The following is a 288358-nucleotide window of genomic DNA, read 5'->3' as shown; positions in this document are numbered from 1 at the left end:
GTGGGATGAGAGCTACAAAACTGAAAGGCATTCCTTAAATTGGAACAGTCTGGGGCTTCTGGGTGGGGAAAGGAAGGAACCTCCCATATGGCAGCAACAGATGTTCTCTCCCACCCACCCACCCCCGCCTGTCCTTCTGCCCTGCTGGATGCAGATCAGCCCAATTCCAGGATCTTTTAGGAAACACAACTTTTCCTACATCCAAAGTTCAACAATAAGGTCACTAAGATGTTCTACAGCAACTTGAGAGCTTGACAACTCACAAACCGCTTATAATACTCCGAGCGATTTTTGAGGCCACCCAGCCTGTCTGCTCGCTTACATCCCTAAAGCTGGACAGCAAAACGTGAAAAATTGGCAGTGGGATTGTTGAGGATATTTTTTTTTTCATCTAACAAATATGGAATATTAATGTGTTAAACATTTCTGGAGCTCTCTCTTACTGTATTTAGCCTAATGCTTGTAAGTCATATATCAGATAGCATCTTATAAAATCTGTGTTTAGGGGGCAGGAGTGAGACACACCATCCAGAATGTTTGTGATTTTGGGGCCAAATCTTCCAATCATATATTTTTTTCCAGGGAGTGCCAATTTCTGACACAGAGCCCTCCTGATTTCTTGCTGCAACTCCTCTATTAGCTGCTAGGACTGCTGCAGAGCAGAGTTTGATGGAGCGTTGAGTGAGGGGTTGCTTCTAAGATCTATTCTGCTTCTCCACCCACTTCTCTGCAGTTCTCCACTGATCCTGGTTGCCAGAGGAGGGATGCACTGGTAGTAGGTGTGGACACTTTGCTGGCCTTCATTCGGGCATCTGTGACAGTGGAGAGCCTACTGACCCAATCCCCACCTCCCCATCTTCCATCAGCTTTCACGTGTCATAAAATATTCAGGAGATTGCTGAAGAAATACGGTAGTATATCTTCACCTGGGACCAGATGTGGAACGAGTTGGAATGACCCAAGATAGAAGTTGTTCTCCTTCTTGAGGAGGACAAAGACAAAACGTTTGTCTTCCACTGCCTTCTGTTCCCAATAGCATGCAGAGAATATATATAACAAGTTATGGTTTTGGGATTCAGATGCCAAAGGATGGGAATTTCTTTGCACTTGACCTTAATGTCATTGGTATCTTGGGAGTTTACATTAAAGGACTCCTTAGTCTCCTGTTCAACCCATTGAAATCTAATGTGAACATGGATTTGTTGTGTGGAATAGCTAGTTTGATTAGCTCGTTTGGCATAGTGGCTAAGGCGCTGGGCTAGAGACGGAAGACTGTTTAGTTTTGCCTTAGGCACAAAGTCAACTGGGCCAATTGCTTTCTCCCAACCCTAAGAAGTAAACAAAGGACAAACCACAGAACAATAACGTTAGAAGGGACCTTGGAAGTCTTCTAGCCCAGCCCCCTGAAATCTTACCAAGAAAACTGCACAGACTTGTCCAGGCAGTTGCCAGGAGTAAAAAGACTGATTCAAAGCACCAAAATCATAAGTTTTCACTATACCTGCCACTAAAGCTCTAGTTTCCCCCTGGTGAATTAGTTTAAAGGATTATGCCTCCAGCTAACCTCCTGTGGCCACCATTTTCAGCACGTGTTGCTATGCAACATTCTTGGGCACCGGTTCTTGTACAAAATTCTTACTGCGGATAGGGGGGGACATTGCTTCAGGAAAGGGCACCCCATCCCCCCTTTCCCCAATCAGCATTTGAAGGTTAAGGTTTTGCACAGGTACCAAAACAAGCATCCGCATCCAGCCTATTTATTATACCCAGCTACGAAAGGAAATTCAAAAACGTGCTGCCCACATGCAGTTGGCACTTTCCTTGAGTTGCAACTCACAAATACCCTATTACCGGGGCCTCTTGGGTACATTCAACAAGTGAAAATACCAGCTGCATGAAGTCTATCCCGGCCTTCATGGCAATGAGATAATTAGGCAGACCCTGGATTGACTCTCTTGGACCTTTGTGCTGTTCTGAAGCCAAAATCCAAACTGGGTTTGTGCCTCCAGCCCTAGGTTGAAATGTTGGACATTTGCTTTACTTTCAGTTGCAATCTGGCCATGAATCTCCTTTGATGCTGGAGCTACAGATCATGTGTCTAGCTTCCCCCCCCTCCCGCCCCCAGAAATGCTAGCATTTTCTCATTTGGTACAGGAAGCAGGCAGTTTCAGGAAAAGGAGATTTTTCCAAGATACTCTCAGGGTTTTTATATATATGTGCCCTATTAGATCATGTTCCAAAGTTTCATATAACGAATTGCTCTCTGCAATGCCATCCCCACGGCAACCAGATCAGGTCAGCAGCCAGAAAAGGGTCATTTTATAGCCATCCTTCTTGCCTGAAGCCAGAGAGATCCTGACAAAAAACTGGCTGAAGGGAGAGGAAAGAACCAGCTGTGGGTACCAGCTCTGGGATTTTTTCGATAACCTTCCTTTCCCCTCGCCAGCATAAGAGATGATTCCAAAGCAGGCCCGTATTGAAAGCAGGTGCCACAAACTGTCTGCACTGTGCTTCAAACACAGCTGTGGGTTTTAATGCCCACAACCCTGCAATTAGCATGCGCTGACTGTGTCCCTGCAAGGCTGCAAACAGGGGAAGGTCCATCAATTTTCCTCTCCTGAATGCCTTTTGAGGGTCCCTTGCCATTCACTTCCAAGGCGTTGGATTAATCAGACAGCTTCATAATGAAGTCAGGTTTCTACCTACCTGCCAGGATTCTTGTGCTGCGTGCTGGGGACCATCAGGCAGGACACATGCTGATATTTCAAAGGTGCAACTTTTATTCATCGTTGTGCCCATGCGACCCACAATTCCCCTCTTGGAAGTGAGTTGGTCACTCACTCACTCACTCCTCCCCCTCCCAAGATCATGTGTATTATTTCTATAGCGGGAATCATTTCAAGGCAAGATCAAAATTATTAAGACGCTTTTGATACGGTGCTCCAGAGAAACAACGGAGGGAGGAAATTCAGGGCCAGGAATGTCTTAAAAGGAAAGAAGCAAAGACCCAAAAGGCTCTTTCCCATTGTGTGCAGCAGTAAACCCAAACTACTTCCATTTTGCTGTCATTCGTTTCTTGATTCTGCATATGTGAAAGGAAACCAAAAGTGCTGGAGAGGAGAAAGCCGTTTTTCCTGGGCCTCCCTCTATATATTAAACTTCTTTATGTGTGCCGTGCTGTGTACACGTTGTGAGAATGAGAGATGCAAGATTTCCTAGAGTTTTCATCTAGCAAGATGGGTGCTCAAAGCACAGAAAGACATGGAAGTCGCCTTGTGGCGACTTCCACCTGGGAATCTGTGCTGGCAAAAACTTTATAGCGTGAGCTGGTGAAGCGTGCAATAACAAGACCTGGAATTCAAACGGAGATCGTTACAGTCAACCTTGCTGATGTAGCTATGCTTTTTGCCTTTCTTTGACCTCCCTTAATGGTGAGAGCAACAAACTGTCCCCTGGAAGTGCAGAACAAAAGATTGTGTTCCGAAGAAGTGGAGGGCAGATGCTGAAACACAAAGAAGCAACTTACTCTGCTCAGTCAGCCTCTTCCCTCCCTCCCCTTCCCCACGCTCTTGTTTGACGTTCTTCTCGTATATATTTCAGTAAACATTTTTGGAGGTGAGAAGTCATTTGTAATTCATTGATTCATTCATTCATTCATTCAATCAATCAATCAATCAACCAATCTTTCATTCTTGACATATTTGTATCCTGGTTTTTTTTCTTCCCAGGCTCAAGGTAGTGTGCATTTCTTCTCTTCTACTTTTCTCTACAATAACAATTCTTATGAGGTGACTTGGATTGAGAGAGAGCACAAACCTAAAGTCAGCCAATGAGCTTCCATTGCTGAGTTTGACTTGAACCCGAGTCTTTCTAGACCTAGCCTAACAGCTTTTCCATTATCCCACATGAATTCTTTCCAGCCTTAGCCCCACACAGCAGGTGCTTCCCCTCCCCTCACTACTCCATATCCAGGCGGTAGGAGGCCCACTGCTAAATCTGTCCATCTGCACAATTGCTTCTTTGGGGTTCCGCCTTATCTCTTTGGAGGTTACGGCAACAAATTCTTTGCAAGGCAGCCTAAACCCCAGGAGCAGGCAGACCCACCAATGCTTTAAAAGGCTACAAATCTTAGGACTTTGATTTGGGCCTACAGAGCCATCAGAATTAGAATCTTCCCCATAAAAGAAGGATGGGCAGGAACAACAACACTCATAGCAATTGCTGTGGTGCAGAATCTGAGGGACGATACTGTTTCCTTTCCATAAATGTTGGCCATGAATACAGATGTGCACACATTTATTGATGGAATTTTTATTTCCCCCCCCCAACAACAACAACAACAACTTGAGAGATGAGTTGGGCTGAGAGAGAATGACTGGCCCAAAGGCATCCAGCTGGCTTTCATGCCTAAGGTGGGACTAGAACTCACTGTCTCCTGGTTTCCAGCCTGATGCCTTAACCAATTCATCAAACTGATTCTTTTATAATTGCAAGGAACCATTAGGGCTGAGAAGCAAGCAAACCCAGGAGAGAAGCAGTAACACTGGTACACATTCCTGTCACCGTCACGTAAGATCAGCAATAGTTCCTTGTGCTGCTTTCCCCTCTGCCAGGTGATGGCTACAAAGTCTTCCCTGTGCATAGAGTCTTGTAGATGCCACAGTCTCTGCACTCAGAATCAGACGCTGCCTCTTGCTTTCTCACATGTTGTGTATCTCAGCATATGAGGCTATTATCCGCACAGCATTCTCCTTAGCCATTGGCAGTCTTGCAGTGAGGCAGCGCCACGTTGTCTTTAATCATCCAACAGCTCTCTCTGCTACATTACTGCATTAATTAAATAGACAAACTTCTCCTGGACCAAAGCCCCCTAAAGCACCTACAAACACACTCACACTGTAGGATCCGGAAATGCCTCTCGCATTGATGACACAGACACAACAAAGCAACCAGCAATACCCATGTCAGATACACACATTGCCCCAAAGCTGAGTTCCCACCATCTGGCCAGGGCAACCCAGGTCATTTGGCTATGAGACACCAGTGTTCCTTTTAGGTGTTTGTGCAAAGGGGTGCTGGCACCACACGTGTTTAGGTGCCATGGTTGCATCCCACCATAGAATGTGGGGTTAACTGCAGTTAGCAGAGGTACAGTACTGGGACTTTTCCAGATTTTGCATTGTCTGCCCCCAAACACTTTTACAATTGCAGCCTCCTTTTTTTTTTGTCTGTCACTCCATTGCTAAGCAATAGTACCTACGTCCACATAGTTTTTTCTGCATTTTTCTATAAAAAAAAAACAACCCAAAAAGTTATGTTGCAGTAGCTCCTGCCCAAACCTGTGCCAAACCCAGATTTCCATCGGTGCAATTGTCTCAGCCTCTTTCCATGTGCTTCATTGTCAGCATTTAGCAGATGACTGGTTCACATTGAAAAAGAAGATGCAATGGCTGAAACCTTGTTATGGGAGCCGTGGTGGCACAGTGGTTAGAATGCAATATTGTAGGCTAATTCTGCTGACTGCCAGCAGCTTGGCAGTTCGAGCCTCATCAGCTCAAGGTTGACTCAGCCTTCCATCCTTCCAAAGTCGGTAAAATAAGGACCCAGATTGTTGGGAGCAATATGCTGACTCTGTAAACCGCTTAGAGAGGGATGTAAAGCACTGTGAATTGTTATATAAGTGCTATTGCTATTATGAAGATGGAAGGAGCACCAATGGGGTGAGTCAGTGAGCCCTGATCCATAATTTTCCTGCAAGGAAATGGTGGTGCTTGTAACAAGTGCCCAAGGAATTCACTTCTGACTTTGAGATCTGAAACATCCTGAAGTAGCTGATGGACAGCCCTGGAGAGTACACAAGCCAGAGATGAGTTCCAGACTAATGATTGGCCCATAAGTAATAGCAACAGTTGTCACCATGGTATCCAATGCTTTCTTTATAGCTGACAGCACTTAGAAAGAGCCATCTGCATTGGCATGCACTTAATAATTACCATCTCCTTGCTGTGAAGTGCCACCAAAGCCATAATAGAATAAGCAAAATGATGCCTCTCCGAAGAATACCGGTTTCAGGAGTTTTGAAACAGCAATTCACAGATTCTGTGTAGCGCAAGACTAGCATTCCCCTTGAAAAGTTACTAGTGTTCTTTTTAAAAGAAAGGTCTACTATTGTTCCAAAAGAACACTTAATCTGAGTAGGATCTGATAAGCATTTAGAAAAGGCCAGTAAGCATAGGAAGGTCCCTCTGCAAAAGAAAGGGGCTTGGTCTCTGTTGCGGCACCTAAACATCCTAGATTCTCCTGTTGCATCGCAGGCTTAAAACAATTTACAGGGCATTCCTGCAGCAACCTAGGGCAGCCAATAAGAGCTGGGGGAAATCCATCCATGTATTGATGACATCATCGAAGAAGAGTCCTTGATCGTATCACAAAACTGAGTCAGAAAGAGAGGAAAAATGCTTTAAAACTGGAACACCCCAAGTTGCTTCAGCTATGCCTTGAGAGTAAGATAAATTATAGATTAACAGAGTTGGAAGGGGCCTTGTAGGTCATCTAGTCCAACCCTCCCCCACCCAAGCGGGAGATGCTACACTATTTCTGACAAATGGCAGTCCAATCTCTTCTTGAAAGTCCCAACTGATAGCGCTCCCACAACTTCCGAGGGCAAGCTGTTCCATTGGTTGATTGTTCTCACTGTCAGAAAGTTTCTCCTTGTTTCCAGGTTAAATCTCTCCTTAAAGGCATTGTCCTGAGGACATGATATATATATAAAAAAAGGAACTACAGGGGCATGTTCATTCATACCATTATTAATGGGCTGTAAGATGAGTTCATTATCTTCCACCCTATTTTGCAGGACCAAAATATATGGCCAGCAGATGATGTTTTGGACCAGAGAAGTGACTACATTAAAAGTGTGGTGGGAATAGCACTGTGTCACGCCTATGTGTGGGGGAAAAGTAGAAGTGTAACCCTTATTCTTGGAACAATCACTTCCCAAGGCAGAAATATCACAAGACTTATTTCTCACTCAGTGGCTAATTTTGTTCATTTTAGCAGGTAGGTTTTCCAATACAAGCACAGCCCATTACTATTTTGGGGTGCACCTGGCTGATGATTACACCATAGCTAGCATGATGGATTAGATGTGGGGAAGGGAGATAGAGGGAGAAAAGCCATTTTCAACGCTGTCCTGGTTGTCTTGCTTTTCAGTACATATTGTGAACAATTCATTGAATCTACTGAAGAGAAAAACACCCTCCTTGTACTTGTTTTGCAGTTGGCGAACTCCATTCCAATCCTGTAGGGTGTCAACATTCAGGCACAATTGTGGAGTTGTAGATGGGCTTGAATGGACGATTAGCTTCAACCAGCCAATGTCCCATCGGGCTTCTGCCACAAATCAAGATCAAGAACCTTCAAACTCTGGTTAGGTGGCAAGTTGTAATTTAAGACTGAAAGGCAAATGCAGCTGCTATCTGGAAGGGTTTCACGATGCTGAGGAGACCATGAATAGTTTTCGATTCTCCTCTTGCCAGGAGCAGGCCAAGAAGATGGGTTTCTCCATCTGCCTGGGACCATCTGGCCTGACCCTGCTGGAGAGCAGAAGCCTGGAATGGAGGGGGGGAAAAAATCCTAGGTCCGATTCAACATGGGGCTCTTCTTTCCAGCAGGAGGCTGGAATTGTGGTCTCATTGTTATGGAATGTCTTAGTCTGCATTCAGCCTTTCAAACTCCTCTGTGTCTCTGAAAACTGTATCAACTGTTCCAGAGTCCGGCTGTAGCTGGACAGGAAGAGTGACACCCGCTGTCTGAATGGCCCGTTTGTCTGTTTCTCTTGCTGCAAGGAAAGAAGAAAACGAAAAAAAAAAAAACAAGCTCTCTCTTGCCTTGCCTCAAGACACTTAACAGAGAATTCTGCAAATGTAGGGAACATTCCCATCTGAAGGGAGAGAAAGTTCCCCACTGCGTATTGTCGTGCTGCCCTGAGCTTTTGAAATTGGCAAGTCGGGTCTCCACTTCTGACCCAGCAATCCTATACATCATCATAAGCTTGAGGAGTAAAAGTCACTTTTCCAGGTGTGGGACTATAGCAACTGTCGCTGGCCATCTCAACAAGCCAAAGGCTGTGGGCAAGCTTAAATGTGCAGAAATGAGCTCATTTCAGAGCAAAGGGGAGACAGTCTATATGTTTGTGTGTTGAGCAAAAAAGGAAGAAATACTACCACTATTAGTTATATTCGCCAGAGATCTGTGCATGGCAAGCCTTGCTGTGTTTTAAGATTGGGTCTTGAGTCTGTTGTAGCATTATTTTAGGGAGCTGGGAAACAACAGAAAATGCATATTCTGGAGTGTCTGTACTATGTTGGGAGTATTTAGGAAAGAATAGGTTCACCTAGCAACTGCCTGAACCTCTTTCAAGGTTGGGCAGAGGAAAATAGGCTTGTCAGCTTTACAGCAATGTTTCACAATATGGGGTGTTCCTAAACATGTTGATCTATAACAGTGTTCCTCAATCTTGCCAACTTTAAGATGCGTGGACTTCAATTCCCAGAATTCCCCAGCCAGCTTGGGTCAGCTAAATCAGCTGACCCACAGGGTGGAGAGGCCTAAATGGCAGGGGTCCCACTAAATTTTTCAGTCAAGAAAACTGCTGATAAAGTGGACAACGATCCACGAAGTGATGGATAACCTTAAAAAAAAAAAAGAGTAACGCTGCTATTCTGTATGCAGCTAACATATGTATGTTTTCCATAGCCACAAGCTCATTTTCACTACGCCAGGATTGTTTCGTTTCACAAGAGCTAATTTCCATGTGTGCATTTCAGCCAAAAGCAACTGTTCGGGGAAATAAGAGACAATCATTTGAATACTTGGTTAAATGCTCCGAAGTAATAAATCAAGGGGAAAGGAGCCTTTTGACTTTCAAAGGTAGCTCACTGAACTTCAGATCCAAGGATTGCTCACTGTTTACCTGATAATACAGAGCTGCACTTAGATTTTAATTTACTCCGGGCCTTAGCTTTGTATCTCCACCAGGGTTTCTGCTATGAAGACTGTTAAGTACTGTCGGTGGGTCCCATGGAGAGACGAGACTCGAGTAGTGAACAACAGCTCTTTATTTAGCAACCAGATTCTGAGACAACAACCCTAGCCGCGGCTGCTCTTTTTATAGAGCTGGCCACGGCTAGGCAGCCAATGACAGGTTTTTGAGCTTGCCGCGCTTGGTTTTATCCAATCACGGCAAACCCTATACCAGCCAATCAGAAGTGTTCAACAACGTCCAATCACGGCCCGACTTTTCCAAACCAATAGGAATGCAGGTTTTCAAGCCTGCTAGTATGGAACAAAGACCACTGCTCCCTTTAGCTCCTGGGTGGACATCTGACAGGTGGGAGGTGTCAGAGGAAGCAAATAGCAACAGGTGCAGTGGTGGGATGCTACCGGTTCAGACCAGTTTGGCCAAACCAGTAGTTAAAAAGCTTCCAATGATCAGCTGAGAGGAGGGGAAAAAAGGCCCCCGAGGATCAGGTGAGAGGAGAAAGACGAGAAAAGTGCAGGATCGGCCCTCCAACCTGCCCCTGCGCTTTTCTTTATCCTCTCAGATGATTGGCGCTGTAGGCCTCAGCTGGTGTGTGGAAAGCTGTGCACGTGCGTGAGGTGCGTGTGTGCGCACGCAACCACCAAACCAGTAGTGGAACAGGTAGGATCCCACTGCTGAACATGTGTCTGTTCTGACCCAAACCTTGTTCCAAGGAAACAAACACGAAACAGAAGAAACAGAAAAACCTTTTAATGATTCTTTACAAATTCCGTTCCTTCACGGTTAAAAGGCTGTTTCAAATTAATTAAGAACGAGCCTTGCAAAGGTAGTGCAAGGCTGCCAAGAACACTAGATAAAGTTACTAAGAAATATTTCAAACACAAAGAGTCTCCAAACACCAACCAAGATATTCCGAACGTCCACAAGGCTTGAGTGCAAAAACTTCTTTGCTTCCTGCAAAGAACTCCAGTTTCTCAGCTGGCTTTTATCTCTTGAGGGAGGGGGCCATTACCTTTCAGCCTTACTCCTGAGTCGCCGTGCTGCTGCATCTGCTCTTTCCTTCGAGCAGCCCTGCGTGCACACGCACTGGGCACAGGCTCCTCGGGAACCTCTTCATCACCGCTGCCAGCCTCCACAATCTCCAAAAGCAGCGCTCCACTCTCTGATAGTCCTGGCCCCAACCCTGCATCACACACAGGCCCCTCATCTGAGTCCTTGCTCTCTGAGACCTCAGCCGTCTGCACCTGCTGCTGGTGAACCACAACAGTGTCTGACCTGGTCTACATACATGTGTCTACATACAAATACTTAAGGGCCATGCAAGTAGTTCTCCACTTACAACAGTCCGTTTAGTGACTGTTCGAACTTACAATGGCACCAAAAAAACTGTCATGACTGGTTTTCACACTTGCAGCATCCCCACGACCACGTGATCAAAATCCAGACACTTGGCAACTGACTCATATTTATGACGGTTACAGTGTCCCAGGGTCATGTTTTTGTGACCTTCGTGTTGCTAACTTAACAATTGCAACAATTCACTTAACCGCTCGGGCAAGAAAGGTCATAAAATGGACCAAACCCGCTTAGCAAGGGAAATGTTGGGCTCAGTTGTGGTCGTAAATCGAGGACCCTCTGTAGTTGTACGATGACATCACGCATGTGTCATCAAATTCATCTCAATATTGGTCTGCTGCGGACAATCCTCAGCCACTTTCTCTTGTCCGGTTTCACTAGCACTCTTTGCCCGCGTCCCCAAGGAGCAAATCATGTATCTTTATCCACTAGATTTCTTCAATAATTCAAAAACTCATTTCTTGGCCTGCATCAGTCTGAAAATCCAATAAGTGCTTTTCTGATCCTGGTCACCTGACTGCATCTCCAGCATTAAGAATGGTGAGCTCCAAGAGATTTTTCATACTTTGAGAATGTCCTTGCGTGGTATTGAGAGAGCAGGACGACAAGGCTATTTGAACAGCCCTGTACACGGTTAAGGACAGGGGAGGTTTGTTTTGCTCATGCGTTGCTGGGGGTGAAATGAAGGAAGCCTAACCCAGGGAAGGGTGGGAACATTGCCGTGATCAAGGAACAAATGTGCTACGGTTAAATACAAGTGGTGGCATGGGCATAGGAAAGCTTACTTCACTACTATATTTGGGGTGGGGTGGGGTGCGTGTGTGCAATGTGATTAAAAACAAAACAAAACTAAAGGACTAAGCCTCTGTCCTGGAGTATCTAACAGCAATTTCTCTCAAGTGCTATAAACCTCCCAGAGATGCCTTGACATCAGTAAAAACCAAAGTATACGCAAAGTCCATTTGGCCCTTATTTGAAGGTTGCTTGGTGCCTGGAGGCCTTCTAATGCCTAATGCTTCTGGGAGAGGAGAGCTGTAAAGATTTATCTGCAGCCAGCCCTGCTGAGTGAACTCCCACAGAAGCCTTTTCCATGGCTCAAGACTCCTCCGGTTTCCTCTCAAAGCATTATCTGCTTCTCCTGGGGCAGGAAGCAGAGATCCGGGGGAATATTTTCTCATGGAGCTTTATCACTTCTAATGGAAGATTATATATGTAGCTCAAGGGTTGAATTGTAGAGTCCCTTGCTCTTCTCTGGGCTTGGTTTGCTTGCTTGCAGTAGTAGCTCCATTGTTACCTGAGCAGGTAAACATCATCAGTGCTGTCGGGTGTGGAGTTTCCTCTCTGTTTATACCTACAGGTAATCTTTACACAATTGAGCTCAAATTTTCTGTTGATAAGTGAGACAGTTGTTAAGTGCGTTTTGCCCCCCCCCTTTTTTAAATCTTTCTTGCCACTGTTGTTAAGTGAATCACTGCAATTGTTCAGTTGGTAACATGGTTGTAAAGTGAATCGGGCTTCCCCGTTGACTTTGCTCGTCAGAAGGTGGCAAAATGTGATCCCATGACCCCGGGACACTCCAACCGCCCTGAACACGAGCCAGTTACCAAGTCTCCAAATGTTGACCACGTGACCATGGAGATTCTGCAATGGTCGTTGTGTGTGAAAAACAACCATAAGTCACTTTTTTCCAGTGCTGTTGTAACTTTGAATGGTCACTAAACGAAAGACTGTAAGTCAAGGGTTGTAGTGTAGTGGCTTGCCTTGCCAGTGTTGGGAGGGGTGTGGTTTGCTGAAGTTTTCTCATTTTCTCACTCTGCTCTCCGCTAAAACGAGAAAGTGAACTTGGGTGCCATTCCCTCTTGAAATCCAAATGAAAGGGGAGTACAGGACAAACAAGAGAAGGCAGCAATTACACACCTGGAATTCCTAATAACCTCAATAGGCTTCGTTTCTCTCCTGCCAAGTTGAAGGGCTATCCACCCATCCTTGTGCTGTCAGAAAATTATACCAGCATGAAATCGCCGTTGCATGATCCATAAACTTGCTTGTGTTCCCACTGACTGCCAATCCCTTGACTTCCTTCCCAACAAATGGACAGTAAAGCTGAACAGATTCTACATATCTTGGGACTGGTCTTTACAATGTGTGAATAACGGGAGAAATATTATTTTAAGGCTCAAATCTCTGGGAATGGCTGGGAAATGATGAAGATTTTGTCACTAGAACACAGAAGGAAAAAAGATACTGCCAGGGTGTATTCACGTTGTGCCTATGTGCAGATGGAAGAAAGCCCATAGCCAGTCTAGCTAAAGTAGTTACTTATTACTTATTATTGCTATGCACAACAGCACAGAATGCAACAGATCTTCAATTCATTTTAGATTAGAATGGTTGACGAGAAGCAATCTGCATCATCTGTTTGAATTTTGTTAAGTAGGCCCTCCTCTGAATATTCCTCCTTTCCCGAGCAGTATCCTTCGTTTTATACAACACGAAGGATAAAGCAAAAGCAATTCTCTTTGACAAAACTGATATTGTTAGTCCAAATAAATAGATGCTCCATTTCTGAGGCTTTACCCTGGACAGCAAAACAGATAATGTTAATGACCCTTAATGAATGATAATGGTATTAGTACAAACCAGGTATGCTATTCATTAAAAGGATTATATTGGAAGGAGCTTTAATGGAAAACAGAAATCTGTTGAGGTCTCTCAGCCTGGGGTCAAATTATCAAGTACTATGGGGCACTGTTATGCCATTCCATAAACAGATTTATCACAGTGGTTTTTTAAAAACAAAACAGAAGAGGTCAACCAAATATTGAATATGGCTATACAGAGGAGTTGCTCCTTTTGCTACCAAAACCCACATTTGTGTTGAAAATACTGACCAATGGAAAGCACTGCACTAAGGTAACATCAAGCCTCCATTCCTCTTTTATTAAGAAGGCCTCAAAATCAGAGTCCATATGGCTCCTAGACAGATGGACCATGAATTACTAGCGATGTCAAGGACACAATCTCACTGGAATAGTTGCCTTTTCGTAACTATTGAACGTTGAAGCATTGGGAAAACCAGTTTTCCCTGCATGGAATCTCTATAATAAGGATAGACAACTTTTTGTTGGCTTGGGTTTTCTTACGAACCATTGCAAGAAACAACATTGCACTGGTTGGGGTCATGATGCAAAATGGATGGCACTCTTACCGTGACTAGACTGCAAAATTCTGAGGGATCACTAGATGGCAGTAGAAAAACACAATGTTCCAACTCCTTGTGGCCATCTAGTGGCTGGCTGGATTTGTGCAGCAGATCTGATAACCCTACTGTCGCACATAACTACAGTATTGTAGTGGGGCTGAGGTACATCTTTTTTTTTTCTCCCTGGGTTTTTGGAAATAATATAATTCTACCCATTTTGTATAGTAGCTCGTGATATTACATGTGGATCAACCGTGGTTAAGACAAACTCTGCCTCACCATAAGACCAGCTCTGCAATGAGAGGGGCGAAGGCTTAAAATAGCAGCTGAGGTTCTATTTATCAAGAAGCTCAAGCGTTTCCTCTTTGCAGTCGGGAAGAGCTGGCAATTTTACAAGACCAGGACGGATGAATTCAAGCAGGAAGGAGACTGGTCTGCTTTTTGATCCCTGCCTTGCCATTTTGCTCCTGATCTTGTCAACTTGGGAATGTGACTTCTAGGGACTCCAATCTAATTGCCTCCCACTGCCCGCTTTTCCACACGCTCCGGAAGTGTCTTCCTGGTGCTTTCCCCATTATCCAGGTGGTGAGGATATACTCTGCCAGGTTGTCAGCAGTAAAAAAAAACATGTGCTTAGTTACGAGACAGAATCTGACAGATTTATGGGCAGTATTAGACTCAGGGGCTGGGCCAGCAGGATGTAGAAGGCAGGCTTCTCTTGTAAACCAGAACTTCAATCAAGCGGGGTGCCAACACCATTTGAATATATCTGCTGCTTTGTGCTTCTTTGCTTCCCCCTCCCCCCTTTCTCTCTCCCCCCCCCCCCTCAGCTTTTTCCTCGGGAGGCTCGAACAATTTGTTGAGGGATTCCCCCCCCCCAAAAAAAGGGACTCAAAAACGGGTGGGGAGGACCTGAGACAAAAGGAAGTGGGGACCCTTGTTCTATCTGGCACAAAAGTCTGCAGAGATTCTCAGTCATCCAGGTCAGGATTGTCCCAAATGTGCTTTTTCAGGAGGCAGCTCGACTTTCTTGTTTTTTCTTTTGAAGATGTTTCACTTCCCATCTAAGAAGCTTCTTAAACTCTGATAGGATAGTGGTGAATGGAAGGATTTATATTCCTTGCAGACAGCTGGTCATTTGCATCCTTTTAGAGGGTCCTTGAAGCACTTGGAGGTTTATCTGTGTCTATGGATGACTGAGAATCTCTACAGACGTTTTAGCTATATAATTTGGGATGAACACCCTTTGAATGGTCTTTTATGACAACTTTGTTTCCAGGTGAGAAAGGAAGAGAAGAATAAATTGCTGTTATCATTGATTCTGAACTGATTTCTGACAATATATGTTGTCAAGACAAAAAGGATTAAAGATTGCATATCCCAATTTCATGGTACCCTCCAGTTTTTAAAGCCATGAACACATGGTGAGCCAGAAGGTGCCCCTCGCTGATCTAAAACTATTTTGTGGCTTGTTGTTGTTGTTAATTGTGAAGTTGTGCCTGGCTCATCGTGACCCCATGGACAACGTTCCTCCATGCCTTCCTTTCCTCTACCATCCCCCGGAGTCCATTTAAGCTCACACCTACTGCTTCAGTGACTCCATCCAGCCACCTCATTCTCTGTCGTCCCCTTCTTCTATTGCCCTCAATCGTTCCCAGCATTAGGCTCTTCTCCAGTGAGTCCTTCCTTCTCATTAGGTGGCCGAAGAATTTGAGTTTCATCTTCAGGATCTGGTCTTCTAAAAAGCAGTCAGGGTTGGGGGTTTGTGTGTGTGTGTGTGTGTGTGTGTGGGCTTAAGGGCACACAACTTCTTTGCTTAGCTCTTGTTCTCTGTTGAGGTCAAAGATGCTCGGCTAACGAATGCACAACCATCATGTAGAAAGGATTCTGTTTCTGTTTCTTGGACTAAAAGGCTCCAAATCTCTTCCATGGCTGTAACTGTGTCCAATATTCTGGCTAATGTTTGACTGTTAGTCCAAAATTGGTGAAGATTTTCAAGCGAATGTTCTTATTTTTATGCAGGTAGTCCTCGACTTACAATAGTTCATTTAGTGACTGTTCAATGTTACAACGGCACTGAAAAAAATGACATGACCATTTTTCACAGTTGCATTATCCCTAAGGTCCCATGATCAACATTTGGTTGCAGTGTCTCAGGGTCATGTGATCACATTTGGCGACCTTCTGACAAGCAAAGTCAATGGAGAAGGCAGATTCACTTAACAAACATGTTGCTAACTTAACAACTGCAGTGATACACTCAACAACTGTGACAAGAAAGGTTGTAAACCGAGGGAAAATTCAGTTAACAGCTGTCTCGCTTAGCAACCGAAATTTTGAGCTCAATTGTGATCATAAGTCAAGGACTGCCTGTTTACTGTTTTTTATTGTTCAAGGGTTATAAGCTTACAAATTTTATAGGGATGCAAGTACTAACAGGTAGACGCATATTTTAATCTGCAGGCCTCAATTGAAAGGTACACAAATTTGTTCCTTGAGGCTATTTTAATTGTAAATGGAATGAAAAAGAAATTAGAAACAGCTATCCTAACGCTGTGGGTCACATCTTAAAAATCATGTTACCTCACCATTTGTCCAGTTTCTCAGAAATATATACTGAAATACATTATGCGCACACATGTACACTGGACAGAAATATGTAAGTTTATTTCAGTTTCATAAGTTGGCAGAGGAACTACCAGATAAAACTAAGGACAGGAGAGCTTCTTATTTTTATTTGTGTTCTCACCTACTTGTGCACATAATATATATTGTATTTTTGTAGCCATTGCTTTCAGTAGGAAGGAAAATAACAGCACCCATTTCAGGTTTTACATAGTTTCCCCTATCAATAACAACAACTCTGTTTCAAAAGTGTATCCAATAAAGAGGGGGGCTTTGGAGCTATGAATGTAAAACCTCATCTATTCTGTTCTGTTCACCTTATGGTTTCCCAACCCCTGCAGTCATTACAATCATCTGCTATCAGTCAAGGAAAACCTTCCTCTCTGCAAGCAGTTCACCTCCTCCATCTTTATGGTAGCCAATTATAATGCTTTAGTATAGCATAAAAGGTCATAAAATAGGGCAAAACTCACTGAACAACTGTCCCACTTAGCATCAGAAATGTTGGGCTCAGTTGAGGTTGTAAGTTGAGGACTACCTGAATAAGCCGTTGAAAGGTTTCATCTTCCATAATTCTGCCAAGAAAACTGCATGAGTGCCATCACCAGATGTTGAGCTGAGTCATGATCTTTCTTATTTTTAAAATCAGAATTTCACAGAATATTCTGTCAAATCCTTGCTGAAATTAAGGTATAGTATCTCTGCAGCATCCCCAGAATGTATTATAGAAATTTACAACATTAAAAAATGAGATGTTAAATGGTCAGGAGTTGTTTTTAACAAATCCATGTTGACTTCTAGAAATTACTGCTGTTCAAGCTGTTTACAGTTTCATCATTTTATAATCTACTTTAAAATTGCCCCAAGAATTGGTGTCAATCTGACTAATTCCAGATCTTTTTGTCTCTTTTTGAAAATAATATCAACAGTTGCTCCTTTCTGGCTATTTGGTTTTTTACCACTTCTTGTATGGTATTATGAATCTAAACTGAAGTTTGAAAACTTCATTGTATGTATCACCTGATTTCCTTAGGAGGGATGAATGAAGAACTCCCAGAGTATATGTTAAGAGTATGTATTCCCAACATGAAGTTCATCCCAGTTCATTCCAGATGATCAGCGTTGTGACAATGGCAAAGGCATCCATTCATACTGCATGAAAGGCGGCAATAGTAAATCACTTCTGTATTTTTACAAAGAAAATCACACAGATTAGAACATATAAAATGATTGATCGTATAGTGCCAGATGATAGTCCCTACAAGTTGGATGGCACCCAACATCTGAGTGAGGAAGAACTGTGAGCTTAATGGTATTTATGACATGGCTAGATTGAAGCCTTTGAGACAGATAGTTGCTAATAGAAACTTTTTTTTTACAGAAAAAGCTGCAAAGACAGGATTATTGTATAGTGGGAACATGGTACATAAGAAGCATAAACATGAAGAAGCTCAACACTGAAATATGAAATGACTACACATTGACATCTTAGACATCAGTGAGTTGAAATGGACTGGAATTGGACACTTTCTCTCAGAAGATCATGCTGTTTATTTTTCAGGACATACAAAATAAAGAAGGGGCTGCATTACTTTTGTAGTTGGAAAGGTATAGCAAGAGCATTTCATGCATTTCATGCAATCAATGATCAAATAAACCAATTAGACTTCATGGGCACCCTTTTATCCAACAATCCAGGTTTATGTGCAGGTCACTAATGCAAAAGAAGAGAAGGTTGATGAGTTTTATGATCAAGCTCAATTTGAAATGGACAGAATATGCAAGCAAGGTATACTTTTTGTGAATGGAGACTAGAATCCCAATACTGTAAAAATAAGGGGGGAAATGTCATTGGATTATAATGCTGAGAAAACTGAAATGTAATAGAATGACCTACAAATTTCTGCCATTCTAGATATTTCTTCATAGCTAACACGGTCTTCAAACAACCAAAACAATGCCTGTATATCTGGACATCACCCAATGGAGTATATATAAATCAAATTACTATATTATTGCCTATAGGAGATGGAGGACCTCTGTTAGAGCATCAAAGATATGGCCAGATGCTGACTGTAGAACAGCTCATAAACTCATGTGCAAATTCCAAATTAAACTAAAGAAATGGAAGACAACCAGTTTCCAAAATATGATCTTGAGTGTATACCCACCTATTTCAAGGAGAACATCAGGAATCACTTTGAATCTCATTGATAGGGAGCCAGTAGAACTGTGGAGTGAACTTAAAGAAGTTGTTTAGAATGAATGTGAAAAGAGTCTGTCAAAGGTGAAGAAAAAACAAACAAAAAGCATAACAGATTTGGAGCAAACTGTGGAAACTGCCAAGAAGAGAAGCCAAAGCCAAGAAAGACAAACATCTTAGGAAGAAACTTAACAAGGAGTTAAGAGAGCTGTTGGAAGAAAGAAGAAAGAAGCAGAATTAGAACAACATCTGTGAAGACATTGAATATGGAAACAAATACATTTTTCCACAAAGAAAGTCTTCCAAAAGGTCTTTGAAGGAAGTTTCCAGCTTCAAACTGATTACCTAAAGAATTCCAGCGGACAGATATTAACTGGTTCAAAGTAGCTCAAATAAAGATGGGAGGAATGTAATAACATGCTGTACAGTAGAAATGTCAACACCTGACACTTAGAAGACATTCTCGATACTTAGAAGAAGACAAGAACTTCTAGTATGAAAAGATTAAGCTAGATCAGCATTCTGGTCCTTATCAAGTCAGAAGGCTACAGGAACCCATAGATGTCTGCAGGCAACTGAAGAATAATCAGTGAAGGTTGTAACCAATCTGAAAAACAATATAGTGGCCAACAGATTGGAAGAGATTAGTCTATATTAAAGAGATCTAACAGAGATTAGTCAACAAAAAAAGAGATTTAACACAGTGTGCAAACTATTGTACAATATCCTTAATTCACATGCTAGTAAAATAATACTGATCAGCATCCATGCAGATTAGAACCATACATGCAAAAAGAGATACTAAATGTCTAAGCTGGCTTTTTTTTAAGGCCAAGGAACGTAAGACATTATTGCAGATGCATGATGGATAACCAAGAAACCTCCAAAATTCCAAAAAGAAGTCAGTATGTGCTTTATTGATATCCCATTGATCATGTCGAGCTATGAAATATGCTTGGAGAAATGGGAATCCCAGACCTTCTCGTTGTCCTTATCTGAAACCTATGTATAGGTCAGGAAGCCAAAGTACAGATCGAATATGGCAAAATAACCTGGCTGCAGGTTGGTAAAAGAGTGAGACAGAGCTATATACTCTCCCCCCCCACACACACCATTTATTTATGTGCTGAATATATGTTAACAGAAGCTGGATTGGAAGAAGATGAACATGATTTTAAAAGTGAAGGGAGAAACATCAATAACCTGCACAATGCTGATGACACTACCGCGATAGCTGAAAATGCAAAGGATCTGCAAGTTCCAATAATAAGTCATGAGACATAGTGAAAAAAGGGGTCTAAAATTAAATATAAACAAGGCAAATTGAATATAACATGTAGAATTGGCAAGGGAGATTTTGAAATGGCAGCTATCTTCTGCCTTTTAGGATTAAGCATTAACAGTAAAGGAATAAGCAGTCAGGAAATATGCTGCAAACTAGTTCTTGGTGGAGCAGCCATGAAGGTCTTGTAGAAGATATTCAGGTGCTGTCCTGAATCTATACATAAAAAGCTCAGAATCATGCAAGTCATGGTATTCCCTGTGACACCCTGTGGAAGCAAATGTTGGACTTTGTAAAAGTAGGGTAAGAAGAGTATTGATGTTTTTGAACTTTGGGTTTGGAGAAGACTCCTGAGAATGCCATGGGCAACCAAGGAAACAAATTGATGGATCATTGAACAAATCAACTCAGAGTTCCCACTCAAGGCACAAATGACCAGGCTCAAGTTATCCTACTTGAGATACATCATGTGAAGACCCAGCTCCAATGCTATGAAAGCTGGCAGGAAAGAATAGGAAGACCAGCATTAAGTAGCAAATGGATGCCCTTGGATCAGGTTAGGGACAGATCACCATAGAGAAAAGCTATCTTCATGCTTGCTGGAATCCTCATTGCTTTGATGGCACATGATCGATCAATAATCAATTACCTCATCCATCAGTCTTGAAATGTAGTCTATCCTTTTCCATTTGCCTGAAAATATATTGTCTTGTTGGAAGGGATTAGGAAAACAGGAACTGTGTAGATCTGCCCAGTACGTACCATTTTGTCATCTCTACTGAGCAGCTGATAAATCATTTTCCCCCCTATATCTTTGCTAAATCATGGTTATCCAAAGATCTGGGGAATGGATGTCATGGGTCCAAGGAAACCCTTTGGGTTTGTTTTCCACGAAGAGCAGACTCTTCCCCCATTCCCCGAGGTTGCATGGCAGCCAGTGTTAGAATGTGATGTCTGCTTCAAAACCTATTTAGATCGTGCCATGGCAGTGTCAGGGATGTCAATATTTAATCTAGGCTAGCATGAGCCTCCTGCGAAAGCTCTCCCTCCTGACCTCCACCTATTTTAGCAAACATGTCTTGAATGCACAGTTTTGTCGGGTGGGAGGAGACAAAGACAACAAAACCATCTTAAGTTGATGTATACCATCTGCACCGACTGCAACAGTTTCCAGGCACCAGGCTCTCCTACCTCTTTCTGGATTTTAGAATCATTTAAAACTATGACTCAAGGAAGTTGCTGGCTTCTACATTTCAAGGTACATCTACAATCTTTCCTTCTCCTTGTTTTGTCATCAGGGTTGTAGAACAGCTGAGACAGTATGCATGCATACGAGACCTTTTCCTTTCTTTTTCATTCAGCGACTTGTCTTTTCCAAGAACAGGTAGTCCTCCACTTACAACAGTTCATGTAGTGACCGTTCAAAGTTATAATGGCACTAAAGAAATGGACTTATGACCGTTTTTTACATTTAAAACCATTGCAGCATCTCCAGGGCCACATGATCAAAATACGGACTCTTAGCAACTGACTCATATTTATGACAGCTGCAATATCCCAGGGCTCATGTGATCCCCTTTTGCAAGCTTCTGAAAAGCGACATCAATGGCAAACACAGGTATACACTGAACAACAGTGTCGCTAACTTAACAACTGCAGTGATTCACTTAACAACTGTAGGAAGAAAGGTCGTAAATGAGCTGTGGTGGTATACTGGTTAGAATCAGTGGTGGGATTCAAAAATGTTTACTACTGGTTCTGTGGGTGTGGCTTGGCGGGTGTGGCAGGGGAAGGATACTGTAAAATCTCCATTCTCACCCCACTCCTGGGGGAAGGTCACTGCAAAATCCCATTCCCTCCCCACCCCACTAACCTGCTTTCCAGCTCCGTTCTCCTGTGCAGGGCAACAAAAGAAGACCCAGACAGCTGGGACTTGGGAGGCAGAGAATAGATGGGGGGCAGGGCCAGTCAGAGGTGGTATTTGCTGGTTCTCCAAACTACTCAAAATTTCCGCTACCGGTTCTCCAGAACTGGTCAGAACCTGCTGAATACCACCTCTGGTTAGAATGTAGTACTGCAGGTTACTTCCTCTGACTGTCGGGTACCTGAAGTTTGGCAGTTCGAGTCTCACCAATTCAAGGTTGACTCAGCCTTCCATCCTTCCAAGGTGGGTAAAATGAGGACCCAGATTGTTGGGGGCAATAGACTGACTCTGTAAACCACTTAGAGAGTGCTGCAAAGCACTGAAAAGTGGTATATAACTCTAAATGCTATTGCTATTGCTAAAACAGGGGAAAATTCACTTAATAAATGTCTCACTTAACAACATAAATTTTGGGCTTAATTATGGTTGTAAGTCGAGGACTACCTATCCATGGCAAGCCCAGGCTGTTGCAGTGTCTTTCTATTCCTCCTTTCTTTCTCAATGCACACAATTCTCCTGGTGTTAAGAAGATGACTGCCAGAGAGCTCTGAACAAACTCACTAAAAAATTTCCAACCTAAATTAAAAGAAATTGCATTTTTATATCACAAATAAGGATAGTTCCCTTGTTTTTATTGCATAACCATTAATGAAGAGCCGTTTCAGAGGGCCTTAATTGCTTAGAGACTAAAGTTCAATTCATATCTTCAGTACACACTATAAAATGTAATGCATCTCCAATCACGTACCTGGCATATTAGAAATGTAAATAAATTTATGGCCATTATTAGAAAAATGAGAGAAAGGGCCCTATATAGGACATCTAGTTATATAAAAGAATGGATTAGGCAGCATCAAGATTTGTTTAAAAAATAGAAATAAAATACAGACACTAGCGAACAGTTTTATAATAGATAGATCCGTTGAAAGGGGCCAAGCACATGCCCAATATGAATGGATGGACTCAGTGGAGAACTGGTAGCGGAAATTTTCAGTAGTTCAGAGAACCAGCAAATACCACCTCTGACTGGCCCCGCCCCCATCTATTCTCTGCCTCCCAAGTCCCAGCTGATTGGCTGAGTCTTCATTGGTTGTCCTGCACAGAAGAACGGAGCTGGAAATCAGGTTAGTGGGGTGGGAAGGGAATGGGTTTTGCAGTAAACCTTCCCCCAGGAGTGGGGAGCCAATGAGGATTTTACAGTATCCTTCCCCTGCCACGCCCACCAAGCCACACCCACAGAACCGGTAGTAAAAAAAAATTGAATCCCACCACTGGATGGATTCCATTAGAAGATGCCATCATGCTTGTGGAAAACAAAAGGAGTATAGTGGGACATCAGGATCTTGGAGCAGAATAGAACCTCTTGAGGTCTTGTATAGGGGGAGCTTGAAGACCAGCCAAAAGCTGCAACTGGTCCAGAATACAGCAGCACAAAGAGTTTTGGGTGCCCCAGGGTTTACCCAAGGAACACCACTTCTCGGTGGCCACCCCAGCTCTTTAGAACAGCTTCCTACCTGAGACCTGAGGGATCCTTACCCTTCTGGCTTTCTGGAGAGTCATGAAGATCTGACCTCAAAGCATTAGACTAAGATAGGAGTTAAGCTGGGAGGTTGCTTGATCTGGCCCCCGAGAGATGGGGGCACTTCTGTCTTTATCTGAATGGGGTTTTTTTTATTGCTGTGAGCTGCCTAGAATCATTGGTTGGCATACAAGTTCCGCAAATAAATAAAAAATAAATAAATGAGCTATTGCTATGGTGAATGATAGAAGACTCCAGATTGTTTGAATATAGTTATGGTCAGAGTGTTAGGTTTTATGTGGCTCACCATGGATTTTGCGCCCTCTTTAGGGTTTTAAATGTGGGTTTTAATTGCTGTCAACTATCAAGAGTCTGGTTGATTGTGGCAGGTAACATTTGATAAATAAATACATGCATACATACATAGCATATGTATATAGAAACCCCTGCTATTTCCTGTAGCAGTTAATTATACTTTTGTCCTAGATGAGTTTCAGAAGAATGTTTCTCAGTTGTTATATTTTATTAGGAAACAAAAGTTAGATATTTTTGTGGTATTGGAATTGTATAGCTGTCTACATCTTCTCCATCAAGGACACTCCTTTCTCTCTCTCTTGTGTGGTGGGTTGCGCGGGCCAGGGGGGGGGGGGTTTTTGGGGGGGGGGGGAGGGGGCGGGGGGGGCTTCCTGGGGGGGCGGGGGGGGGGGTTTTTTTTTGAGGGGACCCGAACTGGGGCCGGGGTCCGCTCAGGACATCTTTCAGGGGGGAGGGGGGGGCCACAGTCCCTGAGACAGGGGTGGGGGGTGGGGGGGGAAGAGAGACCGGGGGTTGGGGGGGTGCGGTCCCCCGACTGCCTAAATCAATCCCTGCAGTTTTCTTGGCAAGTTTTTGGAAGTGATTTATCATTGCCTCTTTTCTAGGGTTAAGAGAGAATGACAGGCCCAAGGTCACTCAGATAGCTTAATAACTAAGGTGGGACTTGAATTCCCAGACCTTCTAGCCCAGAGGTCTCCAAACTTGGGAACTTTAAGACTTGTGGACTTCAACTCCCAGGATACTCCAGCCAGCTATTCCCAAGTTTGGGGACCCCTGTTTCTAGCCTGATGCCTTATCCACTACACTAAAGGAGCTCTCCCATCAGACACTACTCCCCTGTAAACAAAGAAAGGGCAGACTTAACCCAGCAGTTAAAAATGCACATTTGGAATGAAAGAACTTTGGGTCTCAGAGCAGTTCGCTGAACACAGAGGTTTACTCGGAGCAGCAGAGATGAGATGAACTCACAGTCTTTCTACACACAAAAGTCCGCTTCTAGGTTATCTTTGCTCCAGTTCGGAAATGGAGATCGTTTTGCTCTTCTTGATATTCCATTGCATTAAAATCCAACAAGCAGGAGCCACAAATGCTTGTTCATCCTCTGCAAATAATTGCACGAAGATTCTGAACGGTGCGTGTCATGAAGGAGTGAAGCTCAGCTGTAAAAAGGCTTCACTCTTTCCCCTGCTCTGTCAAGTGCATCATGTACTTGTTTGCACCCACGGATTGTCTTGGCTAGCAAAATGCGTATTGTGTGAACATGAAGCTACCTTAGGCCTGGTGACTCACCAGAGCCAGGAAAGACAATCCTCTCCTTCTGCTGACATTCCTCTCATTCCAGGGCCAGCTGTGTGTGTGTGTGTCAGGCCTACTTTCCTGTTGGTAAACTAGGCTAATTGTTTTTATTTTATTTTATTTCTACAAAATGTAACCCCCTTTTTCATTGCTGAGGAACAATCCCCAAACCTCCTATTGTTGGAATGCTGACATAAACAGCCCAATATAGAGAGGAAGTCTGTAGTGGTTCCTATTTCACGACATCTGCTGTTTCGCACAGAGGCTGTGCCTACTGCTTATAGATATATTAAATCAGGTTCTAAACATGACAGGTCTAATCCGCATAACCAAATACAAGAAGCGCATTATACTCCGTGATGTACAGTTGTACCCATTCCATCACAAACCGATCACATTCGGCTTTATGTCCGGTACGTTATGTCCAATGCATTCAACATAATAAACTAGATAGATGACATTTGATGCCATACAATAACGTGAGATGTTATACAAGATGCCCTCCTGATAGAATCTGTGTCCAACGAAGCATATGGAAATCAAGCCTTTGGTAGGGATGGCAGAATCAAGGGGTAGCATTCTTGAATGATGCAATCTCTCTTGGTTCTATTTTCTGCAGGAAAATGATTCACACACACACACCCCCACACACACATATATATGATGCTATACAGAGAATAAGTGGGTTTGGTTTCTTCGTGGAAGCTCAGATGAGCTGGTGCTAATTTTCCCAGCCAGTCAAGACAGAGAATGCAAGAAGATTTTGCAACCGTCTTAACAATATTGTGAAGGAGGTTTTCAGGACAACTCATCTCCTCTGAATATCTCATGATCTTCATCCCCAATTGTGCAACCTTCTTAACAATATTATGTAGCAGTTTTTCAGAGTGCTCATCTCCTTTGAAGATCTCGTGATCTTCATCCCTAATTTTTACATCTATTCTTTAAAAAAGATTACTGTGCCTTGCCACTGATTATGATCAGGATGATCTTGCCGATGTGGAGATTATTAAAAAGTTAAAAAAGAAAGTCAACCTCTCCCTTCTCCCTTCTCCAACTCCATCTTATCTTTGGAAAGCTTGGGAAGAAGAAAAAACAACCCCAACCCATGTTCTAACATCTAGGGGGTGAGGGTTTTTATATTGTGGAATTTTAATGGGGTAAGCTGCCCGAATTCACCATGCAGCGTCCATTTAAATGTGTTTAATAAATAAATAACAGGCCGTGGAGCTTAGGAACAATTAAACAAAGGATGCAATCTCATACTGTGTAATGTTGTATTATGTTTAAGAGGCATAGCTTAAGTTTTCCAAGAAAAGAAAACCAACCGTTCATCATGAGTCTTTGGAGTGGGGGGAATGATTAACCTTGGGTTTGGGCAGAGGAGAATCCTCCCTTAGTTTTCCCTGCCAGGATGGACACCCCCTACCCTACCCTTGGGGCTTAGAAATGTCAACATGAAGAGTACCCAGGGGCCTTGTATCTCTGCAAAGATTCTCCCACAAAGGGGCCAGGTTCTGTAATGTTTAACATCCAAACAAAGAGGCCTGTCTTTGCAAAAGAAACGGAGCTGCCCAAATGGTAACTACCCAGCCCTGTTATCTCTGCTCGCCTTCCCAGACCAGCCTCGGCAAGGTTGAGCGGCTTGTTTAATTTTTAACCATGTTGATTGCTGTTTGGGAAAAAGGGGTCTTTAAAACATACACATGTGTGCAGAATCGAACTTCCAAATCTTCAGACTCCTATCGCAGTGCTCAAACAATCGGAAGAGGAGGGGTGGGGGGGAGAATGGAAAAATCTACAAGGCCTTGACAAGACCCCCCCCCCGCCCCACCTCAAAAACATAGGAGGAACCTGCAAATAAAGAATTGAGATTATTTTCTATAAAATAAAATAGATAAAATTTTCTATAAAAAGTGAAGCACGATGCATTAAACTGGAGGGACTGACCCCTTGAAGCAAAGTAACCAACAACAACAACAAAAACACCACAGAATTTTGGCTAAGGTGCAATACTCATTTGCTACAGCTTGTTATTTAGTTCTAATGTGGATGGGTTAGGTTTGCTCTTATTTTCCTGAGGAAAAAATTAAGTCACAAAAGTGAAGTAATCTCCCCCCAAAGAACCCCAACTTTAAAGCTGTCCTGAGTCTGGAAAAATAAAGGACAGTTTCATAAGGCTAATTAATGTAAGGGAATGAATTTGATTTGTGGCACTCCGTATTTTGCGGCAAGCACCTAATCTGGAGAGACAGCTCCCAAGATTAAAATAGGTGTAACAAATAACTTCCCCACCCTGCTAATTAGGGTACTGGGGAATTCAAAGAAGTTTGAGTCGAGATATCAGGGGCAGAAGAGAAGCCCTGTCTTTTATCCATTCTCCCCACACCAAACGAATTAACAAAATGTGATGCTTTCATAACCCTCAAAGCCCAGTGGTTGAATGAGCCCATCTAATAGCAGGGCCAGTCTTGGCAGATCAAGAAATGCTTATTCTTCCTCGCCCCTTCTCCACCCCCCTCAAACCTCCAACATCCACCCAACGTTTTCAGACTTCATAAATTATTCCTCAGAAGCAACTCTTTTTCTGCTCAGTACCTTGTCTGACAATTAAGGAAGTAGTTATGCATGCCAATGGCATAAATCATTTTGCTTTGTTTTGCCTTTTAAAAGAAAGTAATTGTTTGCCATGTGTTGGTAACATTGCTACCTATAAAAAATAAAACCACAACAAACAGCGCTTGGCATAGCACACCCCCAGACTAGCTCTCATCATGAGGCAAATAGGCACTTGTATATAACACTCCTAAGCCATTCCCTTCCGCCTCTTTGATGGGGCCAGGATAAACCCTCAGGGCAGGTGGGAATTTGAATCAAGTTGAGCTTTGAACTTGCTGGATGTCCTTTCTGTGTCAAGGGAGCTGTCTTTGAAATTATCAGAGCTTAAAACTATTTCCCCATTTCCGTGGAAACCTGAAAAAGCGCTTAATGCTGTAATTACTCCCCATTTGATAGAATAGACTGGAGATGTGACAATATTAGTGCCACGCTGGAAATTTCGGCTCTATGTTTTCTAACCATTCTCAGTGTGACAGAAAAGAAATGGCTTGCAAAAACATGATTCAAAGAAGGAGAAAAAAAATGTGGAGTGAAAAATACCAAGTTCTGCAGTTGTGGTTGATCATCATTTGTACCATCATTTCATCAGCTTCCATGCCGAAAACTGTCAGTACCTTTACTTCCCTCCTGACACCATCAAAACTGATTAAACTTCTTCTTGGATGAGAAGCAAAACGTTGTCTTCTTATTATTCAAGGGGGAAAAAACAGTCCAGTTGCCTTTTGAAGAAAAAAAGCACCTTTGAGACAACTATGACCTGGAGGACTGAAGACTGGCAGAAGAAACTCCTCCTGGGGGGCTTTTTCGAATCATGAAGCATAGAAAGCTGGAGAGGGTAGAGAGGTGAGTACAAAAGCATCAGTAGCCCCTGCCATCTCACACTAGGAAAAAGTCCACCCAGAAACGCCACCCAATAAAATTCACACACTCTCAGAGAATTAAGCAAAAAATCTCAAAAAATCTCTTTTTCAATGGGAAAAAAAAGATCCCTGTATGTAGAAGACAGATTACAAGAGACGGGAGAACAGATTGGGAATTTCCCCATTGCATTTTTTGGAAAATAAATGCAAAGAACCATCTAAATCAATGTTTCCCAACCCTGTCAACTTTTAAGAAGGGTAGACTTCAACTCCCAGCATTCCCCAGTCAGCGAAGTGCTGGCAGCCCCGGCCCAGGGAGTGGAGGCAGCTGACTGGGGAATGCTGGGAGTTGAAGTCCCCACAACTTAAAAGTTGACAGGGTTGAGAAACACTGATCTAAATATAGACATAGATATATAAAAGCCAGTTTCTAATATCAGCTTAGATTTAGTATGTTGCAAAACTGCATGAGATATGCCAGCAGGGATTGTCAGGGACAAAAATGTGGGTCTAGGACAATTCGCCATGGCCAACTCGCTGCTGCCATCTCGCCACGGCCATCTAGATGTGGAACAATTCGTCACTGGCAATTCCACGCAGGAAAACTCAACATGATAAATGTTATCCATCACTGTTTCTTTGACATTATATTCCATTGACAAATGCAAATATTGTCAAGAGAAGCAGTGGTGGATAACATTTATCGTGTTGAGTTATTCCGTGTGGAATTGTCTGGGCAAGTTGTCCCGCAGCAAGATGGCCATGGCGAGATGGTCACGGCAAATTTGGCCGTGGTGAATTGTCCTATTTTGAAAAAATGCTGTTTGTAGGGTGGGTGGGGAAAACCCAGGAGATAGTCTTGTGTCACATAGAGTCCTATTCTACTTTTTTATGGGTCAATTAAAATGTTCTGCCTCCTTTCACGGTCTTCTACTCCCCAAGGGTCTTTGGTACATCATTTTGTTCACTGATAAAATAATCATTATTTTGGTCCATTCCACAGTCAACCAGACGTTCAGACTAGATTTGGCATTTTTGTCCACCTATCAAGTCCTTCCCAAGGACCTAGGATAGGCAGATATGGTTGTTTGATGGTGTTAGAGGTATCATTGCAGAATGCTTATCTATGGAGATTCTCAGTCATCCAGGTCATGGTTGTCCCAAAGGTGCTTTTTCAAGAGGCAACTGGATTTTCCGGATTTTCTTTGAAGATGTTTCTCTTCTCATCCAAGAAATTCTTCAGTTCTTATAGGATGTAAGCTGTTCCAAGTAAAGCTGCCCTTTGCAATTGACTGATGATGATTTTGTCAATGCTGACGCTGCTCCAGTTATTTTGGGATTGCACCCAAGTTGCCTATTACTAGTACTATCTTTGTTTTCCTTTGCCACAGTCATTCTACCTCTATTTGCACATCTTTGTGTTTTGTTATCTTCTCCACTTCTTTCCCTTCTTTTCTGCTGTCTCCAGATACTGTCACATCCACTAGCCAGATTTTTTTGTCTTTTTTATTGACAATTGTTATGTCTTGGGTGTTAGGTAGCAAGTGCAGAATTCTAAAGTCCCAGAGCACTTTAGCTTCCACATTTTCAATTACTTGTTCTATTTTATGGTCATTATTATTATGAATTTATTTGCCACCCATCTCACTACCCAAAGTGACTCTGAGAGGTTCCTTGTTAACCCGCTTAGATGCATGGCAAGTGACAGATTGGTCACACATAAAAAGAAAGAGGTAGAAAAGGACCTGTCACCTGTCACGGGGAAGAATGTGAAAGCTGGTTAGTTTCCTTCTGCATGGAAGAAAGGAGAATTGTGCTTTGAAAACATGTTTCCAACTCATTGGCCCTAATATCTGCTGTAAGAAGGGAGTTGGATGCCTACTTTCTAGCTATTTTTTTTTAAAAAGGAGCACATAGTACAAAGAGCTGCAGTGGCACAGTGGTTAGAATGCAGTACTGCAAGCTAACTTACTGCTTACTGCCAGGAGTTCAATTCTGACCAGCTCAAGGTTGACTCAGCCTTCCATCCTTCTGAGGTCAATAAAATTAGGACTCAGATTGTTGTGGGCAATATGCTGACACTGTAAACCACTTGGAGAGGGCTGTAAAGTCCACTGTGAAGTGGTATATAAGTCTAAGTGAGATTGCGACATAAATATTTGCTCAAACGCTCTTTGTTCATGTTGTTTATGATATTGCAGTAGACAGTCCTCAAACTGGGACTCTAGAACAATCTTTCCAAGCCCAATATTCTCTAGATGAACTGGATGCAATACTTTTATAATTCCATGTGGGGTGGTTGCAACAGCTAAAGACAGATACATCTGGAGGTATTGCTTTAGAATAAGTTAGGGCAGAAGGCCTAGTCTTGGTATTTTAATCTAGTCTTGTTGTTTCAGTATGTTTGATTTAACTGTGTTTTCTTATCTGCTGTATGGTGTCTTTAGCTGTCATGGTCTTCCAAAGGATCTACATCCATATTACATTGCATTCAGGTTCATTTATTGTGCCCTGATTTGCAAGTCATTGTACTGAAAATATTTTTTTTTAAAGTGTGCATCTAGTTGAAAGGCAATGCAGTTTGGACAAATGATGTGTTGGACAGCAACTTTTTATCTGTGGTCCATTTAGTAGGAAAGACGAGAAGACACTTTCTACCTGGATTAGACTGGCATAACTCTGCCTATTGAGACCAGTCTTTCTTGTCTAACTAAGGGGACCAACACAACCAGTTTGCACTCCAGACCTCTGTGATCCCACATCATTTCCCGTGTTCGATTTCCAAACCAATTTATTTCCAGCTGTGCTGCAGAGCAGCTGAAATGGAAGTAAAGCTAGTGTTTTCTTTGTAACACTTTCAAACCCTGTAATTCCAGTGATCTTGTGGGCAGTCCATGTCGCCATTGGAAGAAACTGCCTAACTCCGCTCGCAGCTCCCGAGCTTTACATTCCATTCATGGGAAATCCTGGCTTGAGGGCGTCAAGAGATCAACTGCTTTTTGTAAATGTGCCCAGACATATACACCCTACATAAAATAGGACATGGTGGTAGATACTGATGTTATTTCTTTTTTATATGAAATTGAGGAGAGTTTTTTTAAACATCAAGATCTGCAGTAGTTGGAATGAAACAGTAATTTATTTATATTCTTACTACCCTGTTCCCAGGTTTTTGGTCAGCAGAAGTATAGAAGACTAAGGATTGCTAGTTCCTGGGGGTTGAGGAAGTGAAAGCAGTGGCCATGTTCAAGAGGCATAAACAGTGGCTCTCCAGAGATTTAGGCAAGTATGTCCTCATTATCTGGTAACTCATCTTTTTTTGACTGGAAATGCCAGGGTTTGAACCTGGGACTTTTTGCACACAAATCATATACTCTGGTCCTTCTCTGTTTCCATACACAGATTTCTTTAGTTGGATATCCTTAGTTGGATCACTCAAAGGATGAGAAGTACAAAAGAGGTAAGCAACCAATCTTCCTTCCTTCCTTCTTTCCTCCCTCCCTTCCTTCTTCCTTCCTTCCTTCCTTCCTTCCTTCCTCCTCCTGCATCCTTTTAAAGTAGGATATGGTAGAATCAAAATACTGTAACTAGTGTCAACCTCTCTACCCCAGCAAATCAAGTATGTTGATTGAATCCATGAGGCGCAATAATCAGCTGGGCTGCATGGGTGGGGTGAGCAAGCCAAATATATATGATGGGATAGCACCAGGGCGAGTGGGCAGACCCAGCTGGTGGTCGGAACTACGGATACGCCACTGCCCTAACCTTAAATTCAATGGCTGATATCAGAGGGGTCAAGTTTAAGTTTGATAATCTTCTTTCACCTCTGCCAGAAAAAATGGAAAATCGCCATTCCTAGATTTGTTTTGACCCAGAAAAAGTTTCTTTGCAGGATACAAAGAGGGAGCTGCTGTTTGCTTTATAAACTGACACAAAGCACTCTACCACCCTTACCTTGCATGGAGTGCCTTCTGCTTCCCAGTTTGGAGAAAAGGACAGGCAGCTGAAGCACAGTTGCCTTCACAAGCAAATAAACTTAGGACTTTTGCATGAATGGCCTGTGTTGAGTCTGATGGCCATTGCCTTTCCTTTGAAGGAAGCGCTGGGTGGCTGGGATAAAGCCATGCTTGCAAGAATATCTGGGTGCTTGCAGGTAGCCTGCAGATGGGTGAAGCTGAAAGGTGGGGGGGAATGTTGCTGGAAGTCCCAAAGGACAAGAGGTGCAACGAGGTCACATACAAACTACAAATAGAGGAGCCAAAATAATGTGGGTTTTCTTTATTATGTCAGATTTATGAGTGTGTTGTAAAAAAGATGACAAGCCAATTCAGATAAAGGATGCTCTGGATAATAGGCTGGGGTGGGATGGGGGGAAAAGGTCCACGTTTGAGTTCACCCTCAGCGGTAGAAACTGACTGGTTGACTTAATTTTGATCGCTCTTTCTCAACCCCTGACTCATTTACAGGATTGTTTTGGGGGAAAATTTGGTTGACAGCCCTTTGCATTCCTGGAGGAATGGAGAATATACATTGAACAAATAATTAATAGACAATAAATAAACAATGAAGGAAGGAAGGCATTATCTCCCTTTCCATTTATTTTGGAGCAATTATTTTAACTGAAATAATGCAGGGATGGTACTGTCTGGGCAGAATCTTTTTCAGGTGGCCTGGAAAAGTTCTCTCTCATACTCTGCACAAGCACACCCTGGCAGCTAGCTTGTCTGCCACAGTTCTCAGTTGACAGAACCTCTGTTTGTTGCCTCTGTTTTTGCCTGATCCTATGGCAGAATTTGGTTCAGGTGTGCAAAGCACACTTGTCTGCCTCACTTCTGTGAAATGGGAAATTCTAGGATGTGGACCTCGTGAAAGGATTCTCAATACAATTCAGTCTTTTATTTTTAAAGCATTTGCATGCATATTTTCTAAATAATGATATTGCGTATTTCATATTGGGTTGTAAATAAGATTTAAGTGTGTTTGTTAGTAATTTTATTAAACATCACAACTAAAAAGAAAAAATCTAATACAAGTTTTTTTAAAAAAAAATTAAAAACAAACTTCAGAAAAGAGAAAACAGAAAGAGAAAAGGCGGGGGTGGGGGGGGGAGAATATAGTAAAGAACAGTCAGTTTGGTCTAGTGGTTAAAGCACCAGGCTAGAAACCAGGGAACTGTGTTATTTCAAATCCAGTTGGATCTTTGGTCCATTTGTAAATTTCTAAAATCAACATTCTAATCTGCCTTTTACTGATTATTTAAAACAAAATAAGTCCTTAACCTTATTTTAAAACTTCTTTCATTAGGGACTGAAGGAAACTCAACTGGTATTGTAAAACTTTTTGATCCAAAGGTTCCCCATTGCTGAAAAGCATTTAGCAAGCAAACCCAGGCTCCATAAAAGTGCTTACCATGCTTTCAATGTGATGGCTATTCTCTCATCTCCCAGAACTTTGCTAGATATCACTATCTTGTTTCCTCATGAAGAACAATTGTCCGGAGCACTTTTGGGTGATCTCAAGTCCTCTCCATGTCCAGAGAGGAATTACAAAGAGTTGGTCTACTTACTGGATTTTCATCCCATTGTGGTCATCATTTCCAGTTTTAGTGGAGCTGTCTTCAGTTTGCCATTTCATCCCTGGAAATCGTAAGATTAAAATTTGGCAATGAGGCATTATATTTCCAGCAGAAGGAAGAATTTCTCATTTTAGAAGTAGAAACCTTCAGCCATGGTGGCAGATGTAGTTTTTATTGCCAGCTCCATCTAGAAGTTGTGTTAAGATCAGTTCTTTGGATGGTCATATGGCTAATTTAGCATTTTCTTTATAATTTTTTAGATAATAGTCATCTTTCATTTTCAGTTTCCATGAGCTTGAGTTAGGACTATGTTTTCTCCAGTGACTGATTCATACTGACCCTGCAATGATGTAAGAAAATAAAGAACTCTCAAATACCATAACCTTTAATTTGTCTCTAGGGGAAAGCTTAGAAGCTCTCCTTCAAATCTTCTCCTAGCCATTAATTTCTCAGCGAGTCTTCAGCAAGCTCCTATTTTGCACCTCATCGTGCAATAGAGGGGCAATGATTCTGACCTACTTTACAAGGTTGTGGTTAGCGTTCCTAGCAGGGTAAAAATGAAATATCTCGAGCATAACAACTAAATATTAAAAATTAATATTAGCCATGCCTGCCCACTTAATAATTACATTTCAGAAATGCTATCAAAGCCAAAAGATGAGAGCCAGTAAAAAAAAAAAAAAAAAAGCAAAAAGCTGGCAGTTGAGTATTGGATCACTGCACAGAAGGAAGAAATGAAGAGAGAGTTAAATTACTTATTTATTTACAGAAATATGTTTGCCAGTGAAGTGCCTTTCCCAAGCAGTGTACTGAGGATGGTTATGCTAGTTGCCCAGACACTTGTGGAAATAAATATCCTGTATCCATAGTGAGGGCATATTTGGAGATTATTCAACTATTATTTTTATTTTTCCTCTTAGTACTATGGCTGCTGCTGCTTCTCCTACTAGATTTTGGAGTTTGGTTAAATAAAATTATGCTAATAAAAGTACTTCAGATCCATATGGACTAATAGTAACTTATTGGATGAAGGCATGTAGTTTTCTGGCAATAAAGTAAAATGATTTGTCTTCTTCTGGTTTTTGGCTTCACAGCATAGACTACAGACTTGGCTATTCCTCTATTCAAGTGCTTACCATATCTAACCCCACATAGCTTTTTGAAATAGGTTAACCTATCAGTGTGCTAGTGATACCAAATTCTTAAATGGTTGTGGGTAGGACAAAAGAAAAGGAATCTAGATAAGACAGAAATAATTCTAGTGGTGAGCTATAACTCTAGGACTGTGAATGTTCTAACCTGTTCTAGATGATGGTTGCGTACTTTGCCAGCTTGAGATTAATTTTAGATTGTTCCCTCATCCTTCTACTCTAAAGCCAGAAGCACATTTTATCAATTTTAGCTGGTACATTGACTGCCTCCAATCCTAGATAATAATGACCTAAAACCAGAGATTCATTTACTGATAACCTCCAGGTTTGATTTCAATTATGTCCTCTGTCTTTCAGAAATTTCAATAGATGAAAATGCTAGACAGCTAGCTTGGTGTCTGAAATAGTTCCTAAAGACCACGTGACAGCCATTTTGAAATCCTTAACTTGGCTGTCAATTTGTTACTAGGTACAATACGAATGCTACTTAGTATTCTTAAAGTCCTAAACGTCTTGGACCCAGAACAACTAAAAGAGCCCTTTCTCCTGTAGACTTAACCACCAAGATCCACCCAGGGAAGCTCATCTTCCATAGATTCATGTCCTCCTGACTGGAGGGATATGAGGGGCCAAACCTTCCCTTTGATTATGCTGCATCTGTGAAATCCATTCCCCAGTAGATATGTGCTCTTAAAGATGGTTTTAAAAACACATCTTTGTCAATTGACCTACATTCTTTAATTGTTCCATTTGTTTTAAACACACTGACCAAAATGACAATGTTTGTTTGTTTGTTTATTCATTCATTCAATTTCTATAGCTGCCCATCTCAGTCAATGACTCTGGGCAGCTTATAAATCCAAAGGTATAAAAACAATTAAGCAATAACAAACATTTAAAAGAATAAAAAAATAAATACACAGTCAATTTTGTAAGATTTGACATTTTAAAATATATTTTATCTACTTAAAATTGTTACAAATAGTCCTTATGAAATTATCATCAGTGCATACCAGTTGCCAAGTGTCTGAATTTTGATCAGGTGACCATGGGGGGGTTGCTGCAATGGTTGTAAGTGTGAAAACTGTCATAAGTCACTTTTTTCAGTGCTTTTGTAACTTCGAATTGTTACTAAATGAACTGTTGTAAATCAAGAACTACCTGTATTTGGTTTTGGACATCCTATACACCGCTAAGCGTGGTTCCAAAAATCAAACCAAGGCATTCATATATTTGTTGGTTTTTTAATGGATCCAAAATGCATTTTCAAATCACTGGCTTGGGAAAAAATGCCGGGTGAACAATTTTCTGAATTAGGGATGGGAATGCCTTTGCATAACACAGATTGTCTGTCTCTGATATGAATCAGTAATTGGAGGGATATATTAGCTGGAAATAATACAGACTTGAGTGATGTCGAGTGGCACCGGTGGCCACCCAGCTACCTGTACTTAACTTGTTGCATGAAAAGAAAGACTCAAGGCTGCATTTCGTTGGGAGGAGGATTTTGCTCCCATCCCTGGGTCACTTTCCTTGTAAGATTTCTCTGTATTTCACCTCTACTCCAAGGCATCTTCCATTGCCGGTACAACGCAAGAATTGTGTCATTCAATGGATTAAGCAAAGGACATCAAATCTTTAAGCTGCTTTCTCCCCAAGCCATTATTATTGTACTTTTTGGCACTCATGTAGCCCTCTAGATGCCTTGCCTCCTGCAGTGATTTGGGATCCAGAATTCCAAGTGACTCAGAAATCTGGTACACAGATCTGCTCCTCAGAGGGAGAATAAAGGAAGAGGAAAATGATTTTTCTGAAGAAGTCCCAGTCAGTGGAACTAGAAATCAGGGGCAGCTCTATCATTATTGGCATTTGTGTCAGAGGGCAGCCTGAAAAAGGTAGCCAGGTGATGGAATGCTCCCCTTATATTCCTTGATACAATTTGCAAATGGACGATACAGTGCACACTCTGTCCTATAGTCAGTGTGCTGAATTAAAACCTAACCAATCATCTTTGAGGCATAGAATGAAAGTGGGGAAAGCGGAATTTCTTTTGCCTTCTTAGACAGCAAAAAAAATTTGGGCTGGTTTTTGTACTTCCAAAGCCTATCTGCCTGACAAAGGGTTAAGAAGGAAGGCAAGCAAATACATTTAAAATTGGCTGCAACCTAGCTAAGTGAAACAGAAACAGGTGTGCAATGAAAGAAAATGTGCCGGCAAGTCTATTTGTGCACATCCATTTAGGATGCTCAGCTGCTTCAAACAGGTGCACTCCTCAGGTAGATATGCCATTTCGTCAAGCTTTGGGCTTCATTGCATTGCAACCTATTCCAAGGATTCTGTCCCCAAACTTTCAAATAAAAAAGGACTGAGCCTATATCAAGGGGGCAAATTCCAGAGTCAAATGGCAGAGCAGGGTGCTGTTACAAGGTGGCAAGATTAGGGTGGCTGGAGGTGAAGCCGAGTCTGGATTTCTCAATTCAGTAGCCCAAATGTTTGATTAAGGCCAAGTCTGGAAGCCATTTGCAAAAGAAATCATTTTCACCTTGATACTCAGGATCACATGTGATATCAAGATTCATTCCAGTTTGGCCTTACAAAGAAAAGGGAGCTTTTGTTTTTGTTTTAATCAGCTTGCCTTGTCTAAAGACATGCATCTTATTCTATTTTATACTCCAGAAGTGTGGTTGAGATTTTGCCTCATCCAGAAATTAAACTTCTAGTGACCCATTTAATCTGCTGAAGTGAACTCTCCTAGATCCAAGGGCTGATGCTTCCACCTGTGCATTAAAGACAGAACCAGAGGGACAGTCCGGAACATCCTCTCCCCTCCTTGTTTAAACTTCAAAGCCCACAATTTGCAGCCAGGCAAACAAATTGGGAACACATTTGCAGGACATGAAGTTGCGTAAGATGGATGGTAAGCAATCAGGGCTTGGCCTGCTGGTTTTGATCAACCAGAGCTGAAGCCTCAAATTGCAGCCGTTTCTGGCAGACCTCTTTTGGTGGAGCTGCAGTGAAAGGCACGAAGTTGTTTTTCTACTGGATGCCTCTAGATATCATCCTCAACTGTAGCTGGAAATAGATTAGCTGTGGTGGTTTTTCCCTTTTTCCCAAAGGGAGGGACCATTTCAGGGATGGGAACTTTAGCTTCTTAGAGAAAAAGAGCAGAGTTGTTATTTTGTTTCAAAAGCCTGCCAAACCTGTTTAACCAGAAGATGGGATAACTATGGGTGGGCGTGTATGTCTATGTGCAGGGTTATGGGCCATGAATATTCAGACCTCTGTCAAAATCTATTGTCACTCTTCTGCTAAAAACGCCAATATAGCATTTGCTGTGAAGTTTGTATCATACCCAGACAAATTACATAAAGTACAGTGTGCTTCAGCAAATAAAATTTAAGTACATTCCATTGCAAGTTTAAAATAATATTGTGTGTATTCCTCCTTTGCTGTGGTGGCACCATATCTTCCATGGTTTTCCTCCTCCAAGCATTTTCAGTGATTTTTGCATTAGCACAGAGAGTCTCAAACTATGTGTTAGGAACTTCAGGGAGTCACAAACAGCTGAGAAGGCAGTCCTGTTTTAGAAATGACAACTCAGGCTTTGGAATATTACTAACTTCAGTGAAACCACTAGTTTCTCAGGTAAGGGGGAGTATGGATATATGGATGCATCATTTTAGGTTGCAACAGAATCAGAATTTAAGAAAGGCTGCATTAACATTTTTAGAAAGCTATTCTAAGAATATTCATTAATAAGTTAAGCCCCATTGACTTACATAGCGAGTATTAATAATTTCTCCAATCTGCCCTTCCACATACTCCTCTGATTGTAACATACCTCTCAAGTACCTATGTGCAACTTTCTTTAGCTTGAGAACAATTCTGATGGGAAGATGACTCCCTGTTTACAGGTGGGGGAGTGTTGAGATAATTTAGGAGCATTCAGTGAAGGAATAAATGAAATAGTATTTACATCAAATCCTATTCAGAACAAGAACACTACTGTATTCCATGCTCATTGGAAAGGCATTGCTTCTATAGGGCAAGAATTGGGAATCTATTTGAACCAAGGATTAGGTTTACTCCAGGAATCTTGGAACTGGCATGCTTTGAGTAGGTTGGGCCACAGTTCAAAACAGGCATGGTGTGGTTGCCTCTGCCTTTTCCAACAGCCACATGTATGTTCTTCATTCACTCAACCACAGACACTGTAAGTAGTTATTAAATTTGATTAAGCAGACTATTTTAAAACTTCATTACAGAATAAACAGGTGACTTTTTGAGGGGCACCTCAGCTTTAGAAACTGGAAGATCAATACAGGTTTTTGCTACATGATCACTCGGGGTGCCCTGAAATCTACTCCTTGTGCATGTTCTCAAATTAATCAATATATTTTATTAAATAATAAAAAATGCCCATGTAAAGAGAAGTCTCTACTGCCTCAACTCTACCTGTGCATCACAATAAAATCATAATTATATCCTAGTGGAATTTGGTGTACACATTCATGATAAAATGTTGTGCTTCAAGCAACAAACTAAAATAGTAGAGCTGGGAGAACCAAATACTGGGCTAGGAAAGATGCAGGGTATCACACAGCATTTTATCTTTAAAAAGATACAGTGAAAGGTAGTATATGTATATAATTCAAGTCTGTTTCTGAATTTTAAATATCCCAATACTGAATTTAAATATAAAAATAATACAGGCAAGGTTAAAAAAAACCAAATATATACCCCGAAGCTAAGGAAGCAGAATAACATTGCATGCTTTTAGGATAGATTTAGAAGTTGTACCTTCAAAGAAGAGCTGTGAAAACCTGGAGAACCAAGAGCCAATTACAACTGTTAATGCTAATCTCAAAATGAAATTATTCAAATTAATCAAGTTGGCTTATAACTGGATGGGGGAAGGGAGACAGACAAACAAGTCTTTACAATAAAAAAAATGACATTTATTTTTATTAACCAGGAAAATAGCAGTCTCTTTTGCTTCTTCTTCTTCTTCAAACCATGTCGAGAAAGAAAGGGCATGATCTTAGAGATTGGGGAGCAAAGGAACTTTACAGCTCTCTTCATGTTGAAGATATATGTAAAAAGTGACAGATTTCTTCTAAACGGCAGGGTTTCTTTGTATGTTTAGAACTGGCGCTTCAGCTCAGGATATGTCCTAAGTGGTGGTGGGGAGGCGGGGGTCGGATTTTGTGTTTGACCAGAGGAAAACTGAAAACTGACTGAAGCAGTGGCCTTCTGCTGGCCTAACCAATAAAGCCTTGTGGGCTTTCCCCTCTCATCCATACAAGTGTGGATCTGCCCTAGCGAAGTCTTCAGACCTTCTTCCTCCTGTCCCACAAAGAAGCAGTAGGACCCTGTAGTTCCTTGAGGGAGGTTGGAACCCTGAGGCCTCAGAGGGTTGACCATTATTTTTTTAAAGGAGCTTTTGTATGTGTGTCTGTCTGGGGGCAGAATCTAAAAGACACGCCTTTGGGAGCAGCACAGGAGGAAAAGGATCAGCAAGAGAGTTCTGATAAGGCGATTCAGGATCCCTCCAGGTTCTGTTAAGAACCATCCACCTTCCTTCTAGACTTCATTCAGTCGGACTTCAGGGCAGGCAGACAACTGATAGGCCTCTCCAGAATTGAGCTTAACAGCATCTCTCCAGTGCAAATCTGTCAGGAAGCCTCTCCTGGCTCGGTACTCCCCTCCCTTCTGCCCTTCCCTCCCACCCCAGCTTCCAATTCCACAATTGTGTTTGTTGTACAGAGCTCAGCACCAGCATGAATCAGTAACAGCAGAACTGCAAAAGGGGGGACAATGCATACATGTGAACTTCCCTGCAGGACCTCAAATTCTTAGCAAAGTTGCAATCTTCTCTAAACACACTGTGCACATGCATGTACCTGTACCAAAATGTCCTCCATTAGGGTTGTTTATTGCAGTGTCATCAAATTAATAAAAATTCTATTCCCCTCCACCCAGAAAAAGAGCCACCCCGGCAACTTTTAAAGATTTTAATCCTCTATGGAAGCCAAATGGTGGGAAATTGAGAAATAAAGGCAGTTTCACTGGAGCTCTAAATTACAGAAGACGGTGAGGGGAAAGCACTGTTTTGTGTGACCTCAAACCACGCGGGTTGCCTTATGCCAAGCACGGAGCATAATATCTCAGCTGAGTTTTGATTTTCAGTAAAAGGGCACACAGTCTATGGCTAACTTTCTACTTAGGGTTTAGGAGCTGCGCTTTGTGGCGGGTGAAATTTAGTACACACTCCAAAACTCGGCGTTCAGTTCGTTGATCTCAACAGGGGCATAAAACTGCGTCAATCAGTACTTCGCCTGTAACGGGGAAGGGCAGGGCGAGAGAGCAACACAACAGTGAGAAAGAAAGCGCGCGGAGTCAGTCAGTCCCACGACCACGAAGGCCTTGTGCCTTGCCAGGCGGAGCGTTATCTCGGATAAGACGCCGGTTTCTTTCCCGTTCAGGCGCGGAGATCTCTTCCGCCTCTCCTTTCCCAGCCGCGGGATCCTTTGCAGGCGAAGCGTCAGGTTGGGGATCCGCGCGCGGCTTCTCGGGCGCTCGTCGCTGCCTCTGGGCTGCAGGTCACAGACCTGGCGGCCGTCCCTCGGCTGGCTCGTCGCTCAAGCAGACAATGCTCCGCTCTCCCGCGGTGGCGGCGACGGCGGAGGTCAGGCGCGCCCGAAGCCTGGCAAGGCGGCGGCGGCGGCAGACTCGGGCGAGCCCTCGAGAGGCGCGGCGAGAAAAAGCCCTGCAGCTCCAGACGGCGAAGCCGGACTGAGTCGGCGCGCTGAACCCAGCGGGAGAAGGGGAGGGGGGGGGTGCTGTCCGTTAGACTAAAGCTCCCCACCTCCTCCAGGAAAGCAGGTTGCCTCCGCGGCTTCCTTTGGGGGCTTCTCGGAAGCATCTGGCCGGCTACCGTTGGAAACAGGCTGCTGGGCTGCAGGGCCTTTCGGGGGGGAGGGGGAGCCGGGAAGGCAGCTGGGGAGAACGGTTTCCTTCCTAGGGGGAGCGGCACTTCGGCGAGGTTAGCGTTGCACTCAGGGCTGATTCCGCGCTGCTTTCACTCCGCAGTTTCTGTCCTTACAGCCGAGGCGGAGCCAAGCAAAAAGGGACTCGATTCCGAGCCTTTCTTGACACAAAGGAGGGAGAGAAAGGGTGTGTGTGTGTCAGAGACAACGGTGCATCACATCTGTCGGCCTCATGGTACTTGGCCTAGCGGGTCTCCGTGCGCTCGGTAGGCCGTGGGGCAAGATTTGCACCAAATCTAGTGCAAAAGGCACTTAAAAACTCGTACTAAATGATCTTGTTCCCATTAATTCCGGCGAGAAAGTTTCAGATATTGCTCTTAAAAATGTACTTGAGTGCAAAGGTATTCCAACCTGCACCTTTTTCAACTGGGTTTTGTTTTTAAAGGATTCCTCCGTCTTCTTCATTATTTTAAGACTCTTTTTTTTCACTCTTCCTCAACGAAAGATTAGAAAAACCACACAACCGTGCGAACAAGCTTAGTTGAAACACTAGGCCGGTCTTTTTGAAAATTCCCAGGCCTGGAGAAATTTTCCCAGTCGAGGTTATGGTGGAAACGAAGAGGCGCCTGTTTGCTGGGTTCTCCTCGGATTCTTTTTTTAAAAAAAAGGTCTTTTCGTCTCGGAAGACGTAAATGGAGGCATGGAGAGAACGGTTCTTTTCTGCACGCTTCTACTATGAAAAATAGAAACAGGCATATCCTGCAACTTTGCTATTTTCGAAAGCTCAGGACAATGACTTTAACAAAAGGCTTTCTTGGCTTTCCTAATACGGTGCTGTGCTTCCATGCCTTTTAAAATGGGACTGCCACCTTCGTCTCTTTTAGGAGGAAAAGTGAAGACTAAGTCTTCAATTGATAGCCTAGTCTTCAATTTTCCTCTTTTAAGAGGAAAATTGAAGACTAGGCTATCCGCTAAATTTCGCCCGCCGGACTGGGGCGCTGGGCAGCGGCTGGTTAGTTTCGACCCACTCAGAAAAGTCCGGGTTAATTTCACTCCACCCGCCCGAATTCAGTTAAAGGACATCTCGCCCGCTCCGCAGCCCTTGGAGCGGGCTGAGTCGTGACGATAAGGGCCCCATGATTTCTCTTCCCCACCACCACCTCCGTCTACTTTTCTTACTTCAAAAATTATATATCTTCATGTCACAACCGTTTTCCCTTTAAAAGCACAAACATCCAATTTGGCTCAGTGTAATAAAATCAGCCGAAGATCCTTAAACGGTACCATTCCGCTGAATTAAGTTGTGAAATCTAATCTATTATATCCATAAAGAATGCTTTCATTGTAAATTCAGGTTATAAAGGAAAACTCTACCTGAAGCAGTCGAATCTCCCCCCCCCCACACCCAACCGCCGAATTCCCCCTCCCTGTTCGTATTTGTTACTGGATGGCTTATCAAATTACTTAAAAACGCCGGCCTCCCCTTTCCCCCCATATCTCATTGGAACCAAAATTAAATGTGGCAAGACGTCTCTTTTAACAGCATGAAAAGGTCATAAACTGGGAACAATAACACGAGAAAACATAAGATACGAAATTATTCCAGCCCCTCACAACCGATGTTCTGTGATTAATTTGGAACCCAGCTTTCCAATACCTCAGCATTCATTTAGTCAGTCAGTCACACACAAACACACACACACAAATCAGTTGCAAAAGGGCTGGAATATGGATCTTCATCCACAACAAAGGTGCAAATAATTTTCGGGACCTAAGGATGTGATGAAACCGCGTGTGGCTATCAATGGAGCTTCCGGACTGCAGACAAAAAGGGGGACCAATTTAAAAAATTCATTTACTGGTTGGACGGGTAGAGGACTCCTGAAAATTACAGTACAGTACGTTGGAATTCTGAAACAACCACAGAATATAGAAGATAATTGGGGGATTTGAACAAACAAAAAAGAATTCAAATTTTTGAGACCAGGCTTTTTTTAAAACCAATTTATGGAAAGAAAAAAACACCCAAATACATCCATAGTTAATACCGCTCAAAAGAAACTTAGAAATACAGAAATTTACAACACACAACCTGTCTGAAAGCTCCAGATCAAGGCATAAGCTCAAAAATAATTATATAACAGATCCAAAGTTTCTCTGAAGGAGAAAGAGGTGAAAAGGGAGGGTTGGTATCTGTTGGATGTAGCTTTTGTCAGATCTTGGAAGATTTATTAATGTGTGGCTAATGTCCCCAGTGTTTTATCCTCCTAAAGCCCTACCCTATTTCCTAGTCTAATCTTTTATTTTCATCTAATTATTTTTTTGTACTGCCACTTCCAACAACTCATGCCTTAAGAAAGAGTGAGGCAGAAAGAGAAGTGGGGGGATGGATAGGCAGGCAAACAATCACAACCCATCTTAACACTGAAGAAGTCTAACACCCAGTTAGAGAAATCTAACACCGGTTTCTGGAAAAAATCCTGGCCATCTATAACTGAGCTAAAAAAAAGGAAGATCATGAAAATAAATATAAATAGAGAGGGGTAAATTTAAATAGAGGTGGTTGTTGGGAGAAGCAAGATCCTGAGCCCAGAATGGCAACATAGTCAAGAAAATCCATAAAGAAAAGCACTGCCAAGGGCAGGCAGCAAAGTCTCCATTTCCTAAAGAATAATTCCAGTACAAAAACTTTGCAAAATAATTACATGGACTGATAAGTGGAAAGCAGAGATTGGCACAAAGAAAAGGGAGGATGGTACAGAAACACCTTTTCTTAATTCAAGAAAAATGTTTGTCAAACAAGGAAGGGTTCTTAATCATTTCCATGCATAGTTCTGAAGAGCTAGGACAAAGTTGCAACCACACAGAACCAAAAACATTATTTTATATGTATTTCCCTCAGTTAAAAGCGCCCAGAAAATGTGTTACTTTTCAGGGGAAAATAAAAGGGCGGAAGCCACAGAGCCACCATTTGAACAAAACAAAGCAAAGATCGGTTAGCTTCATTTGCATTCTGAGTCAAAAATATAGTGGGAAAATAGTATTTTTTAAAAAATAATTACAATCTCATCTTAAAACTGGAAGCAAATTCCACCCAAGTTTTAACTGGTTTTATGTTCGTAATTGGATCCTATATATGCTCTATTCCTGAGGAGCAATTCTTATTGAAGGGGGGGGACATTATGGGGGAGGGTTCCCCCACTAGAAACTCTGTTTATAATTGAAACTACAGCTCTTAAATATATATTTTTAAATTTAGGAAGGAATGAAAACCAATAAACATAAAAAATAATAATTACTTGCTTGCAAATTTTCAAACATTACACAATTAAAACAAAAACAAAAAAATCCACTCTTACAGTTTTGTACTCAAAATGGTGTTTTAGTCGGGATAAAGAAGAATTAAATAGTCTAAACATGGCCCAGTCATTTCTGGTGCAATAAAATTTAAAATAAAAATATTTTATTTTAACATGTTTAGCTAATACAGTCTTATAGTTGAAATGTTTTTATTTTGTGATAATGTACATTTTAGTAGACTGCCTGCTTCCAATTTACAAATACTGAAGAATTCTAGTATTGTTGAATTTCAAATTGAAATATACTTGAGCAAATTTTTCCTTGCCATTAAGAAAGACTATCTCTTGAAAACTTCCAAAAAGGAAAATAGAAAGGCTGAAATATTTACAAATTATGTTGCTATTGCTGGCCATACAATTATTTTTATTCAAAAATATCTGGAAACCAATTGTGGGCAGTTTCCAAAGAGTGAGCATGAATGAATGCACTGCATATAAAGCCTAGCTATTCTGAGAGTCTTTTTTTTTAAGGGAATATCTACACAATATTTCTTTTCTTTCATTTCAACTCACTTATTACCAAGAATAAAAAAATATAATAGTTTTTCAAAAAATTATATTCCTTTCCTGGGCTATGTATTTTCATTTAAATTTAGGATATCTAGAATGCCAGCCTCTCATTAAATTGTGTCTACAATTTAAGGAAACTGGTTTTATATTTAATACATTAATAAACTCAGCCTATTTACAGATCTATTTGCATTAAACCTCCCCCTTGCAAATATTTTTGCTTTGTTAATCAACACAGGCAGCTTTATTTTAATCATTTCTAAGAGAAAGTGGGGGAAATTAGTAAATCAAAATGTCCCCTCATCTTAATGTTACAATTTATTTTTATCTTGTTAGGTGTAACCAGCAATGCAGAAACTGGAAATATGGTTCAAAATTTGACCAGGCAACCAAAACCAACATTTAGGGATTTCTTATAACTATATACATAATAAGATACACATATGTCTAGATATGGATAGGAAAAAAAAAACAACCCACCCTATTCTAAACCAGTCTTTTACAAAGTTGTAAGTTTTTAAAAACAGTCAAAAATATTTTCGGTCACCAGCATCAAATTTTTTTTAATTCTGGTTACCGATGTCTACTTCTTGCAATTTTAATTGGCTCGATTTTGCATTTGAATATAATCCTAACATCGCGGCGGGATTAGAAAATGCTATATTGTTTTGCATTATGGCCATATCGATTCACAATATTAAGCTCTTGGGTAAAAACCTTATAAAGTTTGGAGCCCTCAACTTTAGTTCTTTGAAAAATATATATTTTTATACATACATACATACATACATACATACATAATGTGTGTGTGTGTGTGTATATATATATATATAATTATATAAATAAATAAATAAATAAATAAAATCAATTAATTGGATATTAAGGGTGTGGATGATTACAGAATAGGGAGAAAGATATAAAAAACACGTACCTGCAAATCCAGAGGGCCAGGCCCGTTTCTCCCCCACCCCACCCCGCCCCCTCCTAGAGCCATTAACACAAAGAGGTTCGGGAAAGGCGGGGTGAAATCTGCACGAGGTGGGGGCGGTCACCTACCCTATCCCCACCCGCCCTGCCCCAAGAAAACATGCAAATTCAGAGCGAATTCGCTCCGCAACCTTCGAGCGGGAAAGGCTGCTTTCTCGTTGGGGTATAGCCTCCGGCTAAAATATTCTGCAGCTCCAGCTGGGAGTGGTGAGAGCCGAATTGGAAGCCGCGCAGATAATTAGATCTGATCCGACCCTCTCCCTTCCCATCGCCACGTGTTCGTGCAGCCCCCCTCGTCTCCGTACATCCTGGTACGCCAGCCTCCTCGGCGGCTTTCAAACGCAGGGTCGGCCACAGGATCAAGAATGGTTCGTTTCGCTTGCACGGTCTCACTTCCAATGATCCTCGCTCAAGCGCCGGCGCTCCTAAATCGGTCCTAAACCCAGTGACGGCAGAGCCGATTTCCTTTCTTTCTCTCTTTTTCTTTTTTGGAGGGGGGGAGAGAAGGGAAGGAAGGTACAGGTTCCCGAAAGCTGCAAGCCGAGGAAGCGTTCTCCAAAGCGGCCAAGTGACGATTCCACCTCCTCGCCTCTCCGAAACGTCGCTATTCCTCCCAAGGTCTCTCGTGTCCTCAAGCCCAAAGCAAAAAAGTTCTTTGGAGCAGCCGATCCTTGCCAGCGTTTCCTCCGCCTGTGCCTCGCGTCCACTTCTTTCTCCGTTGCAGAACGGAAGCCCCCTTCGCGTCCTCTCCTCCCTTCCCCCCATCCACCGGCTTCATGGTCTTTTTCGCCTCCCGTCCTCGGCGGCTGCATCGCACTACAGAGCTCCACCGGACCCACGCCGGCTTCTTCAGGGCAAAAGGAGGAGAATTATCTTTCCGACTATGTGCACATAATAGATCATAATAAATAATGATCCGCATTGGACGCTGCCCGAGAGCCTTCGCGGCCCGCCTCTGCTTCGGGTCTCACCCCCAGGGACAACAAAACGAGAGAAGCAGCCACAGATCTGCGGGAAGGAGCGCCCGGGGCGGGCAGGCAGGCGGGAGAGGGAGGGAAAGGAGGGAGATCCAGAGGGGGGGGGCTTTGCTGGAAACTGCCTCCTGAACCTGCCCTTCCCCCTTGCTGGAGGTTTAATCAATGGGGACGCTGCCGCAGTTCTCTTAAGGCGGGACGGCTTCACTCAGGTCCGCCCTTCCGGGCCGGTCAGCTGGAACTCGCGCGGCGCGCATTCTCCTTTGCCCTGCCGGGGAAGCCGACTGGGCACTCCTCGGCGCTTCTGCCACCGTAATGCGGACCCGACCGAACTTCGGGCTCAGACCCCGGGGCTCGCGTCCACCTTAAATCCCCGCCGCCGCGCTTTTCTCACCCATTCCGGCGCTGGGCCAATCAGGGAGACGTTTCGCCTCCCTTGAATGACTCGCTCTTTGTTTGCGGAGGGAGGATCGAAGGGGAGGCCCGGCGGCTGAGCCAATCAGCGACCAGCCCTGCCTGGGTGTGCGTGCACTGAAATCCCAGTTTTGCGCTCGGGGATGCCCTTGCTAGGCGGGCTGAAATCTGCCGCGCTTTGCTTATTCATACTGCCCTTTCAAATTCAGCTCACCCACGGAGCTTTTCGTCTGTCGGTCTGTCTGTCTAGGGCAATAATGTTTGAACAGACTATTACGACCTGTTGAGCGTTTCAAGGGGAAGCGTATGGTTGATACTTCAAATGCGTCTCTTAAAATGAGGCCACACCCGCCGGGTTACAAAAGTAATACCGAGGGGAAGAGGGGGAAATCGGCGTTTCTTTGGAGCCGCTCTCCCCGGCGCGACTTTCCAGCCCTTCCTGAACCTCTCCGGACGGATCAAAGCGGACTGGCTTTTTGTTTTGAAGGGTCAAATCCAAATCGAGTAGGTCCCCCAACGTTACTGGTTAAAGACTGGGTAATATTTCAAATTGAATCTATCAGTTTATTCTAGGAGTTTGTGTGTGTTTAAGGAAAATTACGTGGTAGTGCAACCCCTTAATCGTTTTAAATATAGCAGTTTCTTAAACAGTGAAATACTGTTAATGCTTGCTCAGAGGTAGATCTGATTGGTTCCAATGGGAATTATTCCCTGCTGAGTGGGCATAAATGTATATAAACTTAATCAGTGAATCAAAATATGATATTTTGAATAAAATCAATGAGACTTCTTCTTGTACAAACAATAATAGAGTTGGACCCATTCCACTGCACAAACAAGAGACCCTATAACCTTTCAGTCAAATAATTATCCAATCTCTTCTTAAAAACTTCCAGTGACTAAAACTTTTTAAAAGCATCTGATTAAAAGTATATAATTTTATTTCCTGTGATAAGCAAAATATCAAGAAGCAAACACTTCCTTGCTTTTTTATGTTCATGTTATGACATTTTTAAAAACAAGAAATGGGTTAATAGATGATATATAGCTATATATCATGCAAAATCCAAAGAAACAGTATTGCGGTAATTCTGCTGCTTCACATTCAGTAAATCTATCACAGGAAACCTGAGCATATTTATTGAGAAGTATAAATCCCATTGTCCTACAGAACATGACTTCCACTAATTAAACAGAAAACTGATTTCATAGCCCTTACTTCTAAACAAGGATTCATGGGACTGGAACTTGAATTAATTTAGGGCAGCCTCATCAGAAAGAAGTCTTTAAACAAGTGACAGCATCTTGTCAACTTTTCTGACGCTGAGAAGGGCTGGTGAGATCCGTACACAAATGGAAGACTATTTTGGCAATCCCAGGACTTCTGGCTAGCTAGACTATGCAATTGAAAAGGGCAATAGTAAGCTACTTTTTTTTTTTTGCTTTTCAAGGTCCATCCCTCCCTTGATAGGACCTGATGGTAAAGACTGCAACGAGCGACACCATTAAAGCCAACCTCTTTAACACATTCTTGGCTCAGTATTTGTAAACAGCAATGGATCATGCCCAGTATTTCCTAGCCGTACCACAGATAACAACAATGATCTAATACATATCGATTTCACAGAAGACAATGTTAAAAAATCACTACGCAATCTAAAACCATCTCTATCTATTGGACCGGATGGAATATGTGCCTACTTCTTAAGAAAGCTATCCACTGCCATAGCCAAACCTCTAAGCATAATCTTTGAAAAATCTTTCAGGACCAGCTCCTTGCCTAACCTATGGTCACAAGCCACAGTCATCCCCATCTTCAAAAGGGTGACCCAAGCCTAGTTGAAAATTACAGGCCAATCTCCTTATGCTGCATCACCTGTAAAGTCATGGAATCAATTATTAACCAATCCATCATCCTCCACTTAGAGACAAACAACCTACTCTCCAATAAACAATTTGGTTTCAGAAAAAAACTATCCTGTAATCTGCAACTCTTACACTGCAAAAACATATGGACGACACAACTTCGACCAAGGCAAAGCAATAGACGCAATCTACATAGACTTCTGTAAAGCCTTTGATTCAGTGGTACACGACAAACTACTCTAAAAATAAAATCCTATGGTATCTCTGGACAACTGAATAACTGGATAGAAGCATTCCTGTCAAACAGACAACAAATGGTCAAAATCGGAGCGTCCTATCAAATCCAGTACCTGTCAATAGTGGTGTCCCCCAGGGCAGTGTTCTAGGACCAACTCTCTTCATACTCTACATAAACGACCTCTGTGATCATATTAAGAGCAATTGCGTTCTCTTCGCTGATGATGTAAAGCTGTTCAATACCACAGACAATACTGCTACCCTACAAAAAGATCTTGACTATGTATCTGAATGGTCAAACAAATGGCAACTTCAAATCTCAACAAATAAATGCTCTGTCCTACATATTGGCAAAAAAAATCAGAAAATAAAATACAAGCTGAATAGCCGAGATCTTGTTGATGACCCAAGCTCTGTAAAGGACCTTGGAATACTCACCTCTAATGATCTAAGTGCTAGAGCCCACTGCAACTACATAGCCAAAAGGCATTAAGAGTTGTTAACCTAATCCTACGTAGCTTTTTCTCTGGTAATATCACACTACTAACCAGAGCATACAAAACATTTGCTAGACCAATACTCGAATACAGTTCATCAGTCTGGAACCCTCATTACGTATCTGATATTAACACAATTGAGAAAGTCCAGAAATATTTCACAAGAAGAGTTCTCCACTCTTCTACTGGTATGAATACCTTATGCCACCAGACTTGAAATTCTAGAACTAGAAAACCTTGAATTACGCCGTCTTCGGTCTGACTTAAGCATGGTATATAAAATCATACATTGCAATGTCCTACCTGTCAATGAATACTTCAGCTTCAACCATAACAACACAAGAGCACACAATAGATACAAACTCAAAGTAAACCGCACCAAACTTGATTGCAGGAAATACGACTTCAGCAATAGAGTGGTCAATGTCTGGAATACTCTACCCGACTCTGTAGTCTCTTCCCCAAACCCCAAAAACTTTAACCTTAGACTGTCTACTATTGACCTCACCCCTTTCCTAAGAGGCCTGTAGGGGCGTGCATAAGCGCACCCACGTGCCTACCGTCCCTATCCTATTGTTTCTCTTATTCTTCTTTTATTTTTCTTATATGTACCCATTTCATGTATTCACAACTATGTATACACTTATACTTATTATCTTGTAAACAATTGGCAAATCAAATAAATAAATAAATAAATAAATACTTCCATATTGCTCTCAAGAAAAGACTGTGGCTGTGTCCATTAAGCAAATGACAAGCTCAGTGGCTCTTTCCCAAAAAAAGCAGCTTGACTTTCATTTCTATTTTCTATAGCTAGTAAACCACTATTTCTGTGATAAGGTGTTATTTGGAGCCTCTGCATGCTATGTGACCCTCAAAAATGTCCCAGGAAGAAAGCTGTAGTAAAGGTAGCCCTTGATTTATGACTAGAATTGAGCATTTCCATTGCAAAGCAAGACAGCTTTTAAGTGAGTTTTGCCCCATTTTATGGCCTTTCTTGCCCAGTTGCTAAGTGACTCACTGCAGTAATTAAATTATTAACATGGATGATAAGTGAATCTTGTTTCCCCGTTGACTTTGCCTGTCAGAAGGTTGCAAAAGGGGATCAAATGACCCTGGGACTCTCTGATTGTCACAAATATGAGCCAAGCTTCTGAATTTTGATCACGAGACCATCAGGATATGCAACTGTCATAAGTGTGAAAAACCATCATAAGTCATTTTTTTCAGTGATGTTGTACCTTTGAACAGTCAGTAAATGAACAGTTGTAAGTCGAGGAATACCGGTACATTTGCTACAAACACAAGGCCATCAACCAAGCACTTGGCAATAGGTTGACTTTGGACCACATGGGAGCTGCTGAATCAATACTGTCTAGATTTTAACTGACATTCAAACGCTGTTTTCAGCCAGTTCCACATAAAAGGAAGGACAGGAAAAAGGTTGCAGTTTGATTCCAACTCATCTTGGAATGTACCTGCCTGGAGACAAAAGGGGCTTGATCATGTTCCTTCAAAAGCAAAGGGCTCTGTTCAGACTACAGCCCTTTACACTTTCCTGGAAGCAACACCCACTAAACTCAATTTAGAAAAAATGTGAAGGATTGCCTGACACTTTTGATCATCTGAACAGATGTCCTAGAGAGGATGACGTATATTTGGATCCCAACTTGCTTATAGTACAATTAACAACAGAGAAGGGAGGACAGGAGTAAAGGAGAGACCAAGTATATGGAAGCATTCCAAGGAATCCACAGTTAATCAGTCTGAGTTTTGCTCTTTAATTATCCTCAGAAGGCATGAAGCTAGTTGTCCAGCCTTGTGAAGACCTACTTCCTGTTATACAGTACATGCTTCAGAATGGGAAAGAGCAAAGCTTGACGCTGTTGACAGAGTGATATTGACTCAGCACTGTCATCCTTCTGTCCATGTTACGGTTACCTTTGCACATGTTTTCTTGGGGTGTTCATGCCAAATTCAAAGTTTCCCCAGGGTTGGGTAGTTTGGAGTTCACCCTTGAAGCAGATCTGAGCCACCCGATGCCGTAAACTTCAGCCGTAAACTTCAGAAAGCATTTATTCCAACTGTTTACAGCAGAAGGAAAATGGGTCACTGGCACTGTTATCCATGATCGTGTTAATCTAGAGCTCAAGCCCTCCATTTCCCCTCCCCGCCTGATGTGCTGGACTTCAACTTTCATAATTCTGGGCTGAAATAATACCAATAGGATGATGATCAGATTGAGATTCATCTGGACAGCTTAAGAGTAGTTAGAGCGGCAGCCAGGCAAGGCACTGTGGCTTGTCTCAGAGGAGTACCTTGAATATCATTAAGGAGCAGCAAATATTCAGTGTCTAGGTTTTATTTTATACTAGTGGGAATGGTGATTAGGATTTTCTGCCTCCGGCACCAGAACGTCTTAAGCTGTCTTTGGCTATACTTGTTCAACATCTGCTGTTGGGTGTATCATTACTGTCTATATGTACAGCTATATACACAAAATGTATCATTGGCTATACATTCTGCAATCCATACAGCAGCTGCCTCTTATTTTAGAAATTAAGCACTGGAAGCACCAGAAGTGGCAAAACAATTCCAGACAGTTTGTCACTTTGGAGATTAGCTATTGGCTGGTGTTTCCTAAGTATTTAAATATTTTCTCAGCTTTGTACAGGGCTGCTGGCTAAATATTTGATACTCGTTCTTTGGAATTTGAAGTATTTTCCCACCCCTGGAAATATGTGGTATCCCTGCATTTTAAAAAACACGCCATTGAAAACCTATAGATATAGAATTCTTCATTGGCCAAATGTGATTGGACACACAAGGAATTTGTCTTGGTGTAAATACTCTCAGTATACATACGTCAGGAGTCGAGAATCATAAGGTACGACACTTAATATATCTAAACCAATGTAGATGTTCCCCGGATGTGGCAAATCATTAAATCTCTTGCAGCCCAATAATGAGGAACAAATGCATTATGGCATAAGCATTAATATACCCCAGACCACTTCATCAGACGAATGAAGTCATAGACAGTAACAATGGCCTTCTTGAGAGTGGGCATTCTCCAAATAATTATTAAGGGTGATACAGATGGAGCCGTGCCAAAATACAGCTCTGCAATTTTTTTTCCCAAGCTCATGTAATTCGATAGAAAACAAATTGCTTTAAAAATAAAAGAGAAGGGGGAAAAAAACCCAGGAACATCCTCATAGGTAGGATATAAGATTATTGCATTTACTCTGCTTACAAAATGTCTGGGTGGTGTGTAAATATCCTGTTTTTCATCTCAAGTCTTCAGTGGTTTTCAGCCTTTCTGGCTTTCCAGGTTCCATCTGGATCTCCAGAGAAGGCTTTTAAAGGAAACTCTGCATGGGTCTTTTGGAAATTAGGGGACAGGTGGCTGAAGGACGATGAAGAGATGCATAATAAGGTGGGAGGGAACCAATATCCAATAGCTGCAACCAATCATGCGTATAGTCCTCACAACTGTTTGTTTAGTGACCATTTAAAGTCACAACGGCACTGAAAAAATGGACATGACCATTTTTCACACTTACAACTATTGCAGCATCCCCATGGCCACACAATCAAAAACCAAGTGCTTGACAACAGATCACCATTTGTATCCTCAGCTGACTAGCAAAGTCAATGGGGAAAGCCAGATTCACTTAACAAACATATAACTCACTTAACAACAGTGATTTACTTAACAACTGTGGCAAAAAGATCATACAATGGAGCACAACCTGCTTAATAACTGTTTTGCTTAGCCGTGGAAATTTTGGGCTCGATTGTGTAAGTTGAGGGCTACCTATAGAATATTTTAACAATAAACTAACCACAAAAAAATTATTTAAAAAAATCTAAAGAAATTCTAAATCACTCTGAGGATATAGAAAATGGAGAAGACATTTGGAAATGGAGACACCCAACTTTTAGCACTACCAAATTCTGGTGAAGGCACTTTTCTCACAAGCATTTTCTAAGATCGCCAAACTCTTCCTGAAGAATATCAAATCAATCCTCATTTCTGAGCATGTCAGCACAAGGAACGGCTGGTTTATGCTAGAAGGTCCTGTAAGTTATTTGTGAGATCCTGTTTAACATACTTAGAATCATTGGATTGGGAGGGGCCTTGAAGGTCTTCTTTGAAAGTTCATCCCTGAATGTCACATCAGTCAAATTCTTGTCCAATCTTTCCTCAAAAGTCTCCAAAAGGCATGCCTCTGACAAATTCTACCCATTGCTTCTTGTCCTACCCTCAGGTGCCAGGGAGAATAAATGGATGCCCTCTCCCTTGTGGCAGCCCTTCAAGTATTGGAACACTGCTGTCATACCATCCCTTAGTCTTCTCTTCCTTAAGCTAAACGTACATAGTTCTTTAGCTATTCTTCATAGGATTTAGCCTTCAGTCCTCTAACCATCTTTGTTGCTTTCCTCTGCACTCTTTCTAGGACCTTGGCATCTTTTTTGCACTGAGGTAAGCAGAACTGGATGCAGTATTCCAGATGTGCTCCTCTGTTGATACAGCATTGGCCTGCGTTGGTGTTTTTGGCAGCTGCAGCACATTTGCTGTCTCACATATCTAAGTGGTGGTCCACCAAGACATATAGATCCTTCCCAGGCACTCCTGTTGAGCCAGGTATTGCCTATCCTTTTTGCATTTGGTTTTTCTGGCCCAAGTGTAAAACCTTACTTTCCCTACTGAACTGCCTCTTGTTGGATGGGGCCCAATGCTCAACTCTTGAGTGCCCCTTCAATGTTCTCATCTAGATCATTTATGAAGATGTTCAAGAGCGCTGGGCCAAGGACTGAATCTGCTCCACAGCATGCTTCCCTCCGCATAGAAATAATGCCATTGAGGATCACATGCTGAACATGGTTGGTCAACCAACTGCAGATCCATCCTGTAGTGGTACTATCTTTCCCATCTTGTTCTATCTTACCAAGAAGAAGGCTGCGATATAATTTATCAAACGTCTTACTGAAATCCAAGCGTGCTATATCCACATCATTTCCATGGTCCACTAATTTCGTAATTCTATCAAAGAAGGCAATAAGATTTATTTGGCATGACCTGTTCTTAACGAACCTGTGCAGGCTTCTATTAATCACCTTGTTCATTTGGAGGTACTCACAAATTTGCTGCTTGATTACCTTATCCAGGATTTTTCCGATATCAATGTCAAGCCAATTGGTCTGTATTTCCTAGATCTACTTTTTCCTCTTCTTTTTTGAAGACTGAGATCACAGCACCTCTTTCCCAATCCTCTAGCACATGGACCCCCAATCTTTTGGGCTCTTCTCCATGGAGAAGAGTTTCCCCAGACCAGAGATGGTGTGGCTTTGCATTCATTTTACATGCATCCTGCAGATGGGGCTTCGCTTATTTGCGTGGCCCAGTTGCTGGCATACCCCAGCCCAGTGGTAGTCCATGGATTGGGGATACCTGCTCTATCAGTTCCCCTGTGCTCCAGGAGCTTTCAAAGATTTCATTCAGTGGTTCTGAGATCACATCTGCCACTATTTTCTGTACCCTGGGATGTAGATTTCCTTCAATGTTTAGGAAGAAGTAAGGTGTTCTTTTTTTACTGTTTATTACACCACCAGCCCAATCTTGGTTATGCTATATAAATTTGCTCTTCTGAAAAGGTGCCATAGCATTTGATGTTTTGTTTTTTTTTGCTGCAAGCAACAAATACAATTATTCTTCTGGAAACCACAGCACATTGTAGTTTAGGGCTACACAGTGGGTCATTTCACACCTCCTAGCCTCTAGGATCATAGCATACCCCAGACTTGCTATGGATGAAAGCCTGTAATATCTCCCTCGGCATTTGAATGAACGTTTTTAATCAGTAATTTTAGGGTTGCATTGATGGATTATTTAGAAAAAGTTGCCAAAGTCAACAAACTGAAATACTACAGGGATAGATACACATGTGCACGCATACACAAACACACACACACACACACACACATGTTTATATGTGTGTGTGTGTGTAGCTGTCAGTACCAATCCTGCAAGCAGATAAGACATTTCCAGTGTGAACAAATGTTAACGTGTTAGCAACTTGTTTAAAATTAAGCAATCACTTCGTTTGAATTACTAATTTTGTCTTGGCTCAGCCTTGGACCCTACAGAATCATGAATTGCAATTTCTATCCCTACCAGCCAGCATAGCCGTTGGCCATAGTGGCAGGGGATGATGAGGGTTGTAGACCAATACATCTGGAAGGCTTCTAGTTGAGGATAGCTGTTCTGGATGACAACGGGGGGAGCGGGGAAAATAAAACAATAATATGCTTCTTGGACTTTTATGTTATTTATCTTTCTTTCTGTTTTAAAGGAAGCTCAATGTTCTAATCTAACTGGATAGATAGTTTCATATCACTGTTTTTTTCTTTTCCCATTTGCATGTACTGGGATAATCTTGGAATCTTGGGTTGGGCCAAACCGCTGTAGGTCGAACCCATCCCAAACCATTTGCATCGAAATGAATGTTAAAAGGCCATTAAACAGATCCTGTTTGGCAGTCTTCACCCACACTCTTATTAATTTTATGAGGAAGGGGGCTATTCAAAGTGAAAGAATAATGAAGTGAGTCAACCCACAGAGCACTAAATTGAATATCCTATCCCCAGTTGGGTGGGGAAAAACATTTTGCTCTCTGGCACACAAAGCATGACGATCAAGTTTATTATGATACCGCAAGCAGAAATATCACAATCAACTTTCTTCACTGGGAAGAAAAAGTACAAGAACAACAAGGTAGTATCTAAAACTTTCCTTTCTTTTCATAGTTCAGGTAATCCTCGACTTGCGACCGCAGTCGAGTACAAAATTTCCATTGCTAAGCAAGACAGTTGTTGTATTTTGCCCCATTTTACGACCTTTCTTGCCACCACTGTTAAGTGAATCACCACAGTTGTTATGTTTGTAATACAGTTGTTAAATAAATCTGGCTCCCACACTGACTTCTCCTGTCACAAGGTCTCAAAAATATGTCCCCCAAGACACTACAAACATTGTAAATATGAACCAGTTGCCAACTCTCTAAATTTTGATCACATGGCTATATCGATGCAGCAATGGACGTAAATGTAGAAAACAGCCCTAAATCCTTTTTTTCAGCGCCATTGTAACTTCAAATAGTCACTAAGCAAACGTTTGTAAGTTGAAGACTACCTGTATCCCGATTCATCTATCTAAAGTAGCTTTCCGATTATCCCTGCCTTTCCAATTGATACAGCTGCCCATCTCAAATGGCAGCTTATAGCAATTAAAAACTGGGGTGGCCTAGGAGAGTTAACTGCCGCTGCGCCCACTTTTGTGGAACATCCTGCCGCCAGACTGAGAAAGCCCCCAATCTCTTGGCCTTCCACAAAGGGGTAAAATCTTGGCTCTGTGGCCTTGCGTGGGGGGCACAGAGTACCACACAAGAGTACCACACTAGTGTTATCTACTTTGGGTAATGTAATGTCTGCAAGAAAGCAAGCTCAGAAAACATCAAAGTCCCACAGTTTTTAAAAAATTTAACCCTAATTTATTTTTTAATGTTAATTTTTATATATTTGTATTTATTGGTTGTATTGTGTTGTATAGCGCCCAGATGCCCTGTGAGGGAAATATGCAGTTTAGAAGATAGATAGATGATAGATAGATAGATAGATAGATAGATAGATAGATAGATAGATAGATAGATAGATAGATAGATGATGGATGGAGAGAGAGCCAGGCAGGCAGGCAGATCGTGCAAATACAATATAAAAACCACAATCTGCAGCTAAGATATAAAAAATATCGTCAACAACAATCAACCAAACCACTGTAATGGTACTACTGTAAGGCTGGCTCTAACTCTCATGCAGGAAGACTGAGATTGTGCAGGTTAGCAACTATTTTGATTATTCAACAGTTGGTTCAAGCATAATTTCTCCTTCTGGAGCAAGCAGGGCATTTAACAATTCCCAAAGGAAAAGTTGCACAAATTATGTGACAGCTCTCTATTGCTTGTAGCAGCAATTTCCTAATTTCAGGAAACATGTCCTTGTTAGATAAAACAACTCTTATAATCTAGAATCCAGAAAAATACGTCTCAGGGAAACACATATGTTCTTTCAATATTTTGCATGAAAAAAAAAACCAATGTGATATTTGAATTGGCCTCCAGGCACAGCTTTCCACAGCCTGCTACCTTCTGGACGAATAATCAGGGAGGTGATGTGGGATGTTCTTACAATGAAATGCATTTGAAAGGAACCCAGTTGGGAAAAGCTGGTTTAATAGACCTTAATCTTGAAGAACCTTTTATAAAGGTGTAACCATCCTAGCTTATTGCAGCAAAAACAATGAAAAGCCTTCCATCACCTAACAGCACTATTACAGTACAAGTTTTATGGAGTATGCTTCTTCTTCACATAATCTGTTGCTCCAGTATTTTTCTTGCATCAATACAAAGGGTGCCTGTCACACATGCCAAGTATTTATTCTCTTCTACTGTCTCCCAAAACAGGAGTACCTTCTCATATATCTTTCCCAGGTGGGCAATTATTCTGCCTCCATGGCTCACTCAGGCTGCTTACCAGTTTATATTGTTATCCTTGACCTCTGCGAGTGTTACTTCCTTGAGACATTTTTGTACCTGATTGCTTAAGTTATATATCAAAATTATTTAACATGACCTGAGTCTGAATTTTAGGGAAGAACTAAGCAGGCCTTCCTTACCTTCTCTCTAAATTAGCTAGGTTTTTTTGTTCTGGTTTTGGATTTAAGGGGTTTTTATAGGTATTTACTTTTTAATGATTGAATGGACTTCCTTGAAACCAACATGATCCATCCAAAAAACTTATCTCAGGAAAGAAAGTTGTGTTCCTGCTTTCTTTTTGTCTTCAGGTAGCTAGTTTAGAAGGCTTAGAAGGATACACATTTTCTCAAAATAAGATAATTAGGTCCTAAATATTAGATAGAGATAGTCCTTGATTTAGGTCCAGGATTGAGCCCCAAAGTTCCGTTGCTAAGCAAGATAGTTGTTAAGTGAGTTTTGCCCCATTTTACGACTTTGCTTGCCACAGTTGTGCCACTGCAGCTGTTAAATTAGTATCATGGTTCATTGAATCTGGCTTCCCCATCTGGTTGTTAAGTGAGTCTGACTTCGCTTGTCAGAAGGTTGCAAAACATGATCACATGATCACGGGACACTGCAACAGTCATAAATACATGCCGGTTGCCATGTGTCTGAATTTTGATCACATGATCATGGAGATTCTGCAACATTCCTATGTGTGAAAAGTCACTTTTTTCAGTGCTGTTTTAACTTCAGATGGTTACTAAACAAACAGTTGTAAGTCGAGGTCTACACGTATACAAGTTGATTTCATTATGCTGACTTTCCTTGCAGTAAGGTAGCTGATTCCAGATTCCAGATGCCATTCTCTTGCTACCAAGGTTTTTAAAATTATTTTAGTATCCCAACTTTTCATTTCTAAATCCAGTCTCAGTTGAGGTTCCATCTGCCTGTGGAATGTGTTGCAATGAGATGAGAAATGCCTAAAGGTTAATATGTGTCACAGTAGCCTTCCTCAACTTGGCACTCTCTCCAGATGTGTTGGAACACAACCCTCCAAGCTCCCAGCCCAACAGGGTGACCATACTTGGAAGCAATTGAACTTCAGCAGCGTATGGGAAATCTTGCTTAGATTTTGCATCAGCCAAATGAATGGAAATGGTGCAACTATAGTTGCACTCATGTTTGGAAGCTGGACTTAGCCTTTGGCCAGTCTCAACAAAAACATGAGATTCAGCATCCTGATTGGCTTCATGCCTTTACCAAAGGTCATTGTGTGAAGTTTGAGCTGCAAGAAATGTTGTTTGTATAATGTTAGGGATCTCCAACAGGAGTGTGAAAGCCACAAACCAGTTGCTTCACATGTCAGTTCCAGGTTCTTCTTCTGGCTCCTTGCCTTGCTCTTTGTTCCAGCTGCCTTCCTGATCTTTAGCCTCTTCCTGGCTCTTACTCCAACCTCAACTTGATTTACAACTTCTGCAATTTCCTATCTCCAATTTTCATCTCCCACTTTCTGACCAAAAGACAAGAAGATTTCTTTACTTTGCCTAAATAAATGTCAGCCTTGCCTTCCCTGTCTTGCTCTACACCAGGAGCCTCCAAAATCGGCAACTTTAAGACTTATGGACTTCATAGCTGGCTGGGGAATTCTGGGAGTTGAAGTCCACAAGTTTTAAAGCTGCCAATTTTGGAGATCCTTGCCCTACACCAGGGGTGTCAAACTTGTAGCCCGTGGGCCAGATGTGCCACATGCTGGCCACGCCCACCCATTTTAGCGAAGGGGGAAAAGTTGCGATATATCATGTGATGATGATGTATCATCACGAGTTTGACACTCCTGCTCTACACAGAGACACAGTGGTGCACCATGGCACACTATAGGTTTGATACAAGGACACTACTTGTTCAAGAATGTTAAGGATTCTCACAATTGCATGAAAAAAAAACCACTTACTGTCAGGGAATTGTGCAGCAAGTGTCCAAATGAAGTCAGAGGCACTGATAGGAACTTGTGGCTTTATATAAATGAATATATTTCATATTTGTATTTACAGCAAACAAGATAGTCAGGAACACAGGAACATCATGAGGTAAATCCAAGCAGCATATAGTTCAAGAGCACGCAGAAGAAAAAGGCGGGAAAAAGAAACTCCTTTACACCCACAGCAACCAATCACAACGTAGATTGCCTCATGAAGGAGCCAGAACTCTCCAACCAATCAACTACAAGTGTGTGTTCTGGCCCATTGTACGATTTTATTGTGGCAGCTACTAAATTTAATATCCTAACATTTACAATCCAGCATTTGATTTCCTACCAACTACTAGCCAGGTGAAAACTGGAAAGGAGAGAAATAAAGAGGTTATCATAATAATTATTCCATCTTGCAGGGCTGAGAAATGTATGCAGATCCTAATTTTTACTAAATGATATTCCTCATCCTGGTCATATTGACCAGAGATTTGCAACATCTGGAGGACCTTTTGCCTTGTTATTCATTCCCAACATTTGGTGTTCTGCTGTAGGTTACATCCATATGCAGACAGTAGCTGAACTTTATCCTTTAACGCTCAGCACAACCTGGGACCTGTACATCTTAAGAAGCACTTACCTTTACCTGTAGCCTTCCAGGTGCCATTGAACTAAAACATCCAGCCTTCCTCACTATCTGCTATCCAACTTGCTGCTGGTGCTGCTAGAAATGTAAATAAGTTGGGGGACCATAACCAGGAGAAATGCGTTCTCCATCCCTAAGGAAAATGTCCAGATAACTCAGATAATCTTTTGAAATCCTTAATTGGCTCTACCTTCAAAGAATAAGCAAGGCATATTCCATTTTATTACTGTATCATTGAAAATACTTGCCTTGTGGAATTTATCTGGCACTGAATGCTAATCATTTTTCATTTGCCTTTCCTTTTTTGGTAAGAAGCTATCCTCACTGACTTCCTATGCTGCTTAACTTTCTAAAGGATGCAAATCAATGCTGCTCTTATGGTTAGTTATAGTTATTAGTATAGATATCATTTCATGACTTGAATGCTTTTTTTAATATACAGAAGCAGGCAAATCCAAGCTGTTGTCCAAGGGTGATTTAGCTCATTTGGGGGAGAAAGACCATGCAGACAAGGCAGCATCATAAACTGAAATAAAGTCAATTTTTTGTTCTTGTCCACATATCCAGTTTAATAGAATTGCTCATTTTATGGGCCAGTAACTTACACACATCCTGCTAAACCAGGGGTGTCAAACTCACAATGACACATCATCACATGATGGATCACAATTTTTTCCCCTTCGCTAAATTGGGGTGGGCGTGACCAGTGTGTGACGCATCTGGCCCATGGGCCGCAAGTTTGACAACCCCATGCTAAACCAAGGGTGGGCAATATGGCCTCTTTACGACCTGTGGATTTCAACTCCCATTATTCTTGAGCCTGAAGTCCACATAAAGGGACCATAATTGCCCACCCATGTGGTAAACTGAGTTGGATATACAAAGGCTAATGGCCAGATGGGATGGGTGTCCTCAACTTTTGCAGCTGGGAACAGCATGCTATGACACACAAACAAAATGGATGCCAGGAGAAAATCTTGTCCATTTGCCTATTCACCAAATGGGTGCTATAGTAGAAACAGTTAATTATAAAATACCAATTACTTGAAGGTAATATGTAAGGATGCTTTTCCCAAAAATAGTGTCCTTCTCTTTGAAGTTTCTATCAGATCAATTTTTCTGTCTATGTGTTTTGTAGGGAGTAAAGGGTATGCACCCTTCCAAAACGAGCATTGGACTAGAGTCACCTACTCATTTCCTTGTAAGAATGACTACGGAGCCCATCTGGAATCCAATACATAGAATACATATATATAGAATACTGTTCATTTCTAATACATACAAATGATTCTGATGCTGGAGATTGGTACTGTACAGGTAGACAACTTACAACCACAATTCAGCCCAAACTTTTACAACCTTTCTTGCCATAGTTGTTAAGTGAATCACAGCAGTTAATTAGCCGGTAACATGGTTGTTAAGTGAATCTGGCTTCCCCACTGCCTTTCCTTGTCAGAAGGTTGCATAAGGTGATCATCTAACTCAGGGACGCTGCAACCATCATGAGACAATTGCCAAGCATCCGAATTTTGATTATGTGACTATGGGGATGCTGCAATGGTCGTAAGTGTGAAAAACAGTCATCGGCCACATTTTTTCAGTGTAATTTTGTACAGTCGTTAAAAGAACTATAGTAAGACGAGGACTGCCTATTCTTCAATTTACAACATGCCAGCTTGCCAGTTAATTTTAATAAATCAATCTTTTTTTTTAAATCAAAATTATCATCTTGGGCATAGGACCTGACAGGTGCTAAAGGCTGTGTCTGTAGCACTATGCTGATAAACCGTGTAGGTTTAATCTGTATAGCACCTGAATACGAATCAGAAAATTGCTAGAGCCCTGTGTATTATTTGTCTTGAAGAGATTCAGTGCAAGCATGAAGAAACTGGTTCAAATTCAAAGGTTCTGGTCTGAATTATCATTGATAATGTCAGGTCAATTATTTTATTTACTTCGGTGTTAATGCCTTCTTTCAGGGTTGTGGTTCCCCCCCCCCCAGCAAATCCTAAATAATGTACAAAGAAGTTTTCTATGGTCATTTTACGTGATACAAGAATGTTTCAATAGTATCTGGCAAGTAGCATGAACAGAAGGGCAATACATCATAGTGGGGGGCTTTAGACGACTGTAAAAGAGGATCATTTCATAAAAATCTGGTTCCTATTCATATTATAAGGAGATGAAAGAACCCATAATTTTCACCCACCCAAATCCCAGATGTTCTTCTGGAGGAATCTGTTGCTTGAATGTAGCAATACAAAATTCACCAAATGGGAGGGTGAGGTGGGGGAGAGTGTTGGTTCCAATTTGTCCTTTTCCTTGTAGTCCAAAACTTATGTGATGCTAAGTAATTATACCCAGCCTAACATCTAAGTGTATTGTTAGGAATCACACTAAAATATGATTACAAAAAACAGACATCTTTCCTCTGTTCATCTTTCTTTCTTTCTTTTTTTCTTTCTTTCTTTCTTTCTTTTTTTCTTTCTTTCTTTCTTTCTTTCTTTCTTTCTTTCTTTCTTTCTTTCTTTCTTTTTCTTTTCTTTTCTTTCTTCTCTCTCTCTATCTCCCCTCTCCCTTTTAAATGCTAGTTCCTAACAGTAATATCATTTCTGAAGTGTGCAGAATTGTACACTCGCCAAAACATACTGCAGGAAAATATTATGCGAAAGCCTAATGAAACTTACTGGCTTAGTGCCTTCCCTTTTTCTCAACATCCCCAATGCCAAATTTGTTTAATCATGGTGACTTACAAAAATGTGAATCTTTACAACACCTAACAGAACTAAGGGGCAAACTGTTTAAAAAGTTGTTGAATCATTTCAGTGAATTTAGTAATTTGCTTCTGTGGCAGAAATACACCACTCTGGTTGATCTTTTTGAAAAGGCAAATACTTACTATCAAAAGAATGACATTTAAGGACACAGTGTCTTGTTCATTGTACTCAGGCAAGAAAGGAGTATAATAGCACAGTAGGTCTAAGGAATTTGCACCAGATAAAAGTTCATCAATATCTTATTTAATTAACCAGCTGAGCGAATTATTGAAGACAATGCAAACCCATTTGGTTCTAATCAGTGGTAGTATTCAACCGGTTCTGCCCGGTTCTGCGGAGCCGGAAGTGCTGATGAGTAGTGGAGATGGAATCAGTTCTCTCCAATGCTCTGCTATTTGGCCCACCCGCCACCCAGGCTCCCATACTAATCTTTATTCCCTGCTTTTTGAAACGCAGCTGCTTTGCGCGGCAGCTGCTGAAGCGGCAGGGAGAGTGCAGGATTGCAGGAGGTGAGTCAGCAAACCTCTGCGCCTGTGCAAAGTGTGTGTTTGGCTAGTATAGAAAGTAGTATAGAAGTGAGCTAGTATATATGGTAGTTAAGGTGCCAGACTAAGGAGAAAAAGATCCTAAGGATATCTCTAGTCATGGAAATGCACTGGTTGTCTCTGGGCAGATCACAATTGTTGTGGGGATAATCTGAAAGAAGGTCATCACGTAAGCTGCTTTGAACTCCTAAAGGAAAGGTGAAATAGAAAACTATGAGTTATATATCTGACACATAGATTAAACATAAGCAAAAAGAAATGGAGTCTGCTTCTTCAGTGTGAGTCTTGCAAAAATCAAAACTCCTGAATCAAAGTCAGAATAATTAGTAGGTAGACAATATTTTTATTTATTTATTTATTTGATTTGTCAATCACTTACAAGATAATAGGTATAAGGATAAACATAGTTATGAATACAAGAAATGAGTACATATAAGAAAAATAAAAGAAACAATAGGACAGGGGCGGTAGGCACGTTGGTGTGCTTATGTACGCCCCCTACAAACCTCTTAGGAAAGGGGTGAGGTCAATAGTATACAGTCTAAGGTTAAAGTTTTTGGGGTTTGGGGAAGAAAGCACAGAGTCAGGTAGAGTATTCCAGACATTGACCACTCTGTTGCTGAAGTCATATTTCCTGTAATCAAGTTTGGTGCGGTTAACCTTGAGTTTGTATCTATTGTTTGCTCTTGTATTATGGTTGAAGCTGAAGTATTTGTTGACTGGTAGGACATTGCAATGTATGATTTTATATACTATACTTAGATCGGACCGAAGATGGCATAGTTCTAGGTTTTCTAGGTCTAGAATTTCAAGTCTGGTGGCATAAGGTATTCTGCAATGAGTAGAGAACTCTTCTTGTGAAATATTTCTGGACTTTCTCAACTGTGTTAATATCAGATACGTAATGTGGGTTCCAGACTGATGAGCTGTATTCGAGTATAGCTCTAGCAAATGTTTTGTATGCTCTAGTTAGTAGTGTGATATTACCAGAGAAAAAGCTACGTAGGATTAGATTAACAACTCTTAATGCCTTTTTGGCTATGTAGTTACAATGGGCTCTAGCACTTAGATCTTTTGAGATGAGTACTCCAAGGTCCTTGACAAAGTTTGGATCCTCAACAAGGTCTTGACTATTTAGTTTGTATTTTATTTTCTGATTTTTTTCTGCCAATATGTAAGACAGAGCATTTATTTGTTGAGATTTGAAGTTGTCATTTGTTTGACCATTCTGATACATAGTGGAGGTCTTTTTGAAGGGTAGCAGTATTGTCTGTGGTGTTGAATAGCTTTACATCATCAGCGAAGAGAACGCAGTTGCTCTTAATATGATCACAGAGATCATTTATGTAGTGTATGAAGAGAGTTGGTCCTAGAACACTGCCTTGGGGGACACCACTGTTGACAGGTACAGAATTTGATAAGACGCTCCCAATTTTGACCATTTGTTGTCTGTTTGACAGAAATGCTTCTATCCAGTTATGCAGTTGTCCAGAGATACCATAAGATTTTAATTTTAGTAATAGTTTGTCACGTACCACTGAAGCAAAGGCTTTACAGAAGTCTATGTAGATTGCGTCTATTGTTTTGCCCTGATCGAGTTGTGTAGTCCATGTGTTTTTGCAGTGTAAGAGTTGCAGATTGCATAATAGTTTTTTCCTGAAACCAAATTGTTTATTGGAGAGTAGGTTGTTTGTCTCTAAGTGGAGGATAATGGATTGGTTAATAATTGATTCCATGACTTTACAGGTGACGCAGCATAAAGAGATTGGTCTGTAATTTTCAACTAGGCTGGGGTATCCCTTTTTGAAGATGGGGGTGACCGTGGCTTGTGACCATAGGTTAGGCAAGGAGCTGGTTCTGAAAGATTTTTCAAAGATTATGCTTAGAGGTTCTGCTATGGCAATGGATAGCTTTTTTAAGAAGTAGGCACATATTCCGTCCGGTCCAATAGATAGGGATGGTTTTAGGTTGCATAGTGCTTTTTCAACATTGTCTTCTGTAAAATCGATATGTATTAGATCATTGTAGTTACGTAAAAATACTGAATTTACAATAAATTTCATAATATTATCTTTGAAGTATGTTATTGCTTAGCACAGTTGCATTAACTTGGAAGCATCTTTCTTTTCCATGGAGGGAATAGATGTTTATAAACTAATAATTATGAAATTCAAACTAGCTCTGTACACAATTTGTATGCTTTCAAAATACCTGACTTGATCCTCTTTTTTCCCTTAAGGATAAAGAATATTCCTTGGCTGAAACTGTAGAAAATTGCTTTCTTGTAGTTCACACTAGAAGCCCACAACATAGGACCAGCAACACTATGGGCAACATTTGTGGAAGCTACTTTGATTCTCTTCAGTCTCCTTCACCCTTGCACTTTCTAGCACATGGATATGTTGCTATTATCCTAGGCAACAATGTGGTTATGTTTTTGAAGCTTGAATCTCACTATGTATTGTATTTCAGTTCTTATTTATTTTTGTCACTGAGTCATCCATTATTCTTTTGGGAAACGGGTATCAAAGCAGAACCTTCAGCTCATCTTCCTACTTAAATAATATATCACAGGTAAATTTAATAATAATCTGCTTAAATATTTCCTGGCTTTAGCACGGAGCCAGGATGTGGACAAAATTCGAATGTATGAGTTAATTAAATAAAGTAGCAGTGTAAGCAGGCAAAGTATTCCACATTTGAAGCTAGGGTTTCATTTTAAGCTCAGTTTTACAAGACCCTTGCTCTATTCAGAATGCTATTCATTTTCAGAATGCTTTTTGCTTTTGAGGAAAGTATCTCTCTTTTAGAACCAAAGTTATCTAGAGAGCTTAGTTTCACAAGTACAAGAAAATGATCTTCCAGGCCCATCATATACATGAAGAGCTAAAATATATGTTCCCTCATGGACAAGCTTCTAAGTCAATGGAGAAGCCATGCTTTACCCGTCATTGCCATGATCTAGGAGCAAGTGGTTGAGGCAAAAAACCATCAAAAAATTGCTTCCAGGAAGCATAAGAGCATATTCTGTATGGGAACCAATGAACACATTCTCCAGACCAATATTCTGTTCCTAAAATGGCCAATTAGATACCTCTCTAGCAAGATAAGCCTGCAAATAAGACGAGAGCTTAGCAGCACCCTTCCAGACGTCTTCTCTGGCAACTGAATTCAGCAACTCCATTACTGGATTTAATATAAAGCCAATATGACTATATATTAGCCAACATGACTATCCATTAATAGTCTTAACTCTCATTAATCTGTTTAGTTCCATTTAAGCCCTCCAAGTTGGCAGCCTTCACTGTATCTTGTGAAAACAAATGGCTCATTTTAACTATACAGTATGCTGTGTGAAGGATATTTCCTGTTTTCGGTCCTTAATTTCCCACCATTCAACTTTATTGGCTGGCAGCTGGGTTCTAGCATTATGAAAGGGGGTACATGGTATATGGCAGTTTCCTATGTTCCAAAATAGGAAAGCAATCCATATATCTACTGCTTAGCTGTATCTTTTTTTTTTAAGAATACAAGAGGGACTTTCATAAATCTGAATATTTCCCACATAAAGCAGTCCCTATGCCAAGAAAATTAACATGGCGGGGAGAAGTATTTTTTCTCCTAACATGTTTATTGTGCAAAAAGTCTAGAGAGTCTTATGACATGGGTGAACATTCAATGTTTTATTTCCCATCTGCAGTTTGAAATAGTGCACTGCAGAAAAGCAGCGTATTTTTAATTCCTCCAATAACAAGAGCGGATCACAAAACTTTTCAAAGTAATAAAAACATCAGAAGTACAACAAAAGAATATAATTAAAACCACACTCCCATTATAATGTAAACACATTCCAAAGGTAAATTGCTATCATAAAAAATACCTGGGAAAATTTTTATCAGCTTAGCACTTAAAAAAAATAGCGTGGTGAGTTCCAGACAAGTCTCTTTGGGAAGAACTTTCCTTCTCTGGGCTTCTGAAACTAAGAATGAATTCTCCTTTGTGAGCCTTTGACAGAGACATTTGAAGAAGATTCTCCACAGAGCATCTAAACTTATGGCCATAAGGGTACAACAAATCCCAAAGCCATGGCAAAGTGAAGTCTTTATTAAAGCCCACCAATTTAACAAACAAACAAAAAGCTGTGTAACCTTCTGAATTCTCTAGAATTCTTCCTCAGCCCTACAGATTTAATACCCACCTACTTGGTTCTCATAGCCACAGAAGTCAGCTATGCTCTCTTTTCTCTCTCTCCCTCTCTCTCTCTTCTCTTTCTCTCTCTCTCCCATTTCTTTTGAAGCTTAGGTGAATCACACTTTGCTTCTGAAAGTCCCAATCCCTAATTCAGCATCCCTCACCTATGTTAGGCTCAGTCAAAAATCAACTTCAGGAATTCATCAGGAACCTGCTATTACAGCTTTTAGAGACCTCTTTGCTTAGTTCTTCCCTAAATGACTGTCATGTGTTTATATTTTCTTTACCAGTTCACCTTTTTGGTATGTTTTTAATTTGATATTAATTTATTGTTTTTATCTTTTATTTCCAAACTTTTAGTATACACTTCAAAATCCAACTGTATGGAAAGTTATATTATTAAATAATTAAAACAATAGAATAATGGAATATTTAATTATCATTTTTTGTATAAAAACATTATTCATATTCTCTAGGCAGAGAAACATAACAGTGGTACTTGGAGGCCCATAAGTACATACCATTAGTATCCCGCATCTCCTCTTCTCGCTTTTTCATGTATGCAAAGTCATTAACTTTGAAAGATCTTCCAGTCGTCGCAGCTCCAGCTCCAAAAATCCACTTCAAAAATCCATACAGCTCAAAACATAGAGGTAAATTGAGACCCGAGAGTGACTTGTTCAAGGCTACCAAGTGAACTCAAGATTGGGATTTAGACTGGAGCTCTCACTGGTTATTACCCTGCATGGTCTCTGAGTTCCTACTGTGCGAATGCAAAAAGAGGGCACAAATTATAGCCAGAAATGTGGACCTGAAATCCACTGCGCAGCTCATTTACACATTCTCGCTCTGACCAACAGAAGTACCTTATCCAACTCAAATGGTATTCATAAGCTTCCTGCTGAACTGCTATCAAGTGGAAGGGGGAGAAGAGAGAGACAAATATATAATCCAAGGCATGCATCGAACAAAGGTTATTCACAGTTTAACTCCAAACCTGACCAAGGAGTGGCCCCTGAACCTTGGTGGGTATGACATCTGCACGATCTCCCTCAGTGAAATTTGAAACCGTGAGCTTGGTACATGTATCCTTGACTTACCAACCACAACTGAGCCCAAAATTTCTGCTGGGAGGTAAGACAGGTGTTAAGTCAGTTTCCCACCATTTTATGACCTTTTTTGCTACATTTGTAAAGTGAATCACTACAGTTAAGTTAGTAACACGGTTGTTACGTAAATCTACCTTCCCCACTGACAATCAGAAGATGGCAAAAGGTGACCACGAGACTCCAGGACACTGCAACCATCATAAATACGAGCCAATTGCCAAGTGTCCAAATTTGGATTGTGAACGTGGGAATGCCACAACAGTCATATACCTGTAAGTGTGAAGAATGGCCATAAGTCACTTTTTTTCAGAGCCATTGTATATTTGAATGATCACTAAATGAATGGTTGTAAATTGAGGACTAACTGTAATCTCTTGACAGCTTCCAAGTTTTCTTCTGTCAGAGGAGAAGCTGTAGGTCTCTGCAATGCATATGTGAATCCACAGCTGAGGGAAACGTTCCAAACTCAGCCAGGATATTGGTAGGAAATACTCGGCCATAAATCAGCAATGAAGAACTGTGGCCTTCAATTCAATTCCTTTACAGGAGCTCCAAATAACCAACTCTTGATACCTGAAAGAAGGTAAGGACAATCAATTTTGGAAATAGCTCAGAGGCCAGGGAGGGAATGCCCAACCAAGAATGGATGGCAATCCCTGCGTGCTTGAAGACTTTTCCAAAGATGATGTCAAAGTCCCTTCGGCTTCTAAGCAGCCTTGCCTTGGCCCTGCCAACTCAGCAGTATGAGAGGCAGTGGAGGGAAGCCAGCAGCGAATGCCACACAAACAGGCACCTGGCTCAAAAACCTCTGTTCTCCAAAGCTCGTCAATCACCTGGGGGAAAACACTGCAATTTACCCAAATCAGAGCAATTTTCCCAAATTAGCCGAGACTTTGTTGTTATTACCCCCCATCCGTCCCATGTTTCCCCTTCAGTGATGGATCACACAAGAGAGGCCTGCTCAATTAATGGCGCTATTCCCCGTCAGAGAATGGGGTGGGTGCCAGGATTAACTCTTTCAGCACAGCAGAGGTGCTTGCGAGGGTTTGGCTGCCATTTATTTTCCACAAAAGCCTCTTTTGTCTTGACAATTGGCATTTCAAAAGTAAAAGGACGATTCTGAGCTTTTATCCAACTGTGGGCTAGTGTGCGGTTAGGAAAGGACTGCGTACTCTTTTTTTCCCCTTTCTTAAAAGGTAAGAATAATTATGGAAGTCTTTTCTGCAAACTTTCTTTTAGATTTCTTGAAACCAGGAAAATTAAAACCAAAACGGTTTTATTTGTCTAGAAATGAAGACATACGTTTACTGAATACTAAAAATACATCATTTTAAAACGCAGGCCGCTGTAAGGTTACCATTTTCACTGCTTAAAGCAAGGGTGTCAAACTTGTGTCATCACGTTGTCATGTGACATATCACTACATTTCTCCCCTTTGTTAAAATGGGGGGTGGGCGTGGTTAGCGTGCGATGCATCCAGCCTGCAGGCCTCAAGTTTGACACCCTTGGTTTAAAATTAATTTTTAGGAGTCGTCGACTTATGACCACAATTAAGCTCAAAATTTCTGTTGCTCAGCAAGACAGTTGTTAAGTAAATTTTGCTTCATTTTACGACCTCCCTTGCCACAGTTGTTAAGCGAATCACCGCAGCTATTAAGTTAGTAATACACTTAAGTGTATCTGGCTTCCCCATTGACTTTGCTTGTCAGAAGGCTGCAAAAGGTGATCATAGGACACTGGGGTACTGCAACCCATCATAAATACGAGCCAATTGGCAAGAATCTGAATTTTGACTGCGTAACTATGGAGATGCTGCAATGGTGGTCAATGTGAAAAATGGTCATAAGTCACTTTTTTCAGTGCCGTTGAAACTTCGAACATTCACAAAACAAAAGGTATGTCGAGGATTATCTGTATCAACCGACGTATAAAACAATCTATTTCTGAAACAGAGAACAAAGAAATATCTGGTTTTCTCAGCTGCAGGGAACAAACAAAATGAGGTCCCCCTTTGTAGTCCACAGTTGCTGTTATAACAACTACAAAGAAAACGATTCTACTCCATTAAACCTTCAAGCGACCTGACAGAATGAAAGGCTACGGGTGAGGCCTACCTACAGCTGGCATTGACTTTATCGTCCAGATGTACTAAGCCTCCGAGTCCCAGAATTCTCCGCCTGTCTATATAACCCATATACTGTACATCTTTTCTGAAATCAAACGCACTGCGTGTGATCAGATATACACCTGCAATGCAAGTCATTGGAGTGTTTTTCCCCCCCTCGCTACAGGTCATGCTAGAGCCAAAGGCAAGTGGCAAAATTGCCCTGAAAAAGCCCACGTGTGCCTGTGTGCGTGCTGCTCAGCATCTCCTGTGGGACATGTTCCAACAATGCACTGCAAAACTGCGGTCTGAAAAGGCTCATGAAAATGGAAGATGCTTGGTACTACATTCTCTGCTTCTGACACTACATTTAATTTTCAGCAACAGGACTATTTTGTTTGCTAGTGGAAACCAGACCCTGACAAAAGATTATCTGTAGGGAGCAAGCTACAGAGTTAGGCCTCAAGAATACCCTGCTCATCGGCTTAATTTATAAGGCACCAATTTCTGAGGCAAAAACAGTAACAAACATGGAGGGGAGCATAAAATGTGTCTTCATGTTACCCACTCTGTTCCTAAAATTTCCAATTAAACAACCACAATGTTTTCACTAAATCTGAGCCTGAGAATTATTATTTTACTTACAGCGCATATAAGCTATTCAAAGTGACTTTGAGGTGTGCATGTCTCCCCATATTCCTAAATTGGGTTAAAATGAGACAGATTAAAAACACATCTTGCAAAAGTGATTATGTAAAAACTGGGAGTTAATAATCAAGATACAAATAAAACTGGTTTGCTATCCAGAGGGATAGTTAGAGGTGTCCTCTGACCAAGGCTTCATGAAACAAGCCTTCACAGTTGTTCAGAGGAGACCATGTGAGCAATTGGGAAAATATAATCCCGAATATTTCTCTCACACAGACACACACATACCTTAATATAGGCACAGTAGTCCTCAACTTATAATCATTAGTTTAGTGACTCTTCAAAGTTACAATAGCACTGAAAATTGTGGCTTCTGGCCATTTTTCACACTTATGACCGTTGCTGTCTCTCTGTGGTCATGTGATTGGAATTCAGCAGCATGGCAACTGGCATGTGTTTATGACAGTTGAAGTATCCCTGGGTCATGTGATCACCTTTTGCAACTTTCTGCCAAGCCAAGCCAATGGAGAAACCACTCACTTACAACCGTGTCACTAACTTAACATTTAAGTTAGTGTTAAGTTAGTGATTCACTTAACAACAGGGGCAAGAAGATCATAAAATGGGGCAAAACTCACTTAACAACTGTCTTGTTTAGCAATGGAAATTTTGGGCTCCATTATGATTATAGGTTCAGGACTACCTATGTTTGCAACTCTCCAACAAAATGATGACATGGCTATAAAAAGTATAAGTAATGTACAGTGTATGTCTTCAAATATTCTTGAGGATAATGCCTTTTCCCTTCTTTTACTGTGACAGACATCACAATATACTTACACTGATAGGACCGTGCATTTTGGCTGAGACAAATACTATGCTCAAAAGTTAAATATAAAAACATGGTGGGGGGAGAAATATTTGCTAAATAATGAAGCAGATAACTGAGTTTGAATCCATAGAAGATAATCATTGCTGGGTCACACCTAATCTAAGATCTCATTTCTAATGGCAACAAGATGGCCATACAGGCTGAACATCTACAGTTCTTTTTTTAAATATATATTCCCTGATATGATATCTAGAGGTATATTGATGGAGAACCTTTCAAAACCAGATAGAATTGACATATTGATGATGGAATAATTTTATTATGACTACTAACCTGTCAGTATTTATAACTATAAAACCATATTCCATGCCATTTGTGATCACAACAGATGCACTATTACAATAGGAATGCTAGAGAAAAAAAACGGGCATGTCCTATGAAGAAAGGTAGGAGAAGATGGGTATATTTAATTTGGAGAAAAGATAAAACAAAACCAGCAGATAGCCATCTTCAAATATTGAAAGAGCTCTCATGAAGATAAAACAAATTTATTCCTGTTGTTTCAGAAGACAGACCTGAAACAGTAAGTTCAAATTATAAAGAAAACAATGTTAGGTAAACATTTAGAAACCATTTCTGATAGTGCAAGTTTTTCAACAATGTACAGAATGAGTCACAATGGTAAACATTTTTCCTCAGAGATTATTGGCTACAACCTTTCAGGGGCCCAATATTCTGGACCAATAAGGCTTTTCTGTCTCAAATATATATTTGAGGCCCCTTTTAATTCTATGGCTTGCCTTTGGAATGAAACATCTGGTGCCTTGACTACAATTGAATAATAGGACTGCAATTATCACTGTAAGAACAATTGGGAAAAGCATTCATTTTTTTATGACATGCCACCTCAAACTTTTCTTCTCCAGAGTTTCCTTTCAGTTTGACTACTATTCATTCCAAATATTTGACTGTTTCTTCCACACTTTTTGCTTTTGAATTCCCTCCAACCTCAATATTTAAAAGTTGAACATCACAGGTGGAGACCTGACTAGGTGGAGAAAATAATTCAAGCCTTCTGGGGACATTTCCACTCAGACCATTTCTTGACTCCCCTGCCTCCGTCCTTCACAAGTAAAAGGAAATTTCATGCTTTGATCTCTAGTATCTGTTTTTCAGGGGCTGTAAGCAAAACACTATAATTTAGCACCAGACACAGGAAAGAATTGATATCTATGATTATAATGGCCCTGCATGGATAAGGTATAAATTCTTTAATTGCTCTTATTTTTTTCATACGAGTTCAGCTGCTGCAGTCTTCTCTGTGTTGTCCCATTTCCTGCCCCCTCCTCACCCTCCCTCCCATCCCAAGCAAGCTGCAAGATGAGGCTGTTCTCCCATTGCCGTTTGCGTACAATCAGACTCTTTGATCAGCCACACAGAAGGAGGGGAAGGAGGGACAGAATCAAAGAACAGAGATCTCAGTTTCTCCATGAAAGTCTTTCTTCTTTCCCCTATATTTTTTGGTCCTGTTCTCCAACATCACTTAGCTTCCAAGCACTAAGCATGAGAGGAGCCAGCCTGCTGGGCCAAACTGAATTGGCCTTTAATAAGACCTTTCTTGGGATTAGCACTGAGGACAGGAGGGGAACAATCCTTTATTTGTGTGCATTGGAGATTCAACATGGGCTGGAACTAAAGGAAAGAAGGAGAAATAGGAAAATTGTCTCTCTCTAATTCCTGTCACTTTAAGACACTGCAGCAAAAATTCATAGGGTCATGAATATGGATTACTATTCACATTTCTGCTTTATGTTAAAAATGCTAAAACCAATAGCCTGGCAGGACACCATAATAAAAGCCAGCCATTCTACCCTGGTCCAGTTTCATACCTCATGTTTCACAGCTAGCAACCTTCAGTACATATGGTTCAGCCTAGGATCATGATGTCATTTCAGCTGTTACCATTTCCTCATTATGCTTCCCCCCCCCCCCAATCCCTTCTGACTTGGTTAACTCTTGGCTTTACTTTAGCTTTGCTCCTCGATGTCTTCATTTGTCCTAGACAGGTGTGTCTGCCAACATGCCTGCACTGATTCATCACAGCAAGATCTGAAGGAACATGTACCAGCCTCTGCTCTCCTTGAGGTTAAGCAGCGATTAAAGCTGCAGAATGAAAATGTAAGGAAAGAGTTTTCAGCTCAAGTTTGAGACTCTCCTGTTGCCAGAGGGCATGCAGATCAAGGTCACTGCAGAAAAAGAATGGGTAAAGTTTGTGCCCTGATTAGTGCTGTACAGCAGAGTATGAATCTCTATAATCACACATCACATAAGGAAGGTCGTTGCTCTGTGCTAGAGGACAAGCTTTGCATTCAGCAGATCCCAGAACAATCCAATCTCTGACATATCTAAGTAGGGCAGGGAAAGAGTCCAATCTGAAAAAAAGCCACTTCCGTTATTTCAGAAGGTAGCAATAAGGTATGAGAACAATACTCTGATTTGACAGAAGGCAGACGTGCCAATCAGATGTTCTTTGCAAATTAAAAGGCACAACATTTGAGGTTTAGCTTTTCTCTAGATACTGTGACAACTGTATTGATGTCCTTTTCATCTATGGATTCTCTTCAGTAAAGCAATCAGGATGTTTTGTTTGTTTGTTTGTGGTTTTTTTGTCTTTCCAAAGACACCTTTGTATCAAATTCAGCAAGAACAAAAGACGTATGAATAGTTTCTCTGCAACTGTTGGGTCTCATATAGTCAAGTTAATAAAGGCCAGGCTCTGGTGATGGATCAAATGTTACAGTAGATGGTGAATTTCAGTAAAGGGGGGGAGATCAATTAGAAAGCCAGCAATTATTGTTGACAAGGGAAGTTAGAACAACAATGGGACTGGCATTTTTTGGTCAGCCCAGGTGAAATTAGCTAAGGACTTCCCAAGGATGGTCTTTGCTTCTTCATGCAGTTTAGTAATAAGCCGTGTCTTTGCAGCGTACAAGACATAAGGAACAATCAATGATATCATGGCCTGCAGAAGAAAACTAAAGCACGCAAGACAGACTCAGAAGTGTCTGGCTGCAGCAGCTGTGAGTGAACAGCTGGAATCAGTTGGAAAGGAAAGGGTTATAGAGGCTGAAGCAGGGCAACACATGTAGTCCAGCTGCTCTGTTTCTCATTAACTATTCACAAGTAGGTAGTTTACAGTTGGAAGTGTGTGTGTGTTTTACAGCCAGGTCCGCCTCCAAGGAAATGCAGAAAGGGCCCAGGGATGCTTGAGGACTGCTTCCATACGAAGGGTTGGTGGACGGAATGGTTCCTAGCACTACAGGTCAAGAGACACTGTACAGTTTCTTCTGCCATTCCCTCCTTCTCAATGGCAGGGAGAAAAGAGGGAAAGAACTGCTAAGAAAGCAAAGGAGGGAAGAGGCCTCTACTTGCAACTAAGCACAATCCCAAGATTGCAGGAGTGAGGATTGCTAACTAAAAGTCTGGTCTGGAAGCACTTTGGAAGCTATGCAGATATGATCTGCACCGAGGACAGCCCCCGGCGCCCCCAATGAATAGGTAAGTCGACCTCGGTCTCTCAAAGGCCAGCTCTTCCGCACAATCATTATGTGGTCTGGAGCAATTGCCTTGTTCACTCCCCGGCCTCTTTGGTCGAGCAGATACACTGTCGTCAAGCTTCAGCTGAGCAATGTCAAAGCGCTGCAAAACCGGCCTACCAAGACAGAAGATCTCCCACACCCGACACCGTTGTTTTTGGAGCACCCAGCCGCAGCCGGAAGGCTGATAAACCGCGGCTAACCATTTGGAGCGCTTGGAAAGAAAAGAAACAAAAAAACTCCGCTTCTCCCGCGTCCTGCAGGCGCTCTGACTCGGCCAAGAGGCCGCTGCCGCCGCCATCCCGATCGACGCTCCAGTTGGCCCCGCTCCAACGTTAGCCTCGGGGGGAACTGGGGAGAGCGGGAGTCTCCCTGGGACGGCTTCGCACCTGTGGGGAGCCGCTGGATGCCAACGCTACGGGCGCCCGTAGCCCTGCCAAACCTGCCCGCTTGGGGAAGGCGAGAAAGAGAAGAGACGGGGAAAGCCAAGCCAGTTCCTCGCCGGCGAAGCCACGTGTTTGCACAGCCAGCGCTCGGTTTGTTTGCGGACTTTGTCAGGACTTGAAAGGCTACCCGGTTTACACAATGCTCGCTTCCTGTTCCTGCCCGCCTTGTCAGTGTAACCGCAGGACAGGTTCACCCGGGGAGCGTCCGTCGGCAGGCCGGGCTTGGCCCAAAAGGGGGGGGCGGGGGGAGGAAAAGCCCTCGCAAACAGCTTGCCTCGCCCTGCGAGATGGGATGGGGGAGAGGAGGAATTCGGACGTTCGTCCAGGAAAGGTATAGACCGCGAATTTTCTTTAGAGGAGCCCGAACGCACCGTCCCTTTTCTGCCGAGAGTTGCTCAGATCCAGCCCGGGGTGTGGTACGTCCGCCGTATGGGTAAATATTTGAGAACTCGCGGTCGGGAGGAGAGCCATTTAAACGAGGCATCCTCTGCAAAGGACGGCGAGAAAATAAAGGCAAAGACACTCGCTCTGGAGCACCCTTTAGCCTCCGGGGAGGGAGGCTTATCTGGTTTGTCCTATGAGTGGGAAGCGGCTCCTATGAGCCCGAAACTTATTAAATTTATTTGCTGTTCATCTCGCGGTTTTCTACTCTGGGAGTGTGAATTCGACTGTTGCTGCGCTTTTCTTTGCAGCCCCTGTCCCTGCAGCCGAGGCCTTCCCCGGGGGGTTTCTTCCGGGCTCCCCCGTTTCCTTTTCCCAAATCTCCCTAAGGCTGCTCCCCACACCTACATCCAAAAACCGAGGAGGGTGATCGGGGCAGCGTGGTTTCTAGATGAGAAGAAGGGGGCGGGGGGAAACCCACCACGAAGCTCTCCTCCGTGGATAGTTTTGTTTGATGCTTTTACGGTATTTTAACGTTCTCAATTGCATAGGCAGCAAAGTCTCGTCGCCGGTGAAAAGAGCAGAGAAATGCTAGCGGGAAATAGGCTGAACCAGGATTCCAAAAAGTTCCACTGTTTCTATTGGAAGCTGGGAAAAAAAACTGATCTGGAGCACCTCTGAGTTAAACAATTAGGATGAATCTGAAAGTGCCCAAAGCAAGGAGAGTTTTCCCACTTTTAAAAACCTTTTCCTCCAGCTTTTGGTTACCAAATGCCATTTTAAAAGAATTCTAGTCATTTTGGTTTATTATTAAACAATAGCAAACACAAAAAAAAAAAATTTATTAGGTTCAGCCAAAAAGGCTCAAAAGAATGTGTATAATGTTTGGAATGCTCAATAATTGTGCAAAATATTGGTCCTGGGACCATTTAACCCTTTATCCAAAATACAAGTAGGCTAATTCACCATGATTCATTCATCAGGCATTTTGGGGGGATGGGGTGAGGAATGTGTTCTTCTTGGAGAGTGTTTTGATTGTTGCTCTCCTCACCCCTTTACTATTAACCATATCAGCTGTCATTTTCAGTAAGAGTCTAAAGATAATCTGACCACCTACTAGTCAGTATCCTATTTCTGTCCCATCTGTAAATGCCATATTGGATAACAGAACTTTTGACCAATAACACCTTATCCAAGCTTTAAGATGTGATTTTGGTTTTTGTTTTTTTTTTTTTTTTTATTGGGGGGGGGTGGGTGGGGTTGTTTTTTTTTTTTTTTTTTTTTTTGGGTTTTGGGGGTGGGGGGGGGTTTTTTGTAGGGGGGGGGGGGGGGGGGATTTTTTTTTTTTTTTTTTTTTTTGTTTTTTTTTTTTTTGTTTTTTGGTTTTGGGTTTGGGGGGTGGGGGTTGGTGTTTGGTTTTTTTTTTTGTTTTTTTTTTTTTTTTTTTTTGTTTTTTGTTGGGGGGGTTTAGGGGGAGAGGGGGGGGGGGGGGTTTTTTTTTTTATTTTTTTTTTTTTTTTGTTTGTGGGTTGGGGGGGGGTTTTTTTTTTTATTTTTGGGGATTATTTTTTTCAAATTTTTTTTTTTTTTCAAATTTTTAATTTTTGATTTCTGAAAGCTTTTGCTATTTCATCATAAAATTTTGAGTTGTGTTGAACAAAGCATTTTAGCTTTCTTATATATTACTAGCAGTATAGTGTATTCTATGAATCTTGAGCTTTGTGAAGCCAATGCTCAGACACACAGGAGAAAGGAATTATCATCAAGCTTGGGAGAAAATGAGGACTCTGTGCATGCTCAGTAGCAGCCACATAATGCTCAGTGTTAGTTGGGGTGTATGAAGGGAGATTCCCAGAAGAGAGTATGATTAACTGGCTGGAAGAGTGAACTGGAGAACTTGTGTTGTAATATTTGGTCCTGGCTCATACTTATGTGTGACAATCTATAGGTTATGATAGAAAGCACCTGAAACATTTCATCATAGTTTCTGGGCCCTTATAATCAGTAACTGTTAACAATGTTTTTGTTCTCATCCTATTGGAACATAATGGATATTTCTACCATAATTTCAATGGCTTGCTCACTCAACTGACCCAAATTTGGAAGACAGTAAAGGCAAGTAAAAAGTCAGCTTGGTAAGGAAAAACAAGACAAGATAGGGCAGATAGTACCCCTGAGAAGGAAGGTAAATATGAATGGTCGATTTGGAATGCTAAGGCAAATTTTTACCTATATTTGTGAAGACACAGACTTCAGAGGATAATTAGAACTGAAGAAAAAACAATTACTACCCGCCTGCCTTCAATCGAGAACCTGTATGCTGCATGAGTTAAAAAGAGGGCTGTGAAAATATTTACAGACCCTTCACATCCTGGACATAAACTGTTTCAACTCCTTCCCTCAAAACGACGCTATAGAGCACTGCACCTCAGAACAACTAGACACAAGAACAGTTCCCCCGAAAGCCATTACTTTGCTAAACAAATAATTCCCTCAACACTGTTCAACTATTACAAAGTCTGCACTCCTATTACTGTTAATCTTCTCATCACTCCTTATCACCCATCCCCTCCCACTTGTGATTGTAGGACTGTAACTTTGTCACTTGTATCCTTACGATTTATAGTGATTGTTTCCTAGTATGATTTGATTGCTGATTGTACCCTATGACTATCATTAAGTGTTGTACGTTATGATTCTTGATTCTTAATGAATGCATCTTTTATGTATACTGAGAGTATTTACACCAAGACAAATTCCTTGTGTGTCCAATCACACTTGGCCAATAAAGCTATTCTATTCTATTCTATTCTATTCTATTCTATTCTATTCTATTCTATTCTATTCTATTCTATTCTATTCTATTCTATTCTGATGAGAAAACTATAACCTTAGTATATCTACTGCTCTTCTTGTATGTTCCCCTGCATCTTTTTGTCAATTCCTTTAGGATGGTGATAAAACCATTTAATTAAACTTTCTGTTCCAGTCAGAAAACAAGTTTGATGTAGTGGTTTAGGGATCAAATTAGAAACTAGGAGACTGAGTTCTAGCCCCATCTTAGGTACGAAGCAAACTGGATGTCGTTGGGTGAGACATTCTCAGCCTTAGGATGAAGGTAATGGCAGCAAACCCACTTTTGAAATATTGACAAGAAAACTGCAGGGACCAGTTCAGGCTTTCAACACTGAGTTGAATTTGAAATGGCCAGCTTTTTCCAGTGTCATTCCAGGTGCGAACACTTGTAGCTAAATATACTTGCATGTGGTATAGCATTGATTCCCAGATATACATTGCAGTCCTGCCCAGGTTGCTGTCTGCAATCATGAATTCAAGATTTCTATGCCCACCAGTAGAAAGCTTTTGGTGGTGGATCCTTAGCAACCCTCTGACATCTGTTGCATTCATACAGCATGCTGAAGCCAAAACAAAAGAAGTCACATTATGGTTTAGTGGGATATGGGATTACAGGTAATCCTCAGTTCACAGCAACAACTGTTTGAAGTTACGACATTTTAAAAAAAAAACACAAATACAACACAGTCCTGAAGTAATCAATGTTGCAGCACTGTGGCAGTCGTTCACTCTTATGAATGACCACAAAGGAACTACAACATTCACTTTGCCTATTTCCCACCCATCCCCGCTGGATCTCCACAGGCACTGGGCTTGTGGAGACTCACCTTGCAAAGATGTAGTGAGCCTTTGGTTTCTTGGGCTGCCTCGGTGCTTCAGGTCTTTGATACATTCGCAGAGAATTGAAGCCTAAAGTACCGCAAGATCACCCAAGATCAGTAGTGCGACGTCTCGTGCAACTGATCTCCTGTGCTCTCACGATACTTTAGGCCTCTTTGCAAAAGGAGACCTGGATGAGATCTGAAGCATCGAGAGCCTTCCATCCGTTTGCAAAGACATTTGCTGTCTTTGCAAAAAGGTTTTGCTGTCAAGAACAAAGTTCGGAAGGGCCACATGTGTCCCTCTGTTTTCGGCAGCAAAGGCTTTTTGCAAAAATGACTGGAGCCTATAAGAGAGACAATATCTCGTTCCTTCAGGCCTTGGCAAGCTTTGCTCAAGGCGAAACCGCAGCAGAGAGACTGGAGAGAGACAGCTCCCTGGAGCATTGAGATCTACATAAGGTAAGTGACCCAGTTGGCAGGATGGTGGGTGGAGGGGAAGCATGAGATATCTCAGTGGGTTAGGGAAGGCTTTGCTGGTCAGAAGCCCTAGCCCCCCCCCACACACACACATTGGCCTTCCCCACCCTGGGATACCTCGTCATTTAACAACCTGCACATTCGATTAGGGAATGTGGGTGAAAGCAGGGAGTGATCACGTTCAAGTTATGTGATTCACTCCTACCAATCCTCAGGTTATGAGGATTACTTATATGTACTCAAATAGCCCCTCTGTGACCTTACTAGAGTTTTTACCATTAACAGGTCAAGCCCCCATACAATTAGATTTTTTTGCTGCTTTACCATTTCTCTGTTATTAAATTATGCAAGCTCCATTTGGTCTTCACCAGACCTCACCTACCTCAGACCATCCTGTTCATCCTCTCTGATCATGGGCATAAATTAGGTCATCTGGGCTGCAACAATCCAGTTGACCATCAGAGGGCAGCCAAGGGCTAGTGTTTTCCCTTTCTCTTTGCAGCCTTTAATGATTATCCAAAGTTTGGCTGCCCGCATAGGTAACCCTACATGAATGCATTGTAGTGCTGTGTCAGCCTTAATTTGTCTAAAAAAACCATTGCAGAGTACAGCCACTCAAATTAGATCACTTTATTTTAGCATTGGGTGTTTTTTGCACAAATTACTCAAGGCCCTTAAATAGCTTCTACATTGGATTAAAAGGTGGAAGGCAGAAACAAAAGAGAAGACAGGCTCATACACTTTTAGTATTTGTGTACTAGAAGAGATTTTAGCCCATGAGTACCTGTGCTGGCTAAAATCCCCTGTTGTGTGCGAATATTAAAGCTGCAGGAGCCCTTTCCCCTTTTCCACTGATCATCTCAGATTTAACTGTTCCATATGGGAAACTAGTATGAACAAGAAAAGTGGGCAACCAGGTGCCTTTTGACTCCTGTAAACCCAAGGCTGCATGACCAAAAGGAAGGAATTATGAGGATTGTAGCCTAAAACATATGGAGGACATCAGGTTTCCTAGGGCTTGAAGAGAAAAGTGATGTTAAGATTTTTAGCTGTTTTCTAAAACAGAAGGAGAGAATAATATTTTCCAGTTCCTCATTATTTTCTGAAGATTTCGCACATCTCTTAAAACACATGGAATGACATGCAAGTAAATTTACTTGGAGGGGGGAAGCATTAGTCATCACAATGGTGCTAAAAAGTATGTTCCGTAGTAATAATAATAATAATATGTTCCCACATAAATTAAATATAAATTAGTAGACCATGAAGTGGTTCCATCTTGAGACATACCCTTGGGCATGTTCACACATACACTGGAGGCTTTCCAAAATTGCAGAAAACATTTGATCTAAGCTCTTCTATGCATGAACATCACTGCAAAGTGTTTCTACAAACAACTCATTAAATATCAACTGCTGAAATTGTGTATATCTGGGCCAATCAGGTTCTGAACACTTTTCAGGACAGCCAAGACTTCAAAAGATTTTGGAAGACCATAAGTAAGGTTGCCCTTCGTCTGGGGGATGGTACAACCTATTCAAAAGAAGGGAGCTCCCACAGAAAATGCTGGTTGATGCTGCCCCTCACAATAGGTGGGGACTGTCAGTGGGTATTCTCTCCTCTCCGACGGAGGGGGTGGAAATCTGTCTGGGAGAGCTAGAAACCTAGAAAACATGGCAGAAAACACAGCAGAAAAAGGCCTAGTGGTCTATCTGGTCTGCCCTTTGAGTTTGCTTTTTTCTATTTTCTTTTTAATCTATTCATTTATTATTTTATGGTCTGTCACACAGCCCATAAAATGTTCAGATGTTGAGACTGGATTTGGCATTTTGATCCACCTATCAAGTCCTTCCAAGGACCTGGGAGAGGCACATGTGGATGTATGATGGTGTTAGGGGTAGCGTCGCAGGATGGAAGCTGTATCGAATATAGCTGCGTTTTGCAATTGACTGATGGTGAATTTGTCAATGCTGATGGTGTTCAAGTGTTGCTCTAGTTGTTTTGGGATTGCACCCAAGGTGCCTATTACCATGGCGTTGCAGTGGTTAGAGTGCAGTACTGCAGGCTACTTCTGCCGGCTGCCGGCTGACTGCAATTTGGCAGTTCAAATCTCACCAGGCTCAAGGTTGACTCAGCCTTTCATTCTTCCAAGGTGGGTAAAATGAGGACCCAGATTATTGGGGACAAGATGCTGACTCTGTAAATTGCTTAGAAAGGGCTATACAGCACTGTGAAGCGGTATATAAGTGTAAGTGCTAAATGCTATTGGTGCTACATTTGCTTCCTTTTGCCACAGTCATTCTGTTTCTACTTGCAGGTCTTTGTATTTTGTTATATTCTCCACTTTTTTTTCTCATTTATTCTGCTATCTCTGAGTATTGCTACATCCGTATTATTATATTTTATTAATTTTTATTTTGTTTTTTTGTGGGATAATGGACATGTGTTCATCCCAAACATGTTCAAACTTTGTTATTAAAGATTGACCTACTTCCTCTTCTGGAAGTTGATCCCAAGCTTCTACTACTGTTTTTTTTTGTGAAGTAATACTTTCTAACATTACTTCTAAACTTCCCTCCTGTCAATCTGAGGTTATGCTTTCATGTTCTTGATGTTTGCTTACTATTGAAAATGCTACCTTCTAGAACGTGATGGTGAACCTATGGCACACGTGCACAGGTGGCACGCAGAGACATTTAGGCCGGCACATGAGCCACAGGCAAACTTACCTCACTGCACATGCATACGCCTCCCAGCTGATTTCCGGCTGGTTTGAGGCCTTTTTCGGCCTCCCAGGCTTGAGGAAGGCCTCTGCAGCTTGAAAAATAGGCCCGTTTCATCACTTCCTGAAGCCTGGAAGGCTAAGGCCTCAGACCAGCTGAAAATCATCTGGGAGGCCCAGTGCAGATAAGAGGGCAGGGGATTGCACACACGCGCGCAGGGGGCATGGTGGGGCGCGTGGATTGCTTTCTGGGTGCTGGCACGCGAGCACGTGTGCACAAGCATGTGCACAATTTTTGGCACAGGAGCCCAAAACAGTTAGCTACCACTGATCTAGAAGGTTTCAATCCCCCTTTCCCTTCTGTCCATATTCAGTTCCTCCAATCTCTCCTGATATGATTTGTCCCTGAGACCTTGTACCTTTTTCGTTTCCTGTCTTTGGACTTGCTTAATCTTATCAATATCTTTTTTTTAAGTGAGGTCTCCAGAACTAGACACGGTATTCAAAATGGAGTTTGACTAAAGCTTAGAGTCATGTAGGGTTTTATACTTAGCAAGTTAACAGCCTGAATTACAATTACTGTAGAACTTTGTGGACACCAGTACAATTCCCATATTGTAATGGCCATGTTACATTGCCTATAAGTATCATTTTAACTCTATACATAAATATTTGAGGATATCAGTAAAATATTCCTTGAAAGTTGAATAATTCATTTTAAAAATATGCTACGTCTTTGTGGGTGAACAGAAAGATAATATCATAACATGACTGTTACCTAATAAATACAATTTATCTGAGGCCCTGGTAACAGTTGCTCTCTTTCCATCATATCTCTTTGGCTCGGCTCTCAGTGGCAAATTGAAAGTATGTGGTGTCTAAACTAACATTAGAAGTCTGTGATAGGCAACTCAACTTTCCACTGTCAGATGGAGGTGTTTTATAAGGTGCTACCGAAGGATTTTGCTCATCTAAAATACTGAATGTAAATTCTAACACAGCTTTGAAAGTCTGTAAAACAAATGCTATAAAAAGGCAGAGTGTGTGCTATTATTTTCTTGATATAGCACAATTTGGAAAGATGATGAAACCCTTGTAAAGTTAATATTTTTTGTGAAAGATGCCAAAAAAAGGACTTGACATAAAGAATATGGCTGACAAACTAACCTTCTTAAGAGACAATAGTCCAGTATTATGTGGCGTTTCAAGACACAAGTAATTCTCATTAGGGACTACCTTGTATAGCGACCATTGACAATTACAATAGTGATGAAAAAGAAACTTCACAAGCAATCCTCACATTTATGACTTTCACAGTTCTATAAATTGAAGGAAAGCTGAAGTCAGATCATAAACACAGTTACAGTTTCACTTAGCAACCTCTTTACTTAATGTCCAAGTTGCTAGTCCCAACTGTGGTCACTAAACAAGGATTATCTGATGTAATCCTGATTACAATACTTTGTGGAGTTCCTGGAATTATATGATACTGTCCAGTGATCAAATTGCTAGCTTCTATGGACTCTGAACACCCTGTCTAAATAGAGCTTTTCTATATCTAGATATAAATTCATCTGCCCAATTATTGAATGCTAAATCATTTTAGAAAGGACTGTTAGCAAACATACTGACTGTACTGTATTTCATCTTCAGCAGAGCAAGGATGAAGCAGATACATGCCCAGGAACTTCCTCTATTAACAACCTGATACTTAGGTATTAAATTAAAAAAGAAAAAAGAAAACAAAAAAAAGGCAGCACTCTCCATTATGTTAAGTGAAATGTTTCCTTACAGGATCTGGCATTTTCCCGCCCATCTTGCTGCATCAAAAATGCAATTGCATAGGTGGGCAGAAAGTAGATTGCATCAGCACTTTTCTGGCTTCTCGTCTGATGTTTAAGCATAAGGATGAAAAAGATTATTTCCCCTACATCATTGTAAACTATGTTGCTGAAATGAAAGAAGCCGTTTGCTGTATGAAAGGACCGCCAAGGACCCCAGTTTGAGATTCGAAAGGCTCCAGAATAATGTAGCGCTAAGTGTACCCACTTCACATCAGGTTCTGGTCCTTGGGTTCCAGAACTCAGCAGGAAATTGAACCCAACAAGCTTGAAATCTGTCTGCCCAAAGATTCAGCAGTCACATGAGTTATAAAGAGCACACGCACTGAATTCAGCAATCACACCACAGGACAAACGGGCAGGAAATCTACCACATCACAGCCTTCCAAATAGGAAACTGAAAGTTAAATATTTATCTTGAACTGCACCCTATGGAAAATGGCCATTTCACTGGGCCTGACATGGCACGGTGACTAGTGACAGACAATGCAACAAATGGGCAATATGGCTGCTGTTGTCTAAAATCACCTTGAAATATATCTTTAGCCTCAACCGGTATGTTGTAAGCTGTTAGCTGCTAAGTGTTTTCTGGAGAGGAAGAGATTCCAAAGCTATGGCAGATATTCCTCTGTTGTTATTAGCATTGCTAGCTTACATATCTTCCACTCTTCCCAGGTCATGCTTACTCAGCCTTCGCTCCTGTGCTCTAAACCCTCCAGCACTTGGAACAAAGCAAGAGCCTCAAAAGAAACCATCTCTTTGGACCGTGTTTGAACCTTTCTTTCTGATTTGTCTGCCATACAGCATGTTCAAAAGCAAAGGCTCCCGTAAGCCTTGCAGATAGGCTGAGTTTCTAAAGCCGGTGGAAAAAGGGCAACAAATGTCTCTCAAACGGCCGAGCGTGTTCAAAAGGCACCTAGGAATAGAACTCTGACCAAGACCTATGCGCGCTGACGTCTTGTTTGGCTGCATCGATTCTCCATACTGCATGCTGCGTGTCATTCCTTCTAGCAAACGATCTGTGCAAGTGGAGCAGAGATTTACAATGGTTGATAGCCAGCCCCCCCCTCCCCACTTGTAACACAGTGTTCCCATCGATCCTCTCGGACACTGACACTCTGAAAATGAAACGAGTGCCTTGTTCCCATTGGCAGCGAGGAAAGATTCTTCAATATTCCTCCAAGCAACAAGGCAGCGGCAACAGCAGCAGCAGCAGCAGCAGCCACCAACCACAGCAACAACCCCCAGCCCTCTGCAGGAGCCCAGCCTGTGTGCCAACACCACATCACAAGCACCACAATTCGCCACGCCCCTCAGCAGCCACCACAATTGCGGTGACATCCAAACCGCCTCCAGCCATGGCAACCTGCCACCTGCTAAACTAGAGCATCATAACTTCCTGCTGCATCTCACCGTGACTTTTGCAACCAACCAACCAACCACACCGCACCCTCCGGCAATCGGCTGCTGCCGCATGGACAGGACAGTAGCAGGTTTCAGGAGGAGAAAGACTTTGAATGAATGTAAAAAGTAAGACTCATCTGCAGAGGTGAATGTTAGAAATACAATGTGAGGGGTATCAGCCTCTATTTAAGTCCCCAAGACAGAAAGGCAAAAGGGAAGGCAAGGTCACTAAGTTTATTTGTAAAAACAAAGCAAAGCCCCAAATGCAATAATAAATCAAATGATAAATCATTAAAAAGTGCTTTAACCAGCAGGGGGGAAAATCCCTTTCCTTTGCAAGAAATAATGTTCTTTGTGCTGCAAGTTTTTAATCGGTGCAATTATTATATAGAATGCACAAGTAAAGCTTTACTTGATTAATCAATGCAGGACAATTATAATCACTACTAGAGTACTAGCTAAATGTTTGTTTATTTTCTGAGGCTTGCTTTGCCTCTGATGTAATACTGTAGCAGGGAATTTAAAGAAAGAGATTGATGGTGGCCTTTTCTTCTGCCAGTAAGTGGTAGGCTTGTTTATTAAATTGTAAATTATCTTGCAATCCCTTCTGTATCTCAGAAAGTTATCTACCTGCATATTCAGTTAAATGGGGTGGGGTGGGGTGCATTGGGGCTTGTAGGTACAGCAGGTCTGCCCAGAACTGTGCTCTTAATTGATTACTCAGTAAAGGCTGTAGACCTACCATGCTGCTGTAATAGTATTGATGATTGATTAAACAAAAGAAGTTGGTTAATCATCTAAGCATGCTTAACATGCTTGACTATGAGTTATATGTCATTTGTACAATTTGTTATCTTTTTAAAAAGTTCTTCTGGGCCTCATTTGTTTAAATGTCAAGAATTTAAGTCTGCTCAGTATGTTGTCCAGTCTGGGACTAATAATACTTGATGCCATTATTGTTAGAAGTGGCAAGGGATATTCAGTGGCTAGGTTGCACATTCTGCCAAGCCATAGTTTTATGTAATGGTAGCCTGTTAGTGAAGCGACAGCGGCTAAGTTTACCCATCCTATAAGCCACTGGTGTCATCTTTGGAAGTCATATTTTACTTAGAATTGTCCACGCTGGATTTATGCAACACACTAAGTCAAAAACCAGATGAATCACTTTCACAGGCTAATGTGTGAATCAGAGCAGTGAAGGAATAAAAACAAACCTAGATCACAGTATTTGTTCACTTGTGCAAGTAACGACCTTGAAAATGTTTTATAAACTGCAATGTGTTCTAAATCAATTTAATCTATGATAAAACACACACTGATTTTCAAAAAGATGTTTCACTATAAAACTGGTCCATTTGAACTAGTTGAGGAAACTCAGTTTTGTTATAAGTAAGAATGATGGTCCATTGTGATGTACTCTTCCTCTACAAAACAAAGGTTGCTGGTAGCTAGAGGGCCTGCAAGCATGGCTTCTATGCCAGATTCCCAGTCAATGGATCACATTTCCTCAAAGTCCCAAAACAAAACAACAGACATTTTAGACAAATTGCAATATGAAACTTTGTGCTTCAAAATTTTTATAGCTGGTTATGGGATCCACACAGTGCTTAATTCCTATGACAAGTAGGAATTAACCCCTGCGGATTTAGGTACATGCTCAGCCAGAAACCCCACTATGCACAGGGCAGCTGTTATCTTCCATCTACAGTAATTTTACACCCAGGATTGAAACTCTAGAGGAAGTCTTAAGATATAAATGTAAGCCAAAATGGGTTTAACAGCCCATAGTTACAACAAAATTTAGGTCATAACTGGCTATGGGTATTTGTATGGAAGACTTAAACCTTAGTAGATCTGCATGTTTGTGTTTTTATGACAACTGCAACATCATATCCCACCAGTTCTAGATGCAGAAGATGCGGATCCATGTTAAAAGACCTGCAGTGGTTGCCAACTCAGTTCAGACACAATTTAAATGCTGGTTTTCACTTTAATACCCTCAAACTGCTTATGATCTAGCCATCTCAGGTACTTAAGGGTGCATTTGAGCATATTCTTCACCTAGAACATGTCAGTATCAAACACAAACAAAGTTTTCACATATGAGTAGTCCACGGTTGCCCCAAGTAGTTTCCATTTCAAGACCCTAACTTAACAACAACAAAAAAAACAAACCTCAGTTCAGATGTTAATATTAGTAGCATTTAAAGATCACATTGTTCTGGGGATTTTTGCTATTTTGTTGCTAAGCTAAACAGTTGTGAATTTTGGCCCAGTTTACAACCTTTCTTGCCATAGTTGCTAAGTGAATCATTACAGTTGTTAAATTAGTAATATGGTTGTTAAGTGAATCTGGCTTCCCCATTGACTTTGCTTGTCAGAAGGTGGCAAAAGGGGATCGCAGTGATGGTTGGGAAAACTGCAACTGTCATAAATATGAGCCAATTGCCAAGGGTCTGGATTTTGATCATGTGACCATGGAGATGTCGCAGCCATCATAAGTGTGAAAAATGGTCATAAGTCACTTTTTTTTCAGTGCCATTGTAACTTCAGTGCCATTGTTACAACTGCCATTGTAACTAAACTAAAGTTGTAAGTTGAGGGCTACCTTTTCAGAAAGCAATTAAATTGGCATTATTGCCTTTAATTTTGCTTGGGCAACTATTATATGGTAGTTAGCTGATTGTTTTCACCATTTAACAGATAACAGATAACAGATAATCAGAGTTTGGAAGGGACCTTATAGGTCATCTAGTCCAACCCCCTGCCCAAGCGAGAGACCCTACATCATTTCTGACAAATGGCAGTCCAATCTCTTCTTGAAGGTCTCAAGTGATGGCGCTCCCACAACTTCCGAGGACAAGCTGTTCCATTGGTTGATTGTTCTCACTGTCAGAAAGTTTCTCCTTATTTCCAGGTTAAATCTCTCCTTGTTCAGTTTCCATCCATTATTCCTTGTCTGGCCTACAGGCGCTTTAAAAAATAGATTGACCCCTTCCTCTCTGTGGCAGCCCCTCAAATATTGGAAGACCTCTATCATGTCTCCCCTGGTCCTTCTAGACTAGACTAGAACTAGACTAGCCATGTCCAGTTCCTGTAACCGTTCTTCATAAGTTTTAGTCTCCAGTACCCTAATCATCCTGGTTGCTCTTCTCTGCACTTTTTCTAGAGTCTCAACATCTTTTTTGGATGCAGTACTCTAGGTGTGGTCTTACTAAGGCTTTATAGAGTGGTATTAGTACCTTACTTGATCTTGACTGTATCCCTCCGTTAATGCAACTTAGGATTGCATTAGCATTGCATTGCATTGCATTTCAATTATTTTGAATAATTGTTGTCTAGAATCCATATGGCTTATAAATATTGTTAAATTAAGGAAATAAATAAAGAAGACTCAACAGAATGACTCACGTGGTTTGAGGATCATGATCAAAGGATAGCATTTGTTCATAGGAAACAGAACTGAACTGAAAGAAAAATCTAAGAGAAGTACACTGAACATTAAAAGTATTCTCGCTAGCTCAGAAATCCAAGTGAATAAATTTGCAGATACAGTTGAGAGTATCTGGTTAAAATAAGCAATAGAGTAATTAGAACTATAGCCCACCTAACTATGGGAAAAAGATAGATAATGCTACAGGTTTTTTTAATAGAAGCATTAAAAACTAATATTGGGATACTTTAGTCATTTTAAAGCTGGAAAGCTCCAGGAAATTCTAAAAAATTTGGTTTATCTTGCTAACTACTTTCTCTTTCAGAAGGTACAAGAAGGCACAAGAAAATCCCTTGTTTTTGACTCTGTGTAAGTTATGGCAATAGGGAACATGATGGCTCAGTGGTTAAAGCCACTGAGCTTGTGTGCTAGAAAGGTGACAGCCCAGAGTTCAAGACCTGAGAGCCTTGTGATGACATGAGCTTTTGCTTCCTGCCCCAGCTCCTGCCCACCTACAAATCTGAAAGCATGCAAATGCAAGTAGACAAATAGGTGCCACTTTGGTAGGAAGGTAACAGTAATCGATGTGCCTCGGTGTATAGTCATGCTGACCACATTGTTTTGGGATAATGCCCTTGGCTGCAGAAAAGGGATGAGCACCACCACCCCCAGAGTTGGACATGACTGGACAAGGGAAACTTTTACCTTTAAGTGGTAAAAAGACTTAGTTATGGAAGTGGAAATAGCAAGAACATAAAGTGCTGGAGTACTTGATTTTAAGGAAAAATAAAATTCAACCTAATGAAACACGTATTTTGGATTTCAAGAAGGTGAATTTTAATAGAGTGGTTCTAATTAAGCTTCCATGGCAAAAGAAGCTATTAGGGAAAGAAGCTCACTATGAGTAGGAGTTTCATTAAAAAGGAGATTTATAATAAAGGAAAATGTATAATAAAAAATAATAATAAAAGGAGATTCTAAAAACAGAACAAGCAATTTGAATAAGAAAAAAGTAGAGGACAGCAGAAGAAGCCATTGTAGTTAAACACACAAACAAACAAACAAACAGAGTTCATCTGAAAACCAAAAATGATACACATGAGATTCAAAGTGATATAAACAGGTAGTTAGGAATGATAGAGGTGGCATCCAAAAGGCTAATGCTCAAAATGAGCTGAGGTTGGTGGATGCTGAGAATAAAATGAGCTTCTTCACACTGAAAATAAAAGGAAGAGAAGAGAATCATTATACCAGCTGCTTAGTGAAGTTGGCAAAATTCTAAGACATAACAATGAACAGGCAGAACTATTCAAGTCCCATTTTGGCTCAGTCTTTTCTGACAATGGGACACAAGTTCCCCAAGACAATTGTGAAAAGCGGTATGAAAAGACAAGATTGAAGCTGGAATGACAGACGGATGTTCACAAAATAGCTGGCCAAAGAATGCCTATTTATCCAGAATTATTTAAATCTCCAAATGCAGGTTCTTGTACTTTGGAATATTGGAGGCATTTGGTGATGGTCTGGAGACTGGACAAACCTTCAAGTACTATTTTGAAGAGATCGCAGAGATCAGGTGACATACCAAGATTGGAGAAGAGCAAAGGTCTCTCTGTCTTTAAAGAGGAGGATTGGGGATTTACTAAAAAATGCTTTGCAAACGATATGTCAATTACTAGAAATCCACATAGATATATTAAAAACAAGCCTTGCAAGACTAACCTTACAGTATATGGCCCAAATGGTTTCTTTAGTAAATGGCGAGAATGCTTTAGAGCTACCATATTTTGATTTCAGTTGAGCATTTGAAAAATACCCCATGATGCCTTTCTGATTAGGAAGTCACATTAGCAAGAAGAGCAGTTTGCATGTCTTTTGAGCTTCTAAAAATTTGATTGCTTGGAAAATGCAAATTGTGTGCCCTAGGAGGGATAAGAAATGTGGTATCTAAGAAAGCTGCTATGGTCACAAATATCTCCTATGGTGCCTGCCAAGCACTCTATCCCCACTGACTTTTTAATGTTTTGGTTTCTTTTAATTAAAATTATAATATGCAACATGGGCAAGTTGCAACATAAAGTGCCAACCCTCCATCATCATTATTTATGATAATTACTCTGGTTTCCACATGGCCCCAGTAGGAATTCTTAGAAAATAAAATGGTGGGCAGTTACAGCTCATTCTTTTGTTTCCAGTTGTGACCAGCTGCCCAGAAAGAAAGAAAAGGTATAAAAATTGGATTGGTTTTCGTCCTTGTGAATGAATATTTGTGACTGGTCAATGCTTATCTATCATTTTAGGAATAGACAACGTCCCTTGCCTGGGAGCCATTTTGTGAGAGCACCCACAAAATGTGCTCATCAGCTTAAAAGGATGCCTGTTGCTAGACCGTAAGAGTATTACTTTCAAGTACTAAAACATCATAGTCTGGAACTCATGCAAGACATCATTAATTTTGCTAATTGATGTGTTAATCACATTAACACATTAACAACACATCAGCACATAATTGAGTTCTTGCAATTATGGTTTGTTTAAATCAGTGTTTGTTCAAGTAGACACCATGTCACAAGCCATAGATTTACAAGCCACAATAACTTAATCTATATTTTATACTAAAACAAAATTCCAACATATATAGCTTAGCCCAACGTATATATGCAGTATGAAAAACTGCTCAGGAAATATCCAGACTTGCTGCTTAAACAATTTTGTTGTAAAGCATTTTTATATAGTTTTAGCAAGGTGGCAACTTCAAATCTCAATAAATAAATGCTCTGTCCTACATATTGGCAAAAAAATCAGAAAATAAAATACAGGCTGAATAGTCAAGACCTTGTTGACGATCCAAGCTCTGTAAAGGATCTTGGGAGTACTCATCTCTAATGATCTAAGTGCCAGAGCCCACTGTAACTACATAGCCAAAAAGGCGTTAAGAGTTGTTAACCTAATCCTACGTAGCTTTTTCTCTGGTAATATTACACTAATAACTAGAGCACACAAACCATTTGCTAGACCAATACTCGAATACAGCTCATCAGTCTAGAACCCACATTACGTATCTGATATTAACAGAGTTGAGAAAGTCCAGAAATATTTCACAAGAAGAGTTCTACACTCCTCTACTCATTGCAGAATACCTTATGCCACCAGATTCGAAATTCTAGACCTAGAAAACCTAGAACTATGCCATCTTCGGTCCAATCTAAGTATAGTATATAAAATCATACATTGCAATGTCGTACCAGTCAACAAATACTTCAGCTTCAACCATAATACAAGAGCAAACAATAGATACAAACTCAAGGTTAATCGCACCAAACTTGATTGCAGGAAATACGACTTCAGCAAGAGACCAACAGAGTGGTCAATGTCTGGAATACTCTACCTGACTCTGTGGTTTCTTCCCCAAACCCCAAAAACTTTAACCTTAGACTGTCTACTATTGACCTCACCCCTTTCCTAAGAGGTTTGTAGGGGGCGTACATAAGCGCACCAACGTGCCTACCGTCCCTGTCCTATTGTTTCTTTTATTTTTCTTATATGTACTCATTTCTTGTATTCATAACTATGTTTATCCTTTTACCTATTATCTTGTAAGTGATTGACAAAAATAAATAAATAAATAAAATAACATAAAAAGGTGCTTCAGGCATTTCAACAAGTTGAATAGCTTTTTCTGCTAGGATATCCTATCTGAACTCCCGTATTGACAGGAAGCCAGGCTTGACCCAGCTTTTTTAAAATTCCAAAAAGTTCTAAATGAATGCCTCAACTTAGAGACTTGGATGCTATCCAAAAAAATAGAAAAAGATTGCAGAAAGGGGCAGGAAGAAATAGGTGTAAAAATAGAACTCTAACAAAAGTTACTCAAGTTGAGGCTTGGTAACTTCTAAAACATCAACAGCTAATCGTATCAACCACCCCCAATTCAAATAGTTTCTGGTATTAGTTTACTAAATGTTCACTTACCAGCATGGCTCTCTTTCAAGACTCCAAACCTGCTAATACATTTTGTAACTTCTTCATTAGAATCTCAAGATGGCCGACTGGAGAGAGGCGGGCAAAATGTGGCAATTCTCATCCGTGTTCTTCATAATGCATGTTGGGGAGTTGAAAATAGGGTAGGGCAGGAGGGCAGGAGGGGGGGGGGAATGAATTTTTGTACTCAGGCTTCCATAGAGAGCACAAATGAATGTCCGTGGGGATAAAAAAGAAAGGTCCCACCCTGCCAATGAATGCTGCAGCTTCTAGTCACCAGAGAAACTCACAATGGAGCAGGCCTTGTTATCAGCCAGAAAGGAAGGAGGCCCAGTGGCAAGCCTCAAAATCTGACCCACTTGTCTTAAGAGGTTAAGTTGGTGACACTATTCTGACATGTTTGACAATGAAAAGCAGCTTGGCTGGGTCAACCCCAAAGGAGGTGACCTGTGACCCAGCATGAGGTTGCATCTCATTAAAAACATATATTTCCATTTCTATATCGACAAACTCGCAAGGTATCATTAAGGACATATTGCGGCCCTAAGGCCCTGGCGTCAGCTAGCAATCAGCAGCCCAGCGGTGCAGACTCTGGGATAAAGACAAAAGTGACAGTGAAGTGTATAAAACCCAATGGTTGCAAGCATCATTAAACATTGCTTTTGCCAGGTAAACACAGTGGAAAGTGGGGTGAAGTTGACTAGGATCAGCCAAAGAAAGATGACTCTTTGTTTCAAGCAAGCCGTCCATTTAATCCTGGAGATGTAACTGCTGGTTGTTGGCTATTTTTCCAGCAGATGGAGAGACCAGCGTTTAGCCAGATCAAATAACAGTCAAGTCTACTTGGTAGCAGTGGTTTTGTGCCAGTCCCAAATCTCTAGGCCAGTTGTGCTATCCGTTCAGTCTTTTAACCTTGGTTCTTTAGTAAACTCAGCATCAGAACCAATGGAATTTCTAATTCACTACAGCTCATCTCTTTGTAAGCTTCCTACATGGTCCCCAAAGTCATTCTCTGCTTAATGTATGTTTTCCAAAGGTTTGCTGTAGTCCTTTTTGTGTATTTAGCAAAGGGATCTTTTAATAACATGCCAGGGAATCCTCTATGAGCTTCACAATCATCTGCATCTTTTAAACCAACCTGAATGTTGTAGCCACATCAGAACTTAATGACTTCAGAACACTGGTCCTCTATTTAAAGCATGCTACCATTCTGCTTAATCTATTTTTCCTGCTGCTAGCTGTATGTTTGCAAAACTGCCCATACAGACTTTGCTGAGCAACCACTGAGATTTCTGCCTCATCTGATTTTCACATGTTGTGTCTAGCTATGCCTGCTGTGGCATATTATGAATGGGAAACCCGTCCACCCTAGCAGTCATAATTTCCATAGGTGCTTTCAAAATTCCAATGTACCCACTGGCTAAAATATTGGGAGGGGGGTTATTATACTCATATTATTGAAACAAGAGAATTACTGGTATATAAAGAGGGTCCTAGAAGGAAATATCCCAGGGATGACTGGATTTCAAGGCATGAAAACTAGTTTTCTCCTGCTGCAATTCACCTACTTGAGCCTAGTCTTTGAGATTAAAGGAGAAAAAAAATAAAGTGTTAGCAATCCAAATGAATGAATAAGTAGTCCTAATAATACACTTTGCATCCATGCTGGAGACAAATTCTGCCTCTCAACAGATCCAACACCTAGAATGCACTAACTGTTGCTTACCAAACATGAAGGACTATAATAGCCATCATTCCCAGCTACGTCATCACCAATCTGGAAGGTACCTGAGGATGATATAAATAGTTTTGTATTTAATCAGTGCTAATAATCAAAAAGAGAAATTGGTTGCTTCTTCATCTTACAAATGGCTTTTCTCACTCCTGATGCATTCTCTATGCAATTAAGTTTATCAAGTTCTTGATGTCCCATTGATAACATCTGTCTTTAATGTGGACAAAAGAAGACGCTAATTAGGAAAGAGCAAATAAAACTACACTTTCATTTCAGCCCAAGAATATAGATGTGCAATCATACCACTTTTTGTTTCTACATTTGTACTAAACTTATATTAATTACCCTGTTACATTCACTTCCTAGAATTACTCATGTTGACTAAAGATAAGCCCCACTCATAGTACGGGAAAATGTTCTGAAGATTGCAGATTTTGCCTCCCAGCCATTACATGAAATTAAATTAATAATCTATGCACTTGGGGGGAAAATGTGATGATCTACTCCAGCAATCTGCTTTACAGCGTAGACCATGGGTATTTAAACTCACGGTGCCACGTTGCCACCAGTTTGACACTCCTGGACTGTGGGCTAAAGGATACTGATAGAAATTCACAAAATACAATTGGAGTACCACCATGCATCTAGAGATCCATGACCAAAACTGACTTAAACAGAAGAAAAACTTAGTAAGACAAAACCAAAACGGCTTTCCCTATCAGTTATACCATGACCCATTCCCATAAATCCAACCCCATGAGATATACATGTTCACATTTTAATCCTGAATTTAGATTTTCTTTGCATTTCACAAATTGTACTGCAACACTCTGCCAATAAAGGGCCCTAAACAACAGATCACTTTATAAAGATTGAGAATGCATCTTCCAAAAGCTTTGGAGGCCAGACACTCCTATTAGTTCATCCTCCTAATGACAATTAAAAATGCATAAGCTCACATTATAGTCTATCTCTAGCATATTATTCAGTGCAAAATCAGTATTTTCCCATCTTCAATTTCTCTTGCAAATTTACATAGACAAAATGGCTAGATTTTTTTTTCTTTTTTAGTTCTTTTTGTTTGACTTTCTAATGCTTCTGAGTCCTGACTTAGTGATTTGCATTGACAGCAAGTCAATCACACAAAGGAGAAATTTTGCATTTACTGTTATTGGGCATTTTGATACTTTTGTAGTACTGGCTACTATCTGATTGGTGCAGAAAGAACCATCCTGCAGTTTCTGACCACAAAGTTTTGGGGGGTTTACATGCTTCAGGCTCAGCCAGATGTTTCTCCAAATTGACCTGCTCTATATGATTCTCTTCCCAGCTTTTTTTTTTCTCCTGAGAATGAAGTGAAGCAAACTTCACCAATGTGGGGATGTGTCATTCTGAAGTTAATTAATGAACTAAGAGAAGATAAGAACCTGCTTCCTCCTTATGTGTATCATACTTCCTTCCTTCCCATCTTGTTCATTTTAAACCAGTTGTAGTGTTATTATGTATTGTTTTGTGCTAAGGTTTTGCTTTGTTTTGTTATGATTGTACTGCTGACTAGAGTCATCTTTAGGTGTGGCAGGTGGCATAAATGTTTACTAAATAAATAAACAAACTGCTAGGTGTACAGCAGAAAACCGACCTCACCCCCATTCTTCAAAGAGTTGGGCAGCTCACTAGTTTGTTCACCCCAGTGCAATCCATGGCTGAAAGATCCTTCTTCCACATTGACAGTGCTTGGAAACCATAACTGGTAGGGACAAGGATGCAGTAGCACTGGGATGAACTGGGGATGCTTTTGGGAAAGTGGTAAATAATAGTATAAAAACTTTAGGCCAGTATTCTCAACCTTGGCAGCTTTCAGATGCATGGCTGGTTGGGGAATTCTGGGGATTGAGGTCCACCCATCCAAAAGCTGCCAAATTGAGAAACACGGCTACAAAATACCATGGAATGGGGATAAATTTGACATTTACTGATATATAGACATGTAGTGGAGTTGTAAATCAGCCGCACTAGCTTCCACTGTCCCTGGAATAACATTTCTTGATCATTATAGACCTTTATCTTTTCAACCAGCTGCCTTCCTTCTATTTTTCATTCCAATGCACGAAGAATCTTGGGACTGGTAGTTCCTGGGAAAGCAAGTGAAGCACTAATTTCTTCCCTTACATTGCAAGTCCTAGTTGAAATGCATAAGCCAAACAATCTACTTGTGAAACCAAAAATCAGGAGAATTCTGGTAGCATCTTTTCCAACTAATGAATGTAATTAAAAAGCATAAGTATTGTCATGAGTTGCAGCTCATTTTATCAGAAAAACATCAAAAAGCTGCTAATAACAGTTAGTCAGAAAAGGTACTGCCAGACATCTCTTGAGGTTTTTTATTTGCTACCACTGACCGAAATGGCTCTCTTTCTACAAGCTTGCAGACTATCAACTCACTAATTAGTATGCTACTTGGTTTTTTCTAATATTGTTTCTTGCTGGCTTTAGCAAACATCACAAGATTTGGATAAGAACTACATACAGGAACACAGGAAATTAAGTTTCCACCAACATCCTCAATCTTGATATTCAAGTTTTCTTTATTTTTCTTTAATCTAATGATAGATGATTCATACTGGTTTGTCTCTATTTAAATTTTTCAATCACGATGAAGAAAAATCTTTCTCATCTAGATCCAGCCATTGGTCTCACCTTCCAACAGCACTAAATACCTGCATTTATTTCATTTTTGGTCCTACACTGTTTTCTATAACAATAAGAAGGATTTTTCCTATCATTCTGGCCAGTCTTAATGTCTGTGATGGGCTACTGAATAACAGAAAATCAGAGTTAGACTAACTCTGTTATTCAGTAGCCCATCAACAGCAAACTAGTTAAGATGGTGATTGGGATATATTTTTATTCCCATTACAGTCATAGAATTCTAGAATCATAGTGCTGGAAGGGACTTTGGACGTCTTCTAGTCCACCTCCTCCTATTAGGAAGAGGGTGGGCATTCATGTTGATGGAGCTTCTCAGTCATCCAGGTAGAGTTACCTAGAAGTTGAGTCATGGCAACTCAACTTATTTTCTTGTTGTTTCCTACTGAAGAAATTACTTGGATAAGCAGTGAAAAGTTTTGAACCAGCAAGAAAAGAAATCCAGTAACTCAACTTCCAGACAGTAGGTATTTATATGGACTTCCTTCTGGTCTGTAAAAAATGATGTGAGGGTTAGCATTAGAATTAGGGTTTTTTTTTAATTTTGTTTTTGCTTTGTAGTAGGCTTAGGTTGGGAATGAGGGATGGGATTATGGTTAGGGGAACTACTTTTGGGTGAAGTTGGTATTAGGTTAAATCAGGATTAGAATTGGTATCAGGGTTGCCCACTGGGAATGAGCTTTTCAGTTTAGCGGTGGCTTAGATGTATATTACAGTTAGCAAAGATTGTGGATTGAATATTTGTAGAGATAATAGAGTAAATTCAGGATTAGGTACAGCTTTCCTGATGGATTTAGGTATGATCTAATGTTAAGGTTGGTACTTTTTAAATGCTATGCTTCAATATGAAAAAAAAAAAAGGATAAAAAAGGAAAACAAATAAGAGATAAAAAGCAGCTATAGGCAGGAGTGGGATTCTACCAGTTTGGACTGGTTCTATAAAACTGGTTGTTATGATTCTGCACATTCGGAGAACCGGCAAATCATGCCCTGGGCTGGCCCCTCCCCTCTCTGCCCACCCCTCCCCTCCCCGCCTAGTCAGTCCTTACTGCGCATGCACAACATCACACATATGCCCAACATCGCTGACTGCGTTCTTCCCTGCCCAGTCACTCCTTAAGGTATTTCTTTTTTTTTCCCCTCTCGATGATCAGCTGTTCCTACGATCAGCTGTGCCGGGATTCCCCTCACTGTCTTACTGCTTTGCCCAGGCGGCTTCCCTGAGGCCCAGGAAGGCAAAAAATGGAGGAGGGCACAGCATCCCCCCGTACTCCATTTTTTCCTTCCTGAGATCCAAGTAAACCTTCTGAGACCAAAAACACCCCCCCAGGAGGCTTCCCTGAAGCCCAGAGGCCCTAAAATGGAGTGTGTGTGTGGTGGGGTGTGCATGCCCCATCCAAGCTCCATTTTTTTTCTTCCTGAGTCCCAGGGAAGCCTTCTGGGAGCAAAAACATGCCCCCCAGGAGACTTCCCCGAGGCCCAGAAGGCCAAAAAAAATGGGGGGGGGGTTTGCTTAAAAAAAATAAGGCCACGCTTACCCAGTTACATGGCCAAAACCACTAGCCACAGCCCCTAGCCATGCCCACAGAACCAGTTGTTAAAAATTTGAATCCCACCCCTGGCTATATGTGTTTTAAAAATTATACAGTACAATTTGGTAAACTATATTTATCTTTGATCACAGGAAGAGTCACTCCAGTCCTTCTAGTGAAGGGGTGTCAAACTCGCAGCATTCGTTACATGACGTATTGCGACTTTTTCCCCTTCACGTGATGAAAATCATGACTTTTTCCCCCTTCACTAGGGGCTCACGTGATTAGACACTGGGGTCTGCATGCCACTAAGGTTAACAGCTCAGTGGCTCGATTCCCGTGAGTGAATAAACCACGGAGGGACAAGAAAGGAGCCTCCCCCAATTGCCTACTGGCATTCAAGCATCCCGCGGGTAAAGATAACACCGCCTGAAAAAATTCTTTTCACAGAGGCCACCAGCCACCTTGGTGATCCCTGGCTAACACGTGCCAGACGCTAAATAAATAAATAAATCCCCTTCACTAAACTGTGGGTGGGCATGGCCAGCACATGACGCATCCATCCCATGTGCTGCGAGTTTGACACCCCTTTTCTATTGGGTAAATAAGGAGCCAGTTTACTGACAGAGCACCCTTATTTCCTGAACCCAACTTTTGATATCCAAGGGTGTGTTTAAATGGTTAGAATATCTTGGGTTTATATTACAGTTGGGAATGAGCACTAAATTTAACCTTTGAACTGAAGGTAGGGTGAGTTTAGATTGGGTTAGGCTTCCTTGAGATCTGAACCCAAATTTACTGTGAGAAATAAAATTAGGTGATTTTTGTATATGTTTGTGTGGTTAGTGGTAGTTTTAGGTTTCTGTTCCTGTTCATACCGAGTGAGATTGGGACATACATTTCTGTTGACATTAGAGAAAAGTTAGGATTCAGGGTGAAAATTCTTAACCTGTATGCAAAAGGTTTATGTAAGAATTAGCATTAAGGTGAGTTTTATAGTTAGCTGTGGTCTTAGGTTTATGTTATATCTGGGAACGAGTCTTGTGGTAAGGCTTAGGAAAAATATTTGTAGTGCCATTATAATGAACTTAAAGTTAGTTTAGGCTTCACTGAGGTATACTCTTAACATTTAGAGCAATGCTTAGAATGAAGGTGAAATTTTATGGATAGTGGTATAGCTGAGTTTATGTTACATTTGGAAATGAATGTTGGGTTAGGACTAGAGTAAATATTGCTATTGGCATTAGGTGAAGTTAAGTTATGGATAGGCTTCATTGAGGTTCATTATTAAATTTTGTGTGACAGAATAAGGGTGAGTCCTATGCTTAATGGTACTCTTAGTTTTATATTATGTTTCGGTTTCAGTGTTGCTATAAGGATTTGGTTGAATATTTCTATTGGTATTAGGTCAAAGTTAGAGTTAGGGTTAGGCTTCATTGAAGTCTAAAATAAAATATAGCATAAGGGTTAGCATTAGAGTTTTTATGCTTACGGGGAGATGTTATGATTGGAGTGAGTTCTGGGGTTAGAGTTAAAGTATTTATATTGGTATTAGAATGAAGTTAGAGTTAGACTTTCTTGAAATCTATGGTGTGAGCATTAGTGTGTGTTTTTATGGTCAATGATAGTTTTACATTCATGTTACAATTCATGGCGAGTACTAGAGTAAGAATTGGTTAAACATTTATATAAATGTTGGGGTAGAATTTGAATTAGGGTGTGGCTTTTTTTTGTAAAAAATTTCTGTGAAGATTAGAATTCAGCTGAGTGTTTAAGGCTAGGGCTAGTATTAGGTTTCTGATATTGTTGGGAATGAATGCTTGGAACAGAGATACTCTCAAAATGAATATTACCATAGGCCTCAGATAGTGAAGTATAACCCCAACCTTACATTCACAGCCAACACTTATAATTGTCCTAACCTGCAGAACTCAAGCTTAATATACTGTATATAATAAAGTTAAGACTGCCTCTAATCATGGAAATTTCAAGGATATGCTAATCTTAATAGTAAATTTTACCATAGATGTCATGGAAGCTGACACCTAGCGCTAATTTCATCGCAGTAGCAATATAGTTACCATAATTTAAGTGCTTAATCCCAAATATAACATAAACATAAGGTTGCAACTAATAATAAAAATATCATCTTTATTCTAAGCATTCCGCTAAGCGCAATCTTAAATATTAATGTAACTTAGCCATAGCTAAGTCTGTACGGGGCGTGCATAAGCGCACCAACGTGCCTACCGCCCCTGTCCTATTGTTTCTTTTATTTTTCTTAGATGTATCCATGTATTCATAACTATGTTTTTACTTATACCTATTATCTTGCAATCAATTGACAAACCAAAAAAAAAATAGCCTTAACTCTAATTCTAACTGTAGCTTTATGTTTCATCCCTTCATTTGTTCCAAACCCAAGAACACTACGAACCCTAAAAGTTACTTCCTAATACTAACCTAATGCTAACCTTCACAATAAATCTTACCCTAGATGTTAAAGACATCTAAAACTAAACAAAGTATATATTCCCTAATATTGACTCTTCCCTTAATATACCAAGCATAACATAAACATAAGGCTATCTCTAATCACAAAAAAAGTTGCATAAAGCTAGTTCTCACACTAAATTTTACTGTAAACTACACACTAAATTTTACTGTAAAGACCAGGGCAATGTGACAATGGCGAGTTTGACATCCACGCTGTAGGCATTAAGGAAGTTCAACCCTAACCCAAATTTCACTCTAATGCCAAACCAATATTTAATCCAATGCTTTGGCCAGCACTTGATCCAAATTGTAACCTCAGAGTAAAATTATCACTGACCATAAAAAATTACTCTAAAGTTAGTTCTTCATTAAATTTTAGAATGGATCTTTTAGGCATCTGAACACTCTAAAAGCAACACAAATATATAATCTGACTGGTTACAGTATTTGATGAAGGGTTTCATTGATTAATTTAATGTTGATTGACACCAGAATAAGTTTGGGTTATATTCATATTATGGCTGGAAGTGAATTCTGTTCTTAGAATTCTTAGGATTAAATTCAATATTTGCATATTGGCATTAGGCTGAAATTTGGCTAGTGTTAAGCTTGATTGAGGAGAAATTTATTGCAATTAGGGTTAGGAAACAGATTTTATGCTTAGTGATAGATTTATATTTATATTGCAGTTGGAAATGTGTTCTGAGTCTAGGATTATATAAATATTATTATTAATATTGGGGTTAGGCTAAGATTAAGGCCTGCTATTAAATTTAGTTCAAGGATTTGCCTCAAGGAGAGTTTTTAATGGTCACAGTAGACTTAATGTGGTTGGGATTAAGTCCTTGGGCAAGGTTTGTATACATATTTGCATTACAGTAAGGATGAAATTAGGGTTTGGTTTTGGGCTAAGCTTCATTGAAGTTTAAGGGTAAGAACTCTATTTTAGCTGAATATTTTCAGATTGTGGGTGATAGGGCTTGGGACACTAACTAGAAGGCAAAGGAAGCTAAGCCCCGGTTTAAGAGAATTATATACACTCTACAGCCTGTCATTTCTATGGTACACAAACTAATCTCCTGTGAAAAGGTCCATGGGGATTGAAACCGTGTCACCACAGTTTTGTGTCACCACACCATTTTGCTGTTAGATTCAACAGATGACCTAATTGTCTTCTTTTCAGGGAGCAGGAGGAAGCTACCATCTTTGTGATAGTCCAAGTAGGAACATGTATAGGGTCCCCAACCCTAGACTGCAGCCTAGTACAGTCCATTCAGAACCAGGCCACGCAAGCGATAGGCCAGCATGTGTGCACAGCTTCACTTGCATGAGCGGCAGGCACTCACACTTGCACACACACAGCTCCATTTGTGCTAGCAGCAGGAGCTTGCACTCATGGGCAGCATCCTGCCCACACGCTTTTATCTTTCTTGGTGACTTCAATCGACCTCATATTAACTGGACCCTAAACAAATGTAAAACTGAACCCATACATGCAACCTTCTACAATGCTGTAACAAATCTAGGACTGGAACAATGAGTAACCAACAATACTAGACTTAATTGCCTCGATCTCATCTTCTGCAATAGTTTGAATTCAATTTACGGAATACAAATTAAAGAACCCTTTTCCAACAGTGACTACAACATGATTGACTTCTGTCTCAACATACGTCCACACAAAAATCATCACAATGATGTAATCCCCTATTATAACTTCAAAAAAAAAAAAAAAAAATATAAAATATTATATTTATCTTAATTTTTTTTTTATAATTTTATTTAATTTAAAAAAATAAAAAATAAAATAAAAATAATATATAAAAATAAAAAAATAAAAAAAAAAAAAATAAAAAAACAAAAAAAAAAAAAAAAAAAAAAAAAAAAAAAAAAAAAAAAAAAAAAAAAAAAAAAAAAAAAAAGATATAAAAAAAAAAAAAAAAAGACATTTAACCAACTTCTATGCACCAATTCCATCTGCACTTTCTACAATTTTGTAAACAACAAACTAAAAGACTCAAGGTCCATCCCACCCCTGAAAGGACTTAATGGTAAAGACTACAGCGATGACACTATTAAAGCCAACCTCTTTAACACATTCTTTGGCTCAGTATTTGTAAACAGCAATGGATCATGCCTAGTATTTCCTAGTCAAACCACAGACAACTAAAATGATCTAATACATATTGATTTTACAGAAGACAATGTTGAAAAAGCACTACGCAATCTAAAACCATTTCTATCTATTGGACCAGACAGAATATGTGCCTACTTCTTAAAAAAGCTATCCACTGCCATAGCCGAACCTCTAAGCATAATCTTTGAAAAATCTTTCAGAACCAGCTCCTTGCCTAACCTATGGTCATAAGCCACAGTCATCCCCATCTTCAAAAAGGGATACCCCAGCCTAGTTGAAAATTACAGACCAATCTCTTTATGCTGCGTCACCTGTAAAGTCATGGAATCAATTATTGACCAATCCATTATCCTCCACTTAGAGACAAACAACCTACTCTCTAATAAATAATTTGGTTTCAGAAAAAAACTATCCTGTAATCTGCAACTCTTACACTGCAAAAACATATGGACTACACAACTCGATCAGGGCAAATCAATAGACGCAATCTACATAAGACTTCTGTAAAGCCTTTGATTCAGTGGTACACGACAAACTACTCCTAAAACTAAAATCTTACGGTATCTCTGGACAACTGCATAACTGGATAGAAGCATTCCTGTCAAACAGACAACAAATGGTCAAAATTGGGAGTGTCCTATCAAATTCTGTACCTGTCAACAATGGTGTCCCCCAAGGCAGTGTTCTAGGACCTACTCTCTTCATAGTCTACATAAATGACCTCTGGGATCACATTAAGAACAACTGCATTCTCTTCCCTGATGATGTAAAACTGTTCAATACCACAGACAATACTGCTACCCTTCAAAAAGATCTTGACTATGTATCAGAATGGTCAAACAAATGGCAACTTCAAATCTCAACAAATAAATGCTCTGTCTTATATATTGGCAAAAAAAATCAGAAAATAAAATACAAGTTGAATAGTCAAGACCTTGTTGATGATCCAAGCTCTGTAAAGAATCTTGGAGTACTCATCTCTAATGATCTAAGTGCTAGAGCCCACTGTAACTACATAGCCAAAAAGGCGTTAAGAGTTGTTAACCTAATCTTATGTAGCTCTTTCTCTGGTAATATTACACTACTAACTAGAGCATACAAAACATTTGCTAGACCAATACTCGAATACAGCTCATCAGTCTGGAACCCACATTACATATCTGATATTAGCACAGTTGAGAAAGTCCAGAAATATTTCACAAGAAGAGTTCTACACTCCTCTACTCGTTGTAAAATACCTTATGCCACCAGACTTGAAATTCTAGACCTAGAAAACCTTGAATTACGCGATCTTCAGTCTGATCTAAGTATGGTATATAAAATCATACATTGCAACGACTTACCTGTCAATGAATACTTCAGCTTCAAACATAACAATACAAGAGCACACAAAAGATACAAACTCAAGGTTAATCGCACCAAACTTGATTGCAGGAAATACGACTTCAGCAAGAGACCATCAGAGTGGTCAATGTCTGGAATACTCTACCTGACTCTGTGCTTTCTTCCCCAAACCCCAAAAACTTTAACCTTAGACTGTCTACTATTGACCTCACCCCTTTCCTAAGAGGTTTGTAGGGGGCGTGCATAAGTGCACCAAAGTGCCTACCATCCCTGTCCTATTGTTTCTTTTATTTTTCTTACATGTATCCATTTCATGTATTCATAACTTATGTTTACACTTATACCTATTATCTTGCAAGTGATTGACAAATCAAATAAATCAAATGTGCAAAGCTCCATTTGTGTGGGTGAGTGCACATGCCTGCTGTTCGCACAGAACTATCCCCTCTCTCCCCCACCTTGCCAGTCCGCCAAACCAGAAAGGTTGGAGACCGCTGTCCTAAATCATCCTTAGACTTTAATATACTTTTGAACTGTTCATGAGAAAGCATCCAACATTTTGGAATCCTGTAGGATTTGGGACCCAGAGGTTGGGATCGACATGAAGCTGCTCTCCAGTATAACTTTCTTTTTATCCAAAGCTGGGGGGAAATGCTGCTTGCTTCCACTTTTGCAACCCCTAAAGCTGAGCATTTATTTCCACGTTTTTCCTGCTGTTGGCAAACAGCACTACAGCTTGAATACTATTGCTACAACCTCAGGAAAATCCCCCAGCAGCTGTACATTTCATGCACCTGCCTATCACTGTAACGTGTCTACGGTAAAGCTAATATATGAAATAATTCTCTGTAGACCAGATCCTGGAAGTTACTGCAGTTTGAAAGGAGTCCTTTCTTTAAAAGGTGAAGGGCAATGTAATTTTTGCCATTACAGCTGATGTCTGACTCCTGTGCTTGACTTTTCAAATCCCCTTCAGAGCTCCAGATTGGTCTGTTTGTCAAAGAGAAAGCTCCACTTCACGCTGCCAAGTCCCAGTCATATATGGAAATTTGCTTCCCCTGGAACGGAGCTTCCTGATTCACGTAAGGGTCACTTCCTTTAATCTGAACCCAAAGGAGCTTCTGGACAACTCCAGAGAGAATGACAAGTAGCTTTCCTGCTGTAATTTTTCCCCCCCGAGGCTGTGTTAATGACAGGCATCTTAAGGCACACACATACACACACCCCTTTTATTTGCTATTGCAAGCTTCAGCAGGCTACTTGTAGCCATTAAGGGCCGCTTTGTACATTACACTGCAGGAAACCCAGTTTTCTATTTGGAGTCTGCTGGGTTGGAATTCTATTTTTCTTAATGTGTTGTGATCTACATTTTTTTTCCAGAGTTTGACACTCTCCAATATTTCAGGGTACATCCAGTATATTTAATGTGCAAAACACTCCATACCCATTTTAATATTTTTAATATACCCATATTACAAATCTGGGACTGGAACAACTAGTAATCAACAACACTAGACTAAACAACTGCCTCGATCTCATCTTCTGCAACAGTTTGAACTTAATTTACGGAATACAAACTAAAGAACCCTTTTCCAGTAGTGACCACAATATGATTGACTTTTGTCTCAACATACGTCCACACAAAAATCACCACAATGATGTAATCCCCTATTATAACTTCAAAAAGGCAACTATGATCTTATAGACAACGATCTCTCATCCCTTGATTGGCAATCTCTATTCACTGGATGCAATACCGTTGAAGACCATTACAACATATTTTTACTTGAAGTCAAAAGAGTCATCAAACTATATGTTCCAACAACAACTCCCAAAACAAAACAAAAAAAGCAGATTACCCATATCAATAAGGAAACTTCAATCCAAAAAGAGATCACTCTGGCGGAAAAACAAATCTGGTCACGTTGCCAATTTCAAAAACCGATACAAAAATTTATGCCACCAGATAAAGACTGAATGCACCAATTATCACATTAAACAAGAGGAAAACCTTCTAAGCACCAATTCCACCGTGCTTTTTACAATTTTGTAAACAACAAACTAAAAGACTCAAGGTCCATCCCTCCCTTGATAGGACCTGATGGTAAAGACTGCAACGCTTGCGACACCATTAAAGCCAACATCTTTAACACATTCTTCGGCTCAGTATTTGTAAACAGCAATGGATCATGCCCAGTATTTCCTAGCCGTACCACAGATAACAACATTGATCTAATACATATCGATTTCACAGAAGACAATGTCGAAAAATCACTCACGCAATCTAAAACCATCTCTATCTATTGGACCGGATGGAATATGTGCCTACTTCTTAAGAAAGCTATCCACTGCCATAGCCAAACCTCTAAGCATAATCTTTGAAAAATCTTTCAGGACCAGCTCCTTGCCTAACCTATGGTCACAAGCCACAGTCATCCCCATCTTCAAAAGGAGACCCAAGCCTAGTTGAAAATTACAGGCCAATCTCCTTATGCTGTGTCACCTGTAAAGTCATGGAATCAATTATTAACCAATCCATCATCCTCCACTTAGAGACAAACAACCTACTCTCCAATAAACAATTTGGTTTCAGAAAAAAACTATCCTGTAATCTGCAACTCTTACACTGCAAAAACATATGGACGACACAACTCGACCAGGGCAAAGCAATAGACGCAATCTACATAGACTTCTGTAAAGCCTTTGATTCAGTGGTACCGACAAACTACTCCTAAAAATAAAATCCTATGGTATCTCTGGACAACTGAATAACTGGATAGAAGCATTCCTGTCAAACAGACAACAAATGGTCAAAATCGGGAGCGTCCTATCAAATCCAGTACCTGTCAATAGTGGTGTCCCCCAGGGCAGTGTTCTAGGACCAACTCTCTTCATACTCTACATAAACGACCTCTGTGATCATATTAAGAGCAATTGCGTTCTCTTCGCTGATGATGTAAAGCTGTTCAATACCACAGACAATACTGCTACCCTACAAAAGATCTTGACTATGTATCTGAATGGTCAAACAAATGGCAACTTCAAATCTCAACAAATAAATGCTCTGTCTTACATATTGGCAAAAAAATCAGAAAATAAAATACAAGCTGAATAGTCAAGATCTTGTTGATGACCCAAGCTCTGTAAAGGACCTTGGAATACTCACCTCTAATGATCTAAGTGCTAGAGCCCACTGCAACTACATAGCCAAAAAGGCATTAAGAGTTGTTAACCTAATCCTACGTAGTTTTTTCTCTGGTAATATCACACTACTAACCAGAGCATACAAAACATTTGCTAGACCAATACTCGAATACAGTTCATCAGTCTGGAACCCTCATTACGTATCTGATATTAGCACAATTGAGAAAGTCCAGAAATATTTCACAAGAAGAGTTCTCCACTCTTCTACTCGTTGTAGAATACCTTATGCCACCAGACTTGAAATTCTAAAACTAGAAAACCTTGAATTACGCCGTCTTCGGTCTGACTTAAGCATGGTATATAAAATCATACATTGCAATGTCCTACCTGTCAATGAATACTTCAGCTTCAACCATAACAACACAAGAGCACACAATAGATACAAACTCAAAGTAAACCGCACCAAACTTGATTGCAGGAAATACGACTTCAGCAATAGAGTGGTCAATGTCTGGAATACTCTACCCGACTCTGTAGTCTCTTCCCCAAACCCCAAAAACTTTAACCTTAGACTGTCTACTATTGACCTCACCCCTTTCCTAAGAGGTCTGTAGGGGGCGTGCATAAAGCGCACCATCGTGCCTACCGTCCCTGTCCTATTGTTTCTCTTATTCTTTTATTTTTCTTATATGTACCCATTTCATGTTATTCACAACTATGTATACACTTATACTTATTATCTTGTAAACAATTGGCAAATCAAATAAATAAATAAATAAATAAATAAATAAAAATAAATAAATAAAATAAATAAAAAAATTTTGTGGTTCCTCCATCCTAGACAAGTTTTCATAAAGAAATTCAGAAATCCTTGATGGTGTGCTTCCTCATTTTGTGCAGCAGTCATCAGCACAATCTTAATTACTTTTGAAGTAGAAGACTTGCAGATCTTATACTGGTGGTGATAAACGATTTATGATGGACTAGATTTAGCTGTAGGAGAATTTTACAGAAGCTTTCAAATATCAGTGTTTAAAGAGAATTTGTGGGACAAACTAAATCAGTGCTTCTTAATCTTGGCAACGTGAAAATGTATGGACTTCAACTCCCAGAATTCCCTAGACAGAAAAGGTGTCTAGAGAATTTTGGGAGTTGAAGTCAACACTTCTTCAAGTTGTCAAGGTTGAGAAACACTAGACTAAAGAGACCTGTGCTATTTTAATGCTTGCACATTCCATTTCCAAAAGACAAAATATCAGCTTCACTTTTGGGAGTCATGGAATATCCAAGCCAATTATGACATTGTCCCCATGATACCTGATTTATAATATCTATCCTGTTCCACCATTGTAGCTATCATTGGGCTTTACCGCAGTTTGTTTTTTTCTCTCTTCTGCTTTCTCTTCCCAATTAAATTCTGATTAACTCCATTACTGGAATAAATTTGGAAATCTCTTATTGTATCTACCACACATCTTAACAATGAATGAAAGAATCATAGTATTTCATCTCTGACATTGAATTCCTTTCTTTGAACGGGATCACTCAGGAACTGGGAATTGACACTTTATCGGGACCTTTAACAAAAAGAAATGATACGCTTTGGAGGGGGGAAAGGATTGTACAATACTTGTTGAGGCTCCATTTAGAGAATCACATGTTTGAAAATTCCTTTTCTCCTCTCTCTCTCTCTCTCTCTCTCTCTCTCTCTCTCTCTCTCTCTCTTGTCTATCCATCATCTATCATATTTACATTGCCACTCATCTCAAGAAATATGACTTTGGATCACAGTTGTCTCCCTGATCCACAATACCCTATAGGAGAGGAGATTGTGCCATAAGAAAACATTAAAACAAGAAATGTTCATTCACAGTGGAAGACTGAGATGTTTTAGATTTTGATGCTGCCAGTTTACACAGGCACACTTACAAAACAACCATTCCATATTCAAACAGTAGCAAGTAAAGAAGGCCTTGCTTCATGTGGGCAGGTGGGCACATGAGTATGTGCAGAAGCAGGCATAATTTCTAAACCCACAACTGGTTCTGAAAGGGGAACAGTGTGGTGAGCAGTGAGATCTTATGACAGACCGTGCAGCAACTTTTTCTAAGTTGAAGGGAACCCCTTTTTCAACAGAAGGACACACTCGTTATGCCTCTAAGACAGGGATGTCAAACTCACGGTGTCACATGATGTATCGTGACTTTCCCCATTTGCTAAACTGGGGGGGCATGGCCAGTAGGTGACACATCCAGCCCGTGGGCCGTGAGTTTGAACACCCCGGCTCTTAGACATCCTTCCCCCCCTTTTTCTGTGACACTCTTCCTCTTTCCAATAAGGGACAGAAAAAGGAGGACAAATATACTAGAAGGATGGTCTGATGTCTTGCAAGTGGGTTTTAAAATTAGCCCAAAGGCTGCAAATAGTTCAACCTGTTCATCTACAAGTGGTCCAGCCCACAATGGAAGTCTGTTTCCATCCCTCCATCCCCTCCTGTCACATGCAACTAACATATTCTCATTCCAGAGGTGGTATTCAGCAGATTCTGATCAGTTCTGGAGAACCAGTAGCAGAAATTTTGAGTAGTTTGGAGAACTTCTGACTGGCTCCGCCCCCATCTATTCTCTGCCTCCCGAGTCCCAGCTGATTGGCTGGGTCTTTCGTTGCACTGCTCAGGAGAACAGAGCTGGAAAGCAGGTTAGTAGGGTGGGGAGGGAATGGAGATTTTTCAGTAACCTTTCCCCAGTAGTGGGGAGGGAATGGAGATTTTACAGTACCCTTCCCCTGGAGTGAGGTGGTAAAATCTCCCCATGGAGGTTTTACAGTACCCTTCCCCTGCCATCCCCACCAACCCACACCCACAGAACTGGTAGTTAAAAAAATTGAATCCCACCAATGTCCCATTCCCACATTCCCTCCACTCCTGCAAAATAGCTGATTGGGTTCATCAGTTGGAACATTGACAATAATAGCATTCAATAACCTTTCAATGATAATAATAACCATGGTCCAGGTCCCGGTTTACATAGACTACAACCTATTGGTGGGGAAATCTGATTGTTTGCGATCCATCATCTCCAGAGAAACAAAACCAGGTGTGAGCCTTGGTCTAAATAGGTGGAGAGTTCAGACATATGGTTTGAACTTAAGGAGATAGAAAAGTCCATTGGGCAGAGCTTGCTTTCATGTAGACAAAGAAGAGCTAGCTAGCAGGTATTGTGATAAACAGCCATGGAGATGAGAATAAGACCATTCTTATCTTGGCCAATACAGTTTAACCAACTTATTCCCAGATGAATGTATGTGTTGAAGAATGTTTGTTTCAAAAAGTGTGGGTTGCTTCTCTAAAAGAAAATGAAACTCAGAATGAAGGAAGCACATCTGATCTGACTTACTGAGAAACTCAGCCTCAGCGTAACTCAGACATGTAAGCTACACCTGGATGGAGCCACTGGAGTTCCAGGAGCTGCAGGAACCAATGGCTCTCAATTTGCAACTGTGAAGACTAAGTTACATTTTCACACAAAACTCTAGAGAGGAGATAGTTGTTCCAGCTGGGCAACCAAGAGCCTAAGCTTAGGTGATTTGATTAAGTCTCTTTTAGGTGTTTGCTGCAGATACTTTGCAAAGAGATGAGTCATTGGAATGAGGCAAAGAAATAAAGCTTTGAATCTTTAAATCTGTAGCATTGCAGATTTTTTTTACTTATAAATGCTTGATCATGTCAGTTATAGATAAGAGGTGAGGAAGTTTGATATTGTTGCGTGCTGTTCCACTGCCTGCAGGTTAGAAGTTGTAAGAAGACTTCCTGTATATTAACAATTAACAGTTATTTATAATTGTGAAGTATGCGACGATTTAACACAGCAAGGAGGAACTATTGCCAAGCCTAGCAAGTGTTGAACCAATCTTCTCATTCTGTGGATTTCTCCATTGTGTCCCCCTATATAACAGGCTGACCTTTGAAATCTCCTGATAGCATCCAACACAAAAAAGGATATTTATTTCTGCAAAGAGGATTCTAAAGAAGAGCTCTGCTGGATCAGAGCTATCTAATCTAGCATTCAATTTCCTGCCTGCCAGCCAGTTGCCTCCAGATGCCCACAGACACAAATGTGTGAAGCACCTCCTCCCATCCATCTTCTCCAGCAACAAGGAAATAGGGATATCTCCAATGTTGGAAGTGACAAAGAGCCATCATGAGTTGCAGCCACTGAAAACCTTTATGATTTGCCAAAAGTAAAAGTGCCTGCTGAGAAGCAATGCTGAATTTAATGAAGCTAACTTTCAAGCAAATAAGTCACGGGCCATCATGCTATAGATGATCCTCTTCCAATCTAATAACAGAATAATAGAGTTGGAGGAGATTTTGGAGGTGCTCTAGTTCAACCCTCTGCTAAAGCAGGAGACCCTATACCAGGGCTGTCAAACTTGCGGCCCTTGGGCTGGATGCATCATGTGCTGGCCACACCCATGCCTGGTTTAGCGAAGGGGGGGAAAGTTGTGCTGTGTCATGTGGCGACACCGTGAGTTTGACGAGAAGTGAGTTTGCTCAAGTAGGAAACCCTACACCACTTCAGACTTCACTTTAGGTTGTCTAATCTCTTCTTAAAAACTTCCAATGTTGGAGAATTCACAACTTCTGGAGGCAAGTTGTTCCACTGGTTAATTGTTCTCACTGTCAAGAAATTTCTCCTTAGTTCTAAGTTGCTTCTCTCCTTGATTAGTTTTCATCCATTGCTTCTTGTCCTGCCTTTGGGTGCTTTGTAGAATAGGTTGACCCTCCTTTTTCCTTGTGGCAACCCCTCAAATAATGGAAGACTGCTATTGTGTTATCCTAGTCCTTCTTTTCATTAAACTAGACGTACTCAATTCCTACAACCATTCTTCATATGTTTTAGCCTCCAGTCCCTGAATCATCTTTGTTGCTTTTCTCTGCGCTCTTTCTAGAATCTCAATCTTTTTTTTTTTTTTTATAGCGTGGTGACCAAAACTGGATACAATAATCCAAGCGTGGTCTTACCAAGGCATTATAAAGTGATACTAACACTTCATGTCATCTTGATTTTATCTGTCTGTAAATTCTGTTTCAAATATGCTGGGCTAAACTAGCCGAGTTCCTACCCATCAGGACAACAGTAGATCAGTTAGTCAAAACCCTAGCCCTCTGCCTTTTGAGCTGTGGAAATGAAGAAGAAGCCAAGCTGGCTGTGAAGCAGAAACAGCAGCCCGTAGGGAGAGAACATTTCCTATGTCTTTGGTCCCTCAATAGTTGGGACTGCAGTGTGTTCTCCGCCCTTCCCTGGAGTTGGAACAAAGCCGCCTTACAGAGGACCCTCGGGTGTCATTCTGCTTAATCCTATCTCACAGGCCGCTCTGTCCTATGAACAGAGCAAGAACAGGACTTCTTAGCCTTTTGCAGTAGGCTTGTCTTGCAATGCATGCGATTGGGCGTGGGAGGTGGGACGGGAAGGCTCCAGTCAATGGAAATAAAAGATAGCCCAATTTGAACATGCAGAAAAGATACAAAGGGTCAGCACTTTTCGCATTTCACTGGGGGGGCAAAAACTGCCCTTGAGACCCAAGGGAGGAAATTGCCCAGTGGCAAAGAAAAGGCCCTCTGTTGAGTCACTCAACAAGTGGGGGGAGCTTTGGATGTTGGAGAAGATAATTAATGTCTGCCGTGATAATAAAGGCAGATAGGGAGTAAGAGCAGGATTAGGAGTTTGTCTCTCAGGGCAATCCCACCAACTGGCGTAACCACCCAAGTCACTCTTCCTCTGCTCATTGATCTGAGCTACCAAATGCGGGCTACCAAAATCCCGATGACCACAAAACAGCAGCAAGGAAGTAGAAGTTTTTCTGCCCGTTGTTTGCCATCTATGACTATCCATCTTACTGCAGCGGTACCAGTTTTGCTCTTACATCATTCAATTAGTTCTGACCTTTCATGACCCAATGCGTATGATTTCATTAGGATTGTCTGTCTGAGTTCTTGTGAGCTCATGCTTGTGTCATCAGTGAGATTGTCTCACTACCTTGTGTTCTGTGGTCTCTTTTTGCAATTGCCCTGCACGAGGGTCTTCTGCAGTGATATGTGCCTTAACGTTATGCATCCAAAACATCCGTTAGCTTTGTTATTTCAGTGACTAATAAATGTGGCTTCACTTCTGATATTGAGACAGTAGTCCTATGCTGTATTTCCCTTTCAGGAGAACCCCTTCCTGAGAACATGCCATCTTCTAGACCCAGGACTTTACTATCTCATCAAGCTTTTGAAGGGGCTCTAGCTATTTCCTAGTTGGCCTCTATTTTACTCCCTGAGTCTTTAGATAAGATAGTCCAAACCAATGAGTTATCCCTCTTCTTTATTTTCCAAGGAAATTGAGTTTATATGTTTAGTCAGATCCTATCTTCTCTATGTTCCTTTGAAGATAATCTTCCAGGAAGTGTGGTTGAAGTTGTACAGGAGCAACCAGGATATATTTTTTTTAATCATAAAACTGTCTGAAAGGTCTATGCCTGTTATTTCTGTTAGGCTTCAAGTTCTCATGACTGAGTGCAAGTATGGATTGAAAAAAACTAAGGGTTAATATAAGGTAGTAATATAAATATGCCCTTCAGATATGTTGGTCTACACAGTTTCTGACATCCCAGGAACTGATAAAGGGAATTGTTATCCAATACATTAAGATGATATTAGATGGTGAAAAAAACGGCATATAAATTTCGAGATATTCTTTTCCACAACTGAATTTCAAAGATTAAAAAAAATATGACAATATCTAGAGACTTTAAAATCAGTTTGGGTATACTTTGGAACTCTGCATAATGAAGTAGATTCGTAGCATTTTATTATTTTGTATAATTTATTTCGATTCTGTTGATAACCAGGAGGACTAAAACAGAATTGTGGACAGCCCCTTCTACCGGGAATGGAATTATCTAAGTTCATAGCTCCCATTTTTCTAGGATTGTGAGATACATTTCTTGCACTCTCGGAAGTCTGTTACTCTGACCTAAAGTATTCAAGTTTGTTGCTACAGGAATATAAATTCCTAAGACGATTTTCTGTGCTCACAGCATACATACATACACCAATGGTGATTAAGGCCGGGAGGTCCTAGCCTTGAAAGACAGCTGGATTACCTTGGGCGAGTTACTCTCTCTCAGCCTAGCCCACTTCACAGGGTTGTCGTTGTGAGGAAAACGGGAGGAGGGTGCATTGGATATTTGCAAAAACTGAGTTATTTGCAAAAGTAATGAAGGCAAGAAACAAAGAAACAAACACATAAATGTTTACTTGAACTACACATTACCTTGAGCATAATGCTTTATATTACTGTATGTACTCAGTATGTACCCAGCCATTCTATGAAACCAATGCTCACTCTTCCCATAGAAGGGGAAAGAAAATAGCACTGATGGTCAGTGATGTTTGTTTGTTCCTTTATTTTAAGTTCTACCCCCACACATCTCACTTAAGTTACTCTGGGTAGTTTACAACACGATTAAACCATAAGTACACAAATAAAAGCATAGTTTAAAAACAGGATTAAAAACCAGATAAAATTTACAAATAAAGAATCAGATTAAAGTTCAAAGGCTAGGAGATTAACAAGGTAGGAGTGTCCTCAGGCCCCCAGCTCTCACCCAGAGTTGCGTCATAGTTTTAGACCCCCATACTAATTGACAAAACCAGGATTTAAGACTACTTTGAAAAACCGGAAAAAGTGGGGGCTTGCCTCGCCTTTGTGGGTATGCAGCTGAGAAGGCCCTTCTCCTAGATCCTGCCAGTGGATCCTGATTGGTGGGATACGCAGGATCCTTCACCCTCTGTAGCTCTAAGAGTACTTCCATTAGTTTATATTTTGGAAGTGTTATACCTTATCCATTCACCTTTCCCCCTCCCCCCAGTCATCTACGTAAAATCATCATTGATTATATATACATCAACTTTCCTTTCCTTTCCTTTCTCCTCCCCTTCCCTCCTTTCCTTTCCTTCCCTCTTTCCTCCCCTCCCCTCCTCTCCTTATCTGTTTGGGGGCGGGGGGGGGCAGAATTTTTGTGTGTGTGGGGTAGTGGGAATATCAGGCCACTCCACAAACTCTGTTGCTGGAGCAGCCTTAGCACTTTTCCGTGGTTTTAAAGATAGGTGGTTTTGATATATGCCAGACCCTCTGGGGTGGGAATTGGGGGGAGGGGGCAGAGCCTGTTACACTGCATCTGCTGCCCTTTGTCACTGACTACCTGTCTGCTATTTTATCAGCGTATCCCATCAGTCTTTTAATCTGCATCACAACATCTTCATCTATATTTTGATGTTATTAGAATGCCTGTGCAATAGCAGGTTAATGAAAAAAGATGCCTTTAATATCGAGCTTTTAAAACATTCTACCTCTCTGTCCTCCACGTTTTAACACTGAGCGGCATTTCACCTCCTGCTCTTTTAATTGCTATTTGCTTAAAATGCTTTGTGGTTAATTGTTCGGTTAAAACATTTCTTAGTCCACTATGGTTTTTAAAAGTCATTAAGGGAATTATGCTCATTTTAAAAAAATGTTTTAGAGCAATCCTATATTTATCTGCTCAAGTAGAAGGCTAATTGAATTCAGTAGGATATTTTAAATATATAAGTGGAGATCCAGGCCCAGCTACAGATACGATGGTGGGAGCATCCTCTGAATCAGCAGCCTCACACTTAGCAGATATTTTGGGTGGATCCATTCCCTCCAGCAGGGCCAGATGGAATACAATGGTGAAAGCAATAAATCCAAGTAGAACACTTCTGACCTAGACCCATATCCACCACATATTTCTTTGTGGAAGAAAAAAATCCTTATGATTTTAAATCCCTCCTAGCTTCTTCGCAGCAAAAGTAGAAACCATAACATTCTTTTTGCTCTCCCGGCAAAATATCTCTTCATGTAATCTGGTATGTGTGTGTTCAAAAAGAAAATAAAAAGCCGTAAATTACACAGTCCTTCCTATCAAGGAGGGCAAGTTATGCGATGGCAGATTTTTGCCTTTTGGTAAACTACAGGGTTCCCAAAGACACAACTTTCTTTTTCCAAATAGAATAATAAGCATTCTTTATCTGGTAGAAAGTGTTAAAGCAAGGGTCTTCAAACTTGGCAAGTTTAAGACTTGTAGACTTCAACTCCCAGAATTCCTGAGTTAATATGACTGGAGGAGGAATTTTGGGAGTTGAAGTCCACAAGTCTTAAAGCTGTCAAGTTTGAAGACTCCTGTGTTAAAGGAATAGATTAGATTCACGATTCTTCTCTGTTTCTACAGATATCTGTGGTTTTGACCATTGAAAGTCAAGCCACTGAATCTACCTGGAGCCTATAATACAGAATACAGAATAACAGAGTTAGAAGGGGCCTTGGAAATCTTCTATCCAACCTTCTGTTAGAGCAGGAGAATAAAAAACAAACCACCAAGATTACACAAACACACCACCAGGATGTGGTGTTTATTTTCTCCTATGAAAGACCGAAAGTTGAAAGCTGGCTATAAATTACTAGAACTCTTCAAAATGCAACTTTAGAATAATGTGGCATTAGTTGAGGCTTGGAGAAGCAGCACAATACATGAAAACATTCCACTGAGTTTGATCATATTTTATTCTCTGTACTTAGTACTGTTACTTAGATTTTACTCCTCTATCAGGTTAGTGTGTGATGGGTTGAAATATTAGGAAATGGCCAGGTGATACTTCAGTAGGCAAGGAAAATCTATATCTGAAACTGGTCTTGTTCTTTCTCCAATGATTTTGCAGGTAAGAAAAAGAAGATGCACAACCAAAATTCACTAAATTAAGCAGGCTAATGTATAAACTAAGTTTTGGTCAACTCTGAGTGGTTCTGCATTTTCTTTGTTTTTCTCTTTTCCAAAACAAGTCATTGTTTTGTCCTCATGCGCTTTTTATAGCTGTTGTTGTTGTTGTTGGTTTCCATAACCTCTATGTCTTACTGAGGTTAAGCCTAAACTTATTCCATCCTCATTCTCACAGCTTTCAGATATACTAGGATAGAGCCTCTGCTTCATCTCCTGTTCAGCCTGAAGTCAGGATGTATAACTGGATAACAACAGCATACTGACGATACCTAATCTCATACCAGTGGATTTCCTCCCCCAGTGGTTTCATGTAGTGAGAGGTTGAACTGGAAGACTAGAGCAAAAAATAGCAAAGGGGAACAACGGCCAATCTGTGGTCAGTCTAATCTCTATGATTAGTGTAGCAGGAGAAGCAGCAGCTTCAGCATTTAACTGGGTTTATTTCTTCTCTGGGTCAAATAAGAGTCTGTCTTTTGGGGGAAGATGATAGGGTTTTCTGCAGCATCAGCTCCACCGTTGTGTCCCTCTTCTTCCTGGTTGGTGAAAGCCTTCAGAGAGCTAACAGGAAGCTGGATAAGGCAATAATTACTGCATATTTAAGAAAGGGATGGTGTCACCTGTCCTGAAAGAGACAGCGAGGCAACCATTCTCAAGAAGTCAAACTAGGGATAATTAATCCCATGTTAATGAATATCCTTTCCAAATGGTTTCATGGATCAGGTTAGGTAGATGCAAAACCAAAGGGGAGCGAAGGTAGAGCTATACTGCACTCCACAATGGAGAGTTCAAGGATTCAGCCTTGCTTCCCTACTGGAATTGCCACTCAGGAAGGAGGACAACCATCCCAGAATAGTAGTGCCATTTACTCCCAATGCTTGAAGAAAGTCAGAAGAAGCATACTACGATTCATCATATTATAATCCAAATAATTTGCTTTATCCAGAGTTCTTTGCAACTGCAAGCCCTCCACCTTCTCTGTAATCTTCCTGCAAAATAGGTGTTTGGAGACAGGCTAGTAGATTCCAAACTAGCTGGACAAAGTGATGGTTTCTTGAGGAAGAGACATGCAACTGCTTCTTTTAAGACATGTGGTACCAGTCCCTTTCCCAAGGATACATTAACCACCACCCTTACCCAGTGTCTTGTTTCTCCCTGTTGGTTTTTCGCCAGCCAAGAAGAGGGATCCAATCTACAAGTGGTAGAGCCATGTCATCTTCCTTAGAAAGAGAGAGACTTGTTTTCCTCCTAGAAGAGATATAACCAGCTAAATTCCTAGGTTGCTTCTTCCCCTACAATAACCATAGAAATTCAGGCTGGCTAACCACAGCCTAACCGTTGTTCTCTTCGCTATTTTTGCTTTTGTGTTTCAGCTCAACCTCTAACCAACTTATTCTATCAGCGGAGCTTATTTGCTGCTCTTGGGCAACTTCTGAAAGTATATAATTCCGTCCCAAAATCCTTAACCTGCTATTTCCTAGCAATTCTTACATTTTTTGCACATCCACTGATCCTTCTGATTTCGCAGGTGTTGTAAACTGAAAATGAATTTAGAAAACTGCTTTAGCCGAAGTAAAAATACTTGCATAATGTTGCATTATGGCCATATACACAGGCAAATTGCTATTATTTAAACAGTTATGCAATGCATCTCATTACAGAGAACTCTGCCTAGATCTGGAGACCATTAAGGTTTGGATATCTTTTCCTGGCAAGTTTTAAATAGGGGTAGGAAATGTGGTGTATTTGGGGCCTGGGCTCACTCCTTTTTCTCAAACAGTGACTGTTCAGAGGAGCACTAAGATGTCTGCCATGCAGGATATAAGCAGATAATTAATTTTTGCCATAATTATGTTTTATATTTATTGTATTTTATTATTGTCATGAACTGGCCAAGAATCACAAGGTGCAAAACTATACAAAATAAATGTATACTATGTATTTGCATAGAGAAAATAAAGTCTCCTTTGGAACAACCTCAATTCCTGCTAACTACTTGGAGAAATCCATGTTGTTTTCTTGGCAACAGAAGTAGTTTTGGATTATTTTCTTTCCAGAATTTCTTTTATTTCCACTTCCCATTCTAATCCATTCTAATCCTAGGGTTTCTTGATGCTTTCCTATCCAAGAATTAACCAGCCTGGCAACACTTAGCAATTTTGAACTCCATCAAAGGCTGCTCAGGTGCCATGACCTGTTGTATAGATGTTTCCATATTAGAAAGAGTTAAGCGTTGAATATCTATGTTGCCCTTGAAGGCTCAGGAATCCTCCGACCCTCCAATGTGAGTCCTAATTTATGGACATAATTCCGTTTTTATGAGATGTAAATTGGTTTAGCTCCTATTACTGCGTACACATATTTTCCCGAAAATAAGACTGGGTATTATATTAATTTTTGCTCCAAAAAACACATTAGGGCTTATTTTCTGTTTAGATCTTATTTTCAGGGAAATACAGTACTAAACGCATCCACCTGGCTGATTATTTTAACTGGGGCTTATTTTGGGAGTAGGGCTTATATTATGAGGATCCTGAAAAATCTACATACTCGGGCTTATTTTCTGGTTGGGTCTTATTTTGGGGAAAACATCATATCTTCATGTTCAAGAGTCCTCACCTTACAATCACAATTGAGCCCAAAATTTCAGTTGCTAAGCAAGACAGTTGTTAAGTGAGTTTGGTCCCATTTTATGATTTTTCTTCCCACAGTTAAGTTGCACTAAAGTTGTTAACACGATTGTTAAGTGAATCTAGCTTTCCCATTGACTTTGCTTCTCAAAAGGTAATCACATGACTCCAGGACCCTGCAACCATCATAAATATGAGTCATTTGCCAAGTGTCATATGACCACAGGGATGCTGCAATGTTTGCAACTGTGAAAAATGATCATGTCACTTTCTTCAGTGCCATTGTAGTTTTGAACTGTTGCTAAATGAATGGATGTAAGTCAAGGACTACCTGTTTTAATCTGGAACCCTAATCAAGGGGTTTCAGTTTTCTGCAGTGTCTATGCAGTGTTCATATTTAGAGCAATCAATATCCAAATGCCCCATTCATGATCATGACAAATATTAGATACATTACTTTTTTTAAAAAAATATCAATATATTTATTGTACATATCCCTTTTTATCTCATAATAACTATGACACTGTTATCAGCACAGATTAGGTATCTATTCTCAGTTTTCCCCCTTGTTACTCCCCACCCCCTGAATATATCACAAATACGTTGCTGCTAAAATCAAGTCAAACATTTGGCCAAAGGTGTCTCCTATAGAGAAAGTTATCCAAATAAAAAAGGGAAATAATACTGGACTTCTCTACAAGGTTGTCCGAATGACTCTCCTCCCTGCCCTAAAGGATCAGGTGCTCACATCAGAGCAGCTTTGCAAAACTGACATTGACCCAACCAGATTCTTTCCATCAAACTATAAGTGCACTTGTGCTGAAATGAATTGGTATGATTCAATTCAAGAAATATAATCTTTTTTTGTGTGTGTATGGCACTAAGCTTGATTTAAAAAAGGAACCGTTTTTACTTTTACAATCTGTTGATCTCTGTCAAAAAGACCAGATGTAGTAGGGGTTGAACACGATGAAAACGTCTCTAGAGACTGGATGCCTGTAAGGGGTTCTAACTTGTTCTCCACTGAAGCGTTTCTCCATAAGTTCCCTATCAATTGTGATCATGCCAGGCATTGGCTAGCATCACTGAAAGGGAGAGTAGATCAGTTTCCCACCAATGTGCCTGCACGTTGGGCTTTGAAGTTCTTTAGCCCTGATTCTTAGTGGCTTTGGATCCAAGCCAGTGATGGGTTTCAAAAAAATTTCCTACAGGTTCCAGTGTGAGTATGCACTTTGCATGTGCCCATGCCAAACATGTGCTTTATACACACACAGCGTTTGAAACTCACCTTCTGCTGTAGGCCCTGTGTGTAAAACAGCTGATGCGCAGCAATCGGCTGTGCCGTGTGAAGCAGCTGAGGTTGAAAAGCAGGAAATATAGAGTATAGAGCCAGAGTGGGTGGGAGGGCACAGCAACTGATCGTTGGAGCAAACTGGTTCGCTCACAGATGATCCTCAAAGCTACTGGTTCAGCTGAACTGGGCTGAACTGGTAGAATACCAGCACTGATCCAAGCAGGTCTGCTACAGGTAGCCCTTGTTTAGCGATCACAAATGAGACTGTCAATTTGATCATTAAACAAAGTGGTCACAACCAAAGTAATTGACAACAACAAATAAGCACAAATAATGAAGTCAACATGTTGCTTGGAAAATCATACTAAAATTACGGTTGAACATGACTGCAAAAAACAAAATGTTGGCAACGCTGCCCTAGAGCTGTGTTGCATCATTGTCATCATCATCACTTCTGTTAAGTTCGCCGATTGGTCCCAAAAGGAGACGCGAGACTCAGTGACTTTTAAAGCTCTTTTATTGCATGCTTAGATCGGCTCAGCCCGGCTTCGGATCGGTGGCGGTTTATATTGAACTTCTCTCGGAGCTGCGGCCAATGACATCGTTTCGAATCTCCCGCGATCGGTTTCTTCCAATCGCGGGTGATTCGCAACGGGCCAATCACTGCGGCTTACTCAGCCAATCCGAGCGCCGTGTGTCCTGACCAATCAGGACGGAGGATTACAAGAATGCTAATGTAGCAATACAGAACAACTTCCATTTGCAATATGTATTTGGGGAGAAACAAAGTTAACTCACCTTTTCCCCCATGGTATGTTCAGCAGCTGAGGTTTCCAAACACATTGCTTGACCAATCATTGTCTCTCTCCTTAACTACCCCAATCTTGAATGTTTCCTCAAAACAACCAGCAAACATGGATGTCTGCAGGGTATGGTCCCAAAACCACAAAATAATAGCTGAATCAGTACCATCAAAGGTCTACCCATTTTTTTATGTGCATCACACACAATAGCAACTTTTCTTTCTTTAGTAGCAAGAGAGAAATGAAAATGTAGTGTATTTTGCAAAACGTAGAAGCATGGTGTCTTCGTTGGCTTTTCCCAAGGTTACTGAAATGGGAGATGAATGGAAGGGAGGATAGCAAGCGGCTTCCCCAGTGAGAATGCAAAGTATTGGTGAAGGTGCCTTTAAGTGGGGGCTGAAGCAGTGAAAAATCAAATTGGACTGGCAAAAGTGCCAGGGAAGCAAGAGTTTCTCAGGATTGGCAGGACCTGAGTGCTGCTTTGTGGCCAGCCTCATGCAATAGACACATGGATACATTCATCAGCAAGTAATAGAGTCTAATTGGGAAGGTTCTTCTCTTAGGAGTAGACGGAGCAGAGACACAGCTCATGGGAAGAATGGTGAGGATGTTGCTTCACACAAAGTATTTCTGAGTTCCAGGGCATTGACAAGCTAGAAGGGTTTCCCTGGGCAGCTGCAAAAGTAATTAAAGGTCTAGATAAAAAGCTCAGATGAGCAAAGACTGAAGGAAGTGGACTTGCTTAACCTCCCAGAGGTGGAATGATGAAAGGGAGTAGAAGAGGGGAGGTAGGCAGGTCATTTTCAGATAGCCAACAGGTTCTTAAACTGGGGAAGGGGGAAGGACAGGACACCTATTACTTGCATTCCCTCTCAAAAGCCTACGATTCTAATAAGACCCATTTGCATTTACTTGTTTTAACTTTGCAGTAAATCAGAATCTGCAGCACTGTCATACCACAGCATCCTCCCCACTTTGATCTTTCCTTATGAAAAGGTCCATTTTTACTCCATTTTTATGGATACATCTTCAATGTGAGTAGGAGAAAAGACAGTTGACCTCAGTGCTATGTTACTCTTAAGGTTTCACACTCAAGAATGTTATAAATTCTTCTTTTTCAATCTCTATCTGGGGTATCTCCTTCTCACCAATACATTGATGACCTTTGGACAAACCGCTATTCTATATCTCTGAAAGGGTAGTAGACTGGTTAAAATGGTCAGCCATAGGCTTTGATGGCACTGGATGCTTCCTGGAAATTCCTGGGGAGGTTCTCAGTGGTAGGATTTGAATAACTTAGCAGTTTTCTGGCTGGGTAGGCGTGGCCAGATGGTCATGTGACTGTGTGGGTAATGTCACTCATCGCACCCAGCCCCATCTCCCAGCCAGTCACCTCAAAGGCAGAGACAGGATTCAGCCAGTTGGGACTAATCCCACCACGGCTGGCCCTGCCCCGCCTGTTTTTCAACCTGTTCTCAGGCTGGGTTTTTTGGGTGTTTTTGGCTCAAAAGGGTCCAGAAAATGGCTCAGAAAACAGAAAATGAGCAGGGGCAGGGCCAAGCAGTGGTGGGATTTGCCAGTTCGCCGAACTGCGCAGAATCTTAACTACCGGTTTGCCTGAACCAGTGTGAAGCGGCGGCAGCTTACCTCTGGAGTTTCTTTCCTCATTTGTCAGTGATATTAGTCAAACCCCGGCCCAAATAGGGTGGAGATGGCCAGACAATTCATGTTGACGCTCCTACAAGTTCTCTTCTCTATAGGTAGAGCTAAATTGACACCTTGGTTTTCCAGAGACCTGAGCACAGTGAAGCAGGGGGAATAGAAGGGGAAGATGTCTCAAGATGAGTGCAGCTCATCTCAAGATCTGTTTGATATCCTTCCTGCTTGGTAGCGGAGGAGGCAGCGGAGTGCTCATTTTGTTGCCTCCATTGGGTCTGCACAGCAGGTGATGTTTTTCCATACTGTGTAGCCTTCAAGACACTTTAGAACAGTTGACGCTTTCTGTCAGCCATTTTCATAATTCTCTGCAAAGTTGAACAGATAATCCTGCACTTAGAATCTAATATTGGGCAGATCCCAAGAGATAACCTTGACAACCACTTCTCTTGGTCATATGGATTGCTTACAGAGAGATGACGACTGCCACTTTCTTGCTCAGTCTTTGCCCTTCCTGACTGATGTTGGGACTGACCCCATAGTTAAAGAAGATAATCAGTGCTTGACTAAGAGTTTGATATATTCCTGTCTGCTTAAAGAAGACAGCTTTAGGACTTTCCTGGAAAAAAAACTTTCTATGATCCAAAATGGCTCAAGTCCCCACATATATATGTGAACGTATTCCTACCATGTGGTATACTCAATTGGAATGAATATATCCCCAGGAAGTGAAATCTAAGCTTATATCAACAGCTATGAACACAGCACCTGGGATACGACCAAGGAAAAAGACAGCTGATAGATATTCTCTGCCACAATTTTAATCACTCTTTTTTTTTTTCCAAAATGAGAAAGCAAAAACAACTTTCAAGCTGTCTGGTTTAATTTCATTCCATTGTTTGTACGTGGTATCAGAGAATTAGAATTAAAATATTTTATGTGGCCAAGTGTGATTAGACATTCAAGGAATTTGTCTCTGGTACAGAAGCCCTCAGCTTACATGCAAAGCAAAATAACAATAACATCAATAAGAGAATAAAAAAGAAGGATAACAATATTAGAGTCATAAGGGGAAATATGCATATACATTAGATAGTACAGTGTAGAATTAGATGTTAGCAGAGTGATGGCACAAGGGAAAAAACGATACCTATGTCTAATTGTTTTAGCATGTAATGCCCTATAGCAGAGTCCCGAGGGGATGAGTTGAGACAGTTTATGTCTAGGATGTGAGGGGTCTGCATATATTTTCCCAGCCCTCCTTCTGACCCACATAATATACAGATTTGCAAGGGAATGCAGGCTGGTTGCAATTGTTCTTTCTGTAGTCCTAACTATCCACTGGAGACTCTACCTGTCCTGTTTGGTTGCTGTACCAAACTAGACAGTTATAGAAGTACAAGTGACAGACTCAATAATTCCTCTGCAAAACTATATCAACAGCTCCTGGGGCAGCCTGAACTTCCTGAGCTGACACAGGAAGAACATTCTTTGTTGTTCTTTTTAAATGATGGTTCTAATGTTAGGTGTCCATTTCAAATCCTAGGAGATTATAGAACCCAAAAACATCTCTCTCGGGGGGCGGGGGAAGAGAGGTTTTTCCTTTTCCTTTTTCTTCTCTTTTTCCTCACCCACTAATGTTGTTTTTACATTTAAACATTATATGTTAATGCATTATATGCATTATATGTTGATGCATTTTCTATATGTAATCTTACAGATCAGGTACTATGTGTTTTGGACTACAGTTCTACAATCCTTGCCATTGGCTATACCAGTTGAGAAAATAGACAACAACCTGCTATTTGATAAGATAGAAAAATGTGGGTTAGACAGCATCACCAGCAGATGGATTCGTAACTGGCTGACCAGCCACACTCAACGTGTAGTCCCCAATGGAAATGCATCTACATGGAGGGGGAAATGCAGAGGGGTTTCCTAAGGCTCTGTCTTAGGCACAGCACTCTTCAATATCTTTATCAATGATTTAGATGAGGGGATAGATGGGGAGCTTATCAAATTTGCAGATGACACCAAGCTAGCAGGAATAGCCAATACTCCGGAAGATAGACTCTAGATACAGGATCTTGACAGACTTGAACATTGGGCTCTATCTGACAAAATGAAATTCAATTATGAAAAAAGTAAGCTTCTACATGTAGGCAAGAAAAGCCAAATACAGGTATAATATAGGTGGTATCTGGCTCAATAGTAGTAATTGTGAGAGGGATCTTGGAGTCCTAGCGGACAATCACCTAAACATGAGCCAGCAGCATGGTGCAGCTTCCCAAAAAAGCCAACACAGTCCTAGGCTGCATTAACAGAGGGATAGAATCAAGATCACATGAAGTGCTGATACCACATTATAATGCCTTGGAATACTGCATCCAGTTTTAGTCACCATAAATGTAAAAAAGATGTTGAAACTCTAGAAAGAGTGCAGAGAAGAACAACAAAGGTCATTAGAGAACTGGAGACTAAAATATATAAAGAATAGTTGCTGGAATTGGGTATATTTAGTTTAATGAAAATAAGGACTGGGGTAACATGATAGCACTGTTCCAATATCTAAGGGACTGCCACAAAGAAGAGGGAGTCAAGCTATTCTCCAAAGCACGGCAGGACAAGAAGCAACGGGTGGAAACTAATCAAGGAGAGAAGCAAGAACTAAGAGAAATTTCCTGACTGAGAACAATCAGTGGAACAAGTTGCCTCCAGAAGTCATGAATGGTCTGGAAGTTTTTAAGAAGAGATTGGACAACTATTTGTCTGAAATGGTATACAGCTTCCTACTTGACCAGGGGGTTGGACTAGGGTCACCAACCTTTTGGATCTCAGGGACCACCAAACTCATAATTTTAAATCCCAGGGACCACTAATATGAATTTTGACTGACAGTGGCTTGCTGACATTGGTGGGAGAGAGAGAAAGAGAGAGAGATATCTGATCTAACCTCTCTCTCTCTCTCTCTCTCATACACACACAAACACACAAAGGCAGGGTTGGATTCAAATTTCTTAACAACTGGTTCTTGAGCGTGGCCTAATTTGTGGGTGTGGCTTGGTGGTCATGTGACTGGCTGGGCATGGCTTGTATGTAAATATTATAAATATTTATGTAAGTATTGAAATTTTTATTTTAAAAAAGAATAACTTTTACCCAAAATCAAGCAAAGCATACAAAATGGTACCGATAAATAATTCCATGTAGACAGATTGAGTTGGTCACAGAATCACAGATTCAGATATCTATCTTTCTGCCATTGGCTACCTCAGTCTGTCACATAAAATTTACAAGCAAACTCACAAAATTAACTCACAACACACCATGTATGTAAATATTGAATTTTTTTATTTAAAAAAGAGCAACTTTTACCCCAAATCATGCAAAGCAGGCAGGCAGATTGAATTGCTCACAGAATCATTCAGAGATCTATCTGTCTGCCATCAGCTATCTGAGTCTGTCACATAAAATTTGCTAGCAAGCAAATTCACAAAATTAACTCACAACACGCCATGTATGCAAATATTGAATTTTTTAATAAAAAAGAGCAACTTTTACCCAAAATCCAAGTTTCTAAAAGGCAGTGAATTTTGGAGACATAAAAACGCCAGCTAATACAATGCCCTAAGATCTAGAAGATGCATCTGCAAATCTACTTTGGGGATAAGTTAAGGGCAGTTGTGATTCTTACACTTCTGTGCAAGTGAAGAAACATTCCACACCTTGAGAATTAGTTAAAAGTTGTCAACCAGAGTTGATTTTGCCCTGCAAGTCTGTACCTTGGGGTATGTGTCCTTTTATTATGGCTCTGGCCATGTGAGACCCTTGCAATTCTCCTCATGCTTGAACATCTTGGTTTCCACGGGATCAGATCTCAGGGCAAATAGAGAGGGAGAAGGACTGAGCACTAGATTCGAAGAAAAAAAATATAGCAGTAGTTTTGGGATGTTATCTTCATTCATTGTACAAAATGGTACTGATAAATAATTCCCTGTAGACAACAATAAGTAACTTGGTGCATTCAAGAAATATTAGATTGTAACTGCTGTGTACCTTGCCATAGTCATGCTAGATTTTCTAATGCAGGAGCATCCAACCTTGGCAACTTTTAAGGCTTGTGTACTTCGATTCCCAGCATGGCTGACTGGACAATTCTGGGAGTTGAAGTCCACAGCTTTTAAAAGTTGCCACGGTTGGATGCTCCTGATCTAAGTGGAATTGAGATCACAAAATCACTAGAGAAGGCCTTTACTAACACAATTCAGGTTATCAACTGGGTTGTTCAAGTTTCTTGTGGGATCTTCTCCCTTCCTCTCTGAGGAATAAAAACAGTCTCTCTGAACATCTAATGGAGATTCTCAATCATCCAGTCATGGTTGTCCCAAAAGTACTTTTTCTAAAAGGCAACTGGACTTTCTTGGTTTTTTCCTTTGAAAAAGCTTATTGAATGAGAAGTGAAATGTTTTCAAAGAAAAAAATAAACCAAGAAAGTCCAGTTGCCTAGACCTTTGGGACCCAGTCTCTCTGATTTCACATAGTGTGCTAGGCTAGGACATAAGGAACTCGGTTGGTTGTATTTTAGATCACGTACTGTTCAGGTTAGTTTAGTAGCTCCACACCTGTGGTTTCTTGCTTAATGTAATCAGTGAAACCAGTTAATTGGGGCTTCTACACTTAAGTCATGATTAAGCTAATGTGACAGATGAACCCATTCAGCTTTTATGGGTTTGTAAGAGTTTCTGCATGTATTTATACCTGATATTGAATGCAGGAAAGGTGATGTAATAAATGGGAGATTGTATCTGAGTTTTCTGTCATGGAAAAAGTATTATGTTTTTGCTTCCGGCAAAGTATAGAATATGATTTCTACTGATATGAGTATATTAAAAAAGGCTTTGTGTTGCTGTTGCACATAAAATAGCTCTCTTTGCACTGTAGAAAAACCTGCCTTTGTGAATTTTGCATGTGTACATGTGGGTGTACAAATGTTCAATGTTCAATGTCAGGGTGGAGCATACTAGCCCCAGAAGCTATGACAACTTAGGTTTAGCCCACCTCTTAGATAATTAAAGCAAGAATAGCTAATATGCCCAAACCCTTGATGCTCTGTGGATTTTCTAGTTTAGTTTATTTCAAGAAATGATTAGTTTGTAAAATAAAGAAATAATGGAAACTAGGCATGCTGTGAAAGAATGCTTCATTTTTGTTGAGACCCATTGGGTTGTTTTTAGGAACAGAATGGTGGGTGCTTCTTGTCTAGTGTTCTGTTTGGAGTGGGGCCATGTACCCTCTCCCCTGTCCCTCAAAAAAACCATAGTCTGCTATGTAAGGAAGCTTGGGTGGGGGATTGGACTAGATGACCTATAAGGTCCCTTCCAACTCTGATTATCTGTAATCTGTTGTCTGGACCTTAGAGAGGAACATGAGAAGCATCCTCAAGAGTTTTCCTTCTAGAAGATGGGATATCTGTGATGGGCCACGTCACCCTGGCAACCATCTTGGTTGAGCACCCAAACTGTACTCTCAGAATTCAAAAGGTTTTCAAGCTGTTTATTAAGCATGCAGGAGGCCCATCCCTTTGCATTTCAAGCAAGGAGTACTTAACAATGAATCAGTCTTTCTATAGAACCTCATGAAAGGATCAGAGTGAGTAATTTCCACAAACTTATTAAAAGATAAGGAGGCTGATTCTAGGCCGCTCCTTATGATGTGTTTGTCATTTGTACTTATGCAACAAAAATACAATGATGCAGCTGTGTTTCCTTATAGAACCTTATTTTATGAGCATGATCAGAGGCAGATGTGAAGGGTAGCATGTGATACAAAGCAATGGGAATTCAGACAAACAGCCCAGCCCTCAAGGAATTCACAATCAGTTCTTAAAAACATTCTGATTTCAAAGTGAGTTTCTAAGACAAAAGCTTTAAAACTGGTATCCTTGGAGAATTTTTTTCTTGATTGATTGTGCTTTGTTTTATCTCTAATTGTTTCCAGGAGAATGCTGGTGAATGGACATTACATGGTCTGACTGTGGTCACTTCTACATTGCAAATTTAAAATAACACATGTTCAAGTAGCATGGAATTGATTTAACTATCATAATTTCTTCTTGCAATATGCTTTAAAACGGGGATGCTGAGAATTGTTTGTTAGGTACTTTTAACTCTAGTCTCCAGCATTCATAATTTGGTGGCTGGCTAGGCCAGACTAGTTTAAAATGGTTACAGAAACATTTTTACAGAATAAGAGAGTTGGAAGGGATCTTGGAGGTCTTCTAGTCCAAACTCCTGCTGAAGAAAGAGACCCCATACCATTTCAGGCAAATGGCTGTCAATCTCTTCTTAAAAACCTCCAGTGATGGAACACCCACAATCTCTGCAGGCAAGCCATTCCACTGGTTAATTGTTCTTACTGTTAGGAAGTTTCTCTTTAGGTCTAGGACTAGGTTGCTTCTCTGCTTGATTAGTTTCCATCTATTGTTTCTTGTCCTACCTTCAGGTGCTTTGGTTAACCCCTCTTCTTTGTAATTTTGGTAATGTAGGCTAGCAATTATTCTTAAGCTCTAATACAATTCAATTTCTTTTTTCTTCGCTACTCCAATTTATATGGAGTCCATCTATCCAAGAAACTCTGGGTGATGCACGCCCAAAAAACAGAATCACGCTGAAACAAAAAAAACAAAAACAAAAAAACAATGAAAACTCTTCTGGGCTCAATAAAAACACAAACCACTGGACACATACATCAATGCCAGAGCTCCCAAATGAGCAACTAACAATGCCTGAGGGAAAAGCCAGGCCATCACAAAAGGCCATAGGCTGTCCATATTTCAGCAGGGAGTCCATTCCACAGATTGGATGACATGACAGAAAAGACACATTTCTGGGAACCTGCTAGATGGCATTGTTTATAGATGGTACATGGCGCATGCCCACTCTGCCAGATCAGGTGGATCTGATCAGAAATAGGCAGAGACAGTCCTACTTGATTGCATGCTATATAGGCCTTTAAACATGACAACCAGCAGCTTGGAAGCCTGCTGAAAACTTTTGCAACTCCATAGCAGTGGTGACACATGGGCATACAGATGACATATTCCTAATTGCACATGACACTGCATTCTGGACCAGCTTCCAAACACTCTTCAAGGTCAGTTCAATGTAGAGTATGTTGCAATAATTCATTGAGAAGGAGAGTAAGGAGAGAGGGTCTGTGAGCAGCATCTCCTGATCTAAGAATGGGAGCAAGATGCATTTGTGTGAAATACAACTGCTAACTGTTCCTTGAGACGGAGTCATGAGTCCAAGTTGTGCACCAGCTCTGAATGGGGGATTGTAACTCCATTCAAGGTTAACAATGGAAAGACATTAGATCCAAGGGACCCTAAAACCCACAGCCATTCATGGGTGAACCAAAGCTAGTTCTTCTCTACCCAGACCCAAACAACCTCCAGGCTTTGGGAAAGCATCTTGGCAGCATCACATGACTGGCCTGGGGCCAGGATGTATAACTAAATTTAATCAGCATACAGTACCAATTGTGCTTAACTCCATGCTAATGGATGACCTCACCCAACAATTTCATATAAATGTTGAAAAGAAGTTGGCAGAAAGTCATGCCCTGAGGCACCCTGCAAAGCAGGGGCCTAGGACTGGCCACTCTCTTCCCCAACAACACTGTTAGGAAGAGGCTTTAGAGGAAAGAGAAGAACCAACAAAGAACAGTGCCTCTTCTCCCGTCCTCCCTCAACCGGTCCAGAAAAATACCATGAATGATACAAAAAATTTCCAAGGGATCAAAAGATGGAATACTACCTAATCCAGAGCCTGTCAGAAGTCATTAACAAATGTGATCAATGCTATCTCAGTGCTATACATAAGGATGAACCCCATCTGCCTAGCCCTAAACCCAGGTAATTCTCTGGGCAAAAAATTCCATGGTTAATAGGGAGTAATCTGCCCGTGACAAGGGACTGATGGCAGTGGTGGGATTCAATTTTTTTTACTACCGGTTCTGTGGGCGTGGCTTAGTGGGCATGGTGTGGCTTGGTGGGCATGGCTTGTTGAGTGTGGCAGGGGAAGGATACTGTAAAATCTCCATTCTCTCCTTACCCCACTAACCTGCTTTCCAGCTCTGTTCTCCTGTGCAGGGCAATAAAGGAAGACCCAGCCAATCAGCTGGGACTCAGGAGGCAGAGAATAGATGGGGGTGGGGCCAATCACAGATGGTATTCTGAACTACTCAAAATTTCCTCTACTGGTTCTCTGAACTACTCAAAATTTCCTCTACTGGTTCTCCGAACTACTCAAAATTTCCTCTACTGGTTCTCCGAACTACTCAAAATTTCTGCTACCAGTTCTCCAGAAAACTTGAGGCGCTAGATCGTATGTATTCTGTCCTATGGGGCTATATATGCAAGAATTAGTCAGTATGTGTAATATCCTTTGTGGAGCAATAGTAAGCAGTGAATCCATATATCCTTCTCTTTTTTAATAGAATATTCTCCTATGTGAAGGATTATTCAAATCAAATCTGACTTAAGAAAGAAGGAAAGACATAGCCCTTGAAGCTGCCTATTGACCTGAACTGGCAGTTCACTTGGGTTAATTCTTCTCTACTACGTCAAGATTATATTGATTGTATTTTTAAAATTCCATCTCTAAATAAAACAAACTGATACAAACTATATGTAAAATTCTGCCCTTTCTTGTGGTCACTTTGGAAGAGTGGTTCCCTTGCAGAAGTTTTCTTCACAAGGAATGAACTTCTTTGTCCCAAATGTCAGTACATTATCTGCCCAATCTTTCCTATTTTGTCCTCCTCCCCCATTTTTTTTTTAAATCAGGGAGTCAGTCAGCTCCGTTTTGCCTTATATTGTTTTGAGTATTGGAAGAGAGAGGGGGGGGGAAAAGAATACTTTAAATATTTGGCCTGTTACAGCTTAATTGTGGGTGGGTTTGATTTCACTGGTTCATTTTATGAACAATAAACAAACATCTCTTGCTAACAGGTCTATGCAGACATTATGTGTACAATTTATATTTTCTTGATGTTCATTTGTTTACTGGTAAGGATTTGCAAGCAATTATTGTAAAAAAAAACTTGCACACTTAACAGGAACAGGGTTATTATGGAAATTCTATATCCCCCTCCCTTCCTTATTTGAAGAAATATTAAGAAGCAGTTCCATTAGGGTGGATGACTCAGTTACAACTTCAATGTTGGTGATAAAAGATCCAGGAAAAAAAAGTCTTCCCACTCTTTTGCTTCTGTAAGTCAATCTTTTATACTAGGACTAGGCAACAACTGCCTGAGAGATAGACCATCCAGATGTCAAAGTATGTTAGGCTTCCACTTATATGGCTGGAAGACCAAGGTGAAGTCACGCTTGCAAGAGTCCAAATGCATCTCATTGTTATTCAGCTGCAATTTAGCTTTCATCATTAGAGCTGTTCCAGAACAGGCAGAGTATTAGTAGCTGCCAGTAAGCAGTACCGTTTGGCTATGATCCAGATGTCCGTCACCTTTCCTTCTTCCAAGTATTTCAATACAGGTAGTCCTCACCTTACAACAGTTCATTTAGTGACCATCTGAAGTTACAATGGCAAAAAAAATGTGACTTATGACCATTTTTCACACTTACAACCATTGTGGCATCCCCAGTCTTATGATCAAAATTCAGATACTTGGCAACTGACTGATATTTATGATGGTTGCAGTGTCCCAGGGTCCCGTGATCTCCTTTTGCAACCTTCTGACAAGTCAATGGGAAAGCCAGACTCACTTAACAACCGTGTTACTAACTTAACCACTGCAGTGATTCACTTAATAACTGTGGCCAGAAACTCGCTTAACAAATATCTCAGTTAGCAACAGAAATTTTGGGCTCAATTTTCATCATAAGACAAGGACTAGCTGTAGTTGATCAAGGTTCTCAAGCAAATTCAAAGATTCACTCCAGGGGAGTATCTCATTTAGTAAAGCTGCATATAAGCTACATATGTTGGCTATATGTTGATGCCTCATTTAAAAAGATTAATATTAACCACACAAATGATTCCTCTTCTATTTTTAAGATGATCTTTTCTCTTTAATCTAGACCCTACAATGTTTCCTAGAGTAAGGACCACACTTGGCCTCTGAGCAACATTCTATAGACTGCACTTCAAAAAAATTGTAGATGAAGTCAGGGCAACATCAATTTAGTATCTCTTCATTCACGTTTAAAAAGTATTGGTATCAAAGGTGGTTAAAATAATTGCTTTCCAGGCAAGGTTTGTTGTCTGTAGTCTCACTTTAGAAATCAGTATCATAGCCATTTCAAGAGGTCTCATTGAACTGCACTCAAAATTTGGGGTGGGCTGCCTCAGGCCCAAGACTTATGACCACAACTGAGCCCCAAATTTCCATTTTGCTAAGCAAGTTCAATCAGTTGAACCCCATCTTACAACCTTTTTTGCTACAGATGTTAAGGGAGTCATGCAGCTAAGAGAATCTAACTTCACCTGTTGACTTTGTCTGTCGGAAGTCAACTGAGAAGTTTGAAAATGGTGATCACATGATCTCAGGACTGTGCAACTGTCATAAATACATGGCCAGTGGGCAAGCAATCAAGTCTTGATCATGTGACCACGGAGAATGCTAAAACGGTCGTAAGTGTGAAAACCGGTCCTAAATCTATCTTTACAGTGCTGTTGTAATCAGTCACTAAACAAATGGTTTTGAGGAAGACCTGTAGTTATTCAGAGTGCAGAGGAGAAATAACACAAATATTTACAAGAAATTGCAGGATGGACAAAATATAGGAGGCCACTTGACATATCTCTCACCCGATTTTATTCTCTTCTAGCAAGATAGCCAGTTTGGTCTTGTAGTTAAGGTGCCAGACTAGAAAGCTGGAGACCATGAATTCAAGTCTGCTGGAACGCTGACATTCCACCTTAGCCATGGAAGCCAACTGGGTGACTTGGGTCAGTCACTGTCTGTCATCTATCTATCTATCTATCTATCTATCTATCTATCTATCTATCTATCTATCTATCTATCTATCTATCTATCTATCTATCTATCTTATAAAGGAGAATATTTGTAGGTCAGGATTGACATGGGGGGTCCTTAGTGCTCTGAGATTTCTTGTTTTCTTGCAGAAGTTTAATTACCCAAACATTACCAGTTGTACTCTGTCTGTCAATCTTCTATGATTGGAATCTTGATGAAAGACCTGCCCAAAGAAAGAGGATGCTAAAAATCACTGGGTTAAATCAGGCTGCCTTTGGACTTTGGACATAGGAACGGTCAACATTCGAACAATGAAAATGGACACTCGACTAGAAGAATTGCTGATTGAACTCAACAATATGCACTGGGATATCATTGGATTATGTGAAACATAACAAAAAGGTGAAAAATTAGTTGAACTTCATAGGTCTGGGGATTTACTCTACACTAGAGGTACTGAAGATGGCTGAATTGGTTTAACTTTTCTCATCAACCAAAAGCTAAAAGACTCTGTAGTAAAATTTGAAAGTACACTGCTCAAAAAAATAAAGGGGACACAAAAATAAGACATCCTAGATCTGAATGAATGAAATATTCTTATTAAATACTTTGTTCATTACATAGTTGAATGTGCTGACAACAAAATCACACAAAAATTATCAATGGAAATCACATTTAGCAACCCATGGAGGTCTGGATTTGGAGTTACACTCAAAATTAAAGTGGAAAAAAACACTACAGGCTGATCCAACTTTGATGTAATGTCCTTAAAACAAGTCAAAATGAGGCTCAGTAGTGTGTGTGGCCTCCACGTGCCTATATGACCTCCCTACAACGCCTGGGCATGCTCCTGATGAGGTGGCGGATGGTCTCCTGAGGGATCTCCTCCCACACCTGGACTAAAGTTTCCCCCATCTCCTGGATGGTCTGTGGTGCAACGTGGCGTTGGTGGATAGAGCAAGACATGATGTCCCAGATGTGCTCAATTGGATTCAGGTCTGGGGAACGGGACAGTCCATAGCATCAATGCCTTTGTCTTGCAGGAACTGCTGACACACTCCAGCCACATGAAGTCTAGCATTGTCTTGCATTAGGAGGAACCCAGGGCCAACCGCACCAGCATATGGTCTCACAAGGGTTCTGAGGATCTCATCTCGGTACCTAATGGCAGTCAGGCTACCTCTGGCGAGCACATGGAGGGCTGTGTGGCCCCCTAAAGAAATGCCAAACCGGTCATGCTGGAGGATGTTGCAGGCCGCAGAACCTTCTCCACGGTGTCTCCAGACCCTGTCATGTCTGTCATGTGCTCAGTGTGGACCTGCTTTCATCTATGAAGAGCACAGGGCACCAGTGGAGAATTTGCCAATCTCGGTGTTCTCTGGCAAATGCCAAACGTCCTGCACGGTGTTGGGCTGTAAGAACAACCCCCACCTGTGGACATCGGGCCCTCATACCACCCTCATGGAGTCTGTTTCTGACCGTTTGAGAAGCCACATGCACATTTGTGGCCCGCTGGAGGTCATTTTGCAGGGCTCTGGCAGTGCTTCTCCTGTCCCTCCTTGCACAAAGGCGGAGGTAGCGGTCCTGATGCTGGGTTGTTGCCCTCCTATGGCCTCCTCCATGTCTCCTGATGTACTGGCCTGTCTCCTGGTAGCGCCTCCATGCTGTGGACACTACGCTGACAGACACAGCAAACCTTCTTGCCACAGCTCGCATTGATGTGCCATCCTGGATGAGCTGCACTACCTGAACCACTTGTGTGGGTTGTAGACTCTGTCTCATGCTACCACTAGAGTGAAAGCACCGCCAGCATTCAAAAGTGACCAAACCATCAGCCAGAAAGCATAGGAACTGAAAAGTGGTCTGTGGTCACCACCTGCAGAACCACTCCTTTATTGGGGGTGTCTTGCTAACTGCCTCTGCTTTCCACCAGTTGTCTATTCCATTTGCACAACAGCATGTGAAATTGATTGTCAATCAGTGTTGCTACCTAAGTGGACAGTTTGATTTCACAGAAGTGTGATTGACTTGGAGTTACACTGTGTTGTTTAAGTGTTCCCTTTATTTTTTTTGAGCAGTGTATATCAGACAGAGTAGCCCAACACATCATTCAATTGAACAAACAATACAATCTCCACATCATCCAAGCTTATGCGCCAACAATAAGCTATAGTGATGATGAGGTTGAAAAGTTTTATGACAATGTGGTCCACTTCAAGACAAATAAAAATGCTGATACAAAATATTAATGGGTGACTCTAATGCAAGAATAGGAAGAATAATACCTGGAGAAAAAGTGTCTGGAAGTTTAAAGAGATAATAGAGGCGACAAAGAGGTTTTGCAGAAGGACAGGAACTTTATATCATGAACTCATTTTACAAGAAAAAAGCTAGCAGAAAAAGGATATGAAAGACTCCATCTGGGTACACAAGTGAAATTGACTACATCATGTCAAGTGATAAAAACCATATTCTGCAATTGTACTCTCACCAATTGTTCAGTGACCAGTGATCAATTGGAAATGACCATAGGATGGTGCGAGCTAAAGTAAAGATAGACTGTCCAAAAGAGAGTATGAAAATGATAAAGACCTCACAAAAAAAAATGAATAGTGATAAGCTGTTAAAGGAGAACAGCAGTTTTGAGATTAATCTATCAAATCACTTTGCTCTATTGCAAAATTTAGAAGAGATGAACATTCCAGAGCAAAATGAACAAATAGTCAAAAACATCCTTGAATCTGCTACGTCTATAGCACCACCAGAAAAACTTTTTGTACCATCAAAAATCTTTAATGAAACTATTGATTTAATGAAAAAAATGATGGACAATGAAGAATACCAGAAGTTTCACTAATAAGCTGCAGTATGTTGAACTTTGCAAGATTATAAGAAAACGTATCCAAGAAGAAATGCATCAGTTTAACGTGACACTTGTGAAAAAGGCAATTGAAGAAAACAAAGGGATTAATAGAGCAAAATGCAAGCGTATAAGTACAAGAAAGAAGGTTTTTGCATTAAAACGTGAAGATGGCTCTAGTGTAGAACAAGACAGGAAATGTTAGAAATAATTGGAAAATTCTATTCAGAGCTGTACAAAGATCAAGATCACTCAGAAGTAATAACACCCACAAAAGAAAAAATGCCAGACTTCCTAGTGGAGGAAGTAGCAAGTACCATAAAAACAATAAAAAATGGCAAAGCTTCAGGAAATGCTGAAAGCTGGTGGTCACATTTTACATAAGATACTAGCAAAACTATACTTGAGATGCCTCAGAGAAAAGATACCAGATACATGGAAAAATGCTGAAGTGATTCTTATACACAAGAAAGGGGACCAAGTTGATTTAAAGAACTATCGCCCAATAAGCCTGCTTTCAGTCATCTATAAGGTTTTCACCAAGATAATAACAAAAAGAATATTGAGAACATTAAATGATGCACAGCCAAAGCAGGCAGGGTTCAGAAGTGGTTACAGCACAATGGATCACATCCAGTTTGTTCAGCAAGTCACTGAAAGGCATAATGAGTACACCATGCTTCTGTGCATGACTTTCATTGACAATTGAAAAGGCATTTCACTCAGTATTCCAGCAAGCAATAATTAATGCATTGCTCAACCAAGACTTACACTGCTTACATAAACTTATTACAATCAATATATGAAAAAACAATGGCAACAATTTGTGTTAATGATCTTAAAAGTGGAAATCAACATAGAACGAGGTGTACAACAAGGCGATATAATATCACCTATCCTTTTCTCTGCCTGCCTTGAAGAAGCATTTTGCAAACTAGACTGGGCAAAAGATGGAATAAAAATCAGTGGCGCCTATTTAAACCACTTAAGATTTGCAAATGATGTTGTTCCCTTCTCAGAAGATGCAGAAGAGCTACAAAGACACATGCCAAAGCTGAACAAAACAGGAGAACCGTTTGGCTTAAAAATAAGTTTGAAAAAGAGCCAGGTTACGGTTAATAAATTCACCCAAAAAAGATTTAAAAAAAATATCTAGAGATGCAGTAGACCACTACATATATCTTGGTCAATGGATCTGAATGGTAGGTGATACAATGAAGGAAATTGAATGGTGTGTTAAATGTGGTTGGTAGGCATTCAGCAAGTTAAGCATAATTTTCTAGAACAACCTCGCCCTGTGCCTGAAGAGTGCTACCTGCTCTAACAGATGCTGGTGAAACATGGACACTAACCTCATAATCGACACAAAAGCTATGAGTGGTGCAAAGAGCCATGGAAAGGTACATGCTCAGCATCACAAGATACAAAGACCTGCAAATGAAAATATACTATATCATCAAAAGACTAAAAGAGTTGAAGTGGAAATGGGCTGGTCACATAGCAAGAAGAACTGATAGCAGGTGGACTAAGACAGTCATAGAATGGATCCCACTTGATAAGAAGCTTCCACAAAAGAGACCTAATACAAGATGGATCGACGACATAAGCAAGCATTGCAGGCCCAAATGGCAAAAGAAAACTCGGGACAGGGATTTTATTTAGTTCTTCTGAGCACTTCTGGGTGCACCAGAGAGAAAAATGGGACCTGACACATGCCTGGTTAGTTTGGTGTTAGCCCACATTGTTCTCCCCTCCTCCAGCAGAACTCCGGCTGCCTGCCTGCTGGCTGACCTTTATGTAGCAAGCAATCACAGCAGCAGCTAAAAGCAGGGACTCGTCTGCAGAATTGGTTGGCCTCCAGCTGGATGGATATGATCTTGGGATAATATTGGGAAAGACCCAGACAAGTGAATAAAGAGACTCAAATAGGTCAAAGGAAGCTTGTGGCTAATTGTTGCTGATGCTTTCCCCTCACCCCATACACTCCCCTCCAATCGTGGAGAAAACCTACTTTTGAGGGGAGGGGGGAAATGCTACCATCTGTCCCTCCCCAGTTTTTAATGTCCCCTTTTCAGCTCCCACCAGATGCCTAAGTTCCCAAGTTCCCAGCTCACCCTCTGGCTCCACTCCAGATATAAATCAAGGTGTCTCTTAAACTCATTTATGTTCTTTTGCTTCGGAGCATCTTCAGCGCAGTCACTTTGCCAAAGCCCTCTGGGCAGAATCCTTGGTAGACATTAGCAGAGAGCACTTCATCTTACCGACTACACAGATCTGTTTTGTTTCTTGGGGTTGTGGGAGGAGAACCCCAAAGATGAAGAAGAGGCAGGAACAGGGGAGGCGGGGGAGGTTCAATGCTGAAACGAAAAGGGCCTGAATCAGAATAATGAATTGGGGACATTATCCTCGCTCTGCCACACCACTCAGACCTGCACGGGTGACACTGACCTTTAAAATGTCTGGAAAGATGCACAGTGAAGCATACTATAAGCAAAGATAGCCAGGCAGTGGGGGGAGGTGGCAGGAGACTTCACAATGATTTGTTCCCTGTTTCATTGCATTTGCACATCAGATGAAGACTGTAGCTCTGATGTTGAGGCGACAACGAGGTCTTTGATCTGCCCAGCCAGCCAGCCAGTCTCTCATATATAAACTGCAAAGGCAAAATGGCAGCCTACCCAGCCACAGTTGTTCAGCATCAGGGCCACCAACACTTAAAGGGAGTCCATGAGCCACGTTCTGCATTGATTGCTCACTGCTAACTCTCATTGGGATCAGTAATTGAAAGGAAAAGTCACATGAGTATTCAAGCGGTAAGGGAGACAAATCATAAAATGACGATGACACAATTGCAGTGACCGACATTCTTATGAGTATATAATGGTGATGTTTGCAAGGTGATGTCACTGTGCATGTAGCATCATTTTGACATCATTGTTGTTGGTCATAGAAATATACCCCGAAGGTATTTTTTCAAAAGGCAACTGGACTTCGTTTTTCCTTGAAAACGTTTTGCTTCTCATCCAAGAAGCTTTTTCTTGGATGAGAAGAACAAAAAAACAACAACAGGTGGCTGAAAATCTTCATAGACTTCTGGAAATATAATGGTTGTTTCCACTGTCCTTGTACCTCTTGTTCCTTTATTCCATTTAAAATTCACCAACAATTCACCAACTACTAACTCTAGTAAGGAAACTGGGTTTCTTAAAGGCTGGGATTACATACGGAAGTAACAATTGGTCCAAGTAGAATATTCCTGTTGATCAGATCGCACAGTCTTCATTCTACTAATAGGTTCTGCTGCAGTCTAGACCAAGTCTTGTTCAAAGGAATAGGTGAAGAAAACTAAGATCGTGACACCTTGGACATTTCTCATTCATTCTGACAAGGTATACATTGTAATGTGATGTTCCTCAACTTTGACAACTTTAGGATGTTTGGACATCAACTCCCAGAATTTCTGATGCTTAACCACTAGATGAATCTGACTCTGGATAATCATGAGCATCTGCTGGCATCAAGCAAGCCATAACTGATGGAAGAGAGATGACCAAAAAGATGGACTTCCCCATCACTAAATAAGAGAACCCAATTCAGTTTTCCAATCTGCTGCATCTATGTTGCAGCAATTGAGATATGCAAGCCCATGTCCACTCAAAAATTGAAAGCCTGAAAGAATTCAAGGCTCTTTTTACTTTAGGAAGTAGCCTGACTTGAGAAGTTTCCACTTCCTCGAGAGTTTGGCTTTGCCTATTTGGGATGACGAAGCCCATCAGTGTAGCTCCAGTCTCCAGTCCCACCCAAAACCTACTGCAGTAGCAATTTTTGAGAGGGGAAAATCCATCCGTGGTGCTGGGCTCCATTGGCAAGGCTGTGCAAAGTGAATGGCTGGCTGTGATTAATGGGCTATTCTGACATGTAAGTAGTGCAGAGCTATCTGCAAAGTTCCCTTCTCTGTGACTTCCTTTCCTGATTCAGCTTTTGGAACACCTGTAATTTAGAACAGTGCGCGGCACACTTAGGCAGGAGGCTCCGAAATTGGGGGTTAAAGAAACGTCTTGATATGTCTTGTAATGAGGCGCAGCTTGTAAGCCTTGCTCCAAAGGATACCAAATTAAACAGTCCTGTAGTACAACTGGACAGGCTATTTCTATAATCATAGAGCTGCAACAAACTGCCTTTGCCACAGGCTTTTATTTGAGATGCTAATAACAGGCTGTGGTTTTGAGGAACCGGAGCTCTCGCTAGACAAGGCAGAGTCTTGTCAAATTATTGACTTTGTAATGTATATCATTCCCCATTGTAGCCAGGTAATGGCAGCTCTCGCTAGCATCTTTGGAATACGTTGAGAAACTGTGCAGGGCACTGGTGGAATGTTTCTGTTTTATCTTATTAGACTTACCCATTGTCACGTTGGCATTCAACCTAGCTAACGCTGTGCTGTTCAGGAAAAAGTCTTACATTAACGACTTTTGTCACAAAAGTCATTAACATAATAGGACTTCCACATCAAAATTGAATATTAATGCTACACCAGGCTGAGGTAGTAAGAGGGATAATTGCTCTAATACATTTTCCAGTCGGATTTTCCCGTCGTGGTAGCAATTGCATTAGCAAACCCGATTATTAACACATCTGATACAATGGCAGTGGCTAATAGGCGTTAAGTTGGTTCTTTTTTTTCTTCTTCTTCCTGACCCCCATTTGAGGTCACAACCCTTGTTCCAGAACTCAGATCACAGATGCTGCCAAACTCAGATTGCACGTGTCGGCAAGAAACGCTTAAGAAGGATAGTGAACACCGAGATAAGGAAAGGATTAGGGATATTTGCAACAGAAGACCCAGCAGAAGAGGACAATCCCAAATTATGAATGTACCACTTGGAGACCTGGAAAAATTGTTCTGGTTTTCCAGTGCTCAACTGGAAAACTCAGCCATGGGGGAATCATCTTCATAGCAATGAAAAGTTTTGATGGGTCATATATGAAATCTATATAATTTGGGTGCAGGAAGGGAAGCCAATGCAACATTCAGATGACATTATGAGCACTGACAGTGTGTCTTGGTACAGTCTGGCTGCCTGATTCTCATTCGTACCTTCAATGGGAATCAGCCTCTCCCTGGGTAAAGATACATCTACTGTCATTGCCATTGCTTCTCTGGGCACATTCATTTTAGCACATTGGTGGGCCACTTCTAAATCTGGAAGCGAGACCTTCCAAATTCAGCAAAAGGTATTTTCGAGTACAGGTAGTCCTTGACTTATGACCATGTAGCTTCTTCTCTGGTAATATCACACTACTAACTAGAGCATACAAAACATTTGCTAGACCTATACTTGAATACAGCTCATCAGTCTGGAACCCATATCATGTATCTGATATTAACACAACAGAGAAAGTCCAGAAATATTTCACAAGAAGAGTTCTCCATTCCTCTACTCATTGCAGAATACCTTATGCCACCAGACTTGAAACTCTAGACCTAGAAAACTAGAACTACATCACCTTCGGTCCGATCTAAATATAGTATATAAAATCATACATTGCAATATCTTACCTGCAAATAAATACTTCAGCTTCAATCATAACAATACAAGAGCACACAATAAATACAAACTCAAGGTTAACTGAACCAAACTTGACTGCAGAAAATACGACTTCAGCAACAGAGTGGTCAATGTTTGGAATACTCTACCTGACTCTGTGGTTTCTTCCCCAAACCCCAAAAACTTTAACCTCTTAGACTGTCTACTATTGACCTCACCCCTTTCCTAAGAGGCCTGTAGGGGGCGTGCATAAGTGCACCAATCGTGCCTACCGTCCCTATCCTATTGTTTTTTATTTTTCTTATAGTATCTATCTCATGTATTCAAAACTATATTTATTCTTATACCTGTATCTTGTAAGCGACTGACAAATCAAATAAATACTAAAATACTAAAATACACATCTGAGCCCAAAATTTCTGTTGCTAAGTGAGACATTTAAGTGAGTTTTGTCCCATTTTGTGACCTTGCTTGCCACAGTTGTTAAGTGAATCACTTAGTTATTAAGTTAATAACACAGCTGTTAAATAAATCTGGCTCCCCCATTGACTTTGCTTGTCAGAAGTTGGCAAAAATCACACAACCCCTGGAAATTGCAATCGTCATAAATATGAGTCAGTTGCCAAGTGTCTGAATTTTGATCATGTGACCATGGTGACGTTGCAATGGTTGTAAGTATGAGTGTCATTGCAACTTTGGACGGTCATTAAATGAACTGTTGTAAGTGGAAGACTACCTGTACATAAAGGTATGAATGTGCTTAAGGTTCATAGCCTCAGGTTGCCTTTAGTTAAGGTGTTGTTCAGTTCGTCCTGTCCTTTCTCCTTAAAATACCCCTAGATTTTTATCTGTTCCTACTTTAACAGATAAGGAATTGAAGCAGTGGGCAAATGACTTGCCTAATTCCAGCTAATTAATATGTTTAGAGATTTGCAGAATTCCAATATTATGACAAGGCTGAGATGATTGAAAGCAAATATGAAGGGAGAACACCAGCTGGATAGTGCGGGGTGTGGGAACAGGATAGCAAGGCGGTGGGGGAGAAATTATTAAGGGCACAGTAGTCCTGCCTTCAGTAATTGCGTCTGCAAAAATTCCAACTTTCCTTCAGAAAATCAGATACTTCATCAGAGATCAGAACAACATGGACATCTATCTAAGTGAGAAGAATAAAGGCAGCCTTGAAAGATTAAAAGCTTGCCTCCAGAAATGTTGTGCCCCACGGTGAAGAGGAGCATTTCTAGATAACGTATGCATGAAAGTGCCAATCCCAAAACTCATCAGAGGCCCGTTCCTCTCTCTGTGAGTCTTACCCTTGCCACTGCTAGAACTCCAGGAAAGATTCTGAACCTGCACAATTTGACAACCTTCCAGCCTGTTAAACAGCAGGGGTTCAACAAGACAAGGAAACAGGAAAAGGGCTTAATTTCACAAACAGGCTGATTACTGCCTAGATTACTGCTTGGTTCTGAATAGTGGCATGACTTCCCCATATTCAATTGCATCTTGAATATGCTATGCAAATTTAGCCTCTTTTAAGTGTATTGTCTTCACTTAATCCTTGGATGCAATTTGGGTTTTGAAATACCGGAAGGAGACAAAGGGCATGGTGAGGTTTTCAGACTTTGCCATTCCCAAGGCAGGGGCACCACTTCCTTGTCCTTCCTATTGTCAAACAGGATTTCCCTCAGATTTACCATCCCCTTTCCAGCTTCACCAAACTCTTTCTCCCTTTGCCCTTTCACTCACAGGCAATCTTCCTATCCATTTATCTTTGTAACAAGAATCACTTGCAGGAGTTCATTTAAAAAAGAGAGAGAGAAACGTGCGAATAAAAAATTATTCATAAAAGTGAGTTGTCAGCCATATGAGAAACTAGGAAGGAAAAAGAAAAATATTCTAAAGTTAATGAACCTTAGTGTGTTGCATAAAGATTTTAATTTGGCAACAGGCTATGTGTAGGATAAAGCTATTCATCAGGTGGCTTTATACTGGACTGAAGCCTCAGTTTGGCCCCTGAGGGATATGCTAGGACCACACTTCAGAAATCAGTGGAAGTGCCAGAGATAAAACGACATTTGATTTGTCTATGGAGATTCTCAGGTCATGGTTGTCCCTAAGGTGTTTTTCAAAAGGCAGCTGGACTTTCTTTGTTTTTCCTTGAAGATGGTAGACAGTAGATTGTACAGCCCCTCTCACAACAGAGGGGGAAGGATCCGACACAACCTATCTCCTGTTTACAACACAGTCCTTTCAGCAGTTCCAAGAAGGTTCCACACCCATTTTTGCACTATTCAGGTGACCCTGAGGGGCACAGATAAACTTCTATGTGTCCTCTCTCAATGACTCTCAGAGAGAGTGCTAACAACCAGATGACTGCAAGGAATAGAAATCCTTCCATTCTCCACCAATCAGAACTGAAGAAGCTTCTTGGATGAAAAGTGAAACCTCTTCAAGGAACAAAAAGGAAATTGGGGATTGCCTTTTGAAAAAAACATATTTGGAACATTTGATTTTCTTTCATTTATATGTTTCCATAAGTTAAATATTGTTAATGGGATTACTCTCCAATTGGATGTTGATTATTTTTCCTTCTGTCATGTAGAAAGTTAGCACCCACTCCTCTCCTAGAAAAATGAAATATCCTAGGAAATATTAAATAGGCAGAACATTTCCCCTAAAAGGAAAGTTGAAACCCAGAGAGGCAGAAACTCACCTCCCACCTTTGTTAATGGGTGGGCCATTAAGGCCTGGACCAGAGTATTCTACATAACAAAGGCCTCTACCCATCTCACCATCTGATCTGGGAAGATTGCATCAGCCAGCACTCAGGTGAAGCCATGTGGTCCAGACAACGGCTACAACGTTAGCTAAGACCCCCGCCCCTGGGAGTCTGACAGCCAATGGGATACATTTCTTGCACAGGAACAGGAAACATTAAATTGGGGCTCAACAGAAGGTATATAACTAAGGTCTCTCAGCATCTTGCCCCTTCTTTTCCTTCACCTAACATCTTGTGATCACCCTTTTCACTTTGGAGTTCCGAGCCATGTGGTCCTGCTGTCCACCATTAAACCATCTTTCCAAACAGCCCCCATGTTTCCAGTGTTTTTTTCCCCACTTGGAACTGAACCCAGATGGATATTTCTTCCAACAGTCACATTACAATCACAGTGGAGTTTCAATTTAGAAAGGTAGAAAGGGCTACCTTGTTAGACCACTCATTCTGAACCTAATATGAATGCACAGACCAGTTTTCATTTTACTCAGTGTTGTATCCACTGGTGATTAAATTTCCCGTTGTTTTAATTTTTGTTTGTGTTTATGTTATGTTGATTTGAAATGCAAATCAACAAGGGATTTTTCTACCAAGTCACCTAGGGGAAGTTTCCATACGTGCCATGGCAGATCAGAAAATGCCTCTTCTGGAGGAATTTACTGCAGTATCTTTCAAATGAGAGATGCTTAGAAAGAAGCATCTTTTGCTATGCGCCCTACCTCCAACTTTCGCTCACCACTGCTTGTGCTGCTGAAATCAATCAATCAATTAATTTTATAAACTGCCACTCTTATGTAATAAAATCTCATGTGATTCACAAGCAATAATAAAATAACAAAAGTATAAAAACTGACAACAACCAAAAATCCTGGCACCCCAAAATACACCAACAACTCATATGTGTATAACAAACTAAAATTTGGAATTGCTGCAGATGTAGATCTGGTAGTAACATAGGTTTGAGATCTATGCTGGCAGAGATATAATAAATGGACAGTCCAGCTGATCCAGGTGAATTCACTGTCCACTCATTATATTTCTGCCAGCATAGATCAAACCTTCTATATTAATTCCACTAGTTTTATGTGGTATTTAGAAATATAGTTGGGGCACAGAAGATCCAATTTACACTTGTAATTGTACAATAAAGCCTTTATGCTCTAGCACTTCACCCACAAGTCAAAAGAATATAATCAAACCAGTAGTAGGTGCACAGGAACTCAACTATACAATGGAATAAATGTGTCGGGGAAAGTAAATTTCACTCTACTTGTAGAATTCTGCATGATTTGTAATAGATGGGCCATTTTCAGCTGAAAATAAACAATGACAACAACCTTCCCATCCAAATTAGACCTCTGAAACAAACTTTATGGTAACTAGAAAGGCACATTTATGAGCTAAGCTCAGTTCAGTACTGGTGGTAAAATAAATCTCAAGGTTATGAATATGCTCAAAGCTATCCTTGCTTAATCCAAGTTATTTCTATTTCTCCTAACTGATCGGTAAACCTTAGAACTGGTTAAGGACAATATAGTCAGTGTAACAAACCTGAAACCAGCCCAGTTCTAACATTAAGACAGAATATAGGAGTAGTGGTTTTAACTTGAAACCAAAAGTATATTTTAAGAAAACCTATCTAGTCCAAAGAAAAAATTACTTTAAAAATATTTTGCCAATTAGCATTTCTACAAAACATATTTCGCTGGTTGTTACCAGTTTTTAGATGATTATTCCAAATATGGTAATTTTTTCAGTTGAACAAGGATTTGAACTTTTTTTAGAGAGATAGCCAGCTTAGTCCTTTGCAAGCAAACAACAAAGAATCTAGTCATAGCTTAAAATTAAGAAACTCATTCTCACACACATTTTTATGGACTACACGTCATTAGATGCAAGAAGCATATTTAAAATTAGTTCTCATTAATCTATGGAGTACATTCTTCTCTAGCATTTCCATTCAGTGCCCTCCAGGTAAGGTTGGGCTGCAATTTCCAACATTCCTAGTTGATATGGTCAGGCATCTCTGGGAACCCAATGCATCTGGACAGCGCAAGGTAGGAAATTTTGCATTTAATCTTCCTTGGATCTATAAGTGAATACCAGCAATGAGGAAAGAAAAGGACAGTGTTCTACTATCTTTAAAGACAAATGATATAAATATTCTGTGGAAGTTTTCAAGTTTCTAGTTTTTTTACTGAGGTTGAGAAATTCCTAGCCAGGCAAGGGGGAGGGATCAAGCAGAGAATTAGCCTTCATTTGTTGTGCAGCCACAACAGACTGACATCCCCCCACCCTAAGCTCCATGGAACCTTATTTGTTTGTGCCCAAGGGAAGGTGAGCAGTATGGGGAGATTATTGTATTGTAGGTAGAATTCAATAAATTAGACAAGTGGAGCCTTTCACTTATGGATCTGGTTGCTTGTGCTTGACAACTCTCATCTCATACTACATGTAGACTTTAGGGATGAAGTAGGGAATTGTTATAAACTCTTACATCCATCTGTCTTCTTAGAAACTTTGTATCTAAAGAAGAAATGTCCAGACAAGAAATTCAAATAAATGATGATTCAGGGTTGTTGTTTTTTACTTTTCCTGGGTAATTCCTGTAATAATCTTAAGCACTATTTGGATTAATTCAGATCACATCTAAATGAAAATAAGATGATTTCAATGCTGTTTAACTCATTTTCCTAGCAGAACATGAATTTGATTTAGCTTCAGATGGAGTTAAATAATGGCATCCATACCACGTTCTCAGGCTCCAGAAAACATTATGTGTACCAGTCCAATTGGATTGGAAAACAGCCCACCCAAAATGGCCATAAAGAGCTACCCAGAATTATGGGAGAAATGGTGAGCTTTAGGTAAATTCCAGAAGAGGTTTTTAAAAGAAAAAAAAAATTGGGTGGGGACTCATAAAAGATGTCCTGCAGCATTAAGTTGCATGTGAAAGATAAGACAAATAATTATCATCAAATACATCGCATAGAGATTATGCAAAAAGGCATGATGTTAAAGGACGATAAATAAGAGGATATTACCCAGACAATCTTTCCTTGCCTAACGTCACAACCCTTAATGGAACATTTTGTCTTTTCTTAAAGACAAAAGCTGGAATCCTACAACACACTAAATCATCATGTTGTTAGTTAGCCATTAGGAAAATCAACAAGTGGAACTGATAGGAGTGTTTTGGCTTTGCTTGAAATGTTTAGATGCTCCAAACCATAGTGTAATAGTTAAGACCCAGGTTCTAGTTCCCCCTCAGGTACAGAGGCTCATCAAATGATTTTCAGCCTATCATTCTCTCTCAGCCCTCTCTGCAAAATAGGAGAACACAGCAGAAGGGAATATGATGTAAGTCGTCGCCTTAAGTTCCTGTATTAGTCAGAACTAATGTAAAAGGAAGGAAGGAAGGAAAGAAGGAAAAGGGAGGAGTAAAACAGTGGGGTTTCCTTCCTTCCTTCCTTCCTTCCCTTCCTTCCTTCCTTCCTTCCTTCCTTCCTTCCCTCCTTCCTTTCCTTTCCTTTCCTTTCCTTTCCTTTCCTTTCCTTTCCTTTCCTTTCCTTTCCTTTCCTTCCTTCCTTTCCTTCCTTCCTTCCTTCCTTCCTTCCTTCCTTCCTTCCTTCCTTCCTTCCTTCCTTCCTTCCTTCCTTCCTTCCTTGAAGACATCTTCAGGATAATATAATTATGCTACCTTGTATTTGTGTAAAAACGGTCTATGATTCCCATCTCAGTCTTGTGAACATGAATCACCAACAGCACATAAAGCATAAGATAGCAATACTAAATAAATCAATGCCACCAAAGCTCCTAATAAACAAGCTCACAACTCATCACAATACCTACCAAGTTCAGTTAATACACTGACCCCAGCCCTTGCAGAAAGGCCAGGACTTCAAGGGCTTCCAGAAGGCTAACAAGGTCACAGCCACTTGAATCTCATGGGGGAGGCTTCTGAGGGCAGGTGTCACAACAGAGAAAGCTAGCTTCCTGGTTCCCATTAGATGACGCAGAGCATGGATACCCTGCTAGATCTGGTGGGAGGCTCAGAGGCAACTGGAGATAGGTGGCCCCACAGAACTTTATAGATGGGAACCAGTACATGGAATTGCCCCCGGAAGCCTACTGAGAACTAATACAGCTCACAAAGCAGTTGTGTTATTTGATGACAGTGGGGTGTGCCCAAAACTATCTATACCATGGCATTCTGGATCCACTGCAGCTTCTCAATGCTCTTCAAAGACAGCCCCACGTAGAGAACATTGCAAACATCTAACTGGGAGGTGAATAAGGCATGACTGATCATGAGCAGAGGCTCCTGATCCACAAACAGGCACAATTGGCATATACCAAGGATTTGTGCAAATGCCTTGGGGGAACATAGCTGCCACCCACGCCTTGAGCAGAAGCTATCAATCCAAGTGGATCTCTAAGTTGTAAATGAGAACTGCCCCATCCAGAGTTGGAAAATGTCCAATCCTAGGGCACGCCTAAACCTCCAGCCACTCAATCTTGCTAGGGTTAAATGAAAGCTGTTGTTCCCATCCAGAAAGAGGAAGGAACCTTAACAGCATCATTTGCAAGGCCTGTGGCTGAGATATTACAGCCTTGTATCATCAGCATACTGTTGATGCTTCAAACTGTGCCAATGAATGACCTCACCCAGATGAGTTGGGGGAGAGAGACAAACCTCGAGGCATCCTGCAATGCAACACCAACACCAAGTACAACTGGCTTCAATGTAAGAACAACCACTGCAAGACTGCTCCCACTCCCAGCCCCCTAAGCTGGTCCAGGGGGATATTATTATCAATGGTATCAAAGGCCAGTAAAAGATTAGTGAAGGAGGCAAGGACAGATGCACCATTCTCATCCTGACTCGACCAGAGATCATTAATAATTGCAGCCAATGCTACCTCGGTACTATAGTCCAGCCTGCAAACCAGTTGAAATGGATCTAGATAATCTACCTTCTCCAGGCCTTCTGGAACTTCAAACCTAAAGGTAAAGATTTCCCTGTCCAGTCATATCTGACTCTAGAGTGCGGTGCCCATCTCCTTTTCTTGGCTGAGTGAGCCAGCATTGTCTAAATACATTTTCTGTGGTCATGTGGCTATATGCCAAAGGTGCATGGAATGCTGTTGCCTTCCCACCAAAGTGGTACCTATTAACCTACTTGCATTTCCATACTTTTGGACTGCTAGGTAGGCAGGAGCTGGGGCAAGGAACAGCTCAGCCTGTTGCTCAGCACTTGGGTCCTACCACCCTTTCAATAGCCTTCCCTAAGTAGGAGGGTTGAAGAACAAATAAAAAATATCCAGTTCTACTGGATCTAGCAATGGCTTCTTAAGAAGAGAGTGAGCCATTCCTTCTTCAAATCCTGTTCTACGGAAGGGTTCTGTGTAAATGGAGAAGTGTCTTGGGAAGGAAAGTGAAGATGAAGAGTACCCTTTCTGTAGGTAAGCATGGAGAAAGCCCATCATTTGGTGCTGGAAAGTCTGGCATTAATATATATTTCCCCCTTTTCTTCCTCCTGATGCTCCTCTTTGACATGGGGCAGGAAAAGCAGGTGGTGGTATATAGGGTAGAATGGCTATCTGATGCCATTCCCATTTCTCATGGAACGGTCTCCATAGGCTGGAGATTTAACTGAAGAAGACCCTTGGGTCTTCTGCTCCCAGAAACTGGTACTAAAGGCAACGTTTCACACACTGACTTCTCCATTTCTCTTGTGGACAGAACCCCTATTCTGCTTCATTACCAAGGCCAAGTTAGGGTTGGAAATGCAGCAGTAAATGTTTGTAACAGCAGCCTTTCCTGCCACCTCACGCAGCTTGGGGAATAGCTCTTTTAACACTGCCATGTTGAAGGGTCCTAGATAGCTATGTAGTCCTGCACATGGGGGGGGGGATTTTTATGGGCAGTTCCTTTCAAAACCAATGAAGCTAAGTCTGTAGATATCCAGAGGCCATTGAAGGAAAATATTGGAAAAAATAAAGGAACGCAACAATAACCCACAGAGAGCTCCAAATAAAATCAATACAGTCAGCACACCAAAATTAATTACATATTCCTTGTTTGCATCAATGCAGGGGTTTCAGAATCTGTCTGGAGTTCGGTGGAGGAAGGATAGCTGGAGAGAGATCATTTGGATGCTATTATACTGGCCGTCTTTCTTCTTTTGTCCTTTTTTCTAAGCATTATCCTCTAGACTGAGGACACTTCAAAAGTAATTCCAAAAGAAAAAAAAAATCCTGTTCCAGATCTTGCACAAGTACAATTACTTACCGGAAAAAATGATGCTGCTTTAATGACTCAGTTCCTTAATACTACTGTTAAAGCAGCCACATCTTTTCTCAGGCTCTCACGCAAGCTTAAAACAAATGCTTTTATTAAAAACAGAGAGGGATTGTGCTCACATGAGGTCTGCAGAACTTTCCCCCCCCCCTAGGTTTGCAGAGCCCTATTATCCTCAAAAGTTTGATCAAATATGGTGGATAAATGTAAGCCAGCTTCTTTGAGGATATTGATTGTTGTTCGGCCCAATCAGAGCAAAATTCCACATCTGATGTAACAGGCTAAGCTAACAAATCAGGAAAGCCTCTAAAGGCTGAACCCACCTTCCTAAGCACTTTGTAAGGGAATGTTAAAGGCACTAACTAGGCTCACCAGGTTATGCTATTGTGTGGAAAGGATTCAGTGGAAGAGGCCTTTTAAGAAACAAAAGGTAAACCTTGTCTACTCAGGCTTCTCAGCAGGTAACCACAAGCTTGGAGGGGGGGCACTTCTCCCATCCAAATAAATAGTTCTTTGTCTAGGCACTGCTGACTGTGAAAAGAAGGGAGAAGGTTAAAAGGGACAGAGAATTATCAACCTTTTTTCCAAGCAGGAGCACAGCCTAAGAAATTAAGCAAATACAGACTGGGGGTCTACATTTTCTGCTCAGCCGTGCTATGGCTAGTTTTGACTTAACATATTGTAGTTGGAAACTCACAGTACATTACTTGGTGAAAGAGTAGGCAATTTGAAGCCCACAACAGTGTCCCCCCTTGAACCTTGGGTGCACTCCTTGAGACCTCCAGAATGTGACAGAAGAGGGAAATGATCAAACAGATCCGAGGAGCTGTTTTGAATTTTCAACAAATCAAATTTAGTTATGTTTCCCTCCGCTCCTTGTTGGGATGTGGACTTCAGCTCTCCATTCAAAGGCCTAATCCAGGGGTCCCCAAATTTGGCAACGTTAAGACTTGTGGACTTCAACTCCCAGAATTCTCCAACCAGCATTCTGGGAGTTGAAGTCCACAAGTCTTAAAGTTGCCAAGTTTGGAGCCCTCTGGCCTAATCAATCCCTTAGCTGAGGGGGGGAGAGAATAAATAGCTTGGTTCAATATGTCATATGAACCTTGCAACTGGTGCTCTTTGCCACAAAAGATGGCTAAGTTGTGGTTTAGCACAGTGCATAAACCAAGTCAGAATGTTTAACACTGTACACAGCTGGAACAGCATGTTATCCAAACAGCAATACCAACTGTCAATGGTGACTCTTGGTCATTGCAGCCCATCTATGTAGGAATGTACCACCCCGGGAATTCCAGAGCTGTTGACTAGATTGGAAAGTTGCAAAACATCCTGGAAGAAGGAACCACAAACCATTTATGTCTTGTGGCCCAGAAGACAGCCTGGACAGGTTTGTGAAGTTGCCAGGAACCGAGTTTAATTGAAACCCTTTCCCTTTGGTTGTGGAGACACCCTTACCTCTTGTAGCCTTGTATCTTTATCATGAGGCTTTTCTAGTGAAACAAACTAGCTCAATGACTAACATATAACAAAGGTCTAGTGGTAAGGTGCCAGGCTAGAAACCTGGAAGACTGTGAGTTCTAGTTCCATCAAAGGCACAAGGCCATGGAGGCGACCTTGGGCCTGTCACTGTCTCTCTGCCCCATGAAGGAAGCAATGTTCATTTAGGAAGAAGAACCTTGCCAAGAAAACTGCAGGGACCTGAAGAAGCAGTCTTGGAGAATCGGATATGAAGGGAGAAACAAAATGCATCACATATGGGTTTTTCAAAGGCAAAAGGAAAGAATTGGTCACCGCTTCCACATCGTGTGGAAAAGAGAAACTTAGGAGACGAATGCAAAGCATAAGGGAAGAGTGTTATGAGTCAGCTTTCTTCAATCCAGTGTCATCTGAATATGTCAGGACTATGTTTCCCATAATTCCTAGCCAGCATGTTTATCGCTGTCCTCCAAACATACCTGGGGGCCTCGGTTGGGGAAGGTTGCCTTTAATGCAACCTTCTAGTAATGCAGGAGAAAGCTGTTACCGAACTATTTCTCTCTCTCTCTCTTCCTCTGTGTGTGTGTGTGCGCGCGTGAGGAGAATGAGGGAGATGAAAGGCAGATCTAATGGGGGCCAGGGCTGTGACGCTACACGCGCTCCTCTGCCGGTTGTCCCCCCCCTCACTCACTCCACCCTTGTGAGGTCGGTGACCTCCCAAGCTTAAACAGAAAGAACGGGGGGAGGGGAGGGAAGACCCGGGAGCTCCTTTGAAAAATGCAAACTCAGCGAGAAGGCAAGATCCATCTCGGTCGCTATTATGTCTGAGGTGCGGGAACAGCAGCGGAGTTGTAAAGTGGTTCCAGACAAGGAGGCTGAGATTGGGAGGGAACGAGGGGTGGGGAAGCCGGGGAGGGGGGAAAGATCAGAAGAAAAAAACACACACACACACCTAAAAAAAAAAAAAAAAAGTTGAACGCAAACCACAAAGCTCTGGACCGTGTCCTTTCTCCCTCCCCGCGTGCCCACTTCCCCCGCTCTTTCGCAGCTGCCGTAGGTGGTTTACATTGCGGGCTAGCGAGCGAGGCAACGGAGAGGGAGCTGGCGGCCGGGACTGGCTTCTGCATCGGAAGGCGGCGGCGGCGGCGGCGCGGCAGTAGAGCCGGGTTCGGAGCAAGCCCCGCGCGAGCGGCCCCACTTTGGGGAAGCGGCCCGAGCACGGCGAGCCTCGGTTTCCTCCTCTTGTTTGGAACGCGGAGGAGCCGGGATTTCCTCCCCCTCCCCCGCGCCGTTCGCAGCTGCAACAGGGACGTTACTTTTGTCTCGATTCCAAGCAGATCCTCCTTGCCAGGGCTCCCCGCCCGCCCCCTTCCCCCTCTCGCTGTGCCGGGCGTGCGGGTTGGACGCCGAGGGAGCTCCTCTCTTCTTCCAACGCGGCGGAATGCAGCCGGGCTGAAATGCAGCTTTCCCAACTCCCCGCTTTGCCCGGGAAGGCTTTTTTTCCCTTTCGGCTCCCTTCAAAGCGTGGCCTAGCAGCGGATACCCCGGCTTTTCGCCTTGGGAAAAACGGGAGACCCCGACCCTCTATCCCTTGCCCGGGAAGAAAATGCAACTCCGCACTAAAAAGCGCGACTCCAATCGGGTAAGTCCTCGGAGACCCCCGCCGACCTCGACTCGGGGGAGGGGGTGTAGAGGAGAGACAATATTGGAACTCGGGTGGTCCTCATCTCTCGGACCCTAATGCTCGCCTCGGTTGTGCAGGAGAGAGGTCGCGAACGGGCGAGGAAGAAATGCCGGCGGATCGGGGCTGGGAGGAAACCTGAACTATCCCGCTCCCCTTCTCACCACCCCCAAGAGCGAGCGAAAAGCCTTTCTCCCCAATCCCCGGCAGCACCCCTCCTTTCCCTCTGCAAATAAGGGGGGAGGGGGGGGGCAAGCCGGCAGCGGCAGCAGCGGCGTGGAAGAAGTGGGAAGAAGAGATTAGATTTCGCTTCTCTCTCATCAATTTTCTGTTTAATGTCACTGGTCTCCATTGTGGGAGAGAGCGAGAGAGGCACGTCATCCGGCCATAAATTTGTGATTATAGAGCCTCCAGCTCCGTCTTGGTGCCCTAATTGAATGGATTTACTCCACATGGGCAGGTGGGGGGGGGGGGGGGAACCTTGGAGCTGGAGCAAGAGACTACCGACCAAAGACGAAATTCATAATAGCGGCAGAGCCGGGGCCGTCGTCGTAAAACCAGATTCTCAAACACCCGGCGGCTGGGGGAGGAGGAGGAGGAGGAGGGAGAGGAATGGGGGAGCTGGGATCTCGGCGCACACATGCAAAAGCCGTCCTCAATTTCCGCTTTCCAGAGGCAGAGAAGGCCAAGGGAAGCTCCGAATAAGAGAGCCGAAGGGGAAGAAACGCCAATTTCTAACGTATTAGGCGCGCGTGTGTGTACTTCTCTCACCCATATTCTAAGGCGGCGGGTTTTTGTTTTTTTTAATCATGGCTCGGTTTGGGTGCCCTTCCTGTTTGGGTGCCCTTACTTTTTTGCCGTGAGGTCGGTTTTCCCTCCCCCACTTTGGATTGTTTGGTGTCCGTGGCGTGTTAAACGGAACGTTGACCCAGGAAAGCAGCGGTCTGTAAGTAATTGTGTCTGCCGTTTGCATGCGTGAATTGTTCTTCTTCCTCTTTTCTTTTGAGGTATTGTCTTTCTTGATATTGCTTTTTATTAGGAGGCGCCGTTTCCGCCGATTTAATTCTGAAGTAGGAAAAATGTCTCCTTTTCCTTCCATCCCACTTTACAAGCTGTTTTTGTTAACAGCTAGTCCGTTCCTAGTGCGATTTTGCATTTATCTCCTTTCATGTAACTTACTATAAGGTTCTTGCGCACTTTGTCGTTGAAAATCCACATCATTAGGTACATTCCTCTTTCCAAGAGAAAAATGTTTTATACAGAAAACAAAAACAAAAGAGCAATATAGCAGTACAATTTAGTACAATTTGCTCTAAATTTATTACAAGATCCCATTTTCACTTTAATACTATCCTGAAAATGTACTATCTGAAGAAAACTAAATTTATTTCTTTCAAGTGATACTACTGTACTTAAGGAGAAGGAAGAATCTATCTTAAAAGGAGGCTTCATATAGCTTTTCCTAATGGATATCATTTCCTTTGTCTTTAAATACATTCAAAATTTGGTTGGGAATTTACCCACATATTTTTGCAGGCTCCCATCAAACCAACGTCCTTTGGAAATAATTACCCTTTTTGTTACAATTCTGAAATAAACTTCAGGCTGCTGGATAGAGCATTGGAATTTATTTAAAAAAATGAATTACAAATTCAAGGATCCATGTTTTTCTACTTTTCAAAGCCTATCCTGGAAACCTCAAATTGCTCAGATAAAATTGGACGCACACTATCTTTCTCAAAAAATAAATAAATCACAAATATTACAGCGCAAGTGCAATAGAATTTGCCACAATGCTACTTACAAAAATATATTTAAAGCTTGCCTTTGCATCAAACCAGAAGTCCTGTTACATTTTACACATATACATTTTTACATACATTGTTACATACATAGCTACATTTTCCTTTATATAATTAAAACACTTCTCTTAAGCTGCCTGCAAAAATCTTTTCAAATCCATTTCCTGGTTTATTTAGAATCACAAACATAATACTATTTCCAAGTCAGATTTTAAATCTAAACTCCCACTCTCATCTGCTTAATTTAAATATCACTGCTTTATTTTCCACTGGAAAGAAGAGCAATTGACAATGTACAGTTGTGAATTTTGATTACTCATGTGTGAATGCATTTACTCCTGTGTAAGCGGGCAGCTTTATATTACAAGTCATAGCACACTGATCCTGGTCTAAACCTTATTTTAGACAGTAAGTCTTGTTTTTGAGTAAATATGCATTAAGACTGTCCTATGAAAATACAAAACATACAAAGGGAAAATTATTTTAAAAGACGGCTGCAAATGCTAGCATAAAAGGGAATAGTTGTTTTTTTTAAAGAATCTGATATATAGATGTGTGTGATTAAAAAGCATTGTTTCTTCCTCCACCCCCCCACCCCCCAAATCAAACTGTCTCTGGACCCTGCCGCTCGAGTTTCTGTCGATATCTTTTGCAAACTCGGTAGAGAAAGTATATTTGTGCTAGTAAAGAGATGGATTTATTTAACGATTTTTAATTAAAGGCATTGACTTTCCGTTAACAAAAAGGGGTAGCGAAAGAGCAGGCCTGGCTGGTCTCGAGCTTTAGGTGCGGCCGGAAGAGAAGCATCCGGCCCAGAGTCGCCTTAGAACAGTTCGAAAGGTCCTTCTTTCGCGGACCGCTCCTGTCCTTTGGGGAGGCGGCCGGATCTCTGGGTCGGTCTGATGATCTGAAGGCCGCCCGGCCGCCCTCCCTTGTTGTGCTGCTTGCTGGCCCGCGCGTCTGCCCAACGCTTCCCCGGAGCCTTCATCGCCCGGGTGCCTTTAAAGCAGGGTTCCGGGAAAATATTGGGGAACCCAGGAAGGGTCTCTCTCTCTCGCCTTGCTGCTCTTCCGGGAGTCCCTCTCGCCGCCTTTATTTTTCTTCCAAGAAACCGTGACAAAGAAGGGCTTCATGTCCTCCTTCCTCCCACCCCCCACCATGCATTGGTGATAACAATGTGATCCTCAAAGGGTGAACAGGAGATCGTTCTCCGGTTTTTGCTTTTTTTAAAAAAAAAAATGGGGGAAAGGCCTGCCGGCGAGTTAAGGGATCTCCTCTCCGCTCCAGACGGCCGGCCCTTCCCATTCAGGAACGCTGGGCAAGTTCTCCCCCCCGCTCCCCCCTTACAGGCCTGCCTGCTCTCGCTCCTCTTCTCCCCGACCTACCCGCGGACCTTTTGCTCCTTGGACGCCTCGAGCCCGAGAAGCTGAAGAGAAAGGCGGGTTCCTTCCCGGAGGATTAAAAGCGGATCAAGGAGGGCGTGAATCGGAGCGGGAAGAAGGCGAGGAAAATGGCTGGCGGAGAACGTGCTCCAGGATCCTCTGCAAGCGACTTCCTCTCTCCGGCTTGCCAGGGCTCTCTGCCGCTCTGGGAGTTCAGGCGGGCTTCATTCCGCCGCCTTTGCGCCAAGGGGAAGCGAAGCGGCCGGCCTTCTTTCGCTTTGGGCCGGCCTGACGGAGGCGCCCGTTTGGTTTAAGTGCTGGGCGCAAAGCACAAGCGGAACGTGGAGAGGGGGGTTTTCTGGCGGGGCGTGGGAGAGAGGGAGAGGGAGGCTCGTCCGGCTCCTTCTACCTCGCGTGGAGCGGGAGTCGCAGTCGGTGGGGTTGGTTCTTCGACCGCAGGAACTCCCTCGCGAAGACAGAGGCGGGGATTTGTTTTGTCTGCTGAGGCCAAAGCGAAAGCACAAAAGGCAGCCTGGAACTGACGAATTTCCCTGCCTTTTCGTGTTCTTTCTGGGCCCGGCGACAGCGGGGATGGATTTTTTTCCCACTTTGCCACAGGAAACTCAAAGCTCTTTTGGAGGGGGGCGCAAAGGGAGGAAGTTAGCGTAAATTAAGAAACTTAAGGCAAAAAAAAAGGAGCCTTCTATTCCTAAAGGAAGGATCAAATTGTGCCTCTCTTCTTTCCCTGATTCTTATACTCCCCTTGCTCCGGCTTCTTCCTCCAAGTTCCATTACTGTAGATAGAGTTCTTCAAACGGAGGGTGTAAAAACGTAATTCTGTTCTGTATCCTATGAGGAGAGGGGAGAATTTTTTTTTTTTTAAAAAAAACACCATAATCGTTCTCTGTCCTGAGCATTGGATGGAACCTGGCTCTCGGGTTAATTACAGGCAATATTTCATTCATTTATTACCTGAGGTTTAAAATAGGGAGGGGGCCAAGGCGGAAATTATGGATAACTTTCCTCCTCCCTCTGGGGGTTGGGAGGGAGAAGGGGGCATAGAATCAGGGGGAAAGTCATTTGCAAAACATGGTCTTGATATTTTCCGAAGTAGGGAAATGTGCAAAATTAAAAAAAAAATCCCCACTACCCCCATTGAGATTTACATGATGCAATCTAGTATAACAATGGTGTATGTGAATGGTGAGTCAGAGCTGGAGTGGAAGATGCAGCAAAGCCCTCAGAAATGTCTTGGTCCCAACACATTCCTGCTCTCTTTTCACCAAATCCTGGAGAAACCCTTTAGAGAAAGAATATTGGGAAAACCCAGAACTTTGAGAAGCTGTAATGTGCACCACCCCAGGGCTGCATTCTGTGAACTTTTTGCCTTTCACTAACAATTCATTGCAACCCCCTCAGGCCCTTTCCCATTTTGGGGCCCTGAAGTTAAGCCAGCTAAAAGCTGCTCAGGTTGAAAAGGTTGGATGGGGGAGGAAAAAGCCAGAGGTGTGTTCTCAGAAGTAGTAGCTCTGGTCCAAACTCTTGGCCAGCTTCTTACTGTTTCCTGGGGTGGTTGGGGAGGCCTGAGTGACACCCCCCCACACACACATAAGAGATAATCTCCCTCCAAGTTGAGCTGAGCCTACACAGTTTCCAATTTGGAGATGGGTGGGGAAGAGAAAATAGAAGAGACATCCTGTCCTGAAATCTCCTTTCCTTGAGTCTTATTATCCCATTAGAATCTGTTAGAAGCCATTAGGCGGCCTTGTTCCTGAAGAGGAGAGTTAGATCCAAACAAGGAACATAATTGACTGGTCGATTCTCTAGGAATTTCACCCACCAGTCTTTTCCACTTAGTTGGTGACTTTGGACTCTGGAAAAGGGTGCAGATGAAATAAAGGATGATGCCCTTTTCCAAAGGGATGGAGAGTTCCAGGAAGCTCAAAGTTTGCTTCACTCTTTTGTGGTTTGGGACTTCAGTTGAAGGACTTGGACTGGAAGGGTGGATTTGGAAAACTCCCGGATCCTCCACAAAACCAGGAGTGGTGGGAATTTTGCCTGCTACACAGAAGCAAAGCGGCTGGCCTGGGGAAGTAGTTGTCTTGCCAGAACTCCCCCCTGCTTTTCTTTCTTTCTCTCTCTCCCTCTTTCTCAAACACACACACACACACACACACACACACACACAGTTTCACCTCAGGGCCTTCACTTTACACAACAATAAAAGTAGTTAAGCACCAACAGCCACCTTCTTCCCCTCCCCCCTTCCCATTTAGCCCCAAAGGGAACAAGGCAGAGGGAGAAAAAAAGGCTGTTTTTTTTTCCAGGGCTGCTCCTGTGAAATCAAGCATTTCTCCCTCCCTCCATTTCTTCCTTGCACAAACACCCAAATTTCCCCATGTATTTTTACACTTATTTCATATTTCAGTCTCTGTGTGTGTGTATGCACTCAAATACGATGCAAGTTTTCCTCTATGTCCCGTCCCCCCAATCACCCAAACTAGCTCACCTGCAATTCAGCCGAAGAGGCTTTAATGATCATTTTAAAAGTTCCGTTTTGTAAATCCACTCCGACTGGGTATGTGCTGCCTTGGCTATTATCTAAGTTATGCCTTTCTACCCAGCTGCACACACACATCCTGGCACTAATTATGTGTTTATCAAAACAGGCACCCTTTTGACATGTCACAACATGTTTGTGGGAAAACGACCTCATTCACACACACACACACACTTATCCCCTACACATGTATATACACACACACACCATAGTTGTTCCTAAATCTTGTTTGGATTATGTTGTCTTTTGGCTATAAAGAGGATGGTGTATGACAAGCATGATCTGAGTATGAAGCATTTCTATATTTGCAGGTGAGGGGAACAGGCAAGTTTGTGTGTGCATGTGAATATTTCATTGGTAGAAGTACATCTCATGAAAAGGTTGAGGTCCTTTATTGCTCCCCAAAATACTGAGAAAAGGGGCTTATTTCAGTTCTGAAAATAATGTTCATAATTCCCTTCTTATAATGGTTGCTCCAAATACTAGTCTACTTCCAATCTGAAGAAAAAGTCCAGGGCTGGAATATGAATGTTCTGTCTTCATCCAATCCCCAGAATGAAAAGAAAGAGTGAAAGAGATTTGGCTAGGCCTGGCACCATTTATTAAGCTTGCTTTAATTTAACCCAGATGGGCTAGTTCCTTGATAACCTCACACAACAAACACATTCAATTATACTTTCAGTGTGTGAACACACTGGGATATATTTAACTACAAATTACAATTCTGCATTTAACAGGGCTTTAACTAAAGGTTTAGGGGGCTGAAAGCTCTTGGATACTTTTAAAAGATATTGTTTTGGGGTAGAAAGGCTGGGGCAGAGAAATATACATTGGATCCACTGGTTATATCTCACCCCCCCATCAAGTATGTGTGTGCACTAGTATGTGTGAAAGTCTGAGTGTGATTAATAAACTCTGCTAGGTTTGTGACTAATAAATGCACATGTTTTAAACGGAGAAATCACAGTGGAAATTGTAGTGAGGATTGGTGGCATAAATATCATATGTTCATAAGATACATGCAAAAAAACCTTAGTAATTATCAGTGGTCATTATTTGAATAAAAACAGCCCTTCTTGCTGAAAAATTACTGTAGTAAAACTTGCAATATTAGCTTGTCAGGATGAACTTTTATCTGTTTAGATTTCTATGATTAACAAATGTGTCAGTTACTCCTTGTAGATTAAGAATCTGAGTGAGTATTGCTTCCCTGACCAAGACAGAAAGCACCTTGCTTCTTCCTAAATACTTCTCTGCAAAAACAAAACAAGAATGCTTCTGTCTTGGGAGATGGAGAAATAGGAATTTAATCAATTAAATACCTTGATCTCGTTGATCGGCCAAAAAAATAAATAAATGGTTATCCTATCCCTATTCTCACATCTTTCCTCCTCCTTTATTACTTTGATTGGATTGCCTAGATCAAGGTATACAAAAATCTGCTTTAATCATCTGTTGCTGCTAAAACCTCCATCCTGCACTAGCTAACTTTTCCAGGTTTCATCTTCCTATAATTGTATTGTTAAGGTTGATCACATACTATTATTATTTGGTTATTATTGATTATAAAATTCCTGTTAGAGAATTCAGAGGAATTCTAAAAAGGTTCACATTTTATCTTTGGGCTAATACTGGACTTGGGAAATGTGGAGAAAAAGCCACTGGGAACAGAAGCCTCTTGGTTCTTGCTGGCTTTCCTTTGAGGGGAATAATAATATGGTGGAAACAAGATTAAATAAAATGGTCGGTCCTGTTGGCATCCCACATGGAGGTCAATTTGGAATGCCAGAGAAATAACCTTTTTCAGGCAATGAAAAACTGCAGCCCTTCTTTGCAAGATGATGATGAAGATAAGAGTAGTAGTAGTATATAATAAGATGATAGTAGTAATGACAGCTGAACAATTTAAACTACAGGATGGCTTTGGGAGTGGGAACATTGATCTTTGAGGAGATTCAAGGGAGGAGACCCCACGCTTTTAATTTAACCTCCCTTTGCTGGAGTTGGTGAAACTTCACAATAACCCATAAAAGAGTCAGAAATCAAAAGAATTCTGTGGAAGTTAGTAAGGGAACTTTTTGAGGGAAGAGGGAGAAACTAGGGTAAAAAAAGGTCAGTCAGCAGCTCCACTTTCTGTCGGGTTGCAGGGGAAATATTCCTCTAAGCCGACCTGGGCAGTTGTAGTCTCCCTGGAAAACGAGATGAGGAGCTGAAGTGACCCTTAATGGCGGGTGAGGGGCGTGTTCCGGGGCTGCAGGGGGAAGAGAAAGATTTCCTGAGCTGGAGCATACAGTAAAAGCTGCTTGTCTGAGACTAAAGGTGTTTTGTTTGAAAAACCGTCCCCAGCGAGATTTATCTTTTTAACCGCAACAGCAGCAATAGCGATTTTCCTGCTCTCGGGGAGTTCACAAAGCGCCCCTTCACTTGGAGGGCCCCCCTCCCCTTTCTCCTCCCGGAAAAAAATAGGGTCGGCAGTTTCTCTTAATCGGCCCGGGGAACGAGGCAAGGAGTTCTGGCGGAAGAAGCCTGGACTTTCGCGCCAGGCCAAGGGAAGGCCGATCACATATAGGCCCGCCGGCGAGTGAGCAGACTTCCCCGATCCCCTAGAGCCTTTCCCGGGTAAAGGCCCCCAAAGTCCTGCTACGAAACAAAACAAAAACCACCCTTACCAGAAAACCAGTGGGACCGAGTGCTGCGAGAGAAAGTGGGTCAAGGATTGCGGGGTTCGGAGCCTGGCGACGCTTATTGCTACCCCGTGGGTAGAGCGCTCCTCTTCGCTCTCCTTTCCCCTGCTCCCACTCCCTCCCATCCTGCAGCTTCGCTCTTGTACATTTTGAAGACCGAAGTAAATCTGGCTAAAATGGGGCTCGGGGGTGGGGTGAGTGGGACGGAGAGAGATGTGTTTTTTTTTCTTTCTTTCCTCACCTTTTGTACAGGCCAGGAGTTGGGTCTTTTCAGTAGTCGTCGGAAACAGGACGCGTTTGCATGGGGCTATTGGCAGCAAAGGCGTAGCACGTGCTTGGTTCCCTTCCCCCCCCCCCCCATTAGGAAAAAGATCGGGTCAGCGGGGTGGGGAGCAGCGGGAGAACAGCGAGAAGGAATCGTGAGGTCGTCCATTGCTTTGACCGACTTCTTGTTGCCTGCTGGAACGATGAAAGCGGAACAGATCTGGGTTGGTGATCCCTTCTCATCCGGACTCGGCAACTGTCTGGAGGCATGGCCGCTGCAAGCCGCGTTTCTTTCGCTATAACGCAGTGCTCCTTTCGGCACAAACACGTGTAAATTTAAAATAGGACTAGCCAGGGACACTGAGATCCGCTTTGGAAATTTCTCCAGATTGAACTGGATGGATTTCCCCCTCTTGGCCACCACCTCCCAATTTCCAGGGAACGTTTTACGTGCTACAAAAATGAAGAGTAACTCTTCCAAGCCAAGAAATTGTTTCTAATTTACTCCTTGACCAAACAACACATGGAACAATGAACCCGACCCAAACGATTGCATTAAGCGAGGCGTCCAACATACAATTACCCAAATGTAAAGATTTGCGTTTCCTAGCCCTTATTAGGCAATTATTTAGCGTGCTGTGTTAAATCCATAATTTTATTTAACATACCGGGGAGGAAACTCCCGCCCTGGCTGCTGCTGCCTCTTCTCCCCCCACCCCACCATTTTTCCAGATGGAAGAATATTAAATTGCAATATTTTAACACACTTCCCTAGAGTGTGAAGGTTAGCTGAGGTCTGAGAATTTAAAATGATTGCATATTCATTTAGAGATGAAAAGAATGTTTCCATGTTGGCTACTTGGAGCAGAATTAAGGAGAGATTCTGCTATTTTCTTCCAGGCCACCTTGCTTAAAAGCTGGAGTCGAGGTGAATTTCATTCCCTGTACTTTTAGTTAGAACATGGAAGATATAAATTGGGCGCTGAGTAAATATTTACCAAAATAGGAAAATATATCTTGAACCTAATCCTGAATAATGTGGAAAGGGAAAACCCTTAAAGAGGCAAATTCTTGTTCTGAAAAGAACATCCAGTAGAATTGTTGCTAGAAAGGGGACAGTGGAGGGATGACTAAATCCAGTGCAGTTACACGCTGTCCTTTTAAATTCCAGGTTGAGGATAAAATGGCCAGATACTCCAGGTCACTGATGGGGTTTGGAAGCCTTCAATCATTCCTGGGGTGGAGGTGGGGGGGAGAGAAACATGGCTTGCTTACCAAACCCCAAATCTTGCAAATAGGTGTTGCTTAGAAAGTCAGTCTGGTGGATTCAAACAGAACTGAAAGGCAGCTTGGAATGCCTTTGCCTTTCAGGGAAATATGCTTCACATGACTCCATAACCCATTCCATTCCTGATCCACATTAACATTTCCAGAGCGCTGTTTAATAGGCTGCCTGTGTTATGGCTGAAAACAGCGGTTTAGCTGTAAAGCCTTTGCTTTAGCGGGTTCTAGTCTAGTTCCCTGAGAGCCCGCATGCTTTCTTAAAGACAGACGGGATTTTGCTGACTGAGCCTTGGTTCTAGCGAGAAGGGCTGAGGAGGGGCTGGGGGGAGCTTGACTTTTCAATCTGGCCATAGGAGGCGAACCAAATCCTCTTGATCTTTATCCCCCTAAAATAAACAAAGTTCAGACTAGCACTAGGAACCCAGGCCTAAACCAGACTACATTGCAAGCTAAACTTATGCAAGCCTTACTTCTGAGTAAGCACCCACCAACCAAATGCAAGCTGATTTGGACAGGGTGGCAGGAGGACGTAGCATGATTATCCCCCAAGAAGATCCCAGACCAGCTTTAGGGGCCTAAAACCCTGTTCTCTCAGGGCTTTCCCCTCAACCTGGGTACTTTTTAACTCCCCCTCCCTCCGCCCTTTTAAGTACTGCAAACCCCAAAACCAGCGTGGCTTTAAGAAGGGGCAGTGAACAAATAGTTTGTACATACACACACTGGAAAGGTAGAGTTGAATCGGGATGAATGCAATTCTAAATATTTATTTCTAACTGCATCATCTTCTGTCTCTTACAGAGGAAGCCATAGAGATACTGATGCTCTGCTTCAGTTAAATTAAAAACATTTGTTACCCATGGACAGATTTTAAAAAAATAGTGGAAAGGGAGAAGCTCTAACCTTTGCTGACAATGTCCCTCGGCCTATCAAAAAGCCTATCAAAAAGCATGATGGAGTTTTCCTGCCTCCCTCACTCCGGGTGGCACCATTCACTTCAGGAATACAAAATGATTGGGAAGGGAAGGAGGGAAGGGAAGGGAAGGAATCTCACAACCCCCAGTTTTGTGCAAGTGGGCAGGGAGAATATGAGTTTGCCAATAGACCCCTGGGTTTATACCACTCCTGTTTAAAGTTATTTAACAACTGGAAAAAGAAAAGAGAAAGAAAAGAAAAGAAAGAGAAAGAAAGAAAGATAGAAAGATTTTAACAAAAGAAACAGGACTGTAGAACCAAAGAAGTTTTCAAAATACAAGAATTAAACAATAGCCATGGAATTTAAAATCTACTTTCATTTTTTTTAAATGTGAAGAATAAATTGAGGAATGGGATTTTTAATCTTCATTTTTTTAAAAAAAGGAAATATCCAAGGATTGTTTTTTAATCCAAAATTTAAAAGGGTTACAAAAAAATGAGAGGTGCAGGAAGCTAATTTATTTATACATTAAACCAACCCAAGCCCAATTTCCCCATTTCCTTTCTCTTCAATTGCATTCATCCGCCCCAAGGTCCACCTCTGCCTTACTTGCCTATGCTTTGTTTCTCTCTTTTTCTCCCCCCTACCCCTATTTCTTAATTTGTGACCTTGGCATTTGTTTTTAATTTTCAAACAAAATAATACTTAATTCCCTAGTCCAATAACAATTAGACTGAATATAGTCACCTTAAAATCAAAATAAAAGCAAGCTTTCAAACAATCTGAGATTTTGCTGTTCTGGGCTTAATATGCAGCACTGGGGTACTTTGCCCTAGGCTGAGAGAGGGAAAAGAGACTGTCAATCAGGAGACGCTTGGGTGACCAGGGACAATCTCCTTTGCTGGACCGGCCTTCTTCAAGAGCAATCAGTCACTTTGCATTAATTACCCTTCCATCCATTCGCCACTGCAAGGCAACTGCTGCTTTTGCAGAGACCTGGCACATTCACAACCAAACACCACCTGAAAGAACAAACACCCTAAACCATTTCTTTCCTGGCCCCAACTCACAACAAAATAAATCTGGAACTACTGTTGCATCCTATACCTCAACTTACACCTATCTTTCCATGCACTTACAAACAAACAAACAAACAATCAGTAAATATACACCTCAAAACAGTGGATGAAGTCCTCTCCTGGATCAGTGTTCCTCCCGAAAGTTTACCAAGAGGAGCGGTTCTGTGCACCAGGCCCAGAAATCTATTCAAAGTTAAAAGGATTGGCTTTTGTGGAAGTCTGCCTGTAGAGTATTTGATCCTGCAGCCTTCCTATATGTTATCTGGAGAAAACCCACTGAAGGCAACAGGATTTGCTGTCTCACCATCATGGGGAAATTGCTTCCTTCACAAACTAGCTACATTTGCCTGTGGAAAAGTTACATAGGTTTCAATGCACCACAGACTTAATTTTGACTTAAAACTGTGATCCTAAACCTACTGAAACAAGTGACTTCCTCTGGAGGGACATTGGCACTACAGTTTTGCTTAACTGGGAAGGTATTCTCGGCCAGTTGGCAATTATTTCTCGGTAAATAGGATGAGGATCCTGCTGTTGCACTGCTTTCCAAGATTGTAAATAAATAATTTAATAAATCCAGATTAAAGAAATATAAAGAAATTCACGCCAAAGTAGCCAGCTTGCTTACTCCGGGCAAATATATTTAGGATCAAGTGGGTGACTCTTGTTCACGTTGCAATTTGTGTCTGTAATGTTTGAATAGAGCCAATATTCTTCTATCGCAAAAGGCAGAGTACCCTGAGGTGGCATTTCCTCTCTTGCATGGAAAAGAGATGGAATTGTTAAGTCTTCCTTAAGTCTTTTAAGACTCCAAACCTTGGAAACCAGCAAGGATTCCTTGTACCAAGGCCCTTTCTGCCTTGCAGACAGATCCCGTGGGGCCACTGAAGGGCTCTCTGTCCAGGGAAATGGAAGTGAGGTCGGGGAGAGGCTGGTTCGACTAGGAAGCCATTGTCCAACTGAGCGAGAAATTTTCTCTCTGCCCGAGTGGGAATAAAAGGAGGAGCAGAAAGACAATCTAGAGATGGAAATACAGGACACCTTAAAGGAAAATAAGGGCAGCACAACCAGTTGGAAACTCCCAGTCCCTATTCTTCCTCCGGTTTTATTTCAGAAGACAGGGGGACCTAAGATCATTTAGGTAAACAAGTTCTGTTTCACCATGGCTCCTATCCCCCCAGAAGAATCTGCAGGAATCAAAAGTTGCTTCGCATTTTTTTAAAGATCCTGTTCTAATGTGGGGAGGTAATCCAGGCATTGCAGCAGCTTGTTGTTTTGTAAGGCCCACTCTGCCTTGCAGACAGATCCAACTGAATCCCTTCTGACCCCTTCCCACGCCTATCAGTGGATGTTCTGGCTGAGGGCCTAGATAAACAGCAAGATCGAGCGGGTTGAAGACTTTCGGAGCTTGCGTACACAGACAGACACACAGCTTTCTTGTCCTCTCATTGTCATCTCCTGTGTGTGTGTATGTATATAAACATAAATGTGTCAGATTTGCTGCTGCAAGTGTAGTTTTTTCCTGTTTAGTTTTTGCCTGTAGAATGGCCTCTTTCTCCTTCAAATCTCTGCTTTGAACCTATATGTTTTCTGATAGGGCCTTGTGTTCCCAGCAGAAGGGATGAGTTGAAAAGTGCCTTTGCTTTCAGTTCTTCCCTCTTTATGAGACCTACGAGCCCCAACTCTCCTTTTCAGGAACCACTCCCTCCCTCCTTCTTTCCCCCTGGCCCCAAATAGGGCTCCTTTCAGAATTATATATTCCCCTGCCTAACTTTTTAAAATTCAGTTTTTGTGTGTTTGTAATTTCTTTTTGGAACATATATTTATTAGCAGAAAGTCTCAGGTTTGCACTCTCCGTGTAATTTTTCGTCTAAAATATCTGGAAAGTAACTGGGGCCTAGCATGTTTGGTGTTTCATCTTGTTCAAACGCCCACTCTGGCTTGGGCACAAGATTGCAAACTGTGGATGCTTTTGTTATTTAAGTTACTTACAATAATTAATCCATTAACAATGTGATGTAAAGAACAGCTATAGTATTAATAATGAAAAACTCTCACCACTACTTGGAAGGTGCTGATCAAATTGAGTATTTTATCAGCATATAGAGGGTTGGGATATTGGGATAGGGATTTTTTTTTTCTCCTCTGGATATTCAATGGGTGCATGGTTTTAGCAAACCCCATCATCATCATCGAAAACTCAAGTTCACTCTCCTTTAACTAAGGCATACACATAAGTATGGAGTACACACACACACATATTCACTCGCTGCTTTTTAATTTAATTCGCCCCTCTGGTTAATGAATAGCTCCATTGTAATCTAATATCTCTTACGGGTTATTTTGATTTATTCTGCATTTTTAAATCAATTAGGCTCCTTTTAATTTTTTTAAAATAATCGTAATCACGAGTAGGGGGGGGGGGCTGGAGAGAATTCTGAGCCTCCCAGCCGCTGCAATGGCATCGCGTGTGCGCGCACACACACACACACGTCCTTCAACCTCGTTCGATCGCTGGAACTGACATTTCTCCCGGTTAGCTTCGCTATAGATTCCGCCTGTGCCAAAGCGGGACGTTCTCCCGGAGGCGTAGACTTTTGCGCACTCAAGATGGATCCAGTTTGCTCCTCCTGTCTGAAATTTGTGAGGCTCTGGACCGAGGTTATAAATGCAGCGGGGCATATGAAATCGACTTTTCCGTAGCGTCGTGTTCTATCCAGAGGGAGAAGTCGGCTCACGGCTTCCCGGGCATTCTCTCGCAGCCTTCCCTTCCTCGTCCCCTTTTAACAGCGAGGCATTTCCTAGCTTTGCTGCTTATCCTACGTAGCTGCACCGCCGAGTCCTTAGACCCCGAATCTGTAAAGGGAGGAGTCCCCGCTGATCAGTGCGCCCCTCCCCCCGATCCCTCCGGTCACCGAAGCACCAAACCTGCCTTGAATGAATGGCTTTACTTTCAAAATCGCTAATAGGGACTCAGTCCGTTTCCCCTTTTCTTTCCTCCTTTTGATCCTCTCCACTCTTTGACCTTCTTTTGGCTCAAGGGACAGTAGGCTCTGCCTCAGGGAAGGGGGGGGAGTGCATTGGGTGTGTGCGCGCTGGAAACAGTCCCCAGCTTATCTCCTTTCATCAAACCAGCCCCGGGCCCCCTGCAAACCGCGGGGCCAGTAATTGCTTTTTTCAGGCAGTCCAGTGTGGACTGGCGGGCAGCCAATCAGCGCCTTGTTTACACTGGATGATGGACAGCGGGCTGGGAGACTGCCAACCAATCAAGGCGTCTCCTGGAAGTAGGGAAGGGAAGACTGAAGGGGGTGGGAGAGAAACTAAAGCCTATGCGGTTAACCTCTCAATTGCCGGTACGAAGCCGTTTGAAGTCTTTATGCAGTGTGGTTTCAGCGTTAAAATGGGCCTTGGGAGCGATGGTATCATACAGCGAGGAAAACGTGTCTATGACTGTCCTATTTACAAGAAAAGTGGCAATTTACAGCATATGTTGGTGTTAGAGGTGGGTAGGAAGTCTTAACGGAAATGTGAAGCGTAGGAGACAAAAAAGGGAAAGGAAAGAACGACCGTATTACAAACAAACCTCCAGTTTTGATAAACCACAAAAGGACTTTTGCATGTGTTTGTGAGCAAGAAACCTAGCAAAGGGACTTTCCTGAGCTTGCAAAACGCCCATTTAGGGTGGCGGCAAAGCGATTCGGCTCTTCGACTTGTTTAAAGACAAATCCACAGGCGCTGAAGACTCAAGTGAACTATAAGAGCATACTTAGGACCTAAATCGCTCTAAGTCTCTTGGTATTTCGTTTGTCAAGTAACTCTTAAAAGCTGCCGGAGGGCAGGCAACGCAGTCTCTGACGTCCTGATCTGTACAGTGCTCTGATTACCCACTTTTGCTGTTGTAGCGCATCGGCCAATTTATCAAAGCGAAAGGAGTACCAAAAAGTATCCCTTCGCTGCCCAGCTGATTGGCGTGAGTGCATGGCTACGAGCTGAAGCAGCTTTCTGGTGGGACTCCCTAACCCCATTCTGCAAAGGTTTTCTTTCTCTCCCTCTCTCTCTCCTTTCTCCCCTCTCTTTCCTCCCTCCCGCTTCGCATTGCTACGCATTTCCATTCAGCTAAGCAAAGGGAAGCTGCGCGAGGGGAGATGCGCAACTGTAGGGACTTGAATTAGGCGCCATGAGATTGAGTAGTAGTCCTGCTGTTCTCTGATTGGCAGTTCCCTGGCCCCACGCCAACCTATTGGGAAGCCTGTTTACGCAGAGAGAGTGGCACGAGCTTATTACCGTGGAGGACAAGGCGTCCAATCAGTGAGCGTGCTCACCCTGAGTGAGTGGCACGAGCTTATTAGTATGCAAGGGAGAGTTGCTTGTAGGACTGAGATACGAGGCTGGGGAAGCTGAAGCTCGCGACAGGGTCTTTTTTCCTTTCTGCAAGGAGCAGCAGCCAGTGCATTTACAGTGCAACAGTCAGCACAGTGCAAATACCAATAGGAATACAAAGTCCCACTCACTGATTTAATTGTATTGCGTTCCCTCTGTGCAAAGGAACACCCCTCCCTCCAGTAAGTAACTAAAATTTATTTAGCATTTCGAACGTTCATGATTTTTTGATAAATTATTTTTTGTTAATATGTATACCTGCACAATGGTCATTCTTATACAAATAAGCGGAACCATTGCTGCAAAAAAATGTATATATTTAAAAGCAATGCAATATCTGGCGATTGAAAAATGTAACAATTATCCATTCCTCAAACTAAATTGATTAAAAAAACTTCCTTTGGGAAAGGAAGTATATATTGTTTTTAACGAAATGCAAACTTATCAGATATATGCATGTTCGTATTTTATTTTTTAAATGTCTTTCTATTTCCTGGAAATTTTGTGCACTGCTCCGTGTAGTGCTAACAAAATCTATGATTGTTCGCATATTTCTTACCTGAAATTCTAATCAGTCTGCTCTTTTTAAAAATGGAACTGTAAATGGTTGCTTTGCAAGGAAAACAAACGGGCATTGTGGCAAATAGGTATTGTGGCAAAAGGAATTCATGTAAATTTGCAGCCTCCATTTTTCTTTCAAAAGAATCATAATATAGATCTTGTGATTTTGATTCCTTCCTGCTGTATGTTCAAGATGCTCTGCATCAGAAAATACTTGAATTCCTGAGGGTTCTAAATTACAATGAAAAATGAAAACAATAAAAAATACGCATTTTTATTTATTTACCCGCCGGGGTGTGCGCATGTATCAACTGATCTTCCGCACAATAAGGTAAATGTGTTTTGCCGTGGAGGAAAATGCCGTTAAGATGCCTCACAAGGATTTTTTTTTTTAAGTAAAAAAGAAGAAAATCTGTCTTATTTGTTTGGGTTCAGTTTAAAACGATGAACCATAGTTGATTTTTGACGGTCGGAAAAGGTTTCTCGAAACTGAATAATTCAGTGGCAAGCTTTTGTTTCTCGGCATGTTCCTCTTTCTCTCAATCTCTCTGCCTGTGCGCAACGATTGCGATAATCGTTTGATTTTAAAATGCCCCAAATGCTTTGGGTGGTGGCCTTGTTTCTCAGCACGATATATCTGATATATCGAAACAACTTCAGCCTCGCTTCCTTTTCATTAATAATAATCATTGTTACTTTGCAAAACAATAAAAAACGATTCTGGGGGAAGCAAGCAATTAAATATCTAAACAAAATGAAATTTGTTCCAAATGCTTTTAGCTGGGAGAGGAAAAATCCCCACAATTTGGGAGAGATCTCTGAGAGGTTTTTTTTAGCAGCCTTCGGGTTGTAGCAGCGGCAGACCCTTTTGATGACTGCCGCTCTCGAGAGAGATCTCCGATGGGCTAAGAGAAGGACTTAGCACAGCAGAGGCTTCCTCACCCTTTTTGTTTTTTCCGACAAGGCCCGAGAGCAGTGCGCCGAAGCGTTTGAACCCTGCCGGATCTTCAGTTTCTTTCTTCGTCCACCTCTTGGAGAGTAGAGCATATTTCTAGTCCGCGCAAAACCTTGGCGACTCAGTACAATTGACCAGAGAACCTACCGCTGGATTATTCTACCCCCACCCCCACCCCGTTCCCTTCCTTGCCCCAAATAAAACAAAACCAGAGAGGCGGGCGTAGCTCGCTGGAACCGAACCGTGCAAATGTACATCGTCCTTTTGTTCCTTTGGAAGTCCGAGCTCGGTTTTTGATTCTAAAGTAAGGTACCTCGCTCTCTTCGGCGACGAGTCCTCCTGCTTGTAAAGAATCGTCTTTTTCGGCCCCGCCGAATGGAAGACAAGGAAGATCGAAGGCAAGATCGTTCCTGATTTAGATGACTGGATCAGGGGGGTCCACCCGCTGCACATCAGCTCCCTTGCCGGTTTGGAGAAACGTTGGTTTGGCTTTTCCTCTTTCGGCTCTAGCAATTGCCAAAATGGATCCTACCTTAGAACAAATCCTCTGCACGGTATGTGGTAGCAAAAGTGCTGTTCCTGGAACGCTGATGCTAAAACTTTACCTCCACCTATATTATAATCAGGATTTCCAATCGGCTGGTTTATTTCAGTCTGATATACTTTCCTCCCTTAAATATGCAAATATTTTTTAAAATCATAAGAAGGGGGAAGGGAGGTAAACCAATACACAATGTTCCCTTCATATTGATGTATCAATTCAAACTTGCTGAAGTTGCTAATTTCGCTTTTGTCTTCCAGGCTTCAACTCTTCCATGACCCCCTCCCTCCAGTCTTATTTTTTTACTGCTGCTTCTCTGGAAAGATTTTTTTACTGTTAAACAGGGTGGGTGGGAGGTAATAAGAATATACATTTTTCTTATAATTCCCCCAACTGCAAAATATAGATGATTAAAATTTCCAGTAATAAAGAAACTCTTGTCTTTTTATATGTAATGGTTCCATTTGCTTACAACAGAAGGCTCTCCCTATTTCTTTTTTCCTCTTATGTAGCTGTGTGCATGCACACATATACACATGTGTGTGTGTGCATGTGTAATCTTATCCGCTGTGCAAATATGTAGTCATTTAATAATACCCTTGTTTTCAGTTATAGATTAAATCACAAACACCAAGTAGTAGAGTAATGTTAAGAGTTAAAAGCTTTATACCTAACCATTTAAAATAGTGTTCAGTAAATAAAAAAAAAAATTGTTTCATTGTTCCAATCATGACACATTAAGGTAAGCAAATGTGTTTTCCCTTTCTCCCAGATTGTTAATCAGTAAGCATGTTCAGTATGGAGTTACTTTCAGTATGGGTTGAATGGGCTATGGATCCTTCAAACAACTTCTGTATAAGAACAGATACATAGGATGAACCACCACCTCACTGTAAAGGAAGAAAATAATGTGGGTCCCCCTCAGTTCCCCCTGTGGAAGCATTAGATCTCCATTGATAGCTCAGTGAGGGGTTTATTATACGGGAGATGCACATTTTTTTGTATCCAGAAGCTAGTGCAATCTTTCAGTGCAGCACAAGTCTGAAGGGGGGGGGGGGAAAGGGGTGGGTGGGTTTGAAATCTTTTTATCCCCCCTCCTTCCTCTTGGCCTAATGTTACACACATTGGGTCTAAGCCAGAAACCCCTTATGTGTAAACGGAATGAATGCACAGGAAGAACCTTACATAACTGTTTTGTCTAAGAATACAGTTGTAGAATTTAAACCCCTGCCCTTGAAGGAGGAATGCAGGACTTTGCCACTCAAGTGTCTACAGTGAAATATTTATTTCTAAGCTTGAGTAATTGAAGCCCAGCAAACTCTTGCCCTCATCTGGGGTCTGCGCAAGAAACGCGTTCTTTTGGATTGCATCAAGGCAACTGGTTTGTAAACAGGGAAGCTAGCAAACCAAAGATAACCCTCATTCCTTCCACCCTTACATATGTATAGAAAGGGATCACACTTAACCATAGGGGCAAACGAAAGACATTAACCCTAACATTAACATTTTAAAAACTGTCCATTTGAAGATTTACTTCGTCTAGATACCGCAGCAAAGAAATAACCAAAGTAATCACAGAACACTGATCAGTTCAAAATTACAAATACCGCAGTTGAACAGAACTACAACAAATAAAACTTAGCGTTTTTTTCCTCCTCCAACCACCTCGCCCTCCCATTACACTGGAGCCACCGCTCCAGTTTTCATCTTACGGGCCCTCTCGCTTTATCTGAATCTCTTCTCCGCTTCGCTGCCGCCGTAATCCAAAGTACAAGGCCCGGAAGCGCCGCATTGTTGCATTTTCTATTTTTCCACGTAGATTTCTTTTGAAAAGAGTTCGATGTGGTATTTGTTTTAAATCTGGTTGTCGCCATGTAGCCCGTAAGAACCAGTTGCTCCCTTCGACAAAGGAAAGGCAGGCGGCAAACAAGGGAGAGACGTAGAAAGCGGCGCGGGTGCGTGTGGGGGCAGAATTAGTTTCCACAGTCTCGGGGTTTTTTTGGGGAAACCCATCAGCGGGGCTTCTAGGACTGGGTCGCCGCTCCTCGCCCTCGGTGTCCGCGGTTAATCCAATCCGTCCAGCGCCGACGGCTTCCTCACGCGCTTGATCTTCTCCTTTTGCCTTGCAGAGAATGAGGCCAGATCGCCGGTGCCACGAGAAGCGGAGGCCTCTTGGAGGGATACGATTAGCCTCGTGTTGAGGGGAGCCCCTTCCTTCCCCGCTCCTGCGTCCTGCAGATTTCCCTTTCCCGGGAAGGGGGGCGAATCTTTGCCCGCTGCAAGACCGTCCCGCAGCCCCTTTCCTGCCGGGGGCTCTGGTCGTGGAAGCGCAGCCCCGGTATGGATGGCCGGGATTTCGCGCCTCCGCCTCCCCTCCTGGCCGAGCGGGGCCATCGCAACAGCTCCAGCCGCCTCGCTTCCGCCGGGCACAACTCGGTGCAGCACGGAGGACACTTCCAGCCCGGGAAATACTTCCCCTCGCCCATCTCCATGGCTACGCACACAGGTCAGTGCGGAGCGCCGGGGTGAAAGGCGCGGAGGGGATCTGAGGGGCCTTGGAGAGCTGCGGGGAGGCTCGGGCGCCCTGACTGCGGAGGGGCGAGGGAGGGGTCGCCAGCACCAAAGGAGGGGCGCCCGATTGAGCTGCCCTTTTTTTTTTTCCTTTTCCCTCAGAAAGAAAAGGAGGGTGTGTGAGTGATATTGCAGCAGATCGATTCTTTGCATCGGTTGCTGCGAAGGGAGAAATAAAAATAGGAACGGTTTTACTTCTACTTTCCAAATGCCCTCTTTTGCAACCTTATTTTAACGGCTCGGTGATTTTATTTTATTATTTTTTCTTCGCTCTCCGACAGTGCATTGGCGGATATTTTCTGAAAGTCTCCGCAAGCGGAGAATCCTTCCCGAGGCCTGCCTCGGCGGAGCCTCGCGCGTGTGAGCGAGGGAAAAGCCCGCCTGCTCGAGAGATTTCATAGGATCGGGGGAGAGAGAGAAGGAAGGGAAGGAGGGAATCGTGCCCCACTCTTTTCAGGGGGCTCTGCGAAATGGGGTGTTCAGAAGTGCAACGGAGGCGACCCCTTCCTGACCCAGAATTCCCGGGACTCCTGTAGCTTGCTTTGGGGCATGTATGAATATTTTTGGCAAATCTAGCAAAATACTAATATTACTGTCCCCAGATCCCTCTGGCGATGGAGTTTTTCTTCTTAGTCGGAGAGGGCTAAAATAAAGTGGAACCCCCCTTTTTTGCATTAACCTTACGAAATTCTTTTGCACAAACAAGGCACTTTCTCCCCCCCCCCCTTGTTATTTGCTTGGGAAAGGTGAGCACCCCCTCCCCCCAAAATGCTCTTTCAGATTAAGGGTAGCTGTATGTGTGGGGTGAGCATTAATGGAGCTGGTGGTATAAGACTAGAAAATCCTGTTTCTATATAAAGCCCTGAAGTGAAGTGTCAGGGTGAGAATGGGCTTTGCAGTGCATGTGTTAGTTTTAACAAGTGCTTGTGGTATCTTGCTGAAGACACAGTGTTTGGCAAGAAAAATCGGGGAGGTGGTATGCGCCAGGTTCTTTAGAGATCATCCATGGCATCCATTTTTAATCAATTAATTGCCTGGGACAGCGAGGGTGTGCAAAATAGCAGGTGTTGGCTGCAGAACATTAGTGAGAACACATGCACAAAATGGGACACTAAAGTAGCTCAGGATTTCAAGTTGCCCATCCTTGGTTTAAGATCTTTTTGGAAGCAAAGGGGGGCATTACGAAAGCAGAATGGTATATCTACCATTTAGAATAAGGTTTTATATATCAATATGCAAAAACCCAAACAATAGTAACAATCCCCCCCACCCATTCACCCCAAAGCTGGAAGGGGAAAACTGTAATAAAAGTAATGGATGTTTTGAGAGGTTTTGAATGAGAGGTTTTGAAATTTACAAGATTCTGGCTATGCTTCAGAATGTCTTCCATTCATTCTGTTTTCACAGAATCTGATGTAGGCTTGCTGCGTTTGTTTTTTACTTTTTAAAAGACCTATCTGAAGTAAATAATTTGGTGTTAGAAACATTTTTTTCTTCAATGTTTAATGTTTCCAGTGTAACTTAACTAGCTTCTCTATTTAATCCACTTGCTATATGTATTTCTGTCCTTTAGGGCTTCTCATACGGTTGAGTTTTTCAGATTTTGTGGCCAGCTCTGAATGTGTAGTATGTACCTTCATTTGAGTGTACAGGGTGTTTATGGGATATATATTTATGGAAGTATGGATTTAATCTTAGATTTACAAAACCACACACAGCCACTTAAGTTTTGTTTACAAGTTACTTTAAACATCAGAAGAGGAAAATGTGTGACAGTTTTTATTTTTCTCTAAACTCAGCAGTAGCAGCCATCGTTATTCCTAGCTTGACAAACTATGAATGGTAATAAAATTATATCTGCTTTAATGGGATTACAATTAGTATATGGATTAAAAAGAATGGCATGAGGTAAACCAGAATGGATAAAAATAATCAAACAAGAGTGGAGACATTTATTATTATTTTTTAAATGGCATATCCAGCTGCAAATTATTAATTAATTTTAGCATAATGAGATTTTAAAAAATTCCTAACAAATGCAACAAACTACACATACTTTGTGCTTTATTTGAAATGAATGAATCATAATTCTGTAGGGTTTTATCAGTTTTATTTTTTTTAATCTTATGCTTCTTTTTACATACTTACCTGCCCCATACAAAATTGAAGATGCTCATTAGAATGAAATTGTTTTTTAAAAAAATTCAGCAACAACAGAAAGGCATTTTAAAATGCAAACCTGGACAAATTGGATGAGGAGTATGATTTATGTCAATCACTCTGCTTTTCTTCCATAGTCTGGATTCAACACGCCTTGTGCTTCAAAGCTATTTGAAATCCTGCTATTGATCTTTTTTCTGCTTTCTATTTTTTTCTTCCACTATGTGTGTTTTAAATATGAGTATTTTACTGAGCTCCTAATTAGAAATATTATTTTTAAAATTGTTGCTGTGATTGCTTTTTTTAAATATCTTTAGAACGTGCTTAGTTGAACACATTTTTCTTTTAGATTAAAGAAGCAAACTGACAATAAATAGAATAAATTATTGATGATATCTTGACACTGATGCACGGGGAAGTCCTCTCCAGAACCAGAATTTGAAATGTGTGAATACACAGACTAAGTTTATATGGAATTTCAGTCATTTTAAAATAATTTTCTATGCTTGTTATATAAAGAGTGGCTGACTAATGTCTCCTAAACCTAATCTGTATAATCTGTGTAATCTAGATTAATATGATGAAGAAACACAGAAGGCCCTGATTCAAGATAGTCATGATATGTTAAAATATGCGAAGGATACTTGTTAAAGAAAATAGTTGGGAAGGATTTGTAACCTACATTGAGGATAACCAACACACATTTTTCGGAAATAAAAGAAGCAAAACGTGTTAAAAGCAGAGCTCCAGAAGGCCAGGTATAAAGCAAATCCACTGGGAAGAGATTGGAACACAAACTGCTCTACAAGAAAGGACTTAATTTTTACGTGTTCCCAGACAAAATTCCACAAGGCATACGTTCATTGATCAAGCATGTATTCCACCACTTCCTCCTCTCTAGAATTCTCTCCTTATGGAGATAACTTGAACCTGCTCTGTCCTTACCCCTGAATGGTTTCTGTTTTAAAGCTGGCCATAGAGACCTTGAATTTTTGAAGTTAGCTTTTAATGTTCAGCAAATTGTTTTTCTTATAGCAGAGTGCTGATAGTTTTATAATCCCACTGTAGAAATTTTATGGTAAAAGTGTTGTTTTAGTAACCTTGTCACAAAAGGTGCAATTAAAATGTTTTGTCTCATTATTTTTTTGTGCATTAGATTTGTGTGCGTATGTGTGTGCGTGCACACACATGCATCTCCCATACAGATGGTCCAAAGTCAAAGCTGTGAAAATTTTAAAGAAAGAAAGAAAGGGGGGGGGGATATTAGCAGTATTATTCATCATTATTCCTGCCTGAAGCTGTTTGAATTTTCTCATTGCTGTTGATTCTTTTAAATGCAAGCAAGAATCTGACTAAAGAAAGATAGTAGAAGGAAATTTCCTAAAACCTATTCCATCTCACCAACTATGTATATACACACATTGTTAAGGGTGGGGTGTTGTTTTTTTGTAGTAGTAGTAGTAAATAGGAAGTATTTGAGATAACTTGCCCATTTACAAGTTAAACAATTGTGCCATCCCAGATAACTAAAGTAATCACTGTTCAGGATGGATGTAGTAAGCATGGCAAAAGATCTTAGACATTTTGTTTCAATGAAAATGGACACAGTAATTCTAGGCTGGGGTGGGGGAAGGGAGCTTTGAAAAGAGTACTAGAATTTCAAGTAGATTTAATTTATCATTAAATGGAATAAGGTGGACCAGGGATTTTATAGAGAGGAGGTCTCTAAAAGGATCCTCCCTATTCCAAATTATCACTTCCCCCTTGGACCCCACATTTCTTAAAAAATAAATTTTAATAAATACTTCATTATGATCCAATCTGATTTCTGCAACATGGTTGCCATCACTGAATAGGTGCTAAAGGAGTTAATATTCAAAGGTGTATTCTAAAAACTCTAACCATCTTTACTTATAAATGACAAGTGGCATGAGACATGAAAAGCAATGCAGAGATAACAACTAGAAACTGCCAGCGCTGATCTTTTGCACAAGAATGAGAAGGCGCGCATGGTTACACAAGGCAGTTGTGGTTGTACATGAGTGTGTGCACACATGCAAACACAGAAATTAAAGTTCATTTTTGAAATGTACATTATTCCACTAGGAATTGCAACACTATCTTGTCTAATTATTCATATAAAACATTTTTTTCCACAGTAGCAACTAATCTCTGTGTGCTAATTTAGGGGCATAGCTGTATTTCCACATGCAAAGCAATTGTTGTAGTGCAAAATTTTCAGGACTGCATCTTCAAAACCGACCTAATCCTGAGCAGAGGCTGCTCAACATATGCAAATCCAAATCAAGGAAGACTGTTTAAAATAACAAGCAGAAGCCTAAAAATACCATTTCAGAAAATCACACTTTCTTTTATATTAAAAAAGAAAGAAATGCCAAATCCTAGAATAGAAAAATCTAAAAATATTCAAGGCTTGGCAAGGTTCACAAAGTTAAATAAATTACATAAGGGCCATTCATGGGAAAAATTCTGCTTCTTACAGAAACATTGTTCAAGTTAATAAAAAATGTACTTTACTAGCCACCAAGCTACTCATGACTTTTCATGAGTCTAAATTTAATTGGTCAGCCTTCTGGACTCCATCATTTCCTGCTGGATTAATATATTTGTATTGAAGTTTGTGACATAAAGCAGAACAACAAAACAACAAAAATCAACAATCCCAAACCAGAACCATGAAATAGCATATTTCTGGACCAATATGATTGTGAGGGAGGAAATCCCTTCCTTCCTTCCTTCCTTCCTTCCTTCCTTCCTTCCTTCCTTCCTTCCTTCCTTCCTTCCTTCCTTCCTTCCTTCCTTCCTTCCTTCCTTCCTTCCTTCCTTCCTTCCTTCCTTCCTTCCTTCCTTCCTTCCTTCCTTGCCCCCCTCCTTCAATCCCTCCCTCCCTCCCTTGTTCTATTTCTTCACTTCAGCCACACAAATCTGCCTTGCTTGTTGAGTGCTTCGGAAAATAAGATTTGTTGTGAAATGTAGAAATGTAAGGGGTACCAGGAATGCTGGCATACAATTCAGATATTCCAAGCCCTTTGGAACACAGCACAGTTATTTTAATTTGATAAATGATCGGGCACCTTTAAGAGTGTGTTTGAACAATCAAGATACACTTCAGCAAGTTGATAGGATGTATGCTGTCAACTTGCATATGCCATTAATGCAGACTACACGCATAAATAATGTGAAAGCACAGCATCTCTCTTTACCTTTCATTTCTCTATGCAATACCCATTCACAAAAAATGCCCCTTGCACATTAAACCAGGGGTTTCAGAGTCAGGAATCAACACTTTTCTTTTCCTCCATTTTAAGAACAGACTTCAAGATGGGTGCTTTTAAAACCAGAAAGTATTGAGATGATTGAATATACCAAATTGATTCTATGGATTGTCCTTGTATGGGTGTATACATGTTTGCGCATGCATTTGTGCATGCATGCACACACATGAGAGAAAGAGGGCAGTCCTATTAGTTGTGAGTGCTGCTTCCCTATTATTTTAGTTTTACCATGTCACATGGTTGCATTCTTGTCAGTGTTTGCCTTTGATATGTAAAACAAGGTGGTAGAATGGCTTGTGCAATGTGCAGCGGAGACTGGCATTTAAAATGTGGCTCGTAATAGCTAATTAGATTGATAGAATTAATACCAATAATTCCCAATAAGTAATAAAATAAAGCCATCAGTAAGTTTTGACTCACGAGTGACCATCAGAAAGGGTATTTGTGATAATCGGTGGAATTCTGTGTGTATGCGTGCAAGAAAGAGAAAAGTGTTGAAAACATTGCACCGGAGACAAAAATCTATCTGCCTTGGACAAGAAAAAGTCTTTTGTTGGCAGAATTCCATTTATGTAATAAGGATGTACCTACTTAGAAGAGCTTAGAGTCACTCAGTCACCAGAAGATGTAAAATCGCATACTTTCCTTAGCTTTGTTCATTGTTGATGTGTACTTCAGGGGATATCACAAACCATACAATTTTTCCCTTACACTCGTACACATAAATGCATAGAACATTGACGGAATCAGGAGTGCAAATTGGCATCTGATTTATAACTCTTCTGAGTGTGTGTATGTGTGTGTGTATAAATGAAACTCTGTGAGTTTCTATTTCAGTGATTTATTAAGCACTTAATTGATTTCAGACCAGAAATGTGAATATTGGATCAAAGTGAAATTAGAAGAACTGGTCAGAATCGCCCATAAAACGTGATTGTCTACCTATAGATGGTTGTCTTTATGCTCTGTTTCGTACTTAGAGAACATTAAAAATAAACAAGTCTGAATACAGTAGTTCGAGGAGTCTCACTTTAGTAATGTTATTTAGGTTGTTTATTCATCCAGTCATTTCCCACTACAATCAAAATCCCTAATTCTCTCCTCCCCCCCAAAAAAATAAACCTTACATGCAGTGTTATTTTGAATTGAATTACTTTAATTTGTGAGTTATTGATTTGCTTAATACCTAAGAAATTTCCATTAATGTTGATCCATTCAGTTCATATTATCAGAGAGAACTGTACATGGGGCCTGTACAGCCTGTAAATAGGATGGTATATAGATGATATTTATAGTGTTCCTTTGCTGATGGAATGCTCTGATATAGCAGAGATTTTGGCAGTGGAAGAGAGCCACCTTATTTTCTTTTTCTTTTTGTTGGTGATTCCCCCTGCAGCCATTCAGCTGCAAAAGCCAGCATACAAAAGTCTTCTATAAGTCAGGGGATACCAACTGGATGCAAGCCAGAAAGATGAACATTAGGACTCTGGGCTAAACAGCTAAGAATCCTCACAGTGGAATATATTTAAGCCAAACACAAAAATCTTGCATATCATATTTTCAGACTTTGTCGATGCAGGTAAAATTCAAGGCTTGCATATGGCTGTAATCTTAAATGCTGAGAACATTAGCATATAGCAATGGGTATACTCCTGAGAAGTTTATGGCCAATATAACTTTTCTCCTGATATTTTTCCTTCAGAAAGTTTATAAAAATAGCGAACAAGACACTTTTTATGCTTCCAGATCTACAGGGCCAAGTTTTGATTATTCTTTTAAAACAGTTGAAATAGCTGATGCGTCTAATTAGAATGTCATAGTAATAGCACATACTAGTACTAAAGCCTTTGAGCAATTAAAATTCTTTCAAGTGACTAAAAAGGGCTATTACAGCAAGCCCACAATCATCTTATAGACAGAGGGGTATCATATAATGACAGAAGTCTTGAGGCTGTTAAACTTTAGTTGGGATAAATTAACAAAATTTACTATAGATTTCTTCTGATGTTCTTATAGAGGCATCTGCCTTTACTCTAGAATGTCATTTCAGTGCTCTGTATGATCATATCAGTAAGGAAGACCAGGATAATGGTATGTAATGGCATCCAATCCTAGGAATTGGACATTTAATACACAAAGTAGCCGGAATGAATTTTATCCCTTTTTTGTATTTTTATTTGTGCAGTACAGAGAACGTCTCCATTTTCAAAGCTGAGGCTCAGGACTGCCAAATCTTACAGTAGATGGTATATCACTTCATTTTAACAAAACTCTTATCCTTAAATTTGGATGTCCTCCAGAGCACACAGATAAAGGGGAGGCTACTGTTCATAATACCATGTACAGCAAGTACTCTTATTCTGCATATTCAACAATGCTTTCTCTTCAGTGTAATAATAAATAATACTCTAGGATAAAGCAGCAAATTGCTGAGAAGAGGATTCCATAAGAAGCAATGGGAGTTTCGCACAGGCAATCTCACACGTGTAAGCAAATTGGTGGGCAAGAACGAGATTGGGTCAGCGCTATTTTGGCTAAACCTTCCTAGTAAATTGTTTATTTCTTTTGCCTGTTGGATGGTGGCATTCGAGGGCGAAGTTCCTAGTGATTCCCCTTCAATGGATTGAATTCCAGACTGGAATTAGAAGCTCCTGAAATGAGGTGATGATAATGTTATAGGAAATCTAACAGGACCGAAACTGGCGGGACTGCATCCTGCTCTGAAATACTGAGAGGCAGAGTTGTGACTTTTAATTTTAGAAGACTTTGGAATAGCAGCAGCAAGAGGGTCCTTGTCCCTAGAGACAAGTGGTGACTCAGGGAGGTAGGATCCCTTTATCTCTCTTTTATAGTGCAGTACAGTTGTCTCTCTGATGCAAGGCCACTGAACGTGGTAAAAGGAAACAAAAGCAGTTCTGAGTGGGAGTGAATAGACCTTGAGCTAAGCTGTATTTAAACTAAAAAAAAAAAAAACCTTTTAAGATTTCAACTTAGCTGTAACAGAAGCATGAGTTGAAACATGCAAGTTAAAACCAGCTAGCTGCAATGTGAGATGATCACCTATCATTGTTTATGGAGCAAGCTTGGACTTTCAGTTAGCTATTTATCATCCTGGCAGGAGCTTTCCCCAAAAACACATTTTTCCCCCACTTCTTCTACTTCTTTCCCATATTGATATCTCCCTGCCTCTTGCAGTAGAGCAGATTCTCCAGAAAAACAATTGTATACTTCAATCTCCTCCCCCACCCTTGGCCAAAAAAGAGAGAAAATAGATGTGTGTGAAAGTTGAAACAGTTTTGAGATTTTCCTTGTCTTCTCCTTATTAGTGGCACTTTTGAAGATTGTAAAAAGGATGAGAGTAAGAGTGGTTGAGGGAGGGAAAGGCACATGTCAGGCTGAAGGAAAACAGAACACTGAGAAACAGAAACCTTGTAGAATTACATATGTGTAATTTTGCCTGTTTGTTAGTTTTATTATTTAGATCTGGGACATTCTGCTATTTGCTTGCTTCTGCTAGAAGTTAGTGGGATAGGTAGGAATAATTTTGGGTCATCTTTTATGTGCTCATTGCTATCTTCTAAAATTTGGTTGAAGATAAAGCCTATAGATTTGTTCCAAAAGAGCCATTTATTTAGCAACACAGTTCAGAGGATCAAGGTTTTGTTGCAAAACGGAGTCATTATCATAACTAAAAGTCCAAGCAGCTGCATTTGATCTACAATAGAGACTGCAGAAGGTAAATCTGAATCTGTTGGTAGATCTCTGGGTGATTATGAAAAACATTTGGGGCTCCCAATTTAACAGTAGCAATTAAAAATGACTTCTTCCGTCCTATACTATGCTGCTGAGAGGAAAAAATATTTTGGACAACGGGGTATTGAACTTTGTGTGAAAACACATGATCTCCACTGGGTTTAAGCATGTGAATCAAAGTTCTGGGTGAAGAATTTTCTCACTCAAATAAATGTCCCAAAGGGCCTTTTTCCAAAAGGCCAATTGGATTTTCTTGATTTCTTTTTATTTTCTTTTGAAAATATTTTGCTTCTCATTCAAGAAGCTTTTTCACTTCACTTCTTGGATGAAAAGTGAAATGTTTTCAAAGGAAAAAAACCCCAAGAAAGTCCAGTTGCCTTTTGGAAAAAACACCTTTGGGCCACTATGACCTGGATGATTTAGAAGAGAGATGTCAAACTCAAGGCCCACAGGCTGAATTCGGTCCACTGGTGCTTAGATCTGGCCCATAAGGCCAGCCTGGAAATAGCAAAGGACCGTCCAGTGCAAACAGGCTTCCATCCCTGCTATCAGCCTGTCTGTTATCTGAAGCAGTATGTTTGCCTACAGTAGAGAGACAGTGAAGCAGAATAAGCAATACATTATTAAAATGTTTACAATAAGCAATTGTTAATTTAATAACATATACTTTCATGTTTGCATAACTTGCTTCTGAAACATTCTATTGCTTGCTAAATAAAGGGAAGGAAGGTAGCTGTGGTATTACAAGTTGGTTTCATTAAAAACGTGTGATGGGTGAGGGGAGATGAGTTGTTCCTATTACTCTTGGGTAAAAATTATTAACTTCTTCAGCTGCACATTCTTAATGTAAGTGAGGCATGTAGAAGCTTCTTTGCAGTGATTAAAGGGAGGAAAATATGGAACAAGAGCATACATCTCAATTGTTGAAATTCGTCTGACAGAAGTTTGCTTGTTTCTTTGCTTGTTTGTGCCCTTTATCCCCAGCTCAATTCTGATGGACTCTAGGTGGCTCACACATATTAAAATAATAATAAACACCTGCCTATCCCAGGTCCCTGGGAAGGACTCTATGGGTGGACAAAAATGCCCAATCCAGTCTGAACATCTGGCTGACTGTGCAATGAACCATAATAATGCATTATGTTAAATCATTAAAATAAAAACATAGAGGTGCTTGTAACTTCATAGTCAGCTGAAAATTCCAGGTGGTCTTCAAGGCCAATCCCAACTAGAGCAAATTACAGTAATTGAAGTGGGCAGTGATGAAGTCATGAGCAAATATCCTGCTCTAAATAAGAACCAGGTAAGGAATTGAACATGAACAAGCAGTGCTTCAGGGAAATAGCAGGCAGACTTCCTCACCCTGAGTTGCCCTAGGCGTTTTAGACAACAGCTTCCACTACTCTTAATACTTGGTTATACTTTCTTTCATATGGCAGCTGATGGGAATTGTAGACCCAAAATATTTGCTGCAACCTAGGTTGTGATGAAGTCTGATCTAAGGATTGCTATCTATTATCTGGGATAATTAATTGGAGGTGCCACTTTCAGAGGCAGTATCCCCAGTACATTAAACGTGAGAGATAAGAACTGAATTTCTCCTAGTTGCCTTGCTTCTTCCCAGAGCTTTTAGGGGACAAAATATTGGGTCTAACAAGTTAGGTTGTAAACTCAACTTTGTCAGCTGCAGTTGAAAAATCACTTACTCCATCAAGAATACATCAAGTTAAACTGAAGGGACCATAACTTTATTCGTTTTAGGCAAATTTTATGATTAGGCCCTCAAAAGTGGCCGACCATGTCATGTGCATGCCTTTGAACCAGAAAGAAGTTATCACCACCCCAAAGGTGTTTTTTTTTTTTAATCCCTAGTCCAAGCAGCAGTAATTTCTCAAAACAATGCCATATCCCAGGGTTATGCTTGGACATGAAGAGGCCTGAGGATTGGAGGTTTATACTACTACAAGGCTACTTGAGGACTAAAAACCCGGAAGGAGCCTGAGTTAGATAAATGCTCTGGCAAAAGAGAGACAGAACAGAAAAAAAAACCACAACAGTCTCACCTAAACACTGGGGATATCTGCCTTCTGCAATGCTTCTGAAGTGTTGTTCAGATGCAACTTCACATTGTGTGGGTCTTGTTTGTTATTGTGAGAAGATAGACACAGATGCATTCATGCACCCAGTAAGGCAATGAGAGAGCCCATGTGCAGTGTGGTGATAGTCTAATTAAATATTAAAACATCCTGGTATTGCAGCATTTTTAAAATGTACTTTTCCGAAGCATATTTATGACAGCTCATTTCTGTGAGGGCTGACTCAGCTGTCTCCTGAAAACGGGTGAACTCATCTTTGGCAGGCAGATTTCCCTTGATCCTTTCCTCTGTGCTGATGGGGAAGAGAAGGAGAGGGAGAGGTGTAAGGAATGGGCTCCTGAGGTATTTTGCCAGGGCCTCTGATGGATGTCTGGATACAGAAGATACTTTCTTCCATGCTGAGCAACAATAAAAAGCTTGTATGCAAAAGATACTCTGTGGGAATGGCTTTGATAGGATATGGTTACGATGCTCCCATTCAATGAAGAATAAGCTCCAAATTCTTCTGAGCATGCCTGGTGTTTACCGCACAGGCTTCCAGTGGTATTAGTGGCCCAGATCTCTCGATACCAATGGCATATGAACAAGAATGAAATATGCAATGTTCTCGCTGGCCATCTAAGGAAACCAGACATTGAAGCAAAACAACTATTTTATTAAAGGAGAGCTTATGTCCTAAAATTCCACAAAAATAAATGAGTAGTGCCCACTGAATTCTTAATCTCCTATGCCCTTTTTTGATGGACAGTGCCGTTGAGCAGTGGCCCCCAACCTTTTTTGTGCCACGGCCCGGTACCGGCATCACAAAATGATCCGCGGCCCGGTACCGGCATCAGCACGCATGGCAAGGCGAGCCGAGCCGAGCGACCGGCCAGCCAGCTGTCCCCCGCTTCTCCCCACCACCTTCAACTCCTCCTTTGTACCTTTGCCGATGGGCTTCGGGACGGTCGCTCGGCTCACCTTGCCTTGGATGCTGAAAGAATCCTCGCGCCTTAATTTTGTTCGAAGCCGCCCCTCCCCTTCGATGAAACTAAGGTGCGAGGATTCCTTCAGGACCCAAACGCCGCTTTCCAACCGGAAAAGCTCACCAGAAGCACTTTCTCATCAAAATAAGATGGCGCCCAGCAAACCGGCAGCCCGGTAGAAAATGTTCCACGGACCGGTACCGGTCCGGGGCCCGGTGGTTGGGGACCCCTGCCATTGAGGACATTCCCATAGCTCAAAAAAGACTTAGATAACCCAAAATCTAGCTTCTGGTTATTCCGAAATTAAACGTAGAGCTGAGACTACTGTAGTGTCTTAGCCTGATGACTTGATATCCATTAATTTCAAAAATTTGTGCTTGAAATGGTACCATTCAAACTGATTCAAATATGTTAATAGTAAAACATGTATTTTAAGAAATAAATATCCACATGCACTGAAGAAGTAGCAAGTTATATTTGATACATTAACTGCCTTAATATATACTTAAAAAAAAAACTTGCCAAGATTCAGGATTCAGTCCTGTGCATAATCAGCTTCTGAACCTGGTGACAGCTAGTGTCAGGCAGAAAAAGTGACCTCTTTGCTGGTAATTGAAGTCTTAAAGTTGCCAAGGTTGGAGACCCCTGCCCTAGAGTAAGCTTCACAATCTGTCTCACAATCTCTTTTTTTTTGAGCTGCATTATAGAGTTGAAAATCACCATTCACTGATGTAGAGTTTGGGATGGTCCTGTATAAGTAAAATATAGAAGAGACCAGTTGTTTCACAACCTTAATGAGATTCCCCCCCACATCCAATATGTGCTTATAGTGACCAAAGATTTCTAGAAGGACTGGTAATTTCCTTGAATATTTTAAGGGATGCTTTTAGAAGATATACTGCTGTTTTTCCTATTCATTTTTTTAAATAAAATGAAAATAGAAAAAAACGGGTAACATTCTGTGTGATTGTATGTTTGTGATTACGTTATTTTGTTTTATTTTGTTTGCTACTTGGACCTTAATTTTGTCTTCTTTGCTCTTTTTATAATAAAACACATTATTTGCTTTTCTCCCCCTATTCCATTCTACAAAACACACAAGCACCTGATGTTTGCATCTTTTACAAATCATAAATTTACAGAAAAGGCATTATTTTCAAGGAGATGGGTTGCCTGCTCAACAGGATCAAGTCAAGTTGCCCAAATCATTGAGTTAAGATCTGCTTTTTCTCTACTGAAATTTACAAATCAGAAATAGGCAAACATTATTTGATGTTTGTAGTAGTGTTTGAAAGACATGCTCAATTTTGAATGAATATAAGATGCCAACTGTTAGTACATGCCTGATCAGAGTTTTTGGAGATGCATATATATGCATGCCAGCAGCAAACAGGTAAATTCTACCTCCCTCATTTACATACACATACTTTGTTATATCCTTAAAACAAAAAAAGAAAGAAAATAAATCTAAAACATGGATCATAAACCTTTAAAAGGCAAACATTCAATGTTTCTACTGATTTTTTGAATTCTCCAACCTGGCACTTTCTCTTTTGGATTCTTATCTCCCAAAGCTCCCAGCATATATAGTCAACAACCATTTGGAGAGAGAATGATGGGGATGTGGTCCAATTTATTTCTGGAAGGTACTGGATCAGAAGAAGCTAACCTCCCTTACTCTCATCCCATGTAGATATTGCTGATAGTGAGATTCTATCTGCTTCTAAAGATGTTATGCTTCTGGAAAATTGGAAGTGAAAAGCTCCTTTTCTTCCCTCCTACCCAGTAAAGAGCAAAATAAATGCTAGGTTATATTTGAATAATACAGTATTTACTATTTAAATTAAACATATTTAAATTCAATAAAAAATCATTCTCTTTTGCTAATCCATATGACATAATCTATAATTTAGCATATTCACTTGTAGTGCCTGTTATGATGATGCAATATACAATGTACTATTTGTTGATCTGTTTTTAAGGCGCCTTTAAAAGTAAAACTCCTCCCAAACAACCCATCTGCCAGTTTATTTAGATATAAGACTTGCCCTGAAGAGAGGAAAGGAGTATGATTTCAGATTCTTTTTCATTTAGGTTCTTTAAATCTTAGCCGTGGGTGGGTGGGTCTCCTCAACTTACAACCATTTTTTTAGTGACTGTTCAAAGTTACATCACTGAAAAAATTACTTATAACTGTTTTTCACATCCCCCCAGTCATGAGATCTAAACTCGGATGCTTGGCAAGTGGCTCATATTTATGATAGTTGCAGCATCCTGGGGTTATGTGATCATGTGTTGCGACCATCTGACAAACAAAGTCAACTATCTCGCTTAGCGATAGAAATTTTCGTCTCAATTATGGTTGTAAGTCAAGAACTACTTGTTATTCTGTTCATTCTACATCACCTATCTCTTACTACTGCAATAATTCCTTCTCTTCAAAGAAGCACCAAGTTAAAATATAAATGCATACATAGGTAAAAGAATATGCCTGCTTAAAAAACAAGGATAAAAGTCCCCATATTAAGGCAAATTAAAAGCAATAGCAAATTTACCCTATAGCTTATTGTACTAATCATGTTCCATTTCTATCTACAACCAGCATCATTATTATATTTCAAAGTAAGGTTAATTTCTCGAATCAACTGTAGAATCTTGGGAAGTTGGTTAAAAAAGAGGGAGGGAGGGAGGGAGGATTGATTCTGTTAAATGAAAAGAAATACTTAAGAATGCAAGTTGCAGATTTCCCAATATTATGTACATGGCTATATGGTTTTTCTGAACCATTTAAGTATTTCAGGAGGGAAAAAAAAACTGATTTCTCTCTGTTTTCAATATAACCAGTGTTTTCTTCTAATTCATTTGTATCTGCATTCTTTCACAATTACATATCCCTGTTCCAAATCTGGTTATACTTTATTCACTTGTATTTTGGTTTTCATTAATCTACCTGCCTGTAATCAAATAACACCGCAATGAAGAATCTCCCTTCTTAAAGTTGAAGTGGATTTATAGAATAAAACCAATATTTATCTTACTGGTGGTTGGAAAGCATACACCTATAAATTTGGTTTTATTACATACATTCTGTTTTGGTAATTCCTTCTACCCATTCTCCTCCCCCCCCCCACTTACCCACGTGAGACTTTGATTGTGGTGGGGTGTGTGGAGAGGAGAAATCACTGCAATTAAGTAAGTCTTTGTGGATGAGCCATTTCTTTGAAAGCATTTCACAGAGGTTAGATTTAAGCTGTTAAAATGTCCTGATTTCAAATTTCAGAGAGGTCCTTACTTTGGGGGTGGAAGAAATACTGTATGGGTGCTCTCACAATGGAAGTTTTTAAGAAGAGATCGGACAACCATTTGTCTGAAATGATATAGGGTTTCCTGCCCTGAGCAAGGGGTTGGACTAGAAGGCTTCCAGGGTCCCTTCCAATTCTGATATTGTGTTAAAAGTTTGCTTCCTGGAATGCTAGTTATTCTGTGAATTGCAGGGTTTATTTCTGGTCTAGAAGTCATGCTTCTCAGAAAGTTGGTCCCATGTCAAGTTACCCAATGAGAAAGCAACACTAAAATATTGAAGAATTTGGCATTTGATTTCAAATCATCAGTGAGCCAAACACATAAACATAATTGCATTTGGCATACACTATCCAATTGTCTTGTACAGCTCAATAAAATAACAGTGAGCATCCAGTTTGCTTGTAGCCCTTATCGAGGATGGCCAACGTTTATATTTTCAAAGGCTACCATATTACCAAAATGGGGGGTCTCAGTGTTTATTATCTCCCTTTTCAAATCGTGGTCAGACTGTCTATGAAAACCAGCACGGAGAAATGGTTGACTGTAACTTGAATCTCATGTTAGCAGAGCCATAAGAGAGAAATAAAATTCCTTGGGCATCGTTGGGTTGCCAGTTGGCTATCTTTGGCTTATATTGTTAGTTTGCAGGCAGCAATAAATATAACCAAAGAGAAGATATGACCACTGACAGCATTTAGCAACAGTAGCCTTCCCATATCTGGTCCATTCCAGGACATTATGAATGCAGCTTCCAGAGTAATCGGCCAGAATTGCTGGACAGCGTAGACGGAATGGCCTGGAGAAGCTGTGACTGTTAGGTCCACAATTCTGGCCAGGCTGGCTGCAAATTCTGGGAACTGCAACTCTCACCTCAAAGGTGCCAAGTTGGAGCAATGGGACCATCAAAATGTATCACCAAGAGCTAGATTTCCAACTTTGTGTACATGCATGTTGTACACCCACAATTGTGGATTAGTTTACTTTGTATAGGTGGCTTTATTTCTGCTCATCTTAGCAAGGGAGAGAGACTATAGCACTGGGACACCATTCTGTCCTAAAAAAAGTCTGGAAAAATCCCGAATGCTTTAGAGAGAATGCTGCAGGGGGCTCTTCTAGGGGCTTGGCCTAGCAGCTTCTTCCTTTGAGTCATGTAAACAATCTCCATTTCCCCCCTAGTATCTTGCCTGATAGATCAAATCCGTAGGCGATAATGGGTGGTTACGTTCATTGTCCCCTGAGGATGGTGCCTTTTTCCTGTACATTTCCATTACTTATGAAAATAAATGGATGTAGTCCTGATTTGCTTAAAACCCAAGGTAACATCTGTCTCGATTCAGAATTATTCTTGGAGGGTGGGGTTAGAGGCCGCCTAGACTCACAAAAAGAATGAGGATAGATGGTCAAAAAGATTTTGGATCTTGTGCCTTTTTCCTTTTTGTGCTGGCTTACAGTGCTGCTAAGGAGGCGTGAAACTTGCCAATATCACAGTAACAGTACTTTACACTTGGCCTTGCAGAGTGTGAATTATACCACCTAGGGTGAAGAGGAAACAATCACAAGCTGAAACCCATATAAGAAAATTTCAGAGATGCAAGAGGAACCTCCTCTATTTTCATAAGGTATGGTGATACCTTGCTGTAAGGTAAAATAAAGATTGGATGTTGCATAATTATCATTATAACATGCAACCCAAAAGTTTGAGCCTAAGCCACTGCTTAACTGACTACTAAAACAAAGCCTTTGTTTATAAGGAAGGTGCACGCATGTGTAAGTGCACACGTGCACTTTATTCCTGGAAACCTGCATTTGTTTATATAAAGAAGAGGTTTGAGAATGATCTGAAGTTATTATTAAAAACAAAAACCTAAGCAGCTAAACTTAAAAATTCTATCTAGTGCTAGATTTCATTTTTCTTGCTTTCAGCAGCAGAGACTCCAGAGTTTCCAGAATATGCTGGTGACTCCCAGGATCCCAGTTCTTGATCCCTGAGTTGCCAGTTTGAGATGCCAACTACTGGAATCTCTAGGTCTTGCTAAACCTATTGGCAATTTATATATTCTTCCTCTAAATGAAAGATTTACATTTTAATGTAAAACAGAGACAATTGCAATGTCTCTTACTGTAAATGTTTGCTTTGCCCTCACTCTTAAATAAACATTAATATAGTAATTTTATTCCTCAGTTGCAGATGTGGTTTGAGACTATGGTAGATCCTGTTTCCTTTATTTTCAGAAGCTTCTGGGATATTAAAGAATATCTCTTCATTCCTCTGGGAGGAAAAGCATAATAATTATAATCATAGTAATGACAATAGAGATGATGATGATGATATAACTTTGCTAACGCATGGATTACAGCGGGGGTGTCAAACTCAAGGCCCCTGAATCTGGCCCATAGGGTGCTTAAATCTGGCCCCTGGTGCCAGCATGGAAATAGCAAAGGACTGGCCTGTGGTGCCTCTGGCAGCCAAAATGGGGCGCGGGAGACCACGTGAGCCCCTCCCCTGCGCCCTGTTTTTGGCCTAGACAGCCTCCTGCAGTATGGCTGGGCAAAACGGGGCATGGGGGCATGCGCAGGGTGCTGCAGGAGGCGTCCATCCTGTCTCCCCTCCCCCAAGCCGGCCCACAGAGGAGAACTACAATGCTGACCCAGACCTTGATGAAATCCAGTTTGACGCCGCTGGATTACAGCATATCTTCTATTATTGCAATTCTATATTCTATTGCAATTCTGTTTTTCTTAGATTTAGGTCGCAAAGTATCACTAAAGTCATATTGGCTATTTTTTATTTTGTAAACTAGAAACCATTCATCTATCTAATTAGATTGAAACAAATGGAAAGTACAGGTAGTCCTCAATTTATGACCACAATTGAGCCCAAAATTTCTGCTGTTAAGTGAGACATTGGTTAAGTGGGTTTTGCCTCATTTTATGACCTTTCTCACCACCGTTGTTAATTGAATCACTGCAGTTGTTTAGTTAATAACATGGTTGTTAAGGGAAATGGCTTTCCCCATGGACTTTGCTTGTTAGCAGGTCACAAAAGCAGATCACATGATCCCGGGACGCTGCAACCGCCATAAATGAGTCAGCTGCCAAACAGCTGAATTTTGATCATGCGACTATGGGGCTGCAACTGTCCTAAGTGTGGAAAATGGTCATAAGTCACTTTTTTCTGTTCCATTGTAACTTCAAACGGTCACTAAATGAACTATTGTAAGTTGAAAATTCCTCTATGACCTTTTAGTTTTGCTCTTCTAATACTAAAGTTAATATTAATAAAAGAACAATAAAGGTATTGCTATTCTGACAACAGTTTTCATTAATGTTTTAGCAATATAAGTACAAAGCTTAAAACCTTTTTGGTAGGTTTTGCAAGGTCCCATGATTACACCAGTCTTTAAAAGTCAATGCCACAGACAAAAAAAAATTCCACTCCTATAAGGATATTAACACAAATGGCAAGGCATCTAAATATATCTAGAGGAGACAAATGGATGAAGTAGAATATGGGTTAGATGAAAATGTTAAGCTTTGTTTTGATTTTGTTCTTCTAGGACTATTTTTCAATAGAAAAAAACAACTATGGTTAGATTATGTAGCACTTTATAACTGTTATGAAAAAATATATACTTTGGATGGTGTACTCATGTGGCCGCTGTTTTCAACTCTTTAAAGGAGCTGTGTCTTAACCTGAGATCATGTTGTGGCCCTTCATAAATGACTTGTGATCCTAAGAAAAGAGATAGCGGCTTTAAAAAGTTTGTGCCTCCCTGTGCTCCAAATGATATTTTAGAATCAAATCTGAAATATTGCAGAGCTCTACCATCTTTCCTATAATTTAGGAAAATTCATATAATTGAATTATAGAGCTGATTATTTCTCAATACCCAAATATTGTAAAATATTCAAAATAACACTAGATAACCTCATTGCATGATGGCCAAGCTACTTAATCTTCTTAGGGACACCATTCAAGATTACAGCTTCATCCATTTAGCTGAAACAGGAACATGATTCATCACAAAGTAGACTTAGTCTGATGACAGTCCCGCATGTTAATTCATTGATGGTAGTCTTGCTTCTTAGATGGTTTAAGTTGAAGGTTCACACATTGGAAGCCTAACCAGCTTTTAATTGTTCATACGCTATTGATTATAGGCAGATCTTTTGACTTACTGAACTGAAACAGGTTTTAAAACTCCAAAAATATGTATGAAATGATTATCTGTGTGTCTGTATGTGCTACTCAACTTTGTTTCTTTCATGTTATCATGAGCATTGAGAAGGTACAGCATTTAGGGGGGAAAAACACCAATTATGTAATTTAGCTTATTGCTACACAAATTCTGTACAGAATAGTAATTTCTGCCCTATTGGAGTTTTTACTGTATTTTAGGTTTTTAGCTCTTATTGGACACATCCTCTGCATTTTTTCTTTTTCTCTCCCGCTTCCTCATTCCCTCTCCTTCTTTGTCAAAAGGCGACAGATTGCAAGTGGCACTTATAACGTACAGACTAGGTTGTGATTACCCCATTGGATAACATTTTAATTGTGCTTCTGGCATTCCGTCAAGCAAATTTGAACTGCATTTCAATATTACAGCATTTATTTAGAGCCATAACAATATGGATTAAACTTAAATTATAATACAGGGAGAATTCTGTTGAATTTATTTCCTATTTGCTGGATGTTTAAAAAAGGAGGTCCTAACAGGAAACAGAACAGAAACAAAATAAAACCAAAAAAAACACCTTATTCAGCCCTGCATAAAAGACACTTGGAATTGAAGTGGAAGAATAAGTTTCATTTTGTTTTAAATGGGGGTAGAACTTCTGATGATGAAAGTAAAAGATGAAAAATAAACTTTTAAAATTCATTTCACTTTCCTGGTCTGTATTGTGGGAATGCACAAGCAACACAAGTCACTAGCCACGTTATACAATTACAGCAACTGTTTTCACTTTGCAAAGGCATTAAACCTTGGTTCACAGAGCGAATTTTGCATCTAAGCAAAGCAAATAGTTTAGAATATCTTTAGTAAACACAGAAACTTGCACAGAAAAATAACATTTCAGCAAGAATAAGCCCGCAGCAATGCTTATAATGGTCACAGCTATAAAATACGTTATTGCAGGTTAAATGTTCATGGGCCTATAGCCGATTTCCTATACTTTACACATTTCTTCCCACCATTTGGGCATCCTTCCCCATTTTCTTGACAAGACTGGGGGGGGGACTTTCCAGCACAATTTGGCAGCAGCCTTGGAGGAGAAGAGAGCAAGGGGAAGTCCAGCTTATAGCAAGCAGAAATCTTCTTGCTTGATATTGGGTGTAGTTCCTGATTTCAGCAACATTGAGTGGAAAACGCGAGGTTGTAGCAACGCAGCAAGGTAGGGAAAGTTCAGAATAGTTAATGAGATCTCCAGTTACTGCATATTTGAAAGGAAATATCATGAGACGTTACCCAAGCGGGTGTTTTGTCTTTGGCTTCCTTCGCCTGAGATTTTAGGAGTGACACCAGGATAATGTGTCTGTGTTTCCTTCTGTCTCAAAGGTTCTCTGGGAATTTATTTTAGGAAGAGAGGTATTGGCTGTGCCCTCTGCTCCTTGCTGGCCAGCAGCCAGTTAGACCCATGTAATTATAGTGAAAATCAAAATAATTCTCAGATTCTCTAAATCTTTAAATCTATCTAGACAGCCAAATGTCTAATAGAAGCTATTCCCTCCTGAAGGGGATATAACTCTCTTTGGAGACGAGAAGTGCCAAGGGAGGGGACTGGAGTCATTCCATGTGTTATCTGAGGAAGGAACTAGAACCTGACTAGTAGGGAATAGGAGCAGGTCAAAGGTCTCAGCAATGGGTCACTGACATGATAAAGATTCCACATGGTCCCTTAATTAAAGGAGCTGCTAAGCAAGAGTCCCTCTGCCTGCAGGAGTCCTTGCAGGAAAGATCTTGAGGACAGCTTGGAATCGATCCCTCTGTTGCAACTGAAGTGCTGGGCCAACTGGAAGAATAACAGTTGGAAAGGATATTGGAGGTCTTCTACTACAACCTCCTCCTCAAACAGGAGACCCCATACCATTTCAAGAGCCGTGGTGGTGCAGTTATTAGAATGCAGTATTGCAGTCTGGTTCTGCCCACTGCCAGGAGTTCGATCCTGATGAGGCTCAAGGTTGACTCAGCCTTCCAACCTTCCGAGGTTGGTAAAAATGAAGAACCAAGTGGTTGGGGGCAATATGCTGACATTATAAATTGCTCAGAGAGTACTGTAAAGCATGATGTAGGAGTATTTAAGATCACGCAGTATACAAAACTAAATGCTATTATTATTTCAGACAAATGGTTGTCCAGTCTCCTCTTGAAAACCTCTAGTGAGATACCCTTACCTTTTGGGACTGGGCTTCTGTCTCCTGATATTAACTGTGTGTCTTAAATATTCTGGACATAAAAGGGCCATTATTGGAATTGTTTTATCTTTTGATGCATGTTCTCTGCAGCCAACCAATACTGACTTATGGTACTGTGAAATTTTAATGTGGGGAAGGAAGGTTCAAAACATTTTAATACATTAGCATCTAAACTGAAGAGTGACTTGGTTTGATTCGTGACCAGAACTGAGGCAAGGGCTCAGTGGAATATGCAAAGAAATAATGAAATGCTTCTGAACATGTGCAAAGAGGTTTTCTTTATCACCACATTAATAAGGTGATCTGTAGTGAGGTCTAGTCAGAACTTGGTCTCCCATTCTTGTTCCTCGGTGTGGCTTTTCTTCCCTTCAAGGATCAAGTGCCCTCTTGTGTTGACATCTTCCTGTGAAGAAGCAGGGTTGTAGATGAAGAATGAAGACTTTGTGCACAGAAGGCTAAGCACAGGTCAGCAGTATAACAAGGACACTAAACAAAGCTTATCTGCCTGGGCTTCAAATACACAGGTTGCATTAACCTCAGCTGTTTAATTATGTTTCTGAAAAGCATGATAAACTGAGACTTCCACCAAAGCCTACTATACTTTTTTATCTGATTTAGTTTTTTATTTAAAAAATCATTTTACAACAATAAAACTAATAACTGAGCAGCTGGGAAGCAGCAACGCTTTGCTGCCAATCATCACATCAACACCCCCCCCCCTTTGCTTCCCTTGAAATGTCTCTGGACCCACCCACCCTCCATGTGATATATGTTAAGGAAGAGGAGAGGGTGGAACACTGTTTCTCTCCAGTTGATGGATGAGGGTCATTGAAGGTTGGAGAAAGAAATTTGGAGGTTGGGAGAAATGGAGGCAATCTGGGTGGGTTAACTGAGGAACTGGAGTGGGTCGAGGATACCTGTAGGCCAAGTCACTGTGGGATCGAACAAACCAGAGATGTTATAGATAAGGCTGGGGAAGCAGCAAACCAGCTAGAGGAAAGACCAAAGGGGATCTAGAAGGAGTTAAGCAGGCAATTGGAGAAGCTAAGGAGCAGCAACTAGGGAGCAGTCTGTGGGTGGGGATGGTTGGATAAAGGGGGTTATGTTTACCTGGTGGTTGAATGGGGTGCAGTGTCCTGTGACTGAGAAGATGGGAATAGTTAATGTGTGTGGGAGAAAGAAAGTGTTTTGGAATGATTCAAGAAATGCAGAAAGAAAAGATGGGTAGGTAGGTTGTGTGGGATTTTAGAGCAGTTGGGTTTGTTTGTTTTTCTGTTCCAAGGAAATAGTTGGGATAATGTTAAAATATATTACTAAAAAAGAATTGGTTTGTCATTCTGTGACCTTAGTGGTTTGCTGATGGGCTATGTTTATATTAGTCTTTCAAATTTTGTCATGAAGTTTCTGTTTGGATGCACGGTTGTAAATTATGCTGGCCAATTTGTAATTTCCCCCTTCCTGGTAGCCATTTTCACCCCTAAACTTTCCCCCCAAATCTTGTAGCTTTATTAAGTTACAACAGGTCAGATAATTCCATCCTATTCCACATTTGAGTCTTATGCTTGCTGTTTTGTGGCTGTTCCCAAAGTTTTAAGTCTGTCATATTTCCAGGCTTGGCCAATATGGGAAGAGACTACAGCTCTGTGATCAGATGTACACATGGTGCCTCTGCTTCAACCTGTCACTTCCATTTTAAAAGATCAGGAGTCAGAGAATGGGAACAATCTCTGTTTAAAAAGAACACTAGCCAGAGTAGGTAGGACTGGGCAGGGTAGTAAAATATGTTTCAACCTAACATAACACAATCAGGTTGTCCTTGACTTACAGAAATTTGTTTAGTGACTGTTTGAAGTTACAATGGCCCTGAAAAAGTGACATGATCATTCCTCGCATTTATGACCGTTGCAGCATCCCCATGGGCATATGATCAAAATTTGAGTGCTTGACAACTGGCACCTAATTATGATGGTTACAGCATTCTGGGGTCATGTGAACCACCATTTCCCAGCTGGTTTCTGACAAGCAAGCCAATGAGGGAAGCTTGATTCACTTAGCAAGTGTGATTCACTTAGCAACTGCAATCATTGGCTGAAGAACACCGGGGGGGAAAAGATCCTAAAATCAGGCACAACTCACTTAAGTGCTTTTATTTAGCCACAGGATTTCTGGTTCCAATTGTGATCATAAATCAAGGATTACCTGGTTATAGATTTGTGTGTTATAATCATCATCATAATCCTACCTTGCATTCCAGCATCATATAGCATTTTAACCTAGTGCGATAAAGACTTTTTACAGGGGGGTTGTATCCATAGGCCCCTCACAAATGGAAAGGATATTTTCACTAGCAGCCCCTCATTTTCACAATATACTGCCTGGAAAGATTGCGTGGCACCACCATCATGAAGATTTTGTTTTCAATTAGGGCTTTTGTGTTTTCAGTTTGGAAAAAAAAGGCTTTCTGTGCTATTTAAAGTTCTCTAAGACAATAGAAAACTTTGGTTTTCTTCTGTATGTCGTTTTAAAACAGGATATCGTATACTTTATGAAAAGAACTTTGTCTATTGATAGTACAGAAATGTAGTAAATAAATATTGCTGACCCCAGCTTTGATGAGGTATTGCAACATTATGAGTTAGAGCCCATGTAGTATCTCCAACTATCTTTCCATAGAACTCAAATAATCATGCAATTAACAAATAATGAGGACTAGCAAAACAGATAATTTCATGCCTCTGAATATATTTTGATTAAGATCTTGAAAAGACGGCTTAGAACAAGTTTGGATTTTTCTTGAGGATATCTTTCTAGTTTTTTCCTAATAAACGCAAGCAGTTGCATCAGCTATATTGTTGTATATCTACTTGAGCAAACGTGGATAAATGAGAAATAATGTGGATTTTTCCTCATCTAAGACCCTCTCCTCAGCTTGGTGCCTTTTAGGTACATTGGAACCAGTCCCCTATCTTCAAGCAACATCATACGACCTTACTGGATGCAGCAGGAAGACACCTGGCGAGAGGAAGTCTGACCTGGTACCTGCCTTTCCTAACCAAGTCTCCTCCAGATATACTGATATACAACTCCAACACACTTAGGAAGCTGACATTTGAAGCCAATTTTTTAAAAGCTTCCTTTTGTTTTGAAATTTTTACAAGTAGATTTCAAACTGTTTGAAGATATAATAAAGAGAAGGTAATCAAGAATTCAGGGTAGCAGATTATCTGTAGTCCTTGATTTACAACCACAATTGGACCCAGATTTTCAGTCTCCGATTGATACTGTTGTTAAATAATAGCAATAGCACTTAGATTTACACACCACTCCCTGGTTGGTTTACAGAGCCACCATATTGTGGTCCTCATTTTACCAACCTTGGAAGAATGGAAGGCTGAGTCAACCTTGAGCTGGTCAGACTCAAACTGCAGGCTGTGGGAAGGAAGAGTTAGTCTGCAATACTGCATTCTCACCCCTGCGCCATTAGTTAATCAAGTCATCACATGATCGGATCTGATTTTATGAGAGTTTTTATCATGGTCATTAAGCAAATTGAGGTTTCCTAATTGATTTTGCTTCTTGGAAGCCAGCTGGGAAGGTCATAAATATGACCATGTGACCCACAAGACACTATAACTGTCAGAAATGCTAGCTGGTTGCCAAGCACCTGAATTGCAATTACATGATTAGGGTTGTGGTGGTACGATGGTCATAGCTTTGTGGACAGGTCACAAGTGATGTTTTCCCCCAAGGCTGTTGTAACCTGGAATCATGAAATGAGTGGTCATAAGTCGAGGACTACTTTTAATCTCATCCCATTTGCTGTTCCACGCTAATGGGTGATGATAATGTCATGAACATGTGTGAGCACGACCATTTTCAGTTACAGTATTTTCAAATTTGAACTGTCATCAGTGCTGCATAAGGATGACCATTAAATGTGAATAGAAGAACAGATAAATACATAAATAAACTTTGCTGTGAAATAAATCTATATATAAATTAGAGTTGCAAGCAGAGCCATTTCACTTTGTTGGCAAGCTTTTTATTAGCCAGCACAAAGGTTTTACTATTGGGTTGAAATATAATAATTTTTAAGATCATGTAATGGATTATATATCCTAGGAAATCTATCTCCTCCTTCCTTCCCTCAGGCCTAGCAGAAATTTTCCTTGCTTGGTTATTCGCTGTTTCCTCCTGTCATTGGAAGACAGACCTTTATGTCAAGGTAGCCACACCCAATTCTCCTTGGCAGTTCTTCCTTCCCTCCATCAGGCATCCCAGTCTCCCAGCCCATCTTCCCTGGTCAAGGGTCACCCTTCCTCTCATTCCTCCTCTCTGGAAAGTCCGGTATCACCATGGAACTTGGAAGAAGACAGGTTGCTGATTGGCTGGGGAGCCTCAATTGTGCAGCTGATCTGTTATGGAGATCTGCTGAGTCAAGCCAAGGCAAGCTGCCATGTCTTTTCTATTCCTGGACTACCTGGAATATCTACATGTCCTCTACACCTGGGCTGCATCCTCAGTGCCTATGAAGTACAGTACTTGCAAGCTGCAAGATACTTGATTTGGCTGTGAGCTTGAGAGACCAGCTCTATTACAAGAAACAATTATTTATGAACCATATCTTAAATCTACCATTAAATATTTTTTAAAAAGTTGTACCTGAAATTAGAAAAGAACATGACACATATATTGGTAAATACCAAATATAGACAAGCAGATTTGTACAACATGCCTCTTTTCACAGCTCCTAGAGGCACTTAAGTTATATCTTCTGATGGATTGCCATTGAACGTGCTTTGGAAGTCTGCCAACTACAAAGAAAAGAAACCAAGTATTGGTTTACTCAGATGAATAAGTAAACAATCAATTCATGAGTTATGATTTGCCCTAGTCCCTATTATATATACCTTTGTTCACATGCCCAAATATGCTCTTGCAGAAAGTAGGAATGCTTTCTGGTGTACAGTATTCAGTAATTTCTGAATACTGCTTTTCTATTAATAAAAAGCAGTTTCCCTTTGTATATCAAGGCTTATTTTACCTTACTGGGTTGGGTGTTATCTCCCCCACATTTGTGTTTTTCTCTTTTTCTAATTAGATACCTGTAATCTATTGTAAAAGTATTCATTAGATTGCAGTTTACTTTCTAGTTGCCAGCTGTTTTTGCTATCTCATTCTCTCTTGCATTGATACCCTGACTCCGTGTTTGTTCCTTTCTTGGTCTCCCCTCCTGCTATTTCTTCTAATTTTATTTTTTTTATTATTATTATCACTGTAATCATTGTTGTCATTATTATTTTGCTATAAATTAGGAGGCATAATCAATATTTGTAGAGGCCAAGTGAGATTTCTTCTATTTGCATAAAGTGATGAAGTGGATGTTTCTCTGATATTTCAGCGTGTCGGGGGGCTTTATGAGACAGGATGATTGATTAAGCAAGACAGGGTAAGATTACATTAGTAAAGGAAATTCTTTAGAAGATCCTGTGAGTTGGGGGAGGGGAGAGTTCCTAGCCTGTCTTGCAATGCGAGTTGGGTACTAATTTGTAACTGTTGGATTTTCCATTCCTATTACTGCACCTGCTAAACTGTTTGCAAAGGGAACTGGCAGATTGCTGGTGTCGCTGCAGGCCATTTCACACTTTTAGGGCCAAAACTTTAGAGAGATTGTCTCAATAAAATATAGTGTTATCCTCTGAGAAAGCTGTGGAAATGAACTGCTTTCCCTAACATTGGTACTGTTCCCACCCCCTTCCCGACCCCCACCCCAGTAATTACGTTTTTCTTTTTTTAAAAAAAAGAAATCCAAAATAATCTACCAAGTGATACATCTCTGGTGGTTTTAACAGTCAATTGAGCCACTGGCATTTTCCATTTTATTTCCGGTTTTTCTTCCTCTCCCTCTCTTTTTTCTCTAGTCTAGCTTTCCATGCATGCCTTCAATAATAAAACAGACTTTGGGATCTTCATAGTATGTGGGTTGAAAAGACGCTACCAATAGCCCTTTGACTTATAATCATTTGTTTAGTGACCGTTCGAAGTTAACAACGACAGTGAAAAAAAAAGACTACTGTTTTTCACATGACTATTGTAGCTTCCCCATGGTCATGTGATCAAAATTCAGGCACTGAACAACTGACACGAATGTATGATGGTTGCTGTGTCCTGTGGCCAAGTGATTACCTTTTGTGACCTTCTGACAAACAAACTAAATAGGGAAGCCAGATTCGCTTACTAACTGTGTTACTAACTTAACAACTGCAGTGGTTCACTTAACCGCTTAATCATGCTGAGGCAAGAAAGTTTGCAGTTGTCCTGCTCAGCAATAGAAATTTTGGGCTCAATTGTTGTAAGTCAAGGACTATCTGAACTTCTGAGCATTCAGCATAAATGTAGAGATTGAATCAACGTAGTGTAGCATTAGGCTTGGTCATTCAACCTCCTAGGCCATCCTTCTGGGCTCTATTCCTTCTGTCACACTCTTACCACTTGGGTCCCTAAGTTTGCACTTATTGAAGAGTTATCTTGTGTAGCAGAAGGATGTCTGTCCTATTTCAAGGGACATCTATTGTAGTTTAAAACTACTGGAAAGGTACATGAGGATTTAGCAAAGCAAAACTTTTGATTGGTAAAGATTTGGATTCAATCCATGAAGCTATGGACTGACTTGTTTCTAATTCTAAGTAAGCCTCAGTTTTTCTCTCTGTAAAATTGAAATAGGAATACCTTTGATGCAAGCTAATTATATGGATGGCTGAATTTAGGAATTAAATTCATAAATTCAAACGTGTGGCGCGGGTGTTTAAATAAAAATACAGTACTTTTGCTCTGTAACAGAGAGCCAGTTGCATTCATGGAACTAACCTCAACAACATTCACAACCGAAATATATTTAATGTGATTTTACAGATGGGAAATTGAGTCCCGGGGAATAGGAATCATATGTCAAATTCATTTTTAAAAGCACATGTCTTCTGCAACTTTATAAAGCAAATATTTTGATAAACTTGTCGCCATATATATGATTGGGAGAAAATCTTGTATCCATTCAGGATAGGTTAACCCTTTTTGACATGTATTTTTCTCTTCCCAGTCATGGGATGATTTAACAGACTAATTATAACATTAAAAGGTATCATAACCCATACTGACTTTTAGTCTTAAGGGATAAAGAAACGTATAGCAGAATGACGATTCTAAAGCAGAAATGAGGTCTCGGAGTCCTATAGTAGTCTCATAATGCAGGTTGTTACTGTGAGCCAGTGCTACTGATTATTTCAGCTACCCAAATTCTGAAATAATAATTTTAAAATATTTATTTATAAATAAGATGCGTAAGGCCACCAGGCACTGGACCAGGGGTGGGTAACTATGGCAATTTTATAACCTGTGGACTTCAACACCCAGAATTCCTGAGCCAGCATGGCGCCACCAGTCATAAAGTTGCCATAGTTGTCCACCTCTGCTCCAGCGAGAAAACAGCAGTAAAATCTGAGTATAGAAACAGTTTATCAGAGAGAGAAAAAGTGTAGGAGGGAACAACATTTGCTTTCTCTAAGGAGACCTCTGCTCATTCTAACTCAAAGCTTGAGGGGGAAAGCCAGCTTTTCAAGCCTTGCTGGAAGGAGAACAGAATAGGAACAGTATGAATCTCTAGGGGGCATCCTATTCCAGAGGGAAAGCGGATAAAAAGTCACGCTTTTGGAGTCACCCTAAAAGCGCTGCTAGATGGCTTCTGTAGATTGTAGCAATAAGGGGGAAATGTCTTTATCATTTCTATCCTCATAATGAAGTCCCTAAGATGGGGTTCTATACCAATGTTGATGCCATCAAGAGAGTAAAAAAATTGAAATGGAAACAGGCTGGTCGCATAGCAAGAAGAACTGATGGCAGGTAGACCAAGGCAGTCATAGAATGGATTCCACTTGATAAAAAGCATCCACGAAAGAGACCTAATACAAGATGGAGCGATGCATCAGCAAATATCGTGGGTCCAACTTGCAAAAAAAAATCTCAAGACCGTACTGGTTGGAAACATGCAGAGGAGGCCTTCATCCTGCAGTGGATAGGCAATGGCTAGAATGGTGATGAAGATGATGATGATGATACCACAAACTTTTACATCACTATATATCTTCCTGTCGACTCTATTTTGTCATTTCATCACCCAGAGTGATATGGAGAAAGGAGGCTTCTGGGATCAAAAGAGAGAGATTCCATAGGAACAATCACAGCCTTGTTACCTGCCCATTCCAGGTAGAGCCTAAGGGCTCAGTCAATCTGCATACCCATATTCTCAGGAAGAAACTGCAAGCTTCCTCTGAAATCCAATACCTGTCCTCCACCTACATCTTATCACACTTGCCTGAGATTATAACCAGATCTAACATGTGACCTTTGGTATGTGTTGGGCCCCAAATGACTTGGTTCTGTATTTTCACAGTGGCCACAGATTATTAATGCACACACAATTTGAATAGAAAAAGAAATCCACATTGGTGGCTTCTGTGTTATTTTCAGGGTTTTCAAAACTTAGCGGGAGCCAAACTCGATGTTTTATCATGAATGCATTAGGCATAGCTTCTGTTTTCTTTTCACCTACTGTAACAACAGCATGTCATGTCTTTCCTCTAATGCTGTCTATCAATGGATCTTTTTAACTCATTTCCTTCATTCTGATCAGTTTCTTTGTTAACAGATCAAACCACAGTACGTTGTATTTATGCAAGTAAACTTCTCCTCTCCAATGTTACTTACCCTATAAAGTTAATGTATAGTGTCTACAGAATGGTATATGTATCATTACCTGGTTAACTGGTTGCTGATTGCATGTGAATCTTAGGCACAGTTTTGCCAAGAAACATCAAGAACTCTTGGCTTGTAGATAGGCCTAGATTTTGAAATCGATCCTGTAAAAAAAAAACTTTTAAAGAGAATATTACTTCCAATATATTCAGCTACCAAGAGTCTTACACTCCTTTGCAAGATATCAAATTAATTGACATGGACCTAGATGTCAAAAGAAAGAAATAAGACTCTTGGAATAAGACTCTAGTGATCCAGATAGATGCTAATTTAGCTCACCTTTTCTTGGTGCTAAGTAAGTTTAATGTTTTTTAATTGCTGAGCTATATATTGGCTATCACAATAAAGTTGCCTTTAGATGTACCTATGCCAATTATGGTTCCAGTTTTTGGCACTGGTTGACATTAACCTTGGTGATTGCATTTGATGCAGAGAATTGTAGAATGTAGCAAGCTGTAATGAATAATAGAGAGATATCATTATTGTTTCACCATCTCAGTCCGTAATGATTACTACCAGTGCAATTATAACAGATTGCCAAGTTCATTGCCAATCCCTTTGGATTTGTGTGGTGTGGTGTATTACTGAGTTGGTTGTTCACATCAATGAGCTTTTGCTTCTGGGTATATTTAAGGCACTTTGGGCATTCAAGAATTTCCTACTATATTGAATATACTATCAGAAAATATTTCGGTTACAGAGCAAGCCAATAATGATAGTGTGAGATCGACTCCTTTGTTAAATCACAGGAAGTATTTTTGGAATTGGGGTTCTGTGTGGACAACTCCTTTGGTGGTAATTCAACTTGATAGAAAAGGCAATATTCTGGAAATTACTTTTTTTAACTGGTCAATAATCACCAGTTTGTTAATGAATTCACTATTGTAATATGACCAGTTCAAAATATGATTGGATATACCACAAAAATCTGTCATAGTAATACACATTTTTTGCATCCTTTGATAGTAGAAAATATTGCCTTTTCCAAAACAAGTAAATCACTTATTTCTGGCAGCCGTTGACATTTGGAATAATACCGTGTTTCTGTTCATTCTTTTTACTCAACCCCTGGTTCGATACAACCATAATTCCTGATAAACAGTCAAATTCCAAAACTTTGGTATATAGTCCAACATTATCTCAGCATTTTGAACATTTAAAAAGATTTCCATAAATCTGTTTATATACATGAATGTATATTTGAAAAAGATAACAACCACATTATTTTTATTTATTAAATTTATTTGCCGCTCATTTTGCTACAAGGCCACAAGGTAGCATGACCACAGCATATGGAAATTGCTTGAGCTTTGCCAACCACTCCCATGAGTGGTTCATATATTTTGTAAATGGAGTGTTTTGGCTACAAATGTCTTCATGGCTGGCAATAGCTGACTGAGGAGCAAATACTGCAGCAAAATTGGTTTTGGGTTCAATCCAAGGGATGTGTTCCTCTTCCGTTAGGCATGTCTGCTCCTTCATATTTCTATTTCATCTTCCTGACCAAGATGCCATGAAGCTCCAGAAGGACAATATGAATGGCATTCTGGTAACATACCTTCCCAAAAACATTTTCTTTACTTCCTTTGTACAAGGCCAAATCTCCTTTTGTGATTCTGAATTTGTGGTTCTCTGTGCTGAGGTTTGGATCCCTCATCCAGACCTTCCCTGGAGAGCCACCAGTATTATCTTGAAGAAACTATGTGGCAGCAGTTGCAAAAATATGTTTCAGGCCTGGCAAAAGAAGAAGACATTAGAAGGAAACTCAAACTATCTCTGATAGGAGATATGGGAGGAAGAGAAAAGAAAACACAGCCAGGCTTTCGAGATAAAGGTAAAGGTTCTTCCCTGTCCAGTTGTGTCCAATTCTAAGAGGCACTGCTAATCTCCATTTCTTAACCAAGGGGGCCCAGCATTGTACAAAGACATTTCTGTGGTCATGTGGCCAGCATGACTATACACCAATGGTGCCAGAATGCTTTTACCTACTTCTCTAAGTGGTACCTATTTATCTACTTGCATTTGCTTGCTTTCAAATGGCTAGAAGGCATGAGCTGGGGCAAGTAACGGGAGCTCACCCCGTCATATGGGGCTTGGGTCTCAAACCTGGGTTGTCAGCTTTCTAACTGATAACTCAGCATCTTTTAACTACTGAGCCACTGCGCCCCCGCTTTCAAGGTAGCCTCTAATAGCGTAAGTTTAGTTTCAGTTATTCTTTTTCCTAATCTGGCCTACCTCGAAGAGCTGATTCTGCAGATTTTAATATTCCTTGTGTGGATGATTCACTCCTAGACCATCTCCACCTTCAGTACTGTAGACAATGCTTTGTTGCAGTTCAGGAAACTTTCTATGAGAAAGACATTTGCAACCAAATGGTGTTGCTTCCTCACTTTTGCTGAGTGGGAGTATTTTGATCTTAATAATTCTCAATTCCTATTAGATTAATTTTCTCTCTCTCATGATGCTTACTTCATAACCTTGCCACAATATGGCTTTTCCTAGAGAGGAATCTTACATTTGGACTCATTGCTGAAGCATTTTATGAAAGATTTGTTCCACATGTACCCACTCCCCTCCACTCCTAGTCTGACCTGAAATGTATTGTAGGATTTATCAATGCTTATCTCTCAACATTTCGAATCTAATGGCCACTTATCTTAACTACTTGCTCTCTTGAAAAATGTCCTTCTTCATTGCAGTGACTTCATCTCAATAGACGAATTCATTATAGCTCACTCTGAATCTCCTTACCTTGCTTTCTATAAGGGTAGATTGGTATTATGGACAGGCATCTCTTTTCTTCCCTAAGTACACTTCATATTTTAGTCTTACTTGGAATATTCTTCTGTATGTTTTCTTCTTTGACACCACAATATCCCTCAAATAATAACTGCATATTCTATATGTCTAGTGGATGGTGGCTTTCAGTTTGAAGCAATAAGCAATGTTCCCGTGTATTTAGAAACTACAGCACATAAAGGATTGGCCCAATTTTTATAGCCTCTCTCCAGATGGGTCATGGCATTCATCCTTGTTATGACTTGGTGAAGGACTTAGTCCCTATCCCATTAAGGTACATTCCATTATGAGCCTGTCTTCTGGTGCTTTCAAAGTTCCATTGAGGGAGCTTAATTTGTTTATTTATTTCTTTAACAATACTTACAATCTGCCTTAATTCTGAAGGACTCTGGGCAGAGTTCAGTGAAAAACAAAAAGCAAACAAGCAGATGAAAAAAGGAGAAAACAACAACAACATAAGGATAAAACCCAAGGCAGATGCTATCCTTGAGCTCTCCCTTGCTCAAGCCACGTCACAGCCGTTTGCATGGCTAAAATGCCTGGAGGTTGGACAGACAGCTGGATCTGGCTCTCTCTTAGCTGTTCCTGGAAGACTGTATTTGCTATTTTGTGCCTTTCTGAGGGCTCATAGAGGTGGCAGATGTTCTGGTCTGCCTTTCATTGAAATTTAATCTCTCTGACCTCTTAAGATGCCCGTGTCTTGGCCTTTCGAACATCTTGCTGCTTACAATGAACTTGTGCTCTGGTCTGTTCAATCTTGCCAGTGTTTGGGATTCTGGTCCCTTTGCTAGCACCTGGGCTAACTTTCTGTCGCATTTGACTCCTTGGTGGAGTTCAGTTTATGTCCTTTGGGGTGCTTGGTCTCTACTATCCCTTGTCACAAGTGATCCTGTCCAGTTGTTGCCACTCTGCTGAATTATTCCAATCTTTCTTCTTGCTATTTTCTATCTTCTTATCCCTATGCTACCACATTAAGCATGGTAGTAACTGGGCTCTTTTCAATTAGCCAACTCTCTCAGAACTGTAAGGAGATAGGAAAGAGTTGCTGAGAACCTTTATTTAGGAGAAAGGTTAGGAGAAAGGTTTTTGTAAGCCTATTTAAGACAATAGGCTTACAAAAAGACCCCACTTTTCTCAATTAAAATTACAAATTTGAAACGAAAATTCTCATTAGAAAGCATGAAGAAGCAACCTGAACCCCAATGGCCTTGCACACCTTTTTTTTTAAATATAGAATTTTATAATTTCAAAGAGGTTAAAATAGGCCTTAAGGAGACTTTGAACATCTCTGAAACCTAGAACAATTTACAAAGCCCCCATAACTCTTTCCAAACTAAAAAGAAAAAGTCAGAAAATTCTTGCCCTACCCAAACAGCACTGAAAAAACTGACTTATGACTGTTTTTCACATTTACGACCTTTGTAGCATCCCCAAGGTCACATGATCAAAACCCAGCTGCTTAGTATCTGACTCACATTTATGACCCTGGTAGTTTCCCAGGGTCATGTGATCCCCTTTTGTGACCTTCTGACAAGCAAAATCAATGGGAAAGCCAGATTCACTTTAACAATTGTGTTACTAACTTAACTGTAGTGATTCACTTAACAACTGTAGCAAGAAAGGTTGCAAAATGGGGCAAAATTCACTTAACAAATGTCTCGCTTTGCAACAGAAATTTTGAGCTCAGTTGTGGTTGTAAATCGAGGACTACATGTATTGTCACCTGTCTACTCTGAGCCTCCATCCCTCAAAAGCTTTCCCGTTCTTGCTGCAAAGAGGCAGGTTAAGATTTTTTTAAAAAAACGTATCAGACTTGCACGCTTAAAGAGGAAGCATTGTTAAACCTTGTTGTGAGCACTGCTACTCACTTTGCCTGCGCAAGGCCCCAGTCACAGTATCGCAAAGTTGAAGAATAGTTGTGATATATAGATTAAAAGTAATGATTAAATGTAACATAGTATATTTATTTATTGCTCAAATCTACCCTCAGTGAAATCATTCATTTTATTTGGGGCAATGGGCCGCAAGGTATATTGCATAAATAAATCCATTTGCTATTTTAAAGTGTTGCTGTACTGCAAAGTTTGAGAAAACCTGGTGTCAGCTGTCCCAAGTCAGAAAGTTCCTTACCCAGGAAACTTTATGAAGAAGCTAGGATTTGAAACTATCTCTTTCCCAAGCCCTAAAAATGATCAAGATTCCTGCAAATGTGTTTTATTTTCCAGGAAACCTTTCATAGCCTTGGCATCTGCTACCACAGTCTAACATTAAATGATTAGATTCTTTCTTCAGAGCTCACCCTGTTCTAAGCAATTCCAGAAGATGCCATCCATTTGATTAAAGAAGTGTTGCGTATAAAACAAAATCTCTGTACTCAACATAACAAAATTTTACCCATATAGCAACTTCCTGTATAAGGCGGCGAGTATCTTTCTGCTGGCTTCAGTCTTGCATCCATTATGAAATTAGGGAGAGATTTTAAGACAGACTCCAGCCAAGTGCTCAAGTGTTCTACAGGGGCTCCCTTGGCCGGCCCACCTCGTAGTGAGTTTGCATAATGTCCTTTCTGCCTTTTGGCCTCCTTGGTCACCTTTTCCCCACTGTTACATTACCCATGCAGTTGCCCTGCACACAATTACTCATCCAAGGGAACATTTTGCTTAAGAGGGAGGAACCTGCTTTAGGGATTGCTAGAATGTTCAGAACTAGTTTTCTGGCTGTTTTAACAAGAGAATGAATGGGTGGAAATTTGGGAAAAGTTGAACCACAGTACAGTGGACATTACCCTAGAGCAGGGATGTCAAACTCGATTTCATTGAGGGCCACATAGGGTTGTGTTTGTCCTTGGGGGGCTGGGATGGACGTGGCCAGCTCAATGTCACTTATCAAGGCTCCGTTTTCAGCCACAATGGCCTCCTGTAGCCCTTTGTCAGCAAAAACAGAGCTCAGGCATTGTGCTTGGCCTGCCCAGTCTCTGTTTTCTCTGGCAGAGGCACCATGGGCAGGTCCTTTGCTGTTTCCAGGGCAGCCCCGTAGACCAGATCTAAGCACCCCGTGAGCCCGCGGGCCTTAAGTTTGACACCCCTGCCCTAGAGGTTCAATTTTGTGTAGGTATTTTCTCCTGAGGAGAAAATCCTTATTTAGCTGTTTAAAGAAAAAGGAAGCTGAGAGGAAGGAGGAGGAGGAGGAGGAGGAATTGCAGTCACTCTGACTGTCTTCTCTAGTGTGTGTGGGTGTCCAGATAGACCCAATAGGCAGAATTTATCCAGCAGTTGCTGTAGGTAGAAATTCAACCCGTATCTGTTTTTACCAGCATTGCATTTCCATTATCAAAAATACTATCTGCAATGTTTTAAAACTTCAGCTGTTGAATGGAGAAGAACCCTGAGGATGAAAGGGAGCCAATCAGTATGCATGTATTCTGATTACCTTAGTCTCCTCTCACACAGTCATGTGTTTGATATCTTAAGAAACTCTGAGCAATCCTGAACATACTTCCTTGAAAACAAACTCCTTTGTGTATAATGTGGCAGAGGCTCAGGAAAGTGCCATCGGATTAGCAGCCTTATCTATCTTCTTAAATCACACTCTAGCTTTGGCAATTGCTGCAAATACTGTAGCTAATGGGCTCTGTCTGGTAAAGTTGCAAAAAAAACAAAAACAAAAAAAAACCAAAGGAATTACTGGAGCTAATAAGCAAGTGCCAAAGCTTTAAAGTTTGAGCTAAGTTTAAATTCCAAACTTTAAAGTTTGAGTATCTTTTTCCTAAATTGTAAGGTTGGGAGGGGTGACACATTTCAATAAACTGTGATTTGCCTAGTGAACAAACCACACGGTTGAGTTCCCAAAATATGCTTCAACGCAAACAAGCAAATAAAAATTTCACCCCTATTATGAGAAGTAAGCCCCTTTTGTTTGTCGTTCACTTTATCTTGCTGACCACCTATTTGTCATTTCAGTTCTTTTCTCTCTCCCCTTGAGCCTCTTGCTGAATAGTTTTCATATCCTTTGAAAAGGGTAACCCTAGAAGAAGAATGTTGATGAATCAGTGAATGTATTCAGATTGATTTATATATATATTATTCATATCGGAGAATTTGAATCTCCGTATTGCACAATTTTGAACTGAATTCAGAGCGCAGGTCATGCTGACCCAGAGCAGGAATTACCAGAAGGAGTACTAGTGAAGCAGTGGTATAAATCCTGATCCCAGTGCCAATTCAGAACTTTCGCATTTCTAAAATTGGGTTGTGATGTTATTGTAAGACCAGACACTCCTATGTTATGGAAGAAGCTGATGGATTTGGCTCAGCATGTCACACTTCTGTGCGCTTCTTTTGTATCCCTTAATGTGGCTGGGAGGAATTTTGAAATATACACATCAAAATTCCACACTAACCTGTATGCAGTCTGAAAAGACCCAGTGAGAGTTTATATCCAATTACAATTAATTACCTGTAATTCAGGCCAGTTTGAGGCTATTTTTCTTTTAGGCTTGCCAGTGTCAGCTATTAAGCTGGGCATTGATTATAGACCTTGCTTAAGACATCCTCTCAGAGGAGATTCACAGGCTGGGAAGGGAGGAGACAGGAGTTCTGCATCTGACAAAAGCCCCAAGCCAGAGAAGAAAAGGGGGCATAATTGGACAGTTAGTGTTTATATTGTATTCAAGTATTTTCTCACAGTGCCAGGTATATAAACACAGAAGGGTCTCATTGGAAAGCAATTGGGAGAGCAGGTTGGTACTTGGGGAATCTTTATGGCTTGTTTGTTTTGGAAAGGTAGAAACTTCTCACATGCCTTTGAAGGCAGGAAATTGGCTGCACAATCCAGCGCTGGGCACATAGCACAACTGGCTGGTGCTGTATCTGCAAAGAGTTTGGGCATCCTAACGCTGAGCTATGCCAAGGATTCATAATGCAAGCTGGATGGCTTTTAACAAGTCTCATTTGCCAAGAGATGAAGCTTAGAACCATGCCCTACTTCTATGGTAGTAGTTCCCAAGTAATGCTATTGTGGAAAATCAACCAGTTTGTTCCTGTCTGTTTTTTCACTTGGTAGTAGGAGGTGTTCTTACCTTTTTGTGTGAACCCACACCATATTACCATTCACGCTTACCAGTTGAAACTGGTAACTTTCCATAAAATATTGGTGATGCACTCTTTTGTCCCTATCTTTCATTTAACAACAGTTGGTCTTCAAAGAATTCATAGATTAATTTTCCAGTGACTTGGGATCACTTATTTAATTATGCAGCTAATGTAAAGAACTTGACAGATGATGTCAATCCTTTGAGCCCAAAGTCGGGAATTCTTTATATGGAGCATAGAAAGGAGCAATTTAAATGTATATAAAGCAGATAATGCCTTGGTATTGCAAGTCTGGATAATCACACCCAAATGTGTGTCAGAACCTTGAATTAAAAATGCTAAAGTTGTGAGTTTTAAACACCATAATTACCTCTTTTCCCTTTTTTGTTTGTATATTAAATGTTTAGGGCAAATGCTGCACTTATTTTTAGACAGGTTTTTTTGCAAAGGCAAAGTATTCCTCTTGGAGAAAAATACATGTATTTTAAATTAATACTTAAGTTCTCAAATCTCACAACCATCCATGAATCTCTTTCAAGAGAACTGTTTCTTGCATTTGACTACAAACCAACCAGAATTTTAGTAGCTTTTCTCCACCATCATTATTGAAACTGTATGAAACAAATAAAAAACACTTCTGTCATGTGATCCTTGACGTGGTTTGCTTGTAGTAAGTCATAGTTTAGTCCACCATGGTGTATTGAACTGGGCACAGTTGGCTGGGTTTACACAATATACTAAGCCATAAAGTATGGTTTATTAACCATGGAGGCTGGGTTCACATACATAGCTTAACATGATTGGTGAACCTAAGTCTAAAGCATTGTGCTATGGATGGTATTCTAATCTTCCAGTGTATGTAAGCAAATTAAAGAAATACTCAGAGGTACTTTGATGCTGGTTGCCTTTACAAAAGGAAAAGAATTATACTTCATATATACTCAAAAGCGCTTAGACACTAATCATTCTTAAGATACATTTTTCTGATATATAAAAGTTAATATTCTAAGCATGCAGTTGGCTTCAAACTGGCCTCTGTGCTTGCTTGGAACTACAGGGCTGTTTCTCAGGCCTCTTCCTTCCTTAAAATTTCCTCCCAAAAGAATAATTTAATAACTATAACACAAGAGCCAAGTTCTGCCTTCATTACACCCACGAGCACAGTGCTACATAGCCATTCCCTGACTCATTATGGCAAATCTTAGGGGCCAAAGAGTTTGCTCTGAAAGAGAGAAAAAGTAGTCCCCTTTTCACGTAGGCCCTCATTAAGCAGGCCTGAAGACAGACCTGTACTAGTAATTCATTAAAGACCCCTGTGGCAAGTTATTCCTTATTCTGAGCCCCCCTTCTCCAAAGAAGCCGGGAGAAAATACTTTCAGTGTACAATAAGCTGTGGGTCTTCTCTAATGATACATGCTCTGCATTTGATGGTTAGCTGTGAATGGGTCAGTTTGTCTGTCCCCTTCATTGTGTAAAATTGGAGCAATCCAGTAGTGGGGGAGGGGGGGGAAACTATTCATTTCACAATAGCGAATACATCACAATTCTCAACATTCCTCTGAGGACTGTTGAAATACACTTCTATAAGATTGTATGAGATATATTTACAAGGGGTGAGATGTATTTAGCCTTCCAGGCTTCAGTCATCAGCTCTATATCTCTGTTGTTTAGCAACATTATTTAAATGTAGTCGCCATCCATTCTATATATAAATTTTACATTTGTATAATTTATAATTGGCTGCACTTCTGGTTTTGCATCCATGGACAGGTGGATCGTTTGCTCATTGTGAGGGCACACAATAGATATGCAAGGAAAGCTGCATCATTTCTTTGAGGCAAAAATGTGTAGTGAATGTGATTGTGAGCCACCTGGAGTTATCTCTGGGGAGATGGGTAGCATATAAATTTAAATACTTAAATGCATTAAATAATAAATAACTAGTGTAGAGCCTCATATGAGCTGGGTAGGCCAGAGCCTAGCCCCCCCGTTTTTTTTCCAAGAAAAATTTGTGGAAATAATTGTGTATTTGAAAAAGTGGGATCTGTTTTTAATCTCTAAGCACAGAAGCCATGGGAAATGCTTCCATTGTTCACAGACTGTTAGAAATAAAATATTAAATTTGAGGGGCGGGAAAGATACTGAGTAATTTAATATATTAAAATATCTAGGAATCCATGACAACTCTTCTCTCTCAATTGATAAAAGATCCCAACATTAGAAATTCCAGTTGGGATTACAATAGATTGACCATATGGCTCATATCAATTCTCAGTCTGAAGTATGTCTAGGGTTGAATGGAGTGATAAAGTTTTGGAGACATGGGAAAAGATGGTGAGGAAAAATCATTGGCATAAACAAGCTATCACTGGATGAACTCTGGGTTAACCAACCCCCCAAAAAAAAAAAAAAAAAAAACCCAGCTATCATCCAGCAAAAAACCAGCAACTTGAGACAAAATGGCCACATAGGCCAATTATCAATTGCTGGAAGGGAGAGGATGGACCTGCGTAATAGCCAAATGAAGCTGGGTGCAACATTAGATTTAAAGTAAACATTTCAGATAATCCACTCTAAAGGGCTCTGGAGTTTCAAAATATTAGTAGATGGATCTGCAATGTGCTGGGAGTCAGTGGAGGACTATGTTATCCATTCTTGCCCTTGAGAAGTGGTGGTAACCTTTTCTGGGGAAAGAAGAAAGGATAGATCTGCCCTGAATCTCCAAGTATAGGCTAAGAAGGAGTTTTTGCAATTGGACCTAGGACTGAAGATTCTTTTCGAGACTCTTCTAGATGCTGCTTTTCCCAGCAAAGCTGAGTAGGACTAGACTTGTCTCTTAAGAATTTAGCTTCTTTCTCCAGCCACTAAAACCAGATAGGGAACTGTAAAGGTCTCCCCACTACTCCCAAGACTGGGGTTGGGTGAGGTCTCTTTTACCCAGCTATTCCAATTATTCCTTGCAAAACTTCTGATCTGTATCCTGGACTATGCTACTACACATTCCAACCACTTCTCTTTTCTTCCAATATTGGACCATGAATCCAACAATGGAGTGGGAAGCGCCCAAACAGCTTCGGGGACTGACTCTTATCAGTGGGGTGCATAACAGTGCCCCAAGGCTGGAGTCAATTATTAACTGCCCTTTTTGGGGTCATGATTGTTGAAAAATACACGGTGCTGTTTCTTGCTATTTTGTAGTGGTGACAGATGAAAACTACAATGTAAAAATGAACAATTTGACCCCTCTCCTTTACAGTATATTCATCTTAGCTCTGTTCACATATTGCAGTGTCTCTTCCTCCCCACTCACTGACTTGTATCATACCCATACCTATCTTCTAAGGTTGTGGAATTCAGAACATGCAGGGACACGCATGTTGCACCTGTCTGCAACCTTTTAAACAAAACACAGCTTTTCCTGGAGTTGCATAACAGCTGCAGAGAGGCAGCCACAAGAGCTTAAGAAGTTACAGACAAGTGCCACATAAGCACCTCCTTTGCACTCCAAAATCCCTTTTTGCCTTCATATCCAGTATCTCCCTTCCTTCTTTTATTCAGTTTTGAGATTTCAGCTTCTTTTCAGGTCACAGCTGGTTTGGAATACAAACTTCATGGAGTTTTGCCAAATCTATCACATTGAACCTGCAGATTCACTGTGATGTCTCAAGCCAGTGTAAACGTTTTGAATTGTCCTTAAGATTTGCTTAGTACTTTTTAATATGAATGAAGCTATGGGACCTTTGATGTTTATAGCCATTCCATTTTGCATTTTGGTGAACAAATAAACAAATTGTTCCAACTAGTGTTTAATCAGTTTAGAGACACATGAGTTGTGTATGTGTACATGAAAATACGAAATAACAGATGAAAACATGTAATGTAAAATAGGAAGATTACAGTTAAAGCAATAAAAAAAGACTTACGATTTCCCCCCAGTCCTTTATTCTTCCTGGTTTTGTTTACACATTAGTGTCTCCCCCCCCCTTCTCTCAGTCCAATCACCTCACGGGGTTTTTGATGAGGGAAAAATAGGAGGAGGAAGGAACACTATGTACATTGATTGCCTTGAGTAACTTAGAAAGTAGTAAAGGCAGGTTAAAAATTGAATTACACAAATATGTTGTAAATACTTAATATTTTTGTAGACAAACAGCTTTTTTGGTTGTCTGAAATCAGCAGTTGCGTTTAATAACCATTTTGATCAATATAATATGGAGAGAGCAGAATTTCTTGTTCTTATTCTGCCCAAATTGTTCTTTTGTCACTCAAAGGTTGGCCCAATGAAAGGTGTATATCACCTATTTTGTATTTCCATTTTATAATATTTTTTTGCCACAGGTTGTCAAATTAGAGCTTTTCTAGGCTACATAGGCAGGAACAGGATTAAATATTCTTGAAAAGAATTTAGAAATCATTCTGCTTCCTTCATACACAGGAACCCATCCCAGATATCGTGAGTCACAGATGTCTGAGCAGGAGGCCTGTTGTCTACTACCTTGTTTTTATGAAGGAGATGTGCTCTGAATGTGCTCTGAAAAAAAGTGGGGTGGGGGATCATGGATAGTTTGGTGTCCAGAAAAATAAGCTGATGGGTCTGGAGAACAATGGTAGAGGTTGTTTACTGTGCAATCAAGGGCAGCTCTGTGGAGAATATGTGGCCTATGCTGCTATAGCTGATGATCTTGGGACTGATTTAGTTGCCTTGGTAAAATGAAATAAATGGGGCCAACCTGGATTTAGCTCCTTGTTCGCTAATTGCAGTGGGGTATCACTTCTGAAGTCTCATTAGGGTTGCCAAATACAAGTTTCAAACTAAACAGTACCCTGAAAAAACAATATGTGCAATTGTAGACATTCTGAAATGTATGTATATGTGTGTGTGTGTAAATGAGGTAAAGAATTATGGGGATGTAGTACTTTTAAAATAAGAGGATCTGGCTGCCAGAGACTTCAATAGCCTATAGCCAATTAAAGAGTTTTTTCTGAGTATTGATGCAAATGAATCTCTGCCCTTTCACACACAATGGATAAGTTGTTTGATGAAAGGAGTGTTGAATTTCAGAATCTGGGGCTTTGTTGTGTCACTTTCTCACCCAAAGCTACAGATGTTTTTCATACTCACCTACTTAGGGGGATCATCTGTTTACATTCCCCATATTTTCCACACTTAGGGTGTACCAACTCAAGAAGAAGGAATTGTGTGGCTTTGGACTGGAAGAATACTTCTGCCTCATGTCTTGGGGGATGGGGACAGAAGATCCATCTTAACTTTGGAATTCAGGGATGTAGGGAAGGTTTTAAATGGAAAGCAGCCAGAGAGTAAAATCTAGGAGTAGAAATAAGTATCCATCCGACTAGTATCCCATCTGGAGCTGGTTGCTTTCATTTAACTATAATTGACTAGAGGCTCTGCTGATTCACAACGGGAAATTGTTAGGTGTGGTTAGCCTTAACGCATGCATTGCAAACCAGCAAAGCAGGCCAGACATAGTCCTCAATAAATTGGGTAGCCAGGGCTTTTTCAATCACAAAATGTATATGGGAGCAAGCTCTCTTCCTTGGCTTCTAGCTCCAAAGTGTAGCTAGTTGCCTGAACCAGCTTCTGCTTGGGAGAGAGGAATGTCCTGTTCTTTTGCTCAGTATTTCTTTTAAGAGAAACACTCCCTGGTAGTATTTATTCCACAAAGCTGCTCCCAGCTTGACCAGTGGGTAGGTACTCCCCCCCACCCCATTTGCAAACCCCCCAGGGTCAAAAGACTTTCTACAATTTATGGTTAGTAAAACCTGTCTCTCCTACAACAGAAATCAATCTTGTATCTTCCTGAATTTAATTAAATCTTGGGTGGGGTATCTTTCTCTTATCCAAAGAAAGAGAAGTGCTTTTTTTGTTTCTGGTATAAAGAAACTGTCTATTTGCAGATCAGACTCGGGGACTCATGTTAAAGTCTTTTCAGGTCCTTTTAAAAGAAAATTTGAATTAACTCTCCCAAAGCTGAGCTAGGTTCCACATTTAGTGTTATTCAGGCACCTTTTTTTGGCAGCACACCTTGTTCACATCATGCGGCATGAAATGCTCAGTGTTGCCTTGCTATGAAGAGTAGTAGTACAATTAAACTAAGTCAAAAAGAAGAAAAGGAGGAGGGTGGTAACCTTGGGAATCTGAGGCTGGGGTCATGCACCCTGCAAAAGCAACACAGGACTTTTTTGGTTGTATCTTAGCATAGTAACCCAACCATTGTGGTTTATTAAACATTATTAGTTTATAGGTTAGTGTAAATTTCTCCAGCTTGATGCTCAGCTGCAATTCCCTGATTTCCTCAGCCAAATTGAGAAAGGCTGGCTTAGTGCAATGTGACTTATTGAACCCTTCATGGCTTAATGCTGAGGATGAACCCAACTTGAAAGTTGGTTTTGGTTATATTATTGATGGCTGCACCTCTTCATTAATTCTTTGTTTTAACTTTAGTTTTGCCATCTGATTTGATTTTGAGTAAGTAATCTTTGTAATAACCAGGGCTGCTACTTGCAACCTGCAACGCCAGGATTCAAAAGTACAACATATCAAGTAAAAATAAAGCATGCCATTGATTTATGGGACCTAATGAAAGCTTTGCTATGCAATAGTCCTTGTTTAGCAGCTGTCGAACAGTAAATTGTTCTCAGTTATAACCAATCCTACAAACTTTGCAGATCTGTAAAGCAAAGGAAAGCTGAAGTAACATTGTAAACACAGTTTCACTTAGTGAACACTTCACTTATCAGCCAAGTGGCTGGTCCTAATTGTGGTTGCTAAATAAGGACTACCTGTAAACATACACTTGTCAAATTATTTTTTCTTCATCATTAAATAATCATAATAGTTGTAACTATAGAGGTCAAGCTATATAGTACTTTAATAAGATAACCACCCATTGTCATTTCCCCCTCAAAATTATATGCATTTGATCCATATTGTGCAGTGTAGGGCAGCGGTGTCAATTTGTGTCATCAATTTGTGTTGTCACCTGACATATTGGGCCTTTTTTCTCCCTTCGCTAAACCGGGCGTGGTGGTGGCCATGACGTGATGCATCCGGCCTGCTTGCTGGGAGTTTGACAGCCCTGGTGTAGGGAGATAGCAATAGCACTTATATATTGCCTCACAGTGCTTTTTTAGCCCTCTCTAAGCAGTTTACAGAGTCAGCATATTGCCCCCAACCATCTGGGCCCTCTTTTTCCGTTTTTTGAGATATCTTTGTAAGAGTTCTCCTCTTACAATTGCAGCCCCAGCAATTTAGTATGTCAAAATGTGGTCTGTTCAATGCAAACTGCCTTTTTCATTGCAAACATCTTAAATTGGGATTACAACATATTGTGGAGCAAAACATTCCCTAAGGTTCTGTTACCCTTAACTTCTACACTGAAAAGGTTGGTGGGGGAGGGGAAATTCTCAAAAGCTGACTTTCCAATTGGTGTTAAACAATTCACAGCAGAATTAGAATGTGGGATGATGCTGGGAATTTTAACAGTACCATGGTCTTCATCCTTGCTTTGAAATAATGTGTAATTTGATCCTAGGATTGGAGTTGGGGTTTCCAAACCAGCTGGAGCCTTTCCACTTCTCAGCTTGGACACTGAATACTGTGCATCAAAGAGGAGGAAAATGCACCAAGGTGGACAGAACAGTTGCACTCAATTGCACCTCCTTCTATGAGGCTATTGGTTTAAATATTCTGTTGTCCTTGAGACAGCTGCTGCGGCCTCTACACTCAGACATTATGGAAGAAATTAAAGTAATTCCTGCCCAGTGGGAAAGGAAGGGAATAGATATTTCTTCTTTTTTAAGATGGAAATACCCGTTTTCTGCTACTCATTGAAGGACCAGGAAAACAGTGCAACTCAGTTTTTCCACAGACTCTGCTGTATGGCATTGCTCCCAGTCCTAATGGTTTGCTTGCTAAGAATTTGGGGGCTTGGTTTGCTACTATGAGGATTTCATTAGGCCAAGATTATTAATTTTCCTGCCTTCCAATGGCCAGAGATGAGTGAAACCTCCTGTCGAGAGGAACCCGTGGAGATCTGTTTCCAGGAACCCACAAGAGAGTTTTGAAGCAATGGGAAGCCATGGGAAATGGTTGCTCTCTCAGCCTTTCTTGTATAGTTAAAGGCATGTTTCTTTCGTAGACAGCTTTCTCTCTGCCTGTGTTGTCCCCAGCTTGTAATAAATCCATTACATAAAGCACAATGAATTTAGTAGGACTAAACCTAAATTCGCTAGTATGTGATACAGGCAAACTTTACAGTCAAAGATTGCAATGTATAATGTCTTAATTGTTAACCAACTGGTGCTTCTCTTCTTAAAGTACTGAGCCCCAGAACAATTTGGAATGCAAACAATTAGCAATTCACACTTGATGTAGAAAAAAATGGGACATTTGTACTTGAGCCTCAGCAAGCCAATCCAACCAGATATTTTCTCTTTTTTGAAACTTTGAAATGTATGTATATTAATGGAGAGGTTCTCCATTCACTCCATCATCATACATGGTGGTACCATTAGGGGCATGGAATCTCCAGTAGAGGCTTTTACATGTGCTTCTTTACGTGTCCTCTCCTTCATAGATCTTTTTCAGGGATGAATGGATTCAAGACATTTGTCTTCATTTATAGTGCGTTTTGGTGTTGCTGTTTCTCTTACCAGCCTCATCCTTCGTATCCCCCCTCTTAAGACAGTAGAGTTTTGAAAACGTGAAGTTTGAAATATAAAAAATAATGCAAAGGGTGGGTCATTCTGCATGGCCCACTAGCTACTCATGAGAGACAAGTTCCCTGCAGTTTTCTTTGTAACATTTCAGAAGTGGTTTTGCCACCCTTTAGAGCTGAAAGAAAGTGACTGGTCTAAAATCCCCCAACTGGTTTTGTACTCAAAAACTCCCAGTCTCTCAAGTTTCAATTGATACCTTAACCGCTACACCGTTTGTTGCAGATTACTGTTACTAAAGGGAGTTGTTTCCTACTCTACTACTCTACTGCTATCCACTATAATCTGGACTGGACTGGACTAAGAGCTGTGATGGCGCTGTGGTTGGAATGCAGTATTGCAGGCTAACTCTGCATTCCACTGCCTGGAGTTCGATCCTGACCTGATCAAGGTTGACTCAACCTTCCATCCTTCTGAGGTTGTTAAAATCAAGACCCAGATTGTTGGGGACAATATGCTGACCCTGTAAACTGCTTAGAGAAGGCTGTGAAGCACTATCAAATGATATATAAGTCTACGTGCTATTTCTGGGACTACTATTCTGCTTCATTACTGAGGCCCAACTGGGATCCTAAGGGTGGGTAGCGTTTTTTATGTCAAACTTTCCCGCTCAAACTGAATTGTTATTATGAATGCTTAAACATATCGGGGGGGGGGGGGGGATGGAGTTATCCAAATCTGGATTTCAGTTTATGAGTATGAGAGCTCAGCCCTAAGAAGGATGCAGTTTGAGAAGGGAGTGGGAAGTTGGCGAGGGGCTGATCAGCTGCAGAGTCAGGGGAGCAGGAGCTGCCAGCATTTTGTGACTCACAGGCTGGGAAATGCTGGCAAGCGTGAGAGAGATGAGGCATCGGGCTGTGTTCTCAGGGAGATGCAAGCCAAAAGGCTGTACTCGGGCTTCACAAATAGACTTGGTCTGGAAACGGCAACTGTTCCCCTCTTTCCTATTTATCCCGTCTCCTTGGCAGATTAGCGTGAAAGGGCAACTGCTCTGCCCCAAGATGGCATCAGGATTTGTGAGGCCTAATGCAAGGGGAAGGATTATTTTCAGTAACCCAGCCTGGCCTGCAAGTATTATCAGTATGCCACACAGCTGGAAGAGGTGAGGGGGGCGGGTGTAGAAAACAGCACTGAAAGAAGAGTAACTGCTGCAGCTGTCTGAAGCAGCACCGGCCAGTTAGAGAGAAACCTGTGGGCTGTGGAATGCTGTGTGGTCTGAGACTGGGGAGCCGAGTGGGTGGGCGAGCTCTGATTGCACGACAGCCAATTACCTGATTGGACATTAGGACTGCAAACCGAGCTGATTTTTGAAGAGGAGGATGCAAAAAATATTCTCTGTAGCCAGATGATGGGGGGAAGGCTTTTGATCTGCCGTTTGTTACATCATTACTCTAGATGTCAGGTAGACTGTAAGGAAAGAAGATTTCGACTCTGCTGACCTTGATCCTGCAATCTGGCTGTAGTTCCATAAACTGGCATTTCCCCCTAAATCATAATGTAAAAGCGTGTCTCCCTCTGTATGCGTTTACTGGTGTTTGGCCTTCAGGTAGAATAAGTCTGGTGCTGTAGATTTTAATTTATAGCATTTTTTAAAGCTATGTTCCTATGCTAGGTGTTCAGTTTGGAATAGCTGTCCCTTTGTTCGCTTCTGTTTTACAGGGTATCTTCCTGAAGTTATAATAAAATCAAATCTATTCTTCCATCTCTGGAAACTGCAGAAACCAACTTTTATTTGGGGAAAAAACACAAAGATACAATACATCCACAGATAAAAATTTCCTTAGTGATATTTCTCTATTTTTTTAAGAGCCAGGATTTTGACAGTACAGTAAGATATTCCTATCCCGTGTGACATACTTTCATTATTACCTTTCTATGGATGACATTTTATCTGCTTGACTTTCTAAAATATGTTTTTGGTTTTGAGAGTATGATATTTTTTTTATTCATATCTGTACCAAAAAAAGTCGGAAGTCAATCTTTCTATTTTTTCTTTTTGCACTTCTTCCCTTTCTCTTGATCTTTCTTCTTTTTCAAATCTTCTTATCTGTTTATATTTTGACCTTGTGTTTTTGAAAATCAATAGTTTTTTATATAACTTTATTGATTTTTCTAAAAAAAATACAAAGTTAAAAGATAAACAAATAGACATAGAAAATTAGAAAAAGACTCGGCAAACAATGAAAGTGCAGAGAAGGAAATAGAAGAAGAAAAAAGAGAAAGAATGACTTCTGACTTTCTTTGGTACAGCTACAAATATAAGAATACATCAAACATACTCCAGAGTTAATGTTTGTCTGCATTATTTCAAATAATCCCAGGTAATATTAATCATTTCTCTATGAAGATCTGGTCACTTTCATCTTTTGGGCACCCACCAGAATCGTGTCATTAGGCTGGTTATGGATGTTTCTGTATCCAGTTTTAAAACTGCTCATTTTCATCCCATCCTATGATCCTCAATACGTATCACACACATAAGCTTCATAAATAAGGGAAGAGAATACATCCTTGAATCACCTCTTTGCCAACCTGGAACAGGTTTCTGAGGATATCTCACCTATGTATAGTTTTCATTTGAGGACAAAGAGGAGCCCAGAGCTTCCCTTTTTTTCTAAGCACATTACACAATTTCTCATGATGACACAATCAATTAATAATCAATGAAGCACACATTGACTTCTTTTTGGTATTCTTTGGTTTTTCTCAATTACTCATCATCCATTAGGAGTGATGTCTTGTGTTCCTCAGCTTTTTGTAAAGCCAGCTGGAACATCTGGCATCTCCCTTTCCATGGAGGGCTCTCTAATCTGTGTTGGATGATCCCAAGTATTATTTGGTTAGTGTGTGAAATTAAGGATATTGTAGCATAGTTTGCATATTCAGCTCCCTCTTCTTTCTTTGGTAATGGTATGGAGATTGACCTCTTCCGGTCTGTTGGCCATTTCATAGTTTGCCAAATTTGCTGCCATAGTTTGCTTAAAACCTTTACTGATTCTTCTTGTCACTTACCATATTTCTATATGTAACCTTCTGACTCAGTAAAGACTAGTTAAAGGACCGATCTAACTTTATCTTCTACGGTAGTACTAGAGCTACTTGTAAGTAGAGAACATCTTCTAAGTATCATGGATACATCTCAGTCAATACATCTCTTCTGTATGGAATTTCAATGTATTCCTTTCATCTTTGTTTGATCTTCTTGGAATTCGTTACTGTATGTCCACTGGCATCCTTTAGCATACCAATAGGAGGCTGAAACCTCCTTCTGAGTTCTTGGAAGACCTTCCTCCTTTTTTCCATATCTGTTTCCCTCTTCAGTGTCTTTTCAGATGTTGTAATACTGCTTTTTGTCTTTCCTAATAGCTTTCTGAAATTCTTCGTTAAGTTCCTTCCTGGGATTTTGACTTTGGTTTCCTTGCTGCCCAATATAAATGCCTGTTTGCTTTAGTTGGCAGCTGGGATGACCTTCATGCCTTGGGTTACCCTGCTGGGAGCACATATATAGCATACACTCCCAGAATTCAATACTCATCCTACCCAGCAACATATAAATCCTGGCCATGATGAAGCACCACAGCAGGACTTGGTAGAGAGAGACGGATGTGTTTCAGTAAAGAATGTGTATAGTGTGTAGGAAATAAATAGGGACACAGGTAGTCCTCAGAGTCATTTAACCATTGGCCCTTGGAAGATGGCCCTTGGAAGGGGATGGTTTATAGCTTGCAAAGCATTTCTGACAGAGGCGGTATTCAGCAGGTTCTGACCAGTTCTGGAGAACCGGTGGCAGAAATTTTGAGTAGTTCAGAATACCACCTCTGACTGCCCCCACTCCCATCTATTCTCTGCCTCCTGAGTCCCAGCTGATTGGCTGGGTCTTCTTTTGTTGCCCTGCACAGGAGAATGGAGCTGGAAAGTAGGTTAGTGGGGTGGGGAAGGAATGGGGATTTTACAGTATTCTTCCCCCTGGAGAGGGGTGGAAATGGAGATTTTACAGTACCCTTCCCCTGCCACGCCCACCAAGCCACACCCACAGAACTGATAGTAAAAAAATTTGAATCCCACCACTGATTCCTGACCATTGCAAAATGTTACACTCTCCCTTCCCCCAGTCACAAGACTATATTTTGGGTGCTTGGCTACAAGCTCACACTTACAACTAACTCCAGCATCCTGCAGTTGCATGACCATTGCTTTGTGGTGTTTTTTTTTTTTTTTACTGGTTTCTGACCAAAAACCCCACCCATTTATAAGAATGGATTCAGACTTACAGCCACAGGATTCATTTAATGACCGCTATAAAAACCATCCTAAAATCTGGTCCAATCATGTGGTTGCCTCAGCTTAAGACTTTCATGACTTACAATTGAAATTCACTCCTAGCTGTGGCTGTTAATGAAAGACCATCTGTATATAAAATAAAGGAGAAAGAAAGCGAGAGAGACAGAATTCAAAACTTTTCCAAGATTAGCTGCAACATTTTGAAGGAACCTGAACAGGGAAGATACTACAACTACTACTGACAACATGTGTTGTCACCTAGGATGGGAAATTTAAATCCTTCTGTTTTTTTCCTCTCTTGCATACTCATGGACATCTTCTGCCTTATGAAAAGTTGAATAAGATGTGCCCACTAATCTTAAGGAATCGTTGCCATGTTTAAGTCATATTCTTAAATGGAACATGGAATGAAATTTCCCATAATGTCACTTGGAAGAAACAAATTCATAAATTTTCAAATGTTCATGGTTGTGTTTGGCACTTAAAAGATGTTGCCATTTCTGATTCCTGTACCATTGAAATTCTGCTCATTAGTTATTTCATTATTATTCTGCCCAATCTTGCAAGGGCAGGGAGGGGGAAGTTCTGAAGTTTTATTTGCCCTGGACCACCCAGTAGTTAATAGCTGAGGTGGGATTGGAACCAGCATGTGCCGTTACATTGCTTTTATTTATGCAGTGCTGTGCAGGGGTTTGCAAGGAAGCCACACCCGTTATCTCAACGGCGATTGGATAAACTTGAGAATAAGAGCTTATGTATAGACAACATATCTGGAAGAAACTACACTCTGCATGGGTGTGAGAGACAAAATACTATGTTTCAAGGGGCGGACTAGATTTGGGAATGTATGCGGACTGAATTTCATGGTACGGGATATAAAGGGGTCAACTGTGTCCAGAGCAATTCTTCCTCTAAGCCAGGGAAGCAGATGTACAAGACATGATATATTCTCTGCAGCCATTGGGTTGACCTGGACAAACCTGGGCTGGGTGGGGAGTTGGAGAGAGCAACCCTGGCCTGGTGATGGTGGCAGCTAATTTTTTTATATAGCAATAGCACTTAGACTTATATAACGCTTCACGGTGCTTTTTAGCCCTCTGTAAGCGGTTTACAGAGTCAGCCTATTGCCCCCAATAATCTGGGTCCTCATTTTACCCACCTTGGAAGGATAGAAGGCTGAGTCAACCTTGAGCCTGGTGAAATTTGAACTGTCAAATTGCAGACAGCAGAAGTAGCCTGCAATACTTCATTCTAACCACTGCGCCACCACGGCTCTTGTATTCTTTGCATGTTTAAACTTCCCATATTATAAAAAAATGAGGTTACCTATTTTGATTCAACCAAAAATCTTGTTGGTATAAAAAATATTTAAAAAGTAAGTTAAACAGGAATAACAGAGTTTAATATTGTGTTTTAATCAATGTCATCCCTGATTCATTATTTTGAAATTGAAAACTTTTAAAACTCGCAGATTACTGATCTACTGAAACCCTGGCTTCAAACCTAGCCTCCAGGGGTAAAGCCCTTCTCCTTGGCTTTCCCTCTGCTTTCCCGCTGCCGTCTTTGGGCCTGGAAGTTTGCAAAAGCTCTGCAGATTTCCGATGACCTGGGTGAGAAGCTTCTTCTCTTCGCTATCCCCTGCCCCTTTCTCCCCCCACCCCCGCTTACCCATTTGTGAAAACCAGTGTCATTTTTGACAGTGAGCAGAAGACTTAAGTCCCCCAGGCAAGTGTGTGCAACAGCCTCTGCACTCAAGCCGCAGCTTAGAGGGAACATTGATAAAACCAAGCAAGGATGCTTTGTGAAGAAGTCCGTATGGCAATTATATAATTATAACAAGTCCGTATGAGAATGTACAGGTTAGGCAGTGATAAAGATAGAGAAGTAAGCGTGATGGGGAGAGGGGTCCTGGAATGAAGGAGGCCTGCTGCATTTTCTTCTGAGGGTTGTAAAGACCTCAGATCCGAATGCTCCTTGACAGAGGCTGGCTGTTGCAAGAGAACAGGATCTAACCCTTTCTTTGCTTAGTCTGTGGTAATGAGCTCTAGAAACATCAGCCTGGGCATACATGGAGCCCTCCAGATTTCACTTGACTAGAAAGGGACTTTCCTAGCTAATGCCTAAATTCCCATCTCCATCCCAGCTGTGGGGAGTGTCCTTGGCCATGCTGTGTAAACCACATCCCCATACTCATCACTGAGGCATCCCAGTGGGATTAACTAGGGAGCGTGGGCTGGCTTAAAGTGAGAATTTCCTGCTTCTTAGTTGGATGCTTCATCAAGCACTCACCCACATCAAATACCTAGGGATCATGACTAAAAATCCAGGCCCATTGCCCATAGGTAGTACAGGGCTTTATTAGCAGTCTCTATAAGATCCCTCACATAATCACAAGCATCGATAAGATCCCTCACCTACCCCCCTTTTTAGCAGGGTCACACATTTTTAATAATGTTGAGAGAAGTAGAAATCGGGGGGTATTCCCAGCATGTAAGGAACACTGCTTGTTGTGCTGATGCTGAGGTCATAGAAACCATGCCAAACTTAGGACATACCTATTCATACTTAATGCATATTTTGGTACTTGTGGGTCTGAACGGTTTTTAACCTACTAGGGCACGTTAGAAGTTAAGAAAACAGAACAATTGGGGAAGGTTTTCCCTCCAACAGCTGTTACATTGTACAAGGCAGATATAACAGTGATTAATTGATACTGGAGACCCAGATGACATCTGTAAATTGTGGATTGTCCTGACAATCACAAACTGGAAAATACCCCTTTCATAAGCAGTCTACTTGCATAAGTAAATTAATACAGGTGTATATCACATCACCTGCACTCTTCCACAAATTGCATTCACTTCCCCAAAGATACTAGCCAATCTCACATGAGTTCAGTGTTCCCACACTATGTTACTCACAGAAGAATAAATGTCTTTGTACAGCAGTAGTGTTGCAACCTTCAATGTCTTTCAGAATTAATTGTTAGGTGTCTCATTAATATGTCAAAAAGATAGCTGTATTATGGAAGTGTGATAGGATATATGTTATTGAAACAATAACTATGAAATCCGGCAAGGACTACTTGCCCAAAAACTTGGAAGACCCTTTGTCTTTAAGTGAAGAGTTTCAGTGATTCAAAATATTGAAGGATGGGAATCCCCTGCCACCCCTCCATTTTTCTGAGGCATGTACGTGATGTAGAGTTTCCATATTGTGGCTTTGTGGGGTGGGGGGTTGCATTTAGGTTTATGCTGCACTTGTGATTTTTGAATATATCCTGTGGAGAACGTGGTTCCCTCTAATTCATTTTCCCATTATGATTTATTTTTTTTCATTCTGGAATGGCAGTGGAAGAACTCAATATGCTTGTGCATGGGTTGTTCTCATTAGTTCTCCCTCCAGGACCTCATGCATTTGTTTTGAAACTCCTGGTGTTGAGTTGAAATGTGATTGCTGACAAGGTTGCAGGCGGGTATTCCAAAGGGTTCTTTGCTCCTTACTCACGTTGTAAAGTCTCAGTGGACTTACAGATGTACAATTGCTTGTTTTCTGATAAGTATGTATGTACAGACAGCTATTGGTAGAAAAACAACACTCCTATCTTTTGCTTTAATGGATGTAGCATACTTGGAAGACTTAGCCAGACTTGAGACTCTGAGAGGTCTTTGGTGGGCACTAACTCCTTCCCCAAAGCCAACAGCAACTGGATAATATGTGCCCATCAGAGCTGCCAGATTGAGTGGCAAACTGTTTATGCTTCTAGGGACGGTGTTGAGGGCATGTGGGAGGGCTGTACAGCTGCTGAACATATTTCCCCCCTCCTGCAAACCCTGAAACGAACAGGATTTTTGATCGACTGAAATCAGCTACTTCTAAGCAATACTATCAATGATGCTATTACATATTTTTGTTGCTCAGAGACGAACGCTTGTATATTTGATTTGCAAAATAATGCAGGGTTTTAAAAATCAGAATTGAGCACACACAGGTACGAGGAGGTTGCTGAGCATCCTCTGTCCATCTCAATACGCTGACACTGCCTTTCCTTCTTTATGCACCCAGCAGGAAGTGGCTTGATGGGAAACTCACCTGCCTCATCCTTTATGGGCAGCTTCCTAAGCAGCGGTTTGGGCTCAGCAGCACCTCCACATCCTACGGGGCCGACATCATCCCCATCTGAACCTGCCTTCCATGGCCCCCACTCCGGCACCTCTCAGATTTGGTTCTCACATTCACATGAAGGTAAGGAGAGTTGGGTAGAGGCACTAGGGTGAGGTGGCATCATCATTTCTAAATAAGTATGTTTTCTTAGAAGTGTCCTTTAATAGACAGGTGGGCAGAGTATGGAAGTGCAAGATCTTAAGATGCCTGATATTGCAGATATATTCACGTCACTGGCACAAATCGTCAAATCAACTGAATTTTTTCAATATTCTGTACAGGTAGAAGAATAGAAGACATATAGCCCTGATCTGCGGTGGCAGAGGCGATCTCATTAATTTGCCCTTACAAGCATAGTTCCCCCATTGTTCTACAGTTCTCTTAGAGAGAAAAAATGGGACTGTGCAGACAGGAGAATTCAGGTGTAAGAATTCTCAGTTGCTTGGCGTTCTGGCTGTTGTTAGGCAGCAAGAATAAGGCACAGTGAGATGAGGGAAGGTTGTGGATTGAAGTAGAAATAAAAAGGACTTGACAAATGCGCATCCTGAGGCATTTTGATATGGTGGATGGGTAGGAGACCCTCTGATTTTTGGAGTCCCTTTTTCCATCCCCAACCCCCTGACCACGTCATGCAGGAAAAAAAGCTCCATTTAACTTCACACAGCCTAGAGTTAGAACTGTCCCCCGCCGCCCTCCCGATTTATGCTGGTAGCACACTGCAGAGAGGGAGTGGGGGGGGTCAGTTGGCAAGGGAATCCAGGAAATTACCTGCAGTTTCTCTTTTCTGTTGAGGCACTTTTCTTTCTCCTTTTCTGTTTTAGCTTCAGGAACCCTGAAAGTATTTCAAAAAGCTCTCTCTTCTCTCTCTTGTTTCTTAGAGGACCCTTGGGCCAAGTGTTTGGACTTGGAGAATGAATGTGCGGCAGGTCTGGTCTATGCAATAGATAGATGGATGCTTTGTCCCCCTCCCCATGCTGTTGCTAGCCCTCGCTTCCCCCTTGGACCTTCCTGTGATTGTTCTGGACCTGAAACTTCCTTTCCACAGCTCAGCCGATGTTCTTCAGGCTGTCCCCAAATGCATTTACTCTCTCCTATCACTCTCCGCCTATCAGTGGAACTTAAAAGTTATCTCTGTGTGCTTTAGCGGTGCCCCTCAACTCTAAGATAGCTTGCCTCCCTCTCTCCCCACTCTCATCCTTTGGAGTCCCAAGCCACTGCTCTTCCCGATCACCCCCATCCCACCCCAACACCCCCTCCCCCGCACTTCCCACCCTTCCCGATGTGCTGAGCCAGTGGCCACAACAACTATTTTTAGTCTCCTTAATGCACTTGTGCTTTCTCTCCCCTGCAGTGGCGGCCTCTTGTCGTGCCCTTCCCCCAGCGTTTTTCCCTTCTTGCAAGATGCAGAAAGTTAAAGTGTGAGCGGCAAGGTGCTGCTGGCACTGTGCCCTGGCAGCCAGCCCGACTGCTAGCTTGAACGGCTGCCAGCTAGCTTCCGGCATGTCGGGTCTGTTGGGGGCGGGGTGCAGGCAATGCTGTCAGCGTGATGCTGACGGGCAGCCAGTCTAATGAGGGTGGAGCAGGAGAGCTGCTAGCTCTGGGGAAACAGCCTGCTTGTTGGGGAGATTAATCTGGCAGGCCAGACGCAGGGAAGGCTGCCTTGATCCTGCCGTGAAGGAACCATTGAAAAAGAGGGTTCCACAGGACAGTTTGGGAAGAACTTCTAGGAAGGAAGGAAGGAAGGACTTGGTTTGATGCCCCTGTCCTCATGGCCGTTGTTTGGCCTTTAGCCTGGGAAGCTCTGAGTCATGATGGGTGGTTGGGGTGGGGAGAGGAAGCGCTGTTCCTCTGGATTCAGCTACAGTATAGTATCTCTTGAGAGGATGAGGACCGTGCTCACTTTCTGATTGCTCATCTGTGCAACACACCTTTTTCGTGTTGAGGATGTATGTGAATGTACATGCATATGTGAGCGTGCACATCTGGGCACGTTTGGTACATGTTCATTTTTTGTACATGCTTCATACTATGAGGAAGATGAGGTGATGTCTTTTTAATATAGTTCAGTGTCCTTACAAAGTAATATTATTTTCCAGGCTCTCTCAATATTGTAGTGTTCTGAAAATGAATGAAACAAACAACAGTTTGTTTGTTTCTTGGGGAATTGCATATTATTAATGTTTCTATTAATATTTTACTAATCTCGATAACTTTTCTGTTTTTGTTGTTGTTGTTGTTTCTTCTAAGTCCATCCTATCATTAGGTAACTTTTTTAAATGTTCAGCAAGAGGTAATTTCATTTTTTGAACTGAATATAACGGCAACCCTTTTCATATCCTATTGGTTGCAGGGGTTCTGGTTGTTGTTGCTGTTGTTTGCTTGTTCCTTTTTAAAATGAGCCTTGCTCTGCTGATCTTTACCATACCGGGCAAATCAGTAATTCCCCTCCTTTTGCAAACGGGGGGGGGGGGATGAAGCTGACTTGCCCCTTTTGCTGAACCAACCACCTGAACTTGCTCAGGAGCTATCTCAGTCCCTTTACATACAATACACATAACGCTGGGGTGACACTCCAATACTGCAGTTGCAGCTCACGGCGATCTTGACTTTTTTGAATTCTCCTCCCCCCATCTGATAGCCCTGATCAAAAGCCTATTTTTAAGACTACAGTGGGCAATTTTAGTAACAGCATTTAGCATCAGCAATAGCACTTAGACTTATTTACCACTTCACAGTGCTTTACAGCCCTTTCTAAGCGGTTTACAGAGTCAGCATATTGCCCACATATTGCCAACAATCTGGGTCCTCATTTTACCATCCTTGGAAGGATGGTAGTCTGAGTCAACCTTGAGCCGGTCAGAATCGAACTGCTGAACTGCAGGCAGCTAGCAGTCAGCAGAAGTAGTCTGCAGTACTGCATTCTGACCACTGGGCCACCACAGCTCTGTATAATTCCCGTTTTAGCAGAGGTTTTTTTTTTTATAACTTTTCCTTGTATTTCTCCAAATAAAACTTTACTGACAACATTTGACTTAGAACCAGAACTAGATTGTAGGAAGCCAAGAAGATGGACTCTAGTAAGGGTGTCAGTGGTTATATAGATTTAATCTGTTTCTGCTAGAGTGCCCAGGCATGGAATAAGGTTATATGAGCCAGATTCTTTCCATTTAATATTTTAAGCAAAAAGCTACATTTCCAGGCTATGTCAGGAACTCAAGAGCAGCAATTGCAATGGCTAGATTAGGATCTTCAGCCCTTCTATTGCTCCTTGTTCTTTGCTTGTGATGCTCTTCACCCTCATCTACATACCCTTGCTAATAAGGCTGTTCTCACTTCAACCCTCACCGACGCATTAAAAGATTATTTGAGAATGTGATGTTTTCAAGAACTGCAAATATATGCCTAAACATAGTATTATTTTGTCTGCAGAATTTTAGTCACCTGGGTGCAGAATTTTGATATATTTAGATATAACAGCCCTAGCCCCTTTAGCCTATGTTATTTTCTCCCACAATTTTCTACAGATTCCTGCAGCTGATATTCAAGAGCTGCTTCCTCAGTTTTACAAAGAAGCCAGAGATCAATATCCATCAAGGGTTTCTTATGATCGGGGAAAAGTGTATTTTGTTCCCTCCATTTGTAGCTGTTCTTCCAGGCGTCTTATTTGGCCAGATGTGCTTTGTGAGATCCTTCTGCTAAACTAGGACCAGAGAGTTTTCTGGTTCAGTACCAACACTTTTAGCTGTGGTCCATCCCATAGCCGTCTATTGTTTGAAACCTAGCAGTGATTAATATAGCCAAAGTAATAATCTGACAAAGGACTTTGAATTCACCCCAGCAATCCCCTTTCAACCTATGCATGGAGACAGATCAGACTAAGGCCCAGTGACTTGCCTTTGTGACTGTTGTGTTGTGACATGGGCCTGCCATTCCTCAATGCCTCTTGTTTCAGCTCCAGGTTACCCGAGGTTCTCTGGGAGCTTAGCATCCACTTTTCTTCCCATGAGCCACTTGGATCACCATGGAAACAACAATGTCCTGTATGGCCAGCATCGTTTCTATGAAAGCCAGAAAGGCAAGTATTAGTTTGACTATGTGGTATTGCTGACTCTGCCTCAAGAGACAGGAGAACCGTGGTGTAATTGTTGTCTTACCAAGGACACAGATTTAGTGGGCAGCTGCAGAGAGAAGGTAGACGAAACGAGGCAAAACTGACTTTTCTGGAACTGAAGTGTATCTGATAGCCACCTTCAACTCTACTAAGTCTTGCAGGTGGGCACCAGACATTTCATAGATCAGCTGCTGCTTTGTAAGCGTTGCCTCTGCAAACTTAGGGAGCATTTATTTCCAGCGTTACTTGGAGCCACAAGGCATGGGGAGTTAGAGCTGCTAGGCTATTCTTAGGATTGTGATATTGCACATTGTGATCTAGGCCACACTGTTGTCTGGGAGACATTTCTTAATCGCTTCCCCTTTTTCTGTAGACAATTTCTACCTGCGGAACCTTCCAGCTCAACCCACATTGCTTTCAACCAATCACAATTTCCCCAGCATTGCCCGGGCAGCACCTGGGCATCCGATTGGTTCCTGCAGCCGGGACCGGGAAGCTGGGCATGGGCAGAAATGCCACAAAGACTATGAGCGCTGTGCAGTGTCGAAGGATAAAGGCGCCAAGGGCGAGAGCAAGGAGAGAGCAGCTGAAGAGGAGGCCAAGGAGCGGCACAAGCTGGTGATGCCTATGACACCGGAAATCAACTGCAAGGAAGGGACTCTCCAGCGGGGCTCTTGTGACAACCGGCCCAAACACTTGCCTTCATGCCTGCTGAGCTCCAAGGTACTGAACGGTGACTCGGGCAAAGCTGTCCTCCCCAGTTGTGGCGGAGGCCTTCTACCACGCCATGCTGTTGCCCAGAGCCGTTGCGCCAAGGACCTTGGCCACCATGAGCCTCCTCAGTCCTACAGCGAGTGCCTGGAGCGAAGACAAATGTTGCACCACTCAGTCTCCTACACTGTCCCATCCAGTCTGCCTGCTGGGCCTCCTGCCCTGAGCACGACAACGGGCAGCTTCCCCTGCCTGCAGCTTCATTCCAGCCCAGATGGGATGTGTCCTCTGCAGGACAAGGCCAGCCGGGAGCTACGGATTAGCGGAGCCACTTTTGTGCCTTCGGTAGGCCACCTGACCGACAAGAGCCGCTCCTTTCAGATCCCTTCAGAGCCCTGTGAGGGCAAAGAGCGCCCTCACGAGATGGGCCCGGAGCACCCCCCTACCTACGGGCACCATCCTTTCTCTCACTTCAAAGCCGAGGGCAAAGTGGAGCGGAGGCTGGATTGGCCCCAGAATCCCAACGCCCGCCTGAAAGGGCTGGAGTACCTAAATAGTACTGGTTCCGACAGCCATTTTGGCAGCTTGCCCCACCAACCTAAGGGTGGGCATTTTGAGATGATGCCACCTCAAGACTGTGCCCGACCTAACTCCCAAGAGACGCTGTGCAAACTCAGCCAGTCCTGCTGCACTTTAGACAAGGCCCCTAAGGAGCCGTCGGTTTCCAGCACCCAGAAAGTGGCTCGCATCCGCCACCAGCAGCACTTGCAGACCGAGATGGAGCAGGCAGGCGCCCATGCAGAATCCAAGCGCAAATCCATGGAGCTCAGCTCTCTGGGCTACAGTGGGCCCCACTTGCCACCGTGGCCAGTTCAAGGCCAGGGCCCCCCTTTGTCCATGGCAGAGGAGAGAAAGGGCTCTTACTTGGACCCTTTTAGCAGCAGCCTCCAGCAGGCTGCGCTCATGACCCAGGGGTCTGTGCTCACGCAGGAGATGCAAACCCCTCCTGACGAAGTATCAGCCATGAAAAACCTGCTCAAGTACAGCAACCAAGCACTTATCGTGGGCCAGAAGGCTCCTTACGTGGGGCTGGGCAGCCTCAAGGGCAGCTGTGCCCATCAGGATGGGGGCAAGCATTTGGGGACCAAAGGACAGCAGGACCTGGAACGATCAGACTGTGCCCGCAGCAGAGACCATGACCTCGGCCACGGAGATGGTGAGGTGCGTCAACCTCCAGTGGGCATTGCTGTGGCTGTGGCTCGTCAAAAGGACACATTAAGTCGGCCAGAGCCAGCCTATGGATCTAACTCCAGTCGGCAGAGCCGGACTGCCATGGGCCTCAAAGGTAACAAACGTTAGAGAATAAAATAATAGGCAGTTGATGTTTGACAAACTACGTGATTGAGGGTGGGGCCTACAAGCACATAAATTGTGCTTCCTTTCATAATTCTGTCACTGCTGTCTGCTACAGGAGATACAAGCAATGCTTGTATTTCCTATTTCTCCCCCACCAACATAAGTACCATGAGTGCTCTGTGGTTTGTATGATTGAAAATGGATCCTCTCTTCTGCCTTGTACATTAAAGGGCCCGAGGAGGGGGGGGGGGTTAGCCTTGGGAGATTGGGAAATGGGGAATAGGAGACTTATCAGGGGGGGAAACTAGGCAGTGGTGTGGCCCCCTTGATTCAAGAAGCCCCTTTTGTATGAACATATGAAACGGGCTTCAGCCTGAAGCCAAATACTGTATTAAATGCATTCAGCATTCCCTCTCATTCGTGGCCTTCCACTTTGCAAATTAAACCCTCCAGCACTTGAATTTAGCTAAAGCCTTTAAGAATGTTAGGTCCTGGGCTTTATCTTCACTCTAGATCAGGGGTGTCAACCTGACGGGTCGCGGGCCGGATGCATCACACACAAGCCACACCCACCCCAGCTCCGTGAAGGGGGAAAACGTCGCAAAACGTCATGTGACGGCAACTTAACGTGGCAAGTTTCATACCCGTGTTCTAGATGGAAATCCTATCCAGAAGTTGTAGTTACAGAATCTCGCAAGAGTGATGGCGCTGTACTTCCCCTTCTTATACACCAGCATAGAAGGGGTGTCTGCCTGAGCCACTTCCGAATATATATATATATATATATGTATGTATGTATGTATGTATGTATGTATGTATGTATGTGTGTGTGTGTATATATATATATATATATATATATATATATATATATATATATATATATATATATATATATATATATATATATGGATCTTTGGTTATTCGGGTTTTTCTCCCGCGTAAGATTGGAGTATCTAGCAACGTTCGATGAAGTCTCATTCATCATCTTCAGGCTTCTGTCTTCAGCACAGAGCTGAAGACAGAAGCCTGAAGATGATGAATGAGACTTCATCAAACGCTTGCCTAGATACTTCAATCTTACGCGGGAGAAAACCCGAATAACCAAAGATCCACATACAAATACCATGAGAACCTCAGAAAACATATATATATATATATATATATATATATATATATATATATATATATATGTATGTATGTATGTATGTATGTATGTATGTATGTATGTATGTATGTATATTGTATGTATGGCCTTCGGCTTTGTTCGGGTATTTTCCCACGTCATAGTAGTTGTTCTTTTAAAGTTGTAGCAACGTTTCAGCAGAATCTCATCTGCCATCATCAGGCTTCTGTATAGTGTTCATCTGTGAGTCAGGCTTTTACAGTGGTTTCAGATTTGAATTTGGGGCAGCTTATTGCTGTGCCAGAATGGTTTTTTCTTCATCCTGATTGGTTGAGAGTCTTGGTCTGTGTTTATTGGTCTTGGAGTTTGCTGTGTTCTGCTTGATTGGTGTCTCTAATATCTTCTGTCTGTTTTTTGGCTCTTTTTGTATCTTGATTGGCTGGCAACATTGTGTTACTTTATTGGAGGTCTTTAGTGCAGCTTGGCTTCGGGTAAATGGACGGCTATCATTAGTTAGGAAGCTGGGTTTCATCTGGGTGCCTGGTTGGGGTGTGTTTGAGCTGGAGGTATCAGGGGGGATCTGTTTGTGCCCAGGTGTTTGCCTGGCTTGTGGTGTGGAGATTTTTTTGTTTGTGAGTGCAGGCTTCCAAATGATTGACAGTCTGGTGGAATCATCTCTTCTGTTCATGCTGGTTTATTGGTTTATTGGTTCCAAGACCAATAAACACAGACCAAGACTCTCAACCAATCAGGATGAAGAAAAAACCATTCTGGCACAGCAATAGGCTGCCCCAAATTTAAATCTGAAACCACTGTAAAAGTCTGACTCACAGACGGACACAATACAGAAGCCTGATGATGGCAGATGAGATTCTGCTGAAACGTTGCTACAACTTTAAAAGCACCACTACTATGACGTGGGAAAATACCCGAACAAAGCCGAATGCCATACATGTAAGTACCCGCGAAAACTTAAGAAAACATATATATATATACATGTAAGTACCCGAAAACTTAAAAAAAGAAAACATATATATATATATATATATATATATATATATATATATATATATATATATATATATATATATATATATATATATATTCTTAGAACTCAAAACACGTTTTAGCCGCTTTGCCTTGATAACTCTTCTTGCATATATCCATCAATGCCATCATCTTTACTTTACTCTCTTGACTCTATACTTGTTCATGTAACTGGGAGTATAGAAAACCTTCCACTCCCATCCCTGGACATTAATATCAGGAACTGATATTAATCTCTGCTCTCCCGTTCGTTTTTCACAGCTGGCACAGCGAGGCCTATGCACGTCATCGATCTAGATGCTGAGGAAGAACGGAACCGGCTGTGTGAGGAGCGTTTGGGGCTTGCTGGGAGAGACCTCCTGCTTCAGTAAGGGCCTTCTTAGCCCAGCCACCAGATAAGGGAAAGGGGATTAAATACTGTCTTGGTAGTTGGTTGGTAATAATTTGTAATTAGACTGGGCGTGATGGTAGAGAGCACTTAGCAAAGCTTACTTGCGTCCCAGAAAAAATGCTATCATTGGCATCTTTCAATTAACGTTAAAATTGTCTAATGATGGATCTTTCCTTATGAGAGCCAGTTTGTTGTTGCTATTGTTGTCATTGCTGTTATTCTGGAATCCAAGCCATTTTACAAGGTTAAGATTATAAGATAATTTATGCATTAATGGATGGTGGTCTATAGCAGGGGTGTCAAACTGGTGGCCCAAGGGCAGGGGTGGAATTCTACCAGTCCGCACCTATTCACTAGAACCGGTTGTTAACATTCTAAACAGTTCGGAGAACTGGTTGTTAGAAGAAATTACTGGCCTAATCCTGTAAGAAAGGCAGGAAGGAAGCATTCTGGTGTTGCTTACAGAAACTGCCTCTCTGTTAACCCTTATTACATTCTTGGCAGGACTAGACTTCCTGTCTCAGGAACTTCTCTGGAGTTTTTTTCCCCCTCCTTTGCTGGTACTTTGCTTGTGTGGAGTGACCATTCAAAGTTAGAATGGCACTGAAAAAAGTGACTTATGACCATTTTTCACACTTACGACTGTTGCAGCATCCCCACAGTCATGAGAGGCTAGGCGAGGAGATGCGTGCCTTGATGTGAGTGATATTGAGTTGGCCACGCCCAGCCAATAACATGACCACCAAGCCACACCTATCAACTAAGCCACGCCCACAGAACTGGTTGCTAAAAAATTTGAATCCCACCCCTGCTTGTGGGCCAGATGCGTCACCTGCAGGCCACTCCCATCCCAGCTCCGTGAAGGGGAAAAAACATCACAATACATCCCGTGATGGCAAAGTGATGCCGCGAGTTTGACACCCGTAGTCTATACTGTAATTCCTTGGCCAGGAGACAAGGGATCTCTTTAACCTACCAGACCTGCATTTCTTTTATCTGTACTTCTAATTTGTCAGGGATAACAAAGATCTTGTGGAATTTGCCCGGATCCACCCCTCAAGCAGTTGTCCTGGAGACCTCACCCCTCATCTGATGATTGCAGGCAGTTCCTCATTGCAGACCAGCCAACTGGGAGGAGATCCAGCAGCGCATACCCATCCTGCTCATGCGCATTGGTTGCCTCGGACACGTAGCCCTTCGCTTTGGATGGGTGGACACTCCTATGGTCAGTCAAGTAAACAGTTTGTATCTAAGATGGAAATTTTATCTGGATTCCATGGCTTCATGCACTTGTTCTTTTATTTCTGACCTGTCAGGGAAACACGCCTGAGCTACCGCTTTTAGTCCAGCCTCCCACAGAATTCAGTCCAAAAAAAGTCTTAGGACCTCTTTTTGCTTCAAAAACCTGCCTTGTTGTATCCCATCCTCTAAACCAGTGGTAGTCAACCTGGTCCCTGCCGCCCACTAGTGGGCTTTCCAGCTTTCATGGTGGGCGGTAGGGGTTTTGTCCCCTACTTTATAAATCACCATTACTGTGGAACTGGTGGGCGGTTAGAGAAAACTTTACTACTAACAGAGATACAAAAGTGGGCGGTAGGTATAAAAAGGTTGACTACCCCCTGCTCTAAATTTTCCAATCTCCTTCCATTATTCCTGTCTGCAGAGATGAACAAATCTTTATAGGTGGCCAAAAAGTGACATTTTGTAGTAGGCAGAATGCACAGAGCAAGTGTTACACATGGGAAGGGCTGGAATTTTCAAATATTTTCCAATTTTATGAATCTAGGAGGTATTTTTATTGTTATACCTATCTTACATCTTACACTAAGTTTCCTCGTGTCTTGTGATGAAATAATCCATGCCACTGATTTTGACCAATCACACATCCAAAATTTAATGAAGTGTTGGAAACATAAGAAAGCAACCTTGAGTATGTCTTTTCCCTATGCTCTGCTTGAATAGGTAATGATAAGAGATCTAAATTGACCTTATAAACAGATTACTATTGGGGTCAAGGGTTAGCGGGGTCAAGGGCAACTTTGCTATTCCAACCGACTAATTGCACTATTCCACGAATTACAGGAAGCCTACATGGAAATTAATCTGCAATAATACTTGGATCATACTATATCCAATCCTGTCAGTGTTCATCAAGAATCTGAATAGACACCAATGATTTCCTATATAGAATCATATAACATACAGAGAAACTCCAGAATGAGCCTCTGGATTCTTGTGTTCATTTCTTTCCACTGATTTAACTCTAGGTGGTAAAATGGTTAAGGGGTTAAACTAGGAATGTGGAGACACTGATTCTAGTTCACTCTCAGCTTTGGAAGCTTATTGGGTGCCTTCAGTTCTTCACTGTACAACTTCACAGGGTAGATAATTGTGAAGAAAAATAGGAGAAATGATTGGTATATATACACATCTTGAGGAGAAGGAAGAAAGGAGGGAGGGGGAGGGAGGGAGGGAGGGAGGGAGGGAGGGAGAGAGAGAGAGAGAGAGAGTTTGTTTCCTGCCAAGATCTCAGCTAACTGCACAGGAGAGACAGGTGGAAGTAGCAATACTATTCTCATTTTTTAACATAGACACTACCACCACCACCACCACCATTTATTGCTTAATACCTTTTTTCCTATTTTGGTGAGTACTCAAAGCAATTAACATCCTTGTCAAAATAAAAAACAATATAAAAAGTTAAAAATCATATGGAAACTGATGCTAAAATCTATTAACAATATGTTATCTATGTTGTTCCATGGGATGAATCCACACCCATGATAGATGAAAAGTTAAATGAGAATTGTGAACAAGCAAAAACGTGTCTGTGTAAAACTCCTTTCCCTGGAGAAGATGGGGTTGCTGTGCACATGGGTGAAACTGGGCCTTATCTCACATCAACAAAAATGTTTTCTTTCCTAACTTATTCCAGGCATCGGTCACCCTGCTTTGCATCAGAACCTGCCACCTGGTTTCCCACCTTCTATGCCCAGTGCCATGCAACCCGTCTTCCCTCTATCACAGGAGCCACCTGCTCAGCTAGTTATCCTGCCCTCTGAGCCTCCAGCCCATGGAGCCCCCCACACCCTGGGTAAGTGGAAGCCAAAGAGAATTAGCTGCGGCATATTCCCTGGGTTGTCTCCTGCTTGGGCGGGGGGTTAGACTGGATGACCTACAAGGTCCCTTCCAACTCTGATTATCGGTTATAGGTAAAGGTCCTTCTCCTGTAAGAAGAGGCAGTGGCTTTGTTTAGTCCTCTGATTATCTCTCCTGTTTCTCTGCAGCTGAGGTGATGGATCAGGCATCTATCTGGCCATCCATGTATCCTAGCCGGGGCCCTGGTTCTCACCTGCAGCACACAGGACAACTGCCTGTCTATTCTCGCTCACAGTTCCTGCGTCAGCAAGAACTCTATGCCTTGCAGCAGCAGCAGCAGCAGCAGCAACAGCAGCGAGCAGCACAGGCATTGGAAGTGCAGCGGCACACTCACAGCCAGGTAGGCCTGCGAAAGAGATGGCATGGCTGATACCACCTCTTGGTAACTCTTCCTGGAAAGTTGGAAAAACATTAAAAAAAACAACCCACCCAAACCTTTATGAACACCTGGATAATCAGGGTGTAGGAATGATTAGACTGACAATCTTCCTTAAAATGTCCAAAGCCTGGCTTTTTCCCCAGGACGTTGGCAGCTAAGAAGTTGGGAGCCCATGTAAGGGCATTGTGGGTGTTGATATACAGCTATGCTGCCCCAGCTGTAATACATTTTGGATTTTATTGATAATTTGTATGGCTGAGTGTTGTTGTTTGCTGCCCAGAGCTGTTAATAATACATAGGCAAACTGTGATCAAATCTTGTTCTTTGTAAAACAATCCAGACACCATAAAGCTCCTTCAGTACAAATTGTCCTATGTGGTCCAGATCCCAGGATGATGCAGACACACATAGATTTATTGCAGGAAGGTGATTGTTTAAAGTAATTTAGCCATTTACAAAATACGTATGTGCGAAAGAAGATGGAGAAAATATGTTCTAATCAACTGATGGAAAAACCCATCTAAACTCCAGACAAAAGTGCTTGGCTAGATCCCGAATGAGGAAGTAATCTCCTGAGTTCATCTCAAGGGAAGCGATATTGGCTAGAGATCTATACTAATCTTCCCGTTGCTTCTAGTTATGAGATTGCGATAATGATGGAATCCAACATCATATGGGGAAGAAGAACTTGCTTCCTGATTCCAAAGTCTCTCTTTCAAGGCCTTGCGTACAAAATAATGTATGCTATGTTGTGTTGAACCTTTGGATCCAATTTTATGTTTGGTTCATTCAGTTTCCAAAAAGATACCCTTGAAAAATTATGGGGGTATGTTAATTAGAGAGCTGCTTAATTAAAATTGCCAGGTTCACAGAACAGGCCTTCTTCTCTCCGTGTAGGTGTTTGAGTAGCAGCAATTGAAACATTTTGCAGAAGAAAGTTCCCTACTTAATTGAATTTGCACAATTTTTTGTTGCAGAGCCTGAATGCTTTTAAGGCAGGATTCTACTTACTTACCACATAAGCCCAGTCTCAGTTCCTGCTTGCACAGTCCAAGACAGAAGAGTAGAAAACATAAAGCTAGCCATCCTCTCAAATGTATCCGATTCCCTGGTGAGCTCATTGACATTGTTCTTCCGGTTTTTGCTCTGGAGGGATACCGTCTCCAAAAGACCACGGAGTCAGCCTAAGCACAGGACTGCACATTGGCTATGATACCAGCTGCGGTGTTGTGTAAGGTATATCATGAAGGGAAGACAGTGACATGCTCCACCGGTCAGTCCTTAATTTATAGGTTGTTGGAACCACATGGAAGTCTTAAGACATGCACACTAATAGTACCAACTATTGAACTTATTGCTGCCTGAGTCATTATTTATGTGGGATTGATGTACTTATTGACTATCCATCTCTTTCTCTTCCCTCACCTACTTAATAGCGGAAGCCCGAAGAGCCCCCACCAGAGCTGGAGTTGCCGGGTCCTGAAAAGCCACTCAAACCATCTCACAAAGCAGTTGCCTTAAACGCTCCTCCGAAGGGCCTGTCCCCGGCAGCTGCCTGCTCAGTCAAGCTCTCGTCATGCTGCCATCCACCCAAATGCCCTGGTCCCTGCACTTTACCTGTCTGCCCTGCTGTGGTGCCACGCTCCCCTGCTGTAAGCCCAGTGCCCTCCCAGAACTCTACGGGTCCTGAAGCTGAGGATAAGCAGCCCGAAGGGCGGCCAGCCCAGGACTATCCTAAATCACTGGAACCAGGTAGAGATTCATTCATGGCACGCTGAGAACTGGGATGAGAAATGGCCCCTCTTTTGTTGGCTTTGCTGTCTGTTGGGTTGTTTTAATCTGGGCTGTCCGTTGAATGGTTTAGCTCTTTGTATGTTTTTTTTTTTTCTATATTGGTACGTCACCCAAAGTCCATTGGATTTGGGTGACCAATAAATTAATCATAATCATAATAATAAACATCTGGAGCACCATTTGAATACCACTGGCATTGACAAAATCGCCAGCAGTCAATTGCAAAAGGCAGCTCTCCTTGGAATAGCTTACATCCTGAGGCAATACCTTTGATATCGTTAAATGATAACATCTACCTGTTCTGGGTACAGTTGACAGTTGGACACACATGCTAAATTCAGTCTAAACTTCTGGATGGCTGTGCAACCAACAACAAATACAGGGTCACACTGCTTGGATCTGCACATATGCTATTATGACTGTATGGCATCCTAGATTCTTGGGAAGATGTTGATGCATATGAAGACCAACACCATCTAAAGAACTAGCAGCTGTATGATTTCACTTTGCTCTGTATATAATGATAATAAAAGGGGTCCAGCAAACATTTGGTATAGTTCTGTAATCCAAGAGTTTAAATTCAATTAAGAGCACACTGAAAAAAGGATGACTTGCTAGTAAGGATTCTGGAAAGTACAAGGGATGGCTCACTGATCAATAATTTTTTTTATAGCACTGTCTTGTTTCAGGTTGTTAAAATAGGACAAATACAAACTCTTGTGATTATAGAGAGATGCTTGACACACGTAGTGAAAACAGGAAGCTTTTTGGGGTTGGACAGCTATGTTAAAAGTCTTCGAAGCTGGAGATGGAATCTTACAAAGGTAGTTGGAACCAAAGTACACTTCACCTACTAACAATTACTAGCAAAGGAACAAGGGTTTTTACACATGGAAGATTGCTCTTCCATGTAGCTTTCCTGCTACTGTTGAGCGTAAGGAAGCAGCAGTGTGTTTAAATTTCCCCATAGCTGATCAAGAGCAGCAGCAACTGGGGATGACTGTAAGATGGAGTATGGACACATAGGATGCCTATATTGTATGTATTGTAGGCTCAGAAATTGGAGGGACTTACGTAGTATTTCCATTGTCCACAATCAGGAGCCCAGAATCTTTTCATGCCTGATGTTGGATTTTCTTGCCTCAAATGGAATCTCCTTCAATCTCGGCGTTTCCTTTCATTGTTCTTTTCTTTTCTTTTTTGAGACAATTCTGCAGAATATATCATGTGAATCTGAGCAATTTAGTACAAATAGAATATTTCATGCAGTCCGTAGAGAAATACGAATGTTGTCAAGTGGTATTGCTCTTTGTGGCACCTGTATTTGAGGCTATCAATATTTGCTATGGATAGTCAGCTAGTCCCCTGCCATGCTTTTACTCTGGGACTCTTCCTTTCTTTGTAGATCTTCCCCCTGGTTATACCTACCCCGCGGCTGGTCTGGGCTATGCATCTCCATTTCCCCGGGACCCAGCTGATCCTGACACTATGCAAACTGTTTCTACAGCAGCTGAGCCTGAACAGTCACGCACCTTTCCACCAGAGCAGGAGCCACGCTGCGAGGCAGAAGCTAGCCCACCCAGTGGGACTGGGGACTCTGAAGTGGAACCCACCCGTGCTCACCCTCCACATCTACTTGTCCATCCCCAGAGACCAAGCTCCACTGAAACGATTAAGGATACCCCAAATTGCTCCCTGCTGGTCAGGGATAGCCCAGATGACTTGGATTCTACCCAAAAAGAACATCAGGAGGAGCCTAGCTCAGATGCTGCCACGCCAGGACCTTCCCCTGAAGTGATGAGTATGGAAGAGAGTCCTGTTGCAGCATTGGAAGTTGACTGTCAGGAAGCTGAGAGTAACGCTGTCTTACCCGACGCTCCGTCAACACAGACTGATGTCCAGGTAGCACCATATGGCCTGGATGCCCTTGTTGCTGCCAGCATCAACTTGGGTGAACTCCCAGACCTGGAATCCCCATCTTCTGAAGCTTCCCTTCCCTTGCCCTCTCCCTCCAGCTCAGGGATTCCTGGCATTGCCCTGCTCAGTGAGCTGGCTGAACTGGAACTCTGTCAGTGGCACTGTGATTCAGGTAAGGAAATAACAGACCATCCTGTCCTGATTCCTTCCCTCCACCTCAAAACAGGGTGCTGATGGGGGCAAAAAACCCAACATTGGCTTCTTTCTGGGCACCTATTTTTATTAGTATCTGAAGACTGCTGGCTTCTTCAGCTCATGAGGGCAACTTATTCCCTGCGCCCCCCCAAAAAAAGGCACTTCCCATCTAAGGCAAAGGCAGAGCCAAATATCCAATGTCGGCAACGGAATGAGAAGCTCCCTTTTCCCATACCCTAATCCTGCCTCCTGACTATCCAGCAGGGAATTGATAAAGGAATACTGTATGAAGGCATGGCAATGAACTAGAAGTTGAACATTTGCTCATGTTGTGAGGATTGTCTAGGGACCAGGACTAGAAGCTCTAGAATCTTTTCCCAGACCTTGGAAAAAAAGGATGTCCATGCTTGTCCTCTTGGGGTGTATAATAGATGTTTTTCCACACATGGCTAGTAGGGCTTATTCCCCTATTTCCTTCCATTAGCTTTTTAGTGTTTCATGGAACAGCTGCTAATCAGATTCCCAAGCATGCCCTTCCCATCAGATGTCACTCAAATAGTCCCCATCCAGAGTTGTACAGTAGGAGGGGGATTCCAAAGGACACCTAGTACTTTTTGTAACGTAATAATTTTATTAAATATTACAATTGGAGCAGCAAACCAATACAAACAAAACATAAAAAGTAAAAAGTTAAAAGAATAAAAAATAGAAAAAAAATATTAGAAAAATAAAAATATAGTAAAGAAAAGAGATGAAATGATTTTCATCACAAATATAAACAATTTTAGTAATTTATTACCTCTTAAAATACAGCAAACAATCTCTTCCCATATCTCTTTTCTACAGATAAATCCTTTAAGGCCTTGTTGTTCAATCCTGGTCATATCCGTGATATCTATTTTAACTTTGATCAGGTGAACCAACTTTATATTCTTTTATTTTTATCAATCCCTTCAAATAATATCTTACGATTTGATTTATTTTCATTTTTTCTTTATCCATTCTCATAAAATCTTTCAAAACTAACAGGTCTCTTTTATAAATACAATATAGTAAAGTATCCAGGTTATTCTTCTGGTTTATTATTTGTATATCCCATTTAATTATTAAGACATTAGCCCAAGGGTCTTCAAAACTTGGCAAGTTTAAGACTTGTGGACTTCAACTCCCAGAATTCTTGAGCTAACATGACTGGAGGAGGAATTCTGGGAGTTGAAGTCCACAAGTCTTAAAGCTGTCAAGTTTGAAGACCCCTGCACTAGCCAATTCTATCTGTATATCCAGTGCAGCATCTTTTTCCATATCCTTTCTGTGGTATGGCACTTCAAAATCCACTTTCAAATCAGTCCCAGTCTTGCCAGTTAAACATTAAACATGTTCTCATGGATCTATAATAGTAGACATTCCAAGGATTAATTTCTGAGTCCGTTGTTCAGAAATATCCTTAAATAGGTCCAATATTAAAATATTTTGCTGCATTCTCTATTAGTAAGTCAAATCTGTTAGTCTCCTTTAATTACAATATAGTAATAGTAAATAGTTCCTTCTGATTCCCTCTAGTATTCAACCTTATCATGCTTTTCATAATTGCAAATAACAACATTTTCCCACAGGAAGGATTCTTACAAAAAATTTCAAAATCTTATTTCAAATTTGGACCTTTAGTCCATAGGTAACTTTCCAAAATCAACATTATAATAAATTGTTCGATGTTTATTCAAAAATATTTTTAAAATTCTTAAATTTATATTATGGATTGAAGGAAACTCACCCTGTGATAAAATTTTGTATATTTTTTTTTCAATTCAAAGGTTCCTAATAATTGAAAAGCAATTAAGAAATATTTTAAAAAGACATCAGGCCTGGAAAACTCTATATCCATATAGGCTGCATTACAGCTGTGAACTTGGTTGAAATCCCTAGACTCCCAGCTGCTTGATTCACAAATTAACCACAAAAACTTTGGTACCTGTAGTCTACTCATAAAAAGCAGGTGTCTGGAGTACGTGGGCAATCTCACTACCTCTCCTTTCTCCAGAGAGACTTTGTCAACCAGAGTTCTGCTATTAGGTGGCCAGTCTCCGCTGCAATGCCATTCTCGTTCCTTCAGGGATGTCAGTTCACCATGAATTCTCACTGGAAGTCTCCAAAAGGTCACTTAGCCTGATCCATCATTGATGAAGTATCTCTTCTACACAACTATAGTTTCTTGATCCCTTCATTAGATATCTGATCATCACAGGTTGCTCTCATGTACACAACTGTTTAGAAAGGAATCCCCTCTTTCTCTTTTGGAAAAATAGACTAAAGATTGTATCATATCTATCCTCAACATGACCAGGTCCCTGATTGGTTAGGACAGGGGTATGGAAACTTGGCTCTTTTATCACTTATGGACTTCAACTCCCAGAATTCCTGAGTGAGCCATAAAAGGTTCCCCATCCCTGGCCTACTGGTTTTTCAGTTGTGGGGGAAATCAAGTTTGGGGAACCTTTTATGGCTCACTCAGGAATTCTCGGAGTTGAAGAGTCCATAAGTGATAAAAGAGCCAAGTTTCCCTACCCCTGGGTTAGGAGATAGTGAATTATTCAGACATGAGCTAAGCTATTCCTCTTCAAGGCCTTCTTCTTTTTTCCTCAGAGGAACTGTATTCTTCTTTAGAAGCCTGCATGCTGATATCCCACTCTTGACTTTAGAGCACAACTGGGTTTACAACCCAGCACTTGCATAATCTCTGGCATTATGAATGATTGAAAAGCTGTGAATCACCGCATGTAAACAAAAATGGTACATAATCTCATGTAGGTCATTGATTTTAGAGTAGACATACCATGTTATGGCAGTATGGACTCTTTGAAGTGCGTACAACTTTGAAAGTCTCACAAATCACCTTTCATAATGTTCCCCTGCCAGGAGAGAATTGCCCATCAGGCTACTTAAGCCTAGCACTAGGGAATATAGTAAATTCCCATTTAGAGGCTGAATTTGGAGGATTGCCCAAAAACCAGATGAAATCGGGGCAGGTATTAGAATTGTTGCATTTGCTTGGGCCTTGCTGATGATCAATGTGCCTCTTAGTTTTGAAAGCTTCGAAAGCAAGAGCTTTGGACTTCACTACTGTATACTGCATGTAGAAACCATTGGGGGGTGGGGGGGCTTTCCCTGTTGGATTTTGAGTTGTGAATTAATTTGGGATAGGGCTTGCTTATAAGCATCCTAGACTACTAGCCTATTACTATGAGGCCTTGCATGCTTGGAAAGCTGGGGAACAGCGCACTTGACTGGTCTGTGACCAGATTTATTTTGATGTCTCCTGTTTTTAGAACATCTTGGCTCTCAAGAAGTATCTCATATTCTCTGCTTATGAATAATAATGGCCTTTGCTAATAATAATCACAATCCTCCAATATCATTTGAGTAGTGAAAGTCCTTCATTTTTTGTCCCTACACCTTTCTGCTGCTGTTTCAAGCCTCCCACTTCCTGCCTCCCACAGTGGCGAGGTTTACACCAACCCACATATGCAGATGGTTATCGTCCCCTGTGGCTAGGCGATGTCTGTGCTTTTCATCTGTACACCCAACGGTTATTGCTCACACACCAAAACCGTTCTTGCCCACAGTGGAACGGAAACCGCATACAAGGACTCCCCTATGTGCCTTCTCATACGTGTGCGCAGGCACTTTCACAAGCAGATGCACTTGTATACAAAGAGCGACAGCCCAAGAGGGAGAGGTGTCTTTAAAGAGGTACACCCACACATACATACTGCAGTTTTTGTTTTGTTTTTTTTAAAAAATGTCCATGATTACCCTTTTTCCACTTGTATATATATCTTCATGCAGAGGTTGGCCCTTTCAGCTTTTCTCCCTATTTGAGCACCTGTTTCCCTCCTTCCTGAACACATCTTCTACTTCTGAGGCTATTTCCAATAGGCCCCTTTTTCCTTAAATTCCGGCAATGATAGCTTCTGCTTGCTGACCCAAATGGGCTTCTCAGGTCTCTTGCTTGGCCAGGTGATATCCTGACAATTTTAACCTCTGTGGGAAAGGACTTCGGATGTATTCTGCAAAGAAGTACAAACAGGGACCTCGTGGTTTTAAGCTGTGGTCTGGGAAGAGCTTTTTTTCTAAATGACCATCACTTGCAAGCCAACTTTTTCTATGTCGTGACTCTCTTTCAGCCCTTCTTAACAGAGGGAGGAAAGCAGCTTGGTGTGTCTGGGAAGAGGAAAGAACAGGGTCTTTTGAGGAAATGGGGTAGATTGTGAGATGCCACCAAATATGCATAGAAGCCCAAGATACATACCTTCATCCAGTCACTAGGGGTGGCCTATGAATTCAGAGGTGTTACAAGATGAAGTATTTATCACGCAGCTGAAATATTTTGAGTATGCTCTTTACTATGAGGCCTTTTTGTTTGCAACCCTCCTCAATTTTTCCTTCTGCTAGTTCTGTTTTTTTTCTTTCCTACGAATGAAGGCGAATATATGTGTCCCAGGATAATTTTGCAAAATCCAGTCTGGGTCGGTCACCAGAACCAGAGGTTTTGTCTTCCGAGCTTTCGGATTCGTGCTGGAGCCCATCTTTGGTTAGGAAGGAATTTCCTTCCTATCCAAAGATCTGCTAAGCAGCAAACTAACTAACACCGTATGGTAAGATAGAGGAGCAGGTAGGAGCACACCAAGAAGGCAGACTTAGTCTGGAAGCTCTGAATGTGACGGCTCCTTTGATGTGACAAGATTGAGAGCCCTAGGTTGGAAATGTAAGTTCATAACTTATTAATAACCCATTCAATGAATGAGAATTGATCGTCTCCGACTGTATCTTTCTGTTTTCCACAGTGCTGGATGAAGACTTGGCAGCCTTCAATTTGCAAAGTCTAGCCACCCTTGCTGCTGCCTGGGCTCTTGTGGAAGCCACTGGCTTCGAGAGCAGCCCACCTGACCTTCTCAGTCTGGCAGATGCCGCACCGTGTGTGAATCTGCACCCTCGCACGCGGGTCTCCCGACGGAAATACATCTGGACCCCTAAAACCAAGCCTGTAAGTTTCTTGAGTTCAAAATGAATGACAGAGCTGATGGACTGAAAGATTACATGCCAGCATTCCATTTTTGTAGCCTGACATAGTGTCATGCCCCTGTTGGAATCTGATTCTGAGGGGGAGGCCGAGCAGCTGTGGAAGAAACTGGGAAAGGGCAAAGTCCAGCTGGGCAGAGCAGGGGAGAGGTACAGCAAGGCAGAGGAAGACCCAGGCTCACCCCCTCTTCATCCTAGGGCACACAGGGAGGAACGGAGAAGGGAGCAATGTGAGTTGTGTGGCTTATGGGGGAGAAAAGGGCCCTGATTCCCTTAATTAGCTGCAGCTGGGAACACAGTGTTTAAAAAAAGGGAGATTGTGCATAGCAACTTGTTGGAAGCAAATCATGAGTTATCTTTTATTGTCGAGGCTTATCTGGGTTCCTGACGTCTTCCCAACTGTGTGTGTTTTGTTGGCCTTTGAAATCTGCAATTCCTTACCTTGCCCTGTCCAGTTAATTGCTGCAGCATGCTTTTTTGTGGATTTTGATTTAGTTTATATGTACTTTGTTTTCAGACTGAATATCCTCCACTTAAAGACTGTTTTGGGGAGAGTTTTTTCTCCAACCAAAGATAACTGGACTTTGGGGGCAAAGTTGGAGATATTAAAGGGACGTTTCTTATTTATGTGACTGTGTTGCCTTTGTGCCATGCCCCGGGTTATCACACATAGTTTTGTGGTGTATTTCTGGGCCATATGATCTTTGCTGCTACAGACCACAAAAATATTCACCTATCTCACTTGAAGAAGGATCTCAATTTCCACAGGTAATAACAGAGACTCCTGTGGTAAATTGTTCGTGTTTGAGGGATAATCTTTTATCCCTTAAGACTCATTCTTGGGAGGGGAAGCAAGATGAGCAAACAGTGAAACTTTCATTATAATGTCACACTGCAAATCCTTTTTGTGCATTTATTATAGTCACCTGTGAGAGGTGGAGCTTGTGTGACACTTCAATGCATGTTTAGTCATTCTAACAAAAACATGGCTTGTTCTGGATATTTCTGGATGAGATAATAGAATCTGGCAAGACTGCTGAATAGGTAGTCTTCAACTTACAACAGATCACTTAGTGACTGTTCAAAGTTACAAGGGCACTGAATAAAGTGACTTATGACCGTTTTTCAAACTTACAGTCACCTGATCAAAATTCAGATGCTATGAAGCTGACTCATATTTATGACAGTTACAGTGTCCTGGATTCACGTGATCACCTTTTGTGTTCTTCTGTCCGAACAACGTCAGTGGGGAAGCCAGATTCACTTCACAGTCTTGTTACTAAATAACAACTGCAGTGATTCACTTAACAACTGTGGCAAGCAAGGTCATAAAACAGGGCAAAACTCACTTAACAAATGTCTCAGTTAACAACAGAAATTTTGGGCTCAATTGTGGTCGTACGTTGAGGACTACCTGTGGTCTACAAGCAAAACCGTGTAGAAGATTTTGAAACGTGGAAGTGCATTTTTTATTCCCTCTTTTGTGTATTTGTTTTTGTTTGTTAAGGGGACAATTATTAAGGCTTGCCTTAATCAACTTCACAGGATAGCTTTTGCTGTATCAGCCTCTCCAATGTTAATCATCATTTATAGGGAAAGTTGGCTGGATAGAGTGTATGGAGGCTAGAATGTTAGGCTTCTCATTGTGTACAAAATCAGATAATCCTTGATTTACAACAGTAATTGAGCTCTGAATTATGGTCATAAATTGTAGACTTGAGGCATCATGTGAGTGAACCTGACTTTTTTGACATTTTTTGCAGTGGTCATTGTGCAAAAACTGCAGTTGTTACGTGAACGCCACAGTTATTAATAAATTGGTTTCCCCTGATGGGAGTTTTTTGCCAGAAACAAGAAGTATACCCCAGAAACTGGTAAAAAATATCACAAAAAATGATGCAAACTGACATAAAAGCAAGTCAATTACCAACCGCCGAAAATGTGATTGTGAGTGATGAGTGATAGTTTGTCCCCATCGTAACTTTGAAAACAGGTCATAAGTAGCTTTCGATGGTCCATCATAAAGTGACCAGGTTATAAGACGACCACTTGCAATCTGAGAACTGTAGCAGTATTGTGTGGACTTAAGGTGCTTCGTCTACTTGAGTTCCTAAATGACAAGAATGTCCATTAAGAGAAGGGAAATCTCTAAAGATCTCTGTATGTTCAGTGTGTGCAGCAAGGAGATAAATCATTATCAAAGTTAATTAACTATAGAAAGAAAAAGAGGAAGAAGAAATTTCAACAAGGAGCATTCTTGTTACAATTTTGTTTTGAACTCCAGAAATCCCCTCAAATTAATTTGTCTTAATTACATTTCTTAGCCGTTGAAGATGTTGGGTGGCCAAAAGGGCTCCCACTTGAAACATGAGTGAAGATCCCACGAGTGGTCCCTTAAAGGTCACCCTGCAAGTACATAAGTAGAACCAACTGGCCTTCTAAACCTGTTCAGTTCAAGAGCGCAAATAAGTCTCAGGGCATATAAACTACCAGGAGTAAAAGCCTGAATAAAACATGCTATGCACCCTGTCACCTCTTGCTGTCCTCTGTGGCTAAGGTGGCCTTTTCTCTCTTCCCCAAAGGTTTGCCCTCTGAAAGCAGCTATTGAGAATTTGGACACCCAGGAGGTGGAGATGCGCATGCGCCTAGCAGAACTGCAGCGGCGCTACAAAGAGAAACAGCGGGAGTTGGCCAAGTTGCAGAGACGGCATGACCATGAGTGAGTGTCTGGTTTCCTCGGTTTTCACAAATGGTTTCTGAGATAAGCACCTGACCCACTTGCTTGGAAGGAAGGTGGTTAAAGCAAAACGGCACCAGGAATGATGCCAGCGGTAAGGGGGTGAAATAGCTTTGAATCTGCTGGTTGATCTGTTTACTGTAGCATCCGAAGGCCAGGTGATGGTCAAAGGCCTCCCCTCTCCTCTAAACTAGACCACCTCCAAAGAGACCCTCGGTATATGGGAGCAGGGCCATTCCTGCCCTTTTGTTCTGTGTTTAATATGGTTGTTACCTGTAGGCGAGAGGACAGTTCCCGGAGTCCAGCTCGGCGGGGACCGGGGCGACCTCGGAAACGCAAGCACTCCAGCACACTCAGTTCATTGCGACAGGGTTCGATGGGCAAGAGTGACAGCAGGAAGGTCAAGTGAGTGACTCTAGCATGACTTATACGGGGCTTGGGGTTGGGGAAAGCACTCTAAATGTATACAACATTGCCTGTCTCTTTGAAAGCTTAAGGGACCCAGTGGATGCTCTTAAGAAGGGTCTGCCGTGTGGTTGTTACAATGAATGGAAGTGCAGCTTGTGTTCGTTTCTTCAAGGATGGATCGACAAATGGGACTATCGGGCCATTAGCAGGGTGGGAGAAAGGTGGAACTTTTCCCCGCAGCAAATGTTGTCCTCCTCATCGCTTCCTCCCCTTCATCCTAATACCATGGGATTCCTTCCCCCCCTCCCCCCCAAAAAATCTGGAATTATTAGCTGAAAAGAGGGGCATCAACAATAAAGGAGCCATGATATGAAAGGTTTTAGCTACTTGTACCTATCCTTCATTTTCCTTTTAGAAATTTCCTCTCCATCCATTTTACAGGTGTTATGCTCTGGATATATTGACCAGGCTGGATGGTATGAATGAGACAAAGTGTTAGTCTGTTTGCATTTGCGTATGTCTGGTTACCGGGGATTTGTAATTAGATTTTGGGGAAGCATTTATGTGTAAAGGGAAATTTCACATAATGAAGCCTTTTACTTCTTTCTTTCTTTCTTTCTTTCTTTCTTTCTTTCTTTCTTTCTTTCTTTCTTTCTTTCTTTCTTTCTTTCTTTCTTTCTTTCTTTCTTTCTTTCTTTCTTTCTTTCTTTCTTTCTTTCTTTCTTCTCAGCCTATTTTTGACTTCAACAAACAGCTGTATAGTGTCAGTGTTTCTTTATATTGCTTTCTTGTATTTGTACACTATAAAAAGCGGACTCTTCCTCCCAGATCTCTCTGTTTGTAGCGTAATAATTGCAGACCACACTGGGAAGAGGCATGAGAGAAAGTGGTGGTGATGTTCAGTGAATATGTTGTGATCAAAGTGTTGCTTGTTGTTGTTTTTTGGGCTATTCCTGTTGCCTTCACCCTAGAGGTGATTACACTTTAGCACTCAGCACAGCCAAGGCCTTACCCATCATAGCGGTCATCCGAGATCTGGAGGAATAAGAGGGCTAAAGAGATGCCTGCTCCTCTGTGTTCCCCCTGCCTCCTGGTCTATCTTGCCTCCTGCACTGCTCTGGGGGAAGAATTGCCCCTCTTTGAAAAGGAAGGCAGTGTTGCATAAAAGCCTCTTTATCTGTGCTGTATAAAGTCATTGGTCACGCTGCAGTGGTGTTCATTGCTGCTGGCGCTTTATGATTATCCATTAGCCGCCCGGCACAGTCATTCCCGCACTCACGGGCCCTGTATAATTGTCCTTCTCTGCTACAAATTGCCTCTCCCGGCAGGCCCATTTGCATAAATCCTCCAAGCTAGTCCAAACATGATTGGAGCACGCGTGTGTGCGCTGCATCAATCCTGATGATTTGGTAATAATAGTTAAATCTGTACTAAATGGTTCCTTCAATTAAGACAGAAGAAAAAAATTAATCTCTAGGTTTTATGTCACAAAACATTAGCAAATGTAGTGAAGGTTACAGGGGGAAAAAAAGCAGTTAGTGTTGGCTTTGGGTTGCAACATGGCTCCACCATATGGCTCATGGAAACCTTCCAGGACTTGCTAGAGAACTTGCTTGCCTTTTCCCATTCCTCTCCACCCTTTTCCTTTATGCAGATTTCACCTGGGGGTGGGGTGGGGTAAGTAGGAGAATCCCCGTCCGCTCCAAACCTTGGAAAGCTGTGCATATTCATGCAAAATTAAATATAAAAGGAAATCCATTCTTAGCTTATTAGGAAGACGATCCCAGCTTTGGTTCCCTTGAGCTTCACTTCCTTTACATTTTAACCCCACTTTCACACAAGTCCAAAAATCATCCCACCCGGATGGATTTGCCAGCAAATCTTTAAAAGCTGAAAGAGGGGATTCTGCGATTCCAGAACAGCATTCCAAGCGCTGTTTAGCATAGCGGCCCTAAAGTGCCATTACCTAGGATGGGAGCCAGCACAAAAATATGCTGGTTGTAAGAAGTGCTGACCACATTTGGACCCAATTCTGCCTTGGCAATGAAGGGGAAATAGAGGGTTGTGTCCACATGAAAGATACGAGGTGTGAGGTGTGGAATGTAACTAGTACTCGTTTAACAGCTGCCTTGCTTAGTGACCATTTGCAGTTATGATGGTGATGAAGAATTAACTTTATGACCTTCCTCACACTTAGGCCCTTCATAGGTCTGTAAAATAAAAAAAAAGCTGAAGTAAAATGGCGATGTGATGTTTCACTTGAACACTGTGATGTTTCACTTGACAACCAAGTTGCCGGTCCCCATTGCACTTGCTAAACGGGGACTACCTCAATGTCCTTTAACGCCAGTTACTGGTTGTACAAGATCTGTCTGTAGTGTCTCTTGGTGTCTGTTCTCTGACCCCATGGCTGGGATTGACGCCAAATAACACCATTATTTCCTGCAACGTTCCCCCACTTTCACCATCTCTATCCATACTTCTCCTTTCACTCATCCTGAGAAAAGCCATGTTGGAGAAGAGAGGCCTGTCCCTCTTTCTGTCTTCCATAAAATGTCACGAGTGGGAGTTCTTAGTGGAGTTTAACTTCTCCTATCATCCCTGTCTCGCAGGAAGGCAGGTGACAGAGCAGCTATTCCCAGCGCTTGGGAGAACAGCTCTGCTTTCCCTTTTGCCTTCAAAGGTATCGCTGCACATATTTAAAATGTGCCCCACCCTTCCCATTCATCACTGTAGTACCAAAGTAGCAGAGAGGAGCTGCTGAATCGTAGTACAGAGCGTCTATGGGCTACCCTCTGGAGAGCTTGGCTGTTCTGCGGTGTTGAAGCTACAAGCCAGTGTCATGGTAGAGCACTGGGAGATTGAAGTGATGTCGTCGAACAAACTTCCAAAAGGCCACTGGACGTTTGGTTAAAACAACCCCCCACACACACACACTTTTGGGACTGTGGCATCTAAGTTATGCAACAAGGCAGGCATCAGAGGAAGTGACTATGTTAGGGGTATCTCAGTGGTCAAGCAGACTTTCCATGGTGGGATCGTGCTTTTTGGGCACCAGAAAGCAGGTCAATGGGAGTAAGTGAAAAGTTGTGAGGGAGAACAGTTTCTTTGCTGTGGTTTCCTGATCCCACAAAGTTCGTAGAACTGAATACAGAATAACAGAGTTGGAAGGGACCTTGGAGGTCTTCTAGTCCAACCCCCCTGCCCAAGGAGGAGACCCTAGACTATTCCGGACAAATGGCTTTCCAATCTCTTCTTACAGTTACTGATAGTAGGCAACTCACTTCCTGCTCTTCTCTCTTGTGTGAAGATAAGTGAATCTTTCTCATGCCAGGAGAGAATTGGCACCCCAAAAACACCTGCGTCCCCTCCTTCTCTCCCTGCTTTGCCTGCCATCTGTGAGCAGGCAAGTGGCTGTTTGACAGTAAGAAAAGTCCTGACAATTCACAGCACGCTGACCGCTTGGCACGACTTGCGCTGGCAGAAGTGGAAGAATTAAGTTTGGAAGGAGAGCACAGAGTTAGGAGCAAAAAACTGCCTTTGGGGTGGGCTGGGGGAGGGTTGAGAAGAAGGCGAAGGCGCATAGAAAAGAGGAGACTTCAAATCCCATTTTAGGCATGAAGCCAACGGGGTGACTTTGGGCCAGTCACTCTCTCTCAGCCCAACTCACCTTATGGAGTGGTTGTTATGGACCAAATACAGGTAGTCCTCGATTCACGATCACAGTTGAGTCCAACACTTCTGTTGTTAAGCGAGGCATTTGTTAAGTGAATTTTGCCCCATTTTACGACTTTTCTTGCCTCAGTTGTTAAGTGAATCACTACAGTTGATAAGTTAGTAGCACAGTTATTAAGTGAATCTGGTTCCCCCATTGACTTTGCTTGTCAGAAGGTCGCAGACATGACCCCCCCGCCCCCGGGACACTGCAACCGTCATAAATACGAGGCAGTTGCCAAGCATCTGAATTTTGATCACATGAGGGATGGGGATGCTGCGAAGGTCGTAAGTGTGAAAAACAGTCATCACTTTTTTCAATGCCGTTCTAACTGAACAGTCAGTAAGCAAACTGTTGTAAGTCAAGGACTACCTATAGGAGAAGGAAGGGAGTATTGGGTATGTTTGCTGCCTTAAGTTATATATAAAATAATAAAGGTGAGATTAAAAAAAAACTTAAATCAAAATCTAAATAAAAGTATCCTCCACCAACATTTAGGGAGGTGTTTTTCCATCTGGGAAAATGGGATAGGTCAGTGAGCCTTAAGGTTGAACTCCTATCTGGGAAGTATAGTCCAATTCATCTGACGGGCACAGGATTACATGTTGTACACTGCTGTAGTCTCCGGTCAAATTTTCTGAAAATTTTAAAATAGGCTAAAATGTGATTGGTCAAGGACCACAGTAAAAAAGGAAAAAAAAAATCACACACCCTCTAATATGGTCAATAGCTGTTCCACTAACTTAAGTTTTCTGACAAATTATTTTCTGTACCTGGTCGTAGTTGGCTACAATTTCTAGAAGTATTTCCACGTTATTTCTGATTTCCCCTCTACTTCAAGCCTTGTAGTTATGGATTATTTTGCGTGCATTAATTGCTAGTGAGATTATGCCTGTCTGAGGAATCATCTCCTCTGTCCTTTTCAAATGTCTCTGAGCTTTAAGCATTTGATGCTTTTTTTTTTTTAATGTTCCAAAATAGGTTCTGGACAAAAGATGCCATTCCAAAAGGCAATAAAGAGAGTGCGCATTCATGCAGCCATTTCTCTGAAAGCTCACAGAAAAGTCCCTTAATTATATAGCTCCCAAAAAACAATTGGCATACGTATACCACTTTGAGACTTAAATCTTCACCTGAGTGGTAATCCTCTCCACTTCCTGTTTTGCTCTTTTATGTTTGCACATTTGTATGTCTGCCCTGTAAACCTGCTCGAGCAAACAGCAGTGGCATAGGATTCCTTGATCAAGTGCCAAGGCAGGGCTCCTAGCCATCATGGCATCCCTACCCTGTGTCAGGTGGAGGCTTTTGGCCTCACTGAAGCAACACATGTTTCCAGAGCAGCTGCAAGCCCAGTCCCTTGGCTTCCTTCCTATCAAGAACATTCCTGTTTCTTGAACTTCCCACGCTAGGCAGCGATATCTGCCAAACTTGCCTCCCTCCAGCCACTCCCCAGAACAGAGCTGTGGCCTTGAGCCATGGTAATTCCCCACTTTAGTGTAGGCTGGAAGTGCAAAGGCAGGGAATTTAAGCATTATGGGTAGCCTGGACTTGCTTGCTGTTCCTAAGCCAGCTCATTTTTCTTTCCCATCCATGGCCCTTGGGGGTGCTCCGTTCCTTCCCTTTCCCTCTACTTAACTAGGGAATTCCCTGCTTCCTTTCCAGCTAGGGCTGCCAAATTGGAATTTGGCACCAGCTCTGGGGTCAAGACTAGGCCAAAAGGTTGAGGGTACAGGGTGAAGGGCCAAGAGAGGAACATGAATAGAGAAGCTGCTTTGGGAAGATGGGGCTTGCGTGGCTTCAAATCCCGGGCTGTATTTGCAGGGTGGAGCAAACAAGAGGCTGGTTCTTAGGAGCCTGGGTGCTAGAGTGGAGCAATTAGGGCTGAGAAGGATCGGAGATCCGAATGGGCAACCAGCCAGCCATGGCAGTTGGGACAAAGCCTTCAGAGTGCTAATTCACTTCCTGTTTACTCTGCCAGGAGGACACCTAGGAGAGCAATGCCAAAGTAATGTGAAGTCAGTCATTTAGATGTCAGAAGGTGACTCAGCCCACATGTCTCAAATTAATTCCTTGTAATTGTTGTCATTGGGAGTAGCTACCTCTCTCTTTGCTTCCCCTTTCTTATCTGGATTGATTGCAACTTAAGTACAATCAGCTGTTGTTTTTTCCTTTCTCTCAGTATCAAGCCACATATCCCTTCATTTGCCTTTCAACCTTCCAGATGGGATTAATCTTACTCCCATCTCATTCCACCAAGCCTGTCTGATGCGGCTACACAATGACCCTGAACAAAGAGAAAAAGTTTGGAACTAGAATCGTAGGCAGGTACAGGGGAACCTCGGGTCACGACCGTAATCCGTTCCAGGGCTACGGTCGCAACCCGATTTGGTTGCGACCAGAAGCACTATCAACTGTGCATACGTGGAACACCCCCCCCCCCCCAAAAAAAAGGCACCGAAGGGGAAATCTCCAAGGCAGGGAAAAGCGCCATGGCTGTGTTTGGTTGCCACCCAAAGATGTGTTTGTGACCCGAAGGAAGACTTTTCCAAAAATTCTGGTCGTCACCTGATTTGGTCGTGGACAGAAGCGTTCACGACCCGAGGTTGCACTGTACTAGTAATGAGAATGTTGAATCTTTTCACGTATGAGGAGCTTATGCAGCAGCTGCCAATAAGAACACAACTTTGAGTATGTCATGATTCAGTAAAAACACAGAAGGGCAAAATCTTACTTTTTTGTATCTTGAGTCACATACACAAACAACTCTTTGGTACTTCAAGTTGCAAAGACAGACTTGGAACCATGCGAGTCCTAGAAACAAGATTCGCAGTGATTATAGGAACTGGATTTCAGGATGCTACATAGCTCTGCACTTTTCCCCATGACCAGCAAAACCCGAAAACCTATGTAAAATAACAATATCCCTGAATAAATTATACAACATATGATCACATAAACATGTTCAATTTGCATGATCTACATAGGTCACTATCTTTGGATTCTATAGTGCAGAATTTTTCATTTCATTAATGCGCAGTGCTCCAAGGCTTTCAGTGGTCAAGATGAGATAACTTACCATTTCTCACAGTAACAATTCCCTTTGCTGCAAGTGCCTATCTTGTCCTCCTTCCCTTCAGCAACCTACTGTGCTCCTTATTTTTCCAGAATTCTCTACAATTCTTTCCCACCACATTTTCTGTAGGAAAAAAAATAAAAATGGATCGTATTCAGAAAAAGAAAAGGAAGTAAATAGCACAATGAGTATTCATCAATTGATGGGTTTCAGTGCTTTGGAATTAGGGGAAGTTTTAACACACATTCCAACGCTTCTTCTACAATCTCGGTTCCTCTAAGCTCTAATAACCATTCATGTCCGAACCTAAACTCCACCCCTCTCCAACCAACTCAGTGGAAATTCATTTCCCCCACCCTCCAAATACAGCAATCCTTCTGCTGTCGTGACTTGAGTGGTCTGAGCAAGCGCTGCCCTGCAGTCCCTGTGGCAATCTCTTTGCACGTAAAATGCCACCCAGCCCAGCTGAAAGAGGTGATTTGTCCCAAAGCCCCCTCTGTAGCTAGCAGAGTAATGAGTTGCAACAAAAGCAGCAGCCAGAAAGTTGCTGGAAGGCATGAGAAGTCCAGGAATGTCTCCTCCCTCTCAAGTAGAGCAGCCACGGGACATGTGGGAGGGATATACAATAATTATGCCATATTCTCCTCCCCCACAGAGAAATATGTAAAGGAGAGTTTGTTCAATGCTTGGTGATCTGTTTAGCCTCTTCTAAGCAGGAGAATTTAACACTGTGTGGCTGTCCCCTTAGAAACGTCTCCGTGTGAGCCTGCATATGCCTCTTACACAGAGGACGTGCTTTTCTTAAAAGATTAATTAATCTACTGGTCATTCTGGTAAGGGTCTACCATTTCAGAGCAGTGGTCTGCTTTAGTTTTGAGTCTCCACATGCCATAAGAAATCCTGGAAATCTATTAGTACTTGGGAAAGGGTTGGAATAGAGCAACATACAACCCACTTTGCTTGATGTTGTTTTTTAAATGCCCTCTCTAATTTTTATGTCCAATTTTCTGCAAAACAAACGGGAAAGCCGCCTCTTGTGGGGTCTTTTATCAAGCAAGGAGTAAATGTGCGCCTGTGCATACATGTTTAGTAACGCTGGCTATTCTTATATGTGTGGGGAGAAATTTGTTCTTTTTTTTTTTTTTCACGGCTATCACAAATCCATCTTCATCCAAGCTGCTTCCTGAGGAAGCAGTAAAATTCAATAGAAGCCAGATGTTTTGGCAGCGCATTCCTGCTGTGCCCTCTTGCTCCTGAGAGATGGGAGGAAGAGGGGTCAAGTTCTGTGTTTGAAAGTCAGAAGAAGTAAGAACCTTTGTGAATACCAAACCTTAAGACAGAGGCATCAAGGGAAAGGCACTAGGCCATAAAAAGTTACACCTGCCAACCCATTCCCTTCACATACTGTTCCACGTACAACCTTAAGGGAATACTGTTGCAGTAAGCGATATTCGCATTGTTTACAACAAAAAAACTCTCAGTTCCTGAGGATCAAGGCCAGAGTTTGCCTTATTGTTAGCAGAGTTAAGCAACTATCACAGGCCACAAATACTGGTGGGGCCACAGCCGCTTCCTCTAAGCTCTCTGGAGGCATGGAGCAGAACACGCCCTATCACCTGTCTTGAACTTTTAAACTGACCTGGAACTTCAGGTGTGATGGAAAATACCAGTTCAGTATGTACCACTCTAGTCTGTCTGTGCTTGTCTGGCTTATCCTATTAACTTTTGCCTCAGGCAATAACTTCTCTCAGGCTGGCTCTTATCAGGCAACTTCCAAGTTTCATCTTACAGTGGCGTTGTGCAAGGCGAATATATGTTAACATAATTTGGGATGGTCATGTTAAAGCCAAATGTATCCTTCTGACCAAAAATATATGGGCTGCTGATGTATGTGAAAGATTTAAGGATAAGTGAGAAGCAGCTAGAGGATGCATCCAGAAAGTAAGTGGGAGGTGAGCAGGATGCATAGATGGGCAGTTTGGCCAGAAATATTATTACCTACAAAAGTGATTTTTAGGTACCATATTTCCTCTGACAGTTTACCTAGAGCCCACCAGATTCCTTTCCCCATTCCTGACTGGCTCAGGAATTCTGGGAGTTGAAGTCCACAAGTCATAAGAGGGCCATAATTCCCCACCCAATCTAGAGAATGTCGTCATCATCACTGGAAAACTGATTGTAGGGTACCATCCATGGTAAACTTCCTCCAAAATGTTGTCCTATGCAGTTTTCTGGTATAAAGAGAGAAAATCTAGGAGATTCAGGTCTAGGACATCCAGGAGCCATTGGGCCCAGCTACTTCTCAGTTACCAAGAGGAGGGAAATATTAGGCCAAGTTATAGCTCATACAGTATTAGGTAATATTTATGGAAATATTTTTCATTTTTCTATAACCATATACTTTGATTCCAAATCTTGTGAGTATATAGTGCTCACCAAAGCTTAGTGTTTAGTATACACTCAGAACTATCTATAGTATAGCGGGAATATATTTCTTGAGCTTTTTATACCTTATATTTTCACAACAAAAAAAATCACAATCATATAGAGTGACAATGCAAAGGAGATGTAAACAATTATTACAAAGGGTATTTGTGACTATACTTTACAATGAAGAATAGTAAAGCAGATCCATTATCCAATTCTTAAATAAGATGGAGTAGTACGCTTTCACACTTACAATAACCATAACTTCCTTCCTTCATATTATTAATTGTTTCATTATCTTCTAAAATATAACATGTTTCTTTGCTGAACTTTTAGAAAGTTTTGCTTCAAACACCTGACTTCAGAAATAAATTAATGCACATATTTAATTGCAACTGTCTCCATTTTTACAATTAGTCCTGGGAAGGACTGTCATGTTTGACTCCTCTTTCTTCATTTAGAACTTACAATGCTCCTCACTGTGAGTTAAGCCAGTAAATGAAGAATGGAGGAGTCAAACGTGGCAACATTTTCCAAGGCCTAACTGTAAATGGAAAAAAGGGCAAGTCAAACAGATGCATTTATTTATTTCTGAAGAAGAGGCATTATTTGAGCCATTTGCAAAGTCCATCAGAGTAGAAAAAAATGGATTAGTTACAAAATAAAGTCATGATTTATAGCATATAGGAAGTGTTTATGCCTACTGTACTGTTATGCTGAAAACATATCATCTCACCTTTTGGGGATTTGTATTTTGTAGTCTGGATCTGCTTTATTGTTCTTCACTGTATGAACATTAGACTTTGGATGTTGACAGTCAGGGAGGTCAGTGTGTCTTTATGTGAAGTGATATCTCAGGAATGATCAGTCTATGCATAGACAAGGTGAAATATATCTAGTTGGAGGTAAAAGAGCACCATAATAATAATCATGGATACTGATCCCCACAACAATGAGACTCGGATCCAGAATATGTGTGAGTAAATATCTAATGTATACCCATAACATATCTATCAGATTGCTATGGTTGGCTGTAAATAGTGATCTAGCAGCCTAAAACATACAAGTTTAAATAAATGGAACTAAAAGAGATTAGGTCTTTTTACAGGTGTATGTTTGTTATGTTTGTTGGAGGCTGTTTCTATTTTAAAAAAAAGCTTAGATCCTGGGCTTGTATGCTTCTCAATAGCTCATCCAAAATGGATTTTCTTTCTCCAACTTGTGTATTCTTTTCCATTCATAGGTCTGTGAAAACCACCTTATCTCTACTGTGTACAGAATTGAGGGCCGAAGGGGAGCCCAAGAAGAAAAAACAGAAAATATCAGAAACAACTTACAGTGGCATCAAAAGTTCCCAGGTGTGTATACCTTAATATCTTTATCTTTCTGTCTACATTGCATTTGGAGAAGAAATAACTTGTTGCCTTTAGAAAACTAAGACTTTCCATGGCTTTAAAATCAATGTGATACTCACATCAGCTCTGAGGATTTAGGGTCCTAAGATGAACCAAAGCTGGATGGGCAGATGCTCTTTTGGTAGATGTGAGAGGAATATTCACCTCTTTTATATCTTATATTTTATGGCACACCTCTCCCCTGCTGTTTAGTAGGATGAGTTATGCTTATTTACCTTGCTTCAGAATTTGCATGGCTCAACTATTAAACAAATACAACTATAAAAATAACACTTGATCATAAGTTTCTCAGGAGGCTTAGGGAGCATTGGTCATTGTTTTCAAGTATTTTATTGCCCTTAAAAAAAGATTAACATTACTTGTTAGTATACAAAATAGAAACTAGGTGCGTGCAAATAAGACCATAAGGTCTTATTCTTGCCAACAAAGCAATTGGTATACAGTTCAGAATCTCATTGAGACAGCATTAAACAAGATTCAGTTATAGGCAGTATCCATGTTAGCCATTTAGCCAGTTAGCCATTTCTACTTTAGTGTTTTTTGCATTAGGTGTCCATTTTTATCTATTAGTTATAGGCAGCATCCAGTATCTTAGTGGGAGAGTCAGATAAGATTTTTCAATCCTTTCCAAGTTCCCGATTCTAATATAGATTTTCCTCCTCAGCAAGAGGGAAACAACAGGCAATAAGTATTACTGTGCCTTTTCTACCATTTTTGCTTTTGCTTTTTTTTTTTGCAGGAGAAGGTTCGTTGCAAGAAGAGCAGTTCGCAAAGCAAGTTGGCTTCCACAGTAGTACACAAGGCCTCTCACCTGAAGCAGAAAGTCAAAAGCAAAGTCTTGCCCACAAGCATTGGTCCCTTCCGACGGAAAGAGCCTATCCCTTGCACCCGTATCCAAAAGAAACTTTCTCGAACCAAGAGCTCCAAAGCAGCATCTCCCAAATACCCACAGCAGGATCTCACTCCCTTGGAGGCCAAGCCTAGCCCAGGAAATGCTGAAGCAGGTACGACTCCAGACCGAAGGTCTATGGAGATTCTCAATCATCCGGGTCATGGGTTGACTCAAAGGTGCGTTTCCAAAAGGCAACTGGACTTTCTTGCTTTTCCCCTTGAAAACGTTTCACTTCTCATCCGAGAAAAAGAAGCTCCTTGAACTGAAGAAGCTTCTTGGGTGAAAAGCAAAGGGGAAAAAAAAGAAAACCCAAGAAAGTCCAGCTGCCTTTTGGAAAAGCACCTTTGGGACATTCAGATTGAAGGGAAGGATCATTTGGCCACCTGGGAAGGAAAGTTGATAATGGGAAACAAGAGAATGCTATTCACAACCCTGCAGTTGTGAGCATGTTCTGCCCATTGCTGCTAAAAGTGGACCCGGGCCTTGGGACAAGTGGTGTTTACCTGCGTAGCAAAAGGGGGATTAGTGTCCAGTGGATATTTTCTGAGCTCCAGGCCAGTTAACAGGCCTCCCAGGTATTCATCTCTCCACCGTGCCACGGAGGAAGTGCAAGTACAATTAGCTTCTCCCAGGCCCATTCCCAGGCGAATCCACCCTTCTACAAAGCTCTGGTGAGGAGCTTGCCACATAGTATATTTCCTGCTGGCAGGCAGAGGAAGCTCTGAAATTTAAAAATAGCTGCACATGATGTCCTCTAGTGGGGCCAATGTCCGCTCTCATTTGACTGCAGGCTTATGGCTTCCCCTGAAGCTCCTGGGGCATCTTATCAGGAAAGCAGTGCTGAGACAGAAATCCTGCTTCCACTCCCCAAAGCCGAAAGAACAAAGACTCATTGTCAAAGGGGCAAGAATCAGGATATAAAAGCCAGGATTGGAAGAGGGGGGGGAGGTTTATAGGCAGTTCAGTTGGGAGGCTGACGTCGAAGGAGGGAATAGCTCGGCCAAAACATATTCAGAGTTCTTAGATTGTTGGCTGTTGTTGTTTTTTTAATAACCTTTATTCTGCTATTTGTACTCATCAAACCAGTACAACTTTACCAGATTCCTTACACGCCAGGGCTTGCAGCAATAACCAAAGCCAGTGAGTCCTAAGTGGGGCATTGATATGAGGGTAACACTACCTGCAGAGATTGATTTTGGAAAGCCTCGCTCCTTTTGATAGCTCTGTGTTAAGGTGTTAACCTTAGAAACAACGCAGTGATGGCTTTGGTTTTACCTTGATGGTGAAAATAAGTAGTTTGTGATATTGGAAGGATGAAGCAAAGTATTAGAATCCTCCTTGTCTTGAAGTGGCCCCCTTTCCCCCCCCCTCTTGCCTCAATTTGTCGTGACTCTGCTCCTCATTTACAGATGACAATCACCACAGAGACTATGAAAGTGATGATGGTGGTGGCGGCGGCGATGATAACTTGACGAGTGACAACAGCTCCCCCATGCATGTAACGGTGAACCCTCCTGTCATTGGCCCTTCTCCTTCTTCTGTGGTGAAAATGGAGGCAAATCAGAAGGCAAAGAAGAAAAAGGAGAGGCAAGGCTTGCTAGGTAATGAAATGAATTGAAATAAAGCTCTTTTTTGGTGAATTGCTGAATCTATCCGTGTTAATGAAGGGGGAGGGCAATGAAGCCTCGTGAACATCATGAAGAAATGGCTGAAATTATATCCAGCCCTTCCACCTACTATCATATAATTTTGTTTGATTTACACTTGAGCGTGGATGTAGTAAGATGGCAGTGAAAGGTCTTCCTGGAATCAACTGTCTCTAAGTTACACTGCATCCTTCCTTTCAGTTAAAGGGGCATTTGGGGTCTATAAAAGCCAGATTCTGCTATTATATTGCTGAGCCACAATTTGTAAAAAAAATAAAAATGGTAGCATTGGTTAATCTCACAAATTGCTAATTGATAAGACTCTACTCAAAATCGGTCTAATGATGTTAACACTTGCCTGAAGTGCAGTCTGCGTAAGCAAAATGAAACACTGGCTTATCCACTGAGGCATTTTTTTCCTGTTCTGCTTTGCCTATTTTTTTTTTCATTGCTATAATCTCTGGATCTACCTAGGGCCCTGTCGAATCCCCAGTCCTGAAGGCCAAGTGAAAATTAAGAGGCGGCCTGTGAAGCCAGGCTTAGGGAGGTTGGAAAAGGTGCCAGTATGCCGAGCGGGATCTTGTGAGACTTCTAGCAAGAAAAAACTAAAGAGTAAGACCAAGGAGTTTCACTGTGGACCTGGAACATCAAGCACCGCTGAGGGGCTCTTCTCCAGCAGCCAGGCCCGCTCATTTGCAAATCGAGACGATGCAGGAAAACTCAGCAGTGAACGTCTCAAGAAAGCCACACGCAAGAGCAAAGTACTGCAATCGGCCCTCAGAGTAAGCTGGGGCAGAAAAGGGGGCTGGATATGGTCCATAGTGGAGAAAGGAAAGGGTCGTTTTTTGCAGTTATAACTGTCAACGTAGCTGCACTGTAATATAAATATTTGTCCGCTGCATGTTGTGTTTGATTACTTTATCCTTATTTTCTTTGGGCAGAGAAAAAATGGAGCACTGACCCTCTCACCTCGCAATGCCAAGGCTATCCTCAGCAAGGGCAAGAAACTGTCTAAGGTTAAGAACAAGGTGGTCAGCAAGCAGGTAGGAAATGTGAAATACCTGCTGTGGTGCAGGTCTTGGATAGGTCAGATACAGCTGACCTTTTATTACCCACAATAAAGGAGGCAAAAAAGATGGTCTCTCTTCCTCAGGGCATTTTTCAGGCACCATTGTGTATTGGCACTGATGCAAACCATTTAAAAGAACTGAAAAGTAGTATTAAGATAGTCTGTAAAATGTTAGCAATTTCACCCCTGAAATCTCATGAGATTTCAATGCTCTTATCTGAAAACTTCTATCAATGGGTTACTGTGTGGTGTGTGGGTGCGTAAAATAATAGCCCACTTGTAGAAGTTTTCAGATTAGAATATGCATGTGGACGGGGCTCTGCAGAATCTTATGTGGAAGTGTCACTGGCACAGCATCCTGCTCCTTTTATTCCAAGCGAAGCTAAGCCCTTCAGTCAAAGGGCCAGAGTGATGCTATGGGCTAAGAATGAACTGAGGCTAGGAGAGACTTTCGTTTAATCCATTCCTGGCCTCTGCCAGTTTAACGTTAGCCTTGTGCATAAGAGGCATGCCTTTGTAAAACAAGGAAATCTATTTTGCTTTTCTGTGCAGTGCAAAGGCCGGGCAGTCAGTCGACTGATGGAGAGTTTTGCCATTGAGGATCATTTTGAGTTTGATGACAATAGCAGCTTCTCTGAAGAGGAGGAGATGCCCCCCGCTGGTACAGAGGAAGATATGATCTCTGGTAAGTCTCCGCACATACCATGACCAAAGAGTACTCTTGGGTGAAGCAGTTAACAAGGCCTAGTATAGTCCAGGTGAAAGAACTACTATTAGCCATTTAATGGAGTGGTCGAGAACAAAAATAAACAAGGATAATGATCAGAAGAAGCATTAGAGCTGGAATATAGTGGGAATGTGTAGCTCCTAAAGTGAACTCTGAGGGCAAGGTAGCTCAGAAAATTGAAGTGGGGTTGTGCAGATCAAAGCTGGACGGTGCAGTGTGTGCCACACTTCAGGCTTTAATTCTTCAAGCTTTGATCTCTGCCTGAAGTTTTCCAATATAAAAAAAAAAGTGAGGAAGAGAATTAACCGTGGATTCGTGCTTTGTCTTATGGCTGCAGCCCAGTCTTGTACCATCCTCAAAGAAGACCTTCAGGAGGGACTGCGTGTGCTTATCCCCAAAGAGGACAGTCTGCTCTACGCCGGCAGCGTGAAGAGTCTGCAGCCACCTGACATGTAAGGAGCTGATTCCTAAGCATAAATATGGACAAAGGACACCATAGTGAGATTTTTCAAGATCAGTAGGCTCCATTGCTGTTGATACTGTATAATGCATCCATTACTTAGAATTGTAAGCATTTCCTTTTTTTTGCATTCCAGGACCTTATCGCTTATTATCCCACATTTCTATATAAATGCAGTAACCGATTACAAGAAACCCAGATACTTCTTATGATAATAAACACAGAGGCAACTGCTGCAGTCATTCTGGTTCCTCATCTGCCAATAGAGTTAATTGGCGATCTCTGTCCTCTCCCAGATCAAATCCTGTGCCTTCTTCCTCCTCTTTCCATTAATCAGAATGAAAAATACATTTGCTCAAGATCCCATCTGGCTCCAAGGACTGAGTCTGGAAAGACTTGCATCCTGATTCCTCTTCCTTTTGGCTTTCTTATATGATCTTGGGCAAACTGTTGCCCTTGTTCATAAAAAAAGAAACTGTAGTATGCACGGACGCCAAAGCATTTTGCTGGGTCTAAAGTAGGATTCACGGAAAGTATTCCAACACAATTCTCGGGCTGGGTTTTTTATCTGTAAGTAAATCCTACTGAATTCTGTGAAACTCAGGACAAAGAGCATGAGTAAATATATATGAAATTGTTTGTTATCCCTATTTAGTGATCTTATTCATAGGGTTGGGAAATGGGAGTTACAATTCAGCACATCTGGAGAGTAGAGTAGTGTAATATTTCTTTCTTAAATTTTAAACATTTACACAGTGGCACAGTGATTAGAGTGCAGTACTGCAGACCACTTCTGCTGACTGCCGGCTGACTGCAATTTGGCAGTTCGAATTTCACCAACCTCAAGGTTGACTCAGCCTTCCATCCTTCTGAGGTGGGTAAAATTAGGACCCAGATTGTGGGGAGCGATAGGCTGACTCTGTAAACCACTTAGAGATGGCTGTAAAGCACTGTGAAGGAGTATATTAGTCTTAAGTTATTGCTATTGCTACACTATGATTTGGGACCTAATAGTCAGGACCATGCACTTCCATAATTACTGTTCTAGTTCAAAAGGGAGGACTCTTGCCAACCAAGAATTGAGCTTCTTGTTTTTAAATAACTATTGAAATTAACCAAGCTAGCTTCTTCGCTATCCCTTAAGATCATCATCTGTGTAAATGCTTGTCACTTATTTGTTCCACAGCTACAGCATTGTCATTGAGGGAGAGCGAGGGAATAGGCAGAGAATCTATTCCCAAGAGCAGCTGTTGCAGGAGGCGGTAAGTCTCAGGAGATCAGAGCCTGTGATTAATCAGGCTGGCTGCGGGCATGAGCAGGGGGAGAGAAGCTGGACTCTCAGGAGTAATACCTCTAGGACTTACCTGAGGGATAAGGAGCAGGAAGTGTGGCTTTTTTTTTTTTTTTTTTGCAAATGTGCATAGATTTGTTACACCGAATATTTCTAGTAAGCTTGCTAATTAAATGACCCTAACTGGGACCAGAATTTCCAGGACTAGAAGGGGGGTCATTAAGTGAAACATCATGTGACTATGCTGCTTAGTAGCAGCAGCAGCTCTTGTTACGACTGTTAGTCAAAGACTTCACACTTCTGCCTTGCATGAAGTGCCAGCTTCACCCTCTGCCTTCTCCCTGGTTTGGCCCAGAGAGTTCCCTTCGGCAAACAAGGGTCCACCACCCTGCTGCGGCTGCCTCCAACTCCCCCCCCCCCCCTGTCTATCTACCCCCCCCCCCCCAAATCTCTGCTCTTTTGGCCATCCTCCACCACTGCCACCTGCCCTATCTGATTTCGGCCAAGGCTGCTGATGGCCTTTTGCAATGCTTCACAGAGATATCAGAGAGGGTCAGCAGCTGCCCTGGTTGATTGTATCTCCTCAAAAGATATAGAAGATGGTAAAGTAGATTGAGGATAGCAGGGAGAATCAGGGTAAGCAGTGGGGTGCACGGTGACCAAAAGGGCAGAAATGTGGAGAGATACGTAGGGTAAGAGGAGTTGAAGGATCACTACCTTTTGTTCAGTGCATTGTAATTTCAAATGGTGACTAAACAAATGATCATTAAGTGAAGATTACCTGTAATAAGAGAACTGGGATGGTCATGCCTTCTGGGTAGTAGGGATTTAGGTAGGTTGAAAAAAAAAATGAGAAGAATACAACTATATGATGTACATTCAGATGAATCAAGTTGGTCTAATTGACCTGTCTTCTAGAAATGATCCTCCACAGCTGGTGGGGGCAATCATGGGGCCTAGGTGGTTTGTAGTCATGTCCAATATCTTGAATGTCTGTGGAGATTCTTAATTATCCAGGTTATGGTTGTCCCAAAGGTGCTTTTCCAAAAGGCAACTGGACTTTCTTGGTTGTTGTTGTTTTTTCCTTTGAAAATGTTTTTGCTTCTCAGAACTGAAGAAACTTCTTCGATGAGAAGCAAAACATTTTCAAAGAAAAAAAAAACAAGAAAGTCCAGTTGTCTTTTGAAAGAGCACCTCTGGGACATCCAGAGTTTCTGGGGAATGGGACATTTATGCACACTTCTGTGTATTCACTTGTGAATCATACTGCGCATATAGAGAGAGCGAAGCAGGCCTCTCATTTCCCAGGTGCATCCTTTGAGAAGACAATCCGATATAGTCAAATGCCAAGAAGTTCTGCACAGAGCACATCAACCCATTGTATAAAATAAAACATAAATACCAAGACCACAAGCTTGGTTCTAAATACTCTTAATTAATATTTATCCCAATGAAATATCTGGAAAACATAGAGTTTGAAGAACAAGAAGCCTTCTTGCTAGAAAAATAGGATGCACTCAATGATATCTTGGGAAAAGGCAAAAGTGAAAGTAGTTGTTTGATGATCATGAGAGAAGAGCAGGTGCCAAAGGAAGGCAAAAAATCACTGCAATCTGTAATTTTCCTTGGTTGAGCTAAAGCTAAATTGTCACCATAACTGCATGATGAAACAAAATAAACTAGGCTTGGTACTGGATAGTCTCTTCAGTGTCTTTAAGAACGTGGTGATCTAATCGTGCCCTTTGTTTTTCTCCAGGTTCTAGATGTACAGCCACAGTCAAGTCGCAGCCTTCCACCTGGCACACGAGTCTGTGCTTATTGGAGCCAGAAGTCTCGCTGCCTTTATCCAGGCAATGTCATTCGAGGTGAGCAAGCTGGTAAATAATGATCTCATAATGGGGAATAAGTGGAAGTATGCTGTAGGTAACCAAATCAATGGGTCAGATCATCTTCGGTGCCTACAGAGAAGCTGGCCTGGAAGGTAACATGGCTTCTGCCCACAGGGTCTTCAAGTGATGAAGAGGAAGATGCAGAATCAGTGTTGGTAGAATTTGATGATGGAGACACTGGCCACATTGCATTGTCTAATATCCGCATGTTGCCACCAGACTTCAAAATCCAGTGTAAGTGTGCTTGAATGGATTAATGCTTGAATTACAATTGTCATGCTTTGCTAGTCCTCATGAACCCGTCTACTAGTGATTCCATATGATAGTATTTTGCTGGGAGCCTTCAAAAATTAACTGAAATATTGCTGAATTATTCTAAGAGCCATTCTATGGGCACAAAATGTGCCTGACTTTCTATGCAGTGGGATGGGAAGGATCTTGCCTATCTCAGATGCGGAAATCTCATGTGGATATCAGCAAAAGTACAAGTAACCCTTGACTTACAACCACTATTGGGACCACAAAGTTTATTATTAAGCAGTCCGGATGTTAAGTGAGGCATCATGTTATCCCACCAGATTTTATGCTACATCATAGGACCATGACTACTCACCTCCCCAGCTGGCTTCCCCGCGGACTTTGCATATTAAAAGCCAGGTGGGAAGATAGCAAAAGGTGATAACGTGACCCCCTCCAGGACAATGCAATCATTATAAATGTGAACCGGTTGCCAGGTAGCCAGATTGCAATCACACAATTGCAGGGACACTGCGATAGTCATAAGAACTAATCAGAAGTCATCTTTTTAAGTGTCACAACAACTTTGAACAGTCACTACGTGACCGGTTGTAAATCAAGGACTACCTGTAGACGGCTTGGGAGCAGTTTCAAGAGCAATGTTGGTATTTATCTGGTGCAGCAGCAGAACTCAAGTAGCAGCTTAATAACTGACAAATATAGCTATTATAGCATTAATCTTTTGTAGCTTCACAGAATATTTTGCCGGCATCTAGGCTAGAGAGACGCATACGCTTAAAAGTAGAAGTCAGGGGGAAGTGAAATCTTAACTGAGATGAGACAATGATCTTTCGTCTGAATCTGCCCGTGACGCTTCTGCCTTTATCCTTCTATAGGCACAGAGCCTTCTCCTGCATTATTAGTGTCCACCTCCTGCCGTCGTAACAAAAGGTCTTCCAGTGATGTTCCCCATTCCAGCGAATCAGCACCAAGCCTTTGTGCTGAGGGATGTGAAGTCTCTGAGTCAACCAAAAGCACAAGTAAGAAGATGATCAGCAAGGAGAAGACTGGTAAGTCAGTCCCTTTTGCATTTCTTTCAAGAGTTTTATTATCCCACCTTAACCTGCCAGAAGCCCGTGAACTTAAATTCAGTTTAGAATATGATTTGCTCAAAATTATACTTGAGAATCATGGCTGGTCACAGGCTGAATTTTTATATTCATTTTAAATTTGGGTAATTGTCTTTTAAATGTCTATATTCAGTTTCCGGCCTACGGAGATGACAAAAAATAACATCTCTGATTCAAAGTAAACCTTCAAAATAAATCCTCAGTCATTCAAAAAGAAGAGAAGTGAAAAATATAATGTAAAAATGAATTGCCAGGCACACTTCAACTTTCCATTATGTATGCATGTGTATAACATTATACATTGATTGAGACAAACAAAAAAGACAGGACTACAGCCCTAAATTACAGTATTATTAAATAATCAGAATAGAACATTAGCAAAAACATAATTTTTTAACAATGAAATAGAAAGGTCACAATAAGCTGCAGTATTATAAAATATACACACGTTGGTGGCTCTCAGGTTTAAGGTTTTATTTAGTATGCCGCAAGGACTTGATGGGCAAATGTCTAAAGAAAACATAGGCAAGGAAATTAAAGCTATAATTACAGAAGGTCTACATCACATTTAAGGGAAAATAATCAATTACAAGGAAGACAATATTTACGCCAGTCCCTGTAAATTGTTCACTAGCACCTCTATTTTTCAAATTACAACAGCCTTGAACCAACCTCCTTTGATAACTGCTCACAATCATTCCTTCGCCTTCTGATAATCGCTATGTCAGTAGCTGCTGCTCTATACATTTTCACTGATTTCAACTTGGATTCAGGGATCATGTATCAGATTTGATAACATACCAGTGTACCAGTCAGACTTGGCTAATGGTTCATATCATTAAGAGAAAGTGAAATCCATTTAAAGTGAAGGTAATACATCCTGTGTTGGCCACAACATATCCTAGGGAATTGAATAATCTGTAGAATTCTTGGTTTAAATAGTTACTTCACTACCTAGGTCTGTCTGTCTGTCTGTCTCTCTCTCTTTCTCTCTCTCTCTTTCTGTGTCACACATACGCATGCATACATGCACACTCTCTCTTTCTGGAAATGTAACATATTTTGTTTCAAAATGGAATTTGAAAGGTCAGGGACATCAAGGGCTTGACCTGGGAGAAAAAGAAGGAGTTAGGATCAGACCTAAGAACTTCTGGGCTCCCCCTTCTGCAATCTGTTTCTCTAGTTCTAAACATGAAGGAAGCTGTTTAGGAAAGGCCATGTGCAGATTTGAACCAGTTCCATAGCACAGGGGACAGCCTCCACCAGTACTTTTCTAACTCTGTCCTTTCCCTGCAGGTAAACCTGACATGCTGCATTCAAGTTCAAAAGCCCAGCCCGGAGACCACTTCTTGAGTCGTCGTAGCAACTCTCTGCTGAGTTGGACGACTGTGACCCAGAACAAGCGCAAGGCCTCCAGCAAGGGCACAGCCATGCGGCAAAACCTCTTCCAGCTCAATGGGAGCAGCAAAAAGCTGCGGGCCAAAGAAGTGCTCTTCCCTGTGCACAGTGTTGCTGCCCCCATCTTTGGTAATGGCTTTGGCTCTGACTCTTTCAGCCGCATTGCCAACTCGTACTCTGCTTTTGGGAGCTCTGGCCTGATCCTGCCCTGTGCTCAGAAGCTTTTGCGTGCCAAGAAAGTTGAGCGGTTGGACACTGAGCTGGGCAAGGCTGGGCGCAGGAAAGTTGGTGGCGAGTACCTGGTCAAGCTGGATCACGAGGGGGTGACGTCCCCCAAAAACAAAAACTGCAAAGCCTTACTGATGAGCGACAAGGACTTTGGGTCCCTGTCTGGCCACGGCTACGTTCACCCAGCCTTGGGGATCAAAGAGAAGAAGAGCACGCTGCCTATGGGGCTGGCGTTGCGCAAATACACTGGTCAAACTGAGTATGGGCTGCACTGTGACAGCGATTGTCACAGCTCTTATTCAGACATGGACGAAGACGAGGTGGATGATCTGACAGGCAGCGTCCCCTCCCGCTTTCTGACACGGCTTTCAGTCTCCTCCTCGTCTTCTGGATCGTCCACCTCCTCCAGTTCTGGATCTGGCTCCACGTCTAGCCTCTGCTCATCCGACAACGAGGACTCTTCCTACAGCTCTGACGACGAGGACTCCACGCTCCTTGTGCAGACCTGTCTCACCCACCCAGTTCCAGCCTTGCTGGCTCAGTCTGAAGCCCTGCGCTCAAAGAGCAGCACCTTGCAGAGGTGTTTTGGTGCTGGGGCCAAGAGCAAGCTCAGGCGCAAAGAAACTCTGAGCTTCTCTAAAGCCAAAGAGTTCTCCCGCCGGCAACGGCTGCCCTCGGTGGAAAACCGGCCAAAGATCTCTGCTTTTCTGCCAGCACGCCAGCTCTGGAAATGGTCTGGGAACCCCACTCAGGTATGGAAAACGTCAGGATTCTGCCTAGCGAGTCTGGACTACATAATAATGCAAGCTGAGGGAAGTGGCTTAAATTTGCTTTGCTTGCTAGGGAAAATGATACGGTTGAAGGTAGTAGTTCTGGAAGGTTTTTGGCCTGAACTCTTGGGACAGGGCTAGAAGGAAATGCTTGGAAGGAAGTGATTCATGCATTTGGTTATTGATCCCAGTCACTCGGTGATTTTTGAAAGGAGGAGAGGCTAAACTTGGGAAGCTTCCTCCCAGCTTCAAACTATCTTCCTGTTGCTGATCAGAAAGGAAAGACCAATTTCCCTTTCTCTAGTTGTTGACAAAAGAACTGTGAATTCCTGTTTTCACATTGTTTTAGTTGAAATGCTCATGCCGCACTTTGCCGCAGTCTTCAGCATACTTGTTCAGAAAGATGTCCCACTAAAAATGAGCAAACTTGCTTATTCTATAAATGTTTGGGCTGTGCATTGTGCTGAGCTCATGTGCAAAAAGGCACGTGGTGCTCATATCTACATTCCTTTAAAGCAGCTGCACAATTCCCCAGAATTGCTCAGCATCCAAGATACAAATGAGTATCTGCGTGCAGCTGTTCTGTACCTCTTTTGAGCAGAAAACAACCCCAGAAGTTCTTCCTTCAGCTATAATCGCCAGTTTAATGGAAACCTTTACGGAGTTGGAGAAAACCTTTTTCAGACCATGATTTTATGGCTTTTCCTGAAGCCTTTAAAAAGGAAATCATAGTTAATGGGCACTTCCAGGCTTGTCTGTTCACTCACTGCATGCAAAAAGGAATAAAGCTATGTGCAGGAGAGCAAAGGGTCTCCCTATTTTGACATATTTAACCAAGCAGGGATTGTTCTAACAAGATCTGTGGCTTACCAGCTGATAATCGGCAGCCTTCCCTGTTTTAAATAGGAAATTTCTAATACTGGCCACATTCTGCAAATGTGCTACCAGTGCAAGATGGTAAAGGGTTTTTATTTCCCCAACTAACAGCCTCCCCTGAATCATTTTTTTCTCCAGAGCGGAGGCTGTTTGTTGCAGTTGTACCTGGCTGGGGCAGACGCAGTGGGCTCTCCTTCTGGCTCTTTCGGACAGCCGAAGCATGGCCATTTCCCGTGAGGTGCCAGACACGCTCTAGGAGGCTTATTCCTGGGCTGCACTCCATGTCAGTAAATCCCCTTAGGACAGCAGTACAGGATGTATAAGGCATTTGCCAACCCCATTTGTGTTTCCTTGGTTATCCTCTCTCGGGCCTCCTCAAGCAAAAGCATTGTGGAGGGGGGGGTGTCTCCTGGTAGCAGAGCCTGGTTTTGCTATAGTTAAGCTCAATTGCTGTCTCGAGGCTCCCCTTTAGAGGGCTTTGTTTCCATGGCAACCCACAGACTCCCTCGAGGATCTCTTCCAAAGGCCTCGCAGCCAAGAGGCAGGGGGCATCCCGGGTGTCACGCAGGCCACTGCTTACCCTGCTTCTGCATGCTCTATCCCCTGTCCTACAGCGCCGTGGCATGAAGGGGAAAGCACGGAAGTTGTTCTACAAAGCAATTGTACGGGGCAAGGAGACTCTGCGCATTGGCGACTGTGCGGTTTTCCTGTCAGCCGGCCGACCCCATCTGCCCTACATTGGCCGCATTGAAAGCATGTGGGAGTCCTGGGGCAGCAACATGGTGGTCAAAGTAAAATGGTTCTACCATCCCGAGGAGACGAAGCTGGGCAAGCGACATAGCGATGGCAAGGTGAGGGGAAAAAAACCTTCAAATGGAGCAGAGCGGGGCAAACAGGAATGTCCTCCCTGGTGCTGGATCAAAAGGCATAATGAGCTGGAGCAGAACAAATATCAGGACCTCCAGAGAGATCACTGGACGACTGGCAGTAATTAGGCTTTCTTTAATGACTACAGCAGGGTTTCCTTATAGAATCTTCCTCTTAAATGATGTGGTTGATCTATGACCATTCAAATGGACACTTCTGCTTTCATTAGTAAATCATCCCTTGATATGCTTTAGTTAGCGGAATTAGTAATTTGTCTCGGCCACAATTCCCTCCCTGTCCACTTCTTTACTTTGGTTGATTTTGTGACATATGTAAAAAGGAAGTGGCTCTTATAAGGCTAGCCCTGCCTATGTTACAGGAGTGCAAAAAGGAACTATAGAAGACATCTCTTTAGGGGGAATGAATCTGTCATCTCTTCCTCAGTAGCAGCACGTCTAAGTTTACTGTACTACGCTTTTAGTTGTGTATATTTGAGAGTAACTCACTTTAAGTTCAGTTGGAACTAAGTATATCGAGCTAGCCCTTCAGGATTTATTGCCTTTCCCTTTGTTCCATGTTTCACATACTGCAACATTACAATTTTACAAGGGAAAAGCCAGGAGCCAGCCAGCAAACACCAGCATTCTCAGATAACATTGGTAAACTCTCCCAGCTCCACACATGCACATAGATGTACACTAAAATCAATTGGATTTTCTGGCTTACTTGGTCAGTGCTTTCAACTGGGACATAACCAAGAAAAGATTTGGGAACCATTTTCATATCACTCTGCAAATTCTCTTATAAGGGAAATTTGCAGTGTTTGGAATTTTATAACACAAAACAAATTTGAGGAGGAAATGAGCCGAGAATATGATTGTGCTTGGAGTGGAAACAAGGGAGAAAGAGAAGTTTTCCTCTATCATAATACTAAAAACCTGAGATTATCTTACAAATTAAAAATAGTGGCAGGTTCAGGCCTCGCCCCACCCCCCACTCCAAAAGACACCCCAAAATAAGGAACTTCTGATAAGAGTCCTGCAATATTTGTTCCTTATTCCTTAGTACATGGGCAAATGATAAAAAATACTGCTATAAGTTAGTGTGACAGACATCATTTGAGGTGAAAAAACCAAATAATGGAGACTATCACTGTCTACCAGCCATGCTAGTTTGGCAGTATGGAGACAGCTTGCTTTTGAAGACCAGTTTTGAGGGAACAAGGGCCTGAGAAGAGTTTTGCTTTCATGCTCTATAGCCAAATACCAGTAGGTACCTAATTGACCACTGTGAGAATAGAAGGGTGGACCTAACAGACCTTATCCAACAAGTCTGTTATTCTATTTGTGTAGAGAATTGCCACCCGGCTGGTTAATTGCTGTCTTTGCAGAGGATTTTTGTCCCTTAAAAGTGGAAGCCAATTTATCTCTATAGTCCTTCATACGTCTTTCTGACCTTTCTGCAGAATGCGCTGTACCAGTCGTGCCATGAGGATGAGAATGATGTCCAGACCATCTCTCACAAGTGCCAGGTGGTTGAACGTGAACATTACGAGCAGCTGACCCGGAGCAAGAAATACCAGGATCGGCAAGATCTCTACTACCTGGCAGGAAGTTACGACCCCACTACAGGACGGCTTGTGACTGCAGATGGTGTGCCTGTCCTGTGCTGAAACTGTGGGACACAACCACTGCTCTAGGGCCAGAAAATGGCTAGAGGGGAGGGCAAAAGGGCCAAGGGACAGTGGAAGGGGCCAGTCTCCTTATACGGTTGGCAGTTGCATGCAAGGCCCGGAAATATGCAAGGTGCCCGGCTTTGCCATGCCGGGGTTGCAGGCTGATCCCGGCTCCCCACACGGTTCTGTACAGAGTTGAATCCAAGCCATACTTTCCCTAGTACCTCTGACTGTTTGCCGCAGGCCAAACACAAATCAGGTTACCGCTCTATTTATTTTATGTGTAAATAATGTATTTCTGATGGGAAGTTTTATGGAAAAGGAACAAACCAGACAAAAAGGCAGGTTTGGGGAGGAGGGGAGGGAGGGGAAGGGTGGATGGGTTTGTGTTCAATGCACTGTTTTCCCTCCAGCTTAGCTGGGGGGTGCGGACGCCAGGCAAGTGTGTAAATATAAAAGGGGGGCACTTGAACGATGTGGCAGTGGAGTCTCCAAAAGGCTGTGCTGACCTCACAGGACTGTGTACTATAGACTTGCCTCACTCTTTCTCTCCTACCATTTTTTTATTATTATTATTATTGTTATTATTATTAATTATTGTTATTCTAATGATAAATATTCTGACAATGTCTGCGGATGTTAATATGCTCCTGTTAAAGAGAAGATTATATATATTATTATAAAATCAGGATCTTGCATTCTGGTCTCCATCTGGGGGATGGGAAATAGATTCAGCTTGATTTATGGCCTTAGTTCCGTGATGCAGATCACGCTATGCATGCAGGAAAATCTCAGTTCGATCCACAGCATTTCTGACTTTGACTGGAGGAGGATTCTGACTGAAAACCTGGAAAGCCACTATCATATGTCAGCAGGGCTGAGTTAGATGGACCAATGGTCTCTGACTCAGTACAAGCAAACTTCCTATCTTCTGTGGACAGAAACCACTTGACCCGTCACATATAACAACAATTTAATTAAAAGAATCTTTCCTGGGAAGGCCCTGCTGAGGGGTGTCTGAATGGGAAATAGACATTCTCACAAATATCAACTAGTATGAGCAAATCTAATTGATTACAATGGGAGTTTTGCATGAGTTTTTTCCCCCCATTAGAATGCGGCTATTATGCACTAGTTTACTAGACACTGTCTGTCTCCCTGTGGGACAGAATTACATACAACCAATATATATGCCATCCTACATTATGAGGCTGAGTGCAAATGCACTTACTTGTGACAAATGGTTTTCTCCCACTCCAGGCAAGTCATCTGTTCAAAGTTGGTTCAAAATTAAGCTTGCCTGAACACAAGTTGTGGCACCCGTAACAGGAATGTCTGATACAGTCTGTTCCTGCACTTGGATGACACCTCTAAACAATCCTGGATCAGTAGTTTCAGGGGGAGGAGGCGGTAGCTGTGAACACTTAGGTTTACGTCAAGCAAGCTATATAATAAAAGATGAGCAATATGATTCTCCAGATGTTGAACTCCAACTCCCATCATCTTAGTTGGCAAGGTGAGTTATAAAGATTGATAGGAGTTCTATGATCCAATAATAGCCAGGAGGCACACACTGTCCATTCTTATAATGCATAATATTCAGGTCATAGATATCACAGAAAAATTCATTATCTATTCCATGAGCATTCCTTGCAGCATATTGGATTAGTAAATTGAATGCATAACTCATAATGCTTTAATAATTTTCCTATTTCTGTGTGGAGCTTTAAATATATACCACTAAATCCAAATCAAATAATTCTGTTCCTCTACAAATATGTAACTCATCCCTTATACATAGATCTATGAGAAATTGCAACCTGAACTATTACTTTTGAACAATAAGTGAAATGTACTAGCAAACAAACAAATGTACTAGAACAGGGATCCCCAACCCCTGGGCCGTTGTGGCCCACTACTGAGCCGTGGCCTATTCGCAACCAGGTTGCACAAGTAATGGGCTGGTGCATACACATGTATGTGTATCTTGACTTCACAAGTCAACCTGCATGTGTATGTGTGTGCAGAGCAGCTTGCTACTTGCACAAGTTGAGCAGCGCATGCGTACACGCCAGTTCCCCTCTCCCCACGGGCCACCAAGCCCCAAAGGTTGGGGACTACTGTACTAGAGTAAGTTTTCTTCAGTTTAACTTTTATCTCCTGGGAGAGGAGTACCCAAAAGTAAATCTGTTTA

At 41.5% G+C, this 288358-nt stretch overlaps 1 protein-coding gene and 3 long non-coding RNA genes across 11 annotated transcripts; 2 read left to right on the top strand and 2 right to left on the bottom strand.

Annotated features, from left to right (window-relative positions):
- The first annotated feature begins 78484 nt into the window (after window positions 1-78484).
- Window positions 78485-136164, top strand: LOC148132209 (uncharacterized). The gene is made up of 3 exons (XR_015747712.1): window positions 78485-78661; window positions 127614-127767; window positions 135978-136164. It is a non-coding gene; the product is annotated as an uncharacterized LOC148132209 (long non-coding RNA).
- A 22367-nt stretch (window positions 136165-158531) lies between these two features.
- On the top strand, window positions 158532-286853 carry BAHCC1 (BAH domain and coiled-coil containing 1). Of its 8 annotated transcripts, XM_087956006.1 has the most exons (30): window positions 175414-175660; window positions 177004-177548; window positions 179665-180041; window positions 235877-236056; window positions 236854-236901; window positions 239928-240050; window positions 240460-242142; window positions 244585-244690; window positions 245731-245939; window positions 247650-247808; window positions 248002-248213; window positions 249689-250004; window positions 251452-252135; window positions 257000-257199; window positions 259817-259953; window positions 260251-260376; window positions 270838-270952; window positions 271749-272013; window positions 273311-273502; window positions 274022-274329; window positions 274489-274590; window positions 275169-275301; window positions 275681-275795; window positions 276990-277065; window positions 278851-278959; window positions 279098-279217; window positions 280117-280290; window positions 281647-282728; window positions 284237-284473; window positions 285955-286853. In XM_087956006.1, exons 3-30 carry the CDS (start codon window positions 179876-179878, stop codon window positions 286159-286161), a joined length of 7584 nt encoding a protein of 2527 aa, XP_087812132.1. In that variant the 5' UTR covers window positions 175414-175660; window positions 177004-177548; window positions 179665-179875; the 3' UTR covers window positions 286162-286853. The 8 variants fall into 8 exon arrangements, with proteins under 8 accessions (XP_087812131.1, XP_087812133.1, XP_087812132.1 ...); XM_087956005.1 differs by lacking the exons at window positions 175414-175660; window positions 177004-177548 and adding an exon at window positions 158532-159091; XM_087956007.1 differs by lacking the exons at window positions 175414-175660; window positions 177004-177548 and adding an exon at window positions 159800-160076.
- Window positions 160744-163223, bottom strand: LOC148132208 (uncharacterized). Its single transcript, XR_015747710.1, has 2 exons — window positions 162318-163223; window positions 160744-162152 (listed from the first exon to the last, which is right to left on the bottom strand). It is a non-coding gene; the product is annotated as an uncharacterized LOC148132208 (long non-coding RNA).
- Window positions 202356-207138, bottom strand: LOC148132207 (uncharacterized). Its single transcript, XR_015747711.1, has 2 exons — window positions 206757-207138; window positions 202356-202497 (listed from the first exon to the last, which is right to left on the bottom strand). It is a non-coding gene; the product is annotated as an uncharacterized LOC148132207 (long non-coding RNA).
- Window positions 286854-288358: the final 1505 nt, after the last annotated feature.

The sequence above is a fragment of the Notechis scutatus genome, chromosome 2 (assembly GCF_049901735.1).
Source record: "Notechis scutatus isolate UNSWTSFEM ecotype Mainland chromosome 2, rNotScu1.2, whole genome shotgun sequence".
Taxonomy (NCBI): Eukaryota; Metazoa; Chordata; class Lepidosauria; order Squamata; family Elapidae; genus Notechis; species Notechis scutatus.
Note: the sequence above shows the minus strand (reverse complement) of the source record. Positions and strands in the feature narration are given on the sequence as shown.

What these genes read in the sequence shown, in the direction of transcription:
- BAHCC1 (XM_087956005.1), top strand. Translation starts at nt 179,876, where the DNA reads ATGGATGGCCGGGATTTCGCGCCTCCGCCTCCCCTCCTGGCCGAGCGG. An exon ending in AGAGGAAGATATGATCTCTG is followed by an intron (nt 275,302 to 275,680) that starts GTAAGTCTCCGC and finishes TTATGGCTGCAG; the next exon opens with CCCAGTCTTGTACCATCCTC. An exon ending in GATCAGCAAGGAGAAGACTG is followed by an intron (nt 280,291 to 281,646) that starts GTAAGTCAGTCC and finishes CTTTCCCTGCAG; the next exon opens with GTAAACCTGACATGCTGCAT.